Source organism: Lithobates pipiens, unplaced genomic scaffold (assembly GCF_037356315.1).
Source record: "Lithobates pipiens isolate NorthernLeopardFrog02 unplaced genomic scaffold, aLitPip1_a1.2 Scaffold_22, whole genome shotgun sequence".
Lineage (NCBI taxonomy): Eukaryota > Metazoa > Chordata > Amphibia > Anura > Ranidae > Lithobates > Lithobates pipiens.
Window position 1 is genome coordinate 243,396,178 of NW_027507784.1, and position 288,358 is coordinate 243,684,535.

The following is a 288,358-nucleotide window of genomic DNA, read 5'->3' on the forward strand; positions in this document are numbered from 1 at the left end:
CAGTGCCCGCCATTGAAGTAGAAAACTTACTTATTTTCAAAGAAATTTAAGAGACAAAGAAAAACCTAATTTAAAAAAAATAAAATAAAAAGGGATTTTTTTTATTTTTTGGGCAACAAGTAAAAATCAATGATCAAATACCACCAAAAGAAAGCTCTATTTGTAGCATCAAAATGATAAAAAATGTATTTGGGTACAGCGTCACACGACCGTGCAATTATTCAAATTGCGACAGCGTTGAAAGCTGAAAATCGGCCTGGGCAGGAAGGTACGTAAGTGCCTGGTATTGAAGTGGTTATACAGAAATATAGGCAAGAGATAAAATCCCAGTAAGTGATTCAATTAGCTGTTGGTGATGTTGCGTGTTTAGTATCAGTGGAATTATTTTGTCTCCTCTGAAATTACCGCACATACATCTCAGTATCTTTCTAGAGTCTATAAAAAAAAAAGCCATCCTAACCTTGCTGTGACCTGAGAAGTGCTCAGTTAGTCCTCCTGCTCACCAGGTGGCAGCAAAGCACATCGTGATCCTCACTTCCGTGTCGTGGTCATGGATACAAGCTGAAGCTCCGTCTCCCTGACTGAGCCGGGGAGTAGTGCGCCTGCGCCTGGAAGTGGTGTCGGCCTGAGATTGACATAATCCGGTTGTGTCAGCAGAAAGCTCGGAGCGGCGTGCTGAGTGGGGCCCAGAGAAGGGAGACACCTGTCAGGACGGGAAGAATGGGCGCCCTTGTGTTATGGACGGTGCTGTGTGTTCTTTGCTGGGGCCGGGTACAGGCGGCTGATGACATCGTGGTGGGGTGCGGGGGGTTCGTTAAATCGGACGTGGATATAAACTACTCGCTGATTGAGGTGGGTACGATCTGTGGGCAGAGTCCCCTATAATCCCGGAACACGTGACAGCACTGGGTGTAGGCTGAGTGCTGTGCTGACCTCTCTTCACCCAGGCCTCAGTCTCCATTCATTCCATACTCCTGACCTCAGGGTCAGCCTACAGACAGCTGGCCGCTTCCTGCTCTGGATTCCTATTATTATTATTATTATTATTATTATTATTATTATTATTAATAATATTATACAGGATTTACATAGTGCCAACAATTTGCGCAGTGCAAACTGGGGGCATCAGTACAGTTACAATTCAATATAGGAGGAATGTCCCTATTGTGGGTGACATTAGTCTTAATATTGGCGACAGTAATGTCTTAGGCTAGATTCACACTGAATGCAGGTTTGGAATTGTGTGCGTTTAGCTGAAGGACATTTCAGTGCCACTTCAGGGGCGATTTGGGAGATTCCTGTGCGGGTTCATGCACAGATGTCTATTGAAATCGCACCTGAAGTCGCCAAACGTAGTTGGATTCGCATTGCGCTGTTGCCGGCAATCCACTCCAATCTGGCATGCAATTTGACATGTCAAATCGGCCCGATGTGAATGGAGACTTGGGCTTAGAAGGGTAAAACTGCAGTTTTTTTAGTTTGTACCTGAAAATTAAGTCTTCGTTTGTACAGGTTAGAGCAGGGTGATTATCATTTATATGTAATTATAACTTTCTCATTCCTTGTAAGGTGTGCGCTTTTTCCTGGGTTTTTGTTGCGTAGTAGCGAGACTTGTAAGGCCTCATGCACATGCAGAATTTTTTTATTTTACAGGCATAAAGCATATTTTTTAATGCCTTTAAAGTAGAGCCGCTTGATTCTGGATAAAATGTCACTTTTTTTTGCTTAGAATAAAGATCACCATTCTTGTGGCGTAACATTATCTTTCACAATATACAAAAAAATTGTGCTAACTTTTTACTGTTTTATATAATTTATTTTTAATTCATTGAAGTGTGGTTTTATTTTTTTTGTTTTTTGTCCCCCCCCCCCCCCCCCCACAAAATTGCATTTGAAAGACCACTGTGCAAATACAGTGTTACATAAAATATTGCAACAACTGCTATTTTATTCTCTAGGGTTCTTGCTAAAAATGTGATGTGATATATATATATATATATATATATATATATATATATATATATATATATATATATATATATATATATATATATATATATATATATAAATTTTTTTTTTTTTTTGGGGGGGGGTTCTAAGTAACTTTCTAGCAAAAAATACTGATTTTTAATTGTACGCAACCAGTGTCAGAAAAAGGCTTAGTCTTTACAAGAGAAGTATATGTTTTTTCTTTTTTTTTTTTTTTTTCTCATAATCGTACTTACCTAGGTGGACGCAGGATCGGTCCAATGCTTCATCTGTCCTCTGCTGCCTCTACACTGAAAACCGAGCAATCGAATACCACCGATGGCTCGGTTCTCACAGCTCCCTGAGCAGAGAGACTGATTCCTGTGACATCAGCAGAGAGTGGACTTCAGACCACTCTCTGCTGAAAACTGGTCACGGGAGTTGCGAAACAATCGGCACTCCTGTGACCCATAGGATAACTCCAGCCAAACAAGCTCAGGCTGGACACCTTTTTAAAGGGGGTTGTAAACCATCAAGATTTTTCACCTTAATGCATTCTATGCATTAAGGTGAAAAACCTTCTGTAGTGCAGCAGCCCCCTTTACTTACCTGGGCAGGATCGTTCCAGTGACAGGGACAAGCACAGTCGCTCCAGCCCCTGTCTCGGGTCCTCATTGGATAGATTGATAGCAGCAGGAGCCTGCTGTGAATCAAATCCAGTGACACAGGAGCCGGGGGGGTGGAGCCGAGTTCTGTCTGTCAATGAATGCACCAGCAGGAATTGGGAGCATGCCCACACAAGTGGCCCCATGGAATGTGGCTCTTTGGGGACAATCGAGAAAAAGAGGAGCCAGAAGTGCCACTGGGGGACCCCAGAAGAGGAGGATTGGGCCGCTCTGTGCAAAACCCTTGCAAAAAGGAGGCAAGTATAACAACATATTTGTTTAAAAAAACAAAAACAAAAAAACACTTTACAACACCTTTTTGTAGTGGTTAAAGTGGTTGTATACTCAATTTTTTAACTTTTACCTACAGGAAAGCCTATAATAAGGCTTACCTGTAGGTTTAGGAGATATTCCCCTCGGTATGCGCCGCTGACTGCAGCGGCGCTTGCGCACAAGGGGATTCTCGGCCTGAAAATCCGGCACTGGCCGACCGGCCGGAATGAAATCTCCCGCGCGCATGCACGGGAGTGACGATATCGCGACTCCGGACACTCACAGCGCCGGAGCCGCGATACCCGGAAGAAACCATGGATCGGGCCAGATGTCGGGGCCTTGTTCTAAGGTAAGCATTTCATAATGAGCTAGTATGCGGTGCATACTAGCTCATTATGCCTTTTGCTTTGCAGGTGTTAAAAAAATAAATAAATAAATTTGCGGGTTTACTACCGCTTTAAGGCCGGGTTCACACCGCTGCGATGCGGGAACGCCGCGAATACGCGGCGTTTTCCCGCATCACATTACTCCCGCCGGCAGTTCACACTGCCCTATGCGGATGGCTGGGAGTGTCAATGATATGTTAATGACACCCCCAGATCCGCTCGCATATCGCAGTGCGATCTGCCGACTCGCACAGGAATCGGATCGCATGGTGTGAACCCCCATGCGATCCGATTCTGTTGCGGACCAAAAAAAGGATCCCGTGCGAGTTTGCTGCGGGAGCGATGCGAATTCAGCCATACTATCTGTATGGCTGAACTCGCATCGCTACGGAGATCGGATGTGATTTGCGGTGCGAATCACATCCGGATCTCCCCCCGCAGCAGTGTGAACCCAGCCTAAAAGAGAAGTATTTTTTTTTGTTCCCATCATACTTGCCTGGGTGGATGCAGCATCAGACCGATGCTGCATCTGTCCCCCGGTGTCTCTGCACTGAGAACTGAGCCCCTGTTCTCTCAGCTCCCCGAGCAGAGAGCTGCTGCCAGTCAGTCAGGAGCTCTCCTCTGCTCCTCAAAGATCACTGGAAAGCAGAGCTGTGGAGAGGCACAGAGCAGCCATCTCAGGCTCTCCGTGCCTTGCTGCGAGGTTGAGACAGGCATCAGTCCAGGCACCTGGCAGATCCAGACTTTTTCTGTGATGACGCAGTGCCTGGACTGATTCCAGCGACGTCAGCAAAGAGTAGACTTCAGAGCGTCCTCTGCTGATAACAGGTCCCAGGAGTGCAAAATGATTTGCACTCCTGTAACCCAGAGGAGAAGCCCAGCCAAACGAGCTGAGGCTGGACTTCTCCTTTTAAACTGAACTCATTTAAATCGAAGTTCATATCTTTTGATCTAAAATAACTAAATATTACATTGTAGCTCCTCTATCTTTCAGTGCTGACCAATGTTGAGAAACATTTGCCAGCTTTTTTTTTTTTTTTTTTTTTTTTTTTTTTTTTTTTTTTTTGCCAGCTCTGAGCAGAGAACGGCTCTGCATTGTTTACACGAAATCATGGAAATGCCTGATTAAGATGATGATGGGGGGGGGGGGGTTTGAATCAAGATTGGTATAGGGATATATATATACGTTTACAAGCTTGAGCTCTGGGTGCATACAGGCGTAAAATGTATTCTAGTGGCCCACACTAAATCAATATTCTGGTCAGCAGAATGCATTTACGCTCAACACCTTACACATCTAAAACGTGCGTAGACCTGGCATAAAAATGGCAGCATATATGGAGCATAAATTCCTACAACTGTGTGCACGAGCTCCTAGGAAATAGCAATTTGTTGAAACAGACTGGCTCCTGGTGATGTGTCTGGCAGCAGAACAGCCTTTATGAATCCAGTCGAAGGCCTTGTCCGCACGGGACATAATAAAGCGCATGCCAGTAGAGGGCTGTTTATCCACACGGGATGCATAGGTTTTCCGTGCATCGCTTTGCATGAAGTCGCATTGATTTTCATTGGCACACAGCCACTGCTCCAAATTTGACATCTGTGTGGGTGTGGTGCATGTCCCTGAATGCACACTGTGAGTTTGGGGACACACATTCACACCCACGTGAATGCCGAATTTGGAGCAGTGACTGTGTCCATGTAGTTGCGGTGTCATCCTAATTGACAGGAATAGGACTGCCTGCATTGGGATGCATGAAACACCTGTGCACCCCCGTGTGGGTAAACATAGCCCTCCAGGGCATATGCTTTAGTGAGGTCTAAAGCTAAATTTCAATAATTGTGTAGGCTCCCCTGTTCAACTGAAGTTGATTCTTTAATACATTTCGGTCAAAAAGACATTGGAAAATTTTGCATCGATCAGTGGATGCAGCTGCTGATCAGTGTATTTTGACAGCTACAGATGCCACTGTCAGAATACAATGCCCCGTGGTGGGGGAATTCCTCCATATCATTTCTGGGGATAGAGGAACTTGCTAGGTTCCCCCCCCCCCCCCCCCAATTCAGTCTGCTAGAGGTATGAAAAAAAAACTGACCATGCATAACCAGCTTTACTCTTGGGCTGTATATGTATATAGTCAATACAGGCAACGGATACCATAGACCTAAGCCCTCAGATTTCTGCCAGTGACTTCCCCTGTCGGGGCTGTGTCGCAGTGTTGGGAACAACTCGTACGCAATAGAAGTAGTACGGCTCTGGGCTACATGCAGTGTTTAGTCCAGTGTAATTGGACAGTGTTAATAGTAACAGCAGTGGATGCTGCTGTGCTGTACCACAAACGTCACCAGCCCTCTGTTGGAGATGATGATTTAATGTGGGTATATTTATATTGTCATATCAGTCAGATGCAGCCAATGTTTCTGGGGCCTTGCAGGGCCCCTTCCTCATGGTGACACATTTTGCCATTGTGTCACCTTGAGGCCCCAAGGCTGTATCTTAGCAAAATTATGCCATACAAATAAACTAGTCGTGCACCGAAATTGTGGCCGCAGAAACACATTAGCCGAAAATTGTGTTTTCAGCAGGGAGGGGAACAAAAAAAGGTGCTGATCATGGAACTGAAAAGGGGGCAGTGTGCTCCGGGTGCCACACGTCCTCTCTTCCCAGTACCAAAATGTCTTATTTGTTGCACCTCTAGAAAAAACTCATGTTAATTCTTGACCTCCAGTAAGTTCTAGTGATACATCCACTTCTTTATTAGCAACAGGATTGCTAAACAGAACATTTACCTGCTCCTACAGCATTACATTTTGCCTGCCTGAAACGCTCCAGAATCTTACTTGCCTTTGAAGGAGCAATGCTCTGCTGTTTCAGCCTGGAAGAGAGCAAGGTCATAGAAATAGCTGGGGGTTTACATTGCTCTGGTAATGATGTTGCTGGTGAGTTGCCCCTTGTCAGCTCTAAGGGTGTTGCTTACTACTGACCACCAAAGTAAGAAGACACTAGTGTAAAGAGGTTTAGATTAGGAACAGGGTGGATTTGAAAAAGGCTTGATTTAAATTAAGAGCAAGTGTCACTTCTGTACCGCAGCAGCTCCTCCTGACAGTCCCATTCACTTTAATTGGATGGCTAGTGATGTGGCAATGACACAACAAGGTGAGGGACGTGGATGCCCGTTAACAGGCGCTGCAATGATGGATCTGAAATGACAGGTGCTCTTTAATGTAAGGACTTATTTTTGCTGGTAAATAGAATCTTTAATATGTGCAAACAAAATCAAGGTTTCCTGTTTAGAATAATAAGCTGTCAGGTTAGTAAAACAGCGATATCAGAACCAATTCAATCATACAGTTTGTAGTGTACATAGATTTTTATAAACAATGGGATAAATTTATATTCCTGAACTTTTTTATATCATGGTCACTGAAAGTGTGGAAATGCAGCAATACAGTGCATGTTCTCAGCTTGCAGAGCTTGGATTCATTGAACGAGTTTACAAAAAAAAAAAATATTGCAGAATATACAGCCTTATGCTACATAACTAATGCCCTGTACACACAAGCGTAATTTCCGTCTGAAAAATCTTGGATGGTTTTCTGACGGAATTTCACTGAAGCTTGGCTTGCGTACACATGGTCACACAAGTTTTCTGAACTTTTGACCATCAAGAATGCGGTGACGTACAACACTACGACGAGCCGAGAAAATGAAGTTCAATGCTTCCGAGCATGCTTCGAATTGTTTCTGAGCATGTGAGGAATTTTGCGTGTCGGAATTGCTACAGACGTAAAAAAATTTAGAAACTTCTCTCCGCCAGCAAAAGTCAGTTGGAGCATACACGCAGTCGGAATTTCTGACCAAAAGCTCTCATCCGACTTTTGCTGGCAGAATTTCCGATCGTGTGTACTGGGCGTAAGCTCAATTTCATGTTGAATAAACTGAATTATTAATGTATCTTAAATAGAAAACGATCTTTAGATTTTTACTCCAAAAGCATTTTTATTGAAATAAAAATCAGATTTTTTTTTTTTTTTCTTAAATCATTGATTTATATCCACCCTGATTGGGGGTGATGACTTTGCTCGTTATGTTATATACTCTAGGCTGCACTATATACAGAATGTTGTGCTGTATGTTACATATTTTGGATTGATGCACTTTGTACACTATGCTGTACATTACATACTCTGAAACACTGCTGCAAGTTAAATAGTCACTACTTGTATAAATGACTTGACAGCTGCAATATTTATCAATATGTCTTTCCCTTACCTTCTGCCCTGGTGACACAATTTTTTATTTTTTTATTTTTTACCACAAAGGAAGTGAGGGAAAATCTGCAACAGGGAAACGGAAATACAAATGATTTTTATGGCAAAATAAGGAAATAGAACCTGAGCTTATTGTGGACACTGTACCTTTTCTCCTTCTGTCTCTTTAATGGATCCCCTTGGAGTAAAAAATTGACTTGGAGTTTTAACCCTTCCCCAATCTAGCCAATACAAAAAAAAATAAAAAAAATGGGCTGTATGTCCTTTTAAGGGGCATATTTATAAAGCAGTCAATGTGATTTTCACAAAACGTTCAAAAATCGATCACAGATGCGTAATGGAGAAATAAAGGCAAACCACCTTACTTTTTTTTTTTTCTTTTCATTTTTAATAGAGAACGAGCTTACTGAGGAATACTTGCTAATGTAATTGGACTTGGCACAAGTAAACTGGCAGAGCAAGTCCTTGTGAATACAAATGGGAAGAATTTGTTTGTTTAGTTTGTCTGCAGCATCACTTTTAGTGTCGGTTCACGCAGGGGCAGCCCGACTTGCAGCGCGACTTTGCAAGGTGATCTTCACACGACTTCCATAGTACAGAACAGAGCGCGACTTTTCAGCTGGCCAAGTCACCCCTGTGTAAACCAAGGCTTACACGTTTTTATATTCGTTTTATATTCTTAATTTATGTAACATTTCTGTGTGTGTGTGTGTGTTTGTTTGTTTGTTTGTTTGTTTGTGTTTTTTTTTTTTTTTTTATGTTTTTAACGTGAAATATAGCTATCAATACTGTAATTATGTAAATTGTTTGTTTTTTAGATTAAGCTATATACCAAACAAGGCACATTGAAATACCAGACCGATTGTGCACCAAATAATGGTTACTTCATGATTCCTCTTTATGACAAGGTGAGTAAGTAGAGAAAGCTAAATCAGTCATGACATGAACAAAAATTATTACACAACACACATGACTAAGAAGGCACATTATTGATACTTTAAAAATAAAATTGTTATACCCAACCACCATAAAATGGAAGGTCAGCCTGGAGGGTTATTCCCCCTTCTTTTGTAAGATTTTCCAACATATTTGGAAATCTTTGTGAATGGTTCTGTGGATTAGAAGTGCGTACTACAGTACCTCTTTATCAGGGGTAAGCAACCTTTTGAGGGATGGAGATCTACCCAAACCACATGGAAGAGATCCATTTTTGGAAAGTAATTGGTCAACAATTCTGATACAGGAGTCCATTCAGAAGGCAGAATTAACTGCTGCTGCTGCAGGCTGACTAGTTTCAGACCTGGACGGCTTAAAATCTGGCCGGGCTGCCTGCTCTGAGTTCTGGCTGGACTTGCTGCATTGCGTTCTGGCCAGTGTAAATAATATGTAGGGCAGTGCCTACTCCCTCCTCAGGATTTGATTGACAACAACGGGATCCAATGACTCCTGCTGCTGTCTCTGTGTTCTGTTAGAGGAACACAGACCAGCTCTGCTTCAGATATTGATACAGCGCTGGATTGAGATAGGACTTTGGTAAGTAAAGTAAATAGGGAAGTGTGGGGGGCCATGTTACAACTGAGACTTTTTTTATTTTTTTCCCCTCCTTAAAGTCATTGTAAGGCCTCCCTTTGTTTTTGTTTTTATATATAAATAAAACATGTAGATTATGTACTTGCACATAGCAATATTTGCATATTGCTGTCCTCAATACACGTGTACAGCAACACTGGGTTAATTACAGTATGTTTCATCCCTTTCTTTCTTCTTTTTTTTTTCTTTCTTTTAGGGGGATTTTGTTCTTAAGATTGAGCCTCCCCTAGGGTGGAGTTTTGGTAAGTTTGTTTGCTACCTGTAATAGCTGTGTTAAGCTCCCTATGGCTTTGTGTGTATATATTTTACATTCCCTGGTTTCACCTATTTGCATTACTTGGGTATAATCAGTAAATCCCCAGATACTCATAAAAGCTTCTCATAATCTGCCTGAAATCTTCTTGCATGTTATATACAATATTAATGAAACATAGAAATGCTTTCAGCACTGTGGTCTGCTACGTTCGTTTTTTTTAGGTTTGACTTGGTATATGGTTAAAATGAGAATTTAAAATATCCTTTCGACCCATTTTTGATGTTGCATTTGTTTTTATTCTTTTAATTTGAATGCTGGAAGGTTAGGCTGGGTTCACACTATACTACAGGACAGTAGTAAGACTTTCATCCTACTTTGCTCTGCGACATCTGTCCTACATCCATCCGACTTTCATGATCAGGATACTACATTAATCTGACTTTTCAGATAGTACAGCTTGTCCTTTTGACCAATCAAAATGAACACACAATGGGAGGGGCTACAGCAGGGGGCAGGAAATAACACAATGTCGGATGCCAAAGTCTGATGGTTGGGACAAGGATCTGACTTTGATCTGACTTCAATGATAGTCAATGGGCTGAAGTAGGATCAAAGTCGAACCAAAGTAGTACAGGGAGCATTTTCAAAGACCGACTTGCGTCTGACCAGTTAAGACGGCTCCCATAGGGAAACATTGATTTTTCAAACGTAGTGTGACATGAGTTCCCAATGTTGGAGCGTTTGTCGTACCGTGTGAACCCGGCCTAATGGAATCACTTGAGTAGTGAAATGTCTTTGTGCTTTTGATTCTTGGGTCTGTACATATGTTGTAGCCATGATCAGGGGGTTTCATACTTGCCGTTTAGATTATTTTATTTTTTCATTTAATCCATAATGGAGGTTAAAACCCCCGCTCCTCAGTTTTTGATTGTTTCCCGGGGTTGCAGTGAAACGTTTATTTTCTGACTGACCTTAGGCCTGGGGCTGAAGAACGCCGCCCTGAGAGCTGGACCGCAAAGCTGGGGAGGGAGGCACAGTCCAGGCAGGGGCTTGAGGTTCCAACTTGCAGGGGAACCATCAGAGGTGTGTCGGGAGACATTTCTCCCTTGTTTCTGGAGCTTCCCCGGTGCATGGAAGGTGTGCCCGGTTCCCCAAGGACTATTGGTTCCCCCTCTCTACCCCCAGCCAGGCAGGGTTGTGTTTGACGCAGGGAGGCCAGCTGTCAAACATGCACAAGCAGCTTTTTTTATAGACTGTGGCACGAGCCAGTAGTAGCTACAGCCCAGGAGGAGACCACAGATGGGGAGTTGACTTGGCTGACAGGGAAGCGGGTGACCCTCACCACTGCTGGTGGTTCAGGGGGCCAGGCAGGAGTGGAGCTGCCCAGGGGAGCATATCTAATTGGGACATTGTGTTTTTATGTTTATTCCCAGAACCAAGTGGAGCCGGCCAAAGGAGCGCCAGTAGACTGCCCAAATCATGGCCCCCTGTTGCTTTAAACAGTGTGGTTACTGCAATGATAAAATACAGCAGGGCAACACTAGGCCCTTTCATTATAAATGCATCCACAAGCTTTCTGGAAATAAAACCTCTGCTGTCATGAAGGATTTTTTTGGCAGTACAGACCAACATGTTGGTCACCCTTCAGTTTTTTTAAAACGACATTAGGGGCTAGACAGGAGGCTTTTTCTGGCAAGGAGGGGTCCTCTTCCCAGGAAGGAACATCCACAAACAGCCCGTGGGGTTCCCAGAAACCTCCCTCTTCTCAGAATTCTGTTGAAAAAGAGTTGGAAGAGTCAGGGGGTTCAGGTCAAAGCTCCTTAAATGATGGGGAGGATTTAGATCTGGGCAGCCAGAATAGTGAGGATTCCAGACCAGGCAGGCACCTTTTTGCTGTAGAGGACAGGGAGGGACTCTTAAGAGCAATTTATGCATCTGAGGACATTCTAGAGCCTCCGGCACAGGTCTCTGTCCAGAATAAAATGTACAGGGGGGAGGGAGGTATTTGACGGAACTGGAGAGGAAGGTGCTAAAACCTAAGACTTGGAAATGGAGGTTCTTCAAGATCCTGATGCTAGTTGCCTCACTACCCCAAGTGTCAAAGCAGTCCGAGCTTGGCCCCCGCTTTGGCATCTGCCTGTATAGCAAGAAATATGTATGTGTGGGTAAATAGACCATTGGATCAGGTGCCTCAGGGTGCTAAGACCAAGCAGGTGGTAGAGGCGATCAGGCAGGCAGTTGCATATTTGGTGGATGCCGCGGTGGAGACTGTCAGAGCTACTGCTAAGTCAGCGGCCCTTGACTCAGCCAGGAGGGCTATCTGGATTAAGACGTGGGAGGGAAACCACTTGTCGCAATCTCATCTGTGGCCTACCTATTGAGGGCTCTTTCCTCTTTGGTCCAGGATTGGATCAAGTGTTATCCTGCTCTGCACAAAAAGGGAAGAAATTCCCCTGTTCAGGCTAAGAGGGAGAAGGGGAAAATTTTTCCCAAGACATCTTCTAGGACAGCTTTGAGAGAGAGAGAGAGAGATGCTCCTCCCACCTATCGCAGGAAACGCATGATCCACATTGTTTAAAGCATGCCCCATAGTATACCCTCAGTTCTTGTGTATCCTCCAGCCAGGCAGGAGCATAATTTAGGCTATCTGTTTTACTGCTAGGCCTGTGTGCTAGGTGGCAGGGGGCTCCTGGCTGCGGCATCTCAGGAACAGGCACAGTGTACCTGGGGATGCCAGCAGTACAGGGTCCTCCTCCCTCTTTTTTATTTTTTTTTTCCCTAGAGCTGGTCATTTAATCTACAAGTGTGGGGATGTTCTAGCAGGGTAGGATTGGTACTCACAGGAGTCCTCCTGAGGCATTGGGGGGGCGGCTCCTGCAGCTCAAGTCCTGGTATTCAGATGCTAATCTCCATGTGACTCTTCTCGAAGGTGCAGCAGTGATGTCGGGGCAGGAAGTCGTCTGACGGCCATATTTGGATGGCAAACATGGCCTGGAGGCAGGCTGGGCTATGGAACACCCCACGGCCTCTGCAATCCCCAATGCAGCGCTGGATCCACAGCGCCAGGCCAGGTTCCACCCTGTAGGACTTAAGGCTGTATTCACACCTATGCATTTTTTGTGCTTTTTGCATTTTGCACTACAGAACATGTTCCATAGGAAACCATGGTAAATGGACTGCAGTGCAAATCTGCAAAATGCAAAAAGCACTAAAAATGCATAGGTGTGAATCCAGCCTAAAGGGGTGGAGGAGAAAGCACTGGGCTCCATCTTACTGTTCCCTGTCATGCACCATGGAGGATGTTGTTTGCGGGGGAGACAGGTCTAAAGACGCTTGTGAATTCCTGCCTTAAGGTAAGAAAAAGGGGGCAGTGGCACCCCCCTTTTTTTTTTTTTGTTTTTTTTTTTTTCATACCTGGAGGAGGGGGCACTGGTTGTTTTCATGGGTGGTCAGGTGGCAGGCCAGCACATGAATTTTGTTCTGCTTTTTCTGCAGCGTTCCCCTTTTCTTCTTTTTTTTGGTTGTGTCTCTAACCCTGTTTGGGGGTGTTCTGGTTTGGGAATGTTTCTCCTTCTCCTCCTCCTTCTCCTCCTTCTCCTCCTCCTCCTTCTCCTCCTCCTTCTCCTCCTCCTTCTCCTCCTCCTTCTCCTCCTCCTTCTCCTCCTCCTTCTCCTCCTTCTCCTCCTTCTCCTTCTCCTCCTTCTCCTCCTTCTCCTCCTTCTCCTCCTCCTTCTCCTCCTCCTCCTCCTCCTTCTCCTTCTCCTCCTCCTTCTCCTCCTTCTCCCTCCTCCCTCCTCCCTCCTCCCTCCTCCCTCCTCCCTCCTCCCTCCTCCCTCCTCCTTCCTCCTTCCTCCTTCCTCCTTCCTCCTTCCTCCTTCCTCCTTCCTCCTTCCTCCTTCCTCCTTCCTTCTTCTTCCTTCTTCCTTCTCCCTTCAATTCTATTTTAAAGAACCCTATCATTTTGTGCTGCTTCTAGGAAAAAGGAAGAATTGGCATATATATATATAATTCTAGAACCTTTTTACCTAGTATCTCCAGTGCCACTCCTGTAATAATCGTGCAGGTTATGGTCCCTAAGGAACATTGGAGGCGTTGGAAGAAAGTTTGAACTGAGTCAGAGGAAGGGGAGCTAAAAGAGGAAAAAGTTTCTAAATGTCAATGCTTTCTCTTTCACTCTGAAGATACAGAAGGATTACTGGATGCCATCTATGATACGCTGGGCATGGGAAGAGAATATGGAGCTCTCAGTCCAGGATCAACTATATGCGGGTCTGCAAACAAAACAAGCCGGGACCTTCCCAGTACATGACACTTTTTAATAGATGTGAAAGAATGGAAAGAACAGGAAAACTTTTTTTTTTTTTTTAATTCTCCCCCCCCCCCCCCCCAAAAACAAATTTAAAGAGACTTTTTTTTTTTTTTTTTGTTTCCTTTTAAGCCGGGGTCCTCTTCTCTCATAGGAAAAAATGCCCCAAACTGGACACCTCATTATCGAAAATGTCCAAACTGTCCTTTGAAGACCCGTGTTCTGAAGGACCCAATGGTTGGGGAGGCAGAAGGCTATCTAAAATGGGCATGGGAGGCTTGCTCAGTGAACTTCAAGCCAAGATTAAATTTTGGATGCCTTCCTACTCTTTGTAAAGCAATAGCTTACATTGTGGATGCCTCTACCGAATCAGCAAAATTTGTGGCCAGATCCATGGCTTTCATGCAGCTAGAAGAGCTGTTTGGCTTCAATCGTGGATGTTGCTTCAAAATTGTGCGCTCATCCATTTTCAGGCGAACTATTGTTCGGGAAAGAGTTGGAGTCAGTCCTGGAAAGGACCGCAGACAAAAAAAGGGATTCCCTATTCCAAGAAAACAATAAAGAAAATAAATTTTTTTCGTCCCTTCAGGCATCCACAAGTTAAAGGCCCTAGAAAGCAAGAACAGAACAAGAGATGGTAATACAACAGTGAACGAGAGGAAAGTGTTTCATTTCAACCCAGCTCAGTCAAAGGCTAAACCCCAGTGACTAGAGCGTGTCTGATGGGAGGGAAACTGAGGTCCTTCCTTGCACCGTGGCAGGCAGTTACGAACAATAATTTTGCCATGGATCTCATTGCCTAGGGGGTACAGGATAGAATTCAACAACCCCCAAACAGATTTTTTTCTGATAACTTCCAAAGGACAAAACAAAATCGCCAGCAATCACAAAACTACTGCAAGACATATTGCACCAGAACCCGATAAGTCTCATTCCACAGTTTCAAGCAGAAGGTGGTTTCTTCTCTCCACATATTTTTGAGGGAAAAGCCCTCAGGAAAATTCAGATTCATTCTGAAGCTGAAAGAATGTAACTCTTTTTTTGTAGAATACAGAAAGTTCCAGATGGAATCAATCCACACTGCAAGGGGACTTCTATCTCTAAGGTTCTGGCAGAAGATTTACAGGGGTTGAGAGCTGCCGGGGTACAGATTATTCCCTATCTAGATGACCTTCTTCTCTTTGTGAACTTGGCGGAGGAAGTAAAGCAGTATCTAGAGCTGACTATCAACAATCTTCAAAAATTAGGATAGTGGATAAACCTGGAGAAATCATAACTCCAGCCATCTCAAAGTGACGTTCTTAGACTGTGTGATTAATTCAACAGTGAACAAAATATTTCTCATGAAGGAGAAATCTGAACTTGATGTCAGCAATTTCGGTATTCTATAGGAATCCTCAATCCTCAATCATCAATAAAATACTTGATGAGGCTTTTAGGCCCGATGATGTTGTCCATTCCCAGAGTCTTTTGGGCCCAGTTTTACGTGCGTCACCTACAAAACGTCATGCTCTCCGTTTGGAACAGGCTGATAGACTCACTTGCAACTCTAGAAGCTCCCCAATCAGTGAAACAACCAGTAAGATGGACTTTGGCCCCTAAAGGGTTGAACACTGAACTAAATCTTCAGATGTTCATTACACCCTAGAGGACGCTACTGCCTGTCTATGTTGAATCCCTTAGGATAGCGATAGAATGTGGTGATGGATGAGCTATTAGGGGTCCCGTCGAACTAGTGGATATGTACTCATGTTGAAGAATAACTGGGCCTAGATCTACAGTTGTGCTCATAAGTTTACATACCCTGGCAGAATTTGATTTCTTGGCCATTTTTCAGAGAATATGAATAACACAAAAACTTTTTTTTCACTCATGGTCAGTGTTTGGCTGAATCCATTTATTATAAATTGACTACAATTTGGAGTAAGAGGGGAGGGATTATCACGGTGCCACAAACAAATCGGCAAGTACTTTTTTTATATGAAAAAAACTTTTTATAAAAATAACTTCCCAGGGAAGAACCTGGCCTGCTACTTGCCATCTTTCTAGCTGGTCATCAAAATCTGTTTTTCTATTGATATGTGATGATTGCTTTGTACTGATGGCTCCCTTTTTAAGTCACATTTTTGTATATTTTGTATGGATAAAAGTGTTTTTTTTTTTTTTTTTTTTTTATATATATATAAAAGTACTTGCTGATTTGTTTGGGGCACCGTGATAATCCCTCCCCTCTTGCTCCAAATTGTACCTAATTATCGGGATGAGGTGCCTTATCTACTAAGGACATACCAGGCACATCTTTCTTTGCCTATAAATTAACTTTGTTTACCCTTTTTAAATAATAATAATCACAGCAGAAACTACCCAAATGACCCTGATCAAAAGTGTACATACCCCAATTCTTAATACTGTGTATTGCCCCCTTTAAGATCAATGACAGATTGAAGTCTTCTGTGGTAATTACGGATGAAGCGGTTTATCTTCTCAGATGGTAAAGCTGCCCATTCCTCTTGGCAAAAAGCCTCCAGTTCCTGTAAATTGTTGGGCTGTCTTGCATGAACTACACATTTGAGATCTCCCCAGAGTGGCTCAATGATATTGAGGTCAGCAGACTGAGATGGCCACTCTAGAACCTTCACTTTATTCTGCTGTAGCCAATGGCCAAATTTCCTGTGCCTTTTTTAGCTCACACATCTCCAAAACATCAGCGATCCACCTCTGTGTTTCACAGTAGGACTGGTGTACCTTTCATCATAGGCCTTGTTGACACCTCTCCAAATGAAGCTTTTATGGTTGTGGCCAAAAAGCTAAATTTTGGTTTCATCACTCCAGGCTTGTCTCTGTGCTGTTTGGCGTATTATAAGCACGATCCATTGTGCCATTTGCGTAGTAATGGCTTTATTCTGGTGACTCGACCATGCAGCCCATCTTTCTTCAAGTGCCTTCTTATTGTGCATCTTGAAACAGCCACACCACATGTTTTTCACAGAGTCCTGTATTTCACCTGAAGTTATTTGTGGGTTTTTCTTTGCATCCTGAGCAACAATTTTCCTGGCAGTTGTGGCTGAAATATTAGTTGGTCTACCTGACTGTGATTTAGTTTCAACAGAACCCCTCATTTTATACTTCTTCATTAGAGTTTGAACACTGCTGACTGGCATTTTCAATTCCTTGGGTATCTATTTTTATATATTCCTTTCCTGTTTTATACAGTTCAACTACATTTTCCTGCAGATCCTTTGACAATTCTTTTGCTTTCCCTATGGCTCAGAATACAGAAACGTCTGCAGCACTGGATGAAAGATGCAAGGGTCTGTCAGGAGTACAGAAACTCATTGACCTTTTAGACAACATGGTTGATAAATGGCTTTAGCCAAACACTAACCATGAGTGAAAAAGTTTGTGTGCTGTCATTCATATTCTCTGAAAAATGGCCAAGAAATCATAAATTCTACCAGGGTATGTAAACTTGTGAGCACAACTGTATAAATATATCCATCAATGGTATTGGCTTAACCTAATGGTGTGCATGTACATGTATTTGTCTATGGACTTGATAGAAAAAAGTTGAGCTGCGTGGTAAATGGCCACAAGATGGCAATATACTGTGATTAGCACCAACACATCTCTGACCCTATGATAGGTTAAAAAAATTTTGGTTTGGCCTGGCGTGACATCGCTGGACATCCCCCCCCCCCCCCCCCATATAGGGGCACCGTAAAGCCTTTAAGATGCCAAAAAATTGAATGTCGCGCTACCCTGAGGAAATTACAGTAAGCACACTGTGGACTGTGCAGGATGTTCTGACGGCATCTGACTCCCCACTGGGAACCTGTCTGGCCAGGAGGACGGCTCAGCATAGCGAGTACACAGCAGACTATGCAGGATGGACTGACGGCATCTACCAACGCATAGCTGTGCAAGTAACAGTGAGTTGAGTCTCCCTTGATGGGGTTGAGTGTTTCAAGCTGGTTATGTTTAGCCACTGACCTCGGCGGTAGTTATTGGCTGACTATCAAAAGCAAAGCCTCTTGAGTGAGGTGGTATGTCTATGCCTATGGTAGCCTTTGTCCCTGTTGAGTATAAGCATCCAGAATCCGTATCACTATTATGTGTACCATATACTGACTGGAAGCTGTTCTGATTACATACACTCCATTGGCCGCTGTTTCTGCTCAATTAGCGACTAGACTTGCAATACCTTTGTGTGTGTTAAAGGACTATCACATTATTTGTCAGAGGGAAATAGTATGGCAGGCAGTCTGCACACATGAGGCAGAAAGATATTTATTATACAAATGTTTATTGTTGCTTTGGTTGGTACGGGTTTTTATTTTTATTTATTTTTTAGTGTAATCTTTTTACTTTTTCTATAAAGTGTTTTCCTCACCATCTGTAACTTATTTCTTCACTTCAGAGCCGACCAGTGTTTCCCTCCATGTGGATGGAGTGAATGACATTTGTACAAAAGGGGAAGATGTTAATTTTATTTTCACCGGATTTTCAGTGAATGGAAAGGTATGGCATATGAGTTATTTTTTTTTTTTTTTTTTCTGTTTAATTTTAATGCAAACACTATTTAAAAAAAAAAAAAAAAAAAAAAAAATTAAAAATCCAAACGTGCCATTTTTTATTGAAAGCGGTTGTAAACCCTTACATATACCCAGTGAAGGGACTATTCTCAGGTGATATACCGAGATGAAACGAATCCTCCTACATACACTATATTACCAAAAGTTTCAGGATGCCACATGAACTTTAATGGAATCCCAGTCTTAGTCCGTAGGGTTCAAAATTGAGTTAGCCCACCCTTTGCAGCTATAACCTCTTCAAATCTTCTGGAAAGGCTGCCCACAAGGTTTAGGAGTGTGTCTATGGGAATGTTTGACCATTTGCCTCAGAGATATTCTAAAGGGCACTTTCATGCTTTGCATCATGATTTGCGCACCTACCCTCAGAAGTTGATGTTGGTCATTTTCAAGCATCACAAACAGGAAGTGCATAAGCTCTTCTTAACGCGTCGCAAACACCTTGCCAGTGCGTTTGTGGAGCGTTACCATAGACTTGAATGGGAGGCATTGAAAGGCTTCAATTTTGAAGCGACACAACGCTGATGCTTCATGTTTTGATAATGTGAACAGCACTGTGTGCTGTCCATAGTATCATTTGCATGGGCATTTGATGAGCGTTAAAATGCTCCTCAAATGCCTGCTTTGATAGCCAATGTGAACTTGGCCTTGTGAATAAATGCTTTTATTTTGAGACAAGTGCACACTAGAGGGTTATGCTTTAATATTCCATGTCTAAACTTTACAACCACTTTAAATCTACATTTGGCATGCTCTTGTCCCTACCACTGCTCAGTCCAAATACGCTTTTTTATTTTATTTTTTAGCTATTGGGGAGCACAACGCAATAGTTTAAGCCCGAGTGGCCAATTGGCAGGTGCACTGTCACAGGAAGGATGGGGGATTTTGGGAGTTTGGTTAGTAGCTAGGCATAATCAAATTTGATATTTCAGTTACTATTGGACCTCTGCCTGGGTTAAATTGTCTACTAGCTTCTTATATCCTCCTGGTCTGGCTCTTAGAGGCGATACTTCTTCTTTACCCTGTTTATTCTTGTCTGACATCTTCACTGCTCCTCATTCTCAACAACGAGCAAAAATAACCATCAGGTGCAGGTTGTAACTCCTTTTGCAGAGGTCTCTCTGCTGGATGGGGGTCCATAAAATTTACATGATGCTAGAATTATTCCACTAATATCACTTTAAACAGAAATAACAGTTGTGGGTTAACTGAGTGTATTAAAATGGATGTAAATCCTCTCGTATATGAATCTTCAGTGAAGTGAGCAGCCTCAGATGATACACAGAGATAAACAAATCTCCCTACATACATTGTTTGTAGATCTGCTGTCTTCTGCTTGCTATATTCTTTAGAAAAATTAGAGTTACGCTTACCGGTAACGTCTTTTCCAGTAGTCTTTCAGGACAGCCACTATGAGAGATAGTCTCCTCCTCTTCCTCTGGAAACACTGCACCAGACCATAAATTCTTACTTCCCCTGCCGGACCTCAGTTTATATCGAGATTACCTCCGGCCAGCTGGGGAGACGCAAGAACACATTAATAACACATTGTCAAATACCATTATCCTGCTGCGTTCTGGTCTTTTGTAAGACTCCCCCCAATTTTCGGGTGGGTAACTAGGGCTGTCCTGAAAGACTACTGGAAAAGACATTACCGGTAAGCGCAACTCTAATCGTCTTTCAGGACAGCCACTATGAGAGGATTAACGAGCACTTACCAGTTAGGGTGGGACTACAGCTTGCAAAACGTTTCGCCCAAAGGCCTGCTCACCTGCTGACACCAGATCCACTCTGTAGTGTCTTACGAAAGTGGAGTAGCTGGACCATGTTTCTACCCTTCAAATCTGTTCTGGCGTTGCGCCCGCTCTTTATGCCTGGGAGGCTGCCATAGCTCTTGTAGAGTGTGCTTTAATACCCACTGGGATTTCATTCCCTGCCACTGAATAAGCCTGCTCGATGGCTACTCTGAGCCATCTAGCAATAGTGCGTCGGCACCTTTTCTGGCCCTGGAAAACAAAACAAATAAGGAGTCTGACCTTCTGAATGTCTTGTTCGTACGGGGTTTTCCGCTTAAGAGGAAAGGATTTTTTCCTGTCCGCTGTACGGCCTAGAACAGTCTCTAGCCTCCGTCAAAGGTATCCCACACAGTTTTTACCTTGGAGGCACTATTCCCCTGGCCACATTTTTAGCCAGAGGGCCCTTCTGGGCGAATTGGCTAGAGCTGCCGTTCTGCCCGACATGTGGACAGACTCAGCAGAGGCGTCTGCTATGTAAGCGATACCTCGCAGCATAGTATGGAAGGACAACAGAATGGTTTCCTTATCTGTGCCTGCCTCAATATGTTGTTGGATCTGTGAGAGCCAGTGCTCTAAATTGCGAGCCACAACTGCCATTTCAGGCTTTAAATTGCCGATAGCTGAGTCCCACTTTTTTTTTTTAAGCGGAGAGTCAATCCTTTTGTCCATGACATGTGCCAAAGCCCCCATGTCTTCAAACGCCAGATCTGTGTGTCTGGAGACCTGGGAGAAGGCGGCATCTAATTTGGGATTTTTATTCCAAATGCATGCCGGGTCTTCTGAAAATGGGAATGTTCTTTTAAGGGATCTAGAAAAGAAGGGCTTTCTCTCAGGATCCTGCCACTCCTTTTTAACTGTTTCCATCAGTACCTCGTGCACTGGAAACACCCTTCTCTTTGGTTCCCCTAAACCCGAGTACATTTGGTCATGAAGGGTTAGGGGTTTCTTATCCGCCTGGATACCGAGGGTTGTATAAATCGCTTTTAAGAGGTCCTCTGCCTCATCAAGGGATAATTTATACCTGGAGGCTTTCCTGGACCCCCCGTCCTGGTCCTCCCCCTCTGAACCCTCCTGGGAATCGGAAGAGGAACTGTCTGGAAGTCCCTTTCCTGTCCCTGAAGGGTCTGCAACCTCTGTTCCCCCCTGTTGTAGCAGGTTGAACCGGAGCAGAACTCTGTGCTAGAGGTGGGGTTGTATCCTGGGGAGCTAGACTCGTAGGAAGCTGAAACTTTTCAAACGGGGATCTAAATGAAGAGAAGGTGGACGAGAGCTCTTTGACTGAAGCTGCTAGTCCTGACTCCTGTTCAGATTCCCTTTCCTTAACAAGGGAATCTATACAGTCTCTGCATAACACTTTTGTCCAAGATTCCCCTAAATGTCCCTACAGGAGGCACACTTCTTTTTAGAGCTATGCGTGGACTTAGTTTTTTCCGTAGCTTTCTGAAAAATAAGTAAAAAAGAAAAAAACTGAGTAAAAAAGTCATCACAAAGCTCAGGATACAACCCTGGGAGTGCACTAGATCCCTCTTTAAATGCAGGGATCTGAGCCTCCCCCTCCCCCCGGCCACCTACAGGGTCTGTTCCCCCCCCCCCCCCCCCATTGATAGAACCATACATGGGGGGGGGGGGAATCCTAGATAGAGTACCCCTCCCCAGTGTGCTCTTACCTTAGGCATGCTGGAGGTAGTGTCTGTTGGTTGAGCATCAGCTGCCGACATGACTGCAGGTGGCTGCTTACCACCGAGTCTCACGCTGCCTGTGCGTTCCCGACTCGTCTCCAGCTTGTGCCCGGCCCTCCTATCAGCTTCACGACCCAGAACTGGAAGTCGATCGTATTTGAGGTCAAGCCTTCGCTTCCGCCGGATACGACGTTGCCTGTCTTTCGGCCCGCTCGGTTCAAAGAAGAAAGGCGGTCTGTACCCTTGTACAGGGAAATCCGAACGGCTTGCCAGCTGCGTCCCTGTAGACGCGATAGGAGTCCCCCACGACCTGAAGCCGCACTCTACTAGGAAGGGGTGGCAACACCTGGTGAGGTAAGTAAGCCGAACGTCAATTCGAACGGCTTGAACCCAGTTTTCCCCTTGCGAAGCCCCTGCTTATTTTAACCGAGTTCTTGACGAAAAAATGGCCAAAGCCTCCCTGACTGACCTGCCTGGTCCCTGCACAGTGTCTCCCCGCCGGAGGAAACACTAATAACTGAGGTCCGGCAGGGGAAGTAAGAATTTATGGGCTGGCGCAGTGTTTCCAGAGGAAGAGAAGGAGACTATCTCTCATAGTGGCTGTCCTGAAAGACGATTAGGCAAATTAACATCATGTTAGAATTTTTTTTTTTCTTCCTGTTTCAGCGGTAGGGGAGTCTTGGCATACACTGTGTGTGACAGCTGATTGGAGGAAAGGCGTACAATTTCAAAGCTTATTTACTGCATTGCAGTGTGAACTGTGCACATAGAAAACAACTGTGCAATGTAAAAAAGTGCAGGTCACTTGCTATGTGTGGGTCCTAAAGGTTTTACTTCTTTCCCTATTCTAGCCAGTCTTTATTCGTAGCACATCTTCACAGATGTTCTCATATTTGGAAATCCACTGTTGCATGTTAAACATAAATCAGTTTATAGCACAGCAATGTGCGGAGAATGGATTAATGGAGTCATTATTCTAATGTTCGTAATGAATGGTATATAATATGCATACATAGTTGCATACACAACATGTTTAAATCTAACATTTCACATTATTCATAATTTTTAATTATCACATTGCAGGTTCTCAGCAGAAATCAGGACCTGGGTCCAGTTGGAGTGCAGGTTTCTTTGAGAAGAACAGGCAGTAGCGTAAACCTACAGACAACCACCACTCAACAAAGTGGAAAGTAAGGGGTGTTTTTTTTTTTTTTTTTTTTGTTTTTTTAAATGCATGAACACAAAATGCATACCCAATTTTTCCCAAGAGCTCTAACTTGGTGAACCTTTATGCACAAACATATTAATATATAAGGTACAGTGCCTTGAAAAAGTATTCATACCCCTTGAAATTTTCCACATTTTTTCATGTTGCAAAAATTGCAAAAAAATGCAAAAATTCAAAATGAAAGACAGATTGCAAAAGACAGTAGGACAAACCCCAAAAACTTCTTCAAAATATATTAATAGTAAAAAGGTTAAGTCTGAGCATGTAGGCCCTTTGCAAAATAATCTGGAGTGGGTGACTGGGGACAAAGAGAAGGCTAACTAATTAAATACTTTCTTCAGCTCTGTGTATACAAAGGAGCATGGGGGAGCTCATGTCCATAATGGGGGGTGGTACTGACGCAGCCCCAAATCCACAATGGCTCATAAGTGATATGGTCCAGAAATATTTGGACAGAATAAAGGTGGATAAAGCACCTGGACCTGATGGCATCCACCCACGGATCCTAAAAGAACTGAGCTCTGTAATTTCAAAGCCATTGTATCAAATTTTTAGGGACTCATTAATGACAGGAATAGTACCACTGGATTGGCGCATGGCCAATGTGGTGCCTATATTTAAAAAGGGAACAAAGTCTTTACCAAGTAACTATAGACCTGTTAGTTTAACTTCTATAGTTGGGAAGATACTGGAGGGATTAATAAAAGACCACATAGACGAGTTCTTGCAGGAAAAAAATATTTTGAGCAACAGACAGCATGGATTCATGAAAGACAGAAGTTGTCAGACAAACCTGATTTCTTTTTATGAGGTGGTAAGTAAAACCTTGGACAGAGGGGTGGCGTTGGACGTGATAAATTTGGATTTTGCAAAAGCGTTCGATACAGTTCCGCACACACGGCTCATGTGTAAGGTAAAGTCTACAGGTTTGGAAACATCAGTTTGTAGATGGATAGAAAACTGGCTAAAAGACAGAATTCAGAGAGTCGTGGTTAATGATTCTTACTCTGAATGGTCTAAGGTTATCAGTGGTGTACCCCAAGGTTCAGTGCTGGGACCCTTGCTTTTTAATATCTTTATAAATGATATTGGGTCTGGGATCAAAAGTAACATTTCTGTCTTTGCAGATGACACCAAGCTATGCAGTGCAGTAACGTCCTTACAGGATGTCACCAATTTACAAGCCAACCTCAATGCTCTGTCTAATTGGGCAACTATGTGGCAGATGAGGTTTAATGTTGATAAATGTAAAGTTATACACTTGGGGGCTAAGAATATGCATGCATCATACATGCTAGGGGGAGTACAACTGGGGGAATCCATAGTGGAGAAGGATCTGGGGGTTTTGGTAGATCATAAGCTCAATAATAGCATGCAATGCCAAGCTGCGGTTTCCAAAGCGAGCAAAGTCCTTTCCTGTATTAAGAGAGGTATGTACTCCAGAGAGAGAGAGAGATATCATTTTGCCCCTGTTCAAATCATTAGTAAGACCTCATCTGGAATATGCCGTTCAGTTTTGGGCACCAGTTCTCAAAAAAGGATATCGGGGAACTGGAGAAAGGTGCAGAGAAGGGCAACCAAACTGATAAGAGGCATGGAGGAACTCCGCTATGAGGAAAGATTAGAGGAACTGAATTTATTCACTCTTGATAAGAGGAGATTAAGGGGGGATTTGATCAACATGTACAAATATATAAGGGGTCCATATAGCAAACTTGGTGTCGAGTTATTCACTTTACAGTCAACAAAGAGGACAAGGGGGCACTCTTTACGTCTAGAGGAGAAGAGATTTCATCTCCGAATACGGAAAGGTTTCTTCACAGTAAGAGCTGTGAAAATGTGGAATAGACTCCCTGCAGAGGTGGTTATGGCCAGCTCAGTGGATTGCTTTAAGAAAGGCCTGGATTATTTCCTAAGTGTACAGAATATAACTGGGTACTAACATTTATAGGTAAAGTTGATCTGGGGGAAAAAACCGTTTGCCTCTTGGAAGGAATTTTTTCCCCTGCTTTAGCAAATTGGATCATGCTCTGCTGGGGTTTTTGACCTTATGCACGATCTCACAAAAGTGAGTACACCCCTCACATTTTTGTTAATATTTTATTATATCTTTTCATGTGACAACACTGAAGAAATTACACTTTACATTGTAGCAAAGTAGTGAGTGTACAGCTGGTTTAACAGTGTAAATTTGCTGTCCCCTCAAAATAACTCGACACACAGCCATTAAGGTCTAAGCCATTGGCAACAAAAGTGAGTACACCCCTAAGTGAGAATGTCCAAATTGGGCCCAATTTGCCATTTTCCCTCCCCTGTAGCAGGTGACACGTTAGTGTTGCAAGGTCTCAGGTGTGAATGGGGAGCAGGTGTGTTAAATTTGGGGTTATGGCTCTCTCTCTCATATTGGTCACTGGAAGTTCAACATGGCACCCTATGGCAAAGAAGTCTTTTAGAAGCTGAAAAAAAGATTTGTTACTCTAAATAAAGATGGCCTAGGCTATAGGAGGATTGCCAAGACCCTGAAACTGAGCTGCAGCATGGTGACTAAGACAATACATCTGTTTAACAGGACAGGTTCCACTCAGAACAGCCTCGCCATGGTCGACCAAAGAAGTTGAATGCACATGCTCAGCGTCATATTCAGAGATTGTCTTTGGGAAATAGACCTATGGTTGCTGCAGAGGTTGAAGGGGTGGGGGGTCAGCCTGTCAGTGCTCAGACCATACACCGCACACTGCAAAAATTTGGTCTGCATGGTTGTCATCCCAGAAGGAAGCCTCTTCTAAAGATGATGCACAAGAAAGCCCGCAAACAGTTTGTTGAAGACTAAGGACATGGATTACTGGAACCATGTCCTGTGGTCTGATGAGACCAAGATAAACTTATTTGGTTCAGATGGTGTGGCGGCAACCAGGTGAGGAGTATGAAGACAAGTGTGTCTTGCCTACAGTCAAGCATGGTGGTGGGAGGGTCATGGTCTGGGGCTGCATGAGTGCTGCCGACACTGGGGAGCTACAATTCATTGAGGAAACCATGAATGCCAACATGTACTGTAGGGGTGTTGTATGCTGCGACCAAAATAATCGATTATTGGATGATGTCATCCGCGCTGTGCCCTGCCACTCTGATTGGAGCCAAAATGAGCTGTGGGCATTAGCTGTGAAATGTGATGTGCCCTGCCTCTGCAAATGGAGCTGAAGTGAGCTGTGGGTGCTAGCCGCGCCCTCTTTTCCTGCCTCACAGTGACGTCATCCCCAGGTCCCCGTTGTCGCCATGTGTTCAGCTGGCTGCTACAGGAGAGGAGACGTGGAGTAAGTGTCCCTGACTCCCAGTCTCCAGAGTCCTCCTTGGCTCACTGTTGCACAGGCTGCTGCAGAAGACCTGAGCCAGCATCCCGTGCTTGTCCTCTTCACAACAGGCTGCAGCGGTCAACCAGTGCACACTCTGTCATCATCAGGTACTCAAGTCAGACACTGACTGTTTTATATCTGATGCACCATTATGTGCAAATTTGCCAAATTATGACTGAATGACCATAATAAACTTGATGGTGGACCTAAATGGTCAATACCATTTCATTAATTATGGTTTATGTATGTCTTATTGTCTTGGTGATTGATTCACATCACAACTTCATTGATGATCATTGATACAAAAAAAAAAATCATCATCAATTAAGTTGTGATGTGAATCAATCACCAAGACAAGAAGACCTACATAAACCATAATTAATGAAATGGCATACATTGTCGTTTAGGGGGACGTTATGGGGACATTGTCAAGTCTCTGTCCATCTCTTGTACCATGTCTGCCGTCTCTGACCATCTCCTCTAGTATTTTGGGGGAGCCTGGAGTTGTCTGCTGTGTTTTAGACTTTGCTACATGCAGAGTGTGTTGTCCTTCCCTCCCTTTTTTTTTTTTTTTTTTTAAACGGGTAACATTAAATGGCACGTGGGCAGTAAACATGATGCATCGTGATCTAATAGGGTGCCCCCCTATTGCAGTGTCCACTCTCTCCCTCCGTCCATACTATGCCCCCCCCCCCCCCACTGTAGAGGCCTCTGTCCCCTGCACCCCCCACTCTAGTGTCCTGTCACATACGCACGCGCGCACACGCTATATTGACTTGCATACGCAAAACCAAAAAGGAGGTCACCATAGGGACAGGTACCTATATAACCACTCTAGCCAACCAAGGGGAAACCCCAGAGGGGGATACAGAGGTCACTCAAAACAAAAAATAGCCACCTCTAGGGGGTCCATTATCCCAATAAAATACATTTACATTTTTGCTTAAAGTGTGGAAAATTTCAAGCGGTATGAATACTTTTTGAAGGCACTGTACAACTTTTTTTTAAATTATGTTTTTAGTAGTACATAGTTGTCACATGTTGTTTTTGTATAAAACTCTTGAAGGACCATGTACATCTACAGAGACTTATTGTATTCAGTGATCTAGGTAAACACTTTTTTTCACAAGTGTTTTTATTGAAAAAAAATATGAAAAAATAAGCATGTCCATGAGCTTCACATTAAAAAAATAAAAATAAAAAGCGAAGTGCAAAATGGATTAACAAGATTAAAGTGATTGTAAACCTTTTGTGGGTTTGTTTTTTTTTTTTTTTTTCAATAACAAACCTCATACTTGCCTCCACCACCACAGTTCATCTGGGGTCCCCGGCTGCTCTCAAGGCTCCTCCTCGCATCGCATAACCCCCTGCGTGAAGCGTTCTCCCAGGGGGTTACCTTGCTGCTACGCTCACAAGTCCAGCATTTGCGTTCATGGCTGCACTGCTATCAATCAAGAGCCGATAACCATGGGCAAAGAGGAAGAGCGCGTTTCCGCCGAGGGAATTCAGGGCTTAGGTGAGGGAAACCGGGGGGGGGGGGGGGGCTAGGGGGGGCCGGTCACTGTCAGAAAGAAATGTTTTCACCTTAATGCATAGGATGCATTAAGGGGAAAAAAACACATGGGTTTACGACCCCTTTAAGTTACGCTTTTGCATCCGTTCCCTCCGCGAAAGAGAGAAGTTGGCTTGCATTGCTAGGAATACTTAGACCATGCATAACCAATGCCCGGTTAACAAAGATATTAGGTTGTAGTGAAATCCAGAGCAGTATTTTAAGGTTGAGATGCATAAACCTCTTGAATTAGGGGTCCAAGAAGAGTTTAGAAAGAGGCCACAAAAGAAGCTGTCTTATCTGATGTCGAACATGGGACCATTCTTAAAACAGAAGTGTTATACAAGAAAATGAACATAGGAGAGAGGAGAAATAAGGAAGGTGGGGCATGAGATCTAGGTAAACACTTTATGATTGTAAAGCTTCATATTTTATTTTTATTTTTTTGTTATTAAAATGAACATGTTATACTTGCCTGTAGAGCTGCACGATTCTGGCTAAAATGAGACTACATTTTTAGTTTTTTTTGCTTAGAATAAAGATCACGATTCTCGTAGAGTAACCACCTTTCACATTATACAAAAAAATTGGGCTAACTTTACGGTTTAGTGTGTGTTGTGTTTTTATTAAAGTGTATTTTTTCCAAATATTGCATTTGAAAGAACCCTGCATAAATACAGTGTGACATAATATTGCAACGACCACCATTTTTTTTTTTTTTTTTTTTTTCCACTAGGGTCTCTGCTAAAAAAAAAAAAAAAAAAAAAAAAAAAAAATCTATATGTAATGTTTGTGGGTTCTAAGTAATTTTCTAGCCAAATATACTGATTTTAACTTGTAAGCAACAAGTGTCAGAAAAAGATTGTCTTTAAGGAGTTAAACTAACCTAATCTACAGAGGTTCATTCCTTTTGATCTAAAAGGAGATGTTACAATGTTTTTTCTTTATTTGGCCTGAGCAATGTTGTCATAAACTTGGCAGTGTGTGTGTGTGTGTGTGTGTGTGTTTTTTTTTTTTTTTTTTTTCTTGTTCAATGTCCTCCTTTCTTTCTCTTTTAGGTATTCCTTTAACAAAGTTCTTCCAGGAGAATATGAAATTGTTGCATCACATCCCACTTGGACTTTAAAAGAGGTATCTTAATTTTTATCCAACTGTGAAAAAAAAAAACACATTAAAAGGTGTGGCTATCGCCCCCCTCAAAGTTCAAGTAATTGGTTACCCACTTACTGACCTGCCACAGTAATAATACTGCGGTGGGTTGGCACTTGCAAGCGCGTCATTGTGCCTGCTCCGAGTTAGGACCACGCAGCACATCCCTCCTGTGATTCCAGTTACCGGTAACCTGGTATCGTGATCACTATGATTAGTCATAGTGATCACATGATACCTAAGTAAACAACCTGTCACGAAGGGCTTTCCATTCATAAACGGCACGCTTACTATTGTGATTGGCCGAAAGCAATCGCATGATACCTGGCGATACCTGTACCATGTGATTAGCTGTAGCCAATCACAGTTTGCAATCAAAAGCAAACTGTTCATGAATGGTTAACCAATTCATGACAGCTAAAACTGTTGCTTATACAGTAATCCTCAAGCAATAACTGTACCGCTGCTCTGATGACAGGATGTGAAAAAAATATAGTAAAATGGACAGGGAGTGGGGGATTTATGCTTGTTTACTGTTCTGTCTGACACCCAGATAAATGGGGTTAAGGATACCCCCGAGTCAAAAACTAAGGGCATAGGTTAAGTTGTGATTTTTTTTTTTTTTTTTTTTTTTTTTTTTTTTTTCTCTTGTCCATTGAGGGACACAGGAAATTATTTACTATTTATACTGTTGCATACAGGAGGATTGGTAACTGGCAAACTAAAAATCTATAGGCACACTCTAGATAACACCCTCCTCTACCCCCATTGTTTTTCTAGTGTTCTAAGAGGATGGATGGCTCTTCTTCAGCTCTGCTGCGAAAAGTCTGAATATTACCTTATTTTTTTTTTTTTCTTTGAATCGTTGTGTTTTTCTTAAATTAAAATGTCTTTTCATTGCTTGAGCTAGTCTCTTGTGGGAGCTATCCGATCATCCTTTCATCAGCCAAGCTTCGGACTGCTATTCCTGGACTCGGCTGGACTTGATATTATGGGACCAGCCTGAAAGTTATCTTCAACCCCTGGGTTCCACATTATGAGGTTTCCAGTCCCTGTTCAGGTAGAAAGTTAGCTATGCAGTGGTTTTCTGTTCCAGAGCCGTTGGCATTGCCACAGGGCTTCCCTTGTCTCTGAAGACTTTGGGCGTAGGCCCGTTGGATTAACCACTGGAGGCTACCTTTTGTATTTGCATAATTGGATGCCTTTTAGACATTTTGTGGCTAAATGCACCCAATTCCTGCGGGGGCTGTCTGCAGCTCTATCTCTGTGCAGAATTAAACTTCTTATGCCCCTGGAAAAGACTGCATGACCATCTGTCTTGCATTTATCATCCCCACAATCTCTTTGATTATACTCCCTTTTCCTCCAAAAAATGATCTCAGATATAAGACAGTTTCCAACCTTCTTGATGCTATTTTGCATCTAGAGGATTGCACTGCCTTCTCCAGCCTTGGGTCTTTTAAAGTCCCTACCTTTCCATTACACTTTCCATTTCCATTACACTGCTATATTCAAAGTTTTCCTCAATGTGAACTGAAATTACCAGGAAGTGTCCTAGACTTCACATGAGTGTGCGTTTAACCGTGGTCTATACCCACTGTGCATCTGCCAGTAACCAAGCCCAACAGGAAAATCAATAGGCAAGCAGGGTATTCTTAAGTTTAAATGTAATATTGACCAGCAGTTGGAATCCCTCTTTAACCACTACAATACAGGGCACTCTCGCCACACCTTCCTTCCCAGCCCAATTTTCAGCTTTCAGCGCTCTTGCACTTTCAATGACAATTGTGCGGTCATGCTACACTGTACCCAAATGAAATTTTTATTTTGTTTGCCCAAACAGAGCTTTAATTTGGTAGTATTTATTCACGACTCCGTTTTTTATTCTTTGCGATATAAGCAAAAAAATGCAGAAATTTGTAAAGATAAACAACAATATTTTCTTTCTATTTTAAAAGAAGTCCAATAAAATCTAATTATGTCATAAATTTAAGCCAAAATATATTCTGCTACATGGTTTTTGGTAAAAAAAAATTCAGTTAAGTGTATAATAATTGGTTTGTGTGATCACGGACATATGTATGCAAATGATCATGTACAGAGGTGATCACGGACATGTGTGCAGATAATCATTGGGACATGTGATTTTAGTGGGGGACATGTGATTTTATTATTTGGGGACATGTGTGTTTTACAGTGAGTAAAAAGCAGCTCATACTCGCTGATCACCAGCCGGCTGCAGCGATCTGCTCTCCTCTCCTCAGCGACAACTTCCATGTGAGGAGAGGCGATCCGATTGCCTAGCAACCGGCTGTTTGTTTACATCACGTGGCGGCTGTGATTGGATATGGCCGTCATGTGATCATGCCAATCACAGAGCCCTCATGCCGATCCAAGATGCGCTTTACAGCGAGCAGGGCTCCGGTAGGACAGGGTCTGGAGGGTGGGACTCTTCCTGTTCACACTGGTCTGCATATTTAACTGGGCAGGATTGAATTCTAATTGTGATCATTCAATCCTGCCCAGCAGCAGAACAGCTAGCTTTCAGAATAGGTTGTGTATGAAGGGGTTTCCTTCTTAATGCTGTATCTGTGAGGTGGGACTTGGGAGGTTAGGACTCTCCTTGTAGGTGTGAATGGGTGGGATTGAATGCTAATTAGGATGTATATAGTCCTACCCACCATCAGAACTATGAAGGAAGTTACATCATTTGCAGAGTCTGGAAGACTACAAAGGGGAGTGTTACTCTAGCTGCCGCAGGAAGGAGCTGCGGAAGGGACAGTGTCTATCAGCAGGATAAACAGCCACAACTAAACCATGAATATCAGAGGATCTGCAGACAACAGAGAAACTGGGTACAGAGGTATGATCTACAGCTGGGATTGAGCACTCCATTCAGTACTAGGGAAAAAAAAGTTGGAGTTCAGCTTTAACCGCTTCCCGACCGCCTCATGCTGATATACGTCGGCAGAAGGGCACGTACAGGCAAAATCACGAACCTGTACGTTGCCCTTAAAGAAGTGGTGGGGGAACGTGCCTGCGGGAAGCTCCTTGAGACTCTATTCCCACTGGGATACCCGCGATCGCCTCACGGGGAGGAAGAATGGGGAGATGTTAAAGTAAACAAACATCTCCCTGTTCTGCCTAGCAACAGTGACACTGATCTCTGCTCCCTGTGATTGGAGCAGAGATCAGTGATCTGTAAAACACAGCCACACCCCCCACAGTTAGCAACACGCTCCTAAGACACACTTAACCCCTACACTGCCACCTAGTGGTTAACCCCTTCACTGCCAGTGTCATTTACACAGGAATTGGTGCATTCGTATAACACTGATTGCTGTATAAATGAGAGTTGTCCCAAAAATGTGTAAAAAGTGTCCGTTGTGTCCAGTTTTTAAGTCTTTAGTTTTTTACCAAAAATATGTGGAAGAATGCGTATCGGCCTAAACTGAAGAGAAAATCGTTTTTTTGGGGGGGGGATATTTATTATAGCAAAAAGTAAAAAAATTATTTATTTTTTTTAAATTGGCGCTCCCTTTTTTTTTTGTTTAGCGCAAAAAATAAAAACCGCAGGGGTTGATCAAATACCACCAAAAGAAAGCTCTATTTGTGGCAAAAAAAGGATGTCAATTTTGTTTGGGAGCCACGTCGCATGACCGCTCGATTGTCAGTTAAAGCGTCGCAGTGCCGAATCACAAAAAGTGCTCTGGTCAGGAAGGGGGTTAATTCTTCCGGGGCTGAAGTGGTTAAACATGTGTCCTGTATAGGTATGTTGTCAATATAGATGAGCAGAACACTCTGGTTAATGTGCTGAGAGGCAGATGCTACATGGAAGGAGCACCTAACTCACTTGGTCTTTGAGGAACGATGTTTCTTTGGACCAACCCTTGATGTCTTCAGGGATATCACCAAGGGGGGTCAGAGCATACACCTCTCTCGGCATAAGAAGTCCAATGAAACTCCCAACACTGAAAGCAAGAAAGCTGCTAAGCCCCCTGAAAAGGCTTCAGCATGAAGCTGCGCCCCCACTTTTCCATGTGGGGTGGTTATTAATCCTTCCTTGCTGGTCTTTGTGTAATTTGCCCTTTGAGCTTTAAGGTGCAAAGTGCTCCCCCTTTGGCCCTCTGTTCAGCTACTCGCCCTTTTTCATCCTGTCACTGCACAGATTAATAGACCTTTCCATGCTCCCTTAGGCTACTTTCGCATTGGAGTATTGGGACCATCAGCGGTAAAGTGCTGCTATTTTTAGCAGAGATTTTACCATAGATTTTTGTGCCACTTTTCAGCTGCTAGTGGGGTGTTTTTAACCCCTACTAACTGCCGAAAAAGGGTTAAAAGCATCTGCAAAGCACCGCTGCAGAAGTGTTTTGACGGGACTTTAGCGCCTCAAAGGCGCCGGTTCTGCCAGTGCAATGCTCCAGTGTGAAGGCACTCAGGTTTTCACAGTGGAGTGAGAGGAGAGACTCTTTACAGGCGCAGTGTAAAAGCAGCCTCAGGGTCTTCTAAACCTAGAAGCTCTGCATCTAAATATTTGTATCTGTTCGACCTCCACAGCTTTGCCCCATTTAAGCCACTACCCTCTTTCTGACACCCCCTATTTCGTTAGGGCATGTAAGGTTATCTGTGGTACCTGGTACCCCCAAAATCATTCCATTCCTTCCCCAGAGAGACCCCTTGACCTGCTTAGTCATCTGGGACCAACAATGGCTGTATCCCTCCCCCAACATAATGTTGCCCCTGAACACTGGATTTTTCTCAGGATGTTGACTCCTATGTGCCTTCTCTTAGCATCCTCCCTGTGGGACACTCCAATGAGCTGCTGTAACGAAAGCAGCCACTGTGTAACTGGGTGGACAACTTCTATAGGGGCTATATGCCTGCAGGTCCTGGCCGGGTTTTGCCTTGTCTAGTTTTGGAATTTTGCTTTTTCGCCTGCAGGAAACCTTAACCAACATAGCTTTTGTGGTGGAGGGGTCCACAGCATGCGTGCCCTTAAACACCTTGTTATCGGACTGGGTTACCCACCTCTGCTTTTGCTTGAAAGGGTGTTGAGGGGCCTTTTTTGCAGAGACCACTCCCTTTCTCCCTCTCCTCTTGGTCCACCTCAGTCCCTTACTTTGTTCTTCTGGAACTAGTTCTTGAGCTGACCTGTGTATCTCCCTTTAAGCATCAGGTAGCTCCTGTCCTGATCACTCCGATTCTCCATCATATGCCTGACAAGGACTCCCCCACCCATCTTTGGGGAGTTCCTCTCAGTGGAGAATCATTGTCTTTGGAGCTGCATTCTAGATTACCAGAACAGGCAGTTCCTCCTACAGCCCTCTTTGGACACAGTCTCTCTCTCTCTCTCTCTCTCTCTCTCTCTCTCTCTCTCTCTCTCTCTCTCTCTCTCTCTCTCTCTCTCTCTCTCTCTCTCTCTCTCTCTCTCTCTCTCTCTCTCTCTCTCTCTCTCTCTCTCTCTCTCTCTCTCTCTCTCTCTCTCTCTCTCTCTCTCTCTCTCTCTCTCTCTCTCTCTCTCTCTCTCTCTCTCTCTCTCTCTCCTCCCCCATCCTAGCTTAAATTATCGTCCTACCTTATTGGTAATACCAATGATGTTGCTTTATATCTTTCCCATTTTTTGGCCATGTTATCGTTATCTGCCTTTTTAGATCTTTTTCGATCAATTCTTTCCTCCAGTAAACGCATCTAGTCCATCTCTATTATCCATTCATCTATTGAGGGTGCTATCTCATTTTTCAATTTTCTTGCTGCTGTTAAGAAGTGTTTTAATATAACTTTCTTTATTTTATTTAACCGACTCCGGAATCATAGCTAGTACAGAAACCAATACATCTGGTTGTAATTTACTCCCCGTCATGTCTAGATATATTTTATATATTTTGTTCCAGGACTTCTGTATCACTGGGCAGAGATACCAAATATGTGACATTGTACCTACCTCCTCTTGACACCTCCCAAGTGTCTTTATTCTCTGGATTAATTCTATGCATATCCTTTGGACACCTATACCATCTCACCAATAATTTATCATTTCTCTCCATGCTTGCTAGAGATTGACATCTTATGTGTTAATGTAATTGCTTTGTCCCACTTGGCTCTGGGGATATCTTTTTTTTTTTTTTTTTATGCAACTCAGCTCTGCTTCTTTACTATTAGATAGTGAATATTTATATACGTACATTAGGTTATGTATTGGTTTCTGTTCTTGCAAAAATAGTAGTTCCAGTGGAGTCGGGTCTTCACCATTTTGAAGGTACAGACGATTGATGTGCTGTATTTAGACCTCAAGAATGAAAGTCAGAGGTGTTGACTTATTTGGTTCCAATTGTTATTTTTTCAAGTGCACTTTAGAAAATCAGTCATGTGTTAGTGGGATATCTAAGCATTCTTCCAAAATATATTTTTATTTCTTTTTCAGATACAAATATGTGTGTGTTTTTACTATTTTCTATTTTAGGCATCCACAGTGGTTCAGGTGATGCATTCCAATGCACATGCTTCTAGCCCTCTTATTGTTGCTGGTTATGATGTTTCTGGTTCAGTTCGTAGTGATGGGGAACCAATGAAAGGGGTCATGTTTCTACTGTTTTCATCAACCATCAAAAGAGAGGTATGGCAACAAAGTAAATGTCCTATGCTTAGAACATAATTTAGGTCTCCTCGTGGCTGGCTGCTTGGCTGGATATGTAGCAATGGAGGTAAGTAAACATTACTGTTAAGTCTGAGGACCCTGAAGATTACATCTTTATGGAGTTATTTGACAAGTTTCTTTAGTAATTTAATTATAACGCTTAAAGTGGAGGGCCACCCTGAAAAACGAAAATACATTAAAGTTGTGAAAAAAAAATCAGAAAAAAAATGTTTTTTTTTTTTTAACTTACCAGAAATGCCTGTTGCTAGGCACATCATCCTAATCTGCCTCTTCCTCCTCCGCAGTGATCTTCGTTCTTCTCTCCTCCTTGCGGCGTCTTCTGGGTAATGGGGCGCTGTGTGTTCTGGGAACTGTGTGTCTCAGAACACAGCGTGCCCCATTCACAAAGCACTGCGCGACTCGCGCATGTGCAGCAGGAAACGGGCTGTGAAGCCGCAAGGCTCCACTGCCTGTTTCCCTTAGTTAAAATGGCGGCGCCGGGAGCCGAGGGACGGGTCAGCCTTGGGCGGCCGACATGGCGGGCGCCCTGGACAGGTAAGTCTGCTTATTAAAAGTCAGCAGCTACAGTGTTTGCAGCTACTGACTTTTAAAAAAAAGTTTTTAAAACTGGCCCTCCTCTTTAACTCTTTTTACCTACCAATGATTTTCTTTTTTTTTTCTTTTGGGTAAACTTTGCTTGATGTAAATGTCAACCTTGAAGGCTCCCTCACACCATATCATTCAGTGCCAGGACTTTCTATCTTCTCTTTTCAAAGTACACTGCGACTTTTTTGAGGTGGTTTGTGGTTCAGTGCATAAAAATGCAGATGTGTATCTCACCTTTATGTCCGTGCATCTTGCTGCACCACAATGATGCATAGATATCAATGAAATTGAATTTATTTGTGTCTTTTCAGTAAAGTTAACAAAAAAAAACCTTTTGTGGGTAATCAATACAAGGCACCACTTCTACACAATGGACACCAGCCTGCATGCTAGAACTTTTTATTTATTTATTTTTTTTTTGTATTTTTTTTTGTACTTTTTTTGGTCTTGGTAATGCTTTCTTTCAGCATTAATGCAGGCACTCCTCCCAGTTGATGTGCATACACTCCAGCAATAGCTACATGAAATTTCTCAATATGTACTTAAATGGCCACTTGTAATCTCCATCGTAAGTTTGTGTGACAGGCTGAATATGGAAGAGTACAATTGTGAGGCAGTGACAGAGCATTGTCAACCTAAAACTGAAATTGCCTGAAAAGTATTGCAATTTATTTCAAAAGTTACATTCATGCGTTAAGAGCCCCATCTTCACACTATAGCCTGGGCCTATAGAGGCTGAGGAAAGGGTTAAAAGCGCCCATAAACCGCCACTGCCGAAGCTGGGCTTTCACACTGGGGAGGCTCGAGACGCATTTTATCAGTCGCTTTACTGGCTTTATCCAAAAAGCGCCTGGAAAAAATGCCTCAGTGTGAAAAGGGACTTGATCTTATAGAGGATTTGATTGTTTTGGTCTACATATAATTTATAAAAAGCCTTGTACAGATTATTCAGCCTTTGTCACCTGCAGTTTTTTTGAGGATGCAACAAGTTGCATTCTTTATCCTTTTTTGTCAGTGTGGAAGAGTCGTTTAGATAATAAATTGGGTAAATTATTATAGCTAGTATCTGTCAGTTACGTTCATCTGCACTTGTTCTGTAAGTTTAAAACATGTTTTGTAGTTTATCCAAACATCTTTTTCATGTCTAATGATATTTGCTAATAGCTAATTTAGTTATGTTTACCTACACTTTTTTTTTTTTATTAACTATATACAATTGCTGGTTTTGCCTACATAGTTTTTTATTTTTTAGGATATTTTGGGCTGCAATCTAGTACCAGTCGAGAGCTTTCAGGGTAAAGATGTGATGATTTCCTATCTGTGTCATGTCACGTCTAAGGATGATGGATCTTTTACATTCCTGTCACTACCAAGTGGGGATTACAGTGTGGTAAGTATAAGGATTTTTCCTGTCTGATGAACCATCTGCATTTTAGCTCCGGTGTCATTTTTAATCCCTTCTTAGCTGGATCTTACCATGGCAAGCTTTAGTGTCTAAACTTGCTACCAAGGGCTATGCATTATTACAATAATCCTGCCTCTATTATTCTGAAAATGTTTTAATTGAGAGTACAACATATACTTGGAGTGTGTGTTATGTCCCTTTGCACAGGAAAGCAGGGTTTTTAATTTTTTTGCTTAGTGACATAGAAGGTAGGACATCTTCATTTCTGTTTAAAAATAAATAAAAATTTAATGGTTGGACTCACTGGCTAGTTTTAGAGGATTTTCCCTGGTTATCTGCAGTGTCAAATTGTGCTCCTAAACCGAGTTTCTCCTGCCACAGTGGATTAGCCAGGGAGGAAGACTTTACTCCTTTGGTACCTAGTTCTTCTTCTGAGTGTGCCGCCTCCTATTCCCCAAGAGTAAAATGTGGGTTCCCCTATTACTAGGGTCAAAGGGTTGATGACTACCAGCAAGTACCTACAGAGTTGAACAAATTTGGCTTGATTTACTTAGGATGTAGGACATTTCTTTCAAACTCTGCTGGATCAAGACTCTGAAGCTGACAATCTTCTTGACACCAAAAATAAATCCTATTCTATAGCTCTGGATAATGCTTATGGGTCTTTTTGCTCATTTAATAATTGCAAAGTCATAGATTTTTACCCTTTTCTAGTTAAGTTCCAAGACTGATTATTTTTGTTTTACTTCCCCTTTTGCGGTCATAATGCTTCTTCCGCCTTCTTGAATTCCTGTTGCCACCTGTGTTAAGCTATCTCGGACTACAGTGTGATGCAATGTGGTATAGGCCTCTAGAGAAACACACATGAATCTCTTTGTATTTAGAACCACACATATACTGTATAGCAGATGTAAAACTACCCACCAAAGGCGGATACTGCCCAACACTGTATGATTAACCTTTCCACCAGGCTGCCAGGGAGCCTACCACAGATAAGACCTTACTGTAGTGGAAAAGTGGTGGGAATGTTGGGAGGTGTAGTTTGAGTCCCTTCCAGCACTTTCTAGTAGTAGTAGGTAAGTAGTGCTAAGCTTTAGCGTGTAGATTATGACCATACTTGTACTTTCACTTTCCTCCATGCATTATCAGCTGCTGGCAGTGTCATGCCTCACACCAAATCCTGGAGCTTCACCCCAGCACTTGATGTATAGCCTGATGTCATACTGGACCGCCATATATAAATATTCACTGTAGCAGCAGCTCTGTAGGTGCTCAGTAGCTACCTATTTATTTATTATATATTATATATTATATATATATTTTTTTTTGTAGTGGTTTCATGTGGAGTTCCCAGATTTGGAGATTTACTGAAGTTTTTAGGGCCTGTTCACACCACTATGCGTTAATCTGTGCTGGGCAGGGCACACTTTGCCTGTCTGGTTTTACTGGATCGATCAGTGCAGCTTGTCAGGTTTTCCAGGATCGATCAGTGCGGCTGGCTATAACAGGAAGCACTGATCATTGTATTCAGATAGTGGGGAAGGTTTCCCACCATCAGAATACAATCAGTGGGAGTGATTTTATTTAATTTTTTTTTTTTTTATTTATTTTTTCCCCCATCCACTTTGAATGTGTGAATGGAAAATCTGATCTTTTTTTCAACGCGCTGGTCGTTTGGGCTGCCTTAGTTTCAAAAACAATGTTACTTTTTGTAATTAAAATATGTTCAATTCCAGCCTTGATTGTATGTCTTGGTTCACACCACATGTAAATCACACAGGAACCACAATTCACGTGCGATTAAGTGTAGTGCGATTTGAGCCCATTAATTTTGAATGGGCTCAAATAACACTGCTTCGCATCAAAGTTATGCATGCACCAATTTTGGAATCACACTGCAACCGGATTGCGTAGTACTTTTATGTGATATGGTACGGTTCGCTGCAGACAAACGCACAAAGTTTGCGACCTGTGTTTGGGGTGCTGTTAAGACTGCACTGACACCTGCTGTGGCTCTGAAGGGCAGTATTGTATGACTGTAGTTCAAGAAATACACACGAATCGCAAGGTTTCATGCACCGCATTAGTGTGAACTTGGGCTTAGAGGGGAAAACTGTAGTAGCCAACAGTGCTCAGGTTTACAACTGCTGATGCCAAGGAAGAAATTGGAGAATATCAGGGAGATAAGTCCAGACACTATCCTTGTATATTTAACTTTGTGTCTCCTTTTTGTTTTCCAAAGCTATACCTGTGAAAGGGGCCAGCATGAAGTGCTCTATCAGCAACTAATTTTAAACTTTAAATATTTTATATATGATTGAATTTGGGGGGAGAGATTTTCAGGTAATGTAGGCAGAATGCATAGGGCAGTGATTTGCGAACCTTGACACCCCAGATGTTTTGGAACTACATTTCCCATGATGCTCAAATACACCGCAGAGTATCATGGGAAATGTAGTTCCAAAACATCTGGGGTCCCAAGGTTCACCATCACTGGAATAGGGGAATGCATGACAGCACAGAAATATAAATATTTTACATGTTGACGGTGACGTTCAGACTAGAAGTTTGAAAAGAGGAAAAGTGTGTGTGTATGCGTGTGTGTGTATGCGTGTGTGTGTAATATATATATATATATATATATATATATATATATATATATATATATATATATATATATATATATATATATATATATATATATATATATATATATATGTCTATTTATTATTATTCAGGATTTATATAGTGCCGACAGTTTACGCAGCGCTTTACAACGATGGACTAGACAATACAATACAATTTAAGACAAAGGGTCCCCCCAGATATGCCAACGACCTCCGTTAATCTCCAGTACTTTACAAGTGTTCTGAACATCTTGCCAAACGCATCATGTTTCTTCACACCGTAGTCCCCTGACCCCAATCCGACATAATCCAGACTTCCCAATTGGTCAATCTGCCGCTTTTCTCAAAAATATATGGCCATACCCAGACATACTTTCCCGAGATTTCTTCGCAAATGGACATCTTTTAACGCTTTCAGAAACCACAAGCTGTGACTTAAGGCGCCCCTTTCCACAATGGGTGTATTTTCAAATAAGACATTTTCTGACCCATCATCAGAAGCAACATGATTTCTCCAGATCGCTCACTCCTTTTGAAACTCTCTGTGACATGATTGAACCACAACGACACGTCATATCCAAAGTATACTCGATCTTGTTTTCTGACTTCTCTCTGAGCTGTCATAATTGAGGCTGAATGTCGGGGTGGGCCACCTCTGACATCACGTTGAATGTGTCAGCTTCTCTCTCTCCATACAGTTTCACACAGTGCAGCACTGCAGGGAGCATTCAGTTTCACAGTTACACTATCGGCTGTGAAACCTGCCAATGCCAGTTAGTGCCACCTGCCAGTGCCACTTGCCAATCAGTGCCAACCTGTGCCACCTGCCAGTGCCAACTGCCAATGCCAACTAGTGCCACCTGCCAATGCCATCTGCAAGTTAATGCTACCTGCCAGTGCCAAGCAGTGCTACCTGCCAGTGCCACCTGCCAATGTCAGTGCCACCTGCCAATGCCAGTTAGTGCCATCTACAAATGCCATCTGCCAGTGCCAAGCAGTGCCACCTGCCAGTTGGTGCCACCTGCCAGTTGGTGCCACCTGCCAGTTCCCATCAGTTCCAACCTCAATGCCACCCCATTAGTGCAGCCTTTCAAAGCACATTAGTGAAGCAGAAGAAAAACTTATTTTCAAAATCTTATAACAAGTGTTTTTTTTTTTTTTATATTGTCTTTCTCTTGGCATCAATCATGAGCAATTCTTATTGCTTATTGTCCGATGCCCCAGACATGCAGTTCTGGGCGTTGGGCAGAGGATTTAAATAACTGGCTCCTAACTTTTTCAGCTGGCTCCTAGATTCTAAGCAAATTTGTCAAGTGTGTGTGTGTGTGTGTGTGTGTGTGTGTGTGTGTGTGTGTGTGTATGTGTGTGTGTGTATATGTATATATATATATATGTATATGTATATATATATATATATATATATATATATATATATATATATATATATTTATTATTATTATTATTATTATTATTATTATTATTATTATTATTATTATTATTATTATTATTATTATTATTATTATTATTATTATTATACATTTATTTAATATACGTTCTCAAAGCATATTCTTCTATTCTGCAGATCCCATTTTACAGAGGGGAGAGAATTACTTTTGATGTTGCTCCATCCAGACTGGATTTCACTGTGGAACATGACAGCCTCCGATTAGAGGTAAAGCGATAACAGAATATAATTGTAATAAAAATGCGTGAAGTGCAAATAATTTTAAATAGCAGCTGAATCAGTAAGTTGCAATAATTTAAATTTTCCTGCATTGCTTATTAAAGATGGTACATTTTTGTTCCGTTTCATTTAAATACAATTCTGTTTATCCGCTGGCTGATTAGGATAATATTTTCCCCTTTGCCATTCCTACCATTCCAGCCTGTTTTTCATGTAATGGGTTTCTCTGTTACTGGTCGAGTTTTAAATGGACCAGAAGGTGAAGGCGTAGCGGATGCAGTTGTCACATTGAACAACCAGATGAAAGGTAGGCCCTAGACATGCGATAGATGTTACACTTTTTCCTGTAAGTGCTGATATGAAATATGTTTTTGTGGATTTTTCTGTACAAAAAAAATGCAAGTTCAGCCAGTCAAAAAATCTGAAAAACTCTGCATGGATCAGGGGGGAGACAGTGGGCTGGGTGGTGAACCGGAGAAGGATGCATGCAGGCAAGCCACCTGACAGCTAGCGTGGAATGCGATTTATCCCCACACTGGGGAGCCTGGTTCAGCTGGGGCGGCCGAGATGACCAACACACCTGGATTGGGGGGGTGTAAAAACTGGCAGAGAAGATGATCCTCAAGCCGCGGATGCGGTTTATCTTCTCACACACTGTGCAGTCCTGTGTAGACCTTGTGCAAAGGATATCGGTGGGTATTTTATACTTCAAGTGATTGTAAAGGGTTTCTTTTCTAAAATAATATGTAATACTTGCCTGCTCTGCAATGGTTTTGCACAGAGTAGCCTCAGTTCGCCTCTTCTTTCCCCTCCAGCACTCCTGTCTTCCAAGTGCCCCATAGTAAGCCGATTGCTATGGGGCACTTGTGCGGCCTCACTACTTCTCCCCGCTCTTTGCTTACAGGATTTTATTGACAGCAGCAGGAGCCAATGGCTCACTGAGAGAGAGGGGAGAGAAGAGTAGTGCTGCTGTAGTAGAGGGCTCAGTACTGGATCTAGATCAAGCTCGGCTAAGCATTTCACGGGGTGCTGTGGGGGGGAGCCTAACATGGACAAGTCTTTTTACCCTTCTTTTTTAGTTTCATCGGTCCTTTCTTTTGCTGATGTAATTTTTTTTAATTTATTTTTTTAAACCTCCAGCTGGCGTTTGTCTGTAAATCATTTTTACCGCTAATATAGTTTTCCGGTAAAAGCTGATTCTTTTCTTTTTATTTTAGCCTGGTTAGTTTTTTGAAGTACTGAACACTGAGTAGTAGTTAAACAATTTTTTTTTTATTTTTTTTTATTTATTTACAGTTACAACCAATGCTGACGGATCCTTCCGCCTGGAAAACATGACTGCAGGAACATATAGTATTGACGCAAAGAAAGACCATATCTTCTTTGACACACTCACTGTGAAGATTGCGCCAAACACTCCTCAGTTGGCAGATATTATAGCAGCTAGGTAAGTTTGAGCTGCTTAGGAACCTGTTGCCTACAGAAAATTGCACACCAAATCTGTAAATGTACAGTCATTAGCCCTGTGTTATCTTTTGTTATAGTTGTATATGATTTCTATCTTAGACCTGGTCACGCCATTTCAGGGATGATTTACAGATATGTCCTGGATTTGTTATTTACTGTTCAACTCTTTTTTTTTTTTTTTTTTTTTTTTACAAAGTAAAATAAAGGCACAAGTCTATTGTATTCAATGATGAAAACCTCCATAAACAAATCCCTATATGCACATCTCATCCAGAGAACAGCATTAAAAACCAAATTTTTACGTTTGTTTACAGATTTAGTGTATGTGGTGATATCTCTATTACACACTTTCCGGAAGGTATGAAATCGATGAGTAAATATAAAGTTACTATGACTCCTCAAGACAAAGAGAGAACATCGGTTCTTCTTACAGAGTCAGACACTCAAGGACGGTTCTGCTTCCAGGCAAGAAGAGGATCTTATAACATACAGGTAATAAAAATATGCAGATGTATATAATTTATAGACAAAGTAAATATTCAGAACATAGTTTTGTAACTGATAAAAATTAACTTGATGAACACAATGCGTAATAGTTCATTCTGTATCCAAACCCAGCATGCTTGTGCACTTTAGGGAGGAGGTTTACCGAAGTGGATCATCATATTTTGGCTAATCTGGAAAGCCTCATCTGTCCACCATTCTGTTGCGTTCTTACATTAATCTCCATTGGTGGGAGGATTGTTTTGACTATGCCCTTTTGTAGGATGAGTGAATTTGATAGCAGTCTATCATAGGATGCCGCACCACCTCTTTCTGCTTATAATTAGTATTAAATATTTTTGCTTGGTCATAGGAACACAAATTCCTTTGTGCTGAATAAATGCAGGAGGTTCTACATCTATGTGCTGCAGTCTCTGGTAATTGATGATAAATATATACCAAAAGTCTTTTTGGACTATGTAGGTAACGTTTTCATCCTAGTCCTTTAAAGCTGATCAGTAGCTTTAGTGAAGTTTTTAAATCGTTTGTTTCGACCAACCTGATCAAAATGAACTATTTACTTCACCAAGGCTGGCCATACATTATACAATTTTCTTGTACAATTTTCCTTTAGATTTACCAAAGCCATATAATGAGGTCAGACCTAAACCCTTTCAATTTGTGTGCAGTCAGATAGGCCCTTGCACTACATAGTTAAAGGTAAATCTAAAGGAAATTGAATAAGAAAATTGTTTAATGTATGGCCAGCCTAAGAGATGCAACGGTTCTGTGGAAACTGTATATAGCCTCAGCTACACACTTTATACAGCACTGTGTTTCGCCACTGGGCTGGGAACCTCCCTGTCCACTCCTCACCTCCCTATCCACTCAAAATGGAGTCAGGCTTAACCAGTTCCCGACCAGTGCACGACTATGTACGTCAGCAGAATGGCACGGGCAGGCAAACTGGCGTACAGGTATGTCCAGTTGAAATTGCTGCCCTGCCTTCGCATGCACGCTGCCGGTCGGGACCCCCGATCGTCTCATGGGGAGGCTGAACGGGGAGATGCCAATGTAAACAGCATCTCCCCGTTCTGCCTAGCAACAAGTGACACTGATATCTGCTCCCTGTGATTGGAGCAGAGATCAGTGTTCACTAACACACAGCCCAGCCCCCCACAGTTAGTAACACGCCCCTAGAAGACACTTAACCCCTTCACTGCCACTCCCTGGTTAACCCCTTCACTGCCAGTGTAATTTACCCATAATCTGTACATTTGTATAGCACTGATTGCTGTATAAATGACAATGGTCCCAAAAATGTGTCAAATGTCCGATGTGTCCGCCATAATGTCGCAGTCACAATAAAAAAATCGCTGATCGCCACCATTGCTAGTAAAAAAAAAAACTATTAATAAAAATGTCATAAAACTATCCCCTATTTTGTAAAAGCTATAAATTTTCCGCAAACCAATCAATAATCGCTTATTGCGATTTATTATTATTATTATTATTATTATTATTATTTTTTTTACAAAAAATATGTAGAAGAATACGTATCTGCCTATACTGATATATATAATTTTTTTTTTTTTTTTTTTATTATGAGGGATATTTATTATAGCAAAATTAAAAAAAAATAATGCGTGTTTTTTTTTTTTTTTTTTTTTTTTTTTCAATATTGTTGCTTTTTTTTTGTTTTATAGCGCAAAAAATAAAAACCGCAGGGGTGATCAAATACCACCAAAAGAAAGCTCTATTTGTGGGGAAAAAAGGACGTTAATTTTGTTTGGGCGCTACGTCACATGACTGCAATCGCAAAAAGTGGTCTGGTCTTAAGCCAGCAAAATGGTCTGGTCTGAAAGTGGTTAAAGACGCTTGGCCTTTAACAGGGAGTTTTGTATTCTATGAACAAATAAAAGCTGCCTCTGAATGGCTGAGTCAGAGATTGTGATGTCATTCACCCGTGTCTCTGCCTTAGCCTTTCAGGGGAAACTTTGTATTCGATAGATAAAGGAGAAAAAGGAGAGAAAGGGGTGCCTCTGGGTGCAGATTTTTTTTAAAAGGTTTTATTTTCAGTGTAAAAAAAATAAAATTTTGCACTCACATTTAGTAGGCAAAAAGTAAGCATTAAACACCAGGGGTCATCTGGTATATCTGATTTTTGGGACGTCAGCCAGTGGTCCGGTCCACGACCGCGCTCTTTCATCAGGCAGAATCAGACTCTGATTCTGCCTGATGAAAGAGCGCGGTCGTCCGACAATCTCGACCCGCACGCTCAAGAAACTCGTCGCATACCCGCTGACGTCACAGCCCCGCGCCCTGGTCGTCTCTGCCTCCCAAGCCTCGTTTTGAAGACCGCACATCTCGTGTCCACCACAAGCCGGCTGCTTCATACAAAACACCTGCAGTGGACAGCATGTGAGAGGAACAGGAACAACGCGATGAGATGACAGATGTGGACCGGACCACTGGCTGACGTCCCAAAAATCAGATATACCAGATGACCCCTGGTGTTTAATGCTTACTTTTTGCCTACTAAATGTGAGTGCAAAATTTTATTTTTTTTACACTGAAAATAAAACCTTTTAAAAAAATCTGCACCCAGAGGCGCCCCTTTCTCTCCTTTTTTCTCTATCTACAGCAATCCAGGAGCTCAAGTTTCAGCTCTTTTAAGGTGGCAGCCCTGCATGCGGATCCATCCCCCCCTCCCCATCCCTTTTTCCCCTCCCCCTCTCCATGAACTAAAGAACATTTATTCCCTCCTTTTTTTGGTCTGGACAAAGTAGTGCATTCCCTGCACTCACCATATGTAACCTTATAGACTCCTTTTTTTCAAGTGGGAACCTAATATCTTTGATTTGCGCCAAATGCTTGTCTTATGAAACTTTGTATTCATTCATGGAATGCAAAGCTCCCTGTGAAGGATTGAGTGACGCTCAACCCCACGCGATTTTGTTCTGGTAATGGGATAAGAAGTTGCCATCCCACTGCCAGAACACAGCGCTGTATATTGTATGTAGCTGAGGCTATGTACAGTTCATACAGTGTTGAGAGTAGCTGTATCTCTAGTGAAGTTTAAATAGTTTATTTGGACCAAGCTGGTCCAAACAAACTATATTTACTTCACTAACACACTGGCGATGCACTTTGAGGACAGCACATTGGTGAGAAGTGGTTTCTTCCACTGGTATCCAGAAGCAAAAGGCTCCCTAGCTATAAAAGAGAATACATTCAGAGTCACTGCCTGAGAAATTATTGGTTTGGGCTAGATATCCCTTGTAGCCTTGACATAGCAACTACCTTTCCCATTCTTGGTGGGTACTATTTGTTTCCTGCCATCATTTTTTGTTTTCCTTGTGTGGCCTACCTTAGTATTTGAGGGGTAGGATTGTAGGTGCTGCCAAATGTCCTTGGTTAGCTTGGTGGTCCTAACCAATGTTAGAACAGCTCCGTACGTTCTTGGTGTTTTATAGATCTTTTAGGGTGAGACCGTTGTTGAGAAATTCTGTAACCTCTTTATTAGTCCTCAGCCTGGACTTGGGTATATAGTGAGAGGCAGCCGTGTTGACACCCTTGCTTCAGTCACACTTTGCAGTAGCCATCCCTAGGCTAACATGGCACCAGAGGCATAGGTGAGCTGCTTCCTACTTTAGGAACATTAGTGTGCGAGTTTAAGACTTGCTTGCCAGTACACTTTCCCAGCATTGGGTCAACGTGGAAGCCAATGCAATCACAGCATTTGTGAGGGAAGGCACTAACTCCTTAATAGTTTGTTATTGGTTTGGATGCTTAGGAAGCGGTTTAGTGATATCATTTGTATCCTACCTATTCTGTGTTTGGGCTTTGCACTTTAACTTTGTCGAATTCTCCTTTTTACCCTTAGTCTGGTCTTGGCAAAAATAAGGCAGCATGGCTAAACATTTCATGTTTCTTATGCTGCGTACACACAATCGGAATTTTGGTCGGAAAAAGCTCTGATGGTTTCTCCCGATGGAAATCCGAAGAGATTTCGCTCAAGCTGTCTTGTATACAAACGGGCACACCAAATTCTGACCGTCAAGAACGCGGCGACGTACAACGGGACTAGAAAAGGGAAGTTCAGTAGCCAATAGTTTCCATCTGGTAGTTGAATCTGAGCATGCGTGAGTTTTTGCGCGTCAGAATTGCATACACACGATCGTAATTTCCAACGAAAAGCTCTCATCTGTCTTTTGCTGGCCAAAATTTCGACTTTGTGTACCCAGCATTAGTCCTTTGTGCTTGTGATGGGTTTTACTTCATCTTTTTTTCCCCCCTGCAAAGTAAAATCATAATGGGCTAGTATGCACCACATACTAGCCCATTATGTTGCACTTACCTGCAAACGAAGCCCGGGATGTCTGCGCTGGTGGCCACATCCATCTTCGCCCCTCTTCCTTCCGGGGCAATGGACTCCGACTCTGACTGGCCGGAGTCGCGTGATGCCGCTGTCGATTATGGCATGATCCCCTTGAATAAGTGCGCATGCGTAGATGACGGCGCAAGCGTATATGGTAAGTATCTCCTAAACCATGCAGGTTTAGGAGATATTTCCAGTACCAACAGGTAAGCCTTATGACGCACACACGATCGTACTTTCCAGCAGAAAAAGTATGATGGAATGATATTCCGATTGTGTGTGTGTGTGTGATAATCAGTTTTTTTTTTTTTTTTTCAGACTGACATAGAAATAGAACATGCTTTAAATCTTTCCGACAGAATCAATTTCTATTGGGAAAACCGTTTGTCTGTTTGCTGGTCCGATGGACCAAATGCGATGCAAGGGCAGCTACTGGCTATTGAGCTTCCCTTTTTTAGTCCCGTCGTACGTCATTGCGTTCAAAACTAACATACTTTGGTCCAATCGTGTGTGGGCAAGTCCGTTTGGTCGGAACTCCGTCTGAGTTTACGTGGCATTATTATAGGCTTAAATGTAGGTAAGTGGTGTAACTAGTTTTACAACCACTTTTCACATATCTGTTTGACAAGAGCCAAAAAAAAGTTAAATTGTTAAAAAAAAAAAAAAAAAAAATAAAATATATATATATATATATATATATATATATATATATATATATTTTATCAGTTGGAATTGTTCCCAGCAATTTCTGTGAATTACAAAACGCTTCCCCTTGTTATGGAGAAAAGGAGGAAGTGTTATGTAGTCCTCACACACTCCGTGTCCTAAGGTGACAACAGTGTTCAGTATGGTGGTTGTAACAAGACACAACTGCAGGATTATCAGGCTAAAATATAGCAAAAAATGCAATAAAGTATAGCAAAAAAAGTGACGAATAAAGCCACCACATCTAAGCACCAGTAAGCTACAATACTATAATTTTTTTTTTTTTTCTTGGGTTTAGATGGATTTTAAACTCTTTTTCAAGAATGAATTAATTCTCTGGGATATTTTGTTGTGTAGATTCCTTTTTATAGGAGATGTTATGGGCTAGTTATGCACACTATAATGCCCCGTACACACGGGCAGAGTTTCCGTTGGAAAAATCTTGGGTGATTTTTTTCCAACGGAATTCCGCTCAAGCTTGGCTTGCATACACACGATCACACAAGCTCTCTGAACGTTCGACCGCCAAGAACACTGTGTTGAACAACACTATGACGGGCCGAGAAAATTTAAGTTCATTGCTTCAGAGCATGCGCCAAATTGTTTCCAAGCATGCGTAGGAATTTTGCGAGTCGGAATTGGTACAGACGATCGGAATTTCCGATCAGAACTTTTTCTGACCGAAAAATTGAGAAATCTGCTCTCAATCTTTTTCTGGTGGGACTTCTGCCAGCAAAAGTCAGATGGAGCATACACATAGTTGGAATTTCTGACCAAAAGCTCACATCGGACTTTTGCTGGCAAAATTTCAGATCGTCTGTACGGGGCATTCGAATTTTGTCTGCCCTCTGCATCTGTCCCTTCTCAATATTATGTGCCATCTCGCTCTGCTGGAGGAAAGGTAAGGGTGAATGTGTCAATTTATTTATCCAGCTAAGCTGATGAAGGGTGATTTAAAAAAAAAAAAAAAAGGAAATCAAAAACCTTAAAGAATTACTCCAGCTTTTTCTTAATGGATACACTGTGCATATAAAGGAATCACAGCTCCAATAATCTGTGTGTGTGTGTGTGTGTGTATATATCTTACCTCTAGCTGTATACAGCAGGTTTCTGTGTATGTGATGTCACTCCTGCCTGAATTTCTGAATTCTGACTTCCTGTTTCCTACTTTTGCCAGTCCTGATACATGTCCCAGCATGCTTTGAGCCTCTAGTTTAAGGGCCGGCTATGGGAGTCACTTGGAGCAGCTGCGGAAGTTGATGTGGGTGGTGGGTGGTGGGCGGTGATTGGGGAAGCAATAGAATTGTGTTATCTCTGCCCACACTCCATTCCTCTGTGCAGTGAATAGGCAAGAAGCAGGAAGTGACACTTTAGTGAGAAAGTTGATTCTAAAGGCAATTTTTAAATTAAAACAAAACAAACTTCCTACTTCCCTGCTCTGTGTAATGGTTTTTCAGAGAGCAGAGCTGATCCTCCTGTTCTCCCATCGCCGTATGCTAAGAGGGCACTCATGCATGTCTGTTCTGTCTCAAGGACATATAGCTAAACCTTATCTCCATAGCTTCTGATACCATATTTCTTTGATCTCTGTTTTATTAGAACAAGCCAGGTGAAACTACAAAATAACAGAGAAATAGACCTCAATAAGTACAATATTGCATACAATATAGCATACATTGCAGAAACGACAATATACAATATAGGATCAGATAGTAAAAACGTACTTTTTAAGTTCTCTAAGGGATGATGGCGATGGATTGAGAAAGGCAGGTCTTGTAAAAATTGTGGCTGGCTCACTTCCTGGGAAAATTCTACTCAGAATTCCCTGTTTATTAACAACTTCCTTAACTACACATGGTAACTGTAAATAAACAGAACTGCAGCAATACCAAAAAGGAATGCTACCACTTATGATTGTCTTATGTAAATTACACACTTTACATATAACTCAACAACACAGGTTCAAATAATCAGCATAACATCTGATGGAATGCCTGCTCATGCAATGCTCCACAGAAAAAACCCATGGCAATACCCACCAAACACGCTTGGCTCTCACGGTGCCACATAGGCTGGGTTTGCATCTGCATGTTGGTAAATGCTTGGTAACCGGAACAGAAAACGCACGATTTGCTGTGCCTTTCTAAAATGCGCAGCAATTTACGTCACACTTTCCATTTAGGCTGCGTTCTCATCTGTGCGTTTCTGAATGCATGACATCCCGCAAGAAAATGCATGCTTTGCCGTGTGTTACAAAAATGTGTAGCAGTGCGCATCACATTTGCGTTACCATTTGTTTGCGTCTGTCTGTTTCCAAACGCATGATACCTGCTATAAAAAAAAAAATGCACGCTTTGCCATGCATATCAAAAACACGCAGCACCGAAATCCACAAGAAAACACATGGCACGCTTGCGTTACCGTTATTTTGAATCTGCATGTTTCTGAATGCATGGCAACCCACAAGAAAATGCACACCATGCCATGCTTTTCAAAAACGCACGTCAATGCTCATCGTGCTTGCGTTACAATTCGTTTGCATCTGTGCGTTTCTAAATGCACAGCAACCTGAAAGAAAATGTATGCTTTTCTGAGTGTTTAGAAATTGTGCAGTGTGCTTGCATTACTATTCTTCACATCTGCGTGTTTCCAAATGCACGCAAGCCACAAGAAAATGCATGTTTTTGCCATTTTGTTTTGGGAACCTGTAGTAATGTGCATCATGCTTGTACTACGAAATGGGCTGCATTCACATCTGCGCATTTTTTGCAAACGAGTGGCAACCCGCACAGAAAATGTGTGCTTCTGCTGTTTATTTTGAAAAAGCACGTCATGCTTGGGTTACCGTTTGTTCACATCTGCTTGTTTCCGAATGCAGGGCAATCTGCAAGAAAAATTACACATTTTCTGTGTGATAGTGGCGCAGGAAGTCAAATTACTTTCGTGTGGCGCTAGTGTGTACCAAGGCCATCTCTTCATTCCTCCCAGCAGCAGCACAGCTAGCTTTACCCAATAGGCTGTGTATGGTGTATATGGAGGGCTTTCCATTTTTTTGAATGATGCATGCTAATTAGGATGTATTCAATCCCACCCACCATCATCCTTTGCAGACTACAAAGGGGTTTGTTCCAGCCAACCAGAGTGTGCCTCCATTTTGCAGCCAGCCACTGAAGGGAAGAGAGCAGAGCCACTTCCGCCGCCTGTTTGATTACAGCACTGGGAACATCACAGCTTTCATTTCAATAGCTGTGTGTTCCCGGCCGTGCCGTCACATACAGTCCCTCCCTCTTGTCCGGGCACTTTGATAGACAGATCACCCGTCCAATCCTGGGACTGGTCATCTGTCTATCAAAGTTCCCCAGACAAGGGGGAGGGGCTGTATGTGACGGCGCGGCCGGGAACACACAGCTATTGAAATCTAAGAGGAAGTAAACCCTGATGGGTTTACTTCCTCTTTCATTCCCATGCAAAGGCAAAGCATAATGGACTACTATGCATCGCATAGTAGTCCATTATGTGTCACTTACCTGACACAGGAGCCAGCGAAGTCACCGCTGCCCCCTGTAGTCCGGCGCATCCATCTTCTCGGTGGGGTCTCGCAGCTCCGCCGCTGTCATTCGGCGAAAGCCGCGATGACGTCACTCCCACGCATGCGCACGGGAGCCGACACGCGGCAGCTCCGTTGTTGAAGATGCCGCGCTCAGTGCGCCTGCGCGCCGCTGTCTACGGGCAAATATCTCCTAAACCGTATAGGTTTAGGAGAGATTTCTTGGACCTACAGGTAAGCCTTAATCTAGGCTTACCTGTAGGTCAAAGTGTGTTGTAAGGGTTTACAACCACTCTTAAAGCTGTGATGTTCCCAGCGCTGTGATCAAACAGGCGGCGGAGGCGGCTCTCCTGTGCTATAGGACACCCCCCATGATGAGCGGCACCAGGGGTGGGGGCGGAGCCCCGACCAGGCCCCACTCCATTTTTGGCTCCATTATCGGCCGATATGTTTCGGCAGCCGAAATTTCGGTGCATCCCTACTTGTTGCCCTTACTTTTGAATTAAAATGGACACTACAACACATTTTGCACATTTTTTAAAAGTGGAACTTTTATTTAGAAAATTAAGTCCTGCTAGATCATTTCAGGCTGGTCGCTTTTGCAGATATAGCTATGTAAAATATTAAAAGTGCATATACTGTTTAAAATCCAGCAATACACTATCTCACCCTGCTCTGCACAGGCTTACTTCACTTTCTTTCCGTTTTTAGTCACTGCTAACTTGTAGAGGCTAATCTGCTGACAGCCTTAACGCCAAATTAAACCCTCCTGTCCTTTACAGCCAAAGATGTAGCAGTACGTAGCAATCTTGTGACTTCTATCTGTCTGGCTGAGCACTGGGTAAAGCATGTAGGAGATTTCACTATCCTCTGACTGTCCTTTGAGGCTGCAGGGCCCCTGACCGCCTGTCTGGGCAGTGCTAATTGTGCCTATGCAGATCACATGCACCCTCCCAAGAGAAAAAAAAAAAACTCTAGCAATACACACCAAACTGAGCATGTGCAGAGTGCCCCCAAGGCTCTGTACTATCAGGAGATGGGTTGGGGACAGTATAAGAAAGGGAGGATTGGAGAAGACGAGATCAAACAAGATCAAACTTTTCTTTATTGTACATCATGGGACACAGAGCAGCATAGTAATTACTATGTGGGTTATAGCCACCTTCAGGTGATGGACACTGGCACACCCTAAACAGGAAGTTGCCTCCCTATATAACCCCTCCTCCTACCAGGCGTACCTCAGTTTTTTCGCCAGTGTCTAAGGTGTTGGTCACAAGTGCAGAGCTCCAAGCTGGAGGGATCTGGATTTAAACAGCCTCCATAGACTGGATCCATCCAAAGTGCCACTAAGGCCAAAGTGGTTGGTTCCTGGGCCTCTCGTAAGAACGAGGTTTTGCCTGTAATGCCTCTCTTTGAGGGCTGGACCCCAGGACCCAGGACTTTTTTGTTCATGCTACATTACCGAAAGTTTTTCCTAAAAAGGTGCTATACAGGTCCAAGGTAGTGGACCACCTATAATACGAACCCGGTCCTTTGAAGGTTTGCTAACGCAGCCCACCGTGATGGGTTAAGTTTGAATCTGTCTATTACAGCAGTATCCTGCAGCGAGGTAAGGGAAGAAGCGTAGGAACTGTAAAAAGTCCACCTATGCTTTTTTCTTAAAGTAAAAAGGTCATGCCATAAAATCTCCACTAGAGGGAGTAAATGCATACCTTAGTACGTTGCTTCTAAGTTGGCTCAGAAGTCCCAGCTAAAACAGCACATGTGTGGTCTCAAAAACCAGGTCGGTCCTCATCCTGAACATTTCCCTCCTGGGGGAGGGAGGTACAACTGAAGTTTGTTTTAAGGGAACGGTGGGTAGAGGATAAGGTGTTACCCTCAGGAGATCAGGAAGAAAGAAAAACCGATTACTCCTCTGTGGAGGAAACTACTGTAGATGAACCTTTTTCAGCCTTGCAATCTGAGAGATTGCTGGTACAACCTTTTACAGAGATGGTTCGCGCCTCTTGCAAGCAACCTCTAGCAGAGTCAGCTGATAGTTTTGTTTCTTCTTTAGGTTTTTCATGCGTTTCCTGTAAGTACATCATTAGATCTCCCTCCGAAGAGATTCACAGCACTCTATCCCACGGAGGAGAAATTCACCTAAAGCTGGAAGGTACCAGCAGTTGACGCTGCGATTTCCAGTGTGAATAATAGCCTAACTTGCCCAGTAGACAATGCACAGATGCTTAAAGGTCCAACTGATAAAAGATTGGAATTTCTGTTAAGTTTTTCTTCGGCAGGTGCAGTTACTCAGCCTGTCAGTCCCTAAAGGGACCAGTTTAGACAGGCCCTTAAAGAAGTCCCTGCACAACAGGCCCGCGATTTGGCCGAACTACCAAGGGTGCTATGTTTTTTTGTTTTTACTACTGCTTTAAAATGAGTTGCTCTTTCAATGTTTCTCGAATTAAGACTTCCAAAAGATCCACTTCAGAATTGGTCCCTCTCTAGGAAGCCACACCTGCCTTTTGCAACTTTCCAAAATGGGATCTTTTGTGGGTGCTTCAGGGTTTTCTAAAATCACCTTTTCAAACTTTAAAAACATGTTATGGAGAGGACGGTATGGAGAGAGATTCTGTAATGCTGCCCTAGTGTGACAACACTGGTGCTTCATAGATAAGGTATGGTAAGTATGTGTTGTCAACCTACTGAAAAATAAGGGAAAAAGCCAGGATAACGTAAATGAATGCGTCCACCACATCCATGTACCCATAAGCTGACCTATATTACTTTTTCAGGACAGTGATGTGATATTTATTTTTGTAACTGTTCTTTGCCATTTTTGTCTGCACTTCATTGTCTGCCAGATTTGTCAGGAAAGTGCTTAATAGTTCCCAAAGAAACTTTTTTTCTGCCATGCTGTCTTAGAAAACTGTGGAAAAGGGTTGTCTGGGGTATACGTTTCCTGGAATCTTCCAGGATAGCTTTGTCTTATTTGCAATGTTTTTATTTGTTCGATTTAGAGTATTTATTACATAGTGCATTTTGATGTATGGCCTTTAACTTATAAGCTTTGTTTCAGGTTGGGGGATACCACTCTCATGTACTGTCTTGGAAGATTTCAAGAAATTTAGTTACTGAGGGACTAACTGTAAATTTCTAATTCCAGGTTTCACTTCCAGAAGTAGAATTAAAAGCTGGGCTTGCATTAAAGCCAGCTGTTTACCCCGTGACTGTAATAGATGAACAAATTCTGGATATCTCCTTCTCACAATTTATGGCTTCAGTCTCTGGCAAAGTGTCTTGCCTAGGTATGTTGTTTTATGTCTTTTAAGGTGTTTTCTTCATATCAAGAAGTGGTAAAAAAAAATTGCTTTGGTTGGATTACATCAAGCAGCCCATAGATGACTATTTTTTAATCGTACATCAAGGGACACAGAGCCATAGTAATTACTATGTGGGTTATAGTCCACCTTCAGGTGCTGGACACTGGCACACCCTAAACAGGAAGTTGCCTCCCTATATAATCCATCCCACTACTGGGAGTATCTCCGTTTTTTTCGCCAGTGTCTAAGTTGTTGGTCACGAGTGAAGATGTGCTGTGCTGAGCTGCTCTGGAGCAATCCTTACTGGGGCTACCTATGCAGCCGGATCCATTCAAAGTGTCTTTTAGGTCGAATTGAATGGTACCCGGGCCTCGTATCCGAAGAAACAAGGTTTTGCCTGTAACACTTTTTTTTTTTTTATATAGAGAGCTGGACCCAGGATCCAGTACTTTTAGTATCAAGGCCATGAAGTTTTACTGGCTGGGTGCTTTTTACAGGTCCAGGATTGTGGGTTCCCCCGAGGGTCCCCGGTTCCTGCAGGTTTGTAAACGTAATCTATCGTGAAGGGTGAAGATTGGGTCTGTTGGTCTTGCTACAGAAAACCCTGCAACGGGAGAGTTAAGTGGAGTTTTTCTAAGGAATTTTTTAATTTTCTTATGAAATGTCTCTTTTAAAGTAAATGTTGTAATGCCTAAGTGTCACCACTGGGGGCTGTACAGAGCACTTGCCTTCTAATGCTTTGCCCAGAGGTCACACTGTGTGTCACAGAAGCAGCAGACTTTTTTTTTTTTTTTTTTCCTTTTAGCTAGCAGGCAGACCTCCAGTAAGTTTGGGGGGTTTTGCTTCCTCCAAACACCCCCATCTGAGCTGAACTCTTCCCCTCTTCAAGAGGCTGAGTATAAAGGAGAACTAAAAACGATCGGAAATGCTGTTTTCTTTCACAGCGGTGGCTTCCAGCCAGGTCTCCTCCACGCCATCCCTCAGCTGATCATGTCGGATTGGAGGCCCGTGCTTGTGCTGGAAATCTCCTTATTTTGAAAAAGAAAGGGGGGGGAGCGATATGAGTTGGGGGAGGAGGCTTAGGACGGCTTTGAGTGCGTTAAAAAAAAAAAAATAAATAAAAAACTCCATTTATACTGGCTGCAAAATTGTCAGACATAAGAGCAAAGAAAAGCATGAAAGAGGTTTTGGTGATGCAGGCATTTCCTATTTGACACATTTACTATTTGCATCAGGCTGAGCATTAATAGCAGCGGCTGTGGCTGGACTATTGCTCAAGCAGTGAATGCAGATTCTTCTGGTAGTGCCTCTGCTTTGTGCATCAGGCTATGGTCAGAAGGGGGGGGGGGGGTGTTGAAATGCCCCCTAAAAAGAGTTAAAAGGGTCTCCCTCAAGCTCTGGAAAGCTTACTCATCTCTACAAATGGCATCCTACCCTGAGAGGGGGGTGACTTGTCAGAGTGAAAAAAAAAAAAAAAAAGTTTAGTGACTTTAATCACATCCCAGTGTGGGTCAAAATGTGACAGGTTCTCTTCCATTACTCCCGACCCCTTAAACTGAGGACCTAGGGGCAGGAGAAGACTAATTCCCTCAGGGGACCATGTTGAGGCTGATGACTCCTCTTCTGAGGCGTCAAATGCAGAAGAGAATCAGCTGTTCCAATCTTATGTACCCTTAACTGAGTGTTTTGTTCACTAAAGCCTCCTCAAGCTGTGCAGGCCTTTTTCCTGTCCATTCATTGCCCGAAAAGCTTTTTTTGTATCTCCCAGATAAGCTTCTTTCTTTCTTTCTTTCTTTCTTTCTTTCTTTCTTTCTTTCTTTCTTTCTTTCTTTCTTTCTTTCTTTCTTTCTTTCTTTCTTTCTTTCTTTCTTTCTTTCTTTCTTTCTTTCTTTCTTTCTTTCTTTCTTTCTTTCTTTCTTTCTTTCTTTCTTTCTTTTTCTTTCTTTTTCTTTCTTTTTCTTTCTTTCTTTCTTTCTTTCTTCTTCCTAAAAAGTTTTCACACTTTATCCAATGTGAAGGAAATTCACTAAGTAGGGTATACTGGCAATTAACGCTGCTATATCCTCTATGAAAAAGTTTGACTTGTTCAGCAGACAATGCTCAAATGCTTAGGGATCCAACAGATAAAAAGGGGGCAGATTGAGTTAGTGTCTCAGCCTGCGCTGACAGTAATTGCTTAATCATTGAGAGATCAGTTTAAACAGGTGTTCAAGGTTATCCTGCTGAGCAGGCCCAGAAGGCAGCTTTATGTTTGCAATAGTTGCTATGATAGATTCTATCCTTCAGGCCTTGTGTCCTTTGCTAAGCACCTTGTAAGTTCCTGGCTAGTCTTCCTTTTTGTGGTGAAAACGCTATTTGGGGATATTTTTGATAATACAGCCAAAGAAAATGTAGTGGAAAGCACCCCATTTTACCATTTAAGAAAAGGAGTAAATTTTATTTTAATTTTTTAAAGCTCCTTCTCCTGTGCCAGAGGCATCAGCCTCCAGGCAGTCACAGTGGCTTCCACCGTCAGGTTCAATCAAATAGGGGGAATTCTTCTGCAGTTCTCAAGGACCTGGCAGGGAGTGTCGAGACGAATGGGGGACTTCCTCAATAGCTCCAGGGTACAAACTGGAGTTCCAAGGATTCCAGTCTCCTTGTTTTCGCAGATCAAACGTTTCTAAGGATCCAGAGAAAATGAAAAAAGTGACCATGGGGGGTCCCCATGTAAGAACAGAGGTTGGGGTTTGATTAAAACCTTCTTCTTCTTCCTCTTCTTCCTCTTCTTCCTCTTCTTCCTCTTCTTCCTCTTCTTCCTCTTCTTCCTCTTCCTCACGGTGCCGAATAGGAATGGACATTCTGGATCTCAAAAATCTAAATTCAAATCCTGAATATAACCACTCTTCTTCCTCCTTTATTTTATTTTATTTTTTTCTCCATATGGAGTCAGTCCAAATCGGTTATTTCCATCCTACGAGGAGGAGAACTTCTGGCATCAATCGACTTCAATGATGCATACCTCCCATCTGCCTATTTCCTCGCTCACTAGTAATATCTACTTTTCAAGGTGCAAAATCTTCATTTTCAGTGTGTAGCTCTGCCTTTCTGGGCCAGCTACTGCACCTTGAGTGTTTACAAAGGTTCTAGCCAGATTAAGGACCCAAGGTATAATGATTATGTTTTACTTAGTCGCTGTTCTTGATAGACCAGTCGGTACCCCGCTTAGACCAAAGTATGGACACATTCAGCTACCTGGAATATCTAGGTTGAATTCTCAACCTAGGAGAAATCTATTTATTTTTTTTCTCCCAAAAGAGATTTCTTTATTGAAAACAGTAATGGAAAGCATTACAAAGCATATTACTCATTGTACAGACACTTCCATCATAAAGCAATTACATTGAATAATAACAATTGGTGAATGGGGAGAGGGGTATCAACATCTTAGTAGGCAGTAATAAACAGAGTTCCTAGTCGGCATCCATTGATTTGGGTCTTATCTATTAGTGGACAGCTTGTGGCATACCTGTTTTGTGCGGGTATATGAGTGCTTTGTAAGAGGTTGCGTGCCCTCATATAGGAGAGTAGGCCCGCAGGCCAGAGATCGGTGTCTGGCGTCTACAGGTGGTAGCGTGTAGGCTTTAGACCAATCTTTTGCCTCAAATTCTGTTTCCTGGCTGACTGGATCATTGCTTTCTGCAGCCTGTTGGTTGTCAAAGGGAGATATGCCAGATGGCCAGTTCCTTCTCTGTTACCATTTTGTAGGGGGTTTCTCTGATGGGGACTTGAAGGGAACCCCTCTGGGGGGAGCTCTGGATGAGCTGGGCTTTTTGATGTTGAGGTTAACTGTGGGGGGGCAGGGGTGGAAAAGTGGTGTGGTGGGGAGTACCGGTCATTGTGAGAAGGGTTACAGCTCTGTTCCCGCCTCCCTCCCCAGAGAGTTTGTGATGAGCGTGGTGACAAGTTCTTTAGAGTCGGGTATGCAAGCGAGGGATAAGGCGGTCTTCTGGATGACAGAAGGATTGTGTATTATTGGTTATATTTTATGTTGGTGCCTGTTGAAGAGTCTTGTTAAGATTGGTGTATTCTCCTGTAGTCTGGAAATGTTTCCAGCAAGCCCATTTAGCTCCAAATTTAGGAGGGGTGTCCCGCACACTATGTGTATGAGTTCTTCCATGTCAGCTATATGATTAATTCTTCCAAACCATTCTTTGAGTGAAGGTATGGATTGTGTCTTCCAGTGGATAGGGATGCACTGTTTTGCGGCATTAATCATGTGCATCGCCAGGGATTTGTGATGAGTGTTTTAAGGCAGGTATGATGAAGCAGGTACTGGGTCAGAGTCTGAGTCAGTTTCAAGTCCAAAGTTGTGACATGTGTGGTGATTCGGTGGACTTCTTGTCAGAAGTTTTGGATATGTGGGCAAGACCACCATATATGCATTAGAGTGCCCCGGTCTTTCTGGCATTTCAAGCATGTGTCCAGAATGGTGGATTAAATTTTTGGAGTAGAGAAGGGATGCGATACCAGCGTGCTTGTATTTTAAAGCCATTTTCATGCATATTTACATTAACTGAGCCTTTGAGCCTTTGTTTCATAGTTGGTAAGGTTGAATAAAGACACCTGCCTATCCAGTTTAACCTGAGTGAGTGTCTACCCCTATCCCTGTACATTGCACACTCACATTGGTCCCTACCCTCAAAGGTCCCCATTCGTATACTAGGGCCAATTTTGGACAGAAGCCAATTAACCTACCTGCATGTCTTTGGAGTGTGGGAGGAAACCGGAGTACCCGGTGGAAACCCACGCAGGCACAGGGAGAACATGCAAACTCCAGGCAGGTGGTGTCGTGGTTGGGATTCGAACCAGTGACCCTTTTTACTGCTAGGTGAGAGTGCTAACCACTACGCCACTGTGTCGCCCTTTGTGTTTGTTGATGTGTATGTGTTCCCACTCTTCTGGTGTTAGAGAGGTGGATAGGTCTTTTTCCCAGGCTTTGCATTGCCTAAGGTCATTTAGTTGGTGGTTCGCAAAGAGAAGAGAGTAGGTAGTAGATATAAGGTGAGTCTGAGGCTCTGTTTTTGTACATAGACTTTCAAATGGTGTCCGTGTTCTGAAGCAGGGGGCTTTGTCTGTCTAGTGATTTCAGAAAGTGAGTGAGCTGTAGGTATGTCCATGTTGGGATGGCAGGCTTGTCCATCAGGGTGGCAAGCCGGGAGGCTGGCTGTATTGTTCCTTGGTCATAGAAATGGTTTGCCAGAATCTGATCTCTGGACCAGCGTTGATGGAGAAAATTGTCGATCATGCCCGGGGGAAACTCCGGGTTCATTTTTCAGAGCATGGGATGGAGGATAATTGGATTTGTTTGCACACTCTACGAAAACAATTTACTGTGCGTTTAATCAGTGGGTGTGTGGGTGTGTGCCTATGAGTTGGGCGAAGTGGCAACCATGGTATGGAGTGCAGGGGCAGGGTGATGAAGGCCGCTTCCAGTCCTACCCAATCTTTTTTTGGAGCATGGCAGTTCCAATCGATGCTGCGGGTCAGATGTATGGCATTATAATAATTCTGCAGATCTGGAAGACCTATTCCAACCCCCCCCCCCCATGCTTGGGCCTTGATAGGTGTGCATAGCTTATTCTAGCTCTCCCATTCCCCCATAAGAATTTGGAACGGAGGATTCTGTATGTGCCAAAGAAGTTGGGTGGGATATGAATAGGTATTGTTTGCAGGATATAGAAGATTCTCGGTAGGGCGTTCATTTTTAGTATTGCCGCTCTGCCAAACCACGAGAAGGTGGTCTTGTTCCATTTCTTTAGGTCTGACTTCAGATTATTCAGTATCGGTATGTCATTTCTTGTGTATAGATCCTGTAATCTCGATGGAAGCTGGGTGCCTAGATATGTGATAGCATCCACTTTCCATTGGAACAGGAAATTTTCTTTACATTGTGTTACGAGCGTGTGAGGTAAGTTAACGTTAAGGGCAGAGGATTTTTATAGATTGATTTTCAGGTTGGAGATCTGGTTAAAGTGGAGACATACCTTCAATAGGACTGGCAGCGTGGTGCGTGGATTTGTAAGGGAGAGAAATATATCATCCGCGAAAGCCGAGAACTTGAATTCCTTGTGGTTAGCTTTTAGTCCTTGGATGTCGTGGTTGTGTCTGGTACAGTTTAGGAGGGGTTCCAGAGTCAGGATGAATAAGATTGGGGACAGGGGACAGCCTTGTCTGGTCCTGTTGTGGATAGGGAAGGCACTAGACAGATTTTTTTACTCACTCTCGCTGAGGGATTAGTGTACAGGGATAAGATGAGGCTATGGATTGGAGAACTTTCCTCCATGTAATCCCATCCTACCCTGTCGATTGCCTTCTCCACATCCAGGGACAGAAAGAAGCCTTTTTTGTTGGACAAAGTGATAAGGTAATGTAAATTTATGGCCTTAATGGTATTGTCCCTGGCTTCTCGTCCAGGGACAAATCCCACTTAGTCATGGGGAATGATTGCTGGGAGGAGTGGCAGGATTCTATTGGCAAGTATTTTGGAAAAGATTTTTAGGTCTACGTTTAGTAATGAGATTGGCCTATAATTCGCTGTCTGTGTGGGGTCTTTGTCCTCTTTGGGAAATACTACTATGTGGCCCTCTATCATTTCCCGGGGGGGAGAGGGGGGTGGGTTGAATGGTGTAATAGAATTAAAGGCTTTTCGGAATGGAGTTTCCAGATAATCAGCGAAGGTCTTGTAATAAGCGTCCGACAAACTGTCTGGGCCTGGGCTCTTGCCCGTTTTTTTAGTTGCTTCAGTGCTGTCACCCATTCCTGTTGAGTAATTGGTCCCTCTAGGCTGTCGGTCGTTTCTTGGGATAATTTCCTTTTGCAGTGCTGCTCTAGAAATTGTTTAATTTTGTTTGCTTTGGTCTTGTGGGATATTGGTGAGGACTTGTCTAGGTTATAAAGCGAGGCATAATATTTTTCAAATTACTCTGTCTGTATTCGTTGTGCGTGTTAGCCCTGTGGGGGATATGAGTTTGTGTATGGTTGTTTTGGCTTTCTTGGTTTGAAGCGCTTGAGCTAGAAGGCGGACACTATTGTCACCGAACTTGTAAAAGTTTTTGGGAGAGCATGTACTTTTTTCCTTGTGTTTTTTTGTTTAGTTCTTCTTGTATTTTAGAGCGGATCTCAATTAGTTCTTGGTGGGTTTTTTGCGCTAAGGTGTATTTATGCCGAGCCTCTAGGGACTTCAGTGTTGTGAATAGGTCTGATAGTTTCTGGCGTTGTTTCCTTTCTAATTTTGTCAGTCAGGGAGAGAAGTTTTGCCCGAATTACACACTTGTGTGCTGCCCATTGTGTCAGGCTATTTGTGTCAGGCGTGCCGTTTTCCTGAAAGTAGTCCTTCAGGCATTGGCTAATTTCTGCGTTTCGAGAAATGTCTGTCAAAATAGTTGGATCTAGTTTTCAGATTTGGGTATGGGTTACTTTTTCAGGTAGGGAGATTGTGGCCAAGATCGGGTGATGATCAGACAGTGTCATCGGTTCTATTGTGGCTTTTGTCAGGTAGGGGAGGTCGCATTGTGATAGAAATAGTCCAGTTGTGAGTATCGTTGATGTGGGTTAGAGAAGAAGGTGTAATCCTTCTCTCTCGGGTATAAGGTGCGCCACGTGTCGTGCAACAGAAGGCTTTGGAGACTCAATTTGATCTGAAGCAGTGCCCTGTAGGGTAGGTGCCAGGTGCCCGTGGATGTGTCAATTAAAGGATCCAGGGGTACATTGAAATCACCACCAACTAGGAGTATCCCTTTGTGAAAAGACACGAGATGTTGGGTTATGTCTAGGAAAAATGAAACTTGTGCCGTGTTGGGGCTGTTTATGTTGGCTAGGGTAATTTTGTTTTTCGTTCCAGGTACCCTTCAAAAAAATGTATCTGCCTTGTTCGTCTAGGATCATATCCGTCACTTGGATAGATGTGTTTTTTGATAAGAGAATCGATATCAATACCCCTTTGGATTTGGAGGTTGGGGAAGTAGCGTGAAAACTTTTTGGTTAAAGATGATCGGATAATTTGGGGGTGGCACGCGAGCAAAACTGGGTCTCTTGCAAGAAGATTACGTCCGCTTTCATGCTATGCATTTGGGACAATATTTGTGTGCGTTTTTCCGGTATGTTAAGCCCATTTGCATTTAGGGAGACCAATTTAAGTGTTGGGCATTTGACTTTGCTTTTGGAAGACTGCATGATGGTGGCAATGTATGTTGTCACCACTTGATTGGTTTGGGGATGGATGCCGGAAGGGCCAAGCCGGTGGAGTGATGCAGAAGAAGGGGCAGTGGGCAAAAGGGAGTAGGTGGAATGTCTATTTGAGAGGGGGAGACGGTAGGGCTGTGGATAGTAGGGTGACTGGTGTGGAGTGGGAGGTGGTGGGGGTGGGGCGGGAGCTCCTTGGAGTAGAGAAGCGGATTGTTTGTCGTCCGGATGCTGGTGCGGACCGTTGGTCCCACCCGGATGGTTTTGTTCCAGAAGGGGTCAGTGGTCTATTACTAGGTCCACTGTATGTGGGAGTGGTAGGCTTCAGTGTTCGATGTTCTATGGTCTTTGGTTCCAGTGAGGCATATGTAGTTTAGTTTTGTGCTAACTAGTGCTGTTTGCCAGGGATGATGGGGGCATCGTTCTCCTCAGAGGGAGTTAAGTGTGGTGTGCTAGTCTAGTGGGGATGTTGTTGCCCGCTATGAGCTAGGGCATATTTCATTCTGTCTACTCGGTGGCTTAAAGGCATGGTGATTGGGTGTATCTTTGCCTATGATGGGTGTGATTGTCACCCCAATACCAGATTATCTGTTTACCTTACTTCCTGCTGTTTTCTTATCTAGGATTTTCACAGATTGTCATCTTACGGAGGTATCACATCTGAACTTAATCTGGAAATCATCTCATCTTAAAGTTCTACCAGGAGGCGTGTTCCCATGGTGCCCAACTGCACAGTATTCGTGTGCAATGTGACACCACGGGCACAGGGCCCCCCGGAGGGTGGTGTTGTACTTAAACTCTCTATATAAATCAACATTTAGCTAGGGTAAGTAAGAAGTACCAGAACAAGATCAATGATAACTTGAAACTAGTTGTCTTACTGATAACAGGTTTTACAAGTAACTATGATGGGCTAGGCTGGGGCGGGGGGCACTGCAGCCCCACTTGGGAGCTGTGCAGCTCAGATTTGGTTGTGTTCGTGAGGCAGTGTTGTTGGGCATCATCCTTAGATCTGACACTAGAATCGAGGCTCCGTGACTCCCCCAGCCGCCCACCCCATGAGTCCTTTGTGGGGCTTCCCAGATTAACCTGTGCATCAATAAAACATAACCTAAACACAACAAAGACAAATGGGAAAAAAAAACATATAAGAGCTGTAAGAAGTGGAGTGGTTAGTCTCTATTGTGACCAGATCTCAGGAGATAGTTGTTACGTGTTGCCCCCGAGCAACAGCCTGTGATCTGTTCATTCTCGGAGGTGTAATATTCTGCTTTTCGTGTATTTTTAGAGATATTTATGTGTCTGACAACAACTGCTATAACTTTTTTTAGCCTGTTTACCAGGTCTAATCAGGAAGCCTGTGTCCATGGGATTTCAAAAGGTGACATTACGTGGGGTAGAATGAAAAAAAAAAAAAAAATTTAATGAGCGAAAAATACTTATGGGTGTTCCAACCGTCTCTTTTGAGTGGGATTGTAGTTGTGGCAATCATATCCTCTGTAGAGGTGTCTGGTTTTGTAGAGTAAGGAAGAGATGATCAGAAAAAAAATAGGGTTACCTCTAGAGCTGGGTAAGGATGAGGCGGCCGGAGAGTCTGTAGGAAGAGTGTGTCCAGTTTTGGTCTTTGATGGGGTTTGCTTCAAAGTCTTTGTTGGTTCTAGCAGTGTTTAACAGTTCGCAGGTCCAGTCTCGTGTTTCTAATTTCTGTCTGTAATCTTGAGATCTGTGGTCCGATGACAGTTATGAGCGACGAGCCTTGTAGTGGTCGGGTGAGGCCGTGGGGCTTCCATTTCTCAGCGGTCCCGCTGTCTGGTGTGGTGAAGAGGGTGGGTGAGCGCGTCGACGGCGGCTTATGCTCAAGTTGCCTGCTTCAATGACATCATCCATTGAGTTTGTTCTGTGTAGTGGCGGGAGGTGAAAATCACTGTACCAATCTGGTACCTCAACCACTGGGATGTTGAGTGTAGAAGAGAAGTGTTCTACATCCTCAGTGACTCTGAGATTTGCAGTGTGGCCATTTGTGGAGGCTGATGGGCAGAAGGGAAACTTCCATATGTAGGCTATCGCCTTCCCCCTCAGCACATCCAGCAGGGGTCTTAGCTCCCTTCTCCTCTGCAGGGTTATGTTGGATAAGTCCTGAAAATGTTTTATCTCTGCCCCCTGGTATGTAAAGCGAATTCGCCCCCTGGCCTTCCTCAAGATCTCTTCTTTAAGAATAAAGTCTGTGAGGCAGCAGATTGCATCCCATGGGGGGGTCTGTGTCTCTACCTCTCGGGCGCAAGGCCCTATGCATGCGTTCCATTCAGAGTTGTGTATCTGGGCTCTTTCCAGCGGGTCATTAAACAATGCAGTGATTGCCTGGGGGAGCTGACTTGTGTCTATGGTTTCGGGGAGGCCTCTTACCCGGAGGTTACGGCATCTCCTCTCATTGTCCAAATCTTCCATGTGCCTGTTAATTTCATTCAGGTGGATTGCGTGTGATTCCGTGACTTGTTGTATTCTGCAGATCGAGGCATTGTGGCGTGCTTGCGTCTCCTCCTCCGCCTCCTCCACTCTCAGTGCGATGGCTTGTAGGTCTGACCTCAGGTCGGCTATGGCGTCCGCTATTGTCGCTGATAGCATTGTTTTGATGTCCGCCGCGACCGCTCGCAGATAGGCCATGTTTAGGGCGGAGGTCAGGAGCATGTCTGATGCGGGCGGGCTTCGGCTGCAGGTCCGGGAGGAGCTTTTACTGGAGGACCGGGGCTCACGGGCTGAGGCCTTTGTTTTGGGGCACTCCTTCCCTTGTTCTTGACTGGAATATCTCCAGGATTTGATGGCTTAGTTGCGTTGATTGACTCCTGGGAGACCTCGATCTGGTTGCCGCAGGACTCTGGGGAGAGCTCTCCATGTGTTAGGGCGAGTGTCAGCGGCTGTAGACAGCTTGCTGGGCCTCGTGGAACCGGAGCGATGAGTTCAGGCGTCCATTACGGAACAGAGCCAGGCCACTCCCCCTGGAGAAATCTTCTTTAAAACCATGAAGAAGGCTAAAATACTTGGGTCTGATAATGGGTACACCCAGCAAAGGTTATTCTTACCCCAGGCAAAGATCAGCACCATAAAGGAACTGATTAAGGTGCTCAAAGCAAGATGAATTTCTTCTATTCAACTTTGCATGAGCTTGTTGGGAAAGATGGTGGCTAAATTCAAGGCCGTTCCTTATGCTCAGTTTCATTCGAGACTGCTGCAAAACGGTATCCTATTGGCTTGGAACAAAGGGTTCAAGCTCTACATTCCCAATGTGTCTGACTCCAAATCCTACGGCCACATCACCCTGATAGCGCCCGATCTCGTCTGATCATGGAGGCTAAGCAGGGTCCGACCTGGTAAGTACCCAGATGAGACCACCTGGAAATACCATGTGCTGTAGGCTGGGTGCGCTGGAGCCTCAGTTTATGGTTAATATCCAAAGATCTACTAAGGGGAAAATCCTTCCTTCAGTTACCTGTAAGTGGTAACAATATATACCAAACTTTTTTGTTTAGGTTGGGGGACAGTCCTGAAAGAGGCAGCTGTCCAAGAGAAGTGGCCCAGATCAGAAATGGACTTACCCATTAACATTTTCGAAAATTTCAAGCAGAGCTCTTGGTCCCGAGGGCCTGAACGTTCAGTTTATGGTATTGTCCTGCCAGGATTCAATCCGACAATGCCATAGCAATGGCCTATATTAATCACCAAGGGGGCACAAGAAGTTGTGCGGCCCAAAGAAAGGTGAATCATATCCTATCGGCAGTCTTCATTCTAGGAATAGAAAATTGGCAGGCAGACTACTTGAGTCGACAGCAGTTGTTCCTGGGAGAATGGTTCCTTCACCCTGATATCTTCCTGTCAATGTGTCAAAAATGGGGGATCCCAGACATAGATCTGTTTTGTGTCCAGGTTCAACAATGAAATTGACAACTTTGTGTCGAGAACAAAGGATCTGCTAGCATGTGGAACAGATGCTTTGCTATTCCCGTGGAATCGGTTCTCACTAATTTATGCATTCCCTCCTATTTTGCCTGCTTCCACGACTTTGCAGGATCAAGCAGGAAGGGAAGTCGTTGATTCTTGTGGCCCCCAGCGGGGCCTAGGAAATCTTGGTATGCAGAGATTGTAAAGATGGCAGTAGGGGACCCTACCATCACAGCCAGACCTTCTCTCACAGGGTCCGGTCTTCCATTCTACTTTACAAATGCTAAATTTAACTGTCTGGCTATGGAGACCCACACTCTGAAGAAGCATGGGCTGTCAGGTTCAGTAGTGTCTATCTTGGTTAATGCAAGGGAGCCGGCCTCCATAATTTATATATTATGGAGTCTGGGGAAACATACGTCTCCTGGTGTAAAACCAAGAGTTGCACCCCAGGAAATGGGTCAAAGGTAGAATCCTTGACTTTTTGCAGATGGGGTGAGAAATAAGGCTGGCCTGTGATGTTTTGTCTGTGTTGCCTGAAGGTCCTAAAAGAGGACAGGCAGCATCGAAATCTACTATTTTTAAATGATTTTGACAAATAATCGTTCAAGCTTATGGTTTAAAGAGGTAGATTCCACCCTCCCAAATCATAGCGCACTCCTCTAGGGCTGTTATTACTTCATGGGCAGTGCATCACCAAGCCTCCATGGCTCAATTCTGCAAGGTCGCAACTTGGTCTTCAATCCATACATTTTACCAGATTCTATCTGGTGGATGAAAAAGACATGAGGATATCGCCTTTGGGCACAGTGTACTGCAGGCAGCAGTATAAATCCTGTGATCTCATGGTGCCCTACTTTAGTTGTGTCTCCCTCCCCTCAGTTGGCATTGCTCTGGGACATCCCACATAGTAATTACTATGGCTCTGTGACCCGAGATGTACGATGAAAGAAAATAGGATTTTTATAACTGCTTACCTGTAAATCCTTTTAAAGTACATCACGGGACACAGGTCCCACCCCCTTTTTAGTATTCACGGGCATTGCTTTGCTACAAAACTGAGATGCTCCCAGTAGTGGGAGGGGTTATATAGGGAGGCAACTTCCTGTTTAGGTTGTGCCAGTGTCCAGCACGTGAAGGTGGACTATAACCCGCATAGCAATTACTATGGCTCTGTGTCCCGTGATGTACATCAAAAGAAAAGGATTTTACAGGTAAGATGTTCTAACAATCCTATTTTTCCTTGTTCAACCCACTATTTGGAAAAAAATAAAGACTCCATTCACACATTTGAAGTGGAAGGGGCGAGTCCTCCTACCGGGTCTTTGTATTCTGACAGCGGGGTGATTTCAAGGCTCTCTGGATATACTTTTTCAGTGGCAAAAAAAAAAAAATCAGACGGCGTGGTTGTACAGAAATTGATCGGTAGATCAGCTTCTGTACAACCACCCTGCACATACATGAATCAAAGTTTAACCAGTCCCTGCTGATGTGTGTAATTTTTGTATGCTTCAACCGCAGTTTTTGCTGTGGTTTCTGAAAATGCACAAGAGATTTAGCATGCAGGACTTCTGGTGCGCTTTTCAGAAAAGGGTGCAAAAACAAGCGACCCAATTAAAAAGTTAAAAAAATAAAATAAAATAAAAATGTATGGGACTGCGGCTAAAACTGTGGGTAAAGTGCGTTAAAATCGTGGATACGCCTGCGTTGTGGCCAGACTGCAGCACACCAGTGCACGACTGGCCGTTTTAAAGTGGAACTAATAACCACTTAATAAAAAATGTTCTTTAACAAGGAACATACATTCCACATTAATAATTATTCTAGTAAAATTGGTATGCTGTAAATTGCTTCCAGCATTACTCCTTGCCGGAGGGTGCCATTGTTTTGAAGCCCCGAGCCCACCACTGAGCCACAGTAAATCTTTAGGCTGACAGCAGATTGTCCTCTAGTGGTTCTGATTTTATGGCACCATGCAAAAAATAGAGAGCAACTGTGCACATGCAGAGCAAGGTGAGACAGTGTATTACTGGATTTTAAACAGTATAGGCACTTATTTTTAAGGTTTTGAATAAGGACCAGCCTGAAATGATCGAGCAGGACTTAATTATCTGACTAAAGTTTTACCCTTATAACTTCTGTAAAAATTAGTAGCTACTGTAAAAGTGGCCATGCTTTCTTTGATTGTAATAGGCCCTGTTAGTCATTTGGGTTTAATTGGATTACAATGGGAGCATGTACAAATATGTTAATGGTGAAGCTAAAAAATTTGATTGGGCAGCGAATCTTAGCATGATTACTAATATCTGACCACTGCAGCAGGGATTGAAGAAATGAAAGGAAACCTATGTTGTCAAAATGTTGCCTTTTCATTGCTAACCTGCTCTCTGAAAGTACTAGTTTACTGGCTTATTTGCTGATCCGTTCGTTTAGGTACTTCAGGATGTTACCCTGGAGCCAGCATACTCCGAGTTTCCTAATCTTCATACTTGCTCTGGTTCAGTGTCTATAAACATTACTCAAATTTTGGTTGCTTTGGAGGGGTTAAAACCCTGTGTGTGTACATATATGATATAAAAAATTTTTTATTATTGCCGTTTCTGTTCTATTTTGGAGATTTCACTTCCCAAAAGTACAACAGGAAGCAAGAGAAAAACTGTACAAAGGGAGGAGAGATCACTTCTAGATGTCACTCAAACCTTTTAACATAAAAATGAGTAATCTTTCCATCTCATAATTTTCAGATGTTACCAACAGACTAGAATATATTGATGTTTTCACGTTTCTGTTTCTAATATGCACAGATGCCTGTGGTGATGTTACTGTAACATTGCAGTCTATGAGCAGACAGAGAGAGAAGCGCACACTGCAGATTTCTAGCAAGACTGAAGGTGCTACTTTCAATTTTGAGGATATCCTGCCTGGAAAATACAAAGGTAAGACAAGTGATTGGGGATAAAAATGGCAGATATTTGGCTGACCCTCAAGGCAGCCTTGACCTCTAATGGCAAGTAAGTAATTTTTGTGTTAAGCTTTGTCAAAGCTTAAAGGAGAAGTAAAGCCAAAGCTCATTTGGCTGTACTTCTCCTATGGATCACAGGAGTGCAGTAGATTTGCACTCCTGTTACCCGTTTTCGGCAAAGAGCAGGCTGAAGTCCGCTCTCTGCTGACGTCACTGCTGTCGGTCCAGGCTCCACGCCATCATGACCAGAATCTGGATCTTCCAGATCCCTAGAACGACACCCGGCTCAGCCTCTCAGCCCCTGCCCCCTCCACAGACCAGCGCTCCAATGAGTGAGGAGAGAGAAGAGCTGACCGTCTGCAGCCATCTGCTCACAGATCGCTGAAAACCAAGCGATCGCCTGTGTTCGATTGCTCGGTTCTGTGTAAAGGTCCTGGGGGACAGACTCAGCATCTTACCACCTAGGTAAGTATGAATCCGAAAAAAAAAAAAAAAAAATCCTGGACTTCTCTTTTAATTGAAAATTCTGAAGTTAGAAACTAGTTGGCTACCATGCACAGCTGCACCAGATTTTCCACAGAATTTTTCACAGAATTTTCACCAGGAATGGGAAAAGAAGAGTTTCTTTCAGCTGCTTTGCTGTCCATTTGTAGAACAAAATGCATTGTGGGAGTGTTAATTTTTGAATAAAAACCACCACTACTCTTGGGGCTCTTTTACTCATGCAGACCGTTTAAGTCCCGTCTGGCAGTTTTTCAGGCGGACCTGAACGTACTCTCCATGTACAGTGGTGCAAAAAAAGTATTTAGTCAGCCACCAATTGTGCAAGTTCTCCCACTTAAAAAGATGAGAGGCCTGTAATTGTCATCATAGGTATACCTCAACTATGAGAGACAAAATGTGGAAACAAATCCAGACAATTACATTGTCTGTCTGATTTTTGAAAGAATTTATTTGCAAATTATGGTGGAAAATAAGTATTTGGTCACCTACAAACAAGCAATATTTCTGGCTCCCACAGACCTGTATCTTCTTCTTTAAGAGGCTCCTCTGTCCTCCACTCATTACCTGTATTAATGGCACCTATTTGAACTTTTTATCAGTATAAAAGACACCTGTCCACCACCTCAGTCACACTCCAAACTTCATTGTGGTGAATAACAAAGAGCTATTGAAGGACACCAGAAACAAAATTGTAGACCTGGGAAGACTGAATCTGCAATAGGCAAACAGCTTGGCGTGAAGAAATCAATTGTGGGAGCAATAATTAGAAAATGGAAGACATACAGGACCAGTGATCATCTCCCTTGATCTGGGGCTCCATGCAAGATCATGGGGTCAAAATGATCACAAGAACGGTGAGCAAAAATCCCAGAACCACACGAGGGGGGGGGAACATAGTGAATGACCTGCAGAGAGCTGGGTAACGTAACAAAGGCTACCATCAGTAACACACTACGCTGCCAGGGACTCACATCCTGCAGTGCCAGACGTGTCCCCCTGCTTAAGCCAGTACATGTCCGGGCCCGTCTGAAGTTTGCTAGAGAGCATTTGGATGATCCAGAAGAGGACTGGGAGAATGCCATATGGTCAGATGAATCAAAGTAGAACTTTTTGGTAGAAAACTGTTTAGAGGAGAGAATGCTGAGTTGCTCCCAAAGAACACCATACCTACTGTGAAGCAGGGTGGTGGCAACATCATGCTTTGGGGCTGTTTCTCTGCAACTGGAACAGGACGACTGATCTATGTACATGAAAGAATGAATGGGGCCATGTATTGTGAGATTTTGAGTGCCGGCCTCCTCCCATCAGCAAGGGCTTTGAATATGAAACATGGCTGGGTCTTTCAGCATGACAATGATCCCAAACACACCACCCGGGCAATGAAGGAGTGGCTTCGTAAGAAGCATTTCCAGGCCCTGGAGTGGCCTAGCCAGTCTCCAGATCTCAACACCATAGAAAACCTTTGGAGGGAGTTGAAAGTCCGTGTTGCCCAGCGACAGCCCCAAAATATCACTGCTCTAGAGGAAATCTGCATGGAAGAATGGGCCAACATACCAGCAACAGTGTGTGACAACCTTGTGAAGACTTACAGAAAACGTTTGACCTCTGTCATTGCCTACAAAGGATATATAACAAAGTAATGAGATTAACTTTTGATATTGACAAAATACTTATTTTCCACCATAATTTGCAAATAAATTCTTTCAAAAATCAGACAGTGATTGTCTGGATTTGTTTCCACATTTTGTCTCTCATAGTTGAGGTATACCTATGATGACAATTACAGGGGTCTCTCATCTTTTTAAGTGGGAGAACTTGCACAATTGGTGGCTGACTAAATACTTTTTGCCCCACTGTACCTCCTCTGAAGCGATGGATGTCATCGGGGACTTGTCCACTGACATCCGATCCGCTAAATGCAGATGGATGGAAACCCTATTTTCCATCTGTCTGGTGGATCAGATGAAAACAGACAGGTGGTCTGTTTTCATCTGATCCCCCATAGAGGAGAACGGAGCTTTGATGACGGGTCCATCCCTGCACAGTGACCAGAGACAAACCTGTCATCCGCTGGCTCAGCAGGGATCACCGGATCGATCCCTGCTGAGCAAGCGGAGTCTGTCAAAACGGACATATATGTGTGAAAGGGGCCTTAAAGTGGTTGTAAACCCTCCCCCACAACTTTTGTCCCATGTAAATCAGCATAAAAAAACCCTAATGATCACTGCTTGTAGATATCTCCTTACTTGCTTAGTATTGTTGTAATCCTTTTTGTTCTTTAGAATGAAGTCACTGAGCATGCCCAGATCTCCCCTGATTCACACCACACGCTCTGTGCTTATTTATCTGTTATCAGGACTTCCTATTGCAGACCACTGAACTCCCCCTGAGACTTCAGAATCATTCAGAGCTTCCTCCTACACACCATGTGACATGACATGCAATGTAAACTTGGCCATTACTGCAGTTTTATCAGCTGAAGCTGATAAGACTGACAAAGGGAAACAGACATCGGCACAAATAAATACTATGAAATAAAACAAGTAGGCTATGAACAGGGAAGCAGGGTTGCCATAGAAACGTTGGATTGAGAAGGAGGCTTGGTTAACAGTACAGGAAGTGCTCAATGTAAGGGCGGAAATGCACTCCACTGTGGACTCAGAAAGCAATACTTAAGGTGGTGCTGCCTAACCCCTGGAAACACGTTTTTCTAAAGTTTCTTTAAACAGTAAGTAATATGCGATTTGGGCTGAATTACAGTGACTATAGTCTGATAATTACTTATTATAATGGACTAAATGAAGAGAAGCATCAGTGTGGGAGTTTTGACTTCTTCTTTAAAGTATAACTAAAGACCAAACTTTTTTTCATTTTGGATAGCGTGGAGAGGGATTAGAACACTCTGAATTTCTTATTGCTGTCTGTGCCCCTATCCTCTATCCTGTTTACCATTATCATTGAAAGTGACCGTAGAAGAAAATCGCACATTTGGGTTGTCCCCAGAAAAGTAAGAGGGGGAATCTTCCAATGGGGACAGTTCTGGTGATCTGGGGGTCCTCAGGGAATTGCCTTTTTAATTTTGAAGGGATTTTCCTTCACTTCCTGTTTGGCTATGGGACAAGAAGTGAAGAAAAATCTCTGCCATGGGACACAGATAGCGAAAAAAAAATATCCGATGGGTTATAACCCTCCCTTACTATATGCAAAATGCAAAAAAAGTTCCACTTTTAAGTACTGTATGCCATACATCTAGATACAAGTTAAAGAGGAAGTAAACACTAGTGGGTTTTAATTCCTCTTTATTTCCTTGCAAAGGTAAAGCATAATGGGCTACTATGCATCACATAGTAGCCCATTATGTGTCACTTACCTGACACAGAAGCCTGCGCTGTTACTGTTGTCCACACGAACAGGGATCTTCCATCTTTGCCCCTCTTCCTTGCATGCGCGTGGGAGTTGCCAGTCACGGCATGACCCCTAATGGAAATGGCACGATGTGCCTTTTTTAACTGGATGCTGACCGCCGGCTGTCAAATGACGGCCAGGCGGCGCACCTATTGTGGCGGGAGGACGTCATATGACGTCCTCCCGTTTAAACAGGGAATGCGCGCGATCGTGCGCGCGCATCCCTGTTTCTTCGGTGGCGGCGTGTCACGGAGACACCGCTCGCCACCGAAGGGGGTGAACAGCCATTCGTTATGGCTGTTTTACCACGTGATCGGCCGTGATGAAGTCACGGCCGATCACAGATGGTCACACCCCGAACGTGCACGGCGCATGCGCGCGAGCGCTCTGCTCGTGCACGTCGGTGGCGGCGTGTTCCCCGGGAACACTGCTCGTCACCGACGCTGGTAAACAGCCATTGGCCGGCTGTTTACCCACGTGATCGGCTGTGATCCTTTCACAGCCGATCACTAAAATGTAAACAAACCGCGGTAACGGGATGTTACCGGGTTCTCCTCCTCACACACCGATCGTGTGTGAGGAGGAGATTGCGGTAACATCTCGTTACCGCATACAGTGTACACCAATCACACTGATTGCCCCCCCCCCCCAATAAAGAGGACCTGTCACCACCCCTCATAGTACCCGTCAATCACAGTCCATCAGAGTACCTGTCACAGTCTATCAGAGTATTTGAGTACCTGTCCCGGCCCATCTGAGTACCCGAGTACCTGTCCCGGCCCATCTGAGTACCCGAGTACCTGTCCCGGCCCATCTGAGTACCCGAGTACCTGTCCCGGCCCATCTGAGTACCCGAGTACCTGTCCCGGCCCATCTGAGTACCCGGGTACCTGTCCCGGCCCATCTGAGTACCCGGGTACCTGTCCCGGCCCATCTGAGTACCCGGGTACCTGTCCCGGCCCATCTGGGTACCCGGGTACCTGTCCCGGCCCATCTGGGTACCCGGGTACCTGTCCCGGCCCATCTGGGTACCCGGGTACCTGTCCCGGCCCATCTGGGTACCCGGGTACCTGTCCCGGCCCATCTGGGTACCCGGGTACCTGTCCCGGCCCATCTGGGTACCCGGGTACCTGTCCCGGCCCATCTGGGTACCCGGGTACCTGTCCCGGCCCATCTGGGTACCCGGGTACCTGTCCCGGCCCATCTGGGTACCCGGGTACCTGTCCCGGCCCATCTGGGTACCCGGGTACCTGTCCCGGCCCATCTGGGTACCCGGGTACCTGTCACCAGGCCATCAGGGTACCCGGGTACCTGTCACCAGGCCATCAGGGTACCCGGGTACCTGTCACCAGGCCATCAGGGTACCCGGGTACCTGTCACCAGGCCATCAGGGTACCAGAGTACCTGTCACCAGGCCATCAGGGTACCCGAGTACCTGTCACCAGGCCATCAGGGTACCCGAGTACCTGTCACCAGGCCATCAGGGTACCCGAGTACCTATTTGCATTCCATGTCTCATAGAATATACGTTGGGGTGTTTACCCACAAAATGACCCCATTTTGGAAAGCAATTTCACTGTCCTGGTGGTCCAGGACCTTCAAAAGTGTGATGGGTAGGAATGAAATGAGATGTGTCATTTATGCTCCTAGAATGCCTGAACGTACTACTTCAATGTTCGGCCTCTCTATGTGGCCAGGCTGTGTAAAAGTCCTACACATGTGGTATCGCCATACTCGGGAGGAGTAGCAGAATGTATTTTGGGGTGTAATTTTTGCTATATACATGCTATGTGTTAGAAATATCTTATAAATTGACAATTTTGTGTAAAAAAAAAAATGCGTTTTAATTTTTTTCCACATATTCCAAAAACTTCTGGAAAAAAATGAACCGTTCAAAAGACTCACTATGCCTCACAGATTATACGTTGGGGTGTTTGCTTTCCAAAATGGGGTAATTTTATGGGAAATTCCATTGTCCTGGTACTCCAGGGCCTTCAAAAGTGTAATAGGTGGTTGAGAAACGAGATGCGTAATTTTTGCTCGTAGAACGTCTGAAGGTACTACATCAATGTTAGTGCTCTGTATGTGGCCAGGCTGTGTAAAAGTCTCACACACGTGGTATCACCGTACTCGGGAAGAGTAGCAGAATGCATTTTGGGGTGTAATTTTTGCTATATACATGCTATGTGTTAGAAATATCTTATAAATTGACAATTTTGTGTAAAAAAAAAAAAAAAAATGTGTTTTAATTTTTTTCCACATATTCCAAAAACTTCTGGAAAAAAATTAACCATTCAAAAGACTCATTATGCCTCACAGATTATACGTTGGGGTGTCTGCTTTCCAAAATGGGGTCATTTTATGGGAAATTCCATTGTCCTGGTATTCCGGGGACTTCAAAAGTGTAATAGGTGGTTGAGAAATGAGATGCGTAATTTTTGCTCGTAGAACGTCTGAAGGTACTACATCAATTCTCCCCCCTCCCTCTCCCCTCCTTTCTTGTATTCCCCCATTTGCGCAACACTAAAACCACTTAATCGATTTTGCTCAGGGAGTAGGTGAAGCTCCCCTCAGTGTTTGCAGCATCCCTCCATTCCCCTTGTCAAGGTGGTTGGCGCAGAGGTACTTTATACACTAATTGTTTACTACATCAATGTTGGTGCTCTGTATGTGGCCAGGCTGTGTAAAAGTCTCACACATGTGGTATCGCCGTACTCGGGATAAGTAGCAGAATGTATTTTGGGGTGTAATTTGTTGTATGCATATGCTGTGTGTGAGAAATAACCTGATAATATGACAATTTAGTAAAAAAAAAAAAACTTAATTTTGCAAAGAATTGTGGGGAAAAATGACAACTTAAAAAAACTCACCATGCTACTTACTTAATACCTTGGAATGTCTACTTTGTAAAAAGGGGTCATTTGGGGGTATTTGTACTTTCCTGACTTGTTAGGCCGCGTACACACGCGGGGACTGTTCGCTGAAACTGTCCGCTGAAACCAAGTTTCAGCGGACAGTCCGCTCGTGTGTAGGCTTTCAGCGGACAGTTTCAGTGAACAGTCCGCTGAACAAGGTTTTTCGGAAATTCCGAAAAACTGTCCGCTGAAACCTTGTTTCAGCGAACAGTCCCCTCGTGTGTAGGCTTGTTCGTCAAACTAAGTTCCGCGCATGCTCAGAAAGGATTTACACGCCGAAAGTTATAATGCAGTGTATAGGACGTCGTATTTTTCGTCCCGTCGTACGTGCCGTTCACGTCATCGCGCACGGTTTCAGCAAACTGTTCGTCCGTCGTGTGTGGCCATGTCCGTCCATGCTAATTTTGAGCGGACTGTTTGCCGAAACTGTTTGACGGACAAAGTTGGGCGAACAGTCCCCGCGTGTGTACGCGGCCTTAGTGTCTCAAGAAATGAGGTACACCTGATGTACTGAAGGCCTGATCAGAAGTGATCAATTTTCAGTGATTGGCACCATAGTTTGTAGACTCTATTACTTTCACAAAGACCAAATAATATATACTAATGTGGGTTATTTTTACCAAAGCTATGTAGCAGTATTAATTTTAGCCAAAATTTATGAAGAAAAATTACTAATTGGCAAAAATTTATGACAAAAACCAAGAAAAAGGCATTTTTTTCACAAAATTTACGTTTTATTTTATTTATAGCACAAAAAATAAAAAACCCACTAGTGATTAAATACCACTAAAAGAAAGCTCTATTTGTGTGGAAAAAAGGACGCAAGTTTCATATGGATACAGTGTTGGATGACTGAGTAATTGTCATTCAAACTGTGAGAGCGCTGAAAGCTGAAAATTGGTCTGGTCAGGAAGGGGGTGTAACTGCACTGTATTGAGGTGGTTAAAGGGCGCATGCACCGATGACATCGCTGCATGCGCCATAGTCATCAGCGATTGTCTCTTTAGTAAATATCTCCTAAACCGTGGAGGTTTAGGAGCTATTTCAAGCACCTACAGGTTAATATAGGCTTACCTGTAGGTAAAAGTGGTTCTACAGGGTGTACAACCACTTTAAGCACACCCCAGGCTTTGAGAAAGCTGCTTGGGACTTTTTAAATGCTTACAAAACTGATGCTGTATAGACTGGCCTTACAAGGAGAGACTACAATGTTTGTTGTTTTGAAGGTCTTGTCAGATGGTGACAGTATATCAGTAAACTCAAATGGCAACGAAGTTGTAGCTTTACTTCTCTGGCTGATGCCATAATGCTAAACTCTGATGTTTTATGCTTTTTTTTTTTTTGTCGTTTTGAAGTATTAGTTTAAGAATCTGAATGATTGACATCAAATATATATATTGTACATAATATAACTGGGAAATAACATTTATAGGTAAAGTTTGAATATCCCATTGCCCCTCAGGGTATCTGGAAGGAATTTTATTTTTTATTTTTCCTCACTGCTGTAGCAAATTGGATCATGCTTTACTGGGGTTTTTCACCTTCCTTTGGATCAACTGTGGGTATAGGATTTTGTATATGGGATAGTTGCTGTGTGTGCGTTTGTGTTGTGTTTTATTTTTTTATTGGCCGAACTAGATGGACTTGTCTTTTTTTTCCAAGTTAACAAACCATTTAAGTACTGTAGAAATGTTGGTTAAATATACAGAACTATACGCAAATTGCCAGGTGTCTTTTTAGAATTTAAGTGCTAGTGTTAAAATAATAGCTTATGGGAGGCACTACATTCATTTTTTTTCCTATGTGTTTGATTTTAAGCGAGCATTATTCAAGAAGACTGGTGCTGGAAGAATAAATCTGTAGAGTTTGAAGTTACAGAAGACAATGTTGATGGTGTGGAGTTCAGACAGACTGGCTACATGCTAAGATGTTCCCTTTCGCATGCTATAACCCTGGTAAGTTATTTACTCTGCAAAAGTCTTAGGTGCTTTAGATAAATAAAAAATGGTCTTTTCTTTTTCTATTGAGGGACACAGCAAGACTTGACTTTCTTGGTTATAATGATTCCTTCAGGAGAATTAGACACTGGCAAACAGTTTAAAAATACTTGTGGGTCTGCTCTGAAAAAAAACTTTCTCCCAGCTTGCTTCCAGTTGTTTGGTAGTGTCAACATCCTTTTCTCTGCTCTGCTGAAAAAAGGCTACCTTTTTTTTTCTAGCCATTTAATTTATTTTTTATTTTTTTGTACTGGTCCCTGTGTGGATATTCAGATCGACCTCTCCTAAGCTTGACTGTGGAATTCTGTACCCAGACCCTGCTGAACTGGCCGATTTGCGGGGCTAGACTGGCATGTGACCTTCAGACACTGGGTGCTGCATTGCCACTTTCCAGACCTTCGTGTACTGTGTAAGTTGACAGCAGATTGTTCTCCAGGTCCAGAGAAGTGTCACAGCCCCAGGTGCGACCCTGGCTTTAAATAGTCACTTTCTTTTTAGGCTGTGCAATTTGACCAGTTAGTAGGACCATTGGGGGCAGTTTAACATTCCGGATTTTACATCACATAACTGGAGCAGTCCTGCATGCACATGCAATTGCTGTTCTGGCGACAGAGGCTTTAAGTGTTCTTCCACACCTTCCATTGCAGTATCCCTATCTAACCTCTCTGCAGCCTCTCAATCTTCATTCACCAAGACTCTGAGCCTCTTAGAGCTTGTTCACACGTGCGTCAATACCATGTGTTTTGACATTTATTCCGCCATTTTTTAAAACCTTAAAACTGCCCTTCAACATCTGACATGAATGCTACAATGGGACAACACAACGCTGTATACACAGGAACTGTAGTGTTGTGTTCTGTTCTGTCATGTTAAAAAATTAAGTAGAATGTCGCTTTCAATAGTAAAGATCTGTAACTGCACCAGTATCTATAGAATTTATAGTATATTAGTGAAGCATTTATGAAGTGCTAGCTGGGCACTGGAGGAGTGGCGGTGGAGGTACCTGCATCTCGGAATGCACTGGGAAATAGAGTGGCAAGATAGGGCAGCTCCAACAACTTCCTGTTTGTACAGAGCAGTTGTGTGGTAACGCCATCTGCTTCTTTGTGCAGGCAAAAACATAAAGCCAGCCAGCAATACTGAAAGTGACAGTCAAGACCAAAGGCATTGAACGCCATTACCAGTGGCAAAGCTTCTTGTGTCAGCAAAGTTGAGCTGGACCAAGCCAAGTTTCAAAGCGATCTATGTATACAAATCCATTTTGTAGACTTCACAAAAATATCTTTCACACCACAACCTAACCACCTCGCTCAGCTCTTTAGAGTGTAATTTCAGATCTCCACTCTTTTTTTTTTTTTTTTTTTTTTTCCCTCCGTACTCAAACGCTTTTATACATTCTGGACTTTGACTGTATATAGGGAATACTACAGATAAACTGGTACAACTTATGTAGGAGAATTTGTTCATCTGTGTATCACCTGAGGCCAGTCACTTCACTGGTTTATGGGAGGGTTTACAATCACTTTAAGGCTTCCTTCAACAAGTGATGAAAGCATCCTCCACAGCATTCCCAATCCTTCCTCGATTTACAGGATGTTTTGTATTTAAAGATCACAAACAAAAGATTTACCAGCACACTTGCCAGCCTGCAAAACAAACTAATTTAACCCAGGTTCACACTGCCTGTGGCTTTCGTACGACTCTGAAGTCGGACCCAAGCACAACTTTTTGCCAGTGTCCAATCACTCGAAGTTTGTGGTAAAACCCTATTATGGATATTAAGATGCTCTGTGTTGATGCAGTCCAAGACGCGTAAACCAAAAATCCAGTTTTGTTTGTGTGCTATGTACAAATTACATACCCCTAATTTTGTGTGTCCTGTAAATGGATGCTGCTATGTTAAAGATGATCTGTGATTGGACAAGGGGAGGATAAATAGGACAATTTCCCCTCCTCCAATAACAGAATGCCTTGTATTCTATGAAAAGACTACAAGACTTTTTTTTTTTTTTTTTTTTCATTGTAGGTGTACTAGAAATTGTTTTAAATCTCACTTTATTTTTTTTTATATATTTTAAAAACATTCCTAACAACAATCAACTGCATTATAATACTCCATCAAATTATCACAAACATCCTCACAACAACAACAAAAAAAAAAATATCAACTATTATCCTGCCCAACCACCCCAACTCCCTTTTCTTACAAAACTCCTCCCATTTTTTCCAATACTTTGAGATCTGATTCTCCACATATCCTTCTTATTTGTTTCTCCATATAATGTACTTCGCTCAATTCACATTTCCACTCTGTTATTGTTGGAGGATTTTCCCTTTTCCATTTTCGTGCTATTACTACTTTTGCTACCGTGGTCATACAATGCAAAAACTCTATCTCCTTCTGTGTTAGTAATTTGGATGTATGAGAGAATAATACAGTATTTTATTTATATCCAGCTTTATCCCTATACCTGTCACCCTCTGGTATATTTCCATTATCTTACCCCAAAAAACTCTTATCTTATAACAGCTATACCATATATGTTCTTGAGTGCACTTTTCTATTTTACATCTCCAACAGGTTTCAGAGTTCCTTTTGTTCTATTCATTACTACTGGGCTTCTATACCATCTTATTGCTATTTTATAATTTATTTCTTGATATTTGGTTGCTAGAGATAATTTATGCATTCTTCCATATATCTCCTCCCATTCTTTAGTCATCACGTTCCCTGTTTCTTCCTCCCATTTTTTTTTACTCCTGTTATTTTTTTAATATCACCAGAAGGAAGTAATAAATTATATATCTTAGAAAGTTTTTTGCTCGCTTTGTCCTTATTTATTGCTATTTGTTCAAATGTGGTTAAATGTCTATTAATCATTATTACTATTAGATCTATAGGTGTACTAGAAATTGGAGTGTAATTATCACAGCCAAACTGAATGAAAGATGGCATTTTTATTTTATCCTAATGCAGCAGAAGTCACCAACAAGACATACTGTACATTAAAGCGGTTGTATACCCGCTGAATTTTTTTTTTTTTCCTCACCTGCAAAGCAAAAGGCATAATGAGCTAGTGAATGAATGAATGAATGAAATACTTGTATAGCGCACAATGCGAACTGAATCGCCTCTAGGCGCTGCATACTAGCACTGCATACTAGCTCATTATGAAATACCTTAGAACGAGCCCCCGACATCTGTCCCGATCCACTCCGAGGGAGCTGACATGTTCCCTCTGCGTTTCTTCCGGGTATCACGGCTCCGGTGCTGTGAGTGTCCGGAGCCGCAATATCGTTACTCTCTCTGGCAGGGTCCGGCGTCTGCTGGGCTTCCAGCCGGGAATCCCCTGTGCGCATGCGCCGCTGCAGTCAGCGGCGCATTGCGAGGGGAATATCTCCTAAACTGTACAGGTTTAGGAGATATTTTTTTTTACCTACAGGTAAGCCTTATAGGCTTTCCTGTAGGTAAAAGTCCCCAATTTGGCTATACAACCACTTTGATGAAAAAAAAATGTAAACATTATGTCCTTAGAGTTTATATTTAATACTCAAACCACTGGTAAACTGTGTTCCATGGACTGTTCAATAAATACAATAGCAATACTGGTTTATGTTGTACTTGCATGATGCACAGATCTGCTGATCTCTTCATTGTGGAGGCTCAGTTTGAAATGATAGTCTACCATGAGAATGTCTCTCTGTAAAAGAAAAGAAAAACTCTGTCAAAAGACCCATAAATTCACTATCTTTGTAATTCTTTAACATGCTGCACATCTCAGTGCATCTTGCTACTGTACATTCCTTTGTACATTTGTTTAAGAACATTAAGAAAAATGGAAATCACCTGATAATGTATTTTTTTTTTTTTTTTTTGCTGACTTTCAATCCGTATTTTTTTTTATAAACAGGAGTTTTACCAGGATGGAAATGGACCAGAACACGTTGGCGTTTACAATTTAACAAAAGGAGTGAACAGGTTTTGTCTTTCAAAACCAGGTGATTTGTTTTTTATTTTATATATTTTCATACTTTTGGATCTCCTGATTAAAGCGGTATTCCACTCAATAGTGGAACTTGCGCTTATCCATCGCTGCTTACTTTTAACTTTTTATGGCCATTGCCATTAGGACAGTTTGAAATATTGAAACTTGATAGGAGTGTCAAGTTTTATCTAAAATGTAGAAAAAAACTATTTTATGATTCGGCAAGTTATTTTTTTGCTTTCTCTATCCTGCTGGGAAGATTTCACTTCACTTCCTGTCTTGGAGAAATCGGAAATTAGAAGAAAACTGAGGGGATTTCCCATATGCGAAAGCTGTCATAGGAACAGCGGTCTCCATTGGAGGATTTCCCCTTCTTTCGCTTTCGAAAATTCAGTGTTTGGATTTCCCGTTTTTTGGTTTGACATATAATGATATCGGAACATACATAGTTAGTGATTCTCCCTAGCAGACAGAGCAATGAAAGCCTGACAATAAGTCTAAACCTTTCCCCTCCTTTATCCAAAACTAAAAAAGGTTTCCTTTACATTACAGTGGTTGTAAAGGCAATTTTTTTTTTTAAACTAAAATATTAAAGGTTATACTTGCCTGCTCTGTGCAGTGAAATTGCACACAGCAGTCCCCTTGCTGCTTCTTCTGGAGTCACGCCCCCCCCGCTTGCTCCTTTTTTATGGTGCCCCCAAAGCAAGCCGTATGGACACAGTGCGCTCAGCCACGTCCCCTGTTCCCTGTTTAGAGATATTGACTTACTGGATTCACCAGCTACACTGACATCAGCAGGAGCCATAAGCTCCTACTACGGTCAGCTTAGCCTTTGAATCCAGTAAGCAAGAACAGCGTTGCTGCAGACAGGTTGGTGCTGGATTGAGAGAGGAGCCAGGTAGGCAGACATTTTTTACCTTCATGCACCTTAAATTGACTTTGTCATGAGGGACGTATGGGGCTGCCATTGCAGGCCTACCTCTTAAAAGCGCTAAATACCTTGCTTTGTGTGACTATGATATATTTCAGTCACATGCCCAGAACAGGCATTTGGTAGATTTCCTTTCATTTCCTGCCCTATAGCCAAATCGGGAAGCAGGCAAAAATCCCTCCTACATGAGGCAATCCCTTGTCATCAGGATTATTGTCCCTATTAGAAGATTTCACTTTAATTTCCTGTTCTGGTGACAGCCCAAAATTTTAATTTTTTTTTCACTGTCACGCTTTGTGATAATGAAGAAGAAAGACTTGAAAATTACATAGTAGGTGAGGTTGAAAAACATCAAATTCAACCTGTGTGTCTGATTATAAGTGCGTATTACATTATATATCCCTGTATTTTGTAGTTCAGGTGCTTATCTAAAATATTTTTGAAACTATTGATGCACCCCCCTGAGACCACCACCTGTGGAATGGAATTCAAAATCCTTGCTGCTCTTACAGCAAAGAACCCACTACGTGGTTTAAGGTTAAACCTAATTTCTTCTAATTTGAATGCGTGGCCACGTGTCCTGTTAAACTCCCTTCTGCAAAAAAGTTTTATCCCTATACAATTCTTAACCACTTCAATACCAGGCACTTTCGCCCCTTCCTGCCCTGGCCAATTTTTAGCTTTCTGCGCTATCGCATTTTGAATGACAATTGTGTGGTCGTGTTACTTGTACCCAAATTTTTTATAATTTTGTTCCCACAAATAGAGCTTTCTTTTGGTCATGTTTGATCACTGCTGGGGTTTTTATTTTTTGCAAAACAAATAGAGAGACCAAAAATGTAGAATTTTTTTTTTCTTTTTGTTTATAAAATGTTGTAAATAAGTAAGTTTACTCCTTCACTGATGGGCACTGATGAGGCAACATCTGGCAGGCATTTGTAGTGGGCACTGACTGGTACCATTTTGTGGCATCCCTGGCCATGGGGGGCATACCTGGTTATCCGTGTTCTGGCCATTACTGAACTCTGGAGGAAAGAAAAATATGTAGTAATCCATTGTACTACACTGATGAAAACTGCATTCTTTAGCTTTTTTTTTTTTTTTGTATTTTGATAGATGTTTTTTCAAACTGTTTTCTGCAGCCTATGGTGCCCCCAAAGTCTATTGGGAAGTGTACACTATTCTCCTTTTAAGTCTAGCTTTAGATTGCAATGTTGACCTGCCTCCTTGATTGCTACAGCTCAGTATAAGGACTTGCATAGCATTATGTGATTCTTTGGTGAGGGTTTGAGAGTGTAGCCTCAAATAAGTGAAATTTAAAGAGTGTACCATCATCCATAAATTAATTCGAGAATGGAGTTTTTTTGGGTGTGGGGGTAGTAGGGTAGCTATGCATGCTAGCCTTTCATACCAAACCAGAACCAAAAAATTGGTGTTGGACTATACCGGTACTTTATATATAGAAACAAGAAAAGAGTTAGAAATAGTAGTAAAATTTAGCACAAGTTTAATAATTAACAAACGATACAAAATATCGCAATTAAAATTCTAATACACCCCAGATTAACATATACAACTACTCATAATAGAGTTAAATTCTGGTGGCGTAGATGAAGAATTCCTCTACTAGTTTCACGGATTGTCCGCTTCTTCAGGAGGAGGTCTATATAAATTATATACAATTCATAAACAATTAACAATTAATATAATTAAACAATTAAAACATTATTCAGCCAATAATATATATGTAGAATAACAAATAATAAAGTCAAAGGATAAAGGGAATGTAGGGAAAAGAGAAAAGAAAAAAGAAAAGAGGAGGTAAAAACAAAGTTTGGATAGGTGGGCCCCTTCTATGTTCCCCCACCGGCGGACATGGGGGATAAAATGCGTATGGCACTAATAAAAGAGAAGATGTTGTTTTAGATAGAATATACACAATAGGGATATATATGCACATAGATGTATATGTTCCCTTACTAGGGCAATAGTACGTATTTAGATAATCCAGATAATGTACCAATTTTTACCTGATAGCGATATAAGAGTAAGATAAAGACAGATGTCCAGTGTCGTAATATATTCAGTGTCTTGAGCCTATAGTAGGTACACTGTTACGGTTGAGGGTGGAAAACTGCTGCATCTACATTAAAAAGTAGAGAGAGGGCCAAAGATCGTATATTGTAGTCATAAAAATTTAGTAAGATCTAAAAATTATTTAGAAGTCTGTTACCTGACAGTTGTAGGTTTATTAAAGTGGAGGCGCCGGTAATGCGCCAATGCCAACGCCAAATATAGGATAATAGGTGTAATGGGTGTATATGGTAAAAACACCCGTCCTGCGTTGTTATATACTCAATAGTTTAAAGTCGTGGTAAATTCAGTATCTCAATAAGAAATACGATACCGCTGCGTTAAACTAGGAAAAACTAGGAATAAGTATGTAATAAATAAAGGCGTCTCATGCAGCAATACCGAAATATCAATAATACCCCAAGTAGTATTTGGAGAAACATTACCTGGTAAACGCAGATACTGGAGCGGAATCACTAGTCCTATGCCACTGCAAGCCCAAACACAGAGGTCTGAAAAGACCGCTGTTTTATGGGATCCCCAACAGGTGTTCCGTCAGGCGTGTCAGCCGGCGGGAACGTTTTTCAGACCGCTGTGTTTGGGCTTGCGGTAGCATAGGACTAGTGATTCCGCTCCAGTATCTGCGTTTACCAGGTAATGTTTCTCCAAATACTACTTGGGGTATTATTGATATTTCGGTATTGCTGCATGAGACGCCTTTATTTATTACACATACTTATTCCTAGTTTTTCCTAGTTTAACGCAGCGGTATCGTATTTCTTATTGAGATACTGAATTTACCATGACTTTTAGCTATTGAGTATATAACAACGCAGGACGGGTGTTTTTACCATATACACCCATTACACCTATTATCCTATATTTGGCGTTGGCGCATTGTCAGGTAACAGACTTCTAAATAATTTTTAGATGTTACTAAATTTTTATCACTACAATATACGATCTTTGGCCCTCTCTCTACTTTTTAATGTAGATGCAGCAGTTTTCCACCCTCACCGGTAACAGTGTACCTACTATAGGCTCAAGACACTGAATATATTACGATACTGGACACCTGTCTTTATCTTACTCTTATATCTCTATCAGGTAAAAATTGGTACATTATCTGGATTATCTAAATATGTACTATTGCCCTAGTAAGGGAACATATACATCTATGTGCATTTATATATATCCCTATTGTGTATATTCTATCTAAAACAACATCTTCTCTTTTATTAGTGCCATACGCATTTTATCCCCCATGTCCGCCGGTGGGAGAACATAGAAGGGGCCCACCTATCCAAACTTTGTTTTTACCTCCCCTTTTCTCTGAATTTCTGGGTGAGTGAAATTTCCCTATATTCCCTTTATCCTTTGACTTTATTATTTGTTATTCTACATATATATTATTGGCTGAATAATGTTTCAATTGTGTAATTATATTAATTGTTTATGAATTGTATATCATTTATATAGACCTCCTCCTGAAGAAGCGGACAATCCGCAAAACTAGTAGAGGAATTCTTCATCTACGCCACCAGAATTGAACTCTATTATGAGTAGTTGTATATGTTAATCTGGGGTGTATTAGAATTTTAATTGCGATATTTTGTATCTTTTGTTAATTATTAAACTTGTGCTAAATTTTACTACTATTTCTAACTCTTTTCTTGTTTTTATATATAAAGTACCGGTATAGTCCAACACCAACTTTTTGGTTCTGGTTTGGTATGAAAGGCTAGCATGCATAGCTACCCTACTACCCCCACACCCAAAAAAACTCCATTCCTGATTCTTGGGTGAAGGGGTTGACCTGGGCTCTGTCTTGGAGCTGGACCTTTTTGTAATATACAGAGTTCTCCTGGATTCCAGAGCTCTCTTAGGTACACAGAAGATCATCTTCTTTTTATTGACTTCTGTGGGGATGTACCCCCTACCTTTTTGCCTGCTGCTTGTGTGTCGCACTGATTTAGATGTTTTGTGATATGACAGGTTTACTTTTAACTAGAGTTGCACGATTCTGGATAAAATGAGAATCACAACTTTTTTGCTTAGAATTAACATTATGATTCTCTCAAGATTCTTGGCATAATATCATTCACATTATAGAAAAAAAAAAAGCTTTACCATCCAAAGTTAGGGCAGAAGATGTAATAGATGGAAAGATGAAAAAAATTACTGAAGTTAGTTGCGCTTTAAATGGTTAAACTGCCCTCATGAAGTTCAACCCTTTTGATAAAAGAACCAAATGATACAAGATATTTTTATCTCAGCACGGTTCAGTGTTGTAATAAACTTTTCCCTTGCGTTTTTTTTATTTTTTTTGACAGCTGTAAGCTGAGAATGGCTTTGCACTTGTTACGTGAATCGTGGAAATGCGGATTAAGATCGTGAGGGGGGGGTTGGATCGAGATCACAAGTTTTTTACGATAAATCGTGCAGCTCTACTTTTTAACTGAAAGCCATAAAAACAAAGCAAGTTGCATTGTATTCTATAACGATTCTTGAATTCTGCTTATTTCCTCTATATTTTAGGTGTTTACAAAGTCACGCCACGTTCTTGCCATCGGTTTGAGCATGCTTATTACACTTATGACACGTGAGTATTTTATTTTCAGTTGCTTTTTGTTGAAGGAAACTTTTGCTAATAACCATTTACACCCAGACTGGTAAAATAACTACAAAGTAATTTCCCAGAAATACCCTTTCTTTCTCGTCCATTGAGGGACGCGGGAGTTTGATTGTCAGGTTATACTGCTACCTACGTGAAAAATAGATACTGGCAAAAATAAAAAACGAATAACCAGAACAGAAAAACCATAACCATCATGACCCAGTTTTTTGCAAGTGTCCTCAGATGTTTTTTTCCCCCTATTACATATTTGATGTCTCTCCCCGCAGCCAATGAGCGCTGGTAGATTCATACTGAATATGGTAAATCCTCAAAGCCAACAAATGCAGATCCCCCCCCCCCTTTTTTTTTTTTTTTTTAATACTGGTGTTCTCTCTGTGAGAGCCTTACATTTCTAGAAGATTCCTAGGTTGGCTACAGCTAAACTCAGGATGGATATGAAAATCCTGGACAACTTGCCAATTAGCCAAGGAGAACAGCCTCCCAGTTAATTATATATACTGGGGTGTTCTTTCTCTAACAGTCCCGTAATCGGGAAAAACATGGGTGACCTCTAAGAGCAATGTCAATAAGTGTGTATGTTAAAACGAGGGTTCTACCATCATCCAAGACTTAATGAAATAAGGGGTTTGGGAGCCCGGTCCCCAACCAGGGCTCACCAAAGAAAGAAGAGGAGCAAGTGGACTATCTTACTACAATGCAAAAAATATGCAATTGAATGTGTAGACAATCATAACATTTAGAAATGTTTATTTAATATTTATTATTTTAATATTAAAAACATAGGTTTCAACTAGTTTTGCGGACTGGGTTGCTTAATCAGGAAAAACATCTGCAATTTAATTGACACAAGATCAATGACAATATAGTCAATCATATACAAAATATATATATATATACAGCTCAGCTTTGTTTACACAAGCGGAGAAAAAGGACAGCTTAAAGTGCATAAGGTAGATCAACCAAAACTAGGTAACAAATGGAAGGAAAGCACAGGATGGTGAGGTGAGATAGTGACTGAGTGAGAATGTTGAAATTGGGTGATAAATAGTGGTATAGGTTACCAAAAGCAAAAGATTTGTGGTTCAAGTTGTGGAAGAAGTGTAAAAAATAAGTCAAGCAGCCAAACTGAATTGATGTGAAAAAAGGAAAAACGTGCACCACTGAGAAATCCCACAAATTTTGCTTGGTTTCTCACAGTGGTGCACATGGTTTTTCCTTTTTTTCACATCAGTTCAGTTTGGCTGCTCTGTTACTATCTCCAATCCTCCCCATCCTGTACTTTCCTTCCATTTGTTACCTAGTTTTGGTTCATGTACGTTATGCACTTTATTTCACCCAGACTCCAGCCCCTTGACTTGTTAATCTCCACCCAGTTGCCACAGGAGACCCTACTGGTGATGCCTTGTGCACACCAGGACTCTGGTAAGCAGCCTTTACTTCTTTTTTCTCCCCTTGTGTAAATCTATACATTGCTGAACTGTATATATTTTTTTGTATATGATTGACTATATTGCCATTGATCTTGTGTCAATTAAATTGCAGATGTTTTTCCTGATGAAGCGGCCCAGTCCGCAAAACTAGTTGAAACATTGCCCTTGACCAAGTCACCTATGTTTTTAATTTACTACTGACTTTCTTTGCCATGTATTAATAAACTTTTCTAAATTTTTATATGATTTGTCTACACATTCTATTGTATCTTTTTTGCATTGTACCAAGATAGTGCGCTTGCTCCCCTTCTTCCTTTGGTGAGCCCTGGTTGGGGACCAGGCTCACATACCCCTTATTTCAGTCCCCTAATCGAAAGTGACTACTTGTCTTTATTTCAGTTCACACAGGGCTCCGCTATTCAGGTCAGGTTATAATATCTGGGTGTTCCTTAAGGAGTTTTTGATCCACAGTTTCCCTGTCCCTCTCACTACCGTACAACTTAATGTTGTGGGTACCTTGCAGACTTAAGCTGGTCTATGGTTTCCTCTGGTGCTGAGGATATTTGCTACAGAAACAACTGTAGCTGAATGTCCATTTTGTTGGGAGTTAAAGTGGAGTCTGAAGGCTCATGGTTTTTTACCTTATAGAATGCATGAAGGTGAAAAACCATCTCTGTGCAGCAGCCCCCCCAGCTCTTTTTAATACCTGAGCCCCAACGCGATCTAGCAATGTGCACGAGAGCCTCGGCTCTCCTGGGGACTTTCCCTCATTTATTGGCTCCTGTTGCTGTCAGTCAAAGCCAGTGTGGAGATAAAGGGGGGACGAGGCCAAACCACGGCTCTGTGTGTGAATGGAAACGCAGAGAAGGGGCTTGGGAGCCCCCAGAGCAAGCTGCTTGGCAGGAGGGAGGGCCCAGAAGTGCAGGGACCCATAAAGAGGCTGCTCTGTGCAAAACCATTATACAGAGTAGGCTAGTATGATATGTTATTAACCACTTAACAACTGGCCCATAGCCGAATGACTGCTACAGGGTGGTTGTTTAACTCTGAGAGGCCGTAATATGATGTCCTCCCAGAATTCCGCTCTTGCATGCCCCCTGGAGCGCGCACTCGAGAGCATCCACTCATTGCGGCCGTTTACCATGTAAACGCTCCGTCAAACACTGGTTCCTCCCTCCCCCTCTCTGTACCGATCGGTACAGCGGAGGGGGAAGAGATCGGTGTCAGCAGCGCTGTGGGCTAGATCTGCAGTGCCAACATCGCTGCTCACCGAAATGTAACCCCTCAATTCCCTGCCAATACTCTGCAATGCCAGCCAATACTCTGCAGTACAACTCCTGACAATACCCAGCCATACCCGGAGATACCCAGCCATACTCGGTGATACCCTGCAATACCCAGCCATAGACGTCCCCCCCCCCCCCCCCCCCCGCTGCCCTCCAGTGCTTCTACCGACTCACCAATACGATCAAAGCCAGAATCTTTTTTTTTTTTATTTCAGGCTTCCCAGCATAGAGGTGAGATGCGGGGTCTTATTGACCCCATATCTCACTGTAAAGAGGACCTGTCATGCCATATTCCTATTACAAGGGATGTCTACATTCCTTGTAATGGGAATAAAAGTGTTAAAAAAATGTATTCTTGGGGGAAAAAAATGTCAAACTAAAATAAAGTAAAATGAACAATAAACAAAAAATATTTTTTAAAGCGCCCTTATCCCCGTGAGCTTGCATGCAGAAGCGAACGCATATGTAAGTCCCGCCCACATATGAAAACGGTGTTCAAACTACACATGTGAGGTATCGCTGCGAACGTTGGAGCGAGAGCAATATTTCTAGCCCTAGCTCTCCTCTGTAACTCAAAAAATGTAACCAGTAAAAAAATGAAAAGCGCCGCTTATGGGGATTTTTAAGTAGCGACGTTTGGCGCCATTCCACGAGCGTGTGCAATTCTGAAGAGTGACATGTTAGGTATCTATTTACTCAGCGTAACTTCATCTTTCACATTATGCAAAAATTGGGCTAACTTTACTGTGTTTTTTTTTTTTTTTTTTTAAGCACAAAACTGTTAATATAACTGCTTAATATAAAAACTAACATAAAAACACATAAATTCAAAAATACTCACTAGAGGGAGAACCGCTGGTGGAATCAAGGATGGAAAAATATCTGGGGGTCCTAGTAGATGACAGATTGAGCAATAGCATGCAATGTCAAGCTGCAGCTACCAAAGCCAACAGAATTATAGCATGCATAAAAAAGGGGATATACTCCAGAGCGAGAATGATAATCCTACCACTTTATAAAACTCTGATTGGACAGAATACTCCATATGTGGTCTAGTCACCGGTTCTTAGAAGGTATGTGCTAGAACTGAAGAGAGTCCAAAGAAGGGCAACAAAACTAATAAGGGGACTGGAGGACCTAGATTACGAGGAACAACTGCAAACACTAAATCTATTCTCGCTGGAGAAACAACATTTTAAAGGAGATATGATAGTGATTTACAAATGCCTCAATGGCGATCCCAACATAGGAAAAAACTATTCAGGCTCAAGCAGTATAAGACCCCATACACACTATACAATTTTCTGTAGATTTTTTCCTTCAGATTTACCAAAACCATATAATATGAGGTCAAACCTTAATAGTTTCTATTTGTATGCAATCAGGCAGGCCCTTACACTACATGGTTTTGATAAACCTAAAGGAAATCTGACAACAAAAGTTGTATAGTGCGTCTTAGAGGACACACTGAGATTGGAGGAGAGGCGGTTTAACCTTAAACTGTGCAGGGGGTTTTTCACTGTCAGGGCAAGGATGTGGAACTCTTCCACAATTGGTTACATAGTAGGTGAGGTTGAAAAAAGACACCAATTCATCAAGTCCAACCAATGTGTGTAATTATATGTCAGTATTACTTTGTATGTATGTTGTGGTTGTTCAGATGCTTATCTGCTTTTTGAAACTATCGATGCTGCCCCCTGAGACCACCACGTATGGAAGGGAATTCCACATCCTTGCCGCTCTTACAGTAAAGAATGCTCTACGAGGTTTAAGGTTTATGATGGATTATGGACTATAGAATGTGTATCTCTGCGCCCTATGTCATGCATTAAATTTACAGCCAATACATTTACGTTACTTGATTTTTACTGCTCTCCTGCCTTTTGTTCCAAAATCGCATGCTTCGCCAAAGTCCCAACCTTTTTTATTTTTATTTTCTATTTATCGTAAGGTTAAACCTCCTTTTCTTCTAATTTTGAGTGGCCACGTGTCTTGTTAAACTCCATTTTTATCCCTATTGTGGGGTCACCAACTATGTAACCAGTATGGTAATTTGTAAATTTGAAAGCCTATTCTCTCTCAAGCGTCTCTTCTCCAGAGAGAAGTTGTTCAGCGTTTGCAAACTTTCTTCATAACGAATGTCCTCCAGACCCTTTTTTTTTTTTTTTTAAAGCTTTGTTGCCCTTAGTTGTACTCGTTCCATTTCCAGTACATCCTTCCTGAGGACTGGTGCCCAGAACTGGACAACATACTCCAGGTGTGGCCGGACCAGGAGGAGAACCTCTAGGGCAGGGGGACCAGGCGGAGAACCTCTAGGGCAGTGATGGCGAAACTTGGCACCCCAGATATTTTGGAACTACATTTTCCATTATTGTCCTGCACTTTGCAGTGTAGTGGAGCATGATGGGAAATGTAGTTCCAAAACATCCTGGGGTGCCGAAGTTCTCCATCACTGCTATAGGGGAATCTATGATAGAATAGGACCTGGGGGGATCCTAGTAGATGATAGGCTCAGCAATGGCATGCAATGCCAAGCTGCTGCTAATAAAGCAAACCGAATATTGGCATGCATTAAAAAAAAAAGAGTAACTCCAGGGATAAAACGATAATTCTCCCACCTTCTATTTTACAAAGAATGCTCCTAAGCTCCTGAAGAAGCGTTTATGCATGTAACATGTAGAGCCGAGCTACTGAACACTAAGAACCAACTCACACCAAGCCTGATAGAACAATATTTATTGCCTCAAAAAGGACATCTCTACGATTATTCAGGACCATATTTCTTGGTGTATGGGTTGTGTGTTGTAATAGCATATAGGCAATTCCTACTTTGCAAAGATTTTAACAAGTGTCTGTCTGGTTGTTTTTTAATCCATTTGTTATAAAAAATATTTTATCTTTAACTCTGTATCTCATAATCTAGGGTTCAGGTTACACAGTATTGTCAGGGCTAAAAGAACAGACAGGCTGAAATAGCAGCAGAGAAGCTGTTAGGCAGCCCTTCATTCATTTTATCAGAATCTCCCTTCAGTGAGAGCAGGAAAAGTGTTAGGCTCTGTGCAGGGAGGGTGTGCCGCTATTAGCCTAGTGCATCCTACCTCACCTAACACCCCCCAAGCGCCCCCCCCCCCCCCCTTTACACTATCACCCAACTGTGTCCCCTCACCACAATGTAAGCCAGTCCTCTGCCATGTCAACCAGCCCCCACCCCCCTGCACCCTTTCAGCTTCCCCACTGCACTCTGAAGTAGACCCTCCATCACCCCTTTTCTCACAATCTACCGATCTCTAGCTTCCTTTCTTTCTACATCCATCACACTTGCATCCCTTCTCTCCTTTTGTACCACCCTCCGCACCCACTTTTTTCAGCACCAATTGTATCTCCACGCCCATTTTTCCAATTCTTATCAGTCTCTGCATCTGCAGCTCTCCTTTCAGCACCCACAACACTTACACTCCCACCTCCCACACCACCCTCTGTGCCTGCACCTCCCTACTCCCACCATCTACACCTTAATCACTTCTCTCACAATCCTCTGTACCTGTCCTGCCCCCCCCCCCCCTTTATTTTATTTTTTACTGTCTGCTACACCTGCATTCCCTTGATCACTGCTGCAACTGTACCTGTGCAACATTACTTTCACTTCAACGCACCTGCAGGATGCCGTTCTTACCACTATGCCTATGTCCCCACTCCAGCATTCACCAATGTACCTGTGCAACCTCACACACACTCACCCAATGCTTGCATGCACACACCCCCTCTGCTCCCACTATCCTACCTGCACACTGCTTTCCTGCTCTCACCACCATGACAGCACCCCTCTCAGTTCCCAACACCACACCTGCATGCCTCCCATTTCACCAACATGTCTGCAGCTCCCTGCTCTCACCACTATGCCTGAACTGCACCTGTGCATGCTTCACTGCCTCCCTTCAGTGTGGGGGGGCACCTTCCTATCCTGCTCTCATCACTGCCCCTTTTCCTACTTCGTTCTCCAATATGCCTTCACTACCCCTACTTTTGCCATAGGTCCCCTCTTTCACCTCATGATATATAAGATTTTACAACCACTTTAAGGAGACAAGTCTATATCTGAAACACATAAGGATTTACTGGCGTCTATGTAGACAATTCTCTAAAATTACGGTGTTGGGAATTGGCACTCTCCTATATTTGTGAATGCTTCTTGCGCTTCTTGGCAGCAAACAACTTGGTTTGCAAGGCAGGTATTCAAGCATTATCTTACGCCAGTTTCTGGTGGGTCTTAAGCTGTAAGCAGTCCCCAGTTTTCTGTTGTTTTTCTGTGGTCTGTTGGCTTTGTTGCTCTTTTGCTCACCCCATGTTGAACTTCTGTTTGACATTCCTACGGTCTAAAGAATTCCTGTATCCAATGGATAAGAAAATATGCAGTTTTTTTCCTTTTAAAATTCGTCTTTTTTATTTTTTTGGACAGGTCCATCTCTTCTGTGTTTTTATGCATTAAGTGGGGACAAAAAACCCTGTATAGAGAATCCGATCAAAAGAAAAATGGAAACTGATATTTGTATATCAGATATCAAAGAAAAAAGGGGAGAAACACACCCTGGCTCCAAACTTAATGATGAATGCTGCACCATACAAAGAGCTTCAGGTGTTTCTCCAAAGACAAAACCTAGAATAAAAAGAAACTTTAAATGTATTGAAAAGACTATTTAGTTTGCTATTCCATTAATAAATGCTGGACTGGCCCAGGACATTAAAAACAAATAAACACACAAATTGTCCACGTCAACTTGAAGAATCGAGGTGTGGTCAATGGTCAAAAACTCCCACAGACAAAATGGTCTGTGACATGGCCACACCCTGAATCATTAACCATATTTTAAACCAATTAACCAGACCTTCCACTATAGTTAAAGTAGAATGAATACTTGTATAATTTAGGTTAATAGAATTGGTTATTAGTTAATAATATTTTTTACTAAAAAAAAAAGCTGTCTAAAGTGTTGGGCTGTAAATAAAAGTGTATTTTCATGCTTGTTCAAAACATTTTGTATAGAACTAATGTTGTATATTTTTTAAATTTACAGATCTTCACCCAGTATCCTTACTCTGACTGCAGTGCGACATCATGTCTTTGGGGCCATAACAGCTGATAAACTAATGGATGTCACTATCACTATTAAGTATGTTTTAATGCTTTGCACATTAAAGTATACTTACTTGAGTTTCTTCTCAGAATGTCAGGGTACCTCATTAACTGAATATAAAGTGTAGTGCAGAAATGAGTGTACAATGATGAAAGCCGATGCTTGTATTAAACTTTAACTGTGCTATGGAATCCCTTTTAGCTCCATACTCCTGGTCCTTCTAGTGTTTGTTTTTTAATACAGTTAATTAAAATCACTAGGAACACTGTTCCAATTCATATGCTTTAACTCTGAAAACATGAGGTTTGATAAGACTGCTTTTCTCAGTACTTAAACAGTAAATTTATTTTTATATGAAAACCCACAAACCTCAAGCCCTGCAACTTAAAACTTTTTTTTTTTTTTTAGGCAAAAGGTTTGTAGGCCAGGTCAAGTTATTTTTCAGTCATTTCTTCAACAACACTGTTCTTCCCGTGCAGGTCTTCCATAGACAGTGAACCAGCTCTTGTATTGGGGCCATTAAAGTCTATCGAAGAGACACGTAGAGAGCAGCAGCTAGCAGAGATTGCGGCACGAAGGCTGGAAAGAGAAAAAGCCAGTACAGAAGACACTGACATTCAGCCACCTGTCCAGGAAGTGGTGGACGAGCTTCAGGGGCCATTTTCCTATGAATTTTCCTACTGGGCAAGGTAGAATGTGCTTTATGGCCTACTATGAAAGGTGTGAATGTTTTTTTGGATGGTGTGATCAGTGTGTGATAATATACTTTAGGTGTTGTAATTGATTATAAGGAAGAGTGTTTGTAGTGCTGTTTTTCTAGATCTCAGATTTTAATAAACAGATCTTAAACTATCTTCAGTTGCCCAACTCTGTTAATATTAGTTTTACTTTCATTGACCCAGAGGAACCAAAATATTTCGAAGTATATCCTAAGCCCAAATGGTTAAAGCCACTGTTGGTAATACTTTAATATTCCCAACCTGTGAGAGAGCACTCACGCACACAATATTTATTTATTTATTTCCAAATAGTTTTTATTGATTTTTCAAAAATTACAGCGAAAATATTGCACCACTTCAGTAACATTACCAAAACAGTCACAAGGGAATAGAACATATATATTTTACATCATCAGTTTACATTTGAACATAGTTGACATTTGAGCATGGTTAAAGAGTGTTCTAAAACACAAGCGCACTTTCTATCTCCGTCACCATACCTTGGCAATACCACAGGTACCCTTTGTAATATTTGGGGGTTATTTTAGCTTAAAGGTAGAGCTTACCAGTGAGCTGGATCCACACCAGATGTCGTTTAAGGGCTCGTAGGCCCACTTTTATTAAAGAAAGAAAAGTCAGATAACAAAATAGTTGCCCACACAGGGGTTTCAGCTTTCCACAGCAGTAATGTATGTAGAACCAAAAATACCAAGCCACCTGGCTCTCTTTAGCAGCAATGCTGCTCAGACTTCTGCTGCAGCCCTCTTGGCTCTTTAACAGAGTTCCTGTACACCCAGTACCTCAGCACTCTTTAACAGCTTCTCTTTCAGCCCACAAGCTTGGACCCTCTGTCTACTCTGACAGACCGACCTGTGCAGACATGCACACTTCTTCTCCCTTACACGCCTGGACTCCTCGGGAGGGTGGAGCCCAGAACCATGGTGTTGGCTTTGTTTTAAGCCCAAGACCCACCTGTGCAATCATCCAGCCAGACTGCTGGCTGTTCCCAAAACCCGGTCCCAGGATTGGAGATTCACCACATATCCCCCCCCTTTGTTTCGACCCAGAGGGCGGAACACCCAAGTTACTTTTGGCACCTCTGTGCCAGATACCATTTACAGAAGTACCCTCCTGTCCAACCTCGCTTCTCCTAACGGGGAACTCCACCCAATGCCTCCTTTGGTGTCTCCCTCTAAGCCTTACTGTCACTCTGCTATGAGCTTTGATGCAACCTTCCCAACTTTTCTTCCGAGTGAATTTCCATAAGCACTTCCTCTCCTGAAATCTTAATGGGTTCCCGTTGGTCTTCCTACCAACCCTTCTGCCTCCACGCTTCAGGTTCCCAGGTTTCCCCAAAACTCTCTCAGCAGTACTGTTCTGAGACTGTAGGGGGCCTATTTCTATAGTGTTTAGAACAGAACCCCACCTCTTATTTCTGGTACCTGACTCAGCAGTCACTAATTGATTACTAGGTTTACCTGTACCTTTGGACACCACATTATCATGTACCATTAACACATTATTTGGTTCATCATTGACAGACATATTCAAACCAACATTAGACCTCTCAATGTTGCACATGTCACCAATGCCTTTTTTTCCAACATTTGCTAGGGTAGAGTCCACAGAGGGCACACATACTGGAGGGCCGCCATCACCCACAGGAACCTCACAAGACGCCACCTCTCCTGGGTTCACCCACTCTGCAGGCAGCTGTCCTACCACTTGACCCGTTCTGATGCTACCTGTATTTTTATCTACCGGAACAGGCCAGCTCTCGTCTGATCCACATACAATTTTTACCATGCTCCTTGTCCATTCCCCTGTCCCGGGGACCTTATTAGGTTTGTCACCTAAACCAAGCACTGGACTGGGGACCCCAGTCTCTTTAACCACCTTTGTTTGAGCCCTGGTCAGGATCTCTGCTGCTTTGAGGTCCACACATGGCCCTTCCACCTCATGTGGTTTTTCTACTGGTGCAGTATACACGCCCTTCACCAACTGACCAGCACCACACTGGACCATAGCAGCAGAAATGCTTCCCATCTGGCTGTTAGGAGGTGTAACCACAGGCAATTTAGGCTTATTTTCAACTTCTCCAACGTCTGTCTCAAATATTTCTTCTGGATCTAATCTAGCAGCATACGTAGCGGCAACTTTTAACAAAAGTAGCAAATTTAGGAATAAACCATTCCTGTCCCGTTTTACTTTGCTCTGTACAGCCTGCCATACAGTGCTCCACCTAGTGGTACTGCGCAGTACCAGCCCATCAGACTGTGGAGGAGACACACTAGTATAGATTGGCTGTACATCCCAAAGTTCAAGCATCTCTTTTAATGCTTTGGTAAATAACCAGGCCCTTGACTCCAGACCTAAGTCCTTCCTGGGGATTTTCATGACACTGGGGATGCAGAGAGACTCACTTGCTGAGACTTGAAAAGTTGTGACGGTTAACGGAACCTTCTCGCAGCTGGAGGTAAACACAGCCTGGTGCTCCATCAGAGCGCTGCCAATTGCTGGACTCATACCCAACTTCTCAGGCTCAGCATCAGTGAACTGCTCCAGAACATTACCAGTGACGTCACGTTGCCACTCCATGTCAACCTCAGTTTTGTGGGTCACGGACAATGTCTCTGCTGTGCCCTTATTTGGTTCATCCTGCTCACCAGGGTTAACTCCTGCAGCAGCCACCGCGCCCTCAGGTACAGGCTGTTCTGCAGCCCCTCCTGCTGGCCCAGCAGAAACCTTGTCCACCTTATCTTTGTGCATAAAAGCCCTATCTATCAGGGAGATAAGATCTTTGCTCCAACTATCCCAATCTATTGTATGTGCGCTCCCTTCTGCGGTACTCCTCAGCACCGATCCTTCTGCCCAAGGAGACGCATAAGAACAGACTGGCTCAGCTGCAGACTCATAACACCAGTCATTGTAAATCACGTCAGACTGTGGTAGCACAGGTTGCAATACACCATATTCACCACCTTTCTCTGCTTGCATTTCATAAGCCTCACACACCTTTGCATTTTTCACAGGTTGTGTTAATCCACCATTTACCTGCACATTTTTAGTACTAGCAGCTTGCACTAACACATTACCATTACACAGTACAGTTCCATTCTGTCCCACCAGAGTGACATCGCAGTTGTCCAGGGCAACCTCTGACTCCAACACATGAAGTTCCCTGGAGATTCCTGTGGACAACTATGCTGTCTTACCACCAGTTGCTACAGGCAACAGCCCATTTTTGATAACCCCAGGTTCTTTCAGAGCAAACGTTTTCCCAACAGCATTAAACTTTTCATTAACAGTAACACTTATAGCATTTTTCGCATTTGTAGGCTGTCCTAGCCCATGGTCAACTTGAGCCTGATAGTCATTAGACACAAATCTTTTAGACATCAACACAGGTTCTATTTGGATTTTAACCCTTGCATTCCCACTATATAGGGAAAAGTCATTCTCAAATGCACATTCAGTGGCCCCACTAACTGGGGTCACTCTCACATCATCATGGACAGTCTCGTAACCAGTCCTTTTATACATGAAATCAGCAGTTCCAGCCATCATTTCATTAAAGACAGTCTTACCCACCGCAGTAGTTGGGGTCACCATCTTCATTTGAGTACGTCGTCTTATGCACCAGTCCTCTGCTGCACTTTTACTGGCCAACTCCTCCTGCTGGCCATGGGATGAAACTACAGCAGGCATCTCCCACCGTTTAGCACCCCCTGCAGGCACAACAGGAAACTTCTTGTTGCTAGGGGTGACTGCAAACATATTTTCACCGGAATCTGAGCCTACAGACAAAACTTTCTCAGCAACATTATCTCCAGCCGTATTCCACAACCTAGGGCAAGAAAACATGCCATGCCCCAGCTGGCCACATTCCAGGCATGGTACTGGACGATTTTTTCCCAAAGCGATTCTCTCCTGGTGATTCCCAGCTGGCCGGAATGCACAGGCCTCTTTGTGGGGACGCTGAACCAAACCTCTACTGCAGCTCCTTTCAGGCATACATTTCACTCCGGTTGCCATGGGAGACCGCACTCTCCCAGCAGAACTTTGCTGGCTCCCTCCAACATGAAAAATTGGCTCCTCCTTAAGCTGCTTTCCACGATCCTTATTAGACATAGCCCATGGTACAGAGACAGCCCGACTGGCTTCCTTTGCGTTGCTATGGGCAACCACTCTCATCCTCAGCCTTTGATCAGCCTCTCTCCTTGCATATAGCATGGGCTTCTCTCTGCTGGATCCCGTCTCATGCTGTGACACATTCACATCTTTCACAATAGTGGTTTTAACTGCGTCAGCTTTGCCTGGGGCAACAACAGCCCTCTTCCAGTTATGGACATCCAGCGGCTTTCCCCTTGCACTGAGGGTTGGCTTCCTTTCCTCTGTAGCTTGGTTCAGTGCTGCTAAATGCCGCTTGCACCAATCCACTGCAGATTCAAATGCTGGTGGACTCTCCATAACAGCAGTCACCTGTGCACTCATTGCACCAGGGTTGCTAGGGACAACCCCAGCCCTTTTTCTCCTGGATACACTCTGATCAGGTATGTATGGGGCTCGTTCAGGTGGTAACATCCCCTCCAACCACAGAGCTCTGTCTCTCATTTCAGCAAACCTGGCTTCTTTTAAGAGCTTTGACCGCCCCATACTTAGAGACTCCAGAACAACTTTAAACAGTCCAGGAAAATTAAAGTGTCTCTTTTAAAGCAAGTTGCTTTTCTCTTCATGCAAGCTTTCCTCACCTGCACATTGCACACAGTGATTGTGCTGTCTCATGCACACAAACACAGTTCATAGCAAGGAAAAAAAAAAAAAAATGTGACTTTTCATTCACAGGTACACCACCTGCAACATGCAATGCCTTTTGCCTGGCTGCACTTCCACACACAGCCAATAGTTCCTGACTTGAACTTACTGTAGAGCAAGGACCCGGATTCCACCGTCTTCTGCCCGCATTCTCCACCACTTGTAATATTTGGGGGTTATTTTAGCTTAAAGGTAGAGCTTACCAGTGAGCTGGATCCACACCAGATGTCGTTTAAGGGCTCGTAGGCCCACTTTTATTAAAGAAAGAAAAGTCAGATAACAAAATAGTTGCCCACACAGGGGTTTCAGCTTTCCACAGCAGTAATGTATGTAGAACCAAAAATACCAAGCCACCTGGCTCTCTTTAGCAGCAATGCTGCTCAGACTTCTGCTGCAGCCCTCTTGGCTCTTTAAAAGAGTTACTGTACACCCAGTACCTCAGCACTCTTTAACAGCTTCTCTTTCAGCCCACAAGCTTGGACCCTCTGTCTACTCTGACAGACCGACCTGTGCAGACATGCACACTTCTTCTCCCTTACACGCCTGGACTCCTCGGGAGGGTGGAGCCCAGAACCATGGTGTTGGCTTTGTTTTAAGCCCAAGACCCACCTGTGCAATCATCCAGCCAGACTGCTGGCTGTTCCCAAAACCCGGTCCCAGGATTGGAGATTCACCACACCTTGAATATGATATGCAAACATTCAACGATGCAACTGTATACACTAAAAGAACAGGGAGGGGGGGAGGAGGTAAGGTAAGTCAATGGTCTGACCTTCCTATGCTCATATCCGCATCTGATAGTGAGGGAGTCACTGCATCTATACCTAGTGCTTTATTGATTATTTTTAGTCCAGACTGTCCACGCTTTCCATTGGTTATCAAACTGTTTCTTGTGCCCAGTTCTACTAGCTAGAAGGCACGCATAAACATCATGGGGTTGGGTGGCCGTAAAAACCTCTGAGACATTTGGTGCCTTTTCTGCCTTCCAGTGCTTGGCTATTAATGTTCTTGCTCCTAGTAGGATATGGGTGATCACTGTCCTAAATTCAGTTGGGAAGGTTTTGATACCTAGGTTCGGTATTGCTAGACATGGGTTGGGACGAGTCAATACCCCGGTGATCGTTGATATCATGCGGCAGATGGAGTTCCAGAAACTAGTTAAATGTTTGCATGTCTAAAACATGTAGCAAATTCCCTATTGCCCCACAGTTTCTCCAGCATAGCGAAGAGTGCTGTGTTCCAAACTTGGATATTCTATAGGGCATAAGGTACCACCTAAGAAGAGCTTTCTTCTGGGACAGCTCCCAATGGTTTACACATTTAGAAGCTTTGTATGTTGTACGAAATGTGCATTCGTGAAGCTCCTTCCCAGATCCATCTCCCATTTCACATAAGGGTTAGATTTTCTGAAATCAAATTTATGCTGGAAAAGGTTGTAGAACAGGACAATTCTCTTGGGGGGGGTTGGTTATGTGGTGAAAAATCGCCATGCTTCCTTTGGGATCTGTATGTGGCGTGACTTTGTAGATCCCAAGAAGTGGGTTATTTTAATATATTTATAGAGATCCGAGGTCGGGAGATTAAATTGTTTCCTCAATGAAGCAAAGGGAACAGGGGGTCGTCTAGGTAAAGGTCGTCAATCACTTTAATGCCTCTGTGATACCAGTCAGTGATGGTTAAGTTTGGGATGGCGTGAGATAAGATTGATAGAGTTATAGGGATATCTATTTGGTTGTGGTTTAGGACTGGGATCTCGCAGAGATCCCTCCATGCCAGCAAGGATGTCTACCCATTTCGAGAATAATTGATTTAAGTTAACTTAATCCTTTCATGACTAAACCTATTTTTGGTATTTACAAGTTAAAATCCATATCTTTTGCTAGAAAATTACTTGGAACCCCCAAAATATATAAATATATATATATATATATATATATATATATATATATATATATATATATATATATATATATATATATATATATATATATATATATATAATTTTTTTTTTTAGCAGAGTCTCTAGAGAATAAAACGGCAATTGTTGCAATATTTTATGTCACACGGTATTTGCACAGCGGTGTTTTAAACAGAACTTTTTGGGAAAAGGGACACTTTCATGAATTAAAAAAAAAGAAACGGTAAAATTAGCCCAATTTTTGTTGCATAATGTGAAAGATAATGTTACGCCGAGTAAATAGATACCAAACATGTCGCACTTTATAATTGTACGCACTCGTGGAATGACGACAAACTACGGTACCTAAAAATCTAGGCTTTTTTTAAAGGCGACGATTTAAAAAAGAATTCCGTTTACCAGTTTAGAGTTACAGAGGAGGTCTAGTGCTAGAATTATTGCTCTCACGATCGCAGCGATACCTCACATGTGTGATTTGAACACCGTTTACATATGCGGGCGCGACTTTCGTATGCGTTTTATTCGCTGCGTGAGCTCGCGGGAACGGGGGGCGGGGGCACTTAAAAAAAAAAAATTCTTATTTTAAAATTAATTGTTTTTAAAAAAAAAATTAAATAAAAATTTTGATCACTTTTATTGCTGTCACAAGGAATGTAAACATCCCTTGTGACAGTAATGGATGGTGACAGGTACTCTTTATGGAGGGATCGGGGGTCTAAAAGACCCTCGATCCCTCCTTTACACTTGAACGTATTCAGATTGCCGTTTTCTGCGACTGAATACTGTATATATTTTTAAACCCGTGGCATTGGCAGCCGAGTAAACGGGAAGTGACGTCATGACGTCGCTTCTGTGTTTACAATTAGGAGACTGGAATGAAGCTGCTTACGGCTTCGTTTCAGTCCCTCCCTAGCTGCTAGAAGCGGCGGATGCGCGATTGGTGCTCCCGATTCAGCGGGAGCCCCGGTAAGAGCGGCTGGGAGGGGGGGGGGGCGCTCCTCCGGCATAACAGTGTGAAAAGTGTAGCGCTAAAGATATGTGAATTGATGTAAACAAAAATCACTATAAAATATGTGCAGATTTATGACCTAAAAAGGAAACAGTGGAAATGGAATCAAATACTCGGAACACATATAACAAAGTCCATCAGCAATTATAATGATATCCCAGTGAAGACTTCTTTAATCTTGTAGACCATCACATGGAAACAACTTTCAGACAGTTAATGTAGCTTTTGCGCGCTTCCCGACACCGGTGCACCCAACTGTCCATGACAACGGGTCAATCAAGCATGGATGGCTCAAAACGGCAGGTGGAAGCTGGTAGATGCACTCTGCTGTTCTCCTGATGGCATCCGAAAAAACGACCATTAGATGGATTGCAAACCACTGAATGGATATCTGGCCATATGGATGGAACAAGGGACCAGGAAAGTCCAACAGGAATCCAATGGAGCTGAATGTTGCAATTATAAAATCACCTTGGCAGGCGTGACCCAGACTCAGAGGAAGGACCCAAAAAACCTTTGTCCTTAGACCATGAAAGAAAAAAGAGGGGGCTCCAATGGTGCAGGTCAAAAAACAAGTGAGTTTTATTCATAAACAACATCAGTAACTCAGCCTGCGCTGGCAGCAATTGGTGTATGTCAATCCTCGAGCGACCAGTTTAAACAGGTGCACAAGGTTATTCCTGATCAGCAGGCCCAATATTTAGCCCAACTACCAGCGGCGTTATGTTTTGCAATAGACGCCATGAGATTCTATTCAGGCCTCGTGCCTTACATTTGGACTGGTGCATATGCATAGAATCTTATGATTGAAAAATTGGTCATCTGAAGCGCTATGCAAAAAGCTCCTGACTAGTTTTCCTTTTCATGGTGTACGGCTGTTTGGGGATGATTTGGATAAATATATCCAAGGAATTTCTAGTGGAAAAAGTACTATGAAGGGATGCCCATTCTCACTCGAATGGGGGGAAGACTTCAGCAGTTCTCAAGGGTCTGGCATGAAGAGTGTCCAGACAAATGGGTGACTCCTTCAATAGCTCTATGGTACAAGCTAGAGCTATAAGAGTCACCGTCTCCTCGTTTTCTCAGATCAAACATTCCCAGATTCTGGCAGCACGATTGGCCCCAGATGGCCTTGGACGCTTAGGTTACGGAATTGTCCTGTTAGGATCCAATATGACAATGCCACAGCAGTGGCCTATATAAATCAACAAGAAGTCATGCAGCCCAGAGAGGCGAATCATATCTTAACTTGGGAAGAAAACAATGTACCTTGCCTATCAGCAGTCTTCATTCCAGGAATAGAAAATTGGCAGGCGGACTACTTAAGTCGCCAGCAGTTGTTCCTGGGAGAATGGGCCCTTCACCACGATTTCTTCCTGGCAATATGCCGGAGATGGGGGATCCCGGACGTAGATCTGTTTGAGTCTATGTTCAACAAAAAGTTTGACAACTTTGTGTTAAGACCAAGGGATCCACTAGCGTGCAGAACAGATGCCTTGGTGTTCCAATGGAATCAGTTCTTAATGATTTATGCATTCTCTCCTATTCTGTTTCCGCAATTTCTTCGCAGGGTCAAGCAGGAAGGGAAGACGTGATTTCTTGTGGCCCAGAAGATCCTGGTATGCAGAGATCATAAGAATGGCGGTAGGGGGACCATGGACCCTACCACCACGTCCAGACCTTTTTTTCCTCAAGGTCCGGCATTCCATCCTACCTTTTTATAAATGCTAAATTTAACGGTTTGGCTATTGAGACCCACATTCTGAAGAAGCGTGGGCTGTCAGGTTCTGTGGTATCTACCTTAATTAATGCAAGGAAACCAGCCTCCATGAATCTGTCTGGAAGGCATGTGTCTCCTGGTGTGAATCCAGGGGTTGGCACCCCAGGAAGTATGTCATAGGGTAGAGTCCTTGACTTTCTGCAAATGGGGTTAGAGATAAAGCTGGCTTTGAGTGCTATTAAAGGCCAGGTTTTGGCCTAGTTGGTATTGTTTCAATGACCACTTGTTTTGCATTCTTTTGGTTTGTAGTTTTCCTCCGGTTAGGTCACCCCTGAAGCCTTGGAACTTGAATTTAGTTCTGTTGGTGTGGCAGAAACAGCCTTTTGAGCTGATACAGCATATTCCCTTGGTCCTTTTGACAAGGAAACACATTTTTCTGGTAGCCTTATCTTCTGCAAGAAGGGTATCCGAGTTGGTTGCTCTTGTAAAGAGCCATATTTAATTATTTACAAGGATAAGATTGTATTGCATCCTTATCCTAATTTTCTACCTAAGGTAGTGTCAGGTTCTCATTTAAAATAGGATATTATGCTGCCTTCATTTTTTCCAGAACCCTGTTCTATGGAAGAGAAATCACTACATTCTCTGGATGTGGTGAGAGTAGTCAAAATCTACTTAAAGGCAACTGCTCAGATTCGAAAAACAGATGTTTTGTTTGTGTTGCCTGAAGGTCCTAAAAGAGGGCAGGCAACATCGAAATCTACCATTTTTTAAATGGCTTCGGCAAGTAATTGTTCAAGCTTATGGTTTGAAGAGGAAGATTTCACCCGCTCAAATCGAAGTGCACTCCACTAGGCCTGTTAGTGCTTCATGGGCAGTGCATCACCAAGCCTCCATGGCTCAAATCTGCATCAGTCCATACAGTTACCAGATTCTTTCAGGTGGATGTAAAAAAGGCATGAGGATATTGCGTTTGGGCATAGTGTGCCGCAGGCAGCAGTATAAATCATCTAGTATCACGGTGCCCTACTTTTGTTGTGTTTCCCTCCCCTCAGTTGGCATTGCTCTGGGACATTCCACATAGTAACTACTATGGCTCTGTGTCCCGTGATTTACTATAAAGAAAATAGGATTTTTATAATAGCTTACCTGTAAAATCCTTTTCTTGGGAGTAGTACATCAGGGGACACAGAGGTCCCTCCCCTCTTCTAATACGCGTATATTGATTTGCTACAAAAACTGAGGTACTCCCAGTAATGGGAGGGGTTATATAGGTAGTGGACTTCTTGTCTTAAGGTTTGCCAGTATCCATCAGGCCTATAACCCACACAGTAACTACTTTGGCTCTGTGTGCCATGATGAAACTCCAAGAAAAGGATTTTACAGGTAAGCTGTTATAAAAATCATATTTTTGCAGGTATAGCTATTCAAAACAGCAGAGGGTAGCTGCATAAAACCCATTGTTAAAGAGTAGAGTAAAGAAAAATTGTCCTGTACTCCAAGAAATGGATTTTAGTGGTAAGTTTGAGTTAGTAGTAACTGATAATTAAATGACAAATTATAAAAATAGCAGTCTCGGGTTCCGTTTATCTCCGCAAGAGAATCAAACTGCTGACATTATGGTCTTGCAGTTCTCTCTACCAGGCATAATGTGAACTGGTTAAATGCTTAAAAAAAAAAAAAAGTTTCCTCTGTTTTCCACAATTGGGGAAGCTGTGCATAAGCTCAAAGTGGAGCTCCAGCCCCCCCACCCCCTCTAAAAAGCTAGAGCTAGCAGATAGAAATACACTTGTCTGTCCAGAGATCCTGCAATGTCTGCACCCCAGCCGGTTTTCCGATCGGCTCTCAGGTGCTGCCGCTGCCATTCGTGGTAATGCGCTGCACTCTATAACTGGCACCCCGAAAGGTGGCAAATGTGGCACCAGAGGGGGAGAAGAAGAAAGTAGAAGGAGCTTCCACTTCTGATTTTTAACTCTGGTTTAAAAGTGGACGTAAACCCTTCTCTTTTCAGCCAACTGCCATCATGGTGCACATGTGATCAGCTATGACACCAGCCGTTGGATTATTTGACAGTTTTTTTGCAAGCACAACCAATGTAACTGTTTTTGGAAACTGTTAAATCTAGGGCTACAGCTAACTATTATTTTCATAATTGATTAGTTGGCCGATTTGTTTTGATTAATCGGTTAATAACCTTAAAAAAAAGTGTGGTGTATAATTTAGGTAATATGTAAAGTTTAAAAAAGTCAATTTATTCTTAAATGTCACCATGCAGTGGTAAGTATAAATAACCAATTATATGGTTAGGGAACAAAATCTCTAATCCACTGAGAATAACAGACAGAAGAGATATACGTACTGTATATACTATTAGAGGTTGATCACTTTTTTTAATTTTTTATTTTATTTAAAAGAAAAAAATAATTGACTTTTTTTTTTTTTTTTTTTTTTTGCAGATTTTCAAACAGAACTGTAATGTATTATATGCTGGCCATACAAAAACAATGTCTTCCTTCAAAAAAAAATTTTATTTTAAGAATGTTCCTTTGATTTTTTTCTAATTGTTAGTGGGGTCAAATCGACATTCATTTTCAACCAAAGTGATGATAAAATTTAGAAATAATAAAAAAACTTCTTGGTCAAAGGAATCTTTAGACAGGGTATGTGGTTTTCGTTCAGAAATTATATTAGTTTTAAAACAATGTTAAAAGCAAGTGACATTTTGAAACCCAATTTTTCCAGCGAATGTAAAAAGATTTTTTGTATGAATATTCTTGTCTGAAAATTGATCCGTGTGGCCAGCATAAGGCTTGGTACGCACTTATGCAGTTCGCTTTTGATCTGTTTCTGCAGTGATTTTTGTGCACTTGATTTCGCTGGGCAGAATAAAAATCACAAATTGCTGCAAAAACCCATTACATGCTTTTCTTCAGCTTCTTCATTGAAGTATATTGAACCAAAAAAAGCACAGTTTTGTGTTGGAAAAAGTCGTTCACCCTTTCCAAATGCGCAGCAGCTGAAAAAAGCATAGGTGTTAGTGTCCCATAGGAAACCATGTTAAATAAACTGTAGTGGGTTTCTGCAAAAAGCACCAAAACCACTCATAGGTGTGATCCAGGCCTAGGATGTTTAGTAACATAATGGGGTAAAAAAAAAAAACTAAAATTAGGCTTTTATAGTACAAAAAGAGCAAATAATCGCTACTGTAAGTAAGGGGTTCCTTCTTCTTCTTTTTTTTTTTTTTTTTTTTTTTTTTTTTACTGTAATAAAGTAATATTTACTGCAGCGATTATTTGCTCTCTGTACTATAAAGGGCTAATTTTAGTTTTTTTTTTTTTTAACCCCATTATGTTACTGCCCAATTAATTGATTATGATAATTAGTAATCGACTAGTTGTCGATTAATCGATTAGTTGTTTCGGCCCTAGTTAAATCAATAGATTTTCTTCTGCTTTAAAGCTGGTCCAAAAAAAAAAGTAGTATTAGCTGTATACAGTGCCGTGTTCCAGAATAAAATCTATTTAGCTGAGCATTGTTTAACTAGTTACAGGAAGCTGTTTATTTCTGATAAGGCTCTCTCTGAGCCTGTACAGTATTCACAGTAGGGTGCATCTGGTTGTGAAGGGAATAGTTTCCACCAGCTTGGTCCAACCGAACGTTTTTTAAGTGATTGAAAGCTGGAGACTAACTTCTAATGTAACACTCGGCCAGAGGAGCTACTACTAATTTTGTTGCTCTATGGTAAGAACGACTGTTGCTTTGTGAATTTCCTTTTCGATCTTTAGTGATATCCAAGTTAATTTATGAATAATTTGAAGATTATTTATTACTAGCAATACACTATAGTCAGAAACTTTTTTTTGTTGTGCTTGGCTTTAAAAAAAAAAGTCTAGCAGTTGTTTAACCACTACAGCTCCGGACCAATAAACACCTTAAGGACCAGAGGTCTTTTTGCAATTTCGCACTGCGCTGCTTTAACTGGTAATTGCGCGGTCATGCAATATTGCACCCAAACGAAATTTGCGTCCTTTTCTTCCCACAAATAGAGCTTTCTTTTGATGGTATTTGATTGCCTCTGCGATTTTTATTTTTTGCGATATAAATGGAAAAAGAGCGAAAATTTTGAAAAAAAAATATATTTTCTTCTTTTTGTTATAAGAAAAATTGAATAAACTAAATTTTAGTCATACATTGAGGGCAAAATTTATTCAGCCACATGTCTTTAGTAAAAAAAATGTCAATAAGCGTATATTTTTTGGTTTGCGCAAAAGTTATAGCGTCTACAAACTAGAGTACATTTTCTGGAATTTACACAGCTTTTAATTTATGACTGCCTATCTCATTTCTTGAGGTGCTAAAATGGCAGGGCAGTACAAACCCCCCAAATGACCCCATTTTGGAAAGTAGACACCCCAAGGAAATTGCTGATGGGTATGTTGAGCCCATTGAATATTTTTTTTTTTTTGTCCTAAGGGATTGAATAATGACAAAAAAATAAATAAAAATTTTACAAAAAGTTGTCACTAAATGATATATTGCTCACACATGCCATGGTTATATGTGGAATTGCACCCCAAAATATATTCCGCTACTTCTCCCGAGTATGGGGATACCACAGGTGTGGGTCTTTTTGGGAGTCTAGTCGCGCACGGCACCCCGAAAACCAATCACCACCTTCAGGATTTCTAAGGGTGCAAATTTTTGATTTGACTCCTCACTACCTATCAGTTTCGAAGGCCATAAAATGCCAAAATGGCACAAAACCCCCCAAAATGACCCCATTTTGTAAAGTAGATACCCCAAGCTATTTACTGAGAGGCATGTTGAGTCCATGGAATATTTTATATTTTGCCACAAGTTGCGGGAATATTACAAACTTTTTTTTTTTTTTTTGCACAAAGTTGTCACTAAATGATATATTGCTCACACATGCTATGGGCATATGTGAAATGACACCCCAAAATACATTCTGCTGCTTCTCCTGAGTACAGGGATACCACATGTGTGGGACTTTTTGGGAGCCTAGCCGCGTACGGGACCCCGAAATCCAAGCACCGCCTTCAGGATTTCTAAGGGCTTACATTTTTTATTTTACTCCTCACTACCTATCACTACCTATCACTACCTATCACAGTTTTGAAGGCCATAAAATGCCAAGATGGCACAAACCCCCCCCAAATGACCCCATTTTGTAAAGTAGACACCCCAAGCTATTTACTGAGAGGCATGTTGAGTCCATGGAATATTTTATATTTTGCCACAAGTTGCGGGAATATTACAAACTTTTTTTTTTTTTTGCACAAAGTTGTCACTAAATGATATATTGCTCACACATGCTATGGGCATAAGTCAAATTACACCCCAAAATAAATTCTGCTGCTTCTCCCGAGTACGGGGATACCACATGTGGGGGACTTTTTGGGAGCCTAGCATCGTACGGGACCCCAAAAACCAAGCACTGCCTTCCGGATTTAAATATAAAATGCTACCAAAAAAACTGTTAGCGATCGCAGGGATCAGGCCTGACTCTGCGATCGCTGCAGTTATGTGTTTAGTGTTTTGTAAGTGACAGTGATCGATCGATACTGCACTTGGGAGGGCTGGGCAGAGGGGCAAAATGCAGGTGCTAGCAGGTATCTGGGCTGATCCCGCTAACAATGCGTTTTTTTGGAACCCTGAACTGCTGGGGACGCTAGTATAGATCTGATCAGATCAGATATTGATCTGTTCAGATTCTATACCACTACAGGAGGTTTATGCTTTGCGTGTGGGTGTTAGCGGTACTGGCACTAACCTAGCGCTGCCTGGGGCGACGCAGACCCTGACCCTAAAACCTAATTGATATCACATGCCGGGTGATCAGGGGGTTAAACCTTTATTGGGTAATAAATGGTGGGTGCCCCGATGCTATAAAAAGCAAACTAACCAGAGTCACCCGTAACACTTATACGGTGATCAGTGGTGAAAGGGTTAACTAGGGGCAATCGGGGGGGTTCAAATTTTTATTAGGTAGTATATGGGGGTCACTGGCACTATATAAAAACCTGACGGGGAACCTAAATAACTAACTGGCTAACCAGCGTCACCAGTGACACTTATACTGTGATCGCTGGTGAAAGGGTTAACTAGGGGCAATCAGGGGGTTAAAACCATTATTGGGTAGTATATCGGGGTACCTAACGCTATAAAAACCTGGCGGTGAACCTAAAAAAATAACTAGCTACCTAGCGACACTAGTGACACTAATGCAGCGATCAGAAAAATGATCGTTTAGTGACAGTGGCAAAAGGGGGTGAAAGGGTTAACTAGGGGCAATCAGGGGGTTAAAACCATTATTGGGTAGTATATTGGGGTACCTAGCGCTATAAAAACCTGGCGGTGATCCTAAAAAAAAAACTAGCTACCTAGCGACACTAATGCAGCGATCAGAAAAATGATCGCTTAGTGACAGTGGCAAAAGGGGGTGAAAGGGTTAACTAGGGGCAATCAGGGGGTTAAAACCATTATTGGGTAGTATATCGGGGTACCTAGCGATATAAATACCTGGCGGTGAACCTAAAAAAAATAACTAGCTACCTAGCGACAGTAGCGACACTAATGCAGCGATCAGAAAAATGATCGCTTAGTGACACTGGCAAAAGGGGGTGAAAGGGTTAACTCTAGGGGCAATCAGGGGGTTAAATCTTTATTGGGGGGTGATAGGGGGCTACCCTGGACCTAACACTAACTGCCCTGACAGTTTTAACTGTTACAACTGACACTGAATGCATTGATCAGTAAAGAAATGATCAATGCAATCGGTGACACTGTGACTGGGGGGGGGGCGGGGGGGGGTTTGTGTACCTAGGTGTCAGTGTAGTGTTTTGGTGCACTTACTTTTAGTCTTCTCCTCGTAGTCTGGTCAAAAAGACCGCCCCGAGGAGAATGACATCACTTCCTCCTTCCTGTGTAAACAATACACAGTGGGAGGAAGTTCGTCATTGGTCAGGAGCGATCCAGAGGGGGTGGCCAGAAACCAACGGCCATCCCCTCATCACGGATCGCTCCTGGAGGGAAACGGACCGCCGTATCCAGCGGGAGGGGGTCCGATCAGACCCCCCACATGCTGGAAGGCAGGCACGTACATCTACGTGCTTGTGCCTGCCTGTGCCATTGCGATGACGTACAATGGCAATACGGCGGTCCTTAAGTGGTTAAAATAAATTTCTAGTTTTTATTTATTTATTTTTTATTCCTACCTAATGTCTGTCCCCCACTGCTTCTGAGGCTGAGAACCACGCTGCATCTGCTGCATCTGTCCCCCGCTGATTCTAAGGATGAGAACCGAGAGATCGAATACTGCCGAGCGCTCACTTCTCCGTGCTCCATGAGCTGGTACTGTACAGTCACCAGCTCTCTGCTTTGCCCAGCACTTACTGGAGCAGTGGGCTGTGGCTCCCAACCATATGGTTGCTATATTGATGTGCAGCGGGTTTTAGCCTGCTGTTGGCTGAAAACGGGTGATATGAGAAGTACAGCCAAAAAAAGCTTTTGCTGTACTTTTCCTTTTAATACTGCCTTATTTTATATAGTGGTTCCTTTGGGCAAACAAATATTGTGATGGGCATATGACTGATCAAGGTAGTTTTATATTAGAGTTCATGTTTTCGGTATGCATGGTTGACAGGCAAATGGTAATATGTTACAATAAATTGAATGCAGTGAAAATACTAAAAACTTAGATATAGTGTAGGCACAGATTTGTTATATTAGCTCTGCTGATTAGAATGGCAATCTCTTATTTTTGCATGTACATGTAATTTTGTGAAAATGCACTTTGGTTAATAATCGTTGCACTCTGTATGTAACTGGAATTGGGCATAGTTAAGTGTTTTTTTTTTTTTTTACTGACTCTTGCATTATATTTTTCTGTGTTATTAACTTTGGCTCTTTTTGAATCTTAATTTTTAGATCTGGTGAGAAGATTACAGTTACACCATCATCTAAAGAACTTTTGTTCTACCCACCTTTTGTGGAGGCTGTTGTTAGTGGAGGTAATTTAATTTTAATTTTTGTTTAAGCAGCTTTTAGTGATGATTGCTTGTAAAAGATACCGTTATCTCTATGCCACTCTGATTCACCAATAAAGAACCAATAGATCTCCTGTGGTTAATAAGACCTTTACTGAGCATCAAACCCATAGAAGTCTTTTTAAAATCGTAAAATGGTTGTAAACCTCATTCATGAATTCTCTCTGGTACTTCCTTCCTCGGTTATCAGCATGAGTCACTTTTGAGAAGTTTTTAGACACATGGGATAAAACCTGTTTCAGGGAGGGAGCTCAGCAGGCGGCTTGTCTATTCTCAACACAGTTCTTCTGCTGTGTGGAGGGGGTGTGTTCCTTTCCACCAATCAGCTCTCATATACTGTAACTGCAGCCTCCATGCCCCCTCCTCTGTGCTCCTGACAGTTGAAGGATTTCAACCTTTTTCGCCCTTTTGAAGGTGTGTAGGAAAGAGGGGGGTACAGACAAACAAGTAAAACATATGTAGGAGAATTTGTTTAATCTCTGTGTATCATCTGGGGCTGTTCACTTCATTGGGTGGGTATACATGAGGGTTTACAACTACTTTAAACACACAGACGCATAAATCTTTCTGACAGGAAAATCTGGAAATGCCTCTTGCTGGAATTCAAAATGAAAGTTACATTTACACAGGAATCTCCTCTCCCCCACCCCATGTCATTTTAGTGGAACTAACTTTTCAATTCCACATCCTGACAATGATTTGATTTTGGTTGTTTTGGTTAGTCTGTGCAAAATCGATTTACTACTATTAGAGTTGGGTGAAAACAAGCTAGGAATAGTATTTACAAATGTGTGATCCTTTTGTATAAGTTATAACAACTGTTCAAGCCTAACTCCAGGATTCTTGTGACTGCTTGAAACTTCAACTTCTTGAAAGTCTACAATTGCACCTGGAAAGCCTATTTTGCTTGGTGTGAGGCTATGACATTCCATCCTAGGAAGTTCTATGTGGGGCACATCCTGTCCTTTCTACAGCCTGGTCTAAATTAACATCTAACCTTGAGTTCAATCAAGAGACAAATTTTCAGCCAATCATCGGAGGCCTTAAATTCATTGATGAAATACAATGCTTTCTGTGAATGGCTGAACAGTGCTTAGCCTGGCTCTATTTTATTTTTTTTTTTCTGGGAAGTCCCTGTCTCCAGTGGCAGAACACAGCACTGTATATTGTATGGAACTGATACAGATTGGTGTGAAGGTAGTGGTTAAAAAAAAAAAAAAAGTATATCTCTGCTGATAAAACTGGTTTGGGGCGTGGCTTGGCCGCTGACTGGAATGGCCGCATAGTCTCAGAGCTCCTCACATCCACCGAGCAACAAGCAGCATCCAGCCCCATCAGCCTCACCGATCGGTCCCGCGGAGAGACAGAGCTCACCCCGCATTACCGGGGACATGACCCGCGGCAGATCCGTCGCCCACGGAGCATGAAAACTCACGGAGTTTTACATGAAGCCCGCCAGCGTGCAGCCCCAAGATGGCGCCGAACGGGACGGACTCCCAGCGCCTCAGGCACCTCCCGCGGCCCTCGCACACACGGAGGATCCCCTTTCTGATATGGAGGAATCTGGGGGACAGCAGCGCCCACCAAGCATGTCACCGGCTGATAGAGGTAAGAGATCAGCGATGTCCCCAGCACATTCTCCCTCTAAGCCGCCCCTAGTGAAGAGACAACATGGCGCTGACACTTGTAGTCCCACAGCAGCATCAGGAGACTCCTGCTCCTCTCTAGCAGATTACAATACATCTGACAGCCCTGCTTCTGAGCACACCCTGAAGGCCATGCTACTTTCTTTGCAAGCAGATATGCAGAAAGAACTTAGATCATCCATTAACCATTTATTGGACAGAGTTGATGACATGGAAGATCGCATTGATCACATTGAACACCACCTCTCTGCAGCTACCAGTTCCCATAATACTATGGTGGACATTCAGGATTAACACTCTGCTGCCATTCAACAGCTGCGTCTTAAAGTCGCAGACCTTGAAGACCGCTCAAGGCGAAATAATATTAAAATCCGAGGAGTGCCAGAAAATGTGTCACCTGCTGACATAACCCCATACCTGCATCAACTATTTCGTAAGCTTGTGCCTACCTTAACACCGCAGGATCTCCTCATCGATAGAGCGCATAGGATCCACAAACCGCAGCACCTGCCCGACTCCATACCCAGAGATATCCTGGCTAGGATACACTTCTTTAATTCTAAGGAACTGATTATGAGAGCCGCAAGAACCATGCGCAACCTCCCTGATCCCTTTACTAAAATTCAGCTGTATAACGATATCTCGGCCGCCACCTCACAGGCGCGCAGAGCATTTTCGCAGATTACTGCGATACTCATTGAACACAAAATCGCATACAAATGGGGATTCCCCACTAAGCTCCTGGTAAACTACCAACAACAGGTCGCCTTCCTGACTCCCAAAGACGGGTTCAAACAGTTGCATAACTGGGGCATTTCGCCCAACATACCCCCGGCGCCACCACTTAATGCTAGATCCACCAGGATCCCTACTAAATGGGCTACTAAAGTTAAATCATAACTCTCCGAAGACATTGGGGTACCCCTCAGGTCGCCCTCTTTATTAGCTGGTTTTCTGTAAACGAGTAAAGTGTGGATGACAGTCTCATTTCCCTCTAACCCTCCACGCCAACCTGCCATTGTGTGCTAGGCACACGGCATCCTTTTTTGTTTTTGTTTCTCTCTTTATGGTTGTTGTTTTTTCACTGTCTGTAGTTCCTACAGCTGCCGTTAATTCAGTTGCTTACGCCTCTGTATCACCCGGTCAGCGATATAGAGGCATGAGCACGGTCTTGTTGTTGTATTGACTTCTTGTTATTTCTTGTGACTACTACTAGTATCTGTTAAAGTTTACGATTGCGTTTATGCTTGCAGTCTAACTACCACTTGCCTCCTCATAAGGTTCGCTCATCCTCAGTACCATATTGACAACTGCACTTAGTATAGCATGTCCCTTACTATCACCTCCCTCAACGTTAAAGGATTGAATAGTCCTTTTAAGCGATCCCTCTTATGGATGGAAGCAGCTACTTCCCGATCAGACATTTTATGTATCCAGGAGACCCACCTGCCCTCCCAGAACCCCCCCCAATGTACCAATAAACGGTACCCTCATATCTTCAATTCCCGCACAAACAAAAATGTCAGAGGTGTATTGATAGCAGTGCGATCTACTGTCGCACTCACAGTATCCAACGTAGAACAAGACCCTGATGGTAGATTCCTGATACTAGCTGCTAGTTTCAATAATAATAAGTAGTGTAGTGCTTCTATTAAGTGGAAGTGTAATCCCATGAGAAAAAACTGAATGTGATCACAGGAAATCAAACTTATCAGTAATCACATGGGAGAATCAGTAATCACATGGGAAAAGTCCATAGACAATCACAAATGATAATGGAGTCCTCTATAGTGTGACTGGTGCACAAAGAGTGTGATTGGAACTTCTTCAGAAGTCAGGTACAACCCAATATATTGGCTTGTCTGAAGATATCAAAAAAGGGTGGGTAGAATACTCTTACCGAATATGATGGACTCACACGGTCTTACGACGGTTGAGTCGAGAGCGCTTGGGGTCCAGACCTAGGACCAGATGGTAGGTTGGTGGTGGTACGACCAGGTGTAGAGAAGACTCCAAACGACTGTAGACCCTGGGGGGTGTCTCACAGGGGGTTCTCCGGAATGTTCATCAGGTTGTCCAATTCAGATGTAACTCAATTGGAATTACAACTCCAAATGAGGAGTAAGGGGTTTGTAGAAATTAGAACAAAAAAGAAAGCTCCACATGGTGCGGGTCAAAAAATATTAACCATCAGGTTTTATTAAAAGTCATATAGTAGGATAAAAATTATGACTGGTGATCACAAGTGAACAAAATGAAAGCAATGTGGGGTGCCAAAAGCGAGCCCGACGCATTTCGACAGTGTCTTCAACAGGGGCATTGTTGAAGACACTCTATGTCGAAACGCGTCGGGCTCGCTTTTGGCACCCCACATTGCTTTTATTTTGTTCACTTGTGATCACCAGTCATAATTTTTATCCTACTATATGACTTTTAATAAAACCTGATGGTTAATATTTTTTGAACCGCACCATGTGGAGCTTTCTTTTTTCTTTTTTGTTCTAATTTCTACAAACCCCTTACTCCTCATTTGGAGTTGTAATTCCAATTGAGTTACATCTGAATTGGACAACCTGATGAACATTCCGGAGAACCCCCTGTGAGACACCCCCCAGGGTCTACAGTCGTTTGGAGTCTTCTCTACACTTGGTCGTACCACCACCAACCTACCATCTGGTCCTAGGTCTGGACCCCAAGCGCTCTCGACTCAACCGTCGTAAGACCGTGTGAGTCCATCATATTCGGTAAGAGTATTCTACCCACCCTTTTTTGATATCTTCAGACAAGCCGATATATTGGGTTGTACCTGACTTCTGAAGAAGTTCCTATCACACTCTTTGTGCACCAGTCACACTATAGAGGACTCTATTATCATTTGTGATTGTCTATGGACTTTTCCCATGTGATTACTGATTCTCCCATGTGATTACTGATAAGTTTGATTTCCTGTGATCACATTCTGTTTTTTCTCATGGGATTACACTTCCACTTAATAGAAGCGCTACACTACTTATTGTTTTAAATTGTTTAACTTTGTTTGAAGTGTTGGCAGCTGTTTTTTCACTTGTTTTTCTGATATAGCGCGGTGTTTTCCCCCCCTTTTTTTAGTTTTAATAATAAGCCCTTGGTAATTGTCAACATTTACGCTCCCAACTCGCATCAAAAGCCCTTTCTTAAATCCATTTTGGCCAAAATTCAACACTATCCGAGAGACCAAGTTATTATATGCGGGGACTTCAACACGGTGATTGATCACACGCTTGATTCCTCAACCTCCCGCAGGAGGCGGTCTACCGCCCTCTCCTTGCTCTGTTTAGAAGACCTCTATGACCCTTGGAGGTGTCACCATGGTACTGAGAGAGATTACACATTTTATTCTAATGCCCAGAGATCATATTCCAGGATTGACCTGTTCCTGACATCCAAGGTGTTGCTCCAAGCAGTGTCCTCAACCGGTATTGGAGTAATTTCGTGGTCAGACCACGCCCCTATCTCAATGGTTCTCAATCTATCTCCGTCCACTACCCCTCTCACATTATGGCGCTTAAACGCCAACTTAATCAGCACTAAGGACATTAAGGAACAGGTCAAATCTGCCATAGATGAATACTTTACTTTGAACCAGCATTCTGTCTCCAATGACACTACATATTGGAATGCCCATAAGGCGGTTATTCGAGGGGTTCTGCTAAAACTGGGGGGCCAGGAGAAGAAAAAATGCTCTGCGACTCTTAACACCCTTCTTGACAAAATAAAGTCCCTAGAGCGCAGAAACATGCTTGCTCCCTCTGACGTCGCCCACGCTGAACTTGGCAAACTTAGGTCAGAACTGAGTGCCCACCTGCAGAGCAAACATGAGTTTTACCTCCGAAAACTCAAGCTCACATGGTATTCACAGGGAAACAAGTCGGGGAAAACCCTAGCCCAGCAATACAAACGTAAGACAGCCCAAACCACAATTTCATACTTGGAAGATCCTAGGGGTGTCAGGCTTACCAATCCCAAAGATATAGCCAACTGTTTTGGTTTGTTTTATCAACAATTATACAACTTAAGACTCCCCTACTGAGACACAGCCCACTCCCACAAACATCCAGACTTTTCTCTCCAACGTATCTCTCCCCTCCCTATCCCCTTCACAATCAACTGACTTAGCTTTACCTTTTTCGCCCCAGGAAATTAAGAATGCCATTAAGGACCTACCTTTACATAAGGCCCGGGCCCAGACGGCTTTAGCAATGAATATTACAAAACATTTGCAGAAAAGCTAATTCCGCATTTATGTAACTCCTTTTAATCGAATGCTCACCACCGGGGAGATCCCCACGGAATCCCTAGAGGCCACTATTTCCACTATACACAAGTCGGGTAAAGTACCACACGACCCAGCAAACTACCGTTCGATCTCTCTCTTCTTAACTCCGACCTGAAAATATTTTCCAAACTCCTGGCCACGCGCTTGTCACAACACATGACTCACCTAATACACCCGGACCAGGTAGGATTCATCCCCCGACGTCAAGCCTCGGATGGTACCCGTAGGTTTGTGGATCTTATCCACTGGGTTGAGCAGAGTCGAACGCCTTCTCTGCTGATCTCTTTAGATGCAGAGAAGGCGGTCGACGGAGTTCACTGGGGATACCTTGAAGCAGTGCTGAAAAAATTTGGGGTGGAGGGCAATTTTTTGAAGGCTATTATGGGCCTGTACTCAACACCTACGGCAAGGATTCATACTTCGGGCATTCTTTCCAACCCATTTAGAATTACTAATGGTACTCGGCAGGGATGCCCGCTTTCACCATTGATTTTTGCTCTGGTGATGGAACCGTTAGCACAGACGATTCGCTTACACCCTAAGATTAAAGGTATAAATGTGAAAGATACATGCCATAAGATAGGATTATATGCAGATGATGTAATTATAGCTCTCACTGACCCGGCTAAGTCATTACCCGCCCTGACTGAAGTTCTGCATAAATTTAGTGAAGTGTCCATGTACAAATTGAATCACACAAAATCCGCCATGCTCGGCATTGGGATTCCTCCAACGCTGAGATCAGAAATATCCAAAATCTCTCCCTTCTCCTGGGCCCCCAGTTCTTCTATGATGTATCTAGGCATTCAACTGGCTTCCCCCTCCTCTGTAATGCTTAGAAACAATCTAGCCTCTCTATTGGTAAAGCTGAATGACCTGACTTCGAATCTGACGCCCATAAAAGCATCATGGGTTGGTAGAATTGCTCTAACAAAAATGTTTCTCCTTCCGCATGTACTTTATTTTTTCCGAACACTTCCACTTCCCATTCTACTGCGGATCTATCTAGAATTCAGCGTATCCTGGACTCATTCATTTGGGCCGGACGTAAGCCCCGTTTAAAGTCATCCGTCCTATGTACACCCACTGTTTATGGTGGGATGGGAGCACCAGACGTTAAAAAATATAAGGCGGTACTATTGGATCAATGGAAGCAACTATGGTCGTCCAACTCGGATTCAAGGTGGAAACAAATAGAATCGGTAGCAATTCCTGATAGTCCTCAACTGTCTTTGGCAGCAATCTGGATGTCTCTGCCCATCACACGGCCTATCTTCCCCACAGTTCATGCCTTTTTAAAGCAATGGGCCGCAATATGTCTTGCCCCACAGGGTATCCGTGGAGAATCATTGAGAAATCTACCTTTTAATGGCGCTACAATTACTATCCCCAGACCTCCCTATCCAGCATTGGTTACCGGCTGGAATCAAAACGATTGGAGATCTTTACCTTCCGCCGGACCTAAAGTGTTTTCAACGATTGTCCTCGGGAATTCAGGCTCTCACACAAGGACTTTTACATATATCTCAGAATCAGACATATCCTCTCCAAAGTGTTGACTTCTACAGAAAACACCTCTAAGGAGCTTATAAAATACTACAACCGCCCTCTTAGTACTACCAAAGGAATAGCCCTCATCTACACTCTTCTCTCCAGACCTTCTCTCCTCTACTAAACCCCCGAATGTGATCTACTGGGAATCGCAGTTACAACACTCTTTCTCGACAGACGATTGGCATCGAGTTCTACGTACCCCACTAGTCATCTCCAAGAACATCTCCCATTGGGAAACGCTCATGAAAATCTTTCATAAGTGGTATTACACACCCGACAAATTGGCAACCATCTTCCCCACACACTCTCCAAAGTGTTGGAGGAACTGTGACTCTACAGGGGATATGTTCCACATTTGGTGGAGCTGTCCTGCTATTGCCACCTTCTGGATGCAAGTTTCCTCCCTGGTACAGTCTCTGACCAACTCTTCCCATCAGCTGACTTCACGTATGGCTCTATTTGGTCTGGACTCCCACCACTGGCCCCTCACCAGTCTACCTCTGGTACATCATATACTAATTTCAGCACGCCTGCTCATAGCCCGTGCGTGGAAAAACCCCCTCCCTCCATCCCTTAGTGTGCTCATAGCTACCCTCAATGAACATTGTCGCATGGAATTTCTTTTTTCAAAAGTTAACATGATAGAACCTAGATTTGACAAACACTGGTCCTCCTGGCTGACCCACCCAGGCTGCATAAACCTTACATGACCTCTTTTTGCATTCCACCCAGACCAGATAGAGCCGGTAGTGAGAATCACCTGATTGTTGTCCTTTGTTACGTATCTATCATTTATAAGTTAGCTGGTTTTCACCTGAAGCTCTTAGTTATCTTCTTCAGTCTCCTCCTCTATATTGAGGGACTGTGTTTTACACATGGTCAGACTTGTCTTATCGTTGGTCGGTGGTGCTGCATCCCCCCTGGACACAGCCCATAGGGGTGTCTGGGGGGGATGGGTCACCTCCTGATTTACTGGACCTTACCGCTCACAGATCGCGGACCGTAGCTGCAGGACTCCAAGCCTGTGATCCCAGGTACTGGCAGCATACATTCCCTACTGAATATTTATTGTATAAATGTACACCAGGTCCTAAAAAACTCCATGCCTTTTAACATGTAGTGTACAATATGTTATTGTCGAATACTTGTTATTGTGATATATCTCAATAAATTCTTTTTGAAAAAAAAAAAAAAAAAAACTGGTTTGGATTTCAGTACAGCAGAGACACTGTTGTCAGTGTAAATGGGAAATAGTAGTAGAGTGCAGATTCAATGGGTATTTTTCTGTACATGCAGAAGTTTTTAGGGACAAAATACTGTATTACAGAGATGTAATAAATATATCTTAGGTCAAAGTCTAGCCTCAGCCTATAGTACAGTGCCATAAAATAGTGACAGCCCTGCTCCATATAGACAACAGGTGTCTGTATGATGAACATTTCTTCACCTTTGGGAGGAACTCTGAAGTAAAGCCTAGCACACACATTTTTTTTTTTTTTCATTCAAACCCAGCAGGGTTGAATGGGGAAAAAAAACCTGATGGCTCAGGAGGATCCGCTGTACTAACCATGCTATGTTAGTACAGCTACCTCCCCTGCCGTGCTGTTGTGTTTTGACAGAACGGCCCCCACCAGAACACCTCGGTCAGCGTTCTTAGCCATTGGCTAAAAGTGCTGATCAGGAGCCGATCGGCAGACCTTTTTAGGTCATGCCCTTTGACAGAAGCTGGCCGAACGACTGGCTTCTGTCAGACTGGCTGGAGTACACACAGGCCAAATGTTGGACTGTTTCTATTGAACCGGCCATTGCCACCCGAGATTCGAACCATGTGTACTAGGATTAAGTGTCCCACAATGCTATGATTGTCCATGCCCTAATTTTTTTGTGCATAATTTGTGCTAATATACGCTTCCTAAAATTTGCAGTTTACATTAATACATTTTAAAAAAATTAAAAATTGTGTTTTCTTACTGCATTTCAGAAAACTGTCCAGGAAAGCTCATAGAAATTCTTGGAAAAGCTGGATTGTTTCTTGAAGGTCAGATACACCCAGAGTTGGAGGGTGTTGAAATTATAATTGGTGAGAAAGGGGCAGCTTCACCAATTATCACCGTTTTTACTGATGACAAAGGTTCATACAGGTTAGTAGTACTCTGTTTCTTCTTTTAATAGACATTTGAATCCATGATACAAGGCTATCAAAATATAAACCTAATTTTTATTTTATTTTTATTTCTGGTTTTTAGGTAGGGAATTGTTGGATCTATTAGCTTTTTATTGTTGTCTGTGACCCCATTGGACATTTTCCTTTTATAGAAATGAACACTGACAGCAAAATAACCTGATATGGGTTCTAACCATCCTATACTCTAAAAAAAAAAATAATAAATAAATACATTCTACTGGGCTGCCACGAAGATCCCCAGGGGTGCTGTGGCAAAAGGACAAAAAACTGCCCAGTCCGATCTGAGACACGCTGTTAACTTCTGTATACAGACAGGCGAGGCATAATACAGCCCACACCTCCCCCTGGCTCTTTACTCCATTCTGCTGCTATCTGTACTCCTGTCAGCAATCCTAGAATGTTTAGTGGGCCACCTGTCCATGTCCTACCAACCAATTACATCATCAGTTGCTAAGGACAAGTCAGGTGCTCATGCAGCATTTTGGGTTGCTAACAGGAGTGCAGAGAGCAGGAGAGGGCTGGAAAGAGGTGTGGGCTGTGCTCTCTCCCCCTTTCTGTGTCCAGATGTTAAACGAGAGCGGATTGGACTGTAGAGGGGTTGATCATCTCCCACTATTCACCTCTACACATTACTGCTGTCCCCGCAGCAAAAGTGGGTGGGAGCGGTAATCAAACCCTGTACAGCTCCTATCTGGAATTTGTTTGAGGGTGCGGAGGGTTTGTGGGGGATTTATGGTAGGTGGGGAGGATCTAGCAAAATGCGTGCATTTGCGCAGGCTAAACATGCTTACCAGTACCATGTATTTTGTAGTGGCGCAATTTTTAAAATCACGCTGGCAATTTTTTTTGCATTTTTCATGCACAAAGGACAGCCAATTAAAAAAAAAAATTGTGCACTTGGATGCACCCCCTGGTGTGAACGAGCCGCCAGACTGGTGTACCCCAGGATTGTGCACAACTCTAAAGCATGCCTTGACTAAAAAAAGAGGTTGAGAAACACTGTTGTAAGACTATAAAATCCACACTTCAAGCAGGCTAACCTTGTACATTTGAAAATGCTACATTTGATTTTTAAATCCTTTTTTTTTTTTTTTTTTCCTTTTTATTTAGTTAGGATTTATTGTACATGAACCATATATTGCTGCAAGGAAATATTTTTCTCTAAATATTTATTGGTAGGCGCAGCAGACCATTATGGTATTAACCCTGCCCATATTAGGATAGACATTTCGGATTTGCTTTTTCAACAATCCTGCATTCTCATTATTATTTCCTTAATTTATTTATTTTCTCCTTTTTCTGAATTTTGTCTGACTCCTTGTGTCACATTGGGGTCCAACATTCATTGATTCAGTGCTAGAGAGACTTCACATTATTTTTCTCTTAAAGTACCACACCGGTCCCTCAAATCCCAAGATTCATTGTGAGCCCACTACCCTGTACTGGAAACATCTATTGTTTTGGTCGGGTGGGGGGGGTTCCCCCTCCCCCCAATCTGTCTGCTGTAGCCCACTTTCCATGCATCCTACCACCTTTCTTCAAAGACCTTCAAAAGTTTGGGGTCTTAAGCTGGCCATACACTTTTTTTTATTTATTTTTTTATTTTTTTTCTGTCTCTTGTTCGGCCAGCGGACTCAACAAATAAAAAAATAAATAAAAAAATAAAAATCAGATCCCTTCATCCACACAAATGATGGCTGAATGAAATGGTGGATGGAGAAATACACCCTCGCTGGGACATTATATTCTGATAGCAGGACCTCTGTCTGAATACACTGATCAGCAGCCACTGATGGACAAAAAGTTTCCAGCGTGTTTCTTCATCAGAGTATGGCCTGTCCCAGCTTCCCTGCTAAACTGGCTGAATTGTAATCAGTATATTGCAAAAAAAAGGTTTGAGACATATTGCAGAATGTGGCACCAAATCCAATAATGATTGAGCAAAAACTGAAAAAAGTAAAACTGACTTTAAAGGTTGCCACTATGATCCCAAAGAGGAATGGTCTCTTATTTAGGTAAAAATATAGAACTTATTTAAATCACATTAAAATACAAAAAAAACAAAACAAAAAAACACATATTAGATTAAAAGGTAATATAAATACATCCATTGGCGCGGACACTGAAATTTTGTATGCTTAACCCTTAACGTCAGACAATATCTTCTAGGACTACCTGCCTTATCAGTCTCATAGGCCATCCATGCGACTTGCCTGTTTCAGCTTCCATATCTGTTCTCTCACATGAGACCGAGTACTTTTCCAGACACGTTCATGTATTTATATTGGCTTTTTTCCTAATATGTGTTTTTTTTTGTTTGTTTTTTATGTATGTAATTTAAATAAATTATATATTTTTACTTGAATACAAGACCATTCCTCTTTCCTATCATAGTAGCAACCTTTAAAGTCAGTTTTACTTTTTTTTTTTTTTTCCTGTTTTTGTTTAATCAGTATTTTGCTAGCTTTAAGGTACATTTGCAACTAGAGACAACCTGCAGTACTTTTTTCTTTCTATCAGGTCAGCTTTTTTAAGCACATGCCACACATTCACATAGTTGCCAACATTGTAAAAAAAATAATTTGGGACACTTTTTTGGCAGTAGGCGGAGTCGTGGTATAATTAGGGGCGGCATGCGTTTATAGGTGTGGCATAGGAAAATAAAAAAATGGGTGTGGTTTACGTTAAATTGTGGGCGTGGCTTACATGGGGCATGGCTCACGGGGTGTGGTTAGAGTCTGAGATGAATGCGGGATGGAGAGGGAAAGGAGAGGGGGTGGCGAGGGAAAGAAGGGACAGCAGCCCCCCGATCCTACACCACAATAGCAATATGCGTTTTCCAGAGTTTGACACTCAGCAGATAAAGATACTCCAAATACCTGTTGTTGGCGGCGCTTCAATCATCCCGGCGCCATGATTGTTATGGTGTCAGGATGATTGAAGCGCATTATTTCTATTATTGCATTGTAATATAAAATGAAATCATTCAACTCACCATAATGCAGAATCAGTGGGAGCCATGAGCGCGTCACTAGCCACATTGCCTGCCACCAGATGCCATCAGATGTCCCAAGCGGAGTCTGTCCTTACATCAGGTGCCCCATCAGAGGTACCTTCCTCACATCTGTGTCCATCAGCGGAGCCCCTCCTTACATCTGGTGCCCCTCTGACATCCACAGACCTGCCCCCACATACTCCACAGACCTGCCCCCACATACTCCACAGACCTGCCCCCACATACTCCACAGACCTGCCCCCACATACTCCACAGACCTGGCCCCCTGACATCCACAGGCTGCCCCCCCCCCCGCATTCACAGACTGGCCCCCGACGTACCACTGGCCCCCGACATCCACATACCATGACTGTCACTGGCCCCCCGACATCCACATACCATGACTGTCACTGGCCCCCCGACATCCACATACCATGACTGTCACTGGCCCCCCGACATCCGACTGGCCCCAGCCCCGACATCCACATTGACAGACTGGCCCCCGACATGCCGCCGTTGCCGCGTGGAGACATTTAACTGTGGCGCCGCCCACCACACTTTACACTGAGACATACACACACTAGCAGCGGGGGTGGGCGGCGCCACAGGTGTAGACCAACTTCTGGTCTTCCTAAAAATGGCGACCGGCGGAGACATTGTCTCCGCCGGCCGCCGACCTCTAGTGGCCGGCGGCAAAAAAAAACTGGAAATTCAATTTCCCGGGACAAAATTAATTCGGGACAAATGTCCTAATCCTGGGAATGTCCCAGGAAATTCGGGACAGTTGGCAACTATGCATTCTTGACAGGATGCTAAGGCTGCACCTGTTCTCTTTGGCTCCCTCCATTGATCTCTCCACTACCTCTTTTGGCAGTCTGATCCTGTCGTTCGTGGTCACATACAGTCCTATCGAATTGGCAGAACCCTCTCTGTTCTACTACACTTGTCCTGGCTGGTCTTTTGAAGTGCAGTGTTTTCCAGCTCTCATAGCCAAGACTGGGATTGAGACACGTCTGATTTCTATTTAGCCCCTTTCCCCTCTATACTGATGTAGATGACTGCTGATGTTACCTTTTGTCTTCAGTAGCCTAAATATCTCGAAATATAGGCTACCTATGGCCAGTCAAATATTACCAGTGGTCTGTATTGTATAGCATGCATTTAAAAATATATATTTATTTATTTTAAACATTTGATCAGTTCCTGCTTTCCAGGCCTAGGCAAATGATAATGTATATCCCAAGAGTCTTCAGGAACTGAGGAGGGACTCTTAGCTAAGCACACTCTCCTTCCTGCATGTCTGAGCTAAGGGCAGAATCCAGGAAGTAAATGCAACATGAATAATTTGCTCTTACTCAAGATAGTCATGACTGGAAATTCTGGGGTTCGGGGGGGGAGGAAATGTTTTCAAAGTGATTCCTCTGCAAAATTGGAGCATTTTACTTTGAATATTAAAATGAATTAAAGGGTAATTCCACTTTCATGTGTGAAAAAAAAATAGCAATTCCAGTCTTTGCAGATGACACCAAGTATGCAGTGGAAAAACATCCTTACACAAGGTCTCCAACTTGCAAGCTGACCCCAATGCACTATTTAATTGGGCAACTATGTGGAAAATTAGATTTAATGTTTATAAATGCAAACGTATACACGTGGGGGCTAAAAACATGCATGCCTCAAGCATCCCTACTCACGGCCGTCCAGAGAATAGCACTGTGTGTGTGTACATTACAGACCACCGTCCAGAGCACTGTGTGCATTACAAGCCTCCTCAGACCGTCCAGAGCAATGTGTGCAATGCATTACAGTCCTCCTCCTCAGACTGTCCATGTCCAGAGCACTGTGTGCATTACAGGCCTTCTCAGACCACCGTCCAGTTCACTGTGCAGCATTACAGACATCCTCAGACAAACCAGAGTGACTAAATCTGTATTTGTGAGTAAATAAAACAAAAATGGGAGGGGCGTTTACCCACGTGAACTTCTGGTTTCCCTAGAGCTCCGCCCGTATAGAGCTGTGAGTGCTTCCACTCCCAGCAAGCAAAGGAGTCTGTAGCATGCTTACTACTTGGCAGTTAGCACTGTACAGCATTGCAGGCCTCCTCAGACCATCCAGAGCCGCTATATCTGTTTGTTCAAACCTTAATACCATAAAAAATAACACATTCAATTTTTTTACTCAGAGTATATGAGTTGGGAAATTCTAGAGAGAGGCTTAAGTAATGCATTACAATTTAACTAAACCCATTAGATTTTAGTTGACTATAATATACTGCAGATTTTGGTTGACTAACATGAGACTAAAATGGCATTTTAGTCAAAAATCCAAATTTGATGCCAAAATTACACTGGAGATAGAAGCGGAAAATATCATTGAATCAACAAAGCAGTTCAGATCATGTTCAGTGTACAATAGTACTATGCAATTTTGTATTAGTATATCTATTGAAGTGTATGCTCTGTCCACAGTGTAGGGCCATTACACAGTGACTTGGAGTATACCATTTCTGCTCAAAAGGAAGGTTTCGTTTTGACTGCTGTTGATGGAACAATTGGGGACTTCAATGCATTTGCACTTGCAGGAGTAACTTTTGAGGTAAGTTGTGAATTGGCTAACTCATGGAATTTGTATAGGATCTTTTTATAGAAAGTGTATTCCTTTGTTGCGTTTTATTGCATTTAACCCTTTTGCTGCAAGAGCAATTTTTCCTTTTTTTCACATGCCTGTTAAAATGTGCATTTTTGGCTTGATTCCCAAAATGATTTCTTAATCAAACAGTACATGACACAGACTCTTAAATTCTGACCATGGTTTATATGTTGCCAGTATCAATTGAGGACATTGGAAAACAGGTGTTGGGACAGCTCCCCCTTTGTTTGCCCGAGCAAGCCTTTGTTTTTACCAGAATCTTGTCTATAGAAAGCAGCTTTTCTTGCTTATGATTCCGGTTCTATTGGAAGAGTAAAGACTTTGGTTCTTCACATGGAGAAATCCCTTCTCCTCCTGACTTCATCAACCCCACTGTGACAATAGGATTGCAACTTCCACATCAACCCTGCCACATGTAAGATGTGGGACTAGCCTGTAATGTCACCTCCAGAACTGAATTCTGATTGGCGATCACTTGCAATACAACTTGTGCATTTTCTGCAAGGTTTACCATTGCACATAGAAGGCATAATTTGCTCGATGCAAGGCTGGAAAGTTTCATTACAGGAAGTTCTTGGTGGTACAAATCCTGGCCGTTCTGCAAATTAACTTTGTCAGATCTTGACACTTAAAATGACTTGAAAGACTGCTAGCTTCCCATCTCTTGAATTCCTGGGATATTTGAACTTTCTGTGAAATACATTTCTTGGAGTGACACAGGATCTCAGAAAATTTTTCAGTGTTTGTAGAAGTGATTGGGATACCCTATAGCCACACACCCAAACAGACCATGTTAATCACTTCAGCCTCTTTTTTTCCCCCCCACAAATAGAGCTTTCTTTTGGTGGTATTTGATCTGCGTTTTTATTTTTTTGCCCTATAAACAAAAAAAGAGCGACAATTTTGAAAAATAAAAAAGCAATATTTCTCTTTGGTTCATTGACGGACACAGCATCTTCATCTTGACTTTAGTTTGCTTGTTTCCTTCTAGAACAGCGCACTTTTCACACACACCTCGTGGATGATACAGGGGAGAGCGGACAGCAGCAACACAGTGCAGTACCTGGGTCAGGGTGGTGAGTTCTGCGGGAAGCCCCTCAGTCTGTGGCAGCTAGGAGGGTGGACATTTTGTGTGACTTGCCTTAGGTCCCTAAGTGGTGACAGGTGAGTGTGGGTCAGCATGGTGTCGGAAGTTGACGCTTCTTCCCCATACATCCCTGCTATCGCAACTGGTTCCCCTGCATCCACCGTGCCTATGGACACTCTGTCGGCGGTCCTGGAGGCCTTTGCCAGGGTGAAATCGGTGTGCGGGTGCAAGGGGATTAAAAAATGCCTCCTTCCCCTCCCCCTCACTGTCTTCTGGGAAAAGCTCTGATTCAGACTCTCTGTGACAGGTGGCCCCTGTTCTGACGTGTCAGAGGATGTGGACCAGGATCGTTCGGACAGTGAGGATGACTCCGATTCCGGGTCAGTGCAGGAAAAGGCGCTTGTAAGAGCACTTATTACAGCGGTGTGGGATACCCTAAATATGGAGGATACGGCGGGGGCATCTACAGAGGTGTCGGTCCCTTTCGGGTCCCACAAGCCGGCCCGCACAGCTAAGGTGTTTCCTTACCCAACTTATTTTGATAAGTTTATTTACAAGGAGTGGGGAAAACTGCAGTGAGCCTATTCAGTCCCGAAACGCATGGCGATACGTTGCCCCTTTGAGGAGAGTTTCCTGAAGAAATGGACATTTCCAATTGTTGATTTCCCCCTGGTATCCAGGTTAAATAAAGTAACCACGATTCTGGTGGAAGGGACACCTGCTTTCAAGGACCCTGCCGACAAACGCCGAGGCGTTTGCCCGGTCCATGTTTACGGTGTTGGGGTCAGCATTGTGGTCAGTGTTAGCCACGGCCCTGGTGTCCGACGCTTACTGAATGGGCAAAATTGTTGCACCGTGAGTTGAAGTAACAGGCTTCCCCCGGTCTGCGTGGAGCTGGCGGACCACTTTGTGCAGGGCCTTAAGTATGTCTGTGATGCGGCCTTGGATACGGCCTCCTTGCTCTCTAGAGCCTCAGTATCAGCAGTAGTGCTACGTTGCCTGATATGCTGGTATGCGGACCAGGCATCTAAGAAAGCACTGGCAGACTTGCCCTTCCAGGGAGAGCCTCGCTGGATGACATTATTAAGAATGTTACTGGGGGTAAGAGTACGTTGCTCCCACAGTCTAGAAAAGGTAAGGAGCCACGCGTAGGCAAGGGCCCTCCTTTTCCTCACAGAAGTGGATTTTTCGTCCTCCCGGGTCAGCAGGTAAGCGCTCCCAGTCCGACAAGGTGCCTACTGAGGGACAAAATTGTCCCTGGTTTTGCAATCCAAACAAGCCTGCAAACAAATCTGTTACCGCATGAAGGTTTGCCCCCGCCCGGCTCTTGGGTGGAGGGTCGCCTTCAGGAGTTTGCAGCCTGGTGGACCTCTCTACTTTTCGAGCAGTGGGTCTGCGAACTGGTTTCATCAGGATACAAGAGAGTTTCTTTCTTGTCCTCCAAACAGATTTTTTCCCTCCCAACCTTTATCTTCTGTTCGGGGCAGTACAGGACTAACTGTTGCGTGGGGTTATAGTACCTGTACTGTCCCCAGAAAGGTTTCATGGCTTCTACTCCAATCTGTTTGTAGTCCCAAAGAATGAAGGCGTCTGTCCGGTCCTGGATCTCAAGGCCCTCAACAGCTTTGTGAAGGTATAAAGGTTCAGGATGGTATCAGTTTGCTCAATGGTCGCTGCACTCCATCAGGGGGATTTTCTGGCATCCCTGGACATCAAGGACGCATACTTGCATGTCCCCATATGCATCAAGCATCAGAGGTTTCTGCGATTTGCGGTCGGGGACGAGCACCACCAATTTGTAGCTTTTGGCCTGGTGTTGGCACTGAGGGTTTTCGCCAAGGTGGTAGCCCCATTTATGGCTTTGCTAAGGCAGTGAGGGATCGCAATTGTGGGTTACATATATGACCTCCTTCTAAAAGCAGCTTCCGCCTCAAGAATTAAGGGAAGATTTGGCAATCACTATGCAAACTCCTTTGGGAGTTTGGGTACTGAACCTACAGAAGTCGGTGTTGGTCCAGACTCCATGCCTGGAGTACCTGAGCCTGCTTCTGGACTCCTCAGGCGAGAGTCTTTCACCCTTCGAAAAAGATGCAGACTCTTCAAGCTGCGGTGAAGTTGTTGGTGTCCCGCAGGAGGTCGCTCACATCCTGCGGTGGGCAGAGCGGCACGTGCCGGCTCTGTCGGCCGTGTACATTCCAGGCGTAGAAAACTGGCAAGTGGACTAAGTCGTCAGATGCTGGACCAAGGTGAATGGTCGCTATATCGGGATGCTCCTTTGCCTAAGGTGGAAGGCTTACATTTCCATATGTAAGAAGATGGGGTGGCGTCCACGCACATACTCTTTCCAGGATCCTGCTGTTTTTACAGTGAGGAGTGGATCAGAATCTTGCCTTTTTAAAGTGGAGTTTCACCCCAAAAACAAAAATTAAAAAATAAAGTTTGGAGATTTTTTTTATATATACTCGCCTCTAAATGCCTGTTGCTAGGGTGTCCCTCGTAGTCTGCCTCCTTTGGTGCCTGGGCTCCTGACGTCGCTTCCCTCAGTGCAGGAAGGGAGATCGCCTCTCTCCCCTCCCTCTTGTCAATCATCTTGGACATGCGGCCCAGATGATTGTGAAACCAGTGACGGCTCACGCATACGCAGTGGGTGCCTGGCTGTGGTGCCCACAGTTAAAATGCCGGCTCCGTGGAGGGGGGGGGAGCGGGGTTGCGATCCCCCGCATCTCTGGACTCCAGGACAGGCAAGTGTCCGATTATTAAAAGGCAGCAGGTGCAGGTATTTGTAGCTGCTGATTTTTTTTTTTTTTTTTTTTTTTTTAAGTGGGAACTCCTCTTTAAGCACCATCAAGGGGCAGACATCGGCTTTGGCTGTCTTTTTTTTCAGCGACTCTTGGTGACTAATTAATTGGTGAGTACGATTGTTCAGGGGTGTTCGACATGTGGCCCCTCTGGTTTGTCTCACTAAAAAATGAGATAACAAGGAATAGATCTGTCATGTTGCTAGGCAGAACAGGGAAATGCCTTGTTTTCATAGGCATCTCCCCGTTCTGCTGCTCCGTGACACGATCGCGAGCCCTCGGAGGACATAGTCCGTGGGACCCGCGGGCATGGTCACGGAGTACGTGGGGCACGCCCACAACGCCGTGATTTAAAGGGGACACCCATTTGCCCAGCCGTGCCATTGTGCCGGCGTACATCTTCGTGCGCTGGTCGGCATGCGGTTAAATTATTTTTGGCCCAGGAAAGACTGTGGCGTTTCTGGATCTTGTTTAGATATGACTTCTTCAATAGTGATTGGATGGGAGGAATCCGGAGAAATCATAAGCTGTATAAAATAAAATAAAAAACTCCACCACCGGAAGCCCAGATGGCTAAACTCGTGGATGCATTAAGATAAAAAACCTTCTGCCTTTACAACTCCTTTTAACTTGCATTTTTGGATGGCACAGTAAACTGTGTTCACACAGTTATTTTTGGAAGTATTCCTGAGCCCATGCAGTGATGTGGATCACAGAAACGTGCCTGTTTTTAATGCACTACCGTCCGAGGGCTTGAATGTAAAGCACTGCTTAAATTCGTGGCTCTATAAGAAGTACCTGTAATAAATATTTATATTTAACATTTTTAGATGCAGCTTTTCAGATTGGTGAACCTCTGCCCATCTTAACCTAATTGGTTGCAAAATATTCTTCCAGCTCTTCCTTGTTAGTACCAGGTTTTGGTTGCCTTGTCCAAATGTTTTGCCATCATTTTCAAAATGTCCATATTTTTTCTTAGACTGGTACATTTTCTCAGTTTGAAAATTTTACATGTTTTCTATTATGAATAAAATATGGATTTGTGATATATACATATCTTTGCATTCTGTTTTTATGTAGCTTTTACAGTGTTCCAGTTTTTTGGGAATTGGGGTTGTAATGTATAAAGAATTGTATTCAGAAATGAGCCCCCCCCCCCCCCATGTGCTTATTGAAAAAACATATATTTTCTTTGTTTCTGGGCAGATCCTGTCGGAAGATGAGCAGCCTTTGGCTGGCGTCCTTCTGTCTCTCAGCGGTGGTATGTTCCGGTCAAACCTGCTAACCCAAGAAAACGGGATGCTGACATTTTTAAATCTGGTAAATGTTGTCTCTATCACTGTTGCACTTGGAATTAAAGTATATCTTGGCTCTTAAAAAGCTAAATATCCAAACGGTGTGGTACATAGATTTGGTTGTCTGGTTGGTCTATTTTCCAGCCAGATACAATGTCTACCTCACCTACGTACAAAAGATGTTTACCCAATGACTTTTGTTATACACCAAGAGAAGGAATAAAAACAATAGAAATGAATGTAATGATGTCTGGAACTTACCTCCTATAGCCATTTGGAAACCCTTAAGAGCCGTACACACAGGCCGAGTATCGGGCAGCATTGGCTGGTTCAATAGAAACCGGCCCGTGTGTACAGTGAATGGTCCAACAGAATCTGGCCATTTGGCCAGCTTCTGTCGAAGGGGCATAACCAAAAAAAAGGTCTGCCAATTGGTGCCCAATCAAAAAAAGTCTGCTCTAGTGCACTGAAACTTCCTATGTTACATGTTACATGTTATCTGTTGTGTTAATGCAGTCCAGTCGTATAAATGGTCTGCTAATGCACCAAAGTGGACAATACTCTGGAACATTAGCATGAAGGCACCACATTGCACAGTAGCATGTTACTGTGTGCTGCAAAAAAGATATGTTGTAGAGGTGCAATAGGGTGCCATTCACCTGGACTTGCATGAGTGTAATAGACATTCTTGCAAGATAACGTGTTATAGGCACGCTAAAGCCTCATACACAGACACTTTAAAAAACGAGCTGTGCCCTTACCTCTAGCGTGGAAAAACATCGGTGAGTGGTAGGATTTACGTCCTCTAAGACAAATTTGGTCCCCACCTCGCAACAAAGCTCTCCCCTAAACAAAGGGTCCACTCCCTACCAAAAAATTTAATCACTAGCGGGTAGGCTAACCAAGAACCCTAAACAGAGGTCTTTCACTCGTACTAGTCTAAACTCTACGCAGACACAAACCTCAACTCCCCTCATAAACTAAACTCCTTTCTAGACAACATCCCACTCCCCAAAATATCACATTCTCACCGCTCCATCATGGAATCCTCTATCACCGAAGGCGAAGTAAGAGAGGTCATCAAAACTGAAAAAAGGATCAGCCCCTGGCCCAGATGGCTTTTCGACACATGACTATAAGACCTTTATAGATGTCCTCTGTCCTTATCTGGCCCAGCTTTTTAATTCCCTCCGAAAGGGAGCTTCAGTAGACTCGGCAGAAAACCTTGCATACATTTCTGTCATCCCCAAACCTGGCAAAGGCTCCAGCCTAGTAAGCAACTACAGACCCAACCTCGTTAACAACGATCTAAAGATCATGACAAAAATTCTTTCCAATAGACTAGGGTCATTCATAGGGTCTTATGTGCAGAAAGACCAAGTTGGTTTTATCCCAGACCAGATAAGGCTTCCTCTTGTCCATTGACCTCCAAAAGGCCTTTGATACCGTCACTTGGCCCAATCTCTTTGCCACCTCAGAAAAGTGGGGCTTTGGACCACACTTGCTCACCTCATTAAAGGCCCCATATTCTCTACCCAAAGCCCAGGTCAGACTTCAGGGACACCTCTCCGACCCATTGCCTATCACAAAATGAACACGACAAGTTTGCCCCCTTTCCCCCCTTTTCTTTGTTATAGCAATAGAATCCCTAGCCATAGCTATAAGAGGTCATCCAGATATTCACAGAGCCAAGTGTGGCCCCTCAACACACAAATGTGCACTCGTTGTGGATGATATCCTCCTTTTTATTACCTCTCCTCTCATCTCAAACCCCAACGTCTTACAGCTACTCAAAGAATTTGGCCGGGCCTCAGGACTACAGGTCAATATGTCCAAATCTACCACCCTTAATATCTCGACCCCCATTGTCCCTGGTAGACAGACTAAAGGACCACTTCCCATTTACCTGGAGTAACACCTCCATCCGCTACCTAGGAGTCCACCTCACGACCTCTATAGACCAACTCTGTAAATATAACTACCCGCCCATGTACAAGCAACTCGAGACTGATCTGGACCAGTGCTCTTTATACAAACTGTTCTGGCTAGGAAGAGTGAATGCGATCAAAATCACCCTCCTTCCCAGGATTCTTTATCTCTTCCGTTCCCTTCCCATCCCAGTCCCCAAACTCCATATTGATAACCTCCAATCGGACATAATACACTTTACCTGGGGCAAACTTGGTCACAGGCTCCCTAAACAGACTTCTTTCTTTCAATCCAGACAGAATGGAGGCCTAGGACTACCTAACCTCTGGTGGTATTACCAGGCAACACAATTAACCCAAATATATACTCCAAAGGCCCTAAACCGGACTGGGTAGATATTGAAAAACAAGCAACCCCAAACTATACCATGGACTTCCTAATCTGGCTCCCCCCTAAATCAAGGCCCCCTATCCTCTCCCCCACATTATCCCACTCGGTTCCCTTATGCGACTCCCTACATAAATGAAATTCCCAGAACATCTTGGTGGCACCCCTTAGCTCACATTTTTCACAATCCCCAATTCCCTCCCAGGGGTGGACATTAAGGCCTTTCATTGTTGGCTTGATAAAGGCCTCTATAGAATCAGACACTTCTTTTAACTCCAATGGCCCCCTAAAACTTAGCTACACTTTCTAAAAGCTAGAAATGCCTCCCTCCAAAAAATCTTCCAAATCGCTTCCACCAGTTATCACACTTCTTACACACTTTCTCTTCCCGGGACTCTCTCCCCCTTGCGATTACTCCATATGAACAATGGTGCTCCACGGCCATGGGGGGGAATTTCCCGGATTTACTCAGCATTAGCTGAGCCAGTGGAGAAAGCACCCTACATACGCAGCTGGGAATGTGACCTTGACTTTGAATGGGACTTAGAATCCTGGAACTCTTCGTTAGAGCCTACAAAGAGATCCTTAATTAATCCCTGATTGACCCAAACCTCAAGTTTATCTCCCACTGGTATCTGGTTCCAACTCGACTGTTTAAATTTTTCCCACAATCTTTGCTCCTCTGCTTCAGAGGTTGCGGTCACTTGGATTCTCTCCTTCATATTATCTGGCAATGCCCCAGTATCAAGGGTTTTTGGAATAAAATCTTCAATCCAATCCGTAAAGTTACCAAGACATTGATCAAGACCCAACAAATAGCCCTTCTGAACCACAAAATATACCCAAAAACTGATCTACTTCATGTTCCTCGGTGCTAAAATAACGATAGCACAGGCGTGGAAGCCTCCCCTCAGTCTCCTTTCACTCAACCAAGCAAAATATTTCAACAACAAAATTTCCTGGATTATGTTCCAAGAGAAAACGTCTAACGGTATCCTAGACAAACTTGAAATCTTTCAATGCGTTTGGGAACCCTGGGCCCAGCATATCTGCATCTCTCTATAGGCCCGCAGCTACCATTCCCTCCAGGCAGCCCTCTTGACTTCAACCATACCTCACTTGACTAGCTCTGTTAGGCCTCACCTGTACCCCTTCTCTCGGCTTCCTATTTGCTTCCCCCCTCCACTCCAACCTGTCTTTCCCTTTCCCCTCTTTTCTGTCCCTTTCCCACTAACCCCATTAGCCCTAGTTGATGGGAATATGGGCTATGACAGTAACATATTCCCGTTTTCCATTTAAATATACTGCTGCCCATTTAGAGAGCGATCTCACAGCTCTCACCCCACATGTTGGGCTTCTTGCCCCTTTATTACGCGATGAGAACACCACAACACTGCGTGGGTGACATCTTGTCTTAATGTTACTCCATATTCAACAATAAAGCTTTTTCAAACTTAAAATAAATAAAATAAAAAATGAGCTGTGAAGCTAGTACTGAAGCCAGAAAAAACATGAGCGAGCCCCCTCATCTTGATCCGACTGCTGGTGCGACTTCTATTCAAATCAATGGGCTCTCATAGGGAACCATTTATTTTGAATAGTGGCAGAGAAATACCAGATGAAGCTTAAAACATGGTTTAACAAGGCTCAACTCTGTATACAGTGTTAACACCTTTTAGTGGTGTCTGGCGTTTTTACAGCTCTAGCGCTGGAGCCTCAGAACACGTTGGTCCTAAGGTTTTTTTTTTTTTTTTTTTGGAGCTTAAAAACTCCAATGCAGCACCAGAGAAGGTTTTTCACCTTAATGCATAGAATGCATTAAGGTGAAAAACAAATGAGGATTTACAACACCTTTTAATATTTTCCCATATTTACTTCACCCAGTAAACAAGAGAACATAGCACATGCTGTACATCTTGACCATCTATCAAAACCTGAAGTCTGTAAGGAAGGTGCACTCAACATATGGTTACTGACAGGTCTTTATGCTTGTTATGCTTGCACTGAGAACTGCACAGCCCCACATATGCATTGAACAACCCATATGCTAGATTGATTATTTTGTGAGTTTGATTGGAGTACAGTTTTTAGTAACCTACATTGTTTCATTATTTTTATCTTTTTTATTTATTTATTTTTTGGGCCTACTGGTTCTGCTGGCAACATTTCTGTGTATGCTACGTGTAATAGGCTGATATGCGCTGTTAAATTTCTTTTAGAGTCCTGGACAATATTATTTTAAACCAATGATGAAAGAGTTTCGCTTCGAGCCTTCTTCCCAGATGATAGAAGCACAAGAGGGACAACATTTAAAAATTAGAATCACAGGCTATAGGACAGCTTACAGGTAAGCTTTTAGATTGACGCTTTTATTTAAGTAGGCCAAAGATGAATATTTTATTTTATTTTTTTCATTCAACGGGCTGAACTAACCAAAAACAGATTTCTCCATCCACACAAACGTTATGAATCAAGGAATTCCTCTCACTGGAACAGTTTTCCACTGTTTTCTGACAGTGCAGCCTGTGCTGTCAGAATACTCTGATCAGTTGCTTCAGCCACCGATTGACCAAACTTTTCCAGTTTGTTCATTTGACAATTTGAAATTCGGCCATTTCATGCTGAACTGGAAAAAATTCAATCCCTCTATGACCACCTTTTACAGTGTCTTAAATGATTCGCCCCCTTTTAAAGTTAATCTTTTCAGCTATTTGGACATGTCTAGTACTTCCAGAGTCTGGAGAGGTTAAATCAAGCTCTTGGCTTTAGTAGCAGCTTGAGCTTATTTCAGTTTTGTGCGTCAGGCTCAAGGCTTTACAATAAAGTCATCTGGGTGGCTGCAGATGCATTCAATCTTTTTATGTGACTTACGGGTGCTATCCCATATTCCAGGGCTTTCCCACCTGTACCAGGAGAGTACCCCTGTCACTCCAGGCACGCACATAGGAATACAGAAGTACGCGCGCATGTGTTCGTAAACAGCCTTCCAAATTTATTGGCTATTGCCACTGGGGTGAGAGAAATAATTCTAGGGCCCTTATTATGGTTAACTCTGAACCAGTGTTCCTCAGCTCCCGTCCTCAAAGCACCCAAACAGGTCATGTTTTCATGCTTTCCATTATTTTACACAGGTGATTTGATCAGTTTCACTGCCTTTGTAATTACCACAGCTGTTTTATCGAAAGGAAATCCTGAAAACATGACCTGTTGGGGCGCCTTGAGGACTGGAGTCGAGAAAAACACTGTTCTAAACCGATGAGCTGTAAAGCACAACCTATTGATATTTTTGGGTTCTGTAATTTCTCCCCATTTTTTTTGTTTTGAGGCTTGACCTATTTAGTATCTATTTACTCTACACTATCTCCTCTTTTATTTTGTTAACAGATTGGGGATAAAATTTGTATTTGTATGCACTAACATTAATTTTAGTGTGTTTTTTTTTTCTAGAAATATTGGTTTGACAAATGGGTGTGCAAATGTTTTGCAACATAAAAACACCTTATAATTCTAAAGGACCTCCGCGTTTAGAAATGTATGTACAGTTTTGGGGGGTTGCAATTTTATAACCAAAAATTTAGGTTTGTCATGTGTGTGAAAAATGAGAAAATTGCCCCAGGGTGTAGGATTTTTATATTAAATTCATTGTGGTTCAGTGCCCTATGTTAATAAAATATAAATATTTTCAGTTGGGTGAAATATTTTTGTAGGAACTGTAGGCAACGTATTGCCGTATAACATGTGCCCCAATTTAAGAGTTTCAAGAAAAAAAACTAAAAAAAATAAAAATAAACCACTTTGAAGCAAAATAATGGGCAGAGCCTCAATGCAGCCTGATCTATGCCCATCTGCAGCCTAACAAGTGCCCACCTGCAGTATCGCTTCTCACTGCAGCTTGATTAGTGTCCATCTGCAGCCTTGCCGAGGGGAAGGAGGGGACGAGCACTGCTGAAATAGAGCCAGATCTCCTGTGTACTCGGAGTCACGCCCAGTCCCACCCCTTGGCCCAGATTCTATGATAGACATGACGCCGGTCCAGTGCCAGAACATCAATGCTAGGAGATGTCCAGGGGGCGGGACTGCGAGCCGAGCCGCGCACACAGGAGATTCAGCTCTATTTCTGCAGTGCTCATCCCCCTCCTTCCCCTCAGTGGCAGCCTATATCGGCGTATAACACGCACACAATTTCCCCCCTATTTTAAGGGAAAAGGTGCGTGTTATATGCCGATAAATACAGTAGCTGAAAGCCGTGTAAGAATTCATACCCAAGTGCTAGTAATTATTATAAGCTAAATCTGTCAGTTGTACTCAAATTCTACTAGTTGTGCTTCAGGGCAAACTTCTTTAGCAGTCCATTTTTATTACTTATGACTCCGAAGTGAGGCATGTATTCTTTTATAGAAAAAAGAAATTGTCAAAGAAAAGCTAGAAAGCAGAATGAGGAGCGAGGTAATTGGGCATAATTACTAGGTGTGACATTGAGATAATAAAGGGAATATAGCAAAGACATTCATTGAAAACTAAAACTTTTTTCCCCCTACTTTGTGTTTCGTCAGCAACAATTGCTGAGCAGAGCTAAATGGCTGTAACCTTACAGATCCATAGTCGCAGCATAAATTTTAATTTTAAAACCTTAGTATTGAAGTAGCAATACAAACAATAGTTATTTTTTAACAATATAGACACCCGAATACATTCACAGAAACCTCTAGGGCAGAGGTGCCCAACCAGTGGCCTGCAGAGCCCTCTGTTGTGGCCTGTGACCTTCAGCTCTGGGATGGCAGGTTGGCAAAGCCCAGATCTTGGGTTGCCAACCCACCATCCCAGAGCATCATTGTTGTGAATGGCGCCGGCGGTAGAGGAAGCAAGCAGCTGCAGAGCTGCATAAGCTGATACTTCCTATATAGGGCCAACTCCTGTCATAGGTAGAGTGGTACCGAATGCACTCTGCCTGGGACAACAGCAGCCAGCTATACCTGAATAGAAGATTGTTGTTAACGGTAATTGTATTACTAAAACCCCAGTGTATATAAGGGCATATCTGTTCTGTAGTGCTTACTGGGCTGCATTCAAACTGATCCGCAGGGTTAGCTGCACTGTGCCATAGACTTCGGCTTTATTACCTGTGGGTTTGGTGACAAACAATGCCTTTTCCAGTATGATGGAGCACCTTGCCCTAAGGAAAAAGTGATAAACAAGTGGCTTGGTTTACAAAACATTGACATTTCGGGTCCATGGCCAGGAAACACTCCAGACCTTAATCGCATTGAGAACTTGCGGTCAGTCCTCCAAGAGGTGGGTGAACAAAAAAAACACAAATTCTGACTAACTCCAAGCATTGATTATGCAAGAATGGGCTGCAATCAGTCAGGATGTGGCCCATAAGTTGTTTGACAGCATACCAGGGTGAATTGCAGAGGTCTTCAAAAAGATAACACTGCAAATATTGACTCTTTGCATAAACGTATTGTAATTGTCAATAAAAGCCTTTGACACTTATGAAATGCATGTAATTGCCGTATACCATAGTAACATCTGTCAAAAAATCTTAAAACACTGAAGCATCAGACTGAAAATGTATGTCCTTCTCAAACCTTTTGGCATGTCTGTACAATGTTACTTTAGTAACATTATATAGCTCTGGTCATAGTGCATAAAAATAAATAAAATAAAATGGTAAAAGTGTAATGGAAATTATTATTTTATTTTTTTTTTCCGTACTGTCACCAGTCAGTGTCCCTGATTATTGTTCCATCTGTTATGATAACTGCTTTATTGCACTGGTGACCATCAGGATGGGGGTAAAAGTGCCTGTTATTGAAGTGGTTAAAGGAGTTTACCTTTTGTAACTCATTACATGTTAAACCCTGAACAGATGCACCAGCCTCTGCTCCCCCCAAAGGCCTGGTCTGACAGCTAGCTGTCGCAATCTGCATGCTGGGCTCCTCCCGCCTGGCTGCGTCATCCATTCACAGATGTGAATGGGAGAACTGCAAGGTCCTGATGGCCTTTGGGGCTGTCTGATTCTAGTTCTCAATGAACTACCACAGCGCTGTTGAGTACTGTGGTAGTCGATTGTCTTCCTGTTACAGTGTAACTGCCTGGCCGTATTAGAGGTATGACCAGACAGACACCTACAGTCTCTATCTGGCCACTACACCCACAATCTGCTGATCATGCAATGAGGTGCAATGCTTTACAGGTCCACTGCAAAAAAAAGTGCGTTTTATTATTTATTTTGTAAAGGTGAACGTATTTTGTAGGACTCTTCAGCATCAAATAATTGGTCCCCCAGATTGTACAGGGGACAATAATAGTTTACACAATGATTAACTGGACCTACTGTATGTAGCTATGTTTTGACTGCGTCACTTATATCTCTGCAATGGATTTCCGAAAGTGTGACTAAAACAATGTAATCTGCCAAATAAGATGGTCTTGTGTGTTCCTGTTAGTACATTTTAAAGACTATAGGGCTCAGTTATTGTTCAATAAAGAAAGAGTTGGCAGAACCATATCAGGATATTTAACTCTAAAGTCCAGGATAAGGCACCGGGGTCATTTTATTTATTTTTTTTCTGTTATGGTTTTGATGATGTATGACACTGTATGTAGGAGGGACTTGGGGTCAACAGCAAACTCTTCCTTAGAATTGTTGGTTTTTGATACTCGTATTATATTATTGTAATAAGCAGAGCACAATTTTGGGACTTTAAATGAAGCGAGCATCAAAGATATTAAAAATGGGGGGAGGGGGGAAAAAGGGAAGAAGGTGGGACTTTAGATGAAGCACACAGCAAGTAAAAAAGTTGGTCAAGCGACTAGAAAATGACATTTATTCATATTTCATAATCCATAATCCACCATAAAACATTTTGGGCATCAAGCCTCTATAAGGTGGATCTTAAATAGACATACAATGTATAAAAATGTATCACAATCCGATAGATCTTAACATTTGAAAAAAGCAGCAATGACAATTAATGCATAAAGTACACAGAGTGATAGTAAAATATATTGAATACACATAAAATCAAATGATGTCTTATTATTTCATGATTAATGTAGAAATTAAAAAACGATAAAGGCTCGACGCCTTTTGCGGCACGACAACCGCTCATCAGGAGCAAAATCATGGAGTAAATCTAAAAAAATAAAATAAAAAATGAACAAAAGATAAAAAAGATTGAATAAGAAATATAAAAGGAAGAGAAGTATAATTTTATAATTAATGAGAGCTATGCATCCAACTCACGTCTGCACCCACACACCAGCAGATTAGCATCGAGGATCGCCACAACATCGCAGAGCAAAAACTCCCGGTCACCACAAAGGCCAGCATATTATTGTGTTATGTTACTTTGGTGGGAATGGGATTCCCTGCAGTTAGACTGTTGAAATCGCTTTCTTGTCTACAGCCTAGAAGCTGACATAGAGTTCTGCTCTATAGTTTCTAATCAGGATTCATTTAATTAATGGTAATTGTCATGATACTGCTAAAGTTACCTTCTGCTTTGTATAAAGCCCCCCTATTTTCAACAGTGTTCTATAGTAAAGAAATGAGACCGTTGCACAATGATAGTGTCACTATATTCCATGTTTATCCCACAGAACTACCACAATTGTTCTGTAGAATAAAACTTGGATTGTAGTGAAGTCGTGTGTGTGTGTGTGTGTGTGTGTGTTTTTGTGTGTTGGATTGTGGAAAAATCCATTGGTTCCTGGTGTTCAGGTGGCAGGAGGAAGGTCTGGCTTCAGAGTGGAGAGGAATGCTTCATGTAATCTAAACATGTTTTACAGTATGTAGTTTCCCTTTTAAGGTGTAGACAGGTAAGGCGTTTAAGATTTCACTGGCTGCATACTCAGGGACCAGTGATGCATAGATGAAAATCATTGATGCTTCACTATCAAAAACAAATGCAACTTAAAGAGGGATTTCACTGTGAAAAAAAAAATATTAAAAGCCAGCAGCTACAAATACTGCAGCTGCTGACTTTTAATAAATGGACACTCACCTGTCCCAGGATCCAGCGATGTCGGCAGCCGAGGCCGATCGATCGCTCAGCTCTTGGCTGCTGCCACCACCATTCTAGGTGAGGAAACCAGGAAGTGAAGCGTTGCGGCTTCACTTCCCGGTTCCCTACTGCGCATGCGTGAGTCGCGCAGTAGGAATTGTCCGCGCTGTCTCTGGGACCCGTGTGTCCCAGCAGACAGCGCGCAGGGACAGGAAGAGGCATAGACTCCCGTGGGAGTCTATGCCTGGAAGTGGTTATAAATACCTGTCTTTGACAGGTATCTGCACCCCCCTCCCCCCAAAAGGTGCCAATTGTGACACCGGAGGGGGGGAGGGTTTCTGATGAGCGGAAGTTCCACTTTAGGGTGGAACCCCGCTTTAAGCTTTAAATATCAGTAATTGGAGTTTATTTAAAATCAAGGACCCACCCTTCGATTGTAGGAGCATTGCAGTGACTGTTAAATAGTGTACAAGACATGATGCATGAGCAGCAAATGTCTGCATGTCAGTGAGACCTATCGTCTTCCCTGCATTTCATTCCCCACAACACAGCTCCCTACACCCAGGCATATGATGGCACGGACTAAAGTGCAAACAAACCCTTTTTGAGCATGAGCTGATGATGGAAAGACTTGTGTAAGCATCTGTGTTTTTATATATTTTGCTAAGAGAGCTGAACCTTATTACACAGTTTTGTGGTCAAGTTTGTAATGGCAAGCTGTCGTGTCCTTTCAGTTGTTATGGAACAGTGTCCTCCCTAAATGGTGAGCCTGAGCAAGGAGTATCAGTGGAAGCTGTGGGACAGAAAGACTGTGCAATTTATGGCGAAGATACCATCACAGATGAGGATGGGAAATTCAGACTCCGTGGTTTAAGGGTAAGTAGGACGTTTTACGTGACAAACATATTGAGGGTTACAGTACATGAGTATCAACATAAAACCAAGTCAAATGCAGTGTTTTGTAAAAAATGTTTTGCATTGTGATGCGTATTCACATTGAATTTCATTGGCTTGCATAGAAGCATAAAATTATTGCATGGCAAAAGTAAAAATCAATGTATGTAAACACTGCTTTATATAATTTGATTCAGTCCTTCAAAAAGCAAAAGGCACACATTCATGTACACGAATGCCGCGTACACACGATCAAACTATCCGGCGGACTTGTTTTTTCCCCCCAAAAGTCTGGTGGACTAAGAGTAGTTTTGACTCAAAAATTGTCGGACTTTTGAAATGAATGGACTTTCCTGCACACGGAGGAAAGTCCGTTCATTTTGAATGCGGGTCCAGGTAGCCGGGACTAGCGAAGGAAGTCAATGTATCCCTACCCATTCACAAATAAACACAACACAAGGATTTAAAATAATTTATTGCACAGCTCCGGGGGTCTTCTTCAGTCTTGGGGGGGGGGGAGGGGGGGGTCTTCTCACCGGACTCCTCTGCTATCTTCTGCTAGCTCTTTTACTAGCGGGGGAGCCCGGCTTTCTTCTTCGTCTCCGCCTGGGGGTCTTCTTCCGACTTCGGGGGTCTTGTCACCCTCTTGGTTTCTAGCCGGGCCTCCACTCCTTCTTCCAGCTCTTTTACTGGCGGTGGCCCAGTCTTCTGTCGCCGCTGTCTTCGCCACCTTCTCTTCTGTTCTTCCTTCAGATGTTGACTCGATGCTGTCTCTGGCCATAATGACAGGGACAATGGGCGGGGTCACCGGGTGATGTCCCCGCCCATTATGAGGTCACAGTTCCAGCATCCTCTGCTAAAAGCAAAACGCTGTGGCGGAAACTAATGCTGCACACCCTCCTGAACACACCATCCCCACCGTGAAATGTAATGGCAGCATAAAGTTGTGGGGATACATTTCCTCAGCAGGGACTGGGAAGCTGATCAGAGTTGATGGACAGATGGATGGAGCCAAATACACAATCCTGTTGATCTGCAAAAGGCTTGAGACTGGAGAGGAGGTTCACCTTCCAGCAGGACAACAACCCTAAACATACAGCCAGAGCTACAATGGAATGGTTTAGATCAAAGCATATTCATGTATTCAAGTCCAGACCCAAATCCAATTGAGAATCTGTAGCAAGACTTGAAAATTGCTGTCCAGGGACACTCTCCATACAATCTGACAGAGCTTGATCTATTTTGCAAAGAAGAATGGGCAAACATTTCACTCTAGATGTGCAAAGCTGGTAGAAACATACCCAAAAAGACTTGCAGCTGTAAAATTGCAGTGAAAGGTGTTTCTACATAGTATTAACTGGGGGGGGGGGGTGAATATAAGTGCATGCCACACTTTTTGGATCTTTATTTGTAAAAAATGTTAACAGTCATTTATCATTTTCCTTACACTTTAAAAATCCCAATAAAATACATTTACATGTTTGGTTGTATTATGCCAAAATGTAGAAAATTTCAAGTTGTAGGAATGCTTTTTCAAGGCACTGTCAATGAGACATATCCTTGACACAGCTATCCCGTAAGCTGTTTTCTTGTTACCATCACTTGGGCAGGAAGACTTTTAGACAGACTAGATCCTTTTTTTGTCATCCCAGGTGGATTCAACAGGTTCAGGCCTCTTAAGTTCTGAAATAAAGTGCTCCCTTTTCCAGTTAAAGCCCTTTCCACTATGCCACTTTTTTTTTTTCTTTAAGTCACCAGGCCTTTTTTTTTTTCTAAGTAGATTTATCTTCTGCAGATGCAAATTCCAGTTGAAAGGTCCTACAAGTGACTAACGCATTTGCTTTTTTTTGTTGTGCCCACCCCTCTGTTTGGGCTGTATTTTGACTTTCTAGGTTTCTTACTTAATGGACAATAGAGAAAATACCATCCTCTTATATGCATTTGGTTTCTTTTTGGACTGCTGGCTACATTTGAGCAGGTGTGAGGGTTATAGGCACAAGGGGTCGGGTCTTCAGTTTTCTACAAACCTAGTTTCAATTTCTCCTGTAGATCACAGTATATAACCTTAGGTTTCTTGCTGTCAAGTTGTGTTCCTTAACTCCCAAACAAAGGGCTTTACAGTGAGTACAAAAATAGATTTTTTTTTTTATATTATACAATAAATTAGTTCTTTTACTTTTTTTTTTTTTTCAGCCTGAATGTGTATACCATGTGCAGCTGAAGGGAGAGGGAAATGATCATATTGAGCGTGCATTACCACCCTATAGAGCCATTGAGGTGAGTTATTGAATGATTTACATTTGACTTTTTTGACTTCTCCTTGGAGCTTTCTAATATATATTTTGCAGTAATGATAACTCCAGTTTAATATGTTTCTATAAATATAACACTGTAACGTTGCATAGTGTCCTATATTTCTATTTTCTAACAACTATGACGATAAAAAGCAGTGCATGTCAAAATGATCAGTTGATACAGAGAAAGGCATTCAAAGTTAAATCGCAGCCTGTTGAAGTGCTCTCCTTCCACATCCTGAGCATCACTTTGGGGGTTATTTACGAAAAGGAAGATCCACTTTGCACTACAAGTGCACTGGAAGTGCAGTCACTGTAAATCTGAGGCTAGATCAGAAATGAGGGGAAGCTCTGCTGATTTTATAATCCAATCATGTGCAAGCTAAAATGCTGTTTATTTTCCTTGCATGCCCCTCTCAGATCTACAGTGACTGCACTTCCAAGTGCACTTGTAGTGCAAAGTGGATTTGCCTTAAGTAAATAACCCCCTATGTATTGTAGTGGGCAGAATCGCTAGACAATAGTTACAGGATACCATAGATACCACAGGAGGTGGGAATGAGTGAAATCAACTTTAACAGGAAAAAGATTATATAAAAAGATTTTCTTTCAACTTCCCCTGCCTTTTATCTCTGGATCACATGACTATTGGTCCTATTTTTCCTGAGCAGACTTGCTGACTAAAAAAGGCACAGAAAGAGGATGTTAGGGGAACTAACACAGCTGCTTATGCCTTTATCACTAGATATATTGGTTGTTTTGAAATTCAGTTTTTGCTGGAGATGACTTATTTTTTTAACACTGTGCTATATATCGGTTGCCCAGTTATTTTTTGTTACTTTTCAGTTGAGCCTTTTGAAGTACATGTGTGAGATTTTGTGATCTATACCAGCTTTGTCAGTAACAAAAATGGGCCACAATGCACAAGTAGACTGCAGTGGAATAAAACAGTCTGGTCTGGAACACTTTGTGAGGAAGAGTAAAGCAGCCACACAGCAGCTTCCTTCTGTATGGTTGGGAAAAGACTGGTGGTTGATTTAACAGAAATTTCCATTCATGTAATAAAAATATCTGTTTTGATAATGAGCACTTCTGAAAGGTGAAAGGGATGTATTATAATGTTTTTGTTATCTAATTAGGTAGCCTTGATCTTTTTTTTTTTTTTTTTTTTTTTTTTTTTCTTTTTTTTTTTCTTTTTTTTTTTCTTTTTTTTTTTCCCCAAGCTATTTGTGAATTAAGCCCAATAGCAGCTATACAGGCAATGCCTTACTACAATAGTTTAACATGGTGTGTTAGTGTATATCTGTATGTATGTTTGTTTTATATGTGTGTTTTGTTATATATATTCACTACTGTTCTCGGTGTAATTATAGTGATGTGCGAATCCTCTGATAGTTTTTTTTTTTTTTTTTATTTTTTTTTTATATATATATATTCTATTTCAGCCTTTCATGTGTTGCTTTCCTTTATTTTGATTTCCTTTATTTTGATAGAAAAAGTAAAAAAATCTAGTTATTGAGCATGCTTCGGTGCATTAAGTGATCTTGCCCACATCCTCTGTTTATATACTGCTATAATGTGTACCATGATTAGGGGTTCATATTAAAATTAACATGATAAAGGTTAGGAATTTGGTTAAACCGACAGTTGTACAATGGAACAGTGCAAATGATGCTCTATTCAATTTGTTTTCCTAGGTTGGCAATACTGATATAGATGAAGTTAATATTATTGCCTTCCGTCAAATCAACCAGTTTGATCTAAGTGGAAATGTAATGACTTCGCCAGAATACCTGCCTACCTTGTTGGTAAGTCCAAGAAAGTGTTTTTATTCTGTTATGTTTCTTAAAGTGGAGGGCCTCCCTAAAAAAAATTAAAAAAAGTATTAATATTCTTAAATAAAACATTTGTCCAAAATTTTTTTTTTACTTACCAGAAGCCCCTGTTGCTAGGCAGTCTTCCTAATCTGCCTCTTCCTTCTCCACGGTGACCCTCTCTCCTCCTCGCGTTGTCTTTTGGGGAATAGGGAGCGCTGTGTTCTGGGAAATGTGTGTGTGTGTGTGTGTGTGTGTGTGTGTCCCAGAACACAGAGCGCCCCATTCACAAAGCGCAGTGCGACTTGCGCATGAGCAGTAGGAAACGAGCAGTGAAGTCACAAGGCTCCACTGCCTGTTTCCCTTAGTGAGGTTCGCGGGCGCCCTGGACAGATAAGTGTCCTTTATTAAACGTCAGCAGCTACAGTTTGCAGAGGTATTGGTGCCTTTTGGGTCTCACAAGCTGGCCCACACTGCTAAGGTGTTTCTGTTTTTAACTTATTTTGATAAGTTTATCTACAAGGAGTGGGGAAGCCCACAGCGTGCTTTTTCAGTCCTTGCATTACCCCTTTGAGGAGAGTTTTCTGAAAAAATGGTTATCTCCTCTGGTTGTTGACCCCCCCCCCCCCCCCCCCGGTATCCAGGTTAAATAAGGTAATATTCCGGTGGAAGGGCCCCCCTCTTTCAAGGACTCTGCTGACAGAAGAGCCAGGGCGGTTGATCGGTCCATGTTTACAGTGGTGGGGTCAGCATTGCGGCCAGTGTTAGCCACGGCCCTGGTGTCAGACTTACTGAATGGGCTAAGTTGTTGCACCGCGAGTTGGGGAAGGAACAGGTTTCCCCGGTCTGCGTGGAACTGGCAGACCAGTTGTTCCAGGGCCTTAAGTATGGCTGTGATGCAGCCCTGGATACGGCCCCTTTGCTTTCTAGAGTGTCGGTATCAGCAGTAGTGCTGCGTCGCCTGATTTGACTGAAAGCGCCAGTGGATTTGCCTTTCCAGGGTGAGGCTATTTGGAGCCTCTCTGGATGACATTATTAAGAATGTTACTGGGGGAAAGAGTACTTTGCTCCCACAGTCCAGAAAGGATAAGGAGCCACCCCGTAGGCAGGGGCCCTCCTTTTCCGCTCAGAAGCGTAATTTTTTTCCCTCCAACCTGTATCTTCTTCCAGCTCGTCGGGAGGCACTGTTTGGGGTAGTACAGGACCTGCTGCTGCTTGGGGTGATAGTACCTGTACCAATGCCGGAAAGGTTTCAGGGATTCTACTCCAATCTGTTTGTAGTCCCAAAGAAGGAAAGGGTCCGTCCAGTCCTGGCTCTCCAGGCCCTCAACTGCTTTGTGAATGCAAAGGTTCAGGATGGAATCGATTCATTCCATGGTCGCTGCACTCCATGAGGGGGATTTCTTGGCATCTGTGGACATCAATGATGCATACTTGCATGTCCCCATATGCATCAGGCCTCTTAGGTTTCTACAATTTGTGGTTGGGGAAGAGCAATACCAATTTGTAGCTCTTCCCTTTGGCCTAGCGACAGCGCCAAGGGTCTTCACCAAAGTGCTAGCCCCAATTCTGGTGTTGCTGAGATAACGAGGGATCGCAATTATGGGTAACCTGAATGATCTCCTGATATCAGCTTCTGCCTCAGAATTAAGGGAGGATGTGGAGATCACCATACAGACTCTCCGGGAGTTTATTTGGGTGTTGAACCTCCAGAAGTCGGGTGCCAGGTGACTGATTTTGGACTTTTTCTCCCTTCGGAAAAGCTGAAGACTCTTCAATCGGCAGTGCATTTGTTGGTGTCCTGCTGGTGGTCGTCGCTGCGCTTTTGCATGCGAGTTATGGGTCTCATGGTAGCCACTTTCGAGGTGGCACTGTATGCTCAATTCCACACTCGAGTCTTGCAGTAAGATCCTGGGCCAAATCTCCGACATCCCTGGATTGTCAAATTCGGGTGAGCGAGCTAGTCAGGGATTCTCTTCTCTGGTGGCTAAGGTCACCAGCCCTTCGGTCCAGGAAGTCTTTCCTTCCTCTTCATTGTATGTTGATCACAACAGACGCCAGCCTGACCAGCTGGGGGGGAGTTTGGGGCATACAGTCGGCCCAGGGTTGCTGGACGCAGCTGTCAAAAGCCAGGTGCTAAGTGACTGAGGACTGTCTGCTTCGGTAATCTCCACTATGCTGAGGGCGCAGAAGTCCTCTTCTCGGAAGATTGATCATCGTACTTGGAAGGACTACACCTCCGTGTGTGAGGCGATGGGGTGGAGTCCGTGTACATATTAAATTTCCAGGATCCTGCTGTTTTTTGCAGGGAGGTGTGGATCAGAAACTTGCATTAAGCACCATTAAAGGGCAGATATCGGCTTTGGTTGTGTGTTTTTTTTTTTTTTTTTTTTTTTTTTCAGTGACCTTTGGCGACTCACTTATTGGTGAATACGTTTGTTCAGGGGGATCGACATGTGGCCCCTCCACTACGACCACCGATGCCCTCAATAGGATTTGAATCTGGTGCTCTCGGTGCTTCAGAAACAGCCGTTTGAAAACATTAGGGAGATTCCCTTATTGACACTCTTTCAGAAAGTAGACTTTTTAGTGGCTATTATGCCTGCAAGGCGGGTTTCTGGTCCTTCACAAGAATAAGGCGGTGCTACGCCTGCAGCCTTCATTTCTTCCAAAGGTTGTTTCGACATTTCATCTAAATGAGGACATTGTGCTTCTGTCCTTATGTCCTCGGCCGTCTCGTCTCAGAGGTTGCTTTCCATTTCTTGGAAGTGGTCCGGGCTCTGCGGGCGTATATGTCAGCTACAGATCCTTTTCGGAGGTCGGACTCTTTGTATAGGTGACTGGTCCGAAGAAGGGCCTGGCGGTCTCGTCGGCCAGCATTTCTAGGTGGATCAGACAGATCGTGGTTCAAGCTTATGCCATAAGGGGTGGAGTTTAGTTTCTTTCTGTTCCCACCCCTCGTTTTTGACACTGCTTTGAGAAGTCCCTAAGGTCAAGATTAAAGGTGCTGTGCCCGTCAATAAACGAAAGAGAAAATAGGATTTTTGTACTCATTGTAAAATCCTTTTCTCTGAAGTTCATTGGCAGACACAGCACCCACCCCTCCTATTTATGTTTGTACTGCTTTTTCACCAACTGAGCTGCTGGTAGCAGAGTGAGGGGTTATAGCCAGTAGGACTGCCTGCTGGGCGGTACTGTACAGCTTTGCTGTTTTTTATGCAATGAACTATCCAATTTTTTCCCCCCTTTCTGATTTTTTTTTATTTTTTATTTATTTTTTACAGATTTGTCACACTTAAATGAGATCATCAAACAAATTTTATTACACAAAGATAACCCGAGTAAATACAAAATGCCGTTTTTAAATTATGGTTTCATTTATTAAGGCAAAAAAGCTGTCCAAACCTGCCTGGCTTTATGTGAATAAGTAATTGCCCCCTAAACCTAATAACTGGTTGTACCACCCTTGGTGGCAACAGCTGCAATCAAGCGTTTGCAATAACAGCATCTCAAATGGATTTGAGTCCGAGCTTTGACTAGGCCACTCAAAGACCTAAATTTTGCCTTGTTTGAACCATTTGGAAGTGGACTTGCTGTTAGGTTATGCTGCAGGACAAGGATCCAAAAACACAAGTGCACTTGAGGTCAGGAACTAACATTCTCCTTGAGGATTTTCTGGTAGAGCTCAGAATTCATGGTTCCATCAATCATCGTAAGTCATCCAGGTCCTAAAGCTGCAAAGCAACCCCAGACCATCATGCTACAACCACCATATCTGACTGTTGGTATCATGTTCTTGATATGAAATGCTGTATTCATTTTATGCCAGATGTAACGGGGTGCCCACCTTTTACAAAGTAACATTTTTGTCTCATCAGTCCACAGAATATTTGCCTAAAAGATGTTTTTTGGTAAATGTGAGATGAGCCTTTGTGTTTTTGGTCAGCAGTGGCTTTGGAACTCTCCTATGGATGCCATTTTTGCCCAGTCTTTCTTATTGTTGAATCATGAACACTGATCTCACCTGTTACAAGTGAGGCTTGCAGTTCTTTAGATGTTGTTCTTGGTTCTTTTATGATCTCCTGGATGAATCCTCATGCTCCTGGAGTCATTTTTGTAGGCTGACCACTCCTGGAAAGGTTTACCACTGTTCGAAGTTATCCCTATTTGTGGATAATAGCTCTCCTCATGGTTCACTGGAGTTCCAAAGCCTTAGAAATGGCTTTTAAACCCTTCCTAGACCGATACATGTACATTACTTTTGTTTTGAATCTGTTCTTGAATTTTTCTTAGACTGCGGCATGATGCGTGGCTTTTTGTGATCTGTTGGCGTGCTTCACTTTGTCAGACAGCTTCTATTTATGTGATTTTATGATTCAACAAGTCTGGCAGTAATCAGGCCTGGGTGTAGCACGTGAAATCTAACTCCACTTTCCAAACAATTTTGGTTAATCACAGTTCATTCATGATTGAGCATGGGAGGGGGCAATTACTTTTTCACATAGGGCCAGGCAGGTTTGACCAGCTTTTTTCCCCTTAATAAATGAAATAATTTAAAAACTGCATCTTGGATTTACTCGGGTTATCTTGGTGTCATGTATTAAAATGTGTTTAATGATCTGAATCATGTATGTGTGAGACATATGCAAAAAAAATAAAAAATCAGGAAGGAGGCAAATACTTTTTCACACAACTGTATATTACAACTGAGAGGGAGTGATTAACCACTTGCCGCCCGCCCTATAGCAAATAGACGGCAGCAAAGTGGTTTCATAATCCTGACCGGACGTTATATGACGTGATCAGGATTATGAGCCGCTGCGCACCCCCGGGGGCGCGCATCGCGGCGATCGTTGTTGCGGGGTGTCAGTCTGACACCCGGCAACTACGATCTCGGTAAAGAGTCTCCGACGGAGACTCTTTACCACGTGATCAGCCGTGTCCAATCACGGCTGATCACAGTGTAAATAGGAAAAGCCGGTCATCGGCTTTTCCTCACTCGCGTCTGTCAGACACGAGTAGAGGAGAGCCGATCGGCTGCTCCTCTGACAGGGGGGGGTCTGTGCTGATCGATTATCAGCACAGCCCCCCCCCCCCGAGGATGCCCACACTGGACCACCAGGGACGCCACCAGACCACCAGGGATGCCAAGGACAAGGTATGCCACCCTAGACCACCAGGGATTCCAGTCAGGGCCACAATGGATGCCAATCAGTGCCCATAATGGATGCCAATCAGTGCCCACAATGGGCATCACTGATTGGCATGCATTATTGATTGGCACTGATTGGCATCCATTAGTACAATATATTATAATACAATGCCGCCTATCAGTTCCCATCTATGCCGCCTATCAGTGCCTACCCATGCCCACCTGTGCCGCCTACCCATGCCCACCTGTGCCGCCTAACCCATGCCCACCTGTGCCACCTATCCATGCCAATCCGTGCCAATTTGTGCCACCTCAGTGCCCATCCGTGTCGCCCATCAGTGCCACCCATCAGTGCCGCCTATCAGTGCCACATATCGGTGTCCATCAGTGCCACCTCATCGGTGCCCTTCAGTGCCGCCTTATCATTGCCCATCAGTGTAACCCCATCAGTGCCCATCAGTGAAGGAGAAAACTTACTTATTTGCAAAGTTTTGAAACAAACAAAAAAAAAAAAAACATTTTTTTTTTTTCAAAATTTTCGGTATTTTTTTATTTGTTTAGCAAAAAATAAAAACCGCAGAGGTGATCAAATACCACCAAAAGAAAGCTCTATTTATGGGGAAAAAATGATAAAAATTTCATTTGGATACAGTGTAGCATGACCGCGCAATTGTCATTCAAAGTGCGACAGCGCTGAAAGCTCAAAATTGGTCTGGGCAGGAAGGTGTTTAAGTGCCCGGTATTGAAGTGGTTAAATTGGTCAGCTTTTATTCATTAGGTTTAAACCTATTGTCCAAATAGGAGTACAGGACACAGGCAACATATTAATAGGCTGTGGGTTATAGGCATTTACCTTCACATGACAAAACACTGGAAAGATTTTGAGGACAAGCCCAGAAAACTCCTGTAATGTTTGCTTTGGGTACTGGATCGTGCGTGTGCTGTCATCTTGGCACAACAGATTGAGTCAGCCACAGTGTAGTACACAGGTCCAGGGCCTTGGTCCCTGTCCCTGAAGTCCCATTCAGGGGTAAGCCCACTAACTGGAGAAGCCTGGACTTTTATATAGTCCAGCATTGTGGACAGGGTCACTCTCTATTCCTGACGGTAACTGTAAAAACTGGGCTATGTTTGGAATGTATTCACATCCGTGCAAACATGATGCTAAAATTTAAATTGCTCTTTCTTTAAGTGTACATCACAGGACGCTGAGCCATAGTAATCACTATGTGGGTTATAGGCCATCTTCAGGTGCTGGACTCTGGCACACCATAAACAGGAAGTTGCCTTTCTATATAACCCCTCCCATACCGGGAGTACCTCCCAGTTTTTTTTCGCCAGTGTCTAATGCCATGTACAGACGGCCGGACTTTTCAACAGCAAAGGTCCGACAGAATAAATCTGTCTGACAGTTTGACCATGTGTGGGCTTCATTGGACCTTTGCTGTCCAAAAATTAGATGGACTTTAGATTTAGAGCATGTTTCAAATCTTTCCGACGGACTCAAGTCCGCTCGAAAAATCAGTTTGTCTGTATGCTAGTCCGACGGACAAAAAAAAACAATGCTAGGGCAGCTATTGGCTACTGGCTATGAACTTCCTTATTCTTATCCGGTCAAACGTCATCACGGTCGAATCCGTCAGATTTTGGTGTGATTGTGTGTAGACAAGTCCGATTTCGACGGAAGTCCGTCAAAGTCAGACGAAATTCAGTCTCTCAAAGTACAGTCGTGTGTACATGGCATCAGCTGTTGGTCACGAGTGAAGATGTGCTATGCTGAGCTCCACTGGAGCAATCCTTGCTGGGGCTAGCTATGCAGCAGGATCTATTTAAAGTGTCTTTTAGGCAGAATTGAACGGTACCAGGGCCTCGTTGCGGAAGAAACAAGGTTTTACCTGTAACTCTTCTCTTTTTAGAGAGCTGGACCCCAGGATCTAGTACTTTGGTATTTTAAGCCATAAACTTTTACTGGGGGTGCTATTACAGGTCCAGAAGTGTGGGTTCCCCGAGGGTCCCCAGTTCATGAAGGTTTAACGGAATCCACCGTGAAGGGTGAAGATTGGGTCTGTTGGTTTTACCACAGAAAACCCTGTTGTGGGAGAGTTAAGTGGAGTTTTTCTAAGAAATTTTTTTAATTTTTCTTATGAAATGTCTCCTTTAAAAAAAAAAAAAAAAAAGTAAATGTTGTCATGCCTAAGTGTCACCACTGGGGGCCGTATGGAGCACGTACCTTTTAATGCTTTCCTCAGAGATCATGCTGTCATGGAGCAGAAGGCTCTTTTCCTCCGGCGAGCAACTCAGACCTCCGGTGAGTTTGGGGGGGGGGGGGGGGTTCTTCCACTAAACATTCCCCACCTGAACTAAGCTCTCCCCCTCTTCATAGGAGAAGGAGAGAGCTAAACCGATCAGCAACGCCGTTTTCTTCCACCACCCCTGCACGTCAGCGGCTCTCGGGTTCCTCCTCGCATCCCTCCCTCACACCCAAGACCCGGAGGCCCGCACTTTTGAAAAAGAGAGGAGGGGGGCGCGATGCAAGAAGGGGGACGGGTTTGGCATCCAGCGCGGGAGTATGTTTTTAAAACACCATTTATACCGGCTGCATGTTGTCGCGGGGACACAAGAGCAAAGAGGGGCATGAAAGAGGTTTGGTGACAGACATTCCTATTTACAGGCATTCCTATTTTGGAACATTTTACTATTCACATCAGGCTGAGCGTTAATAGCTGCGGCAGTATTGCTCAAGCAGTGGATGCGATCCTTCTGGTAGTACCTCTGCTTTTATGCATCGGGCTATGGTCGGAAGGGGGGCTAGAAACACCCTAAAAGAGGGCTAAAGGGATCTCCCGCGAGCTCTGAAAGCCTAAAAATGTATCTCTACAATTACATCCTCCCCTGGGGGGGGGGGGGGGGATGGCTGGTCAGAGTGAGCCTTCAGGGGCAACGGAATGTTTGCAACTGTTTACAACACTGCAGCCCCGTCTATGTTTTTAAAAAGGTTTTTTTTCTCAGCCATGATAGGTTGGGAAAAAGGTTAGCGACTTTAATCGCATCCCAGATTGGGATAAAATGCAACAGATTCCATTCCATAACCCTAGGATCCTCAATCTGAGGATCTGGGGGCGAGAGAAGATGTTTTCTTTCAGAGGACCTTTCAGAGAAACAGGCTGATGATTCCTCTTCTGAGGGGTCATATGCAGAAGATCAGCTACACATTGTGGGTGCAATTTCTTACTTAATTGGTCCGCTCCACATTTAATGCAACCTTCTGTCCTCTTGTTTTGAGTTTGCTAAAGCCTCCTCAAAGCTGTGCGTGCCTTTCCTGTCCATTCATTGTTGGGAAAGTTCATGTATTCTGAGTGGGATCACCCAGATAAGCATTTTTTTTCCCCCCTAAAAGTTTTTCACCCTTTCTAAAGCTGGAAGATACCAGCAATTGACGCTGCTATATCTTCTGATTAAAAGGTTGACTTGTCTGGCAGAATGCTCAAATATTTAGGGATCCAACAGATAGTTGAAATTCCTGTTAAAAAAAAAGGAAAAAAAAGTGTCTCAGGATGTGCTGACAGTAATTGGTATATGTCAAATCCTTGAGGGACCAGTTTTCAACAGGTGCCCAAGGTTATCCCTGTACAGAAGGCCCAGTTTCTGGCAAGTTTCTAGTAGCTTTATGTTGTCAATAGAGGCTATGAGAGATCCTATCTTCAACTCTCACGCCTTTTGTTGGGCTGGTACATATGTATTGAATACTATGGTTGAAAAATTGGTCAGCTGAAGCATCGTAAAAAAAAAAAAAACTCCTGGCTGGTTTTCCTTTTGGCGGTGAACTGCTTTTTGGGTTATCTTGGATAATTCATCCAAAGAATTTCTAATGGAAAGGTACCCCTTTGCCTTTTAAGAAAAGGAGTAAATGTTTTTCATTTAAACCAGCTCCTTCTCCAGTGCCAGGGGTATCAGCCTCCAGGCAGTCACAACGGCTTCCGTCATCAAGTTCAAAAGGTAATCCTCAGGAACAAAAGAAACCTGCAAACAAGATACTAAAGCCTCCTTATGAGAGGGCGCCCCCGCTCGCTCGGCAGGGTGGGGGGAGAGACTTCTGCAGTTCTCCATTATCTGGCAGAAAGAATGTCGAGACATGGATGGCTTCTTCAATAGCTCTAGAGTACGCAAAGGATAGGGTAATATTGCGCTCCCTGGGATTTTGAAGGAAAAAAAAAAAAACTACAATATATATATATATGTCTTGTATATATAAAAATGAGTTGTATCTATAACATGCATATGTACATTTATTTGTGTAGGTTATACGCAAGTCCACGCCCCAGTATCAACAATAGAGGGTTCATGAGATATCAAGATTATCAAAGTAGTCCATGGGGAAGGTCCGTGGTTAAACTGTACTCAGGTGGGCTGCCAGTCTTAAAGCAAGAAGTAGCTCTAGGAGACAATAAATAAGGAGAGAGACGGCGCCCTCTAAGTGCAGTAAGAAATGATTAAAATTTATTAAAATGGTTTAAAAACACTCACATAAGATTAGTGGTGTAAAGGCACGTCATAAATAAAATGTTTCATCCGTCCATAGGCACGACTCTTGGGGCTGTAGTACGGGGTTCACAGCATTTTCCTTTTAGCTGATGGTCAGTGGCTTAGTCCATTCCTGTAGATAAACTTCAGGATGGTCAGAGAGCTGCTGGTCACTGTAGTACCCTGGGTAGTGTCTTCAGAGAGTCTGTGTCATCAAGCGACGGGCTGAGGTAGGTGGCGCTTCAGAGCATGCATGCTCCTTCATCAGGCTTTGGTAATTGCTTTGACAGTGGCCATGTTGGTAGAGGCCCCTCTACCAACATGGCCACTGTCAAAGCAATTACCAAAGCCTGATGAAGGAGCATGCATGCTCCGAAGCGCCGCCTACCTCAGCCCGTCGCTTGATGACAGATTCTCTGAAGACACTACCCAGGGCACTACAGTGACCAGCAGCTCTCCGACCATCCTGAAGTTTATCCACAGGAATGGATTAAGCCACCGACCATCGGCTAAAAGGAAAATGCTGTGAACCCCCGTACTACAGCTACAGCCCCACGAGTCGTGCCTATGGACGGATTAAACATTTTATTTATGATGTGCCTTTACACCACTAATCCTATGTGAGTGTTTTTTAAACCATTTTAATACATTTTAATAATTTCTTACTGCACTTAGAGGGTGCCAGCTCTAGAGTACGCTCTGGGGTTTAAAGAGTTCCCGTCTCCTCGTTTTCTCAGACCATCCTTTAGCAAAGAGTGGTCATGCTGGTCCCCATGAAAGAGCTGGAGTTGTAGTTTTATTCAAACCTTTTTTCACAGCAAAAGTGAAGAGATGTCAAACCCATTCTGGATCTCAAGAATCTAATCCGGTTCCTGAATGGATATCTGCTCTTTTTCGCATGGAGTCAGTCCAATCAGTTGTCTCCAAGGGTGCATACCTCCGTGGGCATATTGCTCACCAAAAATATTTACTTTTTAAGGTAGAAAATCTTAATCTTCAGTTTGTAGCTCTCCTTTGTCTAGCTACTGCACCTTGAGTGTTTACAAAGGTTTTGGCCCTCCTTTAGCCAGACTAAGGGCCCAAGGCTTAATGGTTAAAGTTTACTTAGACGATCTGCTCTTTATAGACCAGTCGGAGTAGCCGCTTAGACCAAAGTATGGTCGCCACATTCAACTACCTGGAAGGAGATGAAAATACTTGGGGTCTGTTCACAGATATCACCCAGAAAAGGGTATTTTTGCCCCAGGCAAAGATCAACGCTATAAAGGAACTGATTAAAGTGGTTGATGACAGATGAATCTTTCTATTCAGCTTGCATGAGGGAAAGATGGTGGCTTAATTTGAGGCTGTTCCTTATGCTCCGTTTCATTCGAGACTGCTGCAAAACGGTATCTTATCAGCATGGAACAAGAGGGTTCAAGCTCTAGATTTTCCAATGTGTCTGACTCCAAAGGTGCGCTGGAGCCTCAGTTTATGGATAATAACTAAAAAACTGCAAAGTGGAAAATCCTTCCTACAGTTACCTGGGAAGTGGTAACAACATACCCCAACCTTTTTTAGGTTGGGGGAGTAGTCCTGAAAGACAACTGTCCAAGAGAAGTGGTCCAGATCAGAAATGACCTTGCCCATTAACATTCTACAGATTCAGGCAGAGCGCTTGGTCCTGAGGGCCTGGACGTTTAATTTGTGAAGCTGTCCTGTCAGGATCCAATCCGACAATGCCACAGCAGTAGCCTATATCAGTTACCAAGGGGGCACAAGAAGTTCTGCGGTCCAGAGAGAGGTGAATCATATCCTATCTTGGGCAGAAAACACTGTACATGACCCATTGGCAGTTTTTTTTTATTCCAGGAATAGGAAATTGGCAGAAGGTCTATTTGAGTCGCCAGCAGTTGTTCCTGCGAGAATGGTTCCTTCACCCCAATTTACGTCAACTTTTGTGCTAAGAACAAAGGATCCACTAGCATGCGGAACAGGTTTTGTATGCATTCCCTCCTTTTCTGGCTGCATACAGGACTTCTTCGCAGGATCATGAAGAAAGGGAAGTTGGTCATTCTGGTGGCTCAGAAGATCTTGGTATGCAGAGTTCATAAAGTTGGCGGTAGGGGTCCCTTGGACCCTACCACCATGTCCAGACCTTCTCTTGCAAGGTCCAGTATTCCATCTTACCTTTTAAACATTAAATGTAACAGTTTGGCTATTGAGACCCACATTCTGAGGAAACGTGGGCGGTCAGGTTCAGTACGTTGGTTAATGCAAGGAACCCTGTCTCCATAATCTTATATTATGGAGTCTGGAAAGCATATGTCTGCTTGTATGAAACCAGGGGTTGGCACCCCAGGAAATAGGTCATAGGTAGAATTCTTGACCTTATGCAGATGGGGTTAGAAATAAAGCTGGCCTTGAGTACTTTCAAAGGGCAGTATTTTCTTCAATGACCACTTGCTTCGCATTCTCTGGTTTATAGCTGTATTCAGGGAGTAACATGGCTTAATCCTCCGGTTAGGGCACCCCTGAACCCTTGGGACTTGAATTTAGTTCTGTCGACATTACAAAAAAGATTTTTTTGATACGACATATTCCCTTGGTCCTTTTTTTGACAAGGAAACTAGTCTTTCTGGTAACCATATCTTCTGCAAGAAGGGTATACGAGTTGGCTGCTCTTTTTTTGTTAAGAGCCATATTATTATTATTCACAAGGATAAGGTAGTATTGCGTCCTCATCCTAACTTTTTACCTAAGGTAGTATCAGATTTTTATCTAAACCATGATATTATTCTACCTTCATTTTTTCCAGAACCCTGTTCTATGGAAGAAAAATCACTACATTCTCTTGATGTGGTGAGAGCAGTCAGTCTACTTAAAGGCGACTGATAAGATTCGGAAAACTGATGTTTTGTTTGCCTGAAGGTCCTAAAAGAGGACAGGCAGTATCGAAATCTACTATTTCTAAATGGATTCAACAAGTAATCGTTCAAGCTTTTGGTTTAAAGAAGTAGATTCCACCCTCTCAAATCAAAACCTCCGTGGCTCAAATCCGCAAGGCCGCAACTTGGTCTTCAATCCATACATTTACCAGATTCTATCAGGTGGATGTGCAGAGGCATGAGAATATCTCCTTTTGGGCCGAGTGTCTTGCAGGCAGCAGTATAACTCCTCTAGTCTCATGTTGCCCTATTTCTGTTGTGTCTCCCTCCCCTCAGTTGGCATTGCTATGGGACACCCCACATAGTGATTGCTATGGCTCTGTGTCCCGTGATGAACGATTAACCACTTCAATACAGGGCACTTAAACACCTTCCCGCCCAGACCAATTTTCAGCTTTCAGTACTCTCACACTTTGAATGACAATTACTCTTTCAAGCTACACTGTATCCAAACAAAATTTTTATCATTTTTTCCTTACAATTATAGCTTTCTTTTGGTACTATTTAATCACCGCTGAGTTTTTTCTTTTTTGCGATATAAGCGGAAAAAGAGCGAAAATTTTTAAAAAAAAGAAACAATTTTTTTCGTTTCTATTGTAAAATTTTGCAAATAAGTAATTATTATTCAGAAATTTGGGCCAAAATTTATACTGCTACATATCTTTGGTAAAAATAACCCAAAAGTCTACAATTTAGGGTGCAAATCACTGAAAATGTATAACATCTGATCACACCTGATGTACTGAAGGCCTATCTCATTTCTTGAGACACTAACAATCAAAGAAAGTACAAATACCCCCCAAATGACCCCTTTTTGGAAAGTAGACAGTCCAATGTATTTAGTAAGAGGCATAGTGAGTTTTTTGAAGTTGTATTTTTTTTTTCCACAGTTCTTGGGAAAATTAAGACTTTTTATTTTTTATTTTTTTTACACAAACTTATTGTTTTGACAGGTTATTTCTTGAACACAGCATGCGCATACTTGCAACAACTGCCAAAAATACAATCTGCTACTCCTCCTGAGTATGGCGATACCACATGTTTGAGACTTTTACACAGCCTGGCCACATACAGAGGCCTAACATTCAAGTAGCACCTCCAGGCATTCTAGGAGCAAAATTACACATAATTTCATGACGACCTAGCTCACTTTTGAAGGCCCTGGAGCACCAGGACAATGAAAACGCCCACAAAATGACCCCATTTTGGAAAGCAAACACCCCAACGTATAATCTATGAGGCATAATGAGTCTTTTGAACGGTTCATTTTTTCCAGAAGTTTTCGGAAAACGTGGAAATAAAATGAAAATGCATGCATTGTCCATTTATAAGATATTTCCAACACATATCATGCACATAGGAGGAGTAGCAGAATGTATTTTGGGGTGTCATTTTTGCTGAGTATGGCAATACCACATGTGTGAGACTTTTACACAGCCTGGCCACATACAGAGGCCTAACATCCAAATAGCGCCTCCAGTCGTCCTAGGAGCATAAATTACACATATAATTTCCTGACTAACAATCACATTTTTGAAGTCCCTTCATATTTCTAACACATAATGTGTAGTGGTCCACAGAAGAGAGCATCGGTCCAGGCAGCAGGCAGGGATGTGGTCAGCGACAGCAAAAGCAATCGTCCAGGCAGGAATACTGTCCATAGTTAGTTCAGGCAGGGATATTGTCAGCACAGCCAAAGCATTGGTCCAGGTAGCAGGAAGAGCCATCAAGCTTAGGGACAGGGTAGCAGGTAGCAGGCAGAGATGTCCAGTCAGAAATACTGTCTATAGTCAGTAGAGGCAGCAGGCCGAGATATGGTCAACACAGCCAAATTATTGGTCCAGGCAGCAGAAAGAAACACAGTCCATAAAGTCCTGGGTCATTACAGGCAGCAATATGGTCAGCACAGCCAAAGTATTGGTCCAGGCAGCAGGAAGAGCCATCAAGCTTAGGGACAGGGGTAGAGGCTTCTCCCACCCAAATCTCTTTGAAGCCTCCGGGCAACCAGACCCTGTTCTAGGAGAACAGAAAACCAAAAACTGATTTTCTCTACTCAGAACGCTATTCTGAAGCCCCTCACATATGTGAGACCCCTGCATACTGAAGTAGAAGGGCAAAAGATCAGTCCAAGTGGCAGGCAAAAACATGGTCGATTTAACAGGCCGAGGTCGGTGCACGTGGCAGTCAGAAGCATGGTTAAAATGGCAGGCAAAGGCATGGTCGGTAAACAGGCTGAGGTTGATGCATGTGGAAGTCCAGAAACGTGGTTTCAAAATGACAGGCAAAGACATTGTCGGTAAACAGGCCAGGGTCTGTTAACATGGAAGGTAGAAACATGGTGGCAGGCAAATGATGCACACAGGTAATTGAAATGGGAAAATGGCAGTCTGTTACTAATAAGGGGAACTAATATCGGATGGATGTGTGATACTTTTTGAAACAATCACCGATACACAGACCAGGTTGGGAGGGACAATCGGGACAATAATAACTTGTATCTCTTCTAACTCCTCTACTTGAGCATACACATCTTTTTTGGTGTCTTCTTCCGGATTCTGCGGGGGGAATGCTATAGGGAAAATGTTGTTCATGAAGTCGACTCACACAGTCAGAGTGAATGCTTCCTGGGGTGGTTCCTTGCTGGTAAATAAGGGCAGTGATAATGTTTTCAATATATTTGAGGTAGCTGATGGGTTGGTTTTGGGGTGATTTTTGATAGCAGACAAATTAATTGAACATGGCCATATGAAACAGATGAAATGCGACTTTTTTTTATACCAATATTTGGACTTGTGGGTTGATAAATACGGTTGCAGCATCTGATCATTTAAATCCACCCCCCCCCCCCCCCCCTATAAAGATTGTAGTCATTGACACATTCAGGCTTTACTAAGGGGCCACGTCTTCTCTGAATCTCCACCAAGGTGTCATTGTGAATGGTACTCATCATATGAACATCCTTCTTGTCCCGCCACTTCATGGCCAACACCACCTCATTCCTCATGAATGTGGCTTCCCCCTTTTGTAGCCGTTTTGATAATAAATTCTGTGGGAAGCCCTTCCTGTTTTTTCGGAAGGTACCGCAGGCCAGGGTTTTTTCATGATACAGGTGACGGAAAAGGGGCAAGCTGCTGTAGTAATTATCTACATATAAATGGTAACCTTTTTTGAACAGGGGGTATGCAAGGTCCCACACAATTTTACCACTGGTTCCTATATATGTGGGGCACTCACGGGGCTGGAGCTGGGAGTCTTTTCCCTCATAAATACGAAATGTGTACACGTATCCGGTGGCTCGGTCACATAATTTATTCAATTTCACACCGTACCTCGCTCTCTTACTCGGGATATACTGCTTCATATGCAGCTGGCCAGTAAAGTGGATAAGGGAATCGTCTACACAAATATTTTGGTCGGGGATAAAGACTTCAGAAAATCGTTTGGTAAAAGAATTTATTAGGGGGCGAATCTTATATAATTTGTCGTGGTTGGGATGATCTTGGGGAGAGCACTGCGAATTGTCATTGAAATGTAGGAAGCGCATAATCATATCGTACCGTGACCTGGACATAACAGAAGAATATATGGGCATGTGGTGGATGGGGTGGGTGGACCAGTAGGCATGCAGTTCGTTTTTCTTTGTAAGCCCCATATTAAAAGTAAGGCCCAAAAACAATTTTAATTTAGTGTTAGATGTCGCCATTGGAACATACGGGCGTAGGACGAACTGGGGTTGGCAGCAATAAATTGCTCTGCATAGAGATTTGTTTGGTCCACCATGTACTGCAACAAATCTTCGGGGAAAAACAAATAGAAATAGTCCAAATGTTCAAAATTTGAAGTGTTGGGTTGCACACCTGGCTGTGCAGTGAAAGGGGGGATTGTAGCGGATCCTGAGTTGGCAGGCAGCCATAAGGGGTTTGCCAGGGCATCGGGAAGGTAGGACTGGGCCTGGATTCTTTGGGCTTGATGTGCAATTCCAGTACTTGTACTGGGTTACACTTCTTGGGGTCTGGCGCTGCTGGTGGTAGGCAGGTGTCCTGATCTTGGTCCTGATCTTGGTCCTGATCTTGGTCCTGATCTTGGTCCTGATCTTGGTCCTGATCTTGGTCCTGATCTTGGTCCTGATCTTGGTCCTGATCTTGGTCCTGATCTTGGTCCTGATCTTGGTCCTGATCTTGGTCCTGATCTTGGTCCTGATCTTGGTCCTGATCTTGGTCCTGATCTAGGTCCTGATCTTGGTCCTGATCTAGGTCCTGATTGCCTTCTACTCTTGTAGGAGGGGCGGTTTCCTCCGCTGACTCGGACTCCGATCAACTACCCTCCACTGGTTTGTATTCCGAACCAGAATTGGATAATGAGAGCTCCCATCATCTGACATGGTGAGGATGTTATATGCCTCCTCAGCTGTGTAAACTCTTGGGGACATGGTGGTACTTTTGGCGGGCTTGTGTGACAGAACTGGTGGTGGTACTGACAGCTCACTGATGGCGAGCCTGTGTGATGGTACCGACAGGTTACTGATGGCCTGTGTGATGGTACTTATAGCGGGACTGTGAAGCGGTAGTGATGTCGGGCCTGTGTGACAGATGGGCTGTCGGATCCAGATGGTTCTGATGGCACTGATAGCGGTACTGTTAGTGGTATTAATGGTGGCCTGTATGACAGATGGGCTGTCAGATCCAGATGGTACTGATGGCGGTACCGATGGCGGGCTTTGTGACAGATGGGCTGTCAGATTCAGATGGTGCCGATGGCGGTAATGGTGGCGGTGCTAATGGTGGTACTGATCGCGGGCTGCGACAGGTCCTGCTGGGCTGCGACAGGTGGGCTTGTGACAGGTCCTCTTTATTGGCAAGGGGGGATTTGTGTTGCGCACAGTAAATGTATGACAAAAAGGTGTTTCACTCACAGGTCAGATCTCTCCTTCTTCTCTCTCCTCACGATCGGTGTGGGGAGAGAGAGGGAGAGATCCCTGGATACCGCTGCAGTGTTTATACTTGTGACCGGCTGTGATTGGACACAGCCGATCACGTGGGTAAACAGCCATTTCATTGGCTGTTTACCCTGATCGGGATATGTCCAAGGGACATATGCCATCTCCGATCGGCGTGCTGCTCGTTCCCGGCGGCACGCATTGCGGGCGAGCCCGATTTTGTTTTGACATGTGACCGGCTGTTATTGGATACAGCCGATCACATAGTAAACAGCCAATTTCATTGGCTGTTTACCCTGATCGGAGAAGCGCTGTTTCCGAGGGACAAGCGTCATCCCCGATCGCCATGGTGCGCGCTCCCGGGGAGTACAACTTCTGCCTAGAGCTCTAAGACCTGGTTCACACCTATGCGTTTTGTGGTGCTTTTTGCAGAAACGCACTACAGTGCATTTAACATGGTTTCCTATGGGACAGGTTCACATCTAGGCTTTTTTCTGCCTCTGCATTTTTGGAAAGGGTCATGGACTTTTTTTGAACGCAAAACAATGGGTTTTTGGTTCAATAGACTTCAATGGAGACACTACAGAAAAGCATGTAGTGCGTTTTTTGACGAGTTTTGCATTTTTTTTAAATCTGCCCAGCAACAAATTGGCCAAAAGTATAAGAAACGCATAAAAAACCAGTGAAAAACGCATAAAAAATGCATGTCCAAAAATGCGAAAGACACTGCAGAAACGGATCAAAAGCAAACTTCATACGTGTGAACCAGGCCTTATAAAGTGCTCAGGCGTTCCTTTCACCCTTTTGCTTTAAGAATTCATTACAGGGCGGTCTACACCTGGGTTAACACTTACTCCTATTAGACACGCTTACCCCAATTCCCACACTCTAATCCATAATTACCCCACAGAGGAACACCCTCGTTTGCAGTCATGGCAGAGACCAGGCAAAAGGGAGCCAATTCAGATTCACAAGCAAAGATTTGCTCTGCTGAAAGGTCAACAATGACAAACGCTCAAAGTGACAATGCGTCACTTGCACCTGTGTAGGACTCTGTTCTAACGCCAACATCAAGCTCTGTTTCAGAAATACAATTAATGGACTACCTGACAAAAGCAATAATTTTCTGCATCTATGTCACACTTCTTTGGATACATTAGGATCTTACTGCAGCCATCCTCGTCCAGGGCTCAAACGCCTCACCTCTTCTCTTCTGTTTCTTAACCAGAGTCAGATTCCAGTATGCCATTCCTCGAAGATGCAGACACAGAAAGGAATGAAGAGCATATTTAGGTATTATTTGAGGAAGCTGCATAAGATTTGTCTTCCCCAGACTGCCATTTTGTTGGAGAAAGCTTCGCACAATATGCTTGCTGAAAAGCTTATTGCCTCTGTCCGTAAGAGCTTTGGCATTGTGCAGCCTGACTCTCTTCTATCTCTATGTGCCTTTTGGGTACAAAGAAACCCACTAAGTCCTGCAAAACACTCAGTGTTCATAAACAGATAGAATGTGCAGTCTATGACAAAGGGTCAAGCCACAAGATTTTCACCCCCCCCCCCCCCCCAAAGTTTTTTCTGAGCTTTATCTTGTTGAAAAAGTGTTGCAATGAAGTGGGATATTCCCGTGGTTGATTCTGCCATCTCTATTTATTTATAAACCAACATCTCACTTATTGAAGATGTAACTTCTTTCATTGATTCTGCAGATTTTGAGATGCTCTAAAGGCTCTCTTTGCTCTTGCAGGCCCAACACTGCAGCCAGCTCTCACAGCCATTTCAATATGTCAAACTGCAGCCAACTGGACTAGGACAAAGAACAATCAACTTAATCCTGTTTTTTTTTAAGATTGTGCTGTTAAAAAGCAACTCCAGTAATCACTTTCTGCTTCTACTTTTGTGTCTGGATGCCCAAGAGCATGCCAGGAGACACATTTCTGGAATGACTCTTAATATCCATTTGCATGTACAGAATGTTAAAGCTTTAACACCTAAAGCTGTCTGCATCAAACATATGCCCTTCCAAGGATGGCATCTGTTTGGTGAGGCAGGTGACCAATTTATCAAAAAGGTAACCGGAAAAAAGGTTTTACTTCCACAAAGGAAGATTCCAAAAACCTCTTCCTCTGGAGCCCTAAACTTTGCAAAGCACCTGTCTGCTCTACCCAGCTTTCAACTAGAAAGCCCAAGTTCACCACTCGGCTCACAATGGCCACAAACCCTTTTTCAAAGCCTTCTTCACAATGAACGGGCACCCTCACTCCCAAGAGTGGGGTTGAGTGTTTGTTTCTCTGGGTCACAGTCGTCCCAAATTAGTGGGCTCAGTTGGTGGTTTCAAGAGGATATGAAATAGAGTTGAAAACTCTGCCCCCACACTGCTTTCCACTTTCAAATCAACCAAAGACTGCAAAAGGACCGTTATATTTGCAAAAGGCCCTGAACCACATCTTGTCCCAAGGGTCTTTCTTTCTTAGGACCTGGTGCCTTTTTTCGCCTCAGTGTTTCTCCCGGTCTCACCCAGTGGTACCCCTGTTTTATCGGGGGTTGTGGGGAGGGAGATCTTCTGGACACTTCCATCTTTTTCCAACTTTTTATCCACGTTCGAATCTCATGGAATAACATTTGAATGTGAGAGCCCCGGAGACTGTGAAACCACTTATATTTTCTGCTCGGCTTAGTCGTTTTTAATAAATAACATGCTACATTCACACAAATATCTATCTTGATATGTAAGTACAATGCCAAATAAGTCTATATTGGTTGTTAAATCTATTTCAGTTCTAATGTCCTGTCATTTGCATTCTTCACTAGAATTACGCTCTGTTTTTTTTGTCTACCCCTGATGGAGACCACAAGAGCTCCGAAACGCATAGGGTTACAAGCTCTGCAGCTAATTGTATCCTGGATAGGTGATAAGTTCATCAACTAAATTGTATATTGGCATGTTTGTTCATAAACTATTTTTTTGATATGTTTTTTTTATCAATCTTTTGAATAAATAAAATTGCTTCTGTTGTATGTGCCTCCAAAGTCCAACACCAGGGGTTTTTCTTCTTATAGGTGTTTTTTATAGGATGTGGCACAACAAAGTTTGTACAGTAATGCAGATCTATACATATCCCTCTTTAAGGTTGCCTACCCCTGCTGTAATTGCTACATCAAACAAACAGCTTGTTTTGTTTAAAGACAGAATTACTTGCCAGATCACCAGGTGACAGCAATGGAAAGAAAACCTAAAAAAAAAAAAAAAAAACTATTGCAGCCCTGACATCTCAACATTGATAAACGGCAATCTAATTAATGTTAGCATTTGGGTTTTCTTAATACTGCTTTAACTGAAGTTAGATTTTATCATTTTACTTAAAATTAATGTAAATCCGATTCATGAAATTTTGAGCTGGGCACATATATCTGCAGTATTTTGTTATCTCTCTTCAAAGCACTATGTTCCGTAGTTTTGTCCTGCCCCATTTTCTGTTATTGGCCTGATAACTCCTGACGAGTTCTCCGGCAGCCTGAGTTTTTTGTTGGGGAGGATGCTATAAATTAGCAGAGTGCTGAACTATACAACGAACAGAGCTGAAAGTCTCTACCTATGTGGAGAAGAGGGTGTATTTCCTTCAATCAGCTACTTGGCCGTATGCCCAGGCTTCGTTGCGGTGTTGAACAGAAAGAGAAAATCTGTAACCATGAAGAGCACTTTCAAAAGCATATATAAAGCTGAAGACTGCAGATATACATGTAAAACTTTTGTAGGGGGGATTTGTTTCATCCCTGTGTATCATCTGCGGCTGTTCACTTCACTGGGTATATGTGAGGGTTTACATCCACTTTAAAGTCCATTTAAAACTATGTATCCAAGAGTACATTGTCTGTAGGGTGACGACAATGTGCGTCAGTTTAGCTGAAGAGTGAAAAAATGTGTCGCCCTATTACAGGCAAGCTGAGAAATAAATAAAAAATTTATCCTGGGGAAAGGAGATCCAGAAAAAAAAAAAAAAAACTGCTGTTATTGAGCTTAACACATTGCAGTATTTGTCATTTTTTATTTTTCTCATAGTGCCACTTTAATTTCTCAACACGTTATACATTGCTTCTTCAAATCATCAGCATTCAGTGGCAATTTTTAGTCCTTTTTAATCTAAACATTTAGGATTACCCAACAGCTAGATACTAAAGCTTAGGCTGAGTTCACATCAGTGAGGTGTGTATTTTCCGCTTCGCTTTTTATGTACATTTTACACATCTTTTTAGGTGTGCTGCTGCTAATCTTTTTCTCTAATTCCTAATTCCTTATTGTTTAATAATTTCTTTCTTTTTGTAATTTTTATTTTGCAATGCTCTTCTTCCTTTTTATTTTTTTTATTTTTTTTATTCATTTTTTTTCTATTCGTTGAACTAGATGGACTTGTGTCCCAACTCTGTAATAGTGAAACATATCTACATTATTTTTCTTGTAAAAGAAAAATATTGATTTATATAGGAGCAAGCTGCAATCTAGATATTTTTCTTAATGTGTATAATATGTGTATAATGCATATAAAATGTAGTCTAAGGAACTCTCTAGAATCACCACCAGGTGGGGATCTTGTTCCATAAACAAGATTTTTACCATTTTTGTTACAGGCTATCATAGGTTTGATTATTCACCACATTTCTTAGTGACCTTAAGTAATCCTGAATTCTTGGTAAATTAGATTAGTGTTTGCTGAAGGCATAAAACTAAATAATGCTTAGTGAAAATTACAATAATTGGGATTGGCTTGAGGAGTTCGGAATATAAATATACTTGATTTACTTATGGCCTGCTACTTTCACGCAAGTAAGACTTTTAAATACTTCAGTCAATTATAGAATTCTATTGGTAGGTTTATATTCCTTTCTGGCAGTTTACCACATCTAGACACCTGGGTGGAATCTTGATAATGGGGAAAGAAACTGAAGGTGCTTGCCTTGGCAGCCAGTTTTGTCCAGTGGGTTAAATATACCAGCAGCGCCCCATACCATTTTTTTTAAACCAAACATATAGTTATTGGGTGATACAGTAAACAGATTTATGGTACATTCAGCAGGGCACCATACTCTATTGGTATGTTTGATTTAACATCTGTATTACATCACCGCAGGAGAATTGCTAAAAGTGTGAAAGATCAAGGACACATTGAGGAAATTCGTTTTAAGGTGCTTGTAGTAGTAGTATGCCACAATGAACTGTGAGCATGGCAGATTGTACTTGACAGCGGGAATGGCTTATAGAGGAATGAGTAAATGGAGCCTGTGCGTGTTCGCTGTGTATACTACATATACATGCCATAGTACTTGTACACACAGAAAACTTTGTTCTCTGTGCCAGTCTCACAGACCCATAAAACTCAGCACAAAGGATCAGTTTAAAAAAACAAAAAAACTCTTCCTTTACCCATGTTTTCATGCACACGTTGTGTGAGCTTACAAGGCCTAAGAGGAAAATCACTGTGATGGGCTACCTCACTGACCAGCAGAAATGCGCAAGAGGCTGGTAGGAGAAGGCACTATCGAGGTGTTACGATTTGGCCTTGAGAGTGGGCTTTTGGAGGCTGTTGCAGATATGTGTAGGTATCGCTAGGGGCCTAAACTTTATATGCAAGTTAAGAAAATCTATACCTTCAGCAAAGTTTTTTTCCTAAAATGTGTTTTCTCTTTTCTCGTGTAGTAGGTAAATACCAAACTATTTTTCTTTACAGGTTAAGCTTTATGAGAGTGATAATTTGGACAACCCCATACAGTCTGTGTCTTTGGGCCAGTCCCTATTCTTCCATTTTCCCCCTCTGCTTCGAGATGGAGAGGTAAACATATTTTTTATTGTGGCATTAACTACTTGTAACATACTAGTGGCAAAAAAAGTTAATTTTACTCGAGATAAAAGGTGAATTGCTAAGTAAGGATTATTAACTAAATTTAAAAAGCGTGAAAGTGTGTGAATGTAATAAAAATAGAAAAATAAATGGTGTGTGTGTTTATAACTATCTATTTGCAGTGGGTATAGAAAATAATCACCCACTTTGCTTTGCAGCCTGAATTGAATGAAGACAGACAGTTATTCTTTTAACCAGCTCTATTTACAGGTGAAAGGTATAATACCAACATGTCAGGGAAAAAAACAAAAAAAACGAATGGCTGAGTTGGTAAAAGGATCCCCCCCCCCCCCCCCCCGACTAAAGTGAACTTGTAAACTTAATCAGGTGTAGCTAATCACCTTCTCAATGGCATACAAAGCCACGTGAATTTCAACTGTGATCAGCTGTGGTCATTTTGATTAGTTCAGCATGAAAAGAGCTTTCCTGGAGCTTTTTCGTCCCTGGTAGTGCAGCTGAAGCAAACAGTCATCTATGGGTGTCAAGGTACTGGCAAAAGATCTCCTGGATAAAGTTTTTGACATGCGCAAATAAGGAGATTGGGCATTTTAAAGTCTTTATCAATGCCTAGAAGCACAGTGCAGTCTATTATTAAGAAGTGGAGGGTATTTGGTACAAACAGACCCTCCCCAGATCAGGACAAACTGGATGAAAGAGCCAGGAGGAAATGGGTTAGAGAAGCTACCCATTGGCCTACAGCAACTCTGAAGCGATTGCAGGAATTTATGACAAGGAGTGGTCATTGTGTGCATGTGACAACAATATCTAAAATTTTCCTCAAATGCGGCTTGTATGGGAGGGTTGCAAGAAAGCCACTCCTGACGACCACATGCAATCATGAGTGAGATTTGCCAAAATGTACCTTGAAGAATCTGAGACCACAAGGAAAAAGGTGTTTTGGTCAAATGAGACTAAAATTGAATTATTTGACCTCAACACCATATGTCTGACAGAATTAATATACAACTCACCATCCAAATAACATCCAGTAAAGCATGGAGGTGGTAATATGTTATAGGGGAGTTTCTCTGCAGCAGGGACTGGAGCACTTGTTAGGATAGAAGGAAAATGGATGGGGCAAAATACCGTCAATTTTTTGAGGAAAATCTGCTGCCCTCTGCCAGAAAGTTGTCAATGGCAAGAAGGTTTTCCTTCCAACATGAAAATTACCCAAAACACATGGGAGGGCGGTGTGCGTGTCAGGTCAAGTCTGCTCATTGGAGGAGAGCAGGCTGAGTTTTCAGCATAGCTAGAAAACTGACTCTTCCCCGGCTTAGTGTGTTCAGTTTTTATTAGGAAAGCAGAGGTACTGGCAGGACCACCAGGGATTTCACACAAAGGAAGCTATACAAAGAGGACAGGATACTTTTTCATACAAGTACATGGTACAGCAGGCACATATCAGAAATATGAAATGCTGGGGTAACAAATATTTTATAATCCATTGACAGTCTGTGGAATGACTTGAAGACTGCAGTCTTCAGAATTTTGTAAAGCCTTTCATAATTTGGTTCATTTCAGGGAGGGCACTGGGTATTGTCATTGAAATATAGGAACCTTATTATCATGAGATATCTGGTTCTGGGTATTGCCGCGAGAAGATCAGCATGGAGTGGGTTGACAAATAGGAAAGCAGTCCCATACAGAATGTGAGGACCAAAACAATCTCAACTGTTTCCTGACCGGCTCACATAGATATACTGCGGCATAATGGCTCTCCTGGGCGAAATCCCATATAAATACGGCTCTGCACAGAAGAGCCACCAGCGGGCAGGCGAGCGCCGCCGGAGGCATGCACCCCCTGCGTGTGGCCTAATCGCGTGCATGAGAGCCAGCACGCAAGGGTATTTGTGTCTCCTTTATTGCCAGTGACCTTTATACCATTATCACTGCATATTTATAGCACTGATCGCTCTATAAATGTCAATCCTCCCAAAATTGTGCCAATTTGTCCGTAGCAATAACGCTAAAAATCGCAAATCACTGCCATTACTAGTAAAAAATAATAATAAAAAGCCATAAAAATTACATAAATATTTCCCATAGTTTGCGGAAAAGTTATAGCGTCTACAAATATATGCTTATTATTTCTTTTTTTTTTTTTTTACAAGAAATAAGAATACGTATTGGCCTAAAGTGATGAAGAAATTTTTATTTTATTTTTTTAAATTGGGGGGGTATTTATTATAGCAAAAAGTAAAAAATATTCAAAATTGTCACTTTTTTTTTTTTATAGGGCAAAAAATAAAAACCACGGAGGTGATCAAATACCACCAAAAGAAAGCTCTTTTGGTGGGGATGTGTGGGGAAAAAAAGTATGCAAATTTTTGTTTAGCATTGCATGACTGCGCAATTACATAGTTACTAAGGTTGAATAAAGACACCAGTCCATCCAGTTCAACCTGAGTTTCTACAATTGTCTCTATCCCTGTACATTGCACACTCACATTGGTCCCTACCCTCAAGGATCCCACAATCCAAGGTCCCCATACATATACCAGGGCCAATTTTTGGACAGAAGACAATTGACCTACTAGCATGTCTTTGGAGTGTGGGAGGAAACTGTAGTACCCGGAGGAAACCCGCACAGGGAGAACATACAAACTCCAGGCAGGTAGTGCCGTGGTTGGGGTTCGAACCAGCAACCCTTTTTACTGCTAGGTGAGAGTCCTAACCACTACACAGTGTGCTGCCCGAAGTTAGGAGGAATCCACAAGGGGTTCTGAAGGTCATAGGGAAGGCTGGCATTGGTCCTAACCCTTTGGGGTTGAGGTGACACCCCATTGGCCTCTCTTGCTGAGGCACTGCAGTGCTAGTGGATGACACTGCCTCCTCACCAGAACACCTTTGTTTGGTGTGCAGAATATCTTCCTCCTCTGAGTCTCAGTGTTCCACTACTTGGGACTGGCTTGTAATTTACGTCAGACTCAGGATCTGAATTTGAAGAGGAATCTGATGTAGAGAGTGTAATGGAAATTTGTAGGTTCTGTATATAATTGTATTCTATTTTATATGTATTGCACGATGCCCTCACTGTGCACACGGCACTAGCAATGTTTTCAGTACATGTTTTGCATTCTTTCAAGTCCTGATTAGAATTAGCCTGCCTATGTAACGCCCCTTGTTACCATAAACATACAATTGTAATATTAATGTGATACCTACGTAATCGTGTATAAAAACCTTCAAATGCGTCATAATAAAGAACGGTTATTTGGAAAGATGCTGAGCGTATCTTTTGTGTCTGTTCCCTACTGCAGTAGTTATTAATTTGGAACCACTAATCAATATGAGGATAGGAGTTGCCTTTCATCAAAATATCCATTTCAGGTGGCGAGCCAGCCAGGAGGGGTTATCAGGTGACCCTGAGTATCCGAAACGAGGAGCTTGAGACGATCCGGGAATTTCTGATAATCAGCCGGCTGAGGTAAGCCTTTTGCTTACATTTGAGTTATCAGACTTCCTTGATCGGTAAGGCATTTTCGGGACAAAGGGTACCTTTTTTACTCCCCTTAATCGAACTGTATTGATTGGTGGTTATATGTTATGTTGTTACTGTCTACTGTCCATCGGAGTGTTATAGAGAAAGGGAAGAATAGTGCTGTTCACGGGTATATGTAGTACAACTGCTAGATAAAGTAGTTTAGAGGCAAAAGGGTATAGGCACACATAGAGAAGACTGGCCAGTCATTATGGGCATTTAAATTAAGTAAGGGAATGACGGGTAAGAGACCCTCAAAAATGCCCAGCGCAAGAGGAACGCTATATATGAACCGAAGGTGCGGTTCCGCCTATACTGAGCCCCTAGATTAATGGTTAAAGTGGACAGTGATCCACAAAGGGTAACTGGGTTACCACCAAAGTCCACAGGGACAAAGAATCATGCAGAGTATACAGCTAGAGAAACAGCTATTTATGTGAGCAGGATGGATCAAGAGTGACATAAACACTGGACAGAAAGGGACTTTTTGATGTTAAGTTGTGGGATGAATTTGGGGTCAAGCATTACAACTAGTAAAGTCAAGAAACAGTAAAGAGAGTTTAAAACAGAATCCTTTATATGTTATCAGAGATGGAAGATGGGATGAGCACTATAGCTGCCCGTCTGATCATAGAAGGTAAAGTATGTGAAGTATGGTATTACAATACATTGGGTGCAAAGGATATCGGAACAAAATAAAGAAAGCAGAAGTTTAAGCAAGGAAGTATTAAAAAGCGTTAAAATAAAGTGAGAGAATGTTATGCATGTGTTGTGTACAAATGGGAATAATGTAAGCAATTTTAGAGATATATTTGAGTATGTTTGTGAATGCTGGAACCTTTAGTTCTATCACTTGTGTGTGTCATGTACGCAAATGTGACCCCCTCCTTTGTGTTCTCCTGAAAGAATGTAGCTGGGATGAGAGGTTGGTGATGAGCTGGAAGGACACCATGCCAATTTCAGTTTTTTTAGACAAAACATTTATAACAAAATGTGCCGGGTTAACGAATCTAATGATAAACAATGTGATCACAATTATTTTTGAGTTTTCCAAACGTGGTAAAATGAAGGTTACAAATTAACCGTGTCTTACACAAATTTTATATCCTGTGATAGTGGAAACAGTGCAAAAAAAAAAAAGAGAGAAATTGAGTAAAATTAAGTAATATGTCCCCCTTTATCCATTTCAAGAGCTTGCTGTTACTCTTGTCGGGCGCACTAAGAATTTTATATGCCTTCTCTGCGTAAAATTTTTTTGGACACTATTTTTGGTGGTGATGAGACTGCACAGTTGTGTGCTAAGCCAGCACTGATGAGCCTGCACAGATGTTTGCTAATAAGCCAACCCTGTTGAGGTGGCACAGATGTGTGCCAAGCTGGCACAGTTGTGCACTGATTGGTGGCACAGATGTGCTCTATTGAGGCGTCGCACTGATGGCACAGATGTGCTCTATTGAGGCGTCGCACTGATGGCACAGATGTGCTCTATTGAGGCATCACACTGATGGCACAGATGTGCTCTATTGGGGCATTGCACTGATGGCACAGATGTGCTCTATTGGGGCATCGCACTGATGGCACAGATGTGCTCTATTGGGGCATCGCACTGATGGCACAGATGTGCTCTATTGGGGCATCGCACTGATGGCACAGATGTGCTCTATTGGGGCATCGCACTGATGGCACAGATGTGCTCTATTGAGGCATCGCACTGATGGCACAGATGTGCTCTATTGAGGCATCGCACTGATGGCACAGATGTGCTCTATTGAGGCATCGCACTGATGGCACAGATGTGCTCTATTGAGGCATCGCACTGATGGCACAGATGTGCTCTATTGAGGCATCGCACTGATGGCACAGATGTGCTTTATTGAGGCATCGCACTGATGGGCACTGATCATGGATGCACAAATGGACACTGACCCAGATCGGCACTGACACTGTTTGGCACTGATTGGGCACTAGTGTTGGCACTGTATGTGATCGTGAGTAGATGAAATCACTCACAATCACTGAAGCTGCAGCACAGGTTGCTCTCCCTCCTCACACGCGGTCTCTGTGTGAGGAGGGAGAGCGGTCAATGAGAGACAATCTCATATGTTTACATTTGAGATCATCTCTCATTGGACACAATTCCTGCAAAAAATAGTATATGGAGAAGTAAATAGAAAGTGATGTCTGTCGTGACATTTGTTGCTGTATAAAGAGGTTATCACGCACGGGGTATCCAAACTTAACACAAAGCAGTAATGAGCACATCCTATTTAGTTAAGTACATAAACTATAAAGCAAAAGTTTGTTTGGAATTAAGAATAAGTGAAAAACAAAGGACCACAAACCTCGTTATTGAGGTAGTATAAATCACCAGCCCAAAGAAATTCTACCTCTTGAAATTTTCCACATTTGGTCACCTTACAACCAAAAAACATAAATGTGTGAAAGATCAACACAAAGTGGCACATAATTGTAAAGTGGAGGGAAAATGATGGTTTTCATATGTTTACAAATATCTTGCACTTGTATTCAGCACCAGTGAGTCAATACTTTGTAGATCAGTGGTCATCAAGCCTGTTCTCAGGGCCCACTAACAGGCCAGGTTTGCAAGATAACTGAAATACATCACAAGTGATATAATTTGCTGCTAAATAATTGCAGTATTCTAGTCTACATCTCCCCAAGGTAATACATAATACCTGGCCTGTTAGTGGGCCCTGAGGACAGGGTTGATGACCACTGTTGTAGAACATCCTTTCACTGCAATTACAGCTGCAAGTCTTTTTTGGGGATGTCTCTACCAGTTTTGCACATCTAGAGAGCAAACTTTTTGCCCCTTCTTCTTTGCAAAATAGCTCAAGCTTGGTCAGATTGTATGGAGAGTGTCTGCGAACAGCAATTTTTAAGTCTTGCCACAGATTCTCGATTGGATTTAGGTCTGATTGGGTCATTCTAACACCTGAATATGCTTTGATCTAACCATTCCTTAGTAGCTCTGGTTGTAGGTTTTAATGCCGTTGTCCTGCTGGACGATGAACCTCCGCCCCAAGTCTCAAGTGTAGTGAGGAGCCAGCTATTATTGCCTGCAATTCAAGCACAATGTGCAATGCTGTTGATATGTAATTGTCTCCCTCTAGTGTTTGCTTGGACTTCATTTTGTCATTTCCTAAAGGTAGAGCATTGAGCAGAGCAAAGCATCATGGGATGTGTAGTTTAGAATGCTGGGGTTTAACTTCTAGCAGGACTGGCTTGAACTACAACTACCAGACTGCTGGGAGAGGATATGAAAAGGCTGGTCTAGGCTTAGATCGCTCTTGGGACCCCGGCCTGGATCTTCCAGCAGGAACTCTTTGTATGTGCAAGAGTCATCAAGTGGGTATTCAGAGGGACATCTGCAGACCGCATCGCCTCCCTATCTGGCAGCGGCCTGGAAGCCATTTGTGATTCTTCCACGCTACCTGCACATCAGATCCGGGTGGGGTGCAGTGCAATGGAGGTTGGACGCCATACCCTGAGCCAGGATTCCGAGGGAGATCCCGAAAAGCCAGCACCATCCTCTTCGCTGCCTGCAACCTCAATTACAGTATTGTTGAGTGGGCACTTGCCAGTTAAATCACATAGACACTGTATACAGACACCATTGTCTTTGCTCGCATCTCTGGTACCTGTAATACCACCAGATACAAGCTAATTTAATCACATAGGCACTGTATACCGACAGTGCTTTTGTTCACATCTCTGGCACCTGTAGTCCTACAGGATACATATACACTGTGATTACTTGTGCCTAATTTACTCTGGAAGAGTCTGCATGCTATTTTAGCTAACGTACCAGCTAACTTGCTCTGCTCTATCACCCAGGATTGTCTTATTTACAGTTCCTTAAGTGCTAGCTACCTGCATATTTCCTCTTTACTACGGAGCTACCTTTTAACCCCTTTTGTCCCCCTCCAATCTTTACAAGTGACTAGTGGTGTTTACCTAAAAGGGTCTTCCTTCAGCTATCTTGGACTCTGTTTGAAAGAGTATTATTAAGTAGTATTAAGTGCCTGTCGGCTGAGGTACAGTAAGGAATGGTCTGTCATAGTAAAAAAGTCCAGTCCCTTACCTTTCTGCTGCCTGTTCACATAGGTATCAATTGACTGAATCTGTGTTTGGCTGCATGTAACCACATTGTTTCTTTGCATTCCTCCTTACTAACAGAAATCCTTAGTCTGTATAATTGCATCTACCACTAGTGATTTGTTGCTTTAGATAAGATATTCACATGACGTACAAGTTTGTTACTCAATCCTATGTGCCATTCTTGCTTTCTTGCTATAGTGAACAAAGTTAAATTCTTTTTATCAGTACTGTGTAAGTATCTTATTACTGGTGTCAACGGGTAACAATGACTGAACCCAGGGTGTCCGAACTGTCTGTTCAGCCAGTGGGCTACAGATTCTACCAGCGGCCCTCACGAGGGTAGCTCTACACAAGTCTATTGCAGACTCTCATTTTCTTCTAGGATTACCCTGTATTTGGCTCCATCCATCTTCCCATCAACCCTGACTAGCTTTCCTATCCCTGCTGAAGAAAAGGAGTAAAGGGGGCTGAATATAAATGCACACCACACTTCAGATTTATTTGTAAAAAGTTTTGAAAAGAATTGATCATTTTCCTTCCACTTCAGAATCGTGCCATTTTGTGTTGGTCTATCGCATAAAATCCCAATGAAATACATTTGCGTTTTTAGTTGTAACATGACAAAATGTAGAAAATTTAAAGGGTTATAATTACTTTTTCAATGCACCATATAAAGCGACTAAAGGTACACTGAGTGTTTAATTGGAGCGTTATCTCCCTTGAGTGTAGTTGCGTTGGCCTCTCCATATGCCACATTCAATGTGGAATTGTCTTTGCCTTCCCATTTGATAGGCTAAATGTTTTTCATGTTTTGAAATCAAGTCTAGTATTACCTCGGGAAACATTGGGGACTCTATTTCCTCTCCATTTCCTGAGAATAGGCAACTGTGAACAATATGTGCATACTCGCAAGTTTGAGCTCCGAGGGAAACTGTTTGCTAAAGTGGGCCAAAGCCAGGTTGGGCTTCATGAATGCAGCCCATGATACTAGAAAGGAGTAAGAATACTGTATTCCAATAGCTCTTTATATGTGGGCAGTCCTATAGTATACGGTGCAACATTCCCACCTGCGAACAACCATGCCAGCATAAATTATGATTTTCAGAGGAAAATATTGCTGCTCAAGAAGGGGTCATGTACCATCTATCAAGAAAAAGACAACTTCTCCTGCGCTCTGGTGTCTCGGTCTTCAAAGTGTGATAGCGACAGTTTGAGATGGTAGTGTCAAAAAGGTCGTGCAGTCCTCCTTAGAATATTGGGTATTCAAATACTGGAGAAAAGCCAGGCAATGGTTCCTTGCTGGAGGCTAGTGTTTTTTTATATATGGAGGTTTCTAAAAACATGTGGCCTGAAGGTCATAGAGCTCCACCCACGAAAAAAAAAAAAAAAACACAACAGCACCCATGTCACTTATGTTATTCTGATTTCATTACAATAATACTTTCAATTTGATTTTGGAAAAAAAAAATAATATATAATTATATATAGTATGAATATTTAGATAGATGAATAAAGAGGTATATAAGTGTCTCTATTTTTATATTTAATTCTATACTTTTAAATATTTGTTTGTGTAGAGGAACGTTGCTCGAATATGTATTTGTATTTTGTATATTTTATATATTCATGTATATGAATTTTTCCATATTTTTCATATGCATGGAGATATATATATATATATATATATATATATATATATATATATATATATATATATATATATATATATATATATATATATATATATATACACACACACACACACAGGGGGTGCAGGCATCAACAAGGATTATATCCATCACTACATTAGCACAGATGTCTGTGCTGGTGTATAGAAAGGAGGAAGTCTCACCAAGTAACCACCTCACTCTCTTCCCCACTTGGTTCATGGCTGGAGCGCACCCAGCCTGATATAACAGGAAGTGCGGGTGGAAATGCGTTCCACCCGCAACTTCCGGCCGAATGGGACGCCTCCGCTCATGCACACAGAGGTCGCCTGAGTGTAAGCATCCAGCCACCTTCTGTAGTCAGCTTCCGCTCCTGCGTACACAAAAATCGCTGGAGTGCAAGCTGAAACCAACAAACCGGAAGCTCGGGCGGAGTCAGTTCCGCCCCCAGCCATGGACTGCCAGACTCAACCCCTCCAGCGAGGAACCATTGCCTGGCTCTGAGGAAAGGGGTTCTCTCCAGAAACGCATCAGCCGTTTACGTTGGGGTATTCATCAATCAATCAATCTATCTGACATCAGATCTGGATGTGTCGATGTTCGTGCGATGGATCCAATTGTATTGATTATGCCTTTTATCAATACTCGTTTGTGAGTAGCCATTTTGCTATGTGTTCTGTTTTCAATAAAGCTCTATTTTATGGTAATGCACTAGGTCAGTGCGCCTTCCCTTTGTTTTGCTTTTCTCATGTACCATCTATGGCATGGTTTTTGAGAGACTTCTGAAAAATGTACACATTTAGTGAGCACTGAACTCACTGATCTTTACAGACACTGAGTGTCTGTAAAGGTCATACCTAGCTAGTTCCCATTTCAGTAATAAGAAGTTTTTAGTAAATGTATGTTTTAAACTGGAAGAGTGTACAACAGAGTACCTTTTGGTGGGATTTTTATCTGAGGCCCAGTACATCCAAGCCTTTGCAGGCACGGTCAATATAGGTATGGGATTGCTTCGCAAATTTTCATCTGGGCATAGGTAAAATAGCTTGAGGATGATATTTGGAAGACCTTCCGCAGATGCTCAGAGGGTAGGATTTTACCTTCATCTATTATGTCGGCAAGTTTGAGAAAGTGGCTAGGACACTGTGTTCGAGAGACAGACCCGATATTAGAAGATGAAACATTTTCAATGGTATGGGGGGTGGGCTAGGAGAGTTGAGGGTGCTGTAGAACCTAGAAATCTGGTTGTTCGTCTTTAGAGCTGCCGATATGGTGGGATGTGATTACTTGTATTTGTTATTTTAAGAGTGATGAGCAATTAATAGGCAACTCAATTTCCCTTGTGGGATGAGGGATTGTTCCAGTGTGAATCAGTATTATGAGCTAGAAAGGAGGAACCAGTACTTTGATCTAGAAGGACCACAGAGGAAAAGTCTTATGTTGAGAAAACCATGCCTCCCACCTTATGTTTGTCAATACCAATATTGATTAAAGTCAAAAGATGTTTTAACTTGATGTCTTACCGTTCTACTTGCTGTTCCTCCCTTGTCCTTAAAGTGAAACTAAAGTCTTGTTTATTATTTTTAACTTAATAAAAAAAAAAAAAAAAAAAGTCATACTTACCTGCCCTGTTCAGTGGATTTGCACAGATCGGCCTGGATCCTCCTTCTCGGGTCCCACTTAGGTGCACTTGGCCCCTCCCTCCGGTTGAGTGCCCCCATAGCCAGCTGCTTGCTGTACACTGCTCTGTGTGTTCATTCAGACACTGAGCCTCGGCCCGGCTCTGACCCTTTTCTCCTCATTGGCTGACTGACTTTGATAGCAGCGGGAGCCGATGACACCACGCTGCTCTCACAGCCAATGAGGAGGGGGTCCTGGGCAGCCGAGACACTGCTGGATCTAGATGGGGTTCAGGTAAGTATTAGGGGGCTGAGAGGGGCTGTTGCACACAGAAGGCTTTTTATCTTAATGCATAGTATGCATTAAGATAAAATATATATTCTGCCTTTACAATCACTTTAATACATACACAATAATTACAGTCCTGTCTTGATCCAGCACTGTCCCCATCTTCAACAGTGCTGATCTCTCTCACAGGACAGACTAATAGCAGCAGGAGCCATTGGCTCCCTCTGCTGTTAGTCAAATTCAGTGAGGAGGGAGCAGGGGGTGTGGGTGAGCTGCAATACTTGTCTATGAACACACACAGCCCAGCTCGGGAGTGTGCTTTCAGAAGAGCAGACAGAGGTGGCAGAGAACCTCAGAAGGAGGTAAGGGGCCATTCTGTGCAATATGGTTGCATGGAGCAGGTATAAATCTTTATTTTAGCTTTTTTTTTTAATTGAGCCTTTTATATCACTTTAATTAGAATTCATCTCACAAGCATCGCTTTTGCTGTCTATTTCATAATTTTGTGTTTTTGTTTCCATTTCATTTTCAGACCTATGTTGTACAGCTGGATTCCACTCTGCCTAAATCCCAGTATGACTACACCCTGCCTCAGATTTCCTTCAGTACTCATGGATACCACAAACACATCACTCTGACATTTAATCCTACGGTTAGTCGAACAGTTATACACATTGTTATACTCTTTTTATACTGTTTTCTTGGGAAGCTGATGTATTTTGATCTTATTGACAAACTGTCCTGTAGAAGATAAAGAAACAAATATGTCTGTATAAATAATACTGTAAAGTACACTGTAAGTTAGAAATATGTACTACTACTTTTAGTTTCTTTGCTTTTTCTATAAAGATAATTCTCTGTAGGCAGCATCTATTCCCAGACTGATTGGAGCTACTGTGTTCCATGGGTTGGAGGAAGCCTACGTTGCTTTTAGTAAACAAAGAGAACAAATGCACTAACATAATATCATCTGTCCACCCATCTTTCCTGTGTCACTTTGACACCGTCTTCTCAATCAAGCTTCACTGTGATGGGTAGTTTGGTTACTACTTCAAATGACATGGGTACGCGAAGGACCAGAACAAGGGTGTAAATGTGCGTACCAGCATATAGGGTCAGTAGAGCTGTGATCCAAGCATATGTGCAGCTTGGGACTAGTGCTAGTTTCTATGAATTTGTAGCTTCTTGTATTGTCTACAATTCTAGCTTACTCATTGGACACTGAATCCATTTAGATATCACAGGATTATTTTTTTAAACTGAACCAGGAAACAGTGTTACTATTTTACATTTTGTGTACTTCCTTATTAGGCTTAATGCACACTGGCTTCTTGTCAACAATGTTTTGCCTGACAGGAGAAAATCTGCATTATAAACTCGCCTAAGCTGCGTTGTTCCAAACTAGTTTAGGTGAGCTTAGCAGTTTGGGCTTTAATTTCATTGGCCCGAATTTTAATGTATTCTGGCCATAGAAATGAACGCTGAAGTGCTAAACGTGCCTAGCGTTTAGGTGAGTTTCAACATGTTTAATATCGTTTCCCTCTCCCGAGTGCGATTTTAGTATGTTCAGAAAACATCCTCTAAACTCCTCCTACTAAACTGCTGATACTGTCCATGTGTGCATGGACACCGGATAACATCAGGGGAGTTCAACGGTAGAAAGAAACAAAAAACTAAACTCGCAGTGAGCAGGAGGCTACTGAAAATGTAACCTGTGAATATCTATAATTTATTTCATTTTTATTTGTTTACAGAGAAAATTACCTGAACAGGATGTTGTTCAAGGCTCCTATCTTGCACTTCCATTGACTTTGCTTCTGCTGTTGGCTGGTTACAATCATGATAAGGTAACCCTTCACCATCAATTGTACTTCATTCAGGATTCCAGCAGCATACCTTTTTTACATGTTATGATTTACTGTGATTTGAGCCATAAAAAATCTGTAAACCTGAGTTTACAGAACAAAAAACAAACTCACTTTTTTTTTTTTTTAAGTTAAACAGCCAGGTATACATTTTTGGTATTCTTTTACTATTGATTGGTGAACAAAGTACATTATAGCAGGTAAGATGAGGTCAGTGATCGTGATGGTTGCATTATACCAAGAGCTGAGCAGGACAGAGTGTTTTTTACAAAGCTTTAAAACAGCTCATAGATAACTGTGCAGGGATGGCACCCCTTGCAGGTCAGTATGCATTTTCCAAATCGGAATTTCTGTAATACTGGTTTAGATCTCATTCTATTGGCCAGTGTATTGACAGCAAGATTCTCCATAAAAAGTTTGTTCATACTGCATCTGAACTCATATACAGTATCCTGTATATATCCGCATGAGCTGAGATTGATCTTCTGTGCATGCGCCCTGCTGCGTGAATGACTCGGGCCAAAATATAAACAATAGTGTGGAATCTGCAGCAGTGGCACCTGCTGATTAAACGTTATTTACATGTCAGTCCTGAATGAGTCATTCATGCAGCCCATACACTGCCGGTGCATAAATTACTCATTCAGCACTGATATGTAAACGGTCAGTGGCACCTGCTGATTACACACTAATGTTTGTATGTGTGCAGCATTAAATATTGTTCAAAGGTGGGGCACATAATGCAGAATTTTCTAGCCCTGGTTTGTGCAGCTAAATGTTGCAGACCAAAACAGCAGTGGGAATGGGCCACAGTACATACAATGCTGTTATATTCAGATCCATAAAAATACAGTTCTGAGCACAACAAATTGTATGCCCATTTGCTTAAGCATTTACTCTTAAAAATGCACCACAGAGAGGATTTTGATTTGCCCAGTTTGATCTGTGTGCCTAGTTTTGCCTTCTATTGACCATACACTACCCTTTCCCTGGATCTAGGTGCAATCTTGAGCACATTGCTTAGTTGCATACAGGCACACAGAAGCTCCAGCTGCTACTCCTGCTCCAGATTGCTGCCTAGCTATCACCAGATTATCGAACAGCCTCAGTTGCTGGCTGATTAAAGTTGAGCAATGGGGGACATGGGAAATGGGACAAAGGGGAGGCCAGCACACACTATACACAGAGCCAGGATATGCTTTTAAATGAGGCTTCTAGTTCTTCCACCACAGGTGCACAATGGAAAGTTGGCAACTCCCCACAGGTGTTTGACCACTTTTAAGGGTAGGTCAAATATACCAATTGATTCCTACTGCCAACACCACTCCACTCCAATGGATGCTTCAGATGAAGCGAAGGCATATAAATTGACTCCACAGGTGACAAGAGAGAGTCTCATAGTGTAGTATATTTAATAGGATTTAAAAGCAATGACAAAGGTAGTAGATTGCACTCTCGTGTTAAAGTGCCTAGCCTGGCACTGGGTAAAACAGTGTGTGGATTTGGCTAGTTGCTATCACAGTAGCATGTATTTTGCGTCCCTTTCATTAGGGTAAAGCCTGGTGTGAGGTGACAAATAAGGACCTGGAAGTGACGTATCCTCCGCTGCGACTTGCGTTTGGTATTTATTTACTATAAAAAATGATATGCTGAGTAAATAGATACTTCACATGTGACGCTTTAAATTTGCCTATGCCCATGGAATGTTTCCAAATTACGGTAGCTATAAAATCTCCATAGGCGATGCTTTAAAAGCCTTTGCAGGCTACCAGTTTAGAGTTACACAGCCGGTCTGTGATTAGAATTATTGCTATTGCTCTGATGTTCACAGCAATGCTCCACATGTATGTTGCAATCACTGTTTACGTATGCGTAAATATATCACCTACATATGTGTTCGCATTTGCACATAAGCACAGGGGAACGGGGCGCAGGCTGCTTTAAAAAAAAAAAATTTTTTTTATTATTATTACACTATCTTTTTTTTTTTTTTAATCAACCTTATTGTTTTATAATCAAGATTGGTTTGATCAGATGCTTTCACAAACTGATAACTGCTTGTTTACATGAGACCAAAACAGTATGTGACAAAATCTTAGTCGTTTGACATTACACAGTAGGATAAACAACATCAGTTCCTCTCACTGTGTCTAGGGAAGCTGATGCCAGTGGTTGCATCCTTATCGGGTTCCCCAATCGGATGGAAGAGCCCAGTAAAGGAGGGGGGACCCCTTGCACTGCCTAAAAAAGTAAACCAGTGGCTGTATCACTTTTACATAAAACACTGGCTGAAAAAAAATATATATCGAAATCATGGTTGTAGCCTCAACAATGATCCAAGTATGACCACTTCAGCCTTAGATCATTTATGAATGGCCTAAGGATGGGAAGTGGTTAATAAAGAATCGGGTCTTGGTGAGACATTAGACACCATCATTAAAGTATATTTGAACCCTTACCCTGTAAACAACCTGTTCAGTTAAAATACCAATGAAAGGCAAAACATATACCTGAAGAACATCCAGGGGGAGATGATATTTACTTTTAAGTTCTGCAAACGAAAGGAGGATACCGTCCTTAAAAATGTGACGCAACGTCCAGACCCCATGTCTGGTCCAGACATGAGGGTCTGGAAAGACCCGAGATGCGGCATTGTAGGGTTACCCCATAGCGGCTATGCGGAGATTCAGAATTCCGATCATTAAAGTATAGGGATACTTGTTTCCATACCTTTGCCGTTGTTACCATACGTTTGGCAACTTGGGGACTGTATCTCGGGCCTCTATAAACCAGGTTACTGAGTTCGGAATATGATCCCAGAATCGCAGCCTCGAGATTAACCGTTGGATTAGTGCTATCTTGAGCGAACCACCAACGCACCGTCACCAATACCGCTGCCCAGTAGTACTTCCTAAAGTTTGGCAGGGACAGACCTCCTTCCGTTAGGGATAACTAGGGATATTTAGGGAGAAAAGACAATTTAATTCGATTCACCCTCCCCACCGGGGTCAATGGAAGAGTCTTCCATACTGAGCATTTGCGGATAAATCCCTGGAGGATAGGGTGGACATCATCAGCTAGATCCTCAAGTCACCTTGGACCTGAATACCTAGGTATTTAAAACGCGTGACCATGTTAAGAGGAGGGGGCGGAGGGGTCAGACGGTTCCCAGGGGCCTGTCGGGGAGAACAGAAGTGATCCCAATTTACTCTGACCCCGGAGAACACTCAAACCGTCAATAATGGACAGGGCCACTTGCAATGATTGCCAGGCGCCGTGAAGATATAGGAGCATATCATCCGCATATAGTGAGACTTTCTCTGTCAGTGGGGGGGAACGAAATGCCCTCACCTCTCCTGCAGTTCTAAGAAGCACTGCCAACGGCTCAATGGCCAGGGCAAAGAGAGCCATGCACAGGGGGCAGCCCTGCCTTGTGCCCCGGTGGAGTGGGAACAAAGGTGAAAGAACACCATTTGTGCGGACTCTAGTGGATTTAAGTATAAGAGATGCAGCCATGATATAAAGTTGGGTCCTATTCCATCTATTGTCTTTTTTTCAGCTTCCTGGACATTTGCCTCCACATTGTCATCCTCTCCGGAGATACCTGACATGGCAAGCCAGGGTGAGTCATTGGAAGAAATTGGTGGTGCAACTGCTTCTCACACTTCAGCCCCTGTATACATGACTGAAGATGCATTTTCCTCTGCCCTGCAGGGCTTAGAAGGAAGATTAGCAGGTTTAATTGCATCCTCCATTAAAAGTATTAAGCATGCTAGATTCCTCTCTCCCACTCCAAACCCCTTACCAGGGGAACAGTAGGGACAGGATGAGGTAATACCCTCAAACGATCGGGAAAAATAAAATTTGCGGAGGAAACAGTTGAAGTTTCAGCTTCACAATCTTATGGACATGGTTCACTCCACTTTTATGCTACCCCTAACAGAGTCCGCTGAAAGTCTGATTTCTTCTTTGGGTTCCTTGAAACCTTCACAACCAGTGCATGTGTTTCCAGTCCACACATTCCTAGAGAAGCCTATTTATACTGAATGGGGTCATTCGGATAAGCATTTTCTCCCTCCAAAGAGATTCTCCGTTCTCTATCCTATGGAGGAAAAAAATCACAAAAAACTGAAAGTTCCAGCAGTAGACGCTGCAATTTCCAGTGTGAATAAAAGTTTAACTTGTCCAGTGGACAATGCACAAATGCTAAAGGATCCAACAGATAAAAAGTTGGAATTCCTGTTAAAATCCTCTTTTCCTTTAGCAGGCACTGTTGCTCAGCCTGCAATTGCAGCTATAGGCATCTATCAGTCCTTAAAAGACCCAGAGGTCCGTAACGAGCTCCCTGCACAACAGGCCAGTGAGTTGGGTGATTTACCAAAAGCATTACGTTTTGCCATAGATGCTATAAAGGATTCTATTCATCAGGCGTCTCGCCTTGCACTTGCGTTAGTACACATGCGTAGGACCCTTTGGCTAAAGGGTTGGTCTGCCGAAGCACCCTGCAAAAACCTATTGTCTAGTTTCCCATTTCATGGGGCGCCACTATTTGGCGATGATTTGGATAAATACATCCAGACAATTTCCAGTGGAAAAATTACTCTTGCCAGTCAAATGAAAGTATAAACGTCCTTCATTTAAACTGACTTTCTCTTCTGCGCCAAGCGCATCCGCCTCTAGGCAGTGGCGATGGCTTCCACCGTCAGATTCTTCATGAAGAGGTTTCTCCCCTCACCAAGGTGGGGCGAAGACTTCTGCATTTCGCAGAAGTCTGGCAGAGGGAAACTCGGAACAGGTGGGCTCTCTCCACAGTGATTCTAGGATAAAAATTAGAGTTTTGGGAGTTTCCACCATTTCACTTTCTGAGATCAAACGTTCCCAATGAACCAGGGAAAAGACAATGCCTGTTTCAAGCATTAGACCGATTATTGATTCAAGGGGTAATTGTGCAGATCCCCACCGAAGAACAAGGTTTCTAATCAAACCTAAAAAACAAAAAAAACAAGTTGTACCGGCGCTCAACCTCCCCCCTTCTGTGCTTTAGGGTCCGCTGCAATCCCAGTCCTAGTCCTTCTCCCCCCCCCCCCCAGAAAAACCAGGGTAAGTAAATGATGTGTGTGTAATATATATATATATATATATATATATATATATCTATAATCTCTTTAGGGGATTGTGCCTCCCACTCCCTATTTATACTACCCCCTTCTCAATAGAGTATGCTTAATAATACTTCTATTCACTAAATAATCACTGTGCCCCCATATTATCCAAAATATATACACAAGACATTATTTTATAATTGCAAAAAATATAGCGTCGTTATTGTGCGATATTTTATTTCGATTGCTCCAACTGTGCCGTCTTAATCACCGTTCATCTTCTAATCAAAAGTCCACTTGTGTCAACTAAAATAACCAAATCTCTGCCACCGTCACCAAGCAGAATGGCCACTCACCAGATGTCCCCAATCAGTAAGCGATATGGTCCAGAAATACTTAGACAGAATAAAGGTGGATAAAGCACCTGGCCCTGATGGCATCCACCCACGGATCCTAAAAGAATTGAGCTCTGTAATTTCAGAGCCATTGTATCTAATTTTTAGGGACTTATTAATGACGGGAATAGTCCCACTGGATTGGCGCAGGGCGAACGTGGTGCCTATATTTAAAAAGGGATCAAAGTCTTTACCAAGTAACTATAGACCTGTTAGCTTAACTTCTATAGCTGGGAAGATACTGGAGCGTTTAATAAAAGACCACATCGACGAGTTCTTGCTGAACAAAAACACTTTAAGCAACAGACAACATGGATTCATGAAAGACAGAAGTTGTCAGACAAATCTGATTTCTTTTTATGAGGAGGTAAGTAAAACCTTGGACAGAGGGGTGGCGGTGGACGTGGTATACTTGGATTTTGCAAAAGCATTCGATACAGTTCCCCACACACGGCTCATGTGTAAGGTAAAGTCTACTGGTTTGGAAATATCAGTTTGTAAATGGATAGAAAATTGGCTAGAAGACAGAATTCAGAGAGTCGTGGTTAATGACTCTTACTCTGAATGGTCTAAGGTTATCAGTGGTGTACCCCAAGGTTCAGTGTTGGGACCCTTACTTTTTAACATCTTTATAAATGATATTGGGTCTGGGATCAAAAGTAATATTTCTGTCTTTGCAGATGACACTAAGATATGCAGTGGAATAACGTCTTTACAGGATGTCTCCAATTTACAAGCCGACCTCAATACACTGTCTAATTGGGCGACTATGTGGCAGATGAGGTTTAATGTTGATAAATGTAAAGTTATGCACTTGGGGCCTAAGAATATGCATGCATCATACATGCTAGGGGGAGTACAACTGGGGGAATCCATAGTGGAGAAGGATCTGGGGGTTTTGGTAGATCATAAGCTCAATAACAACATGCAATGCCAAGCTGCTGTTTGCAAAGCGAGCAAAGTCCTTTCTTGTATTAAGAGAGGTATGGACTCCAGAGAAAGAGATGTAATTTTGCCCCTGTTCAAATCATTAGTAAGACCTCACCTGGAATATGCCGTTCAGTTTTGGGCACCAGTTCTCAAAAAGGATATCGGGGAACTGGAGAAAGTGCAGAGAAGGGCAACCAAACTGATAAGAGGCATGGAGGAACTCAGCTATGAGGAGAGATTAGAGGAACTAAATTTATTCACTCTTGAGAAGAGGAGATTAACGGGGGATATGATCAACATGTTCAAATACATTAGGGGTCCATATAGTGAACTTGGTGTTGAGTTGTTCTCTGTACGGTCAACCCAGAGGACACGGGGGCACTCTTTACGTCTAGAGGAAAAGAGATTTCATCTTCAAGTACGGAAAGGTTTCTTCACAGTTAGAGCTGTGAAAATGTGGAATAGACTCCCGCCAGAGGTGGTTCTGGCCAGTTCAGTAGATTGCTTTAAGAAAGGCTTGGATACTTTCCTGATGGTACATAATATAACTAGGTACTAACATAGGTAAAGTTGATCCAGGAAAAACCGATCGCCTATTGGGGGATCAGGAAGGAATTTTTTTCCCCTGCTGTAGCAAATTGGAGCATGCTCTGCTGGGTTTTTTTTTCGCCTTCCTCTGGATTAATTGTGGGCATAAAATTGGGTATCTGGATTGTACGATTATTTTATTTATTTGTTTTTAAGGTTGAACTGGATGGACTTGTCTTTTTTCGGCCTGACTAACTATGTAACTATGTAACTATGTAGTAAGCCTTCGGTTCATTCAACGGACAACCAATCCACAACGCATTCCTCTCGTTAGCAATTCCTCAACGTCCATATAGTCATACAAAATTAAATGGAACCAATATAGTGTAAAACAGTTTTAACTTTAATGGAAAAATCAATAAAAAAACGTATTGCACTCACATTTCAATGTGTCTATTGGCCGACACCAAGCCTTTCCAGCAATGATAAAACCATTCTAAAATCAGGCTAGCCACTGATGTTCCGCAGGTGGTGATAGTCTCCCTCCACTGGGCCAACCTGTTCCTGGCTTGTATTCAAGGACCGTATGTCTCCCAATACTGCACTATCTATAAGTTGACATTGGGGATCATAAATCATCAGATATACTTGAAAATATGTATACATACATTAGAATGTGCATAAAATACATGCAAATAAAGGTACTATATAGGTTCCCACCATTTGATGTAGGTGAAAGTAAATACACATACGTTGTGAAAAATTTAAAAATAGAAATAAAATGAACGAATAATACCCAAGAAATAGAATAAGTGAAAATGTACAAGTAATAAGAAATTAAAATTGAGAATTAAGGAAAAAAAGGGGGAATTACACATGTATGTGGTCAAGTTGTGTACTTCATACTTTTTATAATCCAATCATTTAAAATATATATTTAAATGAGGGGATTGGTTAAAAATAAAATAAAAGTAAAATAAATTGGGAAGAAAATGTTGTTGGGAGGAGAATACCTTAAAGAGAACGTCTTTAGAGAAGGAAAATTATTTTCTTTAAAATAACGGACAGTGTGTTACTTCCATATCCCATTGTCCCTTCACATTCATAAAACCATATCTTAATAAATTGAAAAAGAAATAGATCTATGGGGGAATTTTTTTACCTATCTATTTATGTATACATTACATTCGCCCTAAGTAGGTTTTTATATGAGTAACATTCCTACTATTATCTCAGACCCTGTCTTAGCTTATGAAAAGGGTAGATCCAGAGGAGACCCAAGCAAAAGGATATTGTTTTGGGTATGTATTACCTTCCACCCTACCTAGGGGATTCTTGCATTCTAGTTGGCAGCTAATTACACAATGTTTTAAATATCTAAATTCCATGGGAAACTGAAAAGGGGAAAGTAAAATAAAGAAATAAGGAAATCATGTTTAATAATTAGTTAAAAAACTATTTAGATCTAGATCAATGTTTAGGCCTGACGGCTGAAGTGTTTCTAAATTAAAAATCCACTTGTTTTCGTTTTGGGACACCTTTATTGTTTTGTCTTCCCCCTCCAATGTCCTTTAATCTTGTCAATTGCATAAAAGACCATGCACTTTGGGTCCCGGCCATGGTGGTCCCTGAAGTGTCTAGAGACACTGTTTGTTGAATCCGTTTTTTATATTTGTAATATGTTCCCTAATTCTTACATGTAGTTGTCGTGTGGTTCTTCCTACATATTGTTTGCGACGGGGGCATTCAATAATGTAAGTGACAAAGGTGCTGTTGCAGGTTATCAATTCATTGATTTTATATTCATTTCCATTTGTGGTGGACATAAAGTGCGATTTTATTTTATTATTTTTATTTTTTTTCTTATTGGTTTTCTTGCTGGTTTTGCAAGGGAGGCATCTCCCACACTGAAACCTTTTAGATTGTTTAATATTTTGATTTGTTTTGGAGGGTCTATAACATTCTTTACTAATTTGTTCCTCAGGGTTGGTGCTCTCCTATATATGAGGGCTTGTTTGGTAACAGTCTTTAGTGTATTATCTGATTGCAGAATAGGCCAATGCTTCTTAATGATGTGTTCCAAGGTTGTCTATTCTAGCCTGTAAGGAACGCAGCCTCTAAGCTTTTTTTGTTCTTTTTCTGTCTATTATTTGGTACTCCATCAATTAGCCTGTTTCTTTCCATCAATTTCACTCCTTCTTTTAGGCCGCGTAACTCTTTCTTTGTACCCTTTTGTGATACATCTCTTTATAATCACTTCAGCTTGTTTTTCAAAGTCTATCTTATTGCTGCAGTTTCTATATAGCCGCATTAGTTGCACTTTGGGTATATTCCTTATCCACTGGGGATGGTGACAGCTGTTAGTCGGAAAATATACCCATTGCGGTCCATAGTTTTGAAGAAAGTGAGTGTGCCTATTGTTCCATCCTGTTTAAATCTGCAGATCTAAATAGTCTATACTTTGTTCCAATTTCCAGTAAAGGAGATATCGTATATGTTTCGGCTGATTTCATCAAAGAAATTTTGTAATTCTTCCGGTGAGCCCCCCCAGATGATGATAATATAGTCTATGTATCTACGATATAATTTGAGGTTTTTCCTAGGAACACTGTATATTTTCTCTTATTCCCATCGATTTAAAAATAGGTTTGCCACACTGGGGGCATATTTTGCCCCCCATAGCTACCCCCTTTGTTTGGGTGTAGTATGTGCCTTGGTACCAGAAGTAATTGTGGCCCATTGCCAGTTTGAGACCTTCTAAAATGTATTTGCTTTGTTCTTGTTTAAAATCCTACTGCTGTTGTAATGCCCATTCCACACTGCTTAATGCATCATCTTGTTTAATATTCGTATACAGTTGACATCTATAGTTACCAAAATGTCCTCCTCCTGTATGTCCACATTCCTTAATTCCACAATTAGCTGCCTACTGTCTTTCAGATACGCCTTTCCTTCAGTGACTAAGGGCTGTAAAAATCCATCTATGTAAGCCCCCAGTCTAGAGAACAATGATTCTATGCCACTAATTGGTCTTCCGGGTCAGTGTGTCTGGGTCTTTGTGTATCTTGGGGACATAGTATATTTGTGGATTTTTTGCTACTTTAGGGGTTAAATATCTCGCCTCTTTTTTGTGAAGAATTCCCTTGTTTTCTCCTTAACATATACCTTCAGTGTTTTTTCATATTACTACTTCGGATTTTCTTTCAGTTTCTTATAAGTGTCTTGCACACTTAATCATTTCTCCATTTCTTTCTTATAATCCTGTTTATTCAATATTACCAGCCCCCCCTTTATCCACTGGCCTGATTACTATATATTTTTTCTTCTCTATCTGCCTAATTGTTTTCCATATACCCTTACTTTTGGATTTTTTAATTTCCAGTCCTCTTAGGTCTTTCTCCACCTTTTTTATTAATTTTTTATTTTTATTTTTGAAAACTTTTATGCTCTCATTGTGTTGTACCTTAGGGTTGAAAATAGTTATTTTTCAGGTTGGAATGTTTATAAAAAATGTGTCCTTCAATTTTTTGCCCCTGTTCTTTTTTTGGCAAAGAGCTTTTTGATGTTCAGCTTCCTTATAAATTTTTGTAGATCAATATAAGCTTCGAATTTATCAAAATCCTTATCTGGGGCATATTTTAGACCCAGATCTAGAATTTTTAATTCATCTTCTCCAAAAGTGACATGACTCAGGTTGTATATTCCTTCCCCTAGTATTCTCCTTCTTTTTCTTGATGCCTCCTCGCTTTCCTCTGGTGCCTTTTCTTTCCCATCATGGTGTTCTGTGCGTATATTCCCTCCTCTTGGTTTCTTGCTGCTCCATGTGATTTCTCCTTGTATCTCCTTGTCTAGTCCATCTTGGGTTCCATCCCCCATTCCTCCAGGAATTTCCCTGATACTGTTTCCTCACTGGATATCGGAATGGTCTCCCCCTTCCTGGAGGTCCATATGGGGTGACCCTTTCTCTTAGTCCGGGCGGTCTGTTCCTTTGTCCTCTGTGGAAAAAAAATATTATTTCTCCACTGATATTGTTCCCTATAGGGGGGTATCTTGTTAGTACTCCCTAATTGGGGAGTATCTATTTCTATGTCTGGGTATATTCGGTGTATATGGTGCATTGTTATCAAATCTTCTATGGCTAGGTGTTTGCTCTTCCTGTCTAATCCTTTGTGATCTATCTTGTGACGGTGTAGGTTGTTGCCATGCTTCATTTTCTCTTATTGAAATTTCTCTGGACTCTTCCACCATGGATATATCATTTTCATCCTCATTATAGTTTACATCCGTTTGCCATTTATATACTTGCTGGTTTTTGTAATCCAATACATCCCTTTTGAATTAGTTTTTTCTGCTGTACTTCTTTGTCATATTTTTTGACCGCTTCTTGTAGGCCTTTTTCTTTATCCTTATACTCTGCTGTTTTTTTAAAAGTTACCAGTTGGTCTCTTATCTGTAAAATCTCTGCCTCTGTTTTTTAATTTGTTGTCGTCTAATCACTATTTTTTGTAGTAATTCTGTTTCGCTTTGGTTTAAAAATGTATACCATTCTTCCATTAGATCTTTATAATTTGTGGCATCATTTGGAGAAACATCCCATCTCAATCTTCTGGGGGTGATTTTTTTCTGATACATAAATCTCTAGTATGGCTACATCCCACCATACCCTTAGTTGTTTTTCCAGGCAGTGCTTGAGATGTTTAAATAAGCTAATCTAAATCCTGTTAAATGACCACATGTTCCTGGTTAAATACCTCAATTAGATTGACCGTTATGTTACTAACATATTAAAAATATCCATTGCTGCAATCCTAAATTGATGTTGCTAACACCAAGAATCTATGTAAAAAGGAAGGTAGGTTTGCGCTATGGATAATGAGTAAATGAATGCAAGAGAGACTAGATAAGGAGGGAGCTGCCACTACCTGATATTTCCAACCTAATTGATTGGAATAAAGGGTTAAAAAGGATGTAGGTAGATACGGCGCTCCACTCAAATTACAAACCTCAGATCACCTATAATGGTAAACCGTAGTGAAGAAAAAAAGAGGTTCTGTTAGAACCAATTGTGTAGGATTCAAAAGAATCAATTGCGAAAAAATGTGGGTGTGCGCCTACCCATCTTAAAGATAAAATACCCTAATTTTTATGTAAACTACCATAAAAGTGCAAATTGAAATATACGTATAAAATGTGAAAAAAATAACTGAAATGTAATAAAAAGCTGAATTAGGGTAATGAAACCCTTTTGCGTGTTGAGTGTTAGAACCCCTGTGAGAGCTATTGTTAATAGACCAGTCAGTGAATCGCTTAAGGCAAGGCGTACGCATTACAACCAGTTAGCTGGAAAGTCTTGGTTGGATCCTCAACCTAGAGAAGTCTTCCTTAAAACCAGTAAGAAGGCTGGATTACTTAGGCCTGATCATAGATACAGCCCAGAAAAGGGTGTTCTTGCCTCCAGCCAAGATCCGCTCCATGCTGTTACAGATGATCAGGTCAAATTCGCCTTTGCATGAGGTTGTTAGGAAAGATGGTAGCTTCATTCAAAGCAGTCTCCTATGCCCAGTTCCATTTAAGACTGTTGCAAAACAGAATTCTCTCTGCTTGGAACAAGACGATCCAAGCTTTAGACTTGCCAATGCGGCTGTCTCCAAGAGTGTCTCAAAGCCTCAATTGGTGGTTACAAAGCCAGAATTTGCTGTAGGGGAAATCCTTCAGATCAATAATCTGGAAAGTAGTAACGACAGATGCCAGCATCTCTGGCTGGGGAGCGGTACTAGGGAGATGACTGTCCAGGGACAGTGGTCAAAACTCGAAAGAGCCCTGCCCATCAACATCCTAGAGATTCGGGCAGTGTATCTTGCTCTGAAAACCTGGACCTCCAGGTTAAAGAATTGTCCAGTCAATCCAATAATGCCACAGCTGTAGCCTATATCAATCACCAAGGGGGCACCAAGAGTCTCTCAGCTCAGAGAGAGGTGAACCATATCCTAACCTCGGGCAGAAAGGAATGTCCCATCCCTATCTGCATTTTTAATTCCAGGAGTAGAAAATTGGCAGGTGGACTATCTAAATTGCCAGCAGTTATTCCCAGGGGACTGGTCTCTTCACCTCGAAGTGTTTCAGGCTGTTTGCCAAAGATGGGGGACTCCGGACATAGATAATCTAGCGTCCAGATGCAACATGAAGTTAGTCAACTTTGTGTCCAGAACAAGGGATCCATTCGCATACGGAACAGATGCGCTGGTAGCTCCGTGGGATCAGTTTTCACTGATCTACGTTTTCCCCCCGATTCAGTTGCTGCCTGGATGACTTTGCAGGATGAAGCTGGAAAGAAAGCCGGTAATTCTGGTAGTACCAGCATGGCCCAGAAGGTCATGGTACGCAGAGATCCTAAAGATGGCAGTGGAGGGTCCTTGTGAAAAATGGACCCTCGCGCTATTAAGTGCTCAAAAGTGCAAAAATGACTAAATACGTGTCAAAAAATGGAAAAGTAAAAATTATAGCAATACAAAATCCACAGTGAAAGTGATACAAAAGTGCAAGTGTTGCTAAAAAATGCAGCGGGACAAAATACACCAACTATCACATAAGAATAAACAAAGTAAAAAGTCCTGCGCAAATGGTGCCACTAAAAAATAAATGTATAAAGAAATATAAATGTATAAAAAAATATAATATATAAAGTCAATAAATCAAGGTGTACACACCGATGTGTGAAAACAGTGAAAAATAGGAGAAAAGGCGGGACCAGCTGTTCAAAAATAGATAAATCCAGGCTCTCAGAACTCTCACCTCAAAGATGGAATAATCAGGCAAAGTAAAATAACCCCAGAAGATTCTCCTTAATATTTCTCTATGTAATAACCAAGGAATAATAGATGAAGCCTGTGGTATATCCTTCTGCCACTAGAGGGCCATTTCCAATACTTGAATACAACACTGCAGCTTGTAATTCCGTGGTATAGAGCTTGAAAAAAACACAGAGGAGAGGGGGAGAGGGAGAAAGAGAGGGGGGGACTCCAATAGTGTAGTAGTTGAATGAATGGACAAATTTATTAAAGCATAAAAAATGGACTCTCACATAAGCAAAAAAAAGGGTAACACAGAGCAGATAAAAATGAAGACCTGGCGTTTTCAGCCAGTCTTACGCTGTTTCCGGTTGTCCTACGGCCACTCCCTCTATCGCAGGGGCCGATATTCCTTCCTACTTTACTAATGCTAAATTTAACAGCTTGGCTATTGAGGCCCACTTTCTGAAGAAGCGTTGGCTTTCCAGGTCTGTTATCTCAACTTTAATCAATGCAAGGAAACCAGTTTCCAGAGCTGTATATTTTAGTTTGGAAAGCTTAAGTTTCCTTGGGTGAATCCAAGGGTTGGCACCCTCAGAGATATATTATAGACCGAATCTTTGGTGTGTGGGAGGAAACCGGAGTCCCCAGAGGAAACCCACGCAGGCACAGGGAGAACATGCAAACTCTAGGTAGGTAGAGTCGTGGTTGGGATTCGAACCAGCGACCCTTTTACTGCTAGGCGAGAGTGCTAACCACTACACAACTGTGCCGTGTTGGGGTGGACTCCACGCCTAGGCTTTCTTCTGGACTCCTCAGATGCAAGGGTCTTTCTTTATCGTACATCATAGGACACAGAGTCTCAAGTAATTACTTGGTGGGTTATAGGCCTACCTTCAGGTGTTGACATTGGTATAACCAATACAGGAAGTTGACTCCCCTATATAACCCCTCCTCCTTCCAGGAGCACTCATTTTTTTTTTGCCAGTGTCTAAGGTGTTGGTCACGAGTGAAGATGTGCTCTGCGGAGCTCCAGGAGGGATCCATGCTGGATTTAAAGAAACCTCCACAATCAGATCCATCCTCGCCATAGGATGGTACCTGGACCTCGATGCAAGAACAAGGTTTTGCCTGTAATGCTTCTCTTTGAGAGCTAGACCCTAGGAACCAGGACTCTTTTTGGTCTTGCTACATTTCCTAAAGTTGTCCTGAGGGGTGCTATACAAGGCCCAAAGAAGCGGAACCCCTTTTAAAAGGGCCCCAGTCTTTGAGCGTGTTTAAACGCAGCCCGCCGTGATGGGTGAAAGTTGGATCTGTCTGTTAAATCAGCAGTATCCTGCAGCGAGGACAAGGTAAGGGAAGAAGCTTTGCTTTTTCCTTCAATATACCTTATATGCCTTATAAATGTCTCCTCTATAAGGAGTAACTTACACTACCTATGATGTGTCTTAGTGCAGCTCTGTCTCAGAACATGTGTGGTCCCAGCGGCAGAGGGGGTTCTTACTTAAATAGATCTTGTGGGATTTGGTAAAAAATACAGCAGTTTCTAATACAGTGATGTGTATAAACTTCTATATGGGTGGTGGCTGATTGGTTGACTTAGCTGCATGGTTTAATTACAACCCAGCACTTCCACCTAGTAACATTGGGAAACGCCCTATGCTTCTGTGGTTTTGAAAAAAACTATAAATCTGCTGACAGAACTTCCCCTCCCCTTCCCCTCTTCCCCTCCCCCCTTGTAGAGGTGTATAGTACATTCACCTTACTTTGTGTTGGCCATTTGGGTCCCTAGCAGGGCCTGAGAATGCAGAGGGGCATGTCCGCAAGGTCACGTGGTGCTGTGTATGGATGCAACGTCCACACACACACAACACTCGCCGCATAACTGAGGGGAAGTGCTGAGGATGCCAATAAGGTTCCACCTGAGGCTTTATATCACAGACACTCATTTCAGTAAGACTTTTTAACTTAAGAGAGGCAGCCTGTCACACTAAGACACCAGAGTGCTGGGCACATAAGGGTGTAAACAGGCATTTCCAGACAGGAAAAACTATTGTTACTTAGTAGCAAAAGAACTGTTATTTTGTGTACCTCTGCTTGTGCTTTGCACTATGTCTTCCAGACCTACCGTAAAGGTACCTAAGGTGTCACCCCCCCCAGGTGCTGGGAATCCCAGTTATGCCTCCATACTGTATTCCTCTTCAGAGAGATCAGACATGGCAAGCCAGGGTGAATCATTGGAAGCTAGCGGTGGTGCAACTGCTTCACACACTTCAGCCCCTGTAGAGGTGGCTGAAGATGCATTTTCCTCTGCCTTGCAAGGCTTAAAAGGAAGATTAGCGGCTTTAATCGCATCCTCCATCCAGGGTATAGGAAGCATCCTAGATCCCCCTCCCCCACCTTAGATTCTTTACAGTCAGTGGAGAGTCCAAGAGAATTATGGGGACAGGATGTGGTATTGCCCTCAGATCGGGAGGAAAGACATGCGATTATTTCTCTGCGGAGGAAACAGTACTTGAAGTTCCCAAGGCATGCGTTTCTCGTCCACGCATTACTAAAAAACGTATTTATACCGAATAGGATCATCCGGATAAGCATTTTTTCCCTTCCAAAGAGACTCGCAAAGCTCTATGGAAGAAAGAGTCACTAAAAGATGGAAAGTTCCAGCCGTTGACGCTGCGATTTCCAATGTGACAATGCGCTTATGCTTTAAGATCCAACAGATAAGAAGTTGGAAGGTCTGTTAAAATCACAGGAACTGGCCGAGCTACCTAAAGCATTATGCTTTGCTGTAGACGCTATGAAAGATTCTATTCACCAGGCATCACGCCTTGCGTTTGTACTTGTACATATGCGAAGGACCCTTTGGTTAAAGGGTTGGTCAGCTGAGACGCCTTGTAAGAACCTTCTAACTGGTTTCCCCTTTAAGGGAGAACGATTATTTGACGATAGTTTGGATAAATACATTCAAACAATTTCCAGCGGAAATAGTACTCTTTTGCCAGTCAAAAGAAAATATAAGCATCTTTCATTTAAACTGTTCGGCCTCTGCCATCAGACCAGGCATAAAGGAAGACCTGGGGCTACAAGTCTGCAAAGCACAATACAAGACCTCCTTATGAAGAGGCATCTCCCCTCACCAAGGTAGGGGGGGGGGGGGGACTACTGATGTACTCAGAAGTCTGGCAAAGGGAGATTCAGGACAAATGGACTCTCTCCACAGTGTCTCTAGTATACAAGCTAGAGCTTTGAGAGTTTCCAACATCTCATTTTCTGAGATCAAACGTTCCCAAGGATCCAGGGAAAAGGCAATCCCTGTTGCAAGCATTAGACCGATTATTGGCTCAAGGGGTGATCAGACAGATTCTCAAACAAGAGCAAGGTTTGAGGTTTTACTCAAACCTAGTCACGGTGCCAAAGCCAAATGGGGATATCGGACCAAGTCTAGATCTACGTAATCTAAATCGGTTCCTGAAAATCCGCTCCATTTGCATGGAGTCAATCAAGTCAGTAGTTTCCATCCTGCAAGGAGAAAAACTTCTGGCGTCCATCGACATCAGAGATGCATAGCTGCTTGTCCATATATTTCCTCCTCACCAGAGGTTTCTGCAGTTCAAAGTAGAACAGAAGCACTTTCAGTTAATAGCCCTGCCCTTTGGGCTTTCTACAGCGCCTCGGGTATTCACTAAGGTATTAGCCCCACCTCTAGTCAGGTTAAGGGCACAGGGCATAACTGTCTTGGCTTACTTAGACAATCTATTGTTAATAGACCAGTCAGTGGCTTGCTTGAAACAAGGTGTAGCCATCACAAGCAGTTACCTGGAAGGTTTGGGTTGGATTCTCAACCTAAAGAAATCCTCCTTAAAGCCACTAAGAAGGCTCGAGTATCTGGGCCTGATCATAGACACAGCCCAGAAAAGGGGTGTTCTTGCCTTCCGCACAGATCAGCTCCATACAGGAGCTGGTGAGGATGATCAGGTCGAAGATAAATCCTTCAATTGGCCTTTGCATGAGGTTGTTAGGGAAGATGGTAGCTTCATTCGAAGCAGTTCCCTATGCTCGATTCCATTCGAAACTGAAAGCAGTATTCTGTCTGCTTGGAACAAAATGATTCAAGCTTTGGACTTGCCAATGTGGCTGTCCCCACGAGTGTCCCAAAGCCTCAGTTGGTTACTATTCTTGGAACCTGCTGAAGGGAAAGTCCTTCAGATCAATTATCTGGAAGGTAGTAACGACAGATGCCAGCCTTTCAGGCTGGGGAGTAGGAGCCTTGCCCATCGACATCCTAGAGATTCTGTCAGTGTATCTGGCTCTAGAAACCTGGACCTCCAGGTTAAAGAATTGTCCTGCCAGGATCCAGTCCGACAATGCCACGGCTGTGGCATATATCAATCACAAGGGGTCACCAAGAGTCTCTCAGCTCAGAGAGAGGTGAACCAGATTCGAACTTGGACAGAAGAGGATGTCCCATGCCTATTGGCAGTTTTCATTCCGGGAATAGAGAATTGGCAGCTGGACTATCTAAGTCGCTGGCAGTTATTCCCAGGAGAATGGTGTCTTCACCCCAAGGTGTTTCAGGCTGTTTGCCAAAGATAGGGGACTCCGGACGTAGAACTTCTAGCGTCGATTTAACACTAAGCTAGTCAACTTTGCATCCAGGACAGGGAACCCACTTGCATACGGAACAGATGCGTTGGCGACCCGTGGTATCAGTTTTTACTGATCTATGCACTTTTCCCAGATTCAGTTGCTACCTCAAGTTCTTTGCAGGATCAAGCTGGAAAGAAAATTGGTAATACTGGTAGCACCAGCATGGCCCAGAAGGTCATGGTACGCAGAGATCGTAAGGATGGCAGTGGAGGGTCCAGGGCTCTTCCCACTAAGGCCAGACCTGCTATCTCGGGGGCCGATATTCCATCCTACTTTACGAACGCTAAATTTAACTGCTTGGCTATTGAGACCCACATTCTGAATAAACGTGGGCTTTCCAGGTCAGTTATCTCTACTTTGATTAATGCTAGGAAGCCAGCTCCTAGAGCTATATATTATAGAGCCTGGAAAGCTTATGTTTCCTGGTGTGAGTCCAAGGGTTGGTACCCTCAGAGATATATCATAAGCAGAATTCTTACCTTTCTAAAATTAAGCGTAGAAATGAAGTTGGCCCTGAATACTATTAAGGGCCAAGTCTCAGCCTTATCAATTTTTATTTCAAAGACTGCTTGCTATGCATTCTTTAGTCCAGGGTTTCATGCAAGGAGTGCTGCGGATTAATCTGCCAGTTAAATCACTCTTAAGCCCTTGTGACTTAAATTTAGTTTTGTCAGTCAGCCATTCGAACCATTGCAGCATGTTCCCTTAGTCCTGACTAGGAAGCTGATATTTTCATTTGCTATATCCTCAGCAAGGAGGATTTCAGAATTGGCTGCTCTTTCTTGTAAGGAGTCATATTTGATTATTCATGAGGACAGAGTGGTGTTACGCCCTCGTCCAGGTTTTTTGCCAAAAGTGCTTTCCGGCTTTCATCTAGATGAAGATATTGTCCTGTCCGATTCGTAAGACTTATTTCTTCTGCCAGAGGGTCCTAAGAAGGGACAGGCACCGTCAAAATCCACTGTCGCTAAAGTTAAGGCGCGCTCTACCAGAGCGGTTGGTGCTTCTTGGGCAGTGCGTCACCAGGCCTCCGGGTCTCAAATCTGCAAGGCCGCGACATGGCCTTCAGTACATACATTTGCAAAATTTTATCAAGTGCATGTAAGATGGAATGAGGATATCGCCTTCGGGCGCAGTGTGCTACAGGCAGCAGTGTGAGTCCTCAGGTCTACGGGTTACCCTACGGGTTGTGTCTCCCTCCCCTCAAATAGCATTGCTATGGGACATCCCACCAAGTAATTACTTGAGACTCTGTGTCCTATGATCTACTATAAAGAAAATAGGATTTTTAAAACGGCTTGCCTGTAAAATCCTTTTCTTGGAGTACATCATAGGACACAGAGCTCCCGCCCCTCTGTTTTATGGGGTGAGAGTATATTACTTATATTGCTTGGCTACAAAAACTGAGTGCTCCTGGAAGGAGGAGGGGTTATATAGGGGAATCAACTTCCTGTATTGGTGATACCAGTGTCAACACCTGAAGGTAGGCCTATAACCCACCAAGTAATTACTTGAGACTCTGTGTCCTATGATGTACTCCAAGAAAAGGATTTTACAGGTAAGCTGTTTTAAAAATCCTATTTTTTCCCTTCGGACAAGCTGCGGACTCTTAAAGCTGCGGTGAAGTTGTTGGTGTCCCGCAGGTGGTCGTTGCTGCGTTTTTTGCATGCGAGTCCTGGGTCTCGTGGGAGCCACTTTCAAGGCGGTACCGTATGCTCAATTCCCCACTCGAGTCTTGTAAAAGGAGATTCTGTCCAAATGGGAAAAATCTCCGTTTTCCCTGGATTGTCAAATTCGGGTGAGCCAGCCAGTCAGGGATTCCCTGCTCTGGTGGCTGAGGTCGCCGGTCCTTTGTGCCGGAAAGTTGTTCCTTCCTCTTCATTCACCACGGACACCAGCCTGACCGGTTGGGGGGGGGGGTTTGGGGTACAGTCGGCCCAGGGTTGCTGGAAGAAGGCAGAATCTCGTCTGCCGATCAATGTGCTGGTGCCTCTCCACATGGCCACAGAGGCTGCACGGGCATCTGGTCAGGATCCAGTCAGACAATGCCATGGCGCTGGCATATGTCAATCATCAAGGAGGAACAAGGAGCTTGGCTGCAGCACTGGAGGTCGCTCACATCCTGAGGTGGGCAGAGCGGCAGGTGCCGGCTTTGCCGGCCGTGTACATTCCGGGCGTAGAAAACGGGCAAGTGGACTACCTAAGTCGTCAGATGCTGGATCAAGAGGAATGGTCACTGCATCCGGATATATTTTGGCTTCTTTGCCTAAGGTGGGGCATGCCAGATCTCCTGGCTTCTCGACTCAATCGGAAGGTACAGGGGTTTGTGGCCAGGTCAAATGATCCCTGGGCGGATGCGACAGACGCGTTGGTGGCTCCTTGGGGGCATTATCGGCTGATTTATGCCTTCCCACCACTCAAACTTCTACCACGTCTGCTTCGCAGAGTGGAGGCCGGGGGGATTCCGGTGATTGATTGCCCCAGATTGGCCTTGGCGTCCGTGGTACGCCGACATAGTAAGAATGGTGGCGGATGTTCCTTGGGGCTGCCAATGGACCTTCTGTCGCAAGGGCCAAAACTTCATCCTGCTTTACCATCGCTGTCTTTAACGGCATGGCTGTTGAAAGCCAGGTCCTAAGGGACAGAGTTCTGTCTGATTTGGTAATCTCCACTATGCTGAGTGCACGGAAGTCATCTTCAAAGATTTATCATCGTACGTGGAAGGCCTACATCTCCATGTGTGAGGAGATGGGGTGTTGTCTGCGCATATGCTCAGTTTCCAGGATCCTGCTGTTTTTGCAGCGAGGAGTGGATCAGAAACTCTCCTTAAGCTCCATTAAGGGGCAGATATCCGCTTTAGCTGTCTTTTTATTTTTTATTTTTTCAGCGACCCTTGGTGACTCATTCATTGGTGAGTATGTTTGTTCAGGGGGTTCGACATGTGGCCCCTCTGGTTAGACCACCGCTACCTCTGTGGGATTTGAATCTGGTGCTCTCGTGATTCAGAAACTGCTGTTTGAAAACCTTAGGGAGATTCTCTTCCTGACACTCTCTCAGAAAGTAGTCTTTCTAGTGGCTATTAATCTGCCAGGAGGGCTTCTGAGTTGGTGGCCTTGTCCTGCGAGTCTCCCTACTTGGTCCTCCACAAGGATAAGGCGGTGCTGCGCCCACAGCCTTTGTTTCTTCCAAAGGTTGTTTCGGCCTTTCATCTAAATGAAGACATTGTGTTTCCATCCTTATGTCCTCGTCCGTCACACCCCAAAGGTCGGACTCGCTGTTTGTATAGGTGGCCGCTCCGAAGAAGGGCATGGCGGTCTCGTCTGCCACCATTTCTCGGTGGAACAGACAGATTGTGGTTCAGGCTTATGCCTTAAGGGTGCGGGCGCCCCCCTTTTCTGTCACGGCACATTCGACCAGGGCAATTGGTGCCTCCTGGGTTTTCTGACATCAAGCGTCCCTTTTCCAGGTGTGTAAGGCAGCGAACTGGACGTCCGTTCACACTTTCACTAAATTTTACAAGGTTGATGTGAGCGCATCTTCTAATGCTTGCTTCGGCCGCAAGGTTTTGCAGGCGGCTGTTTAAGGTTGCAACTCCTCCGTTGAGGAGCTCTGGTTGTTATGGGTGGAGTTATTTTCTTGCTATTCCCACCCCTCATTTTTTTGACACTGCATGGGGACCTTCCTAAGGTCAAGATGAAGCTGCTTTGTCTGTCTGTCAATGAACAAAAGAGAAAATAGGAATTTTGTACTCCATAAAATCCTTTTCTCTGAAGTTCATTGATGGACACCCACCTCTCCTATTTATGTTTGTACTGCTTTTTGACAAACTGAACTGCTGGTTGCAGTGTGAGGGGTTATAGCCAGTAGGACCCCCCCCCCCCCCCCCCCCGGGCGATTACTGTTCAGTTTTGATATTTTTAACATGTTCTGCCTAGTCCTCTCCTGAAGGGGCGATATAACCCTAAGTTCAAGATGAAGATGCTGTGTCCATCAATGAACTTCAGAGAAAAGGATTTTACATTGAGTGCAAAAATCCTATTTTTGCTGCACTACCAAACAGAAAAGCAGAGCTTGCCTATGTAATTGCTGCTCCTTGTGCTACCAGGGCTGGTGCAAGGATTTTTGACACCCTAGGCGAAACCTAATTATACCAGTCTCCTCCACAGCTGCTCCCCCCCCCCCTTGTATACCAGTCTCCTCCATGGCTGCCCCCCCTTTACCTCACACAGCAGGTAAAAGACAGAGGATGCGGCATGTCCAAGCAGAGGGCAGAAGATGTTAAACTTTCCATTTAACAAATGAAACGCCTCACTCACCGCTGATTGTAGTCAGCATGACGACCCCTACTGATGTGCGCTATAGGCTGGTATATATCTTGCCTATTGATAGCGCTGGCCCTGTGTGCTACTATACTGTATACTTAAAAACAGGACATAGACCATTATGAGAAATTACTAATGATTCTTTACAAATTAATAAATGTATCTTAACCACTCCTTTCAATGTAAAAATTTGTGTTTCTTGTCTATATCTGAGATGGCAAGACTATCCAAAAGTGACTGCCCGGTTTTTGGTAAACTCTGGTGTTTTGTAATATTTTCAAGGTTTAATTTTATTTTGTTAGATACACAGGGGACCAACTATGACTGTTGAACACTTATACTACTTAGCTATTTAGGAGGTGATGAAATGTATATATACTTTTGGTAAGTGTCACATTAGTAGGGAAGATTTTCTTTTAAAGCATTAATGAGTTATTTTCTATCCTTTGCCAGTTGATTCCCCTGCTGCTGCACTTGACAAGCCGTCTGCAAGGTGTGCGTGCGCTTGGACAGACAGGCGCTGACACTGGAAATCCAGAGGACGCAAAGAGACTTCAGAAAAGACAAAAGACACGGAGGACGTAAAGAAAAAAGCACCATGGTGTGAAGTGACATCGAAGTCATGCTTGGACCCTTGGGGCATGTTAAGAAAACTCTCCTTTCTCTAGAAGAAACCAGACTTCAAATACAGTTTTACATGATCCCATTTTCTGTTTTTTAAATACAGACTGACTTGTTTTGTACATTTTGGATGTCCGTGAAAAGATTCTAAATTAAATTTAGCTTGGAAATGAACAGATGTGACCACTTTTTGTAATTTTCAACTGAAGATAATTTATTTTTTATCATCACTGAAAAACTTGTTGACCTACTTGACCCTTACCTTATGTAACATTAATGCATCTCAAACCGATTTCCCAAAGAGGCTCCAATAAAAACAGCATGATTTTCTTTTTAATTTACGGTGTTGCATTTAGTTTCCTAAGTAATGGATCTGTGTTTCATGAGTCGGATGATTGGCTTAATCATTGTTTTTAGTCACAGTGATTGTCTCTAAGCCATCTGCCATATCTGTAAATTAGACATTTGCCTTATTTGTTACTAGAATGGCCACACCAATTATTACAGCAGTAGCGTTTGGTGTTGCCACTGTGGACATTCAGAGCAAGACAAGGTGAGTATGCAGAAGAGGTAGTAATTTCATATTCAGGGTTAGAATCAGGATCATGGAGTTTATCTTGCTGGGTTAAAGCCTGGGTCAGAATTTTAGGGGGTTAGCTAATCATTTGGGAGGGTATGTAGATAAAACCCGCTGGCCCTTTGAGTAGGTGTCAATGCTGGGAGGTGGGACAGAATTCCCGATTTATGCGATCACATGGCCCAGAACCCAGAGTGAACACGCTCTCAGCACAGAATCCTTGGAGTCCCATAGATGCATATGTGTGGTGTGTAGGTTTTAAGTACTATGCAGCACCCTGATAAAAGAGTGTGTGTTTTTTTTATTTTTATTTTTTTTAACCTCACTTGTCGCAGTAGCAATAGTTTCAGCAGGAGGGGGAGGGAGGGTGGGTAAGAGAATCCACAGCAGAGACGCAACATTAAAAAAAAATCTGATGGGTTCTAGCCTTAGGTGGGCAAAAACTGTAGGCTCTAGTGATCACCAATATCTGTGGTTTGATCATAGAAAAAAAAAACGAACATTCATAAAACAAAAGATTTAGCTTTCAAAAGGATGCATTTTGCAGATGTATTGGAGGCATGCCCAATAAATAACTTAATGTTGGTGTAGCATGAGTCAGTTCTCAACTAGCACTATTAGTTTACCATCCTAGAGGCATCTAGATTTTCTTTCTCCATCATTTGGGGGCGGGCACAGTAAATCTTTCACCTTCAGGGTTATATTGCGGCCTACAGGGGGATTGAACTCTGGAAAACTGGGAAACTAAAAGAAAAACCATAGGCCAGTCTAGACTTGCCCCATCCTACTACTAGCATCCCTCTTCTTTTTTTTGGGGGGGGGGGGGGGGCGTAGAGGTGCCTCTGTGAATGATGTGAACTGTTTACGGGTTCTGTCACTATGGAAATGTGTTTCAGGGGCATGTCCCCGTAAACCCTGTCTAAATGAAAACTATGAATAGCAGTATTGGCAGCAGGAATTAGAATCCCATTTCAGCATACAGAAAACACAATAAAACATAGCTATAATACGCCATTAAAACCAATTTGAGGGATTATAAAAACGAATTAAAGGATAAAAAGTGCATGTATTTTTTTTGTTGCAGTAGCCTGGAAAGCATTGCACCAACGATCAGCAGAGCACACGGGTGAGCCGATACTGCTTGACAGAAAGACCCGAACTACCACAGTGCTCCACAGTGCCTTGATAGTTTATTGAGAACTACAAGCTGACAGCTGCTAAAGGATGTCAGCACTTATAGTTCATTCAGACACGCAGAGCAAATAGTGGCAGCTAGTACGGTGAACTTCTCACTGTACTGCTGCCACGGTGATTGGGAGGGGGGGGGGGGGGCGCAGTGACTGCAGCATTGGAAACATGTTACATGTTCCACCCTAAAATTTGGATGTAACCTGTTCCCAAAGGTGAACTTATCCTTTAATAACTAAAAGAAACGAAAAACTAAACAGCTCTGTCATTACAGGTAAATAATATATTTTGGCCACTAGGTGGAGGAATATAGCTAAAACATACATATACTTGCCATATATCAAATTTGAAAAATTCTTACACAAATGGTTAAGAACTGTTAAATTTGTAACAGTAAGGAAAAAATTCTAGTCATGTAAATTAAAAGATAATATGACCACAAAACTGATGTTTTATACACACCGCAATAGATCACAAGCGAAGATCAAGGAACACAGGGACATGACTTCAAACTAGCGAGAGGAAAGTTCAAAACCAATAATGGAAATTTTTTTTTTTTTTACCAAATAAGCAGTTAATGATTGGAATACACTTTTAGCAGAGGTAGCAAGTAAGTGAACTGTGATTTGGAATCGCGAACAGAATCTTGTGTTTTTCTGCCTGCAAATCAGTCATGGAAAAGCATGCAATGCGTTTTTGGGTGCCATTCATAAACAATGGCACCCCAATGCAATGTGATTTTGCTATAATTGTGTGACGTGCCTTTCTCAAAATTTGATCCTTGGACTTCTTTGCCATGACATCCGCACATAGGTCCCTAAGTGCGACACGTGGAAAATTGCCCACTCAAAATCATGAGCAGGAACACGAGCTCCCACTACGTGAAGTGTGCCTGAGACAAACATGGATTTATACTCAGACAAAATAGTTTTTACCCACTCTGTGTGTTAATTAAGTATTGACCACGTCACCATTTTTCTAGGTAAATATACACTCACCGGACACTTTATTAGGTATACCTTGCTAGTACCATATTGGACTCCTGTTCGCCTTCAGAACTGCCTTAACTCTTTGTGGCATAGATTCAACAAGCTATCGGAAACATTGCTCAGAGATTTTGGTCTATATTGACAAGATAGCATCATGCAGTTGCTACAGATTTGTCAGCTGCTCATCCATGGTGCATATCTCCTTTTCCACCACATCCCAAAGGTGCTCTATTGAATTGAGATCTGGTGACTGTGGAGGCATTATCCTGCTGGAAGTAGCCATCAGAAGATGGATGTGTAGTCAAAAAGGGATGGGTGTGGTCAGCAACAACACTGGCCATGGCGTTTAAATGATGCTCAATTGGTACCAAGAGGCCCAAAGTGTGCCAAGAATATATCCCCCCCCCCCCCCCCAAAAAAAAAAACATAATATCCCAAGCGTTAAAAGCTGCGAGTCAAATCCCTGTTTGGGCAGAAGAAAAGAAATAACCAGAACCAGTGCAGCTGTCAGTTTGCATATTGGAAGAATACCGTGTAAAACCAAATGAAACTAGACTGTGTTTAATGGTCTGGATGAGCTATGGATGACATCAAAGGTGCACCTGGGTGACGTCCCTGCCGGCTGACAGCCAGGAACAAGATGGAAGCCGCAGGAAACCAGCGCGGGACTCAGGAGTGTGTTGCCGTGACTACGTGTTTTGTGTGAATGCGCTTTGTCAAGTCAGAGAAGATGGCATACAGAAGATTTAAAACCCAATGCATGTCAGTTTGGGGGTATGGCGTGGGCAGAGCTAACAGCGGACTTGAAATCCAATTAACCCATCGATGCACTCACTTTCTAAACCGTCAACAAATTCTTACACATCGGATGCAACAAATACAATTTTTAACACATGTAACTAAAAATGTTATATCCAAAATTTAAAATGCATCATCTTATTGGTGTGTTATAAAAAAGAAAAAAAAAAGTATTGACTTGGATTTATTACCATAAATAATAACTCATATAGTTGCTATAGCCAACTCGATCTCAAAGTGAAAGATAATATTGTTATCAATACTACTCTTATTACTCTTATACTAGTTATATACAAAAAGTTACTTAATGGCAATAATAACCTAAACAAATGTAAAAAATCCTTTTTCTAAAGAAACTTTCCTTATTGCTTTTTTGGTTGTTTATGATTTGACATTTCTTATTAACTACTTGCCACCCGCGCTATAGCCGAAAGATGGCTACAGCGTGGGCCTTAATCGCCAAGAGAGCGTCCTCCCGAAAGTGCGCAGCGCGCTCTGTGATCACCGAGTCTATGAGACTTGGCTGATCACAGATCCAAGTAAGGGGTCAATCCTGGCCCCTTACCATGTGATCAGCTGTTGGTTAATGACGGCTGATCACGTGATGTAAACAGAAGTTCGATAACATATTTTTTTTCCCTTAAGCTATCAGCGCAAGGGAAAAAAAAAAAAAACTATCACCAACTTCTGTCGGAGGGACATCAGTCCCTCACACACAAAGCTGTGGCTGCATTTTCTGTGCCCACCAGTGTCAGCTGCCAGTGCCGCCCACCGGTGCAGCCAATCAATGCCCATCAGTGTCTCATAATAAGTGCTGCCTATCAGTGTCACCTATCAGTGCAGCCTCATCAGCGCACATCAGTGAAGGAGAAAAATTACCTCTTTTCAAAATTTTACAACAAACTGGACTTGAGGCAATTGTAGCCGTATTAGGTTTTTCTTTTTCCTTCAGAGATCTTTTTTTTTTTTGTTTTTGTTTTAACATTTTACCTTCTAAAACATTTGTGAATCGGTACTGCTTGGACCTTGAAGAAGGGGACACACTCCGAAAGCTCGTCCATGAAAAATACATTAGTGCAAATAAAAAAAAAATATCACAGACGGTACTCAATTTTCTCTATAACAAACTATGAAACCGTTTTTTCTTTTTTCAAAACTTTCGATCCTTTTTTGTTTTATTTAACAAAAAAAAAAAAAAAAAAAACAGCAGCAATTAAATACCACCAAAAGAAAGCTCTATCTGTGTGAAAAAAAAATTATAAAAATTTAATTTGGGTACACTGACCAATGCATATGTGATTCAAAGAGTGACAGCACTGAAAGCTGAAAATTGGTCTGGGCAGGAAGGGGGTTTTAGTGCCCAGTAAGCAAGTGGTTAATAATAGTTTTCATGTAGGTTATTGTTGCCATTCTATAACTTTTTTTATGGAACTGGTTTGAGAGTAGTGTTAATAACAATATTATCATAAATTTTGAATACAACATTTTTATTTACACGTGTTAAACATTGTAGTACATCCAATGTGTAAGAAGTTGTGGAGTTTAGAATGTGAGGGCATTGATGGGTCAATTGGATATCAAGTCTACTGTTAGCTCTGCCCACTCCATACCCCAGATTAACATGCATTGGGCTTTAAATCTTCTGTTTGCTGTCTTCTCCGTGACTTGACAAAGCGCATACGTGCAAAACATGTTGCCACAGCAACACACACGCTCCATATTGGTTTCCTGCGGCTTCCATCTTGTTCCTGGTTGTGGGCCGACAGTGACGTTATACAGTCACGCCTTTGCGTCCCCCATCCGGCTTCCCGAGCAGCTTGATGACATCTCTCAGGGCATGGTTATTGGTGCCCTTCCATACACCCTGACCGCAGACTGTATGACAACTGCCCATCGATACCCAGGACAGTATGGTATAGTTTGTTTTTAAAGCCAATCCTTCCACATGAACCGTGCTTTATACATTACATGTCATTTAGACCATTGAGCGCTGTATAATTTTGTTTCAATTGGTTTTACACTGCATTCTTCCAGTATGCAAGCTGACACCTGCACTGGTTCTGGTTTTTTTTTTGTTCTTCTATCCAAACATAGATTTGACTCAGTTTTAAGTGCTTGGGATATTATGTTTCTCTTTTTTGACTTTTGGATTCTTCCTGCAGCTGCTTTTTGTGTGACCCCCACCGGTATACTGGCTTGGTTTGTCCATGATTAGGGTGTATTCTATAAACTGTCCAGGTGCCACCTGTTTTTACTCTACATTAACCACTTCAATACCTTAGGACGTAATATAATGTCCTTGACTTTGTGAGGCATCATTCAGATATCATTCTTTCCAGCTGGCGATTCTGTGCATAAGGACGATCATAGCAGCAGTTCCGCCACTTGATAATTCTTATAGGCGACGGGAAAGGCCCAATAAACCGAGGTGCAAACTCAGTGAGGGAATACGAAGCCGGAGGTTGCGAGATGACAGCCAGACCCTGTCCCCATCCTGGTAGGAAGGCGCAGGCACGAGTCTGCGGTCAGCATGGAGTCTGTACCTATAATTAGCATGACGCAAAGCCTCCTGGACTTGTACCCAAGTGGAACAAAGACTCCAATAGTGCAGAGATACCTTTTGACTAATTTATTTAAAAAAAAGGTACCAACAGGTTTACAATACATAAAAACATTCCTTGCAAGGATAAAAGATAAAAAAGCTAATCTCCAAAAAAGTCTGCTTTTCTGGGCTCTCCCGTGCCATCGGAGGCTCAGAGAAAGAATTGCCCGGCCCCAGATGACGATAGAGATTTCCGGTGACCAGATGGTCACCAGTCATGATGACCGTGATGATTTTTTTACATGTAGGAGAGAAGAGCCAGAATAGGCCTGGTATTGTGTATTAGTGGTTAAGTTGCAATAAACATTCTCATTAGACGGAGGGATTGAGCCTTATGAATTTATGATTTTTTTGGCAATTTTTCAGAGAATATAAATAATACAAAACATTTCTTCCACTCATGGTTAGTGTTTGGCTAAAGCCATTTATTATCAATCAACTGTGTTTACTCTTTTTAAATCCTAATGCCAACATAAACTAACCAAAATGACCCTGATCAAAAGTTTACATACCCTGGTGATTTTGGCCTTATAACTTGTGTGCATTATGACACAAAGGGGTTTGAATGGCTATTAAAGTGGTTGTAAAGCCTTACAGTCCACTTTGACCAACAGGTAAGCCTAGTTTAAGGCTTACCTGTAGGTTGAAGAAATATCTCCTAAACCTACACGGTTTAGAAGATATTTGCAAAAAGATAGGCATCTTTGTCTACGGCACATTTGCCGTAGACAGCGGCACGCAGGCGCACTGAGCATGCCGCTGCTCACGGCGATATGCTGTTAGTGACAGCTCGCATGCGTGGGAGTCACATCATCGCGGCTCCTGCCAATCACAGCGCTGGAGCCACGATACTCGGAAAGATGATGGACTCTCCGTGAAAGAGGGGACAGCGGTAACATCGCTGGCTCCTGTGTCATGTAAGTGACACATAATGGGCTACAATGTGATGCATTATGCTTTACCTTTGCAGGGAAACAAAGAGGAAGTAAACCCATCAGGGTTTAATTTCTCTTTAAAGGCATCTTCACCTGTGATCTGTTTGCTTGTAATTCATGTATGAATGATCAATGAGTTCCTGGACTCCTGACAGACCCTTGCAGCTTTCATCCCGTGCTGCGCTGACATTTCTGGATTCTGAGTCATGGGGGAAAGCAAAATATTTGTCAAAGGATCTGCGGGAAAATGTGGTTGAACTATGTGAAACAGGAAAGGGATATAAAAAGATATCCAAGGAATTGAGAATGCCAATCAGCAGTGTTCAAACTCTAATCAAAAAGTGGAAAATGAGGGGTTCTGTTGAAGACAAACCACGGTCAGGTAGACCAACTGGAATTGCATCCACAACTGCCAGGAAAATTGTTCAGGGTGCAAGAAAAAACCCACAAATAACTTCAGGTGAAATACAGGACTCCTTATTGTGCATCTTGAAACAGCCACACTACAGAGGCACTGAAAGAAAGATGGGCTGCATGGTTGCGTCGCCAGAAGAAAGCCATTACTATGCAAATGCCACAAAGTATCCCACTTACAATACACCAAACGGCACAGAGACCAGCCTCAAACCTTCTGGCACACAGTTATTTAGAGCGATGAGACCAAAATTTAGCTTTTTGGCCACAACCATAAATGCTACATTTGGAGAGGAGTCAACAAGTACTATGAAAGATACGGAGGTAGATTGCTGATGTTTTGGGGGATGTGTGAGCTACAAAAGGCACAGGAAATTTGGTAAAAATTGTTGGCAAGATGAATGCAGTACGTTGTCAAAAAATACTGGAGAAACATTTGAATTCATCAACCAGGAAGCTCCAAACTACACAAGGCCGCCGCGATGGCGGCCTTATATAGTGTGGGGTGTGTACTAAACCCCCTGAGCATTCTGCCTGTGGCCAATTATGGCTCTCCTCGCTGCCAGTGCTGTGATTGGCCAAGCATGCGGGGTCACAGTGCATGCTTGGCCAATCATGAGCCAGCAATGCACTGCAATGGCGTAGTGCATTGTGGGCCATTCGCGCCACACGAATATGCTGCGAACGGTCCACAAAGTTCTGATTTCGACGAACACAGAGCTCATCCATATACACAACTATGGCTTTGGTTCACAGTTTATGAAGTGGGTTAAGCTTCTTTATCAGACACCTAAAGCAAGGCTATTTGTCAACGGCTGGCTTTCGGGAACAGTTCCCTCTGGAAAGGGATACAAGACTGGGATGTCCCCTGCCCCCCCCCCCCCCCCTACTGTATGCCCTGGCAGCAGAGCCGCTGGCAATTGGCATTGGAGCAGACACTAATATAAAGGGATTGAGAAGAGGACACACAGCAGATAAAATAGGTCTATATGCTGATGACACTTTTCTGTAATTGGCAGATCAGGGACATTCACTACAGGCTGCACTTGAAATAATTGAAAAAAAAAAGGGTTAGTTACTAGGGATTGTGTATCAACTGGGACAAATCCCAAATCCTTCCACTGGACATCTCACCCCCCCCCCCCCCCCCAAAAACAAACCCAACTTTTCCATTATCTAGAGCAGTGATTGTGAACCTTGGCACTCCCGATGTTTCGAAACTACATTTCCCATGATGCTCCACTACACTGCAGAGTGCAAGAGCATCATGGGAAATGTAGTTCCAAAACATCTGGGGTGCCAAGGTTCACCATCACTGATCTAGAATATCCAAAATTAAGTTCTTGGGGGGTGGAGGTCACTAAGACGTTGATGGACTACACACACCTGAATATTATACCCCGATTTGATAAAGTCCAAAACCCAGACATGGTCCAGGCTGCCACTAGGGGTGATGGGATGTATAAATATAGTACATTTTTTTTTTTTTTTTTTTTTTTTTTTACCCAAAATACTATATATGGTTTGGCATGCTCCTCTCTCTATATCCCTTTAAAAGTCTTTAAAAAAAATGGAAGCCATTGTAAACTCATTTGTGTGGGGAAATGGCAGACAAACTGGCCTGGCATGTTCTAAAGAACCCTGCAGATATGGGAGGAGTGTCCCTTGCTGATCTACAAGTTTATTACTTGGCAGCTCAACTCTCCCACATATACCACTTTAACAAAGTGGAAATGCAACGCTATAGATCCTTAGTATGTAATAAACCGGGTCACCCAGCATTTACCCCGCTCCAAGCTATCCTCAGAGGGAAACAAATCACTAAAACACCCCCAAGGTATAATATGGGAATGCTACTCCATCAAAGAATATGGGAAATCACGTTGAAAGAGCAAAATACTGGGAAAATTCACACCCACACCCCACTATGGTTCAACAAACACCTACCAGAGTTAGAATCTCTCAGACTCGACAGTATGGGCTACACGCGGCATAATATACCTCCATCAGGTGTTCTCTAACTCCAGACTCCAGCAGTTTCAAGTACTTACGGAAGAATATACACTCCCTAACTAGATGGCTTTTAAGTAAATACAACTCCGCCATGCATTAAAAAACACAATTACCAAATATGGAGGTAGTGTCAGATTCTCCCACAGTTCTGGATATAATAATGGGAGAGGAACCCTCTAAATTCATATCGACCCTGTATCTAAAGATCAGAAACCATAGGTCAAATGCCATTGCACAAAAGGCAAAAATGGAATGGGAAAAAGGCATAGGCCCCATAGAGGAGGAAGGCTGGGATGAAATAATGGAAGGGATCAGACTGATGTCCCCCAAGTTATCTGACAAACTGACACAGATATACATTGTACACAAAGCCTACCTGACTCCCCTAAAAAAAAGGCAAAATTCCTCCATACACATGACTTGACATGCCATTTGTGCCACGAAGCACCAGTTACATTCTGCCATCTCATATGGAGCTGCCCAAACATTCAGACATATTGTTCAGGTTTACATGACAATATGGATCCCCAGTAGTATTAGACCCCAAACTATGTATTCTGGGACTTCTGCCAGATGTAGAAATTGACAAATACCAAGCTACATTTCTAAATGAAACTCTGTTTATGGCGCGTAAGGGCATAGCCAAGGTATGGATGCAGGCTCAGCCTCCCTCCTTACGCCAATGGAAGAGGGACGTTAATGATGCACTGCCACTTAATAAAATATTCTATGCTCATAGAAAGTGCACGCATAAGTACTCAAAGGTGTGGGATGGATGGATAGAGGATGGAGAAACATATGCCTTCTCCATGCCCTACAGACAGGCCTATTTAAATGAAAGTAGAAAGTGACCGTTCTATGAAGGTGCAAACAATGAAAATCTCACTCAGAACTGTATTGGTAGCAGAATGACATTATGTCTCTTAAATACTGGATGTCTATACCCTCAAACTTGTGCCTTAACATGTATGTGCAAAGGGGGCGTGGCCTAGCGATGCACTAGAGCAGACGTGCTTCGCGGGAGCTCCGACATCGGCGCGGATAATTGATCTTATTTGACTAGATCCCCCTCACTACTGCTTGCCCCAGGCATGGGGAGGAAAACGGGCAAGTCCCTGCCCAAGAAGGGCTCAGCTTCTGGCAACATCAAACGTTTTTTGGCCGCGGAGTCCGAGGAGGTCCCGGACCATGACGGCCTAGGCCGCACGCCGCACAGCACGCTGCCGATACTCACCCCCGCCTCTTCAGCTAGGCCGGAGAGTAGATCCCGCTCGCCCGATACCTCGGCCGAATCGGAGGATGAGAGAGAATTGGCCGGCCCTGCCGAGATAGCTACCAGGGTGAGTGATCTCCCGACTAAGGCCGACCTCGCCTCGATGCTATTGAACCTTGAACGAGCGATTCGGAAGGAAGTGTCGGCGGTCCGTTCGGACTTATCACAGGTACTGGTACGTGTGGAAGAGACGGAACAACGACTGGACAGACACGCGTCTGCTATTCGATCGCTTCAGACGACTACCCGTCAACTTACGATCGCCCACCGTACGGCTCTATATAAAATCGAGGACCAGGAAAACAGAAACCGACGCAACAACGTTCGGATCCGTGGCCTTCCGGAGGCGACCGGAGACGACGACCTCTTGCCTTCAGTCAGGGGCATTTTTAACAGCCTTCTCGGCAAGGCGCCCGACGCGCCGTTGAAGATTGATCGGGTCCATAGGGCCCTCCGACCTCGCTCCATGACTGCGGAGGTTCCACGTGATATCATCTGCAGACTTCATCACTACCCGGATAAAGAACTAATTATGAAGAAGGCCCGGGATGCCACGCCATTTGATTTCCATGGCGCCTCCCTCACCTTATATCCGGACCTGGCCAAAGAGACTTTGGATAGGCGGAGAGCCTTGCGCCCCCTCACGGAGCTTCTACAGTCTGCCTCTATCAGGTACCGGTGGGGCTTCCCTGCTGCTTTAATCGCCTCGGTCAACGGCAAGACCTCTGTCCTAAGGTTTCCTGAAGACTTACCACGCTTCTGTGCTGACCTGAACCTTGAAGTACCTGAGCTACCGGGTTGGACCGATGTCCTCCCGCCACCACCGAAGCTCCCTGACCGTCAATGGCACAGAGCGGGCCGGAGGCCTCTGGCTGCGGATCTGGCTTCCCAGGGGCACCCCTGACCGGCGTAATGTGTGGTTATCCCTGTGTCCTTTCTCCCTCCGGTCCTCACAGACACCTTGGATCCTGCAATCGGGAAGCTGATTCTCTAGTACTTGCCACTGACTTGGTTTTCCTTTATCGGCCTCTGGATTACCTTCCTTGCTGCCTGTGTTCTGCCACAGCGGGACGCTGTTCTTTTCTGTTTTCCCAAGTTCTTGCTGTTTCCTTTTTGCTAGTTTTTGCAGTCCCGGATACCCATCAATGCTTGATCTCTGGGGCCTTCCCCGGTTCTACTCCGCCAGCTGTCTGAGCTTTTGCCGGGCTGTGCGACATATCCGTGACCCCCTGTGGTCTCTGGCCCTGAAACTGATCGCTTGCCTCTTGGTTCCGTACTCAGTTCCTGATTGGACTTGAACCCTGTTTGCCGACCCTGTTTGGATCACTGTAATTTACATTTTGCCGTTGTTCCCCTTATTAACTGTTTTTCATTGGAAATGTTTATGTATATGTAGTGAGTTTAACTGCGGCGCCGGTGCCGGACTGCCGTGGCGTGACCCTGGCCCTCGATGGCGTGGTTTGTCCTCGGTGGCCTGGTTTCCGCCGCCCCCCCTCTTGGTGGGTGCCGCCTTGCCCGGGGTCCCGGTGCCCTTGCCCCGCTTTGCGGGGGGGGTGCGGGGTTCGCGGGCTGGGTGCGCGACCCGCCGCTGCACTGCAGTTTTCTGCGTGCGGTTAGTTCTGCTACTATGCTGCTTTCTTTGTTGCTACTATTCTGTTTCTTTCCCTGTCGCTCTCCCTACTCTCTTTTCTCTCCTTTGGTTTTCCTTCTTGTCCCCGTCCCTCCCCTGCCCAACCCTTTCCCCCTGGTGTGGGGGGCCCTATCTGCCTTGGTTGTTTCGCTGTTGGGGGGTGTGGGAGGTGGGTGCCCCCTTTCTGTGACCCGATGGCTGCGGTGAATTTTATCTCGTTTAATGTTAGAGGCCTTCATGCCCCTGGGAAGAGACATCAATTGTTCCGGGAACTGAATCGTCTCCGGGGGGATGTGGTCTTTCTACAGGAGACCCATCTCACCCACACCACTTCCGTCAAATTGTATTCTCCCAAATACCCTACCTGGTATTATGGTCTCTCGGATATTGCTAAGGCCAAGGGCGTAGCCATCGGGTTTCGGAGGGGTACCGCGTTTAAGTTGGATGATATGTTATGTGATCCGGCTGGCCGCTATTTGTTTCTCCGGGGCACTCTGGGCAGCATGTCATGCACTTTAGCTACTCTTTACTCCCCCAATAGACAACAGGCCTCTTTTGTCGCCTCGACACTCTCTAAACTAGGAGACTTCGCGAGGGGTTGTGTGGTCCTGGCGGGTGACTTCAATGCGGCTCTGGAACCTTCTCTGGACACTTCCAGGGGGAGTTCGCCTTTGTCCTATAAACAGCTGAAATGCATACGTACAAAACTGCATGAGCTGCAGTTGATGGACACCTGGAGGATCGCACACCCCCGCGAACGTGACTTTACCTTTTTCTCCCCGGTGCATCATACCTACTCGAGAATTGACCTCTGTTTTCTCGATCACCAGCACCTGCCACTCTTAGTTAAATCGGCCATTGAAACATCTCCCCTGTCGGACCACGCTCCGACTTCGTTTACCCTTAAGGTTGAATCTTTGCCGCCCAAGGCTGCTACTTGGCGGTTGAACGAGACCCTTTTATCCGAGGAGGCGGACAGGAAAGTTTTGGGTGAGGAACTAGATTTCTACTTTCAGACTAATATGTGTAGCGAGATCTCCCCGGGCGTGCTATGGGAAGCGCACAAGGCCTTTATTAGGGGTAAACTTATTGAACTGGGGGCCAGGAAAAAGAGGGAACGGGTGGCACAGCAGCTTCAGTTAGTTGCGGAGATTAGGAGCCTAGAGAAGATTCATAAACGGAGCCTCTCAATCCCCGTTCTGCACACCCTTACAGCGAAGCGAGAAACTCTGAAGTCCCTCCTGCACTTGGACCAGAAGTCTAGATCGAGGCTGGTAGCCCAGCGCTTCTACGAATGGGGGGATAGACCTAGTAGGTTGTTAGCGGCTTCCATTAGGCGACGGAGAGCCGCTGCGTTTATACCTAAAATTAGAACCTCGGGGGGGTCCATGGCCTACGAAACTCCTTGGATTGCTAAGGAATTTCAGGATTTCTACCAGCAGCTATATCATGTTCGTCGTATAGACTCAGACGGGGAAGCTCGGCGGCGGCTCATTCGGGAATACCTGGACCGGGCGGCCCTCCCTCAGCTTTCTGCTGAGGCCCTGGCTGCTCTGGAAGGGGAATTTTCGTCGACGGAATTATTGCGAGCACTCCGAGCTATGGCGAAGGGCAAAGCACCCGGCCCGGACGGCCTTTCAGTAGCATATTATCGCTTATATGCGGATAAATTGCTCCCCCACCTTTCTAATTACGCTAATGTGACCTTGTCCGGGGGGGTTCTCCGCCCGGAGACTATTCATGCCCATGTTACGGTCATACCGAAGGACGGGAAGGACCCGGCCGATTGTGCAAGCTATCGCCCTATCTCGCTGCTCAACATCGACGCCAAAATTTACGCCAAGGCTATTGCGAATAGATTATTGCCTCTGGTCCCACAATGGATTACGCGGGATCAAACCGGTTTTATACCGGGGAGAGAGGCTCGCGACAATTCTCTACGCACCATCACACTGATGTCGCTTGTACGGCGTCGGTCCCAGCCCACCCTGCTGCTTTCCACGGATGCTGAGAAGGCTTTTGACAGGGTGGACTGGGAGTTTCTTATGGCGACGTTGTCCCGTCTCGGGGTCGGCCCTTCCCTCAGATCGCAAATTTTAGCTCTTTACAGTCATCCCACGGCCCAGTTGAGGGTTAACGGTACTCTCAGTGACCCCTTTACTCTATATAACGGTACGCGCCAGGGTTGCCCGCTTTCGCCCATACTTTTCGCAATATCGCTGGAACCTTTCCTGTCTATTATCCGTCGTAACCCGAACATACACGGTGTTGTAGTGGGTGGGACGGAACACAAATATGCGGCCTATGCCGATGATATTTTATTTTATGTGCAACAGCCTCTGATTTCTCTCCCTAACCTCGTAGCCGAATTTACAGCTTTTGGCAGGGTTTCGAATTTCAAAATAAATATGTCTAAATCCGAAATTCTAAATCTCACGGTCCCTCCCCTTGTAGCCACGTCTCTCAAGCAATCCTTCCCCTTTACTTGGCAGACACGGCGCCTAAAATATTTAGGTATTTATCTGACGCCCAATCCACTTGCTCTTTTCCGAGCCAATTTCCTCCCGCTTCTTAATACGCTAAGGTCAGACCTACAGAGGTGGTCCCAGGTGGGTCACTCTTGGATGGGTAGGATTGGGGTGGTGAAGATGAACCTGCTGCCCAGGGTGCTCTTCTTGCTGCAAATGATCCCCTTTGGGGTGCCGGTGGGGTTCTTCACTATATTACATTCAATGGTTTACAGGTATATCTGGAATAGGAGGAAACCCCGACTGCCACGGTCCCTGCTTATGCGCCCGCGGAGCGCGGGGGGACTGGCGGTGCCGGATTTTCGATTCTATTTCCGGGCTATTGTGCTAGCCAGGCTCTCGGACTGGAAATATGGTATGAATACTAAATTGTGGGTCGAGCTGGAAACGCTGTTGGGTGGGACTGACCTTTCTAACCTTATGTGGCTTCCAAAGCATCATAGGACTCTGTCTGCTGATTCTTCACCTCTAACGACCTCTTCTTTGGCAGTGTGGGACTCTTTGTACAAAAAAAGCTCCGGGCTCTATAACTCACCTTTACTGTCTTTGTCAGGCCACAACTATTTTCCGCCCGGTAATGTGGGGCCTAACTCACGTGCCCCTTGGAGCCTTGGGGACAAGACTTTCCTTTACCAGCTTACCGGACCCTCCGGGGTTCTTCCTCTCCCCACCATTTTGGGGGAATCGCCTATTTCACCTATGGATCAGTGGAAATACTACCAACTGTCGGCATTTGTTCGATCTCTTCCTAAACCGCTACGTTCCGTATCTGAGCTTACACCACTGGAGTCTGCTTTCTCAGGTGACCTACCTGTGGAGAGACCTGTCTCCTATTTTTACCACCTGTTACTATCCCTAGAATCTCACAGGACACCTACTTTTATCCGCAACTGGGAGCTGGATTTGGATGAGACACTCACTCCTGCCCAAGTGTCTACTATTCTTCACAGGGCACACGCCACTTCGGGGTCGGCCAAAACAGCTGAGATGTCCTACAAGCTTCTGACCAGATGGCATTACACGCCTGTAACGCTACACCGGTTTTTCCCCCAGACCTCACCGCTCTGCTGGAGAGAGTGCGGTGAGCGAGCCTCCCACGCCCACATCTGGTGGTATTGCCCACGTATACGCCCGTTTTGGCTCGCAGTTCTGCATTGGATCCAGCAGATTCAGGGTCAGGAGGTTCCTAATGATCCATGGCATGTTCTATTCCACTGTTCGGAAAAGCCGGCAGGCTCATATAAACGCTCTATTACGCCCCATCTTCTCAATGCGGCAAAGACTCTTATCCCGAGATATTGGAAACAGAGGAAGATTCCCACGCTCCGTTGCTGGCTGCTCAAAGTTGATCAAATATACTACATGGAAGATATGACACTCTCCCTGAGAGGCAAGTCAGACCTTGCAAAAAAGATTTGGGCCTGCTGGGTCGCCTTTAAGTACACACCCCCGTATGCAGCTATGGTATCCAGTCCTGTGTAATGTAATATGCTGTAGCCATGTATGGTTCTTGTTTTGATGTATTTCGATGAGCTATGTATATCATGTTTTAGCCTCTGAAATTTCAGTCTGGCGGTTGGGCCCCCTTCCCCCCCCCTGCTTTCTTCCTTCTAGTTGGACTTTCCTTTCTTCTTTTTCCTCTTCTGGTTACAAATTGAAGGGAGTCATGTACATTTTTTGAGCTACCCATGTTGGAGTCTAAGTAGTTTGTTGGGTGATTGTTGCCTACTGGTTGTATTGCTCCTCTGATCTTATGTCTGCGATGACTTGTATGTGCTCCTTCTCTTTAATAAAAACTAATTTAAAAAAAAAAAAAAAAAAAAAACATGTATGTGCAAAGAATCTCACACAAAATGACTGTTATAATGTACTGTTTATTATTCCACATAAGCAACTACTTTGTAAAATTATTTTTATCCAAATAAAAGTTGGCTTTTTCCAATTAAAATAAATAAATAGTGTGGGGTGTGCTGGAGGGTATATTGATGTTGGCTGCTGGGAGATCTATTGTCACTATTGGGGATCTGATTTTGTGTGAGGGTCTATTGTTGCTGGGGGGGGGGGGGGTCTTATGTAGCTGGAAGGAGTCTACTGTTGAGGGAGAGGTTCATTTTTACTGGCTGATGGAGGATCTATTGATGCTGGCTGCTGGGAGATCTGTTGTTGCTGCTAGGGGGGTTTCTTTTTTTTTTTTATAATCAGTATTTTTTGCAAAATGACAGAAACAGAAATAAAAACATTAAAACAAGACAGGTTCAACATCTTGTATAAGTGCAAAACCCTTTGGCCTCGTAAAGCCACATAAGGGTCATTTCAACAGTGTATAGGTTGAACAGACATACATACATAAGGAGGGAGATTCCTAAGGTAAGGAGAGTGTCGTGGGTTCACTTGTAGTGGGTAGACTGTTAGTGACCAAATAGTTTCGAGGGTGGCAAGAGTCTAGTAGGCGTTGGGACAGTTCTGGCACGAAGAATATTTCTGAAGCGTGGGCCATAGCCCGTCGCTGGGGCAGAGGGGGGGGCCCAACGGCCTCCAGCTAACCGCCCTCTACCCCCTGCGTGTCCCGGGAGCCCCACCGCCACCACAGAGATTCGGCCAGAACGTCTCAACTCTCTGATAACAGAGGTTCCACCCGAAGGTTCTGGGATTAGAGGAGGTCATAGTCTGCCATCTATCCAGCTCGGGTGTATCAGACTCCCACGACATTCGAGCAGAGGAGAGGTTAAGATATAAGGAGAGAGGAAGAAGGGAGAAAGGAAAGATAACAGGGGGTATAAAGAGAGAATGACTGCGTACGCAGTGGATTAAGATGGGGGGGGTGTACTGAGGGGGTAGGAAGGGAGAAGGGAGGTAAGATGGGAAAGACAGGTAGAGTAGGTCAAATTACCTGGGCGTCAAATTCAAGTGTCTTCTTTGTCTGCACCGAGCACACCACTCCCTAACATAAAGTTCCGTAAGCAGTATTCCCTCGCTACGAGCACCTAGGGGATGACCCAGTCACCCCTCGGGTCCCAGCCAGCCAGCCTGAGGGCTTTAAGGGTAGGGTCCACCAATTCTAGCAGTGCTACGTCCAAGCTAGAGGGTACCTGGTTAGGGTCTGAGGCATATGCAGTCCAGGGCCTCCAGATGTTGTAAAATTGGTCTTCAAGGCCCTTACAGGTTGCAACCCTGTTCTCTGCCTCTCTCACCGCATTCACCCCCCTGCACCACTCCTCCCGAGTGGGAATGCTAGGCCTTTTCCATTATATTCGAACCAGGCGGCTTGCTGCATTCAGCAAGTGAGCCAGCACAGTTTTTTTTTATATACACTGATCGGAACAGGGGGAACCTGCAGAAGTGCATCGGTGAGAGGGGGATTTCTATCCCTGTCACTGTTTTTATTTGACCCTGTATGTCTTCCCAGAAGGGTTGAATTAAGGGGCATTCCCACCATATATGTATTAAAGTCCCTCGGCGTCCAGACCCCTCCAACATAACTCCGACGTGGAGGGGTAAATACGGGCCAGGTCTGCTGGCACTCGGTACCAATGTGATAGTAGTTTAAAGTTGGTCTCTTGGGTTTTGGAGTCTATGGAGGACGAATGGGTGAGGCTGCGTCTCTGTGAACGTTATCCCTATGTCAGCTTTCCAGCGCCTAATATAGGCAGGGGTAGTCTGGGGGCCAGCCGAACCCAACAGCTGGTATAACTCAGAGACCAGGTGTGTTGTTGGCTCCTCTGCAATAAAAATACGTTCAAATGGGGTGAGGGACGGGGGGTCTCTAATAGTATGACCATGTACCTGGAAAAAGTGGTGTAGTTGACTGTATCTCCAGAAATTCATCCGTGAACCTCGGCTGTGAAAGGTTATGCTAAGCATCCATCTTGTTTCTGTCAGCCATCTTAATATTCACAAACTTCCATTTCACAATATGTACAGTTTGAACACCCCTTTAACTTCTCAGATAACTGTCTCAACATGAGATTCTTCTAACCCGTGTGTTCTCACACACTTATCTATAACCTTCACACTGTTTCTCAGCATTGCTTTAGCTACAGAAGGAATTATGTATCTTTTTCTTATATTAATTCAGCTAGCTTAGAACAAAGAACAATAGCGATTTGTCTTGACCAGCTGTAATCGTCTTGATGTCTACTGCGCATGTCTTATTCTGTATGACGTAAAATACACTATATCATTTGCTTTGTAAAATCTCAATACAATTAGTTCTCGAAGGACGCCATGGTGTGTGTGTGAATTTATTTGTCCTTTGAGAATTGATTCCAGAGCGCTCTGAATTTATACAATACATTGGATCTAAGGTCTGAGAGGTTGAAAGGACCACCCTAGACACAGGATTAACCCTAACAGAACTGGGGGCTCGTCTCGGGATGGATGTTAACCCTTAATAGACTTGGAAAGCTACTAACGGCTCGGTAAGTGAATTCTATTCTTATTGAGTGAAATTGACTTGCCGCAGTCCAGGTGTCAGGTGTGTGACTTGGCTTCCATCCCACAGAGATTGCTGTTGGGTTATAGAACCTCTCATAAGTATACATAAGTTGACCGGTCATGACCTTGGAGGTCATATAGTGTTTTGGGGACACTTGTAAAGGTTTTGGTGACCTTAAAAGAAAAGGTTTTGGTAATCTTAGAAGAATAGGTTTTGGGGACCTAGAAAAATTTACAGAGTACTCTAGAGTTTTCGTTCTGTTCGGCACAGAACTGGTGACTAACGATCAATGTATTGTGTAAACTTTGTGTATGATTGTATAACTGCTTTGCTTTAAATGTATCACGCTGAATGAATTGCGCTGAGTGTGTATATGTGAACTGCTATTTTGTTTCCAGAACCAAAAGGCATACTTGGTGAGTAGTATTCCTGGAGGTTATAAAGTTACAATTTGGGTAAAGTTATTTTGTGAAAGGTAAACAGATTAATGTACATTGCAAGTTAAATTCATCTGTGGTTTAAATTTGTCTGAAACAAAACAGCAGGTCCATGAGCAAGATTGTGTGTTTATTGTATGTCTGAAATACTCTTGAACTTGTTCCAAATTTATTCTGTTACAGTCTTGAAGTGATTGTAGCTGTATTAGTATAAAAAAAGTATCACGGACAGTACGGATTTCTTTTTGGTAAAGGAATCTAGGTTGAGGTATTGTTTAATTGTCTGATTCACACCGTTGTCTGATTGTCTGCACCGCTAGGTGGCAGTCAAGCAAGTAAATTGTTTTGTTTTCATAGGAACACTAAATGTACGGAGCGATACCTAGTTAACTCTTAGGTGGACCATATGGCAGGATGGACAGAAAGCCAGTTTGGGTATTGTGACAACTTTGGATCCATTATTGATCCAGACTTTCCTGAGTAATCTCAAACCCCATTTAGTGGTCCCAGTCAAACAAATGATTACTGAATGGTCAACACTTTCTAGAACTGACTTTGGCAAAGCTCTTTCACAGAAAGATGTCTCCACACAACATTTCCAAGGGAATACGAAGGGGAACTTTAGAGGCAGAGGAAATTTTAGAGGCAGATTTAGAGGCAGAAATGGAAGAGGGATGAGTCGCTCTAGAAACAATGGATGTTTCAATTGCGGTGCTGAGGATCACTGGGTGAGTCAGTGTCCTCACCCCACCCCTTCTCAGACTCCCGATTCCAGCTCTGTCCCTAACCAGACACAACAACCACAGGCATCCATCCAACAAGGTCCAACATTTCCAATCAAATGGGGAAATCAACAACAATGATGGGGCCCGGAGGGTAGTGTCCCAGCTTTTCCTTTTGTCTCAGATGATTTCACTGACAGTCCAATGGTTGCTATTTCAATAAATGGGAGACTCCTCCCCTATCTTGTTGATAGCGGGGCCACTAGGAGTACTGTTTGTGAAGATCATTTCAGAGGCAGATGGGAACCAGCGGAACCCTCTTTGGGAATTAATGGGATACTGACAAAAACATATAGGACTCCACCCCTACCAATAGAAGATGATGAAGGGTACACCATATGCACACATTCTTTCAGGATAATACCAAGGTGTCCTGTAAATTTGTTGGGAAGAGACTTGTTTGGGCCACTAGGAATCACAATTAGAACCAACTCAGAAGGAGGTCTAGACATTTCCTCAGATAAAATCACTATAGTAGCATGCAAACCAGGTTCATTGATGCTGTCACAACAAAATAGTGAAGAAGATTTTGAGGATATAGACCCCCAGGTCTGGTCTACATCAGATCTGGATGTAGGACTTATTTCATGCACACCATACAAGGCCACTCTCAAAGAAGGTGCATTTCCTATCTATCACAAACAGTATCCACTCTCTAAAGAAAAGATGGATGGCATAGTGCCAATGGTGAAAAAGTTTCTGCAGGATGGAATCCTGGAGGAAATTATTTCTCCATACAACACACCTGTTAACCCTGTAAAGAAGCCGGATGGCTCCTTCAGATTTGTACAGGACTTGAGGGCCATAAATGACCTCATAGTCCCAATAGCACCCATTGTACCTGATGTTCCATCTCTGCTGTCCTCCATTCCAGCAACAGCCAAATGTTTTACTGTGATTGATTTAAAGAATGCTTTTTTCTCTGTCCTTGTAGACAAGGAGACAAGGCCACTCTTTGCTTTTACTGTGTCGATTGACCAACACAATCGCCAGTTTACCTGGTGTAGAATGCCCCAGGGATATATAGACTCACCTGTGGTCTATTCTATAGTACTCCAAGCCACCCTCAGGCCTTGGACTGCCCCTCATGGTTCTGTACTGTTGCAATATGTTGATGATCTTTTGATTTGTAGTTCTTCAGAGGAGGACTGCCAAGCTGATAGCCTATCCTTATTGAAATGGTTACATACGTGTGGTCACAAAGTGTCTAAGAAAAAATTACAATGGTGTAAACAGGAGGTTGAGTACCTAGGGTTTGTGCTGTCTCCGGGAGTTAGGAAAGTCAGTCACAAAAGAATTGTTGCTATAGTGGGTCTGCCCCGCCCACTTACCAAGAAAGACCTGCTAACCTTTCTTGGAATGATTGGTTACTGCCGCCAATGGATACCTGACTGCTCTTTCTATGACAATATATTGAGACAAGCAACCCTCTCTGAAATGTCTGATATTGTAAAATGGTCTGATGAAATGTTAAATGCTTTTACCATGTTGAAAAGTGCAATGGTTACCAGCCCGAGCCTCGGCCTCCCTGATTTTAGCAAAATGTTTCACTTGTTTGCTAGGGAAAATTGCAGAACCATGGCAGGAGTACTGGCCCAGGAACATGGTGGGAGACTGCGCCCTGTAGCTTTTTTTTCAAAGGTGGTTCCAGTACAGGTGCAAGGCATGCCTGCTTGCCTCAGAGCGTTGGCTTCTTGTTCTATGGTCGCAGAGTTGGCAGCACCATTTACTTTGGGCCATAACACTACTTTATACACCTCACACAGCGTTACCACACTCCTCAAAACTTTACATACTCAGCATATGTCAGCACAAAGATTGAGTGGGTATGAAGTCATCCTCCTGTCCAATCCAAACCTGAAAATAAAAAGTTCAAATATAAACTCTGGTCCAGCTCCAATTTTGAATGCCTTATTAGGTCTTAAAGGAGAACAGGATGACTTACCACCACCTCATGACTGTACACAATCAATACATCAGGACACTTCACCTAGAGCAGATATGCTTTCAGTACCAATTCCTACTGCACAAACAGTTTTTGTTGATGGCTCTTGCAGCAGACCGAGTGATAATGTCTATCATGCAGGATATGCTGTTGTCCAACTGCCGGATACTGTCCTCGAGGCCAATCCAATACCCTATCAGTCTGCACAAGCTGCTGAATTGATAGCATTAACCCGTGCATGCCAGCTGTTTGCAGGAAAAGAGGTAAACATTTACACTGATTCCAGGTATGCTCATGGTGTGGTTTGGGACCATGGTGTGATATGGCTTCGCAGAGGATATGTGGCAGCAGATGGAAAGAGCATCTCACACTCTGACCTAGTCACAGCATTACTAGATGCAATTCAGTTGCCTTCAAAACTAGCTATCATGCACTGTAAGGCACATACAGGCCAAATGACTGATATAGCCAAAGGTAATGCACTAGCTGACAGAATAGCTAAAGAAGCTGCATCTACACAAAAGGCAAACATTCAAATGCCCATGCTAACACCTCAGCCATGTTCCCTGAAAGAGACACATTGGCTCACAGAACTGCAAGCTTTTGCCACCCCTGATGATATTGCGCAATGGAACTGTGATGGAAGGATCCTAAAACAGGATTAATCTTCAAAGAGGGGAAGCCGTGTATTCCTGTTGCTAGCGCCCCCCTGTTCATTGCACAATACCATGGACTGGGTCACAAGGGATGGCATGCCACATGTGAACTTCTAGATGCAGATTTTTTCATTGCAGGATTACCTAATCTAGTCAAAGCTTTTGTAAGGAGATGTGTCACTTGCATTAGGAACAATCCAACAAACCCAAAGAAATCAAAGCATGAACATCTTGAATACCCAACAACACCGTTTACCCATTTACAGATAGACTTTACACATATGCCCAAAGAAGGAAAGAAACAACAATATCTTTTGGTTATCGTGGACATAATGTCACGCTGGCCCGAAATTTTTGTCACCAACAATGAAAACGCACAAACTGTAGTGAAGATCCTCACACAGGAAATTATTCCTAGATGGGGGTGTCCATTGCAAATAAATTCAGACAATGGCCCAGCTTTCACAGCTAAAATATGCCAAGATCTTGTAAAAGTACTAAAAATAGACTGGAAATTTCACCTCCCCTACCATCCACAGAGTTCAGGAATTGTAGAAAGAATGAATAGAACAATTAAAGACAGGATAAGGAAAGCTACGGGTGGGAATTTTGGCAAGTGGAAAAAAGTTCTCCCAGCTGTATTAGCTGAAATCAGAATGACCCCTCACAGTGTGACGGGTTATTCCCCCTTTGAGGTACTCATGGGTAGGCCATACCCCACACCGTGGGCTAATCATCCCTTGATGGTAGAGAAAGGTGATTTGGAACAAATACAGGAGGAATATGTAAAAAAACTGATTGAAACTCTTGATATTGTCGAAAGAAGAGTTGCTCGCACCTCTCCTTCTTCTTCACAGGTACCAACCCACCCGTTCCAGGTCGGTGATCAAGTTGTGGTCCAGAGGCTTCAGAAAGGTCGAAAGCCGCAAGAGGTTCCATTCGGACCAGTGACCAAAGTGGTAGCCGTCACCAGGACTGCCATCCTTACAGAGGAAAGTCCTACTTGGATCCATGCCAGCAGAGTAAAGAAGGTTGATCTAAGCCCAGGAATTGAAGAAAGGCTGAAAAGAGGTGAAGCAGGTGTTATAAGTCCTCAAAAGACAAGCACAGACATAAAGGACAGTGATGTCACTCATTTCACCACAGACTTCTGGGAAGGCCTTTTGCCTTCTGGTGATGTTTCTACTTCTGATCTTTGTCCCAGTGTGGATACTAACTGTATTTTTCATCCTGAAGACTTAGGTGCCTTGAAACTCATATGTGGTAAAAGCGAAATACACACCAACCATACTGACTTTCATCTCAGAAATCGCAGTAAAAGAGATGTCTCTAATGAATTGATCAAAGAAACAAGTTTTTCTGGAAAAATGTTACTGTTAAAATTTAAATATGCTTACGCTAGAAAGTCAGGATATGAAAAATGCTGGATTTGTAGTAAGTTGCACCCAGAAACTGCTAAAATCCCACTCTTAGCTGTCCCTCTGAACCTCAAGTCATTATTGGAAAATACTCTAGTCTTAAGTATTAAGAATGTCTCGGAAGGGTACCGCAATCAGAGTATTATGTTTTACACTTTAGGAAAGACACATGAACCTGAGTGGTGTGTTCAGTTAGGCAATACATCCAACGGAATAGGTATGTGTTCCAAGTCTGTATTTAACATTTCAAAGGGTATTCCCTTCCACACCAGTAACATTATCATAGGTCATATGTGTAGTTACAAAAATCAATCCCTTAACAACACCATTAGTGAACTTACTACATACAGGAACACAACCTCTGGGATACTTGTGAGTAAACTTGTTAGTGCTGCATTTGAGGCTGGAACTGAGCCCCAACGTAGTTCTCTAAGAAGTTTTTCATTGGGAAACAATACATATGTATGCTGTGCTAAAATTTGCTACCCATGGATCCCCGCAGGAGTGAAAGGATGGTGTTATTTAGCCCAGTTGGTACCAGTCATGTCAGCCCTAGGCCAGAATCAGGAACATCACATACAAGTTACTTCAAGTCCAGTACATAGGTTAACTTATAAATACAAGAGAGAAGCCCCACCTATGTTTTCTACTTCAGATAAGTCATGGACATGGTTTCCATCCTGGACAGGATGGGGCATAACCATGATGGACAAATTAAATAACTACACTAGTTTAATAAATGATGTTATGGAAAAAAACTCCCAAGATATAGGACTACTCAATGTCGAGCTCAAAGCAATTAGAAGACAACTAGAGTTACACGAATTAGCTATTGAAAGCATGAGTGCAGCTCTGACAGGTTTATGCGAAATGACCCAAGATTATGAATGTTGTACATGGTTTCACAATACCAGCCTGGAAATCCCAGACTACTATGATGTTATTAATCAACACCGAACACAGGTAAATGAATTAATGAAACAAGCAAGGGACATAGGTAATTATGGATGGAATCCCTTTTCTAGTTTGGGTTTAGGTGGAATGTTTTCATGGTTAAAGGACATAGTGATTATGATTATCATAGTACTATTGTTAGGATTGATAGGCTACTTGATTTTCAAGCTTATTCTACTTTGTATTAGCAAGTGTACTACACCAGACCAACCTTCTCACGCATATACACAATATCTGCAGCTTTATGTAAAAGAATATAACAAACGTAGCAAGAACCGTAGATTTCAGGAGGCTGCGGATCTGTAGAAGTCATTTCATGACTTAAAGAGGGGGTTGAAAGGTTATGCTAAGCATCCATCTTGTTTCTGTCAGCCATCTTAATATTCACAAACTTCCATTTCACAATATGTACAGTTTGAACACCCCTTTAACTTCTCAGATAACTGTCTCAACATGAGATTCTTCTAACCCGTGTGTTCTCACACACTTATCTATAACCTTCACACTGTTTCTCAGCATTGCTTTAGCTACAGAAGGAATTATGTATCTTTTTCTTATATTAATTCAGCTAGCTTAGAACAAAGAACAAAGCGATTTGTCTTGACCAGCTGTAATCGTCTTGATGTCTACTGCGCATGTCTTATTCTGTATGACGTAAAATACACTATATCATTTGCTTTGTAAAATCTCAATACAATTAGTTCTCGAAGGACGCCATGGTGTGTGTGTGAATTTATTTGTCCTTTGAGAATTGATTCCAGAGCGCTCTGAATTTATACAATACATTGGATCTAAGGTCTGAGAGGTTGAAAGGACCACCCTAGACACAGGATTAACCCTAACAGACTGCCTATGGGTAAGGCTTCGTACAGAGTCTGCCATCCCTCATGAGTTTCCCACAACTGGCGTTTCCATCATCTACCCAGGTCTGGAGGAAAGCCATCTGTTCGCCTGGTGGGAACCACAGGAAACCTCCCAGTGAGGCCAATGGGGACATAGGGGGAGCCAACTTTAGGAGCAGATTTATCCTGTCCCAGACTGAAAATACATGGGTTATCAAGGGGGAAGTCGTCTCCGCAAAGCCCCTATGCTCCCGAGGCAACCAGGGCGCGCAAGATAAGTTCCTACCCGCCAGACACTTCTCTAGAGGGACCCAGAGCTTTGAGAGTGGAAACCCCAGTCAAAAATTAGTGTGGTGTAGTACTCTCGGAACCCCGCTGCTATTTTAGAAGATTGTACGACCGGGGCCCCCGCAGTGGTGTGCAATTTGTGGATATAGGTCTGAGCTTGTCGTTTACGGAGGGCGCGGGCCAGCATCCGTCCGCATTTATTCCCGTGCTCATAATATTTATGGGCCATAAAGCAAAACTGTTTGCGGGTTTGGCGGTCTAGTAGACGCAAAAATAGTTCCCGTAGCTCTGTCAGAGCTTTCAGTGCCTCTGGGCTTCCACTAGCTTTATGTTGGAGTTCAGCTTTCTGAAGGGTAGTATGCACCCGTGTGAAGTCAGCCCGGCGTTCCCTTTTCAACCTGGATCCCTGAGAGATCAAGGTCCCCCGGACTACAGCCTTATGGGCTTCCCAGATCACTCCCTCACTCAGCTCATCTGTTGGGTTTTCCCTGAAGTAATTAGTGTGTCTGCGACCTCCTTCACCGAGACCCCGTCATCTAGCAAATTATCGTTAAGCCGCCATGTCCAGGTCCTCTGCATGCCCAAGGGCAGGGCAAAGGCTACTGTCACTGGGGCGTGGTCTGAAATTGATATGATGTCAATGGACGCAGACTGAAGGAGCTCCAGAATATTGCGGTCAACGTAGATGTGGTCGATGCGTGTGTATACATCGTGTACCTTAGAATAATAACTGTAATCCCGATCTGAAGGGTGTAGCGTCCACCAACTATCCGACAGAAGGTGGGATTGCATAGTCTTGCGGAAGTGTTTAAGGAACGTGTAGGAATGTGAGGGTCAGGGCTTACGTTAAAGTCGCCTCCTACAATCAGGAAGCCTTCCCTAAAATCTGCTAGACAATCCAAAGTACTATACATAAAAGTGAGTTGGTCGGCGAATGTGTATATTTGTCCAGCTATAGTACCCTTCAAAAAAACATACCTGCCCTGGGGGTCTACCCTGTGGTCAGAGGGTTGGCTAGGGGGGGTTTCTAATGTTGCTTGGGTGGATATTTTGTTGTGGGTGGTTCACTGTTGCTGCAGGGAATCTATTGTTGGGGTGGAGTCCATTGTGTGGGGATCTATTGCTCGGATTCTATTGCTGCTGGCTGCAGGGGATCTATTTTACTGCTTTTCTTTTTATCATTAACATGTTCCATACAAACGATTTAGCAAAATTATACTTGGTTCTGAATTCTCTAAAAGGGGCAGTACTGGTAGGTGGTGGAATCAGGGGACAGTGGTCAGAGGTGGGTAGGGGGCAGAGACAAGGGGTGACTCAGACGGGGGCTGGAGAGAAAAAAAAGCCCTGTAATGTAATATATATATATATATATATATATATATATATATATATATATATATATTTTTTTTTTTTTTTTTATTATAGGGTTTTTTTTTTCTCTGAGATTAGGTGCAGATATATATATATATATATATATATATATATATATATATATAAAACCTAGGGCAGGTTACTTAATTCTCTTATTAGATTGTAGTTATAACAAGCACAGTCAACGTTGAACTTCCAATCATCCACCAATCAATATTCAAGAAAAAAACGATAGGACTCGTGCTTGCAATGTGATATCTTCTTTAATCCAATAAAGGAATCGTTACATAGTGACAGCAGTAATAGCAGTAGCCACTGTACAGTTCCGAGCAAGTAGCTGCTCTTCGTCAGTAGGGATGAGCCGAACACCCCCCCGGTTCGGTTCACACCAGAATTTTCGAACGGACCCCAAATTCGAACGAACTTTAGAACCCCATTGAAGTCTATGGGACTCGAACGTTCGAAATTAAAAGTGCTAATTTTAACGGCTAATATGCAAGATACTGTCCTAAAAAGGGTTTGGGGACCTGACTCCTGCCCCAGGGAACATGGGTCAATGCCTAAAATGTTTTTAAAAATGGCAGTTTTGGCGGGAGCACTGATTTTAATGACGATTAAAGTGAAAAAAAAAGTGAAATATTCCTTTAAATATGGTGCCTGGGGGGTGTCTGTAGTATGCCTGTGAAGTGCCACGTGTTTCCCGTGTTTAGAACAGTCCCTGCACAAAATGACATTAAACGGAAATAACACCATTTAAGACTGCTTGCGGTTTTTATGTTATATCTGGTTCCTGCAATATGGTTGAAAATCATTGAGAAAAATGGCATGGGTAGCTCTCCCTGCCCATTACCAGCCTATTTGGGTCTTGTACGCATATTAAGGGGAACCCTGTACCCATATTAAAAAAAGGAAATGCGTGTGGCCCCCAGGCCCTATATACTCAGAACAGCAGTATACAGCCGGTGCAAACAAGACAGGGACTGTGTAGGTTTGTTGTGTTAAGTTGAATCTGTTTGTAATTTTCAACTGGTACATTTTTAAAGTGTAGCTCCAGTCAAAAAAACTATTTTTAAGCTTTTTGGAAAACATAGGGAAGGGTTATCACCCCTGTATAATTTGTTTTGTCGTCCATGTTTTTTCATCTCACTTGCTGTTGTCTCCTTCCGTTTGCAAGTAGGAGATGTTTGTAAATTGGATGTTTAAAAGTAGAGGCCTGCCCTATATGCTCTGCAGAAATGGCGGAACAAGGTGTTGGTTTTGCCACAACATTGTAAGCCCTCAAAGTGACTCTTGGTGGGCGCTGGAGCGCCCTGCTGTGAACGATTATATCAAGAATTGTAATTACATGCCATTGTTGAACAGTGGTAGAAAAATTGACCTTTGGTGGTGCCACAACACTATAAGTCCTCACCGTTACTCTGGGTGGGCACAGGAAGGGGCCCTCCTGTGAAATATTATATCAAGAATTGTAATTACATGTCCCTGTTAAACAGGGGAAGAAAAATTTGGCCTTAGGCACTACTGCTGGTGCCACCACACTGCAACCTCTCCCATATACTCTAGTTTTATTGCAGGAATTAGCCCTGCTGCAAAGCATTGCATCAAAAATTGTAATTAAACGCCCCTGTTAAACAGGGGCAGAAAAATTGGGCCTTAGGCACTGGTGCTGGTGCCACCACACTGCAACCTCTTCCATATACTCTAGTTTTATTGCAGGAATTAGCCCTGCTGCAAAGCATTGCATCAAAAATTGTAATTAAACACCCCTGTTAAACAGGGGCAGAAAAATTGGGCTGATGGCATCACCCAGCACCAGAAATGTTCTTCCAACATATCAGCGGAGGAGGAAGAGGATAGACAATCAACATAACAGGACAGTCACTCAGCATCAGCATAGGCAGTCTTGAAGGGATGTGATATTTCAAAAAAAATTATTCTGTTACATCAGCTTCAGGTGCTTGGTAGCTGTGGGTGATCCAAGACTGATTCATCTTGATGAAGGTCAGTCGATCAACTGATTCGGTGGACAGGCGCACCCTGTGATCGGTAACAAAGCCACCAGCAGCACTGAAGGTGCGTTCCGAAAGAACGCTGGATGCAGGACAGGCCAGTAGCTCAATTGCATACTGTGCAAGCTCTGGCCAGTGATCCATCCTCAAGACCCAGTAAGCCAGAGGATTTTCGGTGGGAAAGGTGTCCAAGTCTGACCTTGCCCCTAGGTATTCCTGCACCATGTAAATCAGACGCTGGCGATGGGTGCTGGAACCGATCATACCTTGGGGCTGCGGACTAAAAAATTGTCTGAAAGCATCAGTCAGACGGCCACCTTCTCCACCGCTCCTTCTGATCGATGCCTCAGCAACACGTTGTCCAGGACCAGGAGTTTATAACCTCCCAGTCTCTGGGAACGCGTTGCACAGACCTTTCTGCAAGGCCTCCCGGAGATGTCTCATGATCCTCTGCTCCCTCTGCGATGGCAAGATAAGGTCGGCAACCTTACCCTTGTACCGTGGATCAAGGAGAGTGGCCAGCCAGTAATGGTCCCTCTCCTTGATCCGAAGAATACGAGGATCTTTCAGCAGGCTTTGCAGGATCAGGGAGGCCATGCAGCATAGGTTAGCTGAGGCATTCGGTCCGGAGTCCTCTGGGTCACTAAGGACAACATGATCCGCAGCTACCTCCTTCCAGCCACGTACAAGTCCACGTGTTTCTTGGGACTGTAAATCATCCCTACAAGACTGCTGCTGCTGCTGATGCTGAGTGCCAGCCTCCACCTCCATGCTGACACAATCATCTTCCTCCTCCTCCTCCTCTTCCTCCTCCTCATCCTCATCCTCTTCCTGTGTGATGGGTGGCACAGCAGGAACACTGTCTGGATAAAGGGGGCCTTGAGAGGCAAGGAAGTCCTCCTCTTCCTGCCTCTGTTCTGCCTCAAGTGCCCTGTCCATTATTCCACGCAGCGTATGCTCCAAGAGGTGGACAAGAGGTACAGTGTCACTGATGCATGCACTGTCACTGCTCACCATCCTTGTGGCCTCCTCAAACGGTGACAGGACAGTGCATGCATCCCTGATCATGCCCCACTGGCGTGGTGAGAAAAAACCGAGCTCCCCTGACCCTGTCCTGGTGCCGTAGTCGCACAGGTACTCATTGATGGCCCTCTGCTGCGTGTGCAGCCGCTGCAGCATGGCCAATGTTGAGTTCCATCTGGTGGGCATGTCACATATAAGGCGGTTCTTGGGCAGGTTCAACTCCTTTTGGAGCTCAGCCAGCCGAGCACAGGCATTAAATGATCGGCGGAAATGCACACAGACTTTCCTGGCCTGCTTCAGGACATCCTGTAAGCCGGGGTACCTGCCCAAGAACCGCTGCACCACCAGGTTAAGGACGTGAGCTACACAGGGCACATGGGTCAGTTGTCCCTGTCGGAGGGCGGAGAGGAGGTTGGTGCCATTGTCGCAAACCACCATTCCTGGCTTAAGCTGGCGTGGCGTCAACTACCTCTCGGCCTGCCCCTGCAGAGCTGACAAAACATCCGCCCCAGTGTGGCTCCTGTCCCCCAAACAAACCAGCGCAAGCACGGCATGGCATCGTTTGGCCTGCGTACTTGTGTAGCCCCTGGAACGCCTACGGAGCACCGCTGGTTCTGAGGACAGAGCACTGGAAGAGGCCATGGAGGAAGAAGAAGAGGAGGGGGTGGAGGAGAGAGGTGTGTCACAACCAATAGTAGCATTTTGGAGGCGTGGTGGCGGAACAACCTCCAACACTACTGCACCTTGTCCTGCATCCTTCCCAGCTGCCAGAAGAGTGACCCAATGGGCCGTGAAAGACAGGTAACGTCCCTGTCCATGCCTGCTGGACCATGAGTCAGCGGTAATATGCACCTTACCGCTGACCGCCCTGTCCAGCGAGGCAAGGACATTGCCTTCCACATGCCGGTAGAGAGCCGGAATCGCCTTCCGTGAGAAAAAGTGGCGTTTGGGGACCTGCCACTGAGGAACCGCACATTGTACAAACTCACAGAAGGGGGCCGAGTCTACCAACTGAAAAGGCAGCAGTTGAAGTGCTAGCAATTTAGCCAAGCTAGCATTCAACCGCTGGGCATGTGGATGGCTGGGAGTGAACTTCTTTCGCCGGTCCAGCAGCTGGGGCAGGGACATTTGCCTGCTATAATCGGACGTGGGTGTACCGCTAGCAGAGTTCCCGGAAGCACTTGGCTGTGACACACCTAATTCTACACCTTCATTCCTCTCAGAGCAGGTTTCAGAGAGGACTGAAGGTCTAGTGGGGTTGGAGATGCCAGCTGATGAGGAGCAAGGAGAGGTCCGCTTTGTTCTTTGGTGTGGGTCTTTGAGGTACGCTTGCCAACGAGCTGCATGGCAGGTCAACATATGTCTGGTCAAGCATGTGGTGCCCAAGCGGCTGATGTTTTGGCCACGTGAGATACGCTTGAGACATATGTTGCAAATAGCAGCGGTGTGATCTGATGCACTCGTCTCAAAAAAGGCCCACACCAAAGAACTGTTAGAATAACGCGCAGAGGCAGCGCTCTGCACAGGCGGAGCTCTGCGGTGTTATTCAGTCGGTGTGTTGCCCCTAAGCTGGCCCCCGGAGGGCATCCTGCCTCGTTGGACATGTGCCTCCTCCTCCTCCTCCTCCTCTCTCCTTCCAGGCACCCACGTGGAGTCAGTGCCCTCATCATCCCCTCCCTCTTCATCGCTGTAGCAAACCTGGCAGTATGCTGCAGCTTGTGGAACATGACCGCCAGATCGCTGTCCTTCTTGAGCATCCCCTCTCTCTGCGCTCACGCTACTGCCTTCCTCTAGCTGAGTGTCATCATCAGAGCCCACAAAACACTGGGCATCCTCCTGGAGCATGTACCCAACACTGTGCTCAAAGAGTTCAGGAGACTCCTCAGGAGGACGTGGTGGGTCTAGGGAAGGAGTCACTGATGATGACATTGAGAGGAGGGAAGACGATGCGTTGGCAGCTGCTTTGCTAGTACCCTGAGACTGGGTGAGAGAGGATGAGGAGGATGAAGAGGGCTTGGTCATCCACTCTACCAAGTCGTTGGCATGTTGCGGTTCAACATGTCCAGCTGCCGAAAAGAAGGACAAGCGTGTCCCATGGCCACGTGCTGATAACAATGCACCGCGTCCACGACCAGCACTGTTGTCTCTAGACACAGAGCCTGCTTGCCCTCTTTTATCGGCTCGCGCCTGTCTGCCTCTCCTTGCTGGCCTTCCAGACATGGTAATGGCCTGAAGGGAGTTGGGTAAAAAAGCAGTTGGGTAGTGTATATTGTGCTAGAGGCACACAACACCCACTAACTCCTGCAGATGCCTTTATTATAGAACACCAGAGATAAAGGGGTATATACAGATGTATACTGTGCTGTGCTGGAGGCACAACTTCCAATAACTCCTGCAGATGGCAAGTGGTCTCAAATAGAGAAGAGCTATGTAGGTGGATATAGCGGTATGTACTGGGTACAGAGCACGCAGACAGCACGCACTATCTCCTAACACTACTGACTGCAAGCTCTATTATAAAAGATAGATCACTAGCTCTATAGGTGAGGTGAATATAGCGGTGTATACTGCGGTCAGGGCACGCAGACAACAACCACTACACAACAGCAAGATCAAAAATCGTCCGAAAACGATCGGTGTGTACTGTGTTGAAGGTACACAGAACACCCACTAACTCCTGCAGATGCCTTTATTATAGAACACCAGAGATAAAGGGGTATATACAGATGTATACTGTGCTGTGCTGGAAGCACACACAACTTCCAATAACTCCTGCAGATGGCAAGTGGGCTCAAATAGAGAACAGCTATGTAGGTGGATATAGCGGTATGTACTGGGTACAGAGCACGCAGACAGCACGCACTATCTCCTAACACTACTGACTGCAAGCTCTATTATAAAAGATAGATCACTAGCTATATAGGTGAGGTGAATATAGCGGTGTATACTGCGGTCAGGGCACGCAGACAATAACCACTACACAACAGCAAGATCGAAAATCGTCCGAAAACGATCGGTGTGTACTGTGTTGAAGGTACACAGAACACCCACTGCTTCAGTAGCCAACACACTACACGAGGCCGCCGCGCTGGCGGCCTTATATAGTGTGGGGCGTGCACTACACAGCCTGAGCTATGATTGGCCACAGGCATCCTGCCTGTGGCCAATCATGGCTCTCCTCGCTGCTGGCGCTGCGATTGGCCAAGCATGCGGGGTCACAGTGCATGCTTGGCCAATCATGAGCCAGCAATGCACTGCGCCATCGCAGTGCATTGTGGGCCGTGAGCGCCACACGAATTTGACGCGAACGGACCAAAATGTTCGGACTTCGTCGAACGGACGAACAGTCAATGTTCAAGTCGAACGTATGTTCGACTCGAACACGAAGCTCATCCCTACTGTTCATACTTAATAATATACATCTATAATAATAACAAACATTCCCATATACAGGAATAACGTCCTCATAGAAAATAATAAACAATTGGACATGTGCTGATATGTTTTTAATCACACACAGCAACCTTTACTAATCACAGGGATGTAAATTAAATAAAATCTCACCCTGTTTATAGCCTTAAATATGCTCGCTCTTCAAAGACTAGGTAGCAACTGCTATTCCGTTCCCACCAGAAACAAAGATCAGCTTTTTTGGTTCCCCCTGCTATTTTAGTAGTGGTTCCATTAAAATGTGCTTTCTGTCATTCAGGCTTTTAACTCTATGCTGCCATCTACTGGTGATTTAATAGAAATGCCATGAGTTTTACTTTCTCTATTAACAGAACAATAATCCTTTTTAATATGGGGTATTGATTTTGACATTCCTTACATTTACAAACTTTTTTTATTGAGGTTAAATTGTGGTACAATAAGAGGTTTCAATTACAGTAAAAATAACATATAAAGGTTATTCAGTTATATAATTATTGAAAAATAGACACGTAGAAAATATATTTATATAATCTATCAAGGTTTCTGTATAAATAAATGCCTGTACAATAGTGTAAAGAATATATATATGATGAAAAATAAATAAAAAAATATAGAAATATGAATTTGAACAAACATCTCTATTCGGTTTTTTGCCTTTCTGAACAATACATCTCCATGTGTGAACCAAGAGTCACATTTTTTATTATAAAATTGTATAAAGTTGTATAATAAGTGAAAGATCTTTTCCATGTGGTTAATGGAACTAATTCTTGTTTTTAATTGATTTATTGGAATTGTGGGAGATTTCCAGTGAGCTAATGAATTGTTACACATATGGTGTGAACCAGTCTCATATGAGGTATAGGCAGTCCTTTTGATTTTAGGGAATAATAGACAGTTATGAAGTGTGAGATTTATTTGAGAACCTGATATCGATGTTGCAAAATGACTTAACTTATTCCATAAATGTGAGACTTTATCACATTTCCAGAATATGTGGGAGAATGAAACAAATAAGTTACAACCTCTAAAGCCCGTTTGGGGCACCGTAGGGAAATTTATGTGTAGTTTAGTAGGTGTATAGTAATACCTAGTAAATAGTGTGGTGACCATCTCCCTATCTGTAATGGATTTGGTGCATTTGCGAAGATTTTCAATACAGGAATCCCATTCTTCTGTAGAGAGGGATATATTACATTCAGACTCCCATTTCTGCATGTATGGTAATTTCAAGTTTATGTTTACCATGTGATAATATATTTTTGAGATTAAACCTTGTCCTCTAGGGGATTTCTGACAGATTTTTTTGTAAAATGAAGGAGGGTTTGCATTTGAGATTTAGAAATGTGAATTAAAAAACTGCTTAATCTGTAGAAATGTATTCTTGGGGTTTTGGTACTTCCTTTGTATAGAGGAGAAACAAGTAAAGTTAGAATTTTCTATAAACTTACTAAGATCAGTTAAATTATTAATAATCCACCATGAGAAATCTGTGGATCTTTGCTTCTCTAAGGGGAATTTAGGATCACCTATAAAGGAAGCTTGTGGGGGGTGGATGAAGACATGTTGGATTTTTTGTTGTAAAGTTTCCACATTTGGTATGTGTACATAATTTGTTGTACCATCTGGTTTCTTGTTGCTACGGTATGTGATAGGATATTTTTACTACACAGAAGACCTGATAATGATACAGCGAAGATTGAATCACTCTCAAACCTGACCCATGGAATTTGGGGTTTTGCTACATGCCATTGGGTCAATTGTGACCAACGGGCTGCCAGATAATACAACCATAGATCTGGTAATCCCAAACCCCCTCTGTTTTGTAGTTTATATAGTACCAATTTGGAGAAACAAAGGTGAGATTCTGCCCAAACAAATTTGTTAATTGTCAATTGAAATTGTGTTATTACTGATTTATTAATTCTAATAAGGAGTGCTCTGTATAGATGCAATAATTTGGGTAGTATAGACATTTTTATGGCGGTAATTGTACGCAAAAAAAAGAAATGTAATAGGACTTCCATAGTCTGATAAAACCTGTTCGTTTTTGTATTAATGGGAGGTAATTCTTGGCAAATAAGTTCTTAATGTCCGGAGTTAGGTGGATACCCAGATATGAGAGAGATTCAGTTAACCATATGCAAGGGAAAGTGTTATGAAGTGAATTAAATTGTTCAGGGGATATATTAATTGGCATTCCTGTGGATTTAGAAATATTTACTGTTAATCCTGAAATTTGAGTGAAACACTGTAAGGTTTGTAGCAGGTTAGGTAATGCAATGTTAGGTTGTGTGGGAAACAGTATCAGGTCATCTGTGTACATGCTTCATTTGTAAGTACCATTACCTGCAGTTGCAGACATTGGGGTGTGTTAGAATAGTTGTGGCCAATGGCTCTGTGGCTAGTGCAAATAAGAGAGGGGAGAGGGGACAGCCCTGTTTTGTCCCTCTACCCAACTTAAAAAAGAGTTGCAACCTGGTATTCATATTCTTGTGAAAGAGTTCTTGATAAAGCATGAAAGGCTTGTAGGAATTAACCTTGAAAGCCATATCTGCGTAGTATAACATCAAGATATTTCCATGAGATGCTGTCAAAAGCGTTATTGATCTTCAAACTTAAAAAAAGAACAGCTCGCGATTTGAGATTTGCATCCTGAATATCCATTATCGGTCTACCTGGGATAAATCCCGATTGATATGGGGAAATCAGTGAGGAAATTATTGCAGAAAGTTTATTTGCTTGAAGTCTACTGAAAATTTTGAGATCATTATTTATTACCAAAATCAGTCTGTCATTTTGGTGTAAGGTATGGACTTTTCCTGGTTTAGGGATCTATGCCGTGATTGCAAGGAGCATTCCTTGTGGGAGAGGATCGCCTTTCAAAATACTATTATATAATGAAGTTAATTTTGGGATCAGGATATAAGCGAATTATTTATAGATATAGGGATGAAAAGCCATCTGGGCCAGGGGCTATATTTTTTTTTGAGTGATTTTATAACTTCTCTAAGTTCCTCATCTGAGCATGGGGCATTCAATTTGTCAGGTTGTGTTTATTGTTGGAATAGGGATTTTTTCCAGCTACGCTTGAGCTGAAGAAGTGATAGGAACATTAGGGGCTAATAGAAGATCTGAATAACATTTTCAGAAAATGGATATTATTTCTTGTGGGTGGGTGACTAATTGATTAGAGTTATTCTTTTGTTTATATACATGTGTTGGGCTAATTGATTGATTAGGTTTCCAAGCAAGCATGGTCTAATAAGGGTTGCTAGAAAGGAGAAACTTCACTTTAGACCAGCAAAGCAATTTTTCTGCCTTAAAAGAAAGCAGAGAATCTAATTCTGTGTGTTTTTGGGAAATTGTGTCGAAGATTAAGGGGTCATGTGTATTGGCATGGGTTTTATAAATTGTTTGTAAATCTTTGGTTAGAGAGAGGATTTTCCCCCATTTTTCTCTATTTTTATTTGCAGCTATTTTGATAAGACAACCTCGGAGTACAGCCTTATGGGCTAGCAAGAGAGTTGTGGGTGAAATTTCAGGGTAGAGTTTAATGAAAAATATTCTTCTATAGCTGAGGCTAATTCTTGTTGGTGGAGGAGGATCTGTTAATAAGGATTAGTTGAGTCTCCAAGAATAAGGAGTTGAGGAAAGACCTATAAATTGGGTTTACAGAAAATATATTCGAGACGTGAGGGTGTAAATAAAAAGTGTATTCACGTGCACTTATATTCAGTGCTCTCCATGATTCTATGAGCTATAAAGAATTCAAGTGTGTACATGTTGTTTTAAAAAAAGTTTTGGAATATATATTTTGTTTTCTGCGATCCAGGTTTGGTTGAGCAACAGCATTAAAGTCTCCGCCCAATATTATATGAGGTGAATGATATCTTTGCAAGGTATCACAAAATTGGGTGAAGAATGTTGATTGAGCATCACAGGGAGCATATACATTTACAATTGTAATTTACCTGATAAATAACCTTTAATGATGATATAATGACTGTCTGGATCCTTGTATACGTTCCGAACATCCATAGGGAACAAATGATGGAGAAAGATTGCTACCCCTTTAGTTTTGGATGAGAAGAGCATATAATAAGCTTGGTTGGAAGTTTTATGAAAGAATGTAGGGGGTTTATCCTTCATAAAGTGTGTTTCTTGGAGTAGGATTTTATTTTATGTATTTTAGCGTTACATTTTTTGTATTGCATGAAACCTTTTTTCCTTTGATCCTTGTACATTGTGTGAGATTACATTGATCGTCATTTTGAGTATTTAAAGGAGTAGGGGATAATAATATTTTTTAACCACTTTCCATCCGGGCAAAATTTTGGCACTTCGCTCCTACATGTAAAAATCATTGAAAAAACAATGGACTACCGGTGCAAAAAGGAAATACCAATCTATATTTTAGTTTACTGCAACCTGGTATAAAAATGTCACTCTGTGAACAAATTTAATTTCAACATATGTATAAAACGTGGGTTGCGCTAACTATTTCAATTCCACATTATTTTATTTTTACAAAACCCACAAAGTGCCGTGCATGTATGAAAACCTCCCTAAAGAAACAACTTGCTCCCTCTTCAAAATTAGTAAAAAGTGCTATATGACAGTATAGATCAAACACATACAAAATGTTGGTGCCACTGCAGAGCTACCCACTTAACCTGTGTTAAGGGCTTGCCACCCCTGCAGTGGTGTCAAATAATTAAAGTGCAAAACAGTGCCTTGAAATGCAAAAAAAATATAAAATATATCAAAACAATCAAAACAATCAATTACAGTGTGCTATGAATATCCCAAGGGAGTGATCACTCAAGTATTAAACAGTTAATTCAAGTGCACGATGCATATCCTAAGCGATTGCACACACTCGTGGAATGACGCCAAACTTCGGTACTTAGGCCGCGTACACACGGGCGGATTGTCTGCCCAACTTAGTCCGCTGAAACGTGTTTCAGCGGACAATCCGCTCGTGTGTGGGCTTCAGCGGACTTTTTCAGCGGACAGTCTGGCGGACTAAGTCTTTCGGAATTTCCGTAATTTTGTCCGTCCAAACTTGGTTTCAGCGGACAGTCCGCTCGTGTGTAGGCAAGTTGGACGGACTAAGTATGGCGCATGCTCAGAAAGGATTTACACGCCGAAGGTTGCATTGCAGTGTATTGGACGTCGAATTTCTAGTCCCGTCGTACGTGCCGTACACGTCATCGCGCAAGCTTTCGGCGGACTGTCTGCTCATCGTGTGTGGTCAAGTCCGTTCATTCAAAAGTAGGACGGATTGTCTGTCGGATTGTCTGACGAACTTAGTTGGCCAGACAATCTGCCCGTGTGTACGCAGCCTTAGAAATCTCCATAGGTGACTCAATAAAATGTGTTATAGGTTACATGTTTAGAGTTACAGAGGAGGTCTTGGGCTAGAATCGTTGCTCTTGCTCTAACGCACGCAGTGATACCTCACAGGTGGGAATGCAGTTTACATATGTGGGTGCGACTTACATATGTTTTTGTTTGTGTACATGAGCACGTGGGGACGGGGGCACTTTAAGTTTATTGCTTCAGTTGCTTCAGAGTGTGTATGTTCAATCGCTAGTTGGGCTGATATTTTGCAAGAGTGGTGTGCAGCCCTAATGACTAAATCAATGAATGCCTTAAGGAAAAGGAAGGGCCGTAAACCTGTTAGTAAAGCCAAGGTTTCGTGCCATTGTCACATCCCAAAATTGGGATTATGAGGATGGGCTCTCCTCAAATGATAGTGAGGATGAGGAGATAGAGTTTGATATTTTGCATGATGATCTGCTAGTGGGAAAGAAAAAGTATGTCAGACCTCTCATTACTAAGCATAGGAAACGGCAACATGATAGAGAGGATATGGCAGATGGGAGGTGCATTATCGCAACGCCATAGATGTTGAATTTGAAGTATGGGAGTTTACACAAACTGAACTCCATGATCTGGCAAAACAATACAAAGGTCTGGGGAACCCCTAGTGGGTTGGCTCCTACGCTTATGGAATGAAGGGGCAGATAGTGTTGTTTTGTCAGGTAAGGAAGCAGTGACTATGGGAGTGTTAACCCATGATCCACAATTGCGTCAGGCAATGCGAAAAGCCCAAGAGTTTAGCATGAATTTTTCACTGTTAGACCTCGTGAGAGATGGAATAGTCTGAGTATACGCTAGTCCTACTGAGCTGAAAAATACCTACTCCTGGAGATCAATAGGAGAGGGTATTTCTAGGTTACGTGAGATGGGTTGTATAACCGGATTAAATATACGTTTCCAGAATGGATGGGTCCAGATATGGAACCCTTTATGTCTGCTCTGCACTCTAAGCTGATGAAGTCTGTGCCATTTAATCTGAGGGCTCCATTATAGTCCTTGCTGGGAGGCCTGGAATTAAACTGCAAGATTCATGAAGCCACTACCCTTTTAAGCCAGTAAAACAAAACTTATCACAGCAGAAGATAAGGTCAAGGCCAGACAGGAAGAATACAAGCACAAAAGAACAGAGAAGACAGGAGGTGAAGTGAAAAGCAGGCTAGTTATTTCTAGGAAAGAAATGTGGGTTGACCTATTAAAGGCAGGAGTACCTAAAGATGAGATGGATGGGATATCTACTACAGAAATGCTGAAAAGGTGGAAACATTTAGTAGGGGAAACTGTATGGTTTAGAAACACTACTCCTAGTGAAGATAACATCAGCCTAGACTTAGAAAAAACAGAGTAGACCCCTCCTGTAGCCCCAAACCAATTCCCAAAACTGAACATGAACCCAAACCCAAATAGCTTTATCCTGGGGAGGAGTTAGAGAGAATCAGAAAAGGGGATTGGGAGGTTCCTTATCCTTTATGAAGGGAAGGTGAGTCTCCTGCAATAGCAGTGAGGGCAGTGACAGCAGGAGACCGACACCCATATGGACCTGTCACTGTATGGTGGGGGAAGTCATCTTCTCCTACACATGTAAGGGCTTTACTTGATAGCGGAGCTGAAGTTACACTTTTGCAAGGAAATCCTTCCCATCACAAAGGAGAATTGATTTATGTAGAGGGTTTGGGAGGGCAAACTACACCAGCAGTTAGGATACAGGTGAATTTGGCTATTGGCAAGGGATCAGGATTTATGACAAATGTTTTGGTATCAATTACCCGAAAATACTCTTGGGATGGATGTACTTCAAGGTCAGTCAATTCAGACTGAAAGAGGTGCATTCACATTCGGACATCCTGATAAAGCGTATCTGGTAAGGGCGGTGAAGGCTGTGGTCAGGGGTCATGCGAAATGGACCCTGTCTACATTTCTTCATCAGAGAAGCCAGTCTGTCTCAAGCAGTACAGACTTCCTGGAGGCCACAAAGAAATTGGGGAGACTATTCTAGAACTGTTGAGAGTAGAGATCCTTAGAACTGCTGTAAGTCCTTTCTTGTCTCCAGTGTTCCCAGTAAAGGAACCTGATGGGACATATAGAATGGCTGTGGATTACACTGATCTAAACAAAGTGGCACCTCTATTGAAGTCAGCTGTACTTTTGCTGGAGGCAGGAGAATATCATGCTGTGATAGACCTGCTAATGCTTTCTTTTCAATTTTGATAGACCCAGAGTGTCAAGACCAGTTTACTATGTTGTGGGACGGCCGCCAGTACACTTTCACTGTCTTTCTGCAAAGCTATCTTCATTCTCCATGATTTGTCATGGACTGATTGCCCGAGATTTAAATACCCTGAAATTTGAAAGTTGCTCTGTTTGACTACATTGATGACATCATGATCTCTGGGACAAAAGAAGATGTAACTTAAGCACTGCACCTACTGATAGAGCACTTGGAGAACAGACGGTGGGCTATCAACAGAGACAAAGTCCAAGGACCTACTAGAGGTGAAATTCCTAGGAATGATGTGGACTGGGCAACAGAGGAAAATTCCAGAGACAGTTGTGCACCCCCTACAACCAAAAAGGAGGCACAGAAGTTCATTGGAGTTGTAGGGTTCTGGAGATCATTCATCCCACATCTTGGACTGATTATGAGGCATATATATAATGTCACCAGAAAAAAGACTGAGTTCTCATGGGGTTCAGAGCAGCAGACTGCATTCCTGGCTGCTAAAGATGCTATTTTGCAGCATCAGGGATTAGGGCCCGTGAGTCAAGGAGTACCATTTCACCTGGATGTAGTGGAGCAGAATGGTACCATATCTTGGAGTCTGTGGCAGCCAAATGAAAAGAAAGGACTGAGAGCAATACCCATTGGATTTTGGTCTAAACAACTGAAAGGGGCACAGAAGAGATGCACACCCCTAGTGAAGTACCTTTTTGGGGCCTACACAGCACTTCAACATGTAGAGACCATTACAGGAAAGGACACAGTCACCATCCATACTGCACTGCCAATAGCAGGATGGGTGAGAGATAATGGACTGACCACTAGGGCAGCTGTAGCCCAGAACCAGACACTGATGAAATGGAAGTGGTACCTTCAAGAAAGAGGGGGTATTGCAGCTGGGGATGTTAGAGACATTTCAAAACAGTTGGCAGGGCTTGTTGCTTTTACCAGCACCCGGCCAGAAGAATAAATTCTTGTGCTGCAGTCATCCCCCATTCAAGAGGCTCCACCCTTTGAGTCTCTGTCAGAACACATGAAGAAGTCAGCGTGGTTCACTGATGGTTCAGCCATAGTCGCCTTGTCTGGGCGTAAATGGACAGCAGCAGCATGCAACCCAAGCACAGACACAGTCCTGCAGGAGACCGGAATTGGAGGGTCCATTCAGTATGCAGAGTTGAAAGCTATAGTGAGGACTTTTCAGGAGGATACTTCTTCCCATGTCACTATCTATACTGACAGCTGGACGGTTTTTAAAGGACTGACAACTTGGATGCCTACATGGAAGTCCAATGAATGGATAATTCATGGAAAGGTGGTGTGGGGAAGCAAGGAAATCTGGGACTACATCTGGAAGGAAGCTCACTCCCGCACCATAAAAGTGGGGCATGTTCATGACCCCGTCCTCTTCCCTGCTGACCCCTGTCCTATGCCTTGCTGACCCCTGTACACTGCCCTGTTGACCCCATTCTCTACCTTGCTGATCCCTGCCCTATGCCCTGCTGCCCAACCTCTGTCCTGCTGGTCCCTGTCTTCCACCCTGATGACCCCTGTCCTATGCCTTGCTGTCCCTTGTACACTGCCCTGCTGACCCCATTTTTTGTACTGCTAACCCTCGTACTGCCCTGCTGACCCCGTCTTATGCCCTGCTCACCACCCTGCTGAATCCTGTTCTCATCCCTACGGGCTCCTGTTCTCTGCTTTGTTGACCCCGGTACACTCCTCCCTTGCGGACCACCAATTTTTTGCTCTGCTGGCCTCTGTACAATGCTCTACAAACCACTGACCCAATCCTCTGCCCGGCTGACACCCCCCCCCATCCACTACCCCTCGATATTTTTTACTGCCCCCTCACATCAGACAGGCTAGATTTGGTCCTGGTGCTGAGTCAGACGCATCAAGCTGCCTGCTCTTATTTTGCACTGATAATCAACCAGCTACTGGCAACTGCTTATTTAGTAATGTAGGAATTGAAACTGATCTGAGGTGTGAAGCTGCAGGAATTGGGACTGATCTGCGGTGTGAAAGTGCAGGAATTGGGTTGATCTGAGGTGTGAAGGTGCAGGAACTGGGGTGATCTGAGGGGTGAATGTGCAGGAATTGGTTGTTTACAATTACTTTTAAAAATGTGTTTTTTTGTGACTGAATGTGTCAAGTTGGCATTTTTTTTGTAGCTGCCACTTTGTTTCTTTAAAGAAATGTTTAGACACTATGCTCAAAAAGTTGCCTATCCCTGCTCTAGTTGGAGCTTAAAGTGGTTGTAAACCCTATACTACCACTTTTACCTACAGGTAAGCCTATAATAAGTAAATATCTCCTAAACTTGCAATGTTCATCATCGGCACATGCGCACTGAAAAAACAGCTCACTCATGCCATTTCTTGCGCTGGAGTGACGTCATTGTAGCTCCGGCCAATAGGGATGATCCAAACACCTCCCATTCGGTTCACACCAGAACATGCGAACACCGTTAAAGTCTATGGGACACGAACATGAGTAATCAAAAGTGCTAATTTTAAAGGCTTATATGCATGGCATTGTCATAAAAAGTGTTTAGGGACCTGAGTCCTGCCCCAGGGGACATGTATCAATGCCAAAAGTTTTAAAAATTGCAGTTTTTTCAGGAGCAGTGATTTTAATAATGCTTAAAGTGAAACAATAAAAGTGTAATATTCCTTTATTACCCCTGGGGGTTGTCTATAGTATGACTGTAAAGAGGCGCATGTTTCTCGTGTTTAGAACAGTCTGACAGCAAAATGACATTTCTAAAGGAAAAAAAGTAATTTAAAACTACTCGAGGCTACAATGAATTGTCAGTCCGCAATACACATAAAAGTTCATTGATAAAAACGGCATGGAATTTCCCCACAGGGGAACCCCGAACCAAAATTAAAAAAAAAAATGCATGGGGGTCCGCCTAAATTCCATACCAGGCCCTTCAGGTCTGGTATGAATATTAAGGGGAACCCTGCGACAAAATGAAAAAGAAAATGGTGTGGGGGTCCCCCTCAAAATCCATACCAGACCCTTCAAGTCTGGTATGGATTTTAAGGGGAACCCCGCACCAAAATTTAAAAAAAATTGCGTGAGGTCCCTCCAAAAATCCATACCAGACCTTTATCCGAGCACGCAACCTGGCAGGCCGCAGGAAAAGAGGGGGGATGAGAGAGCGCCCCCCCTCCTGAACCGTACCAGGCCACATGCCCTCAACATTGGAAGGGTGCTTTGAGGTATCCCCTCAAAGCACCTTGTCCCCATGTTGATGGGGAGAAGGGCCTCATCCCCACAACCCTTGCCCGGTGGTTGTGGGGGTCTGCGAGTGGGGGCCTTATCAGAATCTGGAAGCCCCCTTTAACAAGGGGACCCCCAGATTCTGGCCCCCCGTTTGAATTGGTAATGGGGTACAAATGTACCCCTACCATTTACAAAAAAGTGACAAAAAGGTTAAAAAAGACAAGACAGTTTTAGTCCTTTATTAAATTCTTCTTCTTTCCGCTTATTCTTTCATCTTCTTTCTTCTGATCTTCCTTCCATGTTCTTCTTGTTCCTCCAACTTCTTCTTCTCCATCTTCTTCTTCATCTTCATCTTCTTCTTCCTCCGCTCTTCTCACCCCGCATTTATTGCTCTGGCTTCTTTTGCGTGCCGCCCGCACAATCCGCCTCTGTGGGAGTCTTCAGCCATGTGATGCTTCGATTCTTCTGACACTTCTTAAATAACGGAGGGCGGGGCCACCTGGTGACCCCCGCCCTCCTCGGACGCACAGGGACTTCCCTATGGTTTTCGCCGTGATGTCAGAGGGGGGCGGGGTCACCTTTTTATGTAAGCAGGTGAAGACTCCCACAGAGGCGGATTGTGCAGACAGCGCAGAGAAGAAGCCGGAGCAAGATGCGGGACAAGAAGAGCAGAGGAAGAAGAAGATGAAGAAGAAGATGGAGAAGAAGTTGGAGGAACGAGAAGAACATGGAAGGAAGACCAGAAGAAAGAAGATGAAAGAAGAAGCGGAAAGAAGAAAAATTGAATAAAGAACTTGTCAAAAACCCTCTTTTTTCTTTTTTAACCTTTTTGTCACATTTTTTGTAAAATGGTAGGGGTACATTTGTACCCCATTACCAATTCACACAAGGGGGGGCAGGATCTGGGGGTCCCCTTATTAAAGGGGGTGTCAGGTCCCCTTGAGGCGAGGTGACAGATGCACACCATAGGGATCAGGAGTGCACCACAAGGTTGTGGACCCTAAGGCTGACTGCTGCAGATGGAGACAGAACCCACCGAGGTTAGAGCGTAAGATTCCCTGGGGCGCAGAGTCTAAAGCCGCGTACACACGGGCGGACTGTATGGCCAACTTAGTCCGTCAGACAATCCGACGGACAGTCCGTCCTACTTTCGAATGAACGGACTTGACCACACACGGATGCACAAACAGTCCGTCGAAAGTTTGCGCGATGACGTGTACAGCACGTACGACGGGACTAGAAATAGGAAGTCCAATACACAGCAATGCAACCTTTCACCGTGTAAATCCTTTCTGAGCATGCGCCATACTTAGTCCGTCGAACTAGCCTACTCACGAGCGGATTGTCCGCTGAAACCAAAGTACGACGGACAATATTACGGAAATTCCGAAATACTTAGTCCGCCAGACTGCACGCTGAAAAAGTCCGCTAAAGCCCACACACGAGCGGACTGTCCGCTGAAATGTGTTTCGACGGACTAAGTTGGCCAGACAGTCCGCCCGTGTGTACGCGGCTTAAGAGCCAGCAGGTGTTCACCAGAGCCTCTAATGGTGAGGATGGACGTGGCTGCAACTGGCTCCAGGTCGCGGCCCCCAGCTTGCACCCACAGTAGGCAACATGAGGATAGGGATAGTGAGGGATAAAGCCAAGGTCGGGGCCACAAGCAGACAGGAATAGTCAGGGACACGCCAATAGGTCAGGATCACAGGCAAACGGGGATAGTCAAGGACACGCCAAGTCCGGTAACGGAACAACAGAAGAGCACACGGCAGGTAACAGGAAGCTAACCACACAAAGGAATACACAATGGTTGATCAGCAGGGTTGGCCTGCAGTGCACAGGTTAATATAGAGTTCTCTGATAGGAGCTTGGGTGGAGTCATGCCAGAGGATGGATTACAAAAGCAGTCAGGTGAGGGTCAGCTGGTCTCTAGAGATGAACACATGGAAACAGGTAAGCAGACAAACTCTATTGCATAACCATGACAGTACCCTCCCTCTTACGAGGCCTCCCCCGCCTGGGTCCAGGCTTAAAGGGAAACTCCAGATGGAACCTCCTCAACAGACTAGGAGCAAAGACCTCAGATGCAGTGATCCAAGACCTCTCCTCAGGGCCAAACCCTTTCCAATGTATGAGGTACTGAAGAATGCCTTTATGGAGCTGGGAATCCAAAACTTGACTAACCTATTTTAGATTATCCTCAGAGACTGGAACCGAGATAGGGAGAGGACAAGAGGACTTGAGGACTAAAGGCTTTTTAGGAATGGGTAAGGGCATGAGAAGATCAGGAGCCTGAGCAGGGTCCCCCAGACCCTTAAAGATGAGCTGGGCATCTAGAACAGGACCACCAGACTGGGCAGAGGTCAGTGGATCCCTGAGGTCAGGTTGGTTAGAAGGTGACATGTCACAAGAGTCAAGCTGGATAGCTGAAACACAAACAGAATGCAGAGAACCCTGAGAAAAAGATTGAAAACCCCACCTGGCCGAATGAGGCAGTCTATCCAGAGGATGGATTGAGCCTCTTAAACAGGTTTGAACGGACATAGTAGCAGTAGGGTGAGGCCGGGTCACTGAAGGTCCTGAACAAGAAGCAGGAAGCTCATTGGGCATGGGCTGGACTGGCATAACTGGTGCAGAGGCCGACTGAATAGTATTATCAGGTGTAGCGACCATCTCAATCGCATCACAGGGCATAGCAACTGTGGAATTTGCAGACAAGTTAGCCTGGCTGTGTGTCCAAGGGAGATTAGGGACAGGCAAAGGTAAATGGTTATGCAAACTGGAGTGAATGATCGCTTCAGGTTCATAGGTGGGCCCCTTATCCAGAGTACCACATGACCTAGAGAGTGCATCAGTCCGACTATTGCAGGACGCATCCCAGAGATCGCTATATACAGCGGGAAGAGCAGAAGATACTGGGATGGTGGTAACAGGAAGTTTCTCTTTTGGGGTACCCTTGAGTAGGCAGGAAGAGGAACAGGAGGAACCCCAAGCCAGGATCTGTCCAGCAGACCAGTCAACGTGTGGAGAATGGAGCCGTAACCAAGGAAGACCTAATATGATAGGAGATGAAGCCTTAGGTAAGACAAGGAAGGATATCCACTCCTGGTGGAGTGTCCCTACTGATATTTTAACAGGAAGAGTCTGGAAGCGGATAGGGCCCCCTGGGAGAACAGTGCCATCAATCGCCAAGACCACCAATGGCGTTGTAAGGGGCAAAAGTGTAAGTCTCATGGAGGATGCAGTTTCCCAATCCATGAAATTGGCAGCGGCTCCGGAATCCAGATGTGATGAGACCAAACGAGAGGAAGCACTGACATGAAGCAACACAGAAAGGAGAAGACGAGAAGGTGAAGGTGATATTTCAGGGTCTAATACTCCACCTTCTAGATGTATTAGCCCTGAGCATTTTTTCCCGGACGAAGAGAACAAGTGTCACGGAAATGACCTTTGGCCCCACAATAGAGGCATAGGCCCAGAGTTCTGCACCTAGCACATTCTTCGGAAGATAACTTAGTCCAGCCCAACTGCATAGATTCCTCAGTAGGCAGGGGGTGCTCCTCAGATCGAAGAGAAGGGACTGGGGGCTAAGGCTGCCTAAAGAACGGGGAGTGCTGGCATCTTTTTTCCAGGGCCCTCTCCTGAAAGCGAATATTGATCTGGTTACACAAGGTGATGACACTGTCCAGATCAGGGAAGGGATCTTCCTTCTAATTCATCCTTCACTCTATCAGAGAGGCCATGTAAAAAGGTTGCAACTAGGGCCTCATTATTCCAGCTCAATTCAGCTGTAAGGATACGGAACTGAAGAGCATACTGTCCCACAGAAGCGGACTCTTGACGGAGACGTAAAAGAGCGCTAGCCGCTGAGGAGACACGACCCGGTTCCTCGAAGATATTCCGAAAAAGTTTCAAGAAATCAGACAGACTAGAAACCACTGAATCATTCAGTTACCACAGAGGGGCAGCCCAAGCTAGCGCCTCGCCAGACAGGAGGGATATAATATATGCTACTTTCGCCCGATCGGACAGGAAGTTTTGGGGCTGAAGTTCAAAATGAATTGTGCACTGGCTAAGGAACCCCCTGCAAGTCCCCAGAGAAACGGGCCAGAGCTGGTAGTTGTAATGAATGTGTGGCTGCGACTGATGCGATAGGTGCAGCAGCAGATAGCGGTTGAGGTTGTCGAACCAAGGGTCCTAATGAGGCCTGAACCTGTTCAACACAGGATGCCAAATCCTGAAGGAATCGCATCACCTGGGTCTGATGCGATTCTTGGGTCTCAAGTCTGCGAACTAAGCCCTGCAATGGGTCATCTGCGGATAGCGGCACATCAGCTGGGTCCATGGCTGATCAAACTGTCAGGTCACCTTGAGGCGAGGTGACAGATGCACACCGTAGGGATCAGGAGTGCACCGCAAGGTTGTGGACCCTAATGCCGCGTACACACGAGCGGACTTTTCAACATCCAAAGTCCGAAGGACCGAGTCCGTCAGACTATCCGATCGTGTGTGGGCTGCAACGGACTTTTGATTCACCAAAGTCTGACGGACTTTAGAATATGGAACATGCTTCAAATTTTCCTGAAGGAACTCCGCCGGACCCGGTCCCCTTTGAAAACTCCGCTCGTGTGTATGCTACTCCGACGGACTAAAACCGACGCTAGGGCAGCTATTGGCTACTGGCTATGAACTTCCTTATTCGAGTCGGGTCGTACGTCATCACGTTCGAATCCGTCGGAGTTTAGTGTGATTGTGTGTGGCCAAGTCCGTTCGGCCGAAAAGTCTGTCAGAACTCCGTCGGAATTCCAGCAGAACTCCGACGGAACTCCTTTGGAAGTCTGTCGGACTTAAGTCCGCTCGTGTGTACGGGGCATAAGGCTGACTGCTGCGGACGGAGACAGATCCCACCGAGGTTAGAGTGTAAGATTCCCTGGGGCGCGGAGTCTAAGAGCCAGCAGGTGTTCACCAGAGCCTCTAGTGGCGAGGATGGACTTGGCTGCAACTGGCTCCAGGTCGCGACCCCCAGGGTCCCCCAGCTCGCACCCACAGTAGGCAACAGGAGGATAGGGATAGTGAGGGATAAAGCCAAGGTCGGGGCCACAAGCAGACAGGAATAGTCAGGGACACGCCAATAGGTCAGGCTCACAGGCAAATGGGGATAGTCAAGGACACGCCAAAGTCAGTAAAGGAACAACAGAAGAGCACACGGCAGGTAACAGGAAGCTAACCACACAAGGGAATACACAAGGGTTGTGGGGGTGAGGCCCTTCTCCCCATCAACATGGGGACAAGGTGCTTTGAGGGGCTACCTCAAAACACCCTCCCAATATTGAGGGCAAGTGGCCTGGTACGGTTCAGGAGGGGGGGACGCTTTCTCATCCCCCCCTCTTTTACTGCGGCCTTCCAGGTTGCGTGCTCAGATAAGGGTCTGGTATGAATTGAGGGGGATCCCCAAGCCATTTTTTTTCAATTTTGGTGCGGGGTTCCCCTTAATATCCATACCAGGCCTGAAGGGTCTGGTATGGAATTTAGGGGGACCCCCACGCATTTTTTGAAACAATTTTGGTTCGGGGTTCCCCTGTGGGGAAATCCCCATGCCATTTTTATCAATGGACTTTTATGTGTATTGCGGACCGACAATTCATCATAGTCACGAGTAGTTTTAAATTACTTTTTTCCTTTAGAAATGTCATTTTGCTGTCAGACTGTTCTAAACACGGGAAACATGCCCCCCCATTACAGGCATGCTATAGACAACCCCCAGTAACGGAATTTAAAGGAATATTACACTTTTATTGTTTCACTTTAAGCATTATTAAAATCATTGCTCCCGAAAAAAACAAAAAAAAATTTAAAAACTTTTTTTTGCATTGATACATGTCCCCTAGGGTAGGGCGCAGGTCCTTAAACACTTTATGACAATATCATACATATAAGCCTTTAAAATTAGCACTTTTGATTTCTCCTATAGACTTTTAAAGGGTGTTCCGCGGCTTTCGAACTTGCCGCGAACACCCAAAATTGTTTGCTGTTTGGCGAACAGCCAATGTTCGAGTCGAACATGAGTTTGACTCAAACATAAAGCTCATCCCTGGTCATCAGATGATATCGGTGCATTTAGGGTGCTGTGGCCGTAGACCAGCATTCCTAGCTCGGTCACCCTTATATTTCACAGGAAGGGCTCTCTTCCTGTCACCTATGCGATTCAAGAATCAGCTCTGGCCCAGGACAAAGAACAGGTCCCCCGTGGGAGGGATATTGCACAGTCTTGGACATGCTGTTTGTCACCACTTGGGAGGCTCCCCATCCTCTTACTGACCGTGCATCAATGTGTGCCTGCAATTGTGTCAGACAATATTCTGAGATGCGCAACACCAGTATAAATGACAGCGTAGTTCATTTAACTATGATGAAAACAATCACAGGTCCCTTTCAGAAGAGAGCTCATTCTCCTGAGCATGGAATCCAACAATACCCATTCATCTCCCAAGACTGGGCCGGTAAGTCTGGAAAAGAAACCTGCGTCTGGTGGGAGCAGAGGGTACTGAACCAAAGCCTTCCGAGAAGCTGGACCCTAGTCTTCCCCAGCTTCCATGAGACCTAATGGACAGGAACTCCCTTTCCCACTGTTCTGTCCTTGGTCGTGGATAAGGATGAGCTGAATACCCCCCTGTGCAGTTTGCATCCAGAACATGTGAACAGGCAAAAAATTTGTTTGAACAAGTGAACATAGTTAAAGTCTATGGAACACGAACATGAATAATCAAAAGTGCTAATTTTAAAGGCTTATATGCATGATATTGTCATAAAAAGTGTTTGGGGACCTGGGTCCTGCAATTTAAAAATGGCCATTTTTTCGGGAGCAGTAATTTTAATAATGCTTAAAGTGAAACAACAAAAGTGTAATATTCCTTTAAATTTCGTACCTGGGGTGTGTCTATAGTATGCCTGTAAATGGACACATGTTTCCCATGTTTAGAACCGTCTGACAGCAAAATTATATTTCTAAAGGAAGAAAGTCATTTAAAACTACTCGCGGCTATAATGAATTTGTGATCCGACAATAGGCATAAAAGTTAATTGAAAAAAAATGGCATGGAATTTCCCCAAAGGGGAACCCCAAACCAAAATTACAAAAAAAAAATGCTTGGGGGTCCCCCTAAATTCCATACCAGGCCCTTCAGGTCTGGTATGGATATTAAGGGGAACCCCGTGCTAAATGAAAGAAAAAAATAGCGTGGGGGTCCCCCTCAAAATCCATACCAGACCCTTCAGGTCTGGTATGGATTTTAAGGGGAACCCCGGGCCAAAATGTAAAAACTAATGGAGTGGGGTCCCCCCAAAAATCCATACCAGACCCTTATGCGAGCATGCAACCTGGCAGGCTGCAGGAAAAGAGAGGGGGACGAGAGAGCGCCCCCCCTCCTGAACTGTACCAGGCCACATGCCCTCAACATTGGGAGGGTGCTTTGGGGTAGCCCTCCAAAGCACCTTGTCCCCATGTTGATGGGGAAAAGGGCCTCAACCCCACAACGCTTGCCCGGTGGTTGTGGCGGTCTGTGGATGGGGGCTTATATGAATCTGGGAGCCCCCTTTAACAAGGGGACCCCCAGATTGCGCCCCCCGTGTGAAATGGTAATGGGGTAAAATCACTGCTCCTGAAAAAACTGACATTTTTAAAACTTTTTTTTGCATTGATACATGTTCCCTGGGGTAGGACCCAGGTCCCCAAACACTTATGACAATACCATGCATATAAGCCTTTAAAATTTGCTGCCCTGAGGATAAGATCATATGTCTCCAGGCAGACTCCCATGTCTGCACTGGTTGTGAGCCATGACTGCCTCGCCGGTGTTATTTCAGCCACACCCACTCCATACACCTCATGCAGGAGGGAGAAAAAAGTTTCCCCTTCACCCAGTCCCTATTGGTTACAAAGGGGAAAAACACTCAAAAGGATTTGCATGGAAGTACAAATACTTCAGGCTTACCTGTGAGGGGCTGGTGCTGGGGCCTGATTCCACTGCCTGTGGAGGTGTCACAGAGGAGTACATCCCACCCCTTTGGTGGTCCACAGCCACTGGTGGATCTTCCCCTTTTGAACACCAAGCCCGCAGGGATACCAAGCAGAAGTTCTCACCTCTAAGTCACGGAGCTGCCACATGTCCAGCAGGAGGTGCAGGTGCTGTGCAGTACCTAGGACACAAATGGCTTTCCCTCATTGGGATTTGAACTCAGGTCCCCAGCAGACCAGTCAGAGCCCTTAGCCTCTGAGCTACAATCCATGCTCCCTGTTTGCGCCGTATGGAGACTGTAACAAGCGTCTCTGGCGCCCGCTGATGATGTCATACACCTCAGAAATGACCCCACTGGATGCTTCCTGTGTGCCAGCTTGGAGCACAATAGCTCTGCCCCCTCGCATGCTGAGGCTTCCTCTTTCCCCTACATATACTAGCTATGCTGTCAGCGGGGAAAGCACGCCGCCAGGTGAAGGCTCTGGTCCCTTTGTGAAACTAAATATGGAAACCTCAAGTCCCCCCATCAGGAAAAGGTATGGTACCCTACTATCGCTGGTGATGCACAGTCTGGGTCTGTGGGATTTACCACCTGCCCAACCCTGTTTGTGAGGTAGTCCGAGCCCTGGGACCTTCCCCCCTCCACCAGCCAGACCCATAGGGACCCCCAAGAAAGCAAATAGGACTACCAGCCCCCAGGTCCCATTTGCCTCCTCCCCTCCGACCACCAAGAGGGAACTCCACCTGGAGCTGCAGGTGACAGACAGGTAAGGTATGCAACCCCCGGGTCTTCCTTACCTTATGATGGCTGATGTCAGAAAAGCCAGACGCCAACAGGATGGCCCCTGCCTCTGACACACTCCCATCGTAAAAAAGGATGGTCTTGCCTCTAGGACCCCCAACCGCCTGTGTGACCTTTCCAGGTCCCCATCAGCCCGCCTTCAGCATACGTGGCTGGAACCTGACATCACCCGCAACACGGTCCCGCTGTGAGCTCTATCACAGCTCACAACCAGAATGCGAAGGGGGGGGGGGGGACAGCGCCTCCTCCTGAGTCTCCACTGAGAACCTAAAAGCAGGCACCCAGAGAAACCCACTACACAACTTTTGGAGAGCTGGGGTGGCAATAGACAACAGTGTGGCTGCCATGTAACCTCTCTCCGAAGCATAGCACCACTAGTCCTCAGAGACCTCTGTCTCCTTCCCAGACATACAGGCTTCAGCCTCCCTGGCTGTCTTTAGCCATGGCTCCTCGCAGTGTCTCCTGCCAGAGGAAACGCCAAAACTGTGGAGTCAGCTGAGGAAGCATGCCTTTTAAATGTAGGCTGGGTGGTATTTCCTCAGAAGGGAGGAGCCAAGGTATCTCATAGGTGGCTGTAAGATGAAAGATGATATGGGAAAAAGGGGGGTATACAGAACTGTATACAGCACTAAATGCTATTTGCACTACACAATACTCACATTATACTCACACTATACTCACTAGTCTGCACTGACACTCGACACTCAGAGTCACAATAACACATTAACTCACTAGTAGCAAACAGAGCCCTGCTCTATCTATCTCCACTCCAACAACACACTGTAAAAGGTTCCTGTGGGAGAGAATCCTTTATAGTGTGGGATGTAACTATGAGCACTGAGCCATGATTGGGCAAAGTCATCATGACTTTATTCAGTCATGGCTCTGACTGTGGCAAAGCCTTGCACCCGACCAGCAGTCAGGTGCATTGCTTAATTTAATTAGGGCCCTAGAATGCAATCTGCAGCATGCATTTCCCCGTCAAGTGCCCCGCAAATTCAGATGTTTGCTGAATGGTTGAATGAGTAAAGTTTGGCCTGAACTGTTTGCCCTACTCTACTGAGGGGTACAGAGGCATTCTGAGGGGTGTGGAAATGTGAAAAGGGGTATGGCATTAAATGGTTCTTGTAGAACCACATCCATTTTAAATGGCCCACCCCTAACTAAGATATGTTCTCTGCCTACAATGGATGGCTGAACGAATAAGGAAAAAAAAAAAGGTATCCCTGAATTTTTTTTGGAAAGGTTGGCAACTATGTAGGAAAGGGTCCTGCTGTGGGACTGCAATAAAGGGCCCTGCAATGGGAGTAAATGGCCCATGATCAATGGCAGGGGCCCCAAGACAGGGTCAGGGCAGCCCTTCATGCTTTCTTGCACTGGGGCCCTGAAGGTTCTAGTTACGGCTATGATTCACATTATTTCCAACCTGCACTTTGATAGCACCACTGATTTCCAAGGACACACACACACATATACGCCATGGTCTTGTGTGTTGAGCAACTTTTACCGAACTTCACACATGACATCACAAAACTTCTTAAAGAGGAAGTAAACTCTCCCACTCTGATGCTTCTTTTCATTTAGTCCATTATAATAAGTAATTATCAAACTATAGCCACTGTAATCCAGCCCAAATTGCATATTACTTACTGGTTAAAGAAACTTTAAAAAACTTGTTTCCAGGGGTTAGGCAGTGCCATCTTAAGTATTTTTTTCTGACTCCACAGTGGAGTGTATTTCCGCCCTTACTTTGAGTGCTTCCTGTACTGTTAACCAACGTTTCTATGACAACCCTGCTTCCCTGTTCATAGCTGACTTGTTTTATTTCATAGTATTTACTTGTGCTGATTATCTAGTGTTTGCCTGTGTGAGTCCTATCAGCTTCAGCTGATAAGACTGCAGTAATGCTGTCCCATGCCCTGCTTTACACTGCATGTGATGTCACATGGTGTGTAGGAGGAAGCTCTGAGTGATTATGCAGCCTCCTGGGAGTTCAGTGTTGTGTGCCGTAGGAAGTCCTGATAACAGATAGATGAGCACATAGAGAGTGTGCCGTAAACTAGGGTAGATCTGGGCATGCTCAATGACGTCATTCTAAAGAACAAAAAGGATTACAATACTAAGCAAGTAAGGAGATATCTACAAGCAGTATTCATTAGGGTTTTTTATGCTGATACATGGGACAAAGTTGTGGGGGAGGGTTTACAACCATTTTTATCAGAGGATTAGGTTTCTCACTTGAACAGAAGAGGCAACATTACTGTAACTTTGTAATTCGGTTATGCTCATTGTTTCTGGAACTATACTACAGTCATTTTGACAAGAAGCACTATCCACATTTCTATTAAGGGATCACATGGCAAGCATAGTTGTATTTCACATCAGGGATGGCATCTCCTAACCAGCTACTGCAGAATGATATCCACACATCAGAAATGAGTTCCCTTTCTCCTGATTACAGGATGATTTCCTCCAATCATAAAACAAGACTTTTATTTTGGACTTCTCACTTTGGTCAAAGGAATAGAATAAAAATTATGTAAAAAAAAAAAACCTTGTATATGGGGTGACTTGAATTATCCCCCTGATCAGAATCCATCCAATTCATAATTGACAAGAATGAAATGGCAACCCTAACCCAAAATGTAGGGCAATTATTTCATGAATACAACTGGGAGCATTGCATACTAGAACTTCAAATTTGGTTAAATTATTATGTAGGCCTACCATATTAAGGAAAATTCTTATCTATACTTACCGTAATTTTCCTTTCCTGGATCCTCCCCATTTTAGCCTACTATGGGTCAGCTCCACCCCCTCTGACCCCTCCAGGACCACCTTTTTCCTAGCCCATAAAGGGCGGCTGTCTGCCCACACCACTGTTCACAAAAATACCCACCTCGCGACGGATAAACTGGGTAGGAATCTTCCGGCTGACATAGGAAGGATCCAGGAAAGGAAAATTACGGTAAGTATGGATAACAATTTTCCTTATTCCTGGACCTCCCCATGTCAGCCTACTATGGGATGTAGCAAGCAATATTAAAAAGGGAGGGGAAACAAAAAATAAGCAAAACCCTCAATGCAATGCTACTCAAATTTTTAATGGGCGACAGTCGCCGTAATAACCATAGAGCCAAATGTCTCCTCAGGCGGGCAAGCCACTTGAGCCTGTAATGCCTAATAAAAGGTGTTGAGCGCGGTCCAGCCTGCTGCTCTGCAAACTACCTCAGGGGTGACCTTTGCGTATGCTGCCCAGGATGCTGCCATATCCTTCATCGAATGTGCTTTGATGTCTGAAGGAGGAGGAAGGCAAAGCGTTTTCTATACAATATGTATGGTCTTTGACAAATCTGGAAGAAAAAAACTCTCCTTTGAGGCTGGAATGCTGATTAGGAACCTCTTTGTGGACGTTTAGCTCACACTGGGCCATTCTCTCTGTAAAACAGAGGATGTGCTCTCTTTTAAATAAATAAATAACAAAATAAATAAAAATTAAATAAATAAATAAAATAAACTTCTCCATCTGAATCTTCAGTGCTAAGGCAGCTAGGCAGGCAGACAGAACTCCCCAGATCTATAAAGGCACAGGATAATAAAAACACTCTGACAGACAAGTAACACAGCAGTAAGAAATGAGAGTCCTGGAAATCAGGCTTACCAGAGCAGAGTACCAGATTGATCAGCTGGAGACTGAGGTTAGCCCTAGAGTACAGAGCCTTCTGCAAATCAGCAGTGAGCATTCTGGTGTTTGCTAGGTAATCCAAGAGGAAGCTACCTCTGATCTCACCTGCTCAACTGAGCTTCCTGAAACGAATACATGTGGAGGTGGTGAAGTACAAGTCCCAGCAAGCCAAATCACTGCCTGAACACACAAAGCATGGAAGGAGAGAGTGCCAGCACCTGCCTAACAAAGGTATATACAGTCATTTATACTGCCAGTGACCTTTGCCAGTAATATACAGTCATTTATACTGTACCTTATTATCCCAGCACCAAGGGAACCCACCTCCTCAGGAGATTTACTGCCTCTATGGGGGGGTCTTCTGATACGGGAGAGGCTGAACCCAAACAGGATGGATGGTGGATGGAGAAAAATTTAAATAAAAATAAATAAATAAATAAACTTTAAAAGGCGCCTGGAGTGAGGACGAAAAAAGAACACTGGTGTGGGCAGACAGCCACCCTTTATGGGCTAGGAAAAAGGTGGTCTCGGAGGGGTCAGAGCTGACCCATAGTAGGCTGACATGGGGAGGTCCAGGAAAAAAAATATCACTTTGAAAAACCCTTTTTCACTTCATTAATGCTTGGAAAGTCCAAAGGATACATTCAAATGGATTTTAACAGCATTTTACCAAACCATACAGCGTTAATAGAGCATAAAATAAGCAAAAAAAAGAGATTCAACCTGCGAACTTAGATTTCTCTGTAATCGCTATCATAGTACATGTTGCTGTGGAGGCCTTTGCAGTGGGCCTCTGTGGACTTTTCAGTTAGAGGAGCAGCAGCTGTGATGTCAAATTGCAATTAGCTGTGCCTTCCAAAATCATATTACTCTGATTTCTTCAATTAGAAACTCATGCTAACCAAAAACGGAAAGGTTTTTTTTTTTTTTTTAATCTGAGTACTCTAAAATAACTCACATCAGGTCTTCCCTCCTGTGTATACATTCAGTGCTTATCAGTTCCCACCAGCCATTGATTTGACAAGCATGGAGAAATATTGACTGCTCTTCGCTTTCTCCAGCTGCAGCAAAGCATCTTGATTCTTGGCAGAAAGCTTGTGCAACATGCATATATACTATGTGTATGTGTATTTTTATGAAAATATGTGTATATATGACACATGGAAGTTAAATAATTTTTGCAGTAAATAACATTATATAATCATATATAATATTATCATTTTAATAGTATAGTCTATATAAAAGTGTTTAGTGAGACTAAAAAAAACTAAAGAATATATATATATATATATATATATATATATATATATATATATATATATACACACACACATACAGTGCCTTGAAAAAGTATTGATACCCCTTGACATTTTCAACATTTTGTCATATTACAACCAAAAACATAAATGCATTTTATTGGAATTGTATGTGATACACCAACACAAAGTGGCATATAATTGTGAAGGAAAATATTTAACAGTTTTCTACATTTTTTACAAATATATATCCGAAAAGTGTGGCGTGCATTTGTATTTAGCCCCCTATACTCTGACACCCCTAACTAAAATCTAGTGGAACCAATTGCAATCAGAAGTATCTCAGTATAAATACAGCTGTTATGTGAAGCCCTCAGAGGTTTGTTAGAGAAATGTAGCGAACAAACAGCATCGTGAAGGCCAAGGAACACACCAGACAGGTCAGGGGTAAAGTTGTGGTGAAGTTTAAAGCAGGGTTAGGTAGTTAAAAAAATATCCCAAGCTTTGAACATCTCACGGAGCACTGTTCAATCCATCATCTGAAAATGAAAAGAGCATGGCACAACTGCAAACCTACCCAGACATGGCTGTCCACCTAAACTGACAAGCTGGGCAAGGAGAGCATTAATCAGAAGCAGCCAAGAGGCCCATGGTAACTATGGAGGATCTGCAGAGTTCCACAGCTCAGGTAGGAAAATCTGTCCACGGGACAACTATTAGTTGTGCACTCCACAAATCTGACCTTTATGGAAGAGTGGCAAGAAGAAAGCCATTGTTAAAATAAAGCCATAAGAAGTCCTGTTTGCATTTTGCGAGGAGCCACGTGGGGGACACAGCAAACATGTGGAAGAAGGTGCTCTGGGCAGATGAAACCAAAATTGAACTTTTTGGCCTAAAAGCAAAACACTATATGTGGCAGAAAACTAACACTGCACATCACCCTGAACACACCATCCCCACCGTGAAACATGGTGGTGGCAGCATCATGTTGTAGGGATGTTTTTCTTCAGGAGGGACAGGGAAGCTGGTCAGTTGGGAAGATAGATGGAATCAAATACAGGGCAATCATAGAAGAAATTCTGTTAGAGCATGCAAAAGACTGGAGACTGGGGCAGATGTTCATCTTCCAGCAGGACAAAGACCCTAAACACACAGCCAGGGCTACAATGGAATGGTTTAGATCAAAGCATATTCATGTGCTAGAATGCTCCAGTTAAGTTCCCGACCTAAATCCATTTGAGAATCTGTGGCAAGACTTAAAAATTGCTGTTCACAGACACTCTCCATCCAATCTGACAGAGCTTGAGCAATTAGCTAATAAATTATGCAAAGAATATGTAAAGCTGGTAGAGACATCTCCAAAAAACGACTCGCTGCTGTAATTGCAGTGAAAGGTGGTTCTACAAAGTATTGACTTAGGGGGCTGAATACAAATGCACGCCACACTTTTCAGATATTTATTCATTAAAAAAAATTGAAAACCACTAATCGTTTTCCTTCCACTTCACAATTATGTGCCACTTTGTGTAAATCCCCCAAAAAAAACCATAAAATCCAAATAAAATGCATTTGCGTTTTTGGTTTGACAAATTGTGGAAAATTTCAAGGGGTATGAATACTTTTTCAAGGCATGTTATTTACTCCTGCCAATTTTTTATTGTTTTGAAATGAATAGGGAGGAGGTAAAATTCCTTATAGGTTGTCTGTGACCACAGACATCACTTCCTACTTTCAATGTGGACACAAATGGTAAAAAAAAAAAAAAAAAGGCAGAGGCTTTAAACCTTTTTTTCTAATACATCTAATATGGGTAGAACTGAGGTTTAACATGTTCCAGGTCAATGGAAATTCTTCTGCATGCAAATAATGCTAATATTTTAAATAGAACAATGTAATTTATCTAACCACTTGCCTACCAAAGCAATTTTTTCATTTTTTCCACACGTTAAAATCCGCATTTTTTGCTAAAAATGACTGTAACTCCCCCCAAACAAGTATTAACTTTCTGAAAGCAGAGAATAAAATAGTCTTAGTTTAAATTGTTTATGTTGCTCAATCTTCAGGAAAAAATACACTAAAATGTCTTTTAGTGCAAACAAACACAATATTATACCCAATTCTTTGGTAAAATAAAAACAAAGATAGGGTTGTGTCAAATAAATAGGTATCAAACTTATGTCTTAAAGGACAAGTTCATCTTTGGGAACATGTAAGCCCTTGTACACACGGTCGGAGAATCTGTCGGAATGTGTCCTATCGGACCGTGTCGTCGGATAATCCGACTGTGTGTGGTATGCATCGGACTGATTCCGTCTGAATATCCGTCGGACCCAATTTTCCAACATGTTGGAAATATTTCCCGACCAACTGGGCCGATCGGACATACTCCGATCATGTGTAGAGAATTTTGATCGGACCAAGTGTCACGCATGCTCAGATCAAATTCCTACATCAAAGCTATTGGCTACTAGCCTGAATGTAGTCCCATCGTAACGAAATTACGTCATCACGTTCTGAAAGATCGGATTTTTTTCGCCAGCTTTGTCCGACCGTGTGTATGCAACAGTTTCGGACAAGATCCGACGGACAAAATCCGACGGGCAAAATCCGACGGATTTGGTTGTGGAAATCTCCGACCGGGTGTACAGGGGCTTACAGGTTTCCAGTCCTCCAGCTGTTCCCTGATCTGTTGCCTCTAGTGACAGCGAGCCAGGAGTCTTCGTCACAATAAAAAAAATAAAATGAGTCTCTGCCTGCCCGGCTGAATCATTTGTGCATAGAGGTCTATGAATGGGAGAACTATAACTACCGACAAGCTGTTAGACCCCCCAATTACTCCCCTGTCCTCCAATACAACTATTGCAGCACAGATCATGCTGGAATAGCTGCATCCTTGGTTACACTAGCCCAAGACTGACACCTTTGACCTCGTAAGTGACATAATACATGTTGCTTCCAGGGTCTTTATTCACAGGATGATTTGGGGTATGGGGAATTTTACCCAAGTTCCTCCTGCTTTAACTGGGGATGCAGTTCCCAAAGTCCTAGGCTTCCCAATGGAATGAGAGAGCCCATGAAACATTGCAGTTCCCGCTTGCACCACTGGGGGGGTGCCTTTAGAGAGCCCCGTAAAAGTGATCAGGTGGCTCTTGATCATAAAGCCCTTTGTCAGCATCTAAAGTCTGTATCAGGACCACTTGTTTACCATGTCATTTATAAATGCAACTTAGTAGACAAGTGGTTAATCTTAAACTTCACCTTCAGTGAAATTGACCTCTCTGTGAGCTTTAGAAACATCTAGTCTAAAAGGAGTGCTACGAAGAGGTAAAGCAACATAAGATACTTACATCCTATAAATTCAATTATTTCATAGAAGATTTAATAGAGGCAAAGAGAACTTTCATGGTACAGTATGAACTCACAATACAATGATTTTATAAAAAATATAATATTTATTGAACTAATTCATTGTCACATACCTTATCCGAGGCCAAGATGCTGAGAGAGGCTTCCCTTGCGGCTGAGCACAGTATACCCCTGGAGGTGGAACAAAAGGTATAATGCTCAAAGAAGCACGGGTTGCCAGCAGGGTGAAGAAGACTGGAACAGGCGATTCCTGAAAGCCACTTGAGACTGGTGCAGGAATAAGTCTTTAGAGAAATGCGCTGAGTGCAGTGGGCTTGAGAATCCAAGAAGCTTGGTAAAAGCCTGGCAGAGGATCTTGAATGTTGGATCAGGCTGCAGCTGCTGCATGCGGGATCCGTATGGCAAGCCAGGTTAAGTATGGTACATGTGAGCTATCAAAGTCCTTCAGGCAGGCCAGGTTCATACACAGGTGATCAAGCAGGTTTAAAGCAGAAGCAAAGTTCTTAAGACAAGCCAAGGTCATTCACAGGTGGTCAGGCAGGTAAAGCAGAGGCAAGATCCTTAGAACCAAGCCAAGGTCATTCACAGGTGGTCAGGCAGGTAAAGCAGAAGCGAGATCCTTAAGACAAGACAGGGTCGAAGGTAGGAGAAGATCAGAGCAGGTCACAGGCTAATTCGGGTCACAACAGGAACAACAGGAAGCAGATCAGGTTTCAGGTGAAGACAATCCAGCAACTTGGGTCAGACAGAGGCAGCCTTATATAGGCCCACAGTGGGAACCATCTATCACATCATGTGCCTATGGGGCCCATTTCTTCTACTTGCAAGATTGCCAGTACTTCCACGGCCTATTCCCTGACAGTCCCCTCCCCCCAGGGGGCAGCCCCCCGATGCCCAATCTAGCCATTCTCTCGGAGTGTCTTCTATGAAAGGCTTGTACAAGTTTTGGGACATTTATATTACTTGAGGGCTCCCAGGAATAATCCTGTTGAGGGTACCCCTTCCACTTGATGAGGTACTGCACTTGTCTCCATCTTTTTTTGCAATCCAAAATTGCCTCCACTTCAAAATCCGGTTCGCCTTCTACCAAGACTGGAGGTGGTGGCAATTCCGCTCTTTCGGGAAAAGGAATGGGAACAGTTTTAATAGTGAAGCATAGAAAACTGGATGCATTTTATAAGAGCTAGGCAGTGCCAATTCAAAGGCCACTGGGTCTATCATCTTTTTGATTTTGAAGGGACCAACGAACTTGGGTCCAAGTTTCTGCGATGGACAGGAGAGTTTGAGATTTATGGTCAACAGCCAAACTTCGTCACCAATCTTGAAAACAGGGTTATCTCTTCTTCCTTTATCTTGATATTTCTTATAATTATCCTGAGCCTCTTGCATGGCTGCCCGAAGTTGCTGGTAATTGGTCTGGATGAAATTTATCCAATGCTGGACCATGGGCACTGATGTTTGGGTATAGAATTGGGAAAAAAACGAAGGGTGAAAGCCATAATTGGCCCAAAAAGGAGTTTTATTAGTGGTGGCATGCAGGGAGTTGTTGTAGGCAAACTCTGTATAAGGAAGAAGAGAAGCCCTGAGAGTAGGTACAAAAACATTGCAAGTATTGCTCTAAGGTCTGATTACGCCTTTCGATCTGGCCATTGCTTTGTGGGTGGCAAGCTGATGAAAGACATACTTCAATTGCTAAAGATTTGCAGAGGTCCCTCCAGAACCTGGCAGTGAGATGTACTACCCTATCAGATATGATGTCCGGTAGCTTGACAATTTCTTTCATGAAAGTGTTTGCCGTGTCAACAGCAGGAGGTGTGCCAACCATAGGCACGAAATATGCCATCTCTGAAAGCCGGTCAACCACTACCAGAATAGTGGTGAATCCTTCTGAAGTGTGCAAGTCTATGACAAAGTCCATTGGGATGTTTCTCCAGGGCTGTTCTGGAATGGGTAGTGGCCTTAACAGACCCCAGGACTTGGCCTTGGACCTCTTACTGGGTTGGCACACCATACAGGAACTAACATAGATCTTACAATATTGTCTCCATCCTGTCCACCAGAAGGATCGCTGTATTAGCTGTATCAGCATAAAGGTCTTCTGTATCCCAAAGTGTTTTGCTAGTTTATGGTCATGGATAGTCCTTAGGACCTGAAGTCTCGCTTGTTGAGGGACGAAGATCTTATCCGGAAACCAAAGTATGTCTTCTTGTTTAGTCAGAGAAGAGACCTTTGGTTCAGTGCACTGACTGGAAGCTTGCTTAATTGCTGTCCTTAGATCAGGTTGAATAAGCAGAACATTTTGGGCAGATAAGATGGTATCTGGAGTAAAACAAAACATTTTTTTGTGTTGCGCTGCTGGGTTATGTATGTCCAGGATGGGGGAGGCTTATGGGAAACGGAGGGGAGGAAAATGGGATGAGGAGATAAGGGGTATATGCTGTGGCTTTGGTATATAGCGGTATTAGGGTTTCAAATCTGCTGCTCCACAGAATTCTGCAGTTCTTAGTAAGTATGGCAGATAATAGTCAATAAGTAACTGGCAGGTTTTGATGTAAAATCATAAGTTGTAGCCAATAGTCAACAGTTATAAGAATAGTTAGTTATAGCCATAGGGAAAGGAGGATTTCTTAGCACAAGCAGGTAGGCAGCATGTTCAAGGGTAGAAGGCACCTTTAAGAGATATACAAACAGAAGAAAAACAGCGCCAGCCTAAGTGCAGTATTTTAGATCACAGGTATTTATTTGTAAAGTAGTACACTCACTCTCTGTCGGAATGGTTCAGGCACATCACGTTTTACGTGTAAGAAAAATTTGTGGGGGACATCACAGGGCTCCCGGGGAGAAGCGGCCCTCTTTCTGCTGTTGGTTCCCGTCCGGTGGCGCCGGTGGTTCCCAGCGTCTCATGGCCCGGTGTCGCAGTGTCATGGAGGTCAGCTAGTTGGTCGCACTGTGATGGTGTCGTTGCACGTTGCACGCGTTCGGAGCATGCGTGCTCCTTCCTCAGTCCTTCCTATAGGACAAGATGCCTGAGGAAGGAGCACGCATGCTCCGAACGCGTGCAACGTGCAACAACGTCATCACAGCGCGACCCCATACGACCAACTAGCTGACCTCCGTGACGCTGCGACACCGGGCCGTGAGACGCTGGGAACCACCGGCGCCACCGGACGGGAACCAACAGCAGAAAGAGGACCGCTTCTCCCCGGGAGCCCTGTGATGTCCCCCACAAACTTTTCTTACACGTAAAACGTGATGTGCCTGAACCATTCCGACAGAGAGTGAGTGTACTACTTTACAAATAAATACCTGTGATCTAAAATACTGCACTTAGGTTGGCGCTGTTTTTCTTCTGTTAGGATGGTATCTGGTTCTGTTGCTTCAGAAACATCTGGAAACATCCGAGAGAGGGCATCAGCTTTTCCGTTCGTAGAACCTGGTCGATAGGTAATATGAAAATTTAACCTGGAAAAGAACAGTGTCCATCCAGCTTGCCGTGGCCTTAGACGTTTTGCCGCTCTGAGGTATTCTAAGTTCTTGTGATCTGTGAAGATCATAATGGGATGGGCAGTCCCTTCCAGCAAGTACCTCCATTCCTCCAGGGCAAATTTGATGGCCAGTAATTCTCGATTGCCCACGTCATAGTTCTTCTCTGGTGGGGTAATTTTTCATGAAGCAAAAGCTACAAGATGGAGGAGAGCTTTAGGACCTTGACGCTGAAACAAGATCACTCCTGTGGCTGTGTCTGTGGCATCCACTTCCAGGACATAAGGTAGGGATGGATCGGGGTGCTGCAGTACTGGGGCAGCGAATAACAAACTCTTCAGCTTGTCAAAAGCTACTTGGGCTTCTTGGGGTCACTGGAACTTGGCCTGCTGGTGGGTCAACTGAATAATGAGTGCAATGATTGCGGAAAACCCCCTCCGATAAAAGTTGGTAAAGCCTATGAATCAATGGACTCCTTTCTTATCTGAAGGGGCTAGCCATTCTAGAATTACCTTCACCTTTTGTGGATCCATTGCAATTCCTTCAGTGGAGATAACAAGTCCTAGAAACTGAACAACTGATTTTTCAAAGTCACATTTTCCTGCTTTTACATAAGGTCCATGTATTCTGAGAGTTGCAAGTACCTTCTTTACATGGGTTTGATGAAGCTCTAATGTGGCATAAAAGATGAGGCTGTCAGCAAGATAAACTATTGCAAAATGATCAAGAAATTCATGGAAAATGCAATTTACAAGATGTTGAAAGGTGGCCGGGGCATTGCAGAGTCCAAATGGCATGACAAGGTACTCAAAATGACCAAACTGTGATCTGAAACCCATCTTCCACTCATTTCCTTCCTGGATCCGAATGAGATTGTAGGCCCCCCTTAGATCCAGTTTAGTAAAGATACAGGCAGTTCGGAACCTTTGAAACAATTCAGGGATGAGGGGAAGTGGGTAACAATTTTTAATAGTGATCTTGTTGAGATCTCTATAGTCCACACAAGGTCTTAGCGTGCCATTCTTCTTCTCTACAAAGAATATGCTGGCTCCAGCTGGGGACGAAGAAGGGCAGATGAACCCTTTTTCAAGGTTCTCGTTGATATACAGTGCCTTGCAAAAATATTCACCCCCTTGGCAGTCATTAGCATGGATTGTCTGAGGATTTGCATCATTTAATTTACAGAACATAAGTGTAAAATAAAAAGGTTATGGCGCTAAACCCTATCAGTGATGTGATGAGTTAACTTATCATCAAAACCTGGTGTTTATTTTTTATATAAAAAGAAAAAAACTGTTGGTGATAACGTGCAGAGATTTCCTAAAACAGTTTTATCCAAAGAAAATTGTGTGTGATTAATGTGGAGTCAACATTCATGTTCCATTATAATTAAAACCAAAATGGGTATTAAATTATCATATGCGTATCAACCTACTATGGATGGGTACTAAAACCATGTAAACATTCATTTAAGTGTGCAAAATGGTGGAAATATTGTTAGTATTCAACAATGTGCTAGTTCAGAACTGATTGTGCAAACATGTGCAAAAAATGTGCAAAAAAGCAACTAAAGGTCAGAACAACCAGGGATCAGAAATAATTCAACCAAAAAAATCGCATGAAGACGCAAAATGTGCAAATAAACAACAACTAAGGATCAGAACAACCAGGGGTCTGAAATATTTTCAACCAATAATCGCATGAAGACGCATCTATGTCCAATGTAAGTCCAAAGTTAATATTTGGCTTAGTAATACTGCCTCTTCAGATTATTGTTGTAATTGGTACATAAAGTCAATAGGGAATATTTGATTCACTCGTGCAAATAGTGCGAGTTTTCAATTAGAGAACTTCATCCCCGGTGCGCCACTCAGTGCTATAGTATGTGAATGCTCTCACCAGAGTTAGTGCCCCTGTGGGGCTGGATGGACCTTCACAATGTAAGCCACTGTGTCGCTCTCTGGCTGCTGCTGGTGCACTGGGTGAAGCTTCGTTATTCCGTCCGTATGGTATGGTTGGAGCACTGCAGCCAAGGCTAATTCTATCTGTCTTCCCCAAGGGCGCTATAGGGGGAGTAACTGTGTTTATCCCGAGCAGAGTAAGGGCATCCCACACCCAAAATGGCGCTGTCAGTTCAGCGCAGGCGTAGTGGAGCACTGCACCCTATTTAAGCAGTAAGGTGCACCAATATGGCCGCTCCAGAGGACGTCATAGTGACGAAACGCGTAGGGCGTGGCCACGTTGTGTGCACTCGTTTGAGACGAACGGCTGAGTTTTTTCCATACGCATATGCTTTTAATGTAAAATGTGAGTAGATCTTAATATTAATAAACGAACGATTTGGTTAAGAACGTATTACACTATGGATATGTCTTTCCTTATATAATTAACGTTGGATACCATACGGACGGAATAACGAAGCTTCACCCAGTGCACCAGCAGCAGCCAGAGAGCGACACAGTGGCTTACATTGTGAAGGTCCATCCAGCCCCACAGGGGCACTAACTCTGGTGAGAGCATTCACATACTATAGCACTGAGTGGCGCACTGGGGATGAAGTTCTCTAATTGAAAACCCGCACTATTTGCACGAGTGAATCAAATATTCCCTATTGACTTTATCTACCAATTACAACAATAATCTGAAGAGGCAGTATTACTAAGCCAAATATTAACTTTGGACTTACATTGGACATAGATGCGTCTTCATGCGATTATTGGTTGAAAATATTTCAGACCCCTGGTTGTTCTGATCCTTAGTTGTTGTTTATTTGCACATTTTGCGTCTTCATGCGATTTTTTTGGTTGAATTATTTCTGATCCCTGGTTGTTCTGACCTTTAGTTGCTTTTTTGCACATTTTTTGCACATGTTTGCACAATCAGTTCTGAACTAGCACATTGTTGAATACTAACAATATTTCCACCATTTTGCACACTTAAATGAATGTTTACATGGTTTTAGTACCCATCCATAGTAGGTTGATACGCATATGATAATTTAATACCCATTTTGGTTTTAATTATAATGGAACATGAATGTTGACTCCACATTAATCACACCCAATTTTCTTTGGATAAAACTGTTTTAGGAAATCTCTGCACGTTATCACCAACAGTTTTTTTCTTTTTATATAAAAAATAAACACCAGGTTTTGATGATAAGTTAACTCATCACATCACTGATAGGGTTTAGCGCCATAACCTTTTTATTTTACACTTCTCATTTCCCTCTCCTCCCCAATAAGGAAGTGAGGGTTTCAGGCACAGGCAGCTCTAACCCAGTATATTTCCTTTTCTCTCTTCATTTTTCTAATTTTATTTCACATATTTCTATCACATTGGAGATCTGATTTTTCCATAGCGCGACTTTATTTATTCATTAATTTACAGAACATGCCCACAAATTATTTATTTTAATTTTTTTATTGTGAAGCAAACAACAAAGGACAAAATAACAGAAAAAGGCAATGTGCATAACTATTCACCTCCTTAAAGTCAATATTTTGTAGAGCCACCTATTGCGGCTATCACAGCTCCAAGTTGCTTTGGATAAGTCTCTATGAGCTTGCCACATCTTACCACTGGGAGTTTTGACCATTCCTCCTTGCAAAACTGCTCCAGCTCCTTCAAGTTGGATGGTTTGCGCTTGTGAACAGCCATCTTTAAGTCTGATATCAAAGAATGAGAGATTCTTTGTTCCCGGGAAGGACAGACGAGGATAAGCCTACTCTGTAGATAGGGCGTTGCTACGTAGCTATCTACAGAGTCGGCTTATCCTCGTCTGTCCTTCCCGTAGACTTTTAAGCAATTTCATTGATATTTTTTAAATATTTGCTATTTTTGCACTAGCGCTTCTAATGTTTTAGAATTTTTTCTTTGACATATATTTGATGAATCTTTAAGTCTGACCACAGATTTTCTATTGGATTGAGGTCTGGGCTTTGACTGGGCCATTCCAACCCATTTAGATGTATCCCCTTAAACCACTCAAGTGTTGCTTTAGCAGTGTGTTTGGGGTCATTGTCCTGCTGGAAGGTGAACCTCCATCCTAGCCTCATATAACACACAGAGTGGTACAGGTTTTTCTCAAGAATATCCCAGTATTTAGCACCATCCATCTTTCCCTCAACTCTGACTAGTTTCCCAGTCCTGACTGCCGAAAAACATTCCCACATCATGATGCTGCCACCACCATGTTTCATTGTGGGGATGGTGTTCTTTGGGTGATGTAATGTGTTGGGTTTGTGCCAGACAGTGTTTTCTTTGATGGCCAAAAAGTTTAATTTTAGTCTCATCAGACCAGAGCACCTTCCTCCGTACATTATGGGAGTCTCCCACATGCCTTTTCACAAACTCAAAACGTGCCATTTTGTTTTTTGCTGAAAGTAATGGCTTTCTTCTGGCCACTCTGCCATAAAGCCCAACTCTGTGGAGCCTACGGCTTATTGTCATCCTATGTACAGATACTCTAATCTCTGCTGTGGAACTCTGCAGCTCCTACAGGGTGACCTTAGCTCTCTGTACTGCCTCTCTGATTAATGCCATACTTGCCTGGTCCGTGAGTTTTGGTGTGCGGCCATCTCTTGGCAGGTTTGCTGTTGTGCCATGTTCTTTCCATTTGGTTATGATAGATTTAATGGTGCTCCTAGGGAAGATTTGGATATTTTTTTAGTGGTGCCTTTTGCTTAGGTGTTGCAGCTTCTGGGGCCTTTTAAAAAGGTGTGTATATGTAATGACAGCTCATGTGACACTTGCCAATTGCACACGGGTGGACATCATTTCACTAATTATGTAACTTCTGAAGGTAATTGGTTGCACCAGAGCTTTTTGTGGGCTTCATAACAAAGGGGGTGAATACATACGCACATGCCAATTATCAGTTTTTTTATTTCTGAAAAATAGTTTTATGTATACATTTTTTTAAAATTTTACTTCACCAACTTAGACTATTGTGTTCTGATCCATCACAGATTAAAAAAACATTGAACTAAAGGCTATAATGTAACAAAATAGTTAAAGAGGGGTGAATACTTTTGCAAGGCACTGCAAATAAAGACTAGGGATGAGCCGAACACCCCCCGGTTTGGTTCGCATCAGAACTTTCGAACGGACCGCAAATTCGTACGAACTTTAGAACCCCATTGAAGTCTATGGGACTCGAACGTTAGAAATAAAAAGTGCTAATTTTAATGGCTAATATGCAAGATACTGTCCTAAAAAGGGTTTGGGGACCTAGCTCTTGCCCCAGGGGACATGGGTCAATGCCTAAAATGTTTTTAAAAATGGCCGTTTTGGTGGGAGCACTGATTTTAATGACGATTAAAGTGAAAAAAAAAGTGAAATATTCCTTTAAATATAGTGCCTGGGGGGTGTCTATAGTATGCCTGTGAAGTGCCACGTGTTTCCCGTGTTTAGAACAGTCCCTGCACAAAATGACATTTAACGGAAAAAAAGTCATTTCAAACTGCTTGCGTTTTAAATGTAATATCTGGTTTCGGCAATATGGATGAAAATCATTGAGAAAAATGGCATGGGTTGCCCCCCCTGCCCATTAGCAGCCCCTTTGGGTCTTGTATGAATATTACGGGGAACCCCGTACCCATATTAAAGAAAGGAAAGACGTGGGGCCCCCAGGCCCTATATACTCAGAACAGCAGTATACAGGCGATGCAAACAAGACAGGGACTGTGTAGATTTGTTGTCTTAAGTAGAATCTGTTTGTAATTTTGAACTGGTACATTTGTAGCTCCAGTCAAAAAATCTATTTTTAAGCTTTTTGGTAAACATAGGGAAGGGTTATCACCCATGTATAATTTGTTTTGCCGTCTGTCTTTTTTCATCTCATTTCCCGTTGTCTCCTTCTGTTTGCAAGTAGGAGATGTTTGTAAGTTGGATGTTTGAAAGTAGGGGCCTGCCCTATATGCTCTACAGAAATGGCGGAACAAGGTGTTGGTGTTGCCACAACATTGTAAGCCCTCAAAGTGACTCTTGGTGGACGCTGGAGCGCCCTGCTGTGAACGATTATATCAAGAATTGTAATTACATGCCATTGTTGAACAGTGGTAGAAAAATTGACCTTTGGTGGTTGTGGTGCTGGTGCCACAACACTATAAGTCCTCACAGTTACTCTGGGTGGGCACAGAAACGGGCCCTGCTGTGAAATATTATATCAAGAATTGTAATTACATGTCCCTGTTAAACAGGGGGCTGAAAAATTGGGCCTTAGGCACTGGTGCTGGTGCCACGACACTGCAACCTCTCCCATATACTCTAGTTGTAGTGCAGGAATTAGCCCTGCTGCAAAGCATTGCATCAAAAATTGTAATTAAACGCCCCTGTTAAACAGGGGCAGAAAAATTGGGCTGCTGGCACTGGTGCTGGTGCCACAACACTGCAACCTCTCCCATATACTCTAGTTGTGGTGCAGGAATGAGCCCTGCTGCAAAGCATTGCATAAAAAATTGTAATTAAACGCCCCTGTTAAACACGGGCTGAAAAATTGGGCTGGTGGCATCACCCAGAACCAAAAATGTTCTTCCAACATATCAGCGGAGGAGGAAGAGGATAGACAATCAACATAACATGACAGTCACTCAGAATCAGCATATGCAGTCTTGAAGGGATGTGATATTTAAAAAAAAATTTTTTCGGTTACATCAGCTTCAGGTGCTTGGTAGCTGTGGGTGATCCAAGACTGATTAATCTTTATGAAGGTCAGTCGATCAACTGAGTCAGTGGACAGGTGCACCCTGTGATCGGTAACAAAGCCACCAGCAGCACTGAAGGTGCGTTCCGAAAGAACGCTGGATGCAGGACAGGCCAGTAGCTCTATTGCATACTGTGCAAGCTCTGGCCAGTGATCCATCCTCAAGACCCAGTAAGCCAGAGGATTTTCGGTGGGAAAGGTGTCCAAGTCTGATCTTGCCCCTAGGTATTCCTGCACCATGTAAATCAGACGCTGACAATGGTTGCTGGAACCGATCATACCTTGGGGCTGCGGACTAAAAAATTGTCTGAACGCATCGGTCAGACGGCCACCTTCTCCACCGCTCCTTCTGACCGATGCCTCAGCAACACGTTGTCCAGGACCAGGAGTTTGTAGCCTCCCAGTCTCTGGGAATGCGTTGCACAGACCTTTCTGCAAGGCCTCCCGGAGATGTCTCATCCTCTGCGACGGCAAGATAAGGTCGGCAACCTTACGCTTGTACCGTGGATCAAGGAGGGTGGCCAGCCAGTAATAGTCCCCTCCTTGATCTGAAGAATATGAGGATCCTTCCGCAGGCTTTGCAGGATCAGGGAGGCCATGCAGCGTAGGTTAGCTGAGGCATTCGGTCCGGAGTCCTCTGGGTCACTAAGGACAACATGATCCGCAGCTACCTCCTTCCAGCCACGTACAAGTCCACGTGTTTCTTGGGACTGTAAATCATCCCTACAAGACTGCTGCTGCTGATGCTGAGTGCCAGCCTCCACCTCCATGCTGACACAGTCATCCTCCTCCTCCTCCTCCTCCTCCTCCTCTTCCTGTGTGATGGGTGGGACAGCAGGAACACTGTCTGGATAAAGGGGGCCTTGAGAGGCAAGGAAGTCCTCCTCTTCCTGCCTCTGTTCTGCCTCAAGTGCCCTGTCCATTATTCCACGCAGCGTATGCTCCAACAGGTGGACAAGAGGTACAGTGTCACTGATGAATGCACTTTCACTGCTCACCATCCTTGTGGCCTCCTCAAACGGTAACAGGACAGTGCATGCATCCCTGATCATGCCCCACTGGCGTGGTGAGAAAAAACCGAGCTCCCCTGACCCTGTCCTGGTGCCGTAGTCGCACAGGTACTCATTGATGGCCCTCTGCTGCATGTGCAGCCGCTGCAGCATGGCCAATGCTGAGTTCCACCTGGTGGGCATGTCACATATAAGGCAGTTCTTGGGCAGGTTCAACTCCTTTTGGAGCTTAGCCAGCCGAGCACAGGCATTAAATGATCGGCGGAAATTCACACAGACTTTCCTGGCCTGCTTCAGGACGTCCTGTAAGGATGTGAGCCACACAGGGAACATGGGTCAGTTGTCCCTGTCGGAGGGCGGAGAGGAGGTTGGTGCCATTGTCGCAAACCACTATTCCTGGCTTAAGCTGGCGTGGCATCAACCACCTCTCGGCCTGCCCCTGCAGTGCTGACAAAATATCTGCCCCAGTGTGGCTCCTGTCCCCCAAACAAACCAGTGCAAGCACGGCATGGCATAGTTTTGCCTTTGTACTTGCGTAGCCCCTTGAACACCTACGGACCACCGCTGGTTCTGAGGACAGAGCACTGGAAGAGGCCATGGAGGAAGAAGAAGAGGAGGGGGTGGAGGGGAGAGGTGTGTCACAACCAGTAGTAGCATTTTGGAGGCGTGGTGGTGGAACAACCTCGAACACTACTGCACCTTGTCCTGCATCCTTCCCAGCTGCCAGAAGAGTGACCCAATGGGCCGTGAAAGACAGGTAACGTCCCTGTCCATGCCTGCTGGACCATGAGTCAGCGGTAATATGCACCTTACCGCTGACCACCCTGCCCAGCGAGGCAAGGACATTGCGGTAGAGAGCCGGAATCGCCTTCCGTGAGAAAAAGTGGCGTTTGGGAACCTGCCACTGAGGAACCGCACATTGTACAAACTCACGAAAGGGGTCCGAGTCTACCAACTGAAAAGGCTGCAGTTGAAGTGCTAGCGATTTAGCCAAGCTAGCATTCGACCGCTGGGCATGTGGATGGCTGGGAGTGAACTTCTTTCGACGGTCCAGCAGCTGGGGCAGGGACATTTGCCTGCTATAATCAGACGTGGGTGTATTGCTAGCAGAGTGCCCGGAAGCACTTGGCTGTGACACACCTAATTCTACACCTTCATTCCTCTCAGAGCAGGTTTCAGAGAGGACTGAAGGTCTAGTGGGGTTGGAGATCTCAGCTGATGAGGAGCAAGGAGAGGTCCACTTTGTTCTTTGGTGTTGGTCTTTGAGGTGCGCTTGCCAACGAGCTGCATGGCAGGTCAAACATGTGGTGCCCAAGTGGCTGATGTTTTGGCCATGCGAGATACGCTTGAGACATATGTTGCAAATAGCAGCAGTGCGATCTGATGCACTCGTCTCAAAAAAGGCCCACTCCAAAAGAACTGTTAGAATAACGCACAGAGGCAGCGCCCTGCACAGGCGGAGCTCTGTGGTGTGATTCAGTCGGTGTGCTGCCCTTAAGCTGGCCCCCAGAGGGCATCCTGCCTCGTTGGACAAATGCTTCCTCCTCCTCCTCCTCTCTCCTACCAGGCAGCCATGTGGAGTCAGTCCCCTCATCATCCCCTCCTGCTTCATCGCTGGAGCAAACCTGGCAGTATGCTGCAGCTTGTGGAACATGACTGCCAGATTGCTGTCCTTTTGAGCATCCCCTCTCTCTGCGCTCACGCTACTGCCTTCCTCTAGCTGAGTATCATCATCAGAGCATTCTCCTGGAGCATGTACCCAACACTGTGCTCAAAGAGTTCAGGGGACTGCTCAGGAGGATGTGGTGGGTCTAGGGAAGGAGTCACTGATGATGACATTGTGATGAGGGAAGACAATGCGTTGGCAGCTGCTTTGCTAGTACCCTGAGCCTGGGTGAGAGAGGATGAGGAGGATGAAGAGGGCTTAGTCATCCACTCTACAAAGTCTTCGGCATGATGCGGCTCAACACGTCCAGCTGCCGAAAAGAAGGACAAGCGTGTCCCATGGCCACGTGCTGATGATGACGATGCACCGCGTCCACGACCAGCACTGTTGTCTCTAGACACAGAGCCTGCTTGCCCACTTTTATTGGCTCGTGACTGTCTGCCTCTCCTTGTTGGCCTTCCAGACATGGTAATGGCCTGAAGGGAGATGGGAAAACCAGCAATTGGGTAGTGTATATTGTACTGGAGGCACACAACACCCACTAACTCCTGCAGATGGCAGATGGCTCAATTAGAGAAGAGCTATATAGGTGGATATAATGGTGTATAGTGCGGTCAGGGCACGCAGACAACACGCACAATCTCCTACAACTGACTGCAAGCTCTATTACAGAAGAGCAATATAGCTAGCTATATAGGTGAATATAATGGTGTATAGTGCGCTCAGGGCACGCAGACAAAACGCCCAATCTCCTACAACTGACTGCAAGCTCTATTACAGAAGAGCAATATAGCTAGCTATATAGGTGGATATAATGGTGTATACTGCGGTCAGGGCACGCAGACAACACCCACAAACTCCTGCAGATTGCTAACAGCTCAATTACAGAAGAACACAAAATATGCCAAAAACGAACGGTGTATACTGTGTTGAAGGTACACAGAGAACACCCACTAACTCCTACAGACGCCAACACACTACACAAGGCCACCGCGCTGGCGGCCTTATATAGTGTGGGGCATGTACTGCACAGCCTGAGCTATGATTGGCCACAGGCATCCTGCCTGTGGCCAATCATGGCTCTCCTCGCTGCCGGCGCTGTGATTGGCCAAGCATGCGGGGTCACAGTGCATGCTTGGCCAATCATGAGCCAGCAATGCACTGCGATGGCACAGTGCATTGTGGGCCGTGAGCGCCACACGAATTTGGCGCGAACGGCCCATAACGTTTGGTATTCGCCGAACGTGCGAACAGCCGATGTTCGAGTCGAACGTATGTTCGACTCGAACATGAAGCTCATCCCTAATAAAGACAATGAAACCTAAAAGGGCATACAATATAATACTGAGTAACTATATCCATAATCACACTTTTTTAGGGGAGCCTAGCAAATTTAATTTGTCTTACCTATATTAGCTAATCTTTGAATGTCAAAATAAAGTTTTTTTCTTTTCCCTATGACAGTGATAAACCAGGTGGATCTAGATCAATAATCAGAAGCCATATGCTAGAAGCAAAGCTCATAAAGATAATAATATATTTAGTTAGAACTTAGTTGGCTCAAATCTCATATCCATTTACCTTAAGAGAATCAATAGAAACAGCTTACCCTTCAAAGAAAGAAATCCTCCTGCAGAGAGCAAACACAGCGAGTGGCTGCAACAGCATCACCGCCACCATTGGGGTTTTTAAATACCCCCTCCATCCCTGCGGCATCTCATGTTGCTGCAGGGTTGCGGAAGACCATTGGTTGCTCCCCCTAAACCTT

At 43.4% G+C, this 288,358-nt stretch overlaps 1 protein-coding gene across 1 annotated transcript; it reads left to right on the forward strand.

Moving 5' to 3' along the window:
• Positions 1 to 587: 587 nt before the first annotated feature.
• On the forward strand, positions 588 to 211,565 carry LOC143924556 (BOS complex subunit NOMO3-like). The gene is made up of 31 exons (XM_077448933.1): positions 588 to 852; positions 8,383 to 8,472; positions 9,351 to 9,396; positions 18,134 to 18,234; positions 22,864 to 22,970; positions 28,969 to 29,041; positions 35,520 to 35,672; positions 37,552 to 37,689; positions 41,914 to 42,003; positions 42,217 to 42,322; positions 43,312 to 43,462; positions 43,797 to 43,974; positions 55,747 to 55,888; positions 70,864 to 70,995; positions 79,664 to 79,800; positions 83,754 to 83,841; positions 89,371 to 89,434; positions 97,259 to 97,354; positions 97,798 to 98,007; positions 115,450 to 115,532; positions 125,065 to 125,224; positions 130,732 to 130,858; positions 136,004 to 136,117; positions 140,628 to 140,755; positions 147,155 to 147,296; positions 149,508 to 149,591; positions 151,306 to 151,416; positions 174,679 to 174,780; positions 186,560 to 186,679; positions 187,782 to 187,874; positions 211,061 to 211,565. Exons 1-31 carry the CDS (start codon positions 721 to 723, stop codon positions 211,190 to 211,192), a joined length of 3,630 nt encoding a protein of 1,209 aa, XP_077305059.1. The 5' UTR covers positions 588 to 720; the 3' UTR covers positions 211,193 to 211,565.
• Positions 211,566 to 288,358: the final 76,793 nt, after the last annotated feature.

Coding starts and splice junctions, on each gene's coding strand:
- LOC143924556 (XM_077448933.1), top strand. CDS start 721: ATGGGCGCCCTTGTGTTATGGACGGTGCTGTGTGTTCTTTGCTGGGGC. Junction 9,397..18,133: donor TCCCCTAGGGTGGAGTTTTG/GTAAGTTTGTTT, acceptor TCTTCACTTCAG/AGCCGACCAGTGTTTCCCTC. Junction 43,975..55,746: donor GAGGATCTTATAACATACAG/GTAATAAAAATA, acceptor TTCTAATTCCAG/GTTTCACTTCCAGAAGTAGA.